This window comes from Limanda limanda, chromosome 14, assembly GCF_963576545.1.
Source record: "Limanda limanda chromosome 14, fLimLim1.1, whole genome shotgun sequence".
Taxonomy (NCBI): Eukaryota; Metazoa; Chordata; class Actinopteri; order Pleuronectiformes; family Pleuronectidae; genus Limanda; species Limanda limanda.
Window position 1 is genome coordinate 7286720 of NC_083649.1, and position 282455 is coordinate 7569174.

Here is a 282455-nt window from a genome sequence, read left to right on the forward strand (position 1 = left end):
AGTGAGTCTGGCCATGGAGACTCTATAAACATGTCAGTGATATTCAACAGCATTACACACTATTAGGAAGAATTTACAACATCAACAGGCCTATCAGTCAGACAAACACAAAGAGTAGGAGTGTGAGAGAGAGAGAGAGAGAGAGAGAGAGAGAGAGAGAGAGAGAGAGAGAGAGAGAGAGAGAGAGAGAGAGAGAGAGAGAGAGAGAGAGAGAGAGAGAGAGAGAGAGAGAGATGTTGGTATTTGGGATTGACCTCTGATCAGTGGACCATTGGTGGAAATGATTGTGGAACCTGTGATCTATAACGACACCAGGAAAAGCAGTTTGACGATCGTCAACTGATAAATAAGTGAGAATTGATCATCAACCCTCAGTAAAACTTCAATGGACATGATTTTAGTCTTGTTAATTAATAAACATAAGACCTACGGCTCTGGGAACACTTAAGAGACCACTGCTAAAATTATCACTTTCCCTGGTTTTTACTATTTATAGGTGAGTTTCTCCCAAATTCCAAATGCAAAAGACACTGGAATGAATTTGGTGGCGTACATACAGATGCAGATTTTGAGCTGTGTATGCATCACATTCTATACAATGACATGTATGATGGCTGCAGAGAATGAAGCCTGTTGTTTCGTAAGATTCTGAAATATAAAACCTTTTGAATATTTGAATAAGTGTTTTCCCTGGATGATTATCAAATAAAATCAAATTAAAATGCTTTTGCACAGATGTTTGCATGCAGAATTGTCTTCTGGGCTAAATGATTAGAATAAATGACGGAAGATATATGAAGAATTTTAGAATAACTCCATGAATTAGAAATTTGAAAAGGCTCAAGTCGTTTGTAATGCACTTAAAATGCTAAAAATACACCTTTTATTCGTGTATCTCTGCAGAGGAGTAAAACTGGATCACAACAGTGAAACGGTGTAAATAACGATAACAGTGAATCCAGACGGCTGTTCCCACTACCCCCTCCCCTTGTGCATCACCACGGTGTCCAATGCGTCTCCAAATGCGCACCAGCAGTCTGCAGCTCCGCAGACCTCCCGCTGCGCATCTGGCTGCTCTGCGTTCATCTCTCCCGCAGTCGCCCCCCCAACAACAACAGGTGGATAGGTCGAGCGGGCATCGATGGAGAATTCTCCCCGGGGGGGGGGGAAACTGGATGCGCTGCAGAACCAAGGTGCGAGATACGAGAGGAAACTTTGCTTGTGTTATCGTGTCCAGGATTTGTGGTGAGCTGCATGCGCTGTGGAACAGTCTGAGCTTTTTTTGATTATTCCCCAAATAAAACCGGATGGAAGTCGTGATCAGAACTGAGCGACTGTGGATCTACAGCAGGAGAAGTGTCCAGAAACGAGACTAGAGTAGAAGAAACCAGGAGGAAGATGGACTTGCATCAGGAGGCTCATTAAGCAGCAGTGTCCCTGCGCACATCCACACTGCGGTCACACATCTGGATGATGCTGACTTCCAGAAGTTTGGGTTCAGTGGTTGGATAAAAGCTTTACGCGTTGGTTCATTCGCACTCATGTGGTCTCTGGATATTTCCCAAAGCAACAACACGGATCTCCCCGAGCGAACTTCTAATGTCCATCAGCACAGAGGTTAGTTTCTGCTTCATTGCATTTGAAATGTTGTAATTTTGGGGCTTTTTCACAGTGGATCTGGGTGATTAATGTTGGATCTGTGCACCGTCAGCCTCTGACTGGCCAAGGGACCTCAGCTGGCACACACTCGAGTCCTAGTATCTCCACAACCATTTGTATTTTTATCCCTGCGCTTCCCTGGAACATTTCTCTCGCCCACAAACACAGAAATAAAAATGTCAGCATCTCACTTGTGAGTTCCCACAGGCGCCGTTCGCCCTGTGTGCATTTACACAGACCTGCTGTCTGTTATTCAAGAGTGATCACCGACGTTTTTATGACTGTTTGACCCTCAGTTTATAAATACGCACACATGAAATGCAGCATGGAGAGCTCATCTGTGCTTCAAACCATGTATTGATCCTCTGTGTGTGCGTGTGCGTGTGTGTGTGTGTTGTGTGTGTGTGTGTGTGTGTGTGTGTGTGTGTGTGTGTGTGTGTGTGTGTGTGTGTGTGTGTGTGTGTGTGTGTGTGTGCGTGTGTCATCTTATACTGATGTGTCTGCTTGTTGGTTTGCTGGCATCTGGCATTCTTTCCAATGTTTACCATCAACCATCAGCTGAGTTTGTATTTAAGAACATTATAAGGAAAAAATAAATCACAGGTCTGACCGAGGTGACATGATGCAGTAGTGATGTGACCTGATATATTAAAAGAGTCAAATTAGCGTTTCCATACTTCAGTCTCAACCTTTATGTCCCTCCCTCCCTCATGAGGAGTTCATGAATCACAACCGTGACACACATAAAAGTGAAATTGACCTTAAGAGAACGTGGAAAACAAACTTTAGAGAAGCTGTTTTTCCATTGTGGGTAATGAGCACCTTGGCAAGTAACTGTCAACACTTTCACTCCTGTTGAAAAAGATAAACACACAGCAACTTGGGTGGGTGCACGGGAAAGGATATTTAATTGCATTGCTTTAATACATGTTTAGTTAATTTTCTGTTTTTTGTTTTAGAAAACGTCAAACACTGTTTATTAAACACATGCTATCTTTGGTGTGAGTTTAAATTCAAATGTATTGACACCAAGATTCACTTCCACTGAGTGTTCCAATGCTCTCTCTCTGCACAGTGCATGATGTTCTCTCATGTCAGTCAGTGGTCCCTGTGTTAAACTGTTGCACAAAGGGAAATATCAGATTTATGTAGAGGATTTTAAAACCTACTCCTCAGAGCAAATCTTTCTCTTTGATCTGTGAAGCTGTATTTGTCGGTGGAGTGAAGATAAATGGCTCGTACAGAATCTCCACAGCAGCAAAGTGGCACTTTGACTACAAGAGGAGATGATGGGCGACATCCGGTAAACGTGAAGGAGCTTAGATCCTTAAATATCCTCCACTTTTGATGTCATTACCTGTGTGTCAGCCATTTTACATTCATGCTCCTCCTCATTCAAAACCTGGACAATCACATTAAAGCAGAAAGCAAGTGCTCACACATAACCCTTAAAAACTAAACTGCAAAAGTCATGTTCATGCAAACCGAGGATTAGTTTGTGATTTTGGGGAAATGTGTATATTTGCTCTCTGGCTGAGCTTTAGATGAAACGTTTGATACCACTCTCTCTTATCTGTGGAGCAAAAGCGAAGCTGCAGCTGTTTGGAGCTTAACGGATCCCAGAGAGCTCGGGGACACAGTTTGCTTGGTAACAAGCTGGTATCTGGTTTGCTGAATCAGTGCAAACAAAAGCAAAGCTTAAAAAAACCCTGTTGTGGTTTTACAGTCGGTCGTGCAATTCATTTTACCGGTGCAGTGCCTGTTCTAAACATGTCTCTCTGGAATGGGCTGTTCTCTTGACCTGTGGTTGCAGTTATGTTTCTCAAACTGTCCTGACCTGCAGTAACTGAACTGAAGACTCTGTCCACAGAAGGGTGAAGCTGCTCCACCGCTGTGGCACAAAGAGCAGCTCACCTCTTTATAGGAACTGGAGAAGCAGTTGTGTCTCGATTGACAATTCCACTTGTGTCGATGAGTCCCAGCCGCTGCTGCTTCGGAGCGCCGGACATCTGTTTATTGAAAGTTTATTCATATTGAATGTATTGCACGTCCTGCACTGCTCTTCATCGGAACCTTAACAACACACGTGCCAAGTAGGAAGCCGGAAGGCTTAACAGCTTTCGAGATGTGCGAGCCACAGACAAAGAATAAATTCAGTCTTGATAAGAGTTTGATTATCTCTTTCTGAAGTCTGCACTCATGAGGATAATGACGTCTGTTGCTGGCCAAGAAATAATCGAGCAGAAAACCACTTTAAAACCACAGCGTGTTGTTTTCACTCGTCCGCTTTTATGCAGATTAAACTAACAAGATAAAACATGTTAATCAGAGCACAATGTTAGGGCCTTTCAATCCAGCTTCTTTCTGTTTCTGCTCTTGCTGCCAAGCTGAGCAAACACATGCTGATTTATTTGTTATTCATTTTTCTCGACGCAAAGAAAGCAAATATTTAACTTTAAATACGTCTGTATTTATACAGAATTTTGCCCTCGGTGTTATGAACTAATCTGTCTGCCATGTGTTCGTTAATCCACTCGTTATTTCTGGGATACTGAGACGGAGCAGTAATGAGTTCTCCTGAGACGGTGCTAAGAGACGGGGGGGAGCACTAAACACTACAGCTACTTCAACTGCCTCGCTTTGTATAATTAGAAACATACAAACTTTTAAACTCTATCTCGTTGTGTGTATTTTCACACACCTCCTCTTATTCTTCAGCCTCAACGTCTCGTCCTCCCATCGTTTTCTTCTCCTCTCAAGTTTATAAGATACAATACGTAACAACTCTTCAGTAAAGTGTCAATGTTCAAACTCGGAGAAATCCCTAATTTAAGTCAAGGTAAAGGGGCGTTTCCTTTTCTTCGACTTTTAATTTTGTCATATCTACTTTACCAGTGTTTGTGTTGGTCACACGTAATGGATAGAGATTATTCTTTGCTGTAACGGAAATAAAGCTTTAATACATGATCTGATCCATTAACGTGATTTCATTTGCGATGGTGGTGAAGAGAACAACTCCCATGATGCCACGCTGCTTCAGGGACTTTGTCAAAACTTCACATATTGTAGAAGTTACATAAAAGTGACATACTCTACATATAAAGTAAATTAGAAAGGGCTCTAAAAGCAACACAGCCTTTGAGTTTATATTCACATGGTGATGGTTAACTTCCTATTAACACAGATTCTGTGAATAATAATAATAACAATTATGATCATATTATATTATATTATTATAAAATGTATTTGTACAGCACCTTTCATGTATGAAATGATGAGAGTAAAAACGGTTAACATAAAATTAATGGGAAATAAGATCCCATTAAGAACATTATGAGTTAGAACAAGAGTCTGATCAATAACAAATACAACACTCAGTTTATTAGGTACACTCAAAGAGAACGAATGCAGACTACTGCAACAGTCCAGCAACAAATCCTACCTGAGTGACATTTATGATGTTAATTCAGTGGTGGGATGTTGGAGTGTGTAGTGTGTGCTGTGACTGCTGTATCACACACTGCATTATTTTTAGCGAGCTCTACCTGATAAACGGCCAAATCCCGGCGCTGCCAGATTCCAGAGAACCTGGAGATCTTGGACATTACCTTGTTAGGAGCTGATGGCTGTGCAGTGTCACAGGTTTTATTTTGAGAAGTGACGTGTATACAAAAGTTCTGGAGGCGCCATGTTGCTGTCACCAGGCAACCGCAGAGTCAACCGCTCTCAATCAATTAGTAAAGCTTCACTAACGATATTTACTAAAGCGATTAGAAGCCGGTGAATTCAACGTCTAACCTTCCATTCCAGCTGCATGATGGACATGTTGCTCTCTGGTGTAAGAGGTCGAGCAGGAGCTGACGGGTTTGATATTTTCCTGCTTCAGTTTGGATTGAACAGAGTAAACAGAGAAGTGATGTGAGATGTTTCTGTGCCCGGAGGTTAACACTTCTTCTTTCTTCTTGATGTTTGTAACTTGATGGCAGATTCGAGAGAAGACTTGTGCAGATCAATAGCAGTGCACGAAAAGCTCCAAGGTCAATGTCAGTGTTTATCTCACTGTGCAAAAAGTCAGTATAAAGTGACTCGGCTGCAGCAAAAGTACATTTTAGACTTCCAGCTACAAATCCGATTTTACTCAGACTGCAGGTGGAGACATGATAACATAAAGTGCTTGGATAATTAAATCATGTTGGTCAGGGATCCTGTAGCTAAAGTGAGTCTGTGACAAGCAACTGAATGTATCTGCCCTCTGGCCAAATGTGGGAGCTCCAGCCTCCGTCCAGTCCCTTAAACCCTCAAAGCTTGGGTTGTTGATCATGGAAAAGTTAGCAAGAGCAAAACCACAAAATGAAACAATGCATCCGACACATGTCCCCCCCGGCCATCAGTCCTCAAAGCTCCGCCCCCAAAACACTGACTTCCGGCTCCTGTCTCTGTTTCAGAGGCGTTTGACTCTCCTGCTGAAGACTCTGGTCATTCCCAGGTTTAGTTACAATCCCCTCAGTGCCACAGACACCAGCTTTTCTTATTTGCAGGCGACTTTTCATATCGACGGCTATAACTACCTGGTGAGGATTTCAGCAAATAAGATAAAAAGTGTTTCAGAAACAGCTCGGCAAGCAACCTTCAAAGGATTAGCAGTATAATAATATTACTAGGGCTGGGCAACGATAAAAAGTTTTAATCGCGATTAATCGCATGATTTCCCTGATTAATCACGATTAATCGCATTTGTACACGCAAAATCCAATAATGAATTAAAAAGTAGTGTATAGCGCAATTTTATTTTCAATGTTCTGCCATATGAACGAAAGTGCCATAACATTTGTTGTGCAAACACTTTTAACATCAGCATTTAATACAGTAGCAGTTAAATAAAATATTCAGTGTAAATCTCAACTTAACAATGTTATCAAAGCAAATACAAAGTTAAAGCTCAATGCCACTGCCAGGGCATTAATGTTATCCTCTTCGTTATGAAAAACTATACTCCTCCCTGCGTCTAACGTAGTCTGCCGAAGCAGACTACGTTCCCACTCGCTGTTTCGTTGAGTGATTTGCTGATATCAACTGTGTGTTTTGCATTCAGGTGATATTTTAGACTGGGAGTACTCCGGTGATAAGAAAATTCACCTTGGCAGTGGCTACAAATTACTTTGGTTCTGTCGACTCCGCCGTCTGGAAGAACTTTAAAATGAAAATGGCCATGTAAAAGCTCCGTACCCTTATCCATGGTTGTTTATCCGCCAATTATTTTATTTTTTCCGGTTCCGCAGCAGTCAGCAACAGACTTTCACAAAATAAAAGCCTGACTTTCACAATAAAACAATAAATAATCAAATCTGAGTTAATGCGAGATAAAATAATTGTCTGAGTTAAATAAGTGATGAGTTAACTCGATTAAAACGAGTTAACTTGCCCAGCCCTAAATATTACACTTTGTTTGTATGGCTACTTTCTGACAAGAAAGGATGGTTGAATGGATGGAATGTCATCTCTATCTGTTTAACCCTTTCACCTCCTTTATATCTTGTAAAAATCCTCACCAACAACAGCAGGTGCCTTCTCCCTGTAACATCTTTGCCCCTGTCCCCTCTAGTGTGAACCCCCCCCCCGCCTGGCCGCAGCTGTAGCCGTGTCAGCACCGAGCTGGTGAGCTGAAGCCCAGGGAGATGTCACAGCTCTACTACCGGCGGACTGACAGCTCCTCGTACCGGGACCGCATCCCACTGAGGATCGTGCGGGCCGAGTCGGAGCTGTCGCCCCTGGAGAAGACCTACCTCGGAGCTGTGGAGAAAGGCGACTACGCCAGTGTCAAACACGCTCTGGAGGTGTGTGAGAGAGAGAGAGAGAGCATAAATACATGGTAGCATGGATGATTTGATTGGTGAATAAATGAGTGATTGCGGCCGGTGAACCACTAAATTATGGATGGACAAATGGATTGATATAAAATCCTTACTGTAATTGGATTGATTTAAAAAAAAAAGATTTACTGGGAACATCTGCAGCTGCCAATAGAATCTTCCGATAACATCTGAGGCCTTTAATTTACCTTGAGTTAACAGAAAATACTAAGTAACTGAGCTGCCCAAAATTTAACCGTGTATAAAATGATATTAACATCACAATGCGGTAAAACCAAACTTTACAAAAATAACAAAAATAGAAAAGAAACAGCTGAGAAATTACTTTGTGATTGAATTTAAATTTAGACGCTCATCTTTGGTCATAGAGATGAAAGATCACCACCTGCTGGTCGGCTGCAGTATAGGTCACAAATACTGCCTCCTCCATGTTAGTGGATGGGACATGGACCAAACTGAGAATTCAAAGATTTCCCCAAATATGGTTTCTGTCATTCTGGGTAGCTCAAATCAGTATTCTTTTGTCTGATACGTTTTGCTCTAAATAGTTTTGGCTAGAACTTGTGTTAGTACAGTGCAAGATGGAACACCTGTATCCAGAATATTCTAGTTTATTTTTAAAATTAAGATCTATACTCAGCTGTAGAAAACACCACGACCGTCAAAGCTACACTCCAGTAATCAGACATTTCATTCCTCGACTCATGATGGACAGTTTTATAATCGGGACTGAATTCGATGCAGCAGAACCGGAGATATGTTCTTACTGATTGAAAAAAAAAATTCTCCCTCGTCCATATCTGACAGCCACATTACCCAACATGCAACTGCAGACAGATCTGTTGAAGATTGAGCTGTGGTGTATTAGAGGTGGACAAAATAACCTTGAACTGTTTGCCTCGAGCAGAGATAAGGAGTGGGCTCCACCTCCCTTTAGTATGACTCATAAAGCTGTTTTCACTTTAGTAATTCTCCCGTAGACCTATAAACACAGTAAATTGGGTAAAATTGGTCGTATTCTCCTACAATTACTATTGATCAGAAGGTTGTGTGGTCATCACTCTTTCAAACAAAGCAAGAAAGCAGACATCACTATACTTTGAGCTGCTGAGTCAGATTTTAGTGTTTCCTTTCAGAAATCAATGTGTTATCTATGCGAGTGAGCAATTTCCCTTCTAATCACTGAACAAACCCCGAGTGGCTTTTAAAACAAACCCTGACTTCCAATCACATCCTTTTTGTCAGGAGGCAGAGATCTACTTTAAGATCAACATCAACTGCATCGACCCTCTCGGCCGCACGGCTCTGCTGATCGCCATCGAGAACGAGAACCTGGAGATCATCGAGCTCGTGCTCAGCTTCAGCGTCTACGTCGGCGATGCCCTGCTGCACGCCATCCGCAAGGAAGTGGTGGGCGCTGTGGAGCTGCTGCTGAATCACAAGAAGCCCAGTGGCGGCATGCAGGTGAGGGGGGGGGGGGTTGTAGCTGCTGCTGACGGGTCTGAGAGAAACCACGATAGAGATATGATTCCTTACACTTGCCACCATGTTGTATTGTCATTTTTTAATGCACCTGCCAAGGAGGTTATGTTTTCACCCCGTGGTTCTGATTTGCATTTAAAATTTTGGTGCATCCAAAAATGTCTCTTTATGGCCCCCAATTTCTGAATTGGCAGCCATAAAGGGGCCACAACTTACACACACACAATTCCTGATTCAGTAAAGTGAACATTTGATTAATTCCTAGTTAAATTGTAGCTCTATAGCTTTGAACAAAGCCACAGATTATTGAATATATTTTGAAAATATAAATTAAAAAACCTTCAAGCACATTTTGTTCTTCAAAAAAGTTCAGAAAATACAAAATTCTTCAGAAAATTTCATATTTATTGAAGTGTGTCCACCAAGAGAAATTATTTTCCATATATTTATATTTCAGTCTTGAAAGGATCCAGATTAGTTTCAGGAATTACAACAGTGCTGTAAACAAACTTCATTTTCTAGTTGATGAGAAGGGCCTGTTCTACTGCTTTAATTACTGTAATCTAAACTAAATAGTCTAGTTTATTTCAGATCGCTGCTCCTTTGCACTGATTGCTCTCTACTCAAGGAGAGTTTTCTTTTCATTCACCCACCACACGTGTACACACACACACACACACACACAGACACACACACATGTTTCTCTGTCCCCCCCGCCCTATCAGCAGCAATGCACCATAAAGCACAAATGTTTTTGGCTTCATTGATCAACTGTGGCGGAGATATCATTGCTCCTTCTGTCGCGTCCTGTGAGCGAAATGAGGGGGAATGATCGGAAAAGCGAAAAACACATTAGGGCACAAAATGGAGCACGAGCACAGTGGATCGCTCCGGCTTGTTGGTGAAATGGATGTGGAGCGGATTGTGAATGTGTGGTGGTCCGAGCCCCTTAGTGGTGACATCTATCAGCCGCTGCATTGCCTCTTTACCTTAATGTCTTGGTAAGATAGTGTCTGTTCCTCTCACATGAGTAGATTGTGAAAATAGATCACTGCGGAGCTTTCAAATCTCCCTGAGAGAAGCTCATTGATTATGTTAAAAAGCCGTCTGGGTGAAGTGCATCGTATCCATTACCGGTGTCATCCATGAAGTTTTTTCATTCATTTCAAGCTTTGCCGGAGCTGCGTGCGTTCGTCTTTCTCTTTCTCAGGCAGCTTGAATGATGTGTTTGTAAGAATCTAGCGAGTCGAGGATTGTTTGTTTTCCAGCGTGAAGTGCCTTGACATTTTCTAAATAGCTTCATGCATTATCCTCTGAGCGTAGATATGCATCTGTCGGTGGCACAAACACTGCAGCTCACACTTTTTCTCAATTAAAAGAGCCCCTGGGTGCTTTTGGGTTTCGTTTCTTTTTTTTAATCCCTTCCAGTCTTTTTATATAGAGCACATTTTGCTCAGTGGTTATTTTCGGTGACTGTGCAGCCCACATACCATATGCACATGGAGGCCGTTATGTAAGGGAATCCCTCGTCTTCCCACATCTACACCACAGAGCCCGGTGGGAAGGAAGCATTATCACGTCTGCAGTGAATCCCGCCAAAGACCTGAGCTTGTTTTTCGCACTGTCATTCAAAAACACGAAACCGCACAGTGTCCCATTTTACTGCAGCTTCATCTGAAGGTTTGTGATGTCGCGCGCTGACAGGTGAAAACCAACAGGGGGCAGAGCACAGTGAAAACAAAGGCACACTGTGAAGTCCTGACACCCTGCAGATGCTATAGTGTTGCATTTTTAATCGATAAGCCGACGGTGGATGCGTTGTTCTAATCTGAGTTACAGACAAGTGGGCTACGATGTGGTTTCTCTTCTCAGCTACTCTCAGCTTCACATCTCGCAGCCTGCTCCGGCTCCGGCTCCGAGCTCGGTCACAGGCCACGGCTGTTTGATGTCGATTATTTGATGTCCCCTTCTCCTCCCACACAGAGAACAGAGTATAGAGCTTATTAGATCGCCCTCCTCTGCAAAACATGACGACTCTCCGACATCGCTCTCCGACCACTTCTTGTTGATGTTGTTCCGTGATGCACCGAGTGAACGACACGAGGAACTAATGTCTGCGTGATGAAACGACTTTGGGCGCCAATAAATAAAGCTGACATTTTGAGAAAATGAACCAGGGCCCTTTTAGATGACAACTCTTCATTGTTCCTTTGAGAGTGAGGTGGTGCCAGAGCTTCACTGATACTATTTCTGTTTGTGCTTTTAATAGACAAATGTAAAGAGAAGCTTTTTTAGAACAGGACAGTGGATCGCACATCTCGTCTGGAATGTGCTTTCATAGCTGAGGTTTTGATTAGTTATTTGATAGATGATAAGTGAATATCTTGTACTCTTAGCCACATATAAGTTTTTATATTTAGAATTTCCTAATGCCCTTTTCCCTGTTATACCTTACCTGACTGCTAGTTTTCTAAATCATTAGCCTCTGTAGCTTCTTTATAGACAAGACATGAATTCTCATATTAGCCACCGTGTGTCCGTTGCCTAGCAGCTGCGTTGTCTCGACCTCAATGCTTGAACGCCAAACATAGACGTGTACACGACTTCCTACATCGTAACCATGAGCTCACTAAGTTCTGTTTGAAGGTTGCAGGAAACATCTCAACAGTGATTAAAAATCCTAAAGATAACAATGAAGTTTTGTGCAGATGTTCTTGGTCTCCAGAGGATGAACCCCCATGACTTTATTGATCCCTTGGCTGTTTTTTTATTTTATGCTATTCAAAGAGTTTTGATCAGAACGATCACTGAGAAGGTATTGATTAGGAAGTAATGACACTTTCACAGTAAACATGTACATATCTGTGTATCTGCCTTACAAAGCCAAGACTACTGGTGTTGTAAATGAACATTTTTGTATTTACACGTCTACTAAATAGCCTATTTTTTTTACTTCCCTGGATGTGCAGTTACAGAGAGTTCCTTCTCTTCCACATGTCGTCCACCCACACTGCGGTTTTCTTATTAGACCTCAGGACTACGTGGGTGTGGACCAATGCGGTTTGGCTGACATCTCACTGTCCTTATTCCCATTGATGTTAAATTGTAAAGTCTCATCGTAGTTCCACCTGTTTTCAGCCTGTGTGGCTCTAATCAGCCAGAGTGGGCGGCAAAGGCTTTAGCGTCTCTTTGCTAAATCGACCCTTACCTTCTGCTTTCTTATCCTCGACCCTTCTCTGACTGTCCCTCCCCTGCTTCCCTCGCCACAGTATCAGATAATAGGTGTTCAATTAAAAGAAGTGAAGAGGTCCGGCTCATTCCTCCGCCCGCGGCCTTGTACCGCCGCTGAGCAACAGGGAACAGTACAAGGGGGCCGAGCTGGAGGAGGCGATAAGAGCGCTGGGTGGAATGAGTTTCTCTCTGAGCATAATGATTCCCTCGGAAACGTGTGAAATATGGATGCACCCTTAACCGCAAGCCTTCGCGTGGGTGACATTTTTGCCGCCACTTTGATAATTTCTCTTTCTCTGCTCCGACCCCTAATGACTGCTCTCTTGATCGTGCTCCTTCAGTTTACCATCAGTGTGAAGCCCCTCCGGACTGCACTGAGGTGAACAGGAGGTCTGCCAGCCGCCGGTGTTTAGCCAAACCCATTACTTACCTACTGTGCTCTGAGCAAGTCATTTCAACTTGACTGAAGGGGGGGGGGGACTGAGGTCTGTAAACTGGCAATACAATGCTTGAATCCAAAAGGCTGAATGTGGGGCATAGAGAGAACTTTGATTAACATACACAGTATATATGATTAGGGTTGCAAAATTCCGGGAATATTCAAAGTTGGAAACTTTCCATTGGAATTAACGGGAATATACGGGAATAAACGGGAATATACGGGAATTAACAGGAATTAACGGGAATAAGATGGAAATGTTGTGGGTAATTTATACTAACTGTATTTACCTTGTCATATACAGACATAAATATAAACATTTTGCTTTGTCATAGGCTGATTTGAGCCCTGAGGAAACTTTGGGCACTTGACTATATGCTTCTGCATCGTTGTGTCATTCTTAACATAGGTCTTTGCACAGTATTTGCAAATGTACACAGCCTTTCCTTCTACTTTGAAATAGGCTAGATGAACAGATGAACAATCCTCAATCAGCATGCTAATATATTTTCCCCAGTAATATCATGGAAACTTACCTGACTAGTCCTGCACTCTACAGCAGGCCTCAATAGCCCTGCTGTATAGTGAAGGATGCTGGGAGTTATCTGTGCATGTGATGGAAGAATGCACAGTGGAGGGTTGAAATTCAACGTGCAGCGTGTGCTACATTCAATCCATCGTTAAAATAGAGTTTTGAATGATGTTTTTATTGCTCAGTGTTTAATTTGCGTATTTTTTTTTTTTTTTTCAAAATTCCCGAGCTAAACTTCCCATGGAAAGTTTGCGGAAAGTTTCCGGAAATTTACCGGAAACTTTCCACCCCTTTGCAACCCTATATATGATTAAAGTTGATTTTGTCCCCTGACAGGTTCCTCCCATCTTATTGGACAAGCAGTTCTCCGACTTCACCCCCGACATCACTCCCATCATACTTGCGGCGCACACCAACAACTATGAAATCATCAAGCTCCTGGTGCAGAAAGGCGTTTCAATCCCGCAGCCGCATGAGGTCGGTGAACCACACGTCTCCTCGTGGTTCTCTGTTTGTATTGTGATGTTATCAACAGGTTCAAAAACCACATGTATCCAAAATGTCCACAACTGCTGAGGGAAGAGACAAAGTTTTGTGTGCAGCTTTGTTAAAGAGCAGCTTTGCAGGATCCTCAGGGTTGTTTCAGTAAGTTTCAGTCAGGGATTTCCAAACAGGTAAATAGCTTTGTTAATATGTTTCCCATGTTTGTCGTTGCAGGTGCGCTGTAACTGCGTGGAGTGCGTGTCCAGCTCGGACGTGGACAGCTTGCGTCACTCGCGCTCGCGCCTCAACATCTACAGGGCGCTGTCCAGCCCCTCCCTGATCGCCCTCTCCAGCGAGGACCCCTTCCTCACGGCGTTCAGGCTCAGCTGGGAGCTGCAGGAGCTCAGCAAGGTGAGGACCAGGCAGCCGGGCAGCTACTGGTGGAGCCACAGCACCGGGATATTAATGCACTTGTGTTAAGGTTAAAAAAATGTCCAGCTGCTATATTACAAAATCCAATGTTCATTATTTAATTTGTAGTAAAGCTGAGTTGCCATTAGAGATCAGAATCAAAACAGAAATAATTAAAAACAAATGCTCCTTCTTTAACTCTGCAGGTCTCCTTATCTGACACTAATTACTGTAAATGCCTTTTAGTTATATTCAATACATATTTCATATATAAGAGGAAAAAGCCTTGAAAACTGGGTTTGCTAAGGTGGTGGATTCAAAAAGTGAACAAGTTTAAAACAGCTTCTTGACAGAAAACAGCCAGAGGCGAGGATTCATCTAGAAACTCCACTTCCCAGACAAACCTGCACTCTGAGATTTACCTTGATGTATTGATTTCAGCTGCCAGGTTCCTTCAGGACGCCCTGATGTTTAGAGGACCCTGTGCTCTGCATTCCGTGTCTTTCAGGTGGAGAACGAGTTCAAATCCGAGTACGAGGAGCTTTCTCAGCAGTGCAAACAGTTTGCCAAGGACCTGCTGGACCAGACCAGGAGCTCCAGGGAGCTGGAGATGATCCTCAACTACAGAGACGACATGAACCTGTTGGAGGAGGAGAACAACAACGACCTGGCCAGACTCAAACTGGCTATCAAGTATTACCAAAAAGAGGTACAAGCATATTATAGAGCCTCAACACTGGTGATTTATCAGACCTGCTTTCTAGAGCCCATATGGATTATTTGAAGCTGATATATCCGATATCCCATTGGCTGTATTTTCTTTTTATTTAAACTTATTTGTAATAAAGTTAACCATGACTTCATCATAACCACTTGGACCATTAGTGTTTGATGAACATCTGTAGATAAAAAGAAAACACAACCAAACATTACATTTTCTGCACTGTATTGTTTGTAAATTAAATGCTTTCATACCTACACATATTGATTCTGATATGTGGAAAAGACTAATATTGGCAAATTTTTGCTTATCGGGCTCCATGACTTCCTCTCTTTCTACCGTATTGTTCAAACTCTGGGGTATATACGTTCATCTTGTCATTATATCGCACATTGAAACAGGTGCACGCTGTCGTGTATGAAGGACAAAAGAAGAAAGATACAGAAACGCTTGCTTCTTCATTTTAGAGGCTGCAGTAATGGGAAAGGTGCCTGGGTGTCATCCCAGAATGCAATATCCCAGATTTATCTATTTAAATGTGTAACATAAAAGAAACCATATTTGTTTCTTTCAATTTGTTTCCTTGATTTCTCTAGTCTCTCCTTTTCCTTGTTGTTGTTAGATTTCCTGGCCACATGCCGCAGGTCCCGTTCACTGCGTGTGGCCCGGGGGGGGGGCGACTGCCAGCAACACACACAGGTGTCACTGCCAGAACAACACAAGTCAGTGTGATGATGTTAGATTAGCATCAGCGTCTTTTCTCGTGTTGCCAGAGGCGGTTTCTCGTTGTATTTGATCTGGTTTCACTTTGGCAGCTCACGCAGATGACAGATAGACAGGCAGGGGGGGGCGGGGAGCTGCAAGGTAATAATTGGTTTCATATAAACATTTGTAGCTGTACATTGGGATGGGATGTCTACTGTAATCTACACCCACACACAGGTATGGAAGAAGGTTTGCAGATCTTTTAAACTCCCAAAAAACCTCCATAGCACACGATGGGAAAGTAAAAAGTAAAAAATGTCTCCTGTAAACATTTATGCTCTGTAATCCTCTCGAATGTGGAACATGTGCAGCGCATCTATTTTTACAGCTCGTGGAAAAAACATTTAGTGATCAGGCACAGATAACTTCCACAGTCCAGTTTTATTTTCCGACAGCGAGCAAATTGTTTTATTCAACAGCTTTGCGGGACCTGGAATGCATTCGAAGCATATTTGAATAATAATGCTGGTAATGGTACAAACCTGATAACTCAAGACAAATATTCAGCTCTGCAGTCCAGTAATTTAATGCTTTTGTTTCTGCTGCTGATAAATGCTTTGCCAGTGAGGGGAGCCACGGACAATTAATATGCAAATGAGCTGGTTTAAAGGTGCATTATAATTCCTATGAAGTGTGGAATCAAATGTGTGCGTCTGCGATATAAACCCTCAGTGCCTCACGTGATCAATAGAGATGTGACTGAATTATGTAACATTCTCCCTTTAAGTTCTACCATAATTGCAGCTGAAGAGTAAAGGAAAATGTTTTTTCAGGTATTTGCATTTAGTTAACACCTGTGTCTGTTTGTTGGTTTATTTGTTTATTTGTTTCGAAGGATTACATAAAAATTACTAAACTGTTTTCCACCAAACGTCAAGCATGAGGCCTTAGACCTGGCAGGAACATTTTTGGTTGTGGATGCAAATTGAGAGGCCAATTGAGGATTTATTTTTCTTTTATATTTCTATATACTAAACAGCGGTAGGAGTCACGTAAGCAAAGGAGGTTTCGAAGGTTCGAATCCCAGTTGGGTCGAGGTCTTTCTGTGTGGAGTTTGTATGTTCTTCACATGTATGGTGATTTCTCTCTGAACACTCAGGATTCCTCCCTCAGTCCAAACACATGCAAACTGGGGGTTGATTGGAGACTGAACCGTCCCTCTGTGGTAATGACCTCTCCCAGGTGCACACTTCACTCTGGCTCCAGCTCCCCCTGCGACCCTCAAAAGGATGAGTGGTAGTTGATGGAATGATGGATTTCTTCTATAAGAACTAAACAATCATGTGCTGGATTGTTTGGCCTTGGCAGAGAAATGCGCTCCTTTGAGTTATGGCTGCAATCACTTCACATTTGTTACCATATATTATTTTGCCCGGATAAGTGCTGTCGGAGAATAGAAAAAGGCCAGATGCATGGATCCTGGTTTAATGCAGAATGTGGAAAGCCTGGTTTGAGTTGATTTACTAAGTTGGGGCAGAGTTTTAAGGCTCCTCGGGGAAGCAGAAAGGCATTAAAGTGATATTCCACCACACAACTGTGCCTCTGAATACCAAGGTGAAGCAGACACATTACTCCATCCTGTCGTCTGATGCAGGCAGCTCTGTCTGGTTGGACTCTTTTGTGGAAGTCTTGGTTTGTTATGCAGAAGTTTCCTCCTTCATTAGCTCGGCTGTTGGAAACAGGTCAGTGGATGACACGTTGAGTTACATGAAAACAGTCGAGTGCAGGGGGTGACAGCAGCGCCATCATCTTCAGTCGCTTTGTTGTTAGAAAGAAAGTAAATCATTCATGGTGCACAGACATCAGACGTCCTCCTCTCCCAGGGAGTGTTTAAATGATCCAGCTGATGTCCCAGCATGCCCTTCTCCTGAATCCTATCTATCACACCCATTGATCGCCCCGGCTTTTTGATGGAGGACAGTGTCTCATGATGTGGGTTCCAATCCACCCAGCTGCCCTTTCCACATGATTAATGTCCCAGTTACTTGGACTGGTTAGCAGTCGTTTAAAGGTAAAGTTATTCCGCTGGAAATCATCATTCTGTCAGTGTGTGTGCGGCTGTGTGTGTGTAATTAATTAGCAGTGTTGTAGTGTGATTGATGTAAAATCTCTCTCTAATGAAATCTGTTGCTCCGAAGCAAATCCACCACAGAAGAAATTAATCAAATTTGTCTCAAAAAGGTTCTAAAATCAAATTACATTTATTAAAGTTCTAATGAAGCAATTGTTTCACAATCCTCATCTGTAGGAAATCCATGAAAGAAGTTTATTTTGATAAAAAAAATAGCTAAATATTCTTACTGTATTAGAAGATGGCTTTTTCATACAAAGAAGAATACATTTAAAGTTGTTGTGTGGATTTCTTAATAATGCAGTCTTATCTGTTGTTTTTAGCATGTGCATTAGATATGATAAAACTTTATTGATCCACACACCAGGATACGCTCAAACCATAGACTGTGTATAAAGCTGGAGGACGCATCTCCACTCCCACTCCCACTCATCCCCCTAACCCATTTTTATAGCATCAACTAAGTCATTAAAAATCGAACTGACCAGGTAAATTAACACCCGATCATACATCAGTGTGATAAGATACCTAAAAAGAAAGAATTTGGCGTGTCCCATCCACTAACATGGAGTTGGTAAGGTTTATGGCCATTACTCCAGCCAGCCACCAGGGGGCAGTTGAGACACTTTGGCTTCACTTCACGAGAGCCATCATGTCGTCCCTTTGTTATTGCAAGTTTCTACCAGTGACTTGTGAAGCTTAAAACATGTTCACCTGCTTTGCATTTGATTCAGAATTTGCGGTGGAAATGTTTTGATCTGCGTGAAGCAGCGGTGATATGACAGATTGTTTCCCGCTGCCTCCTGACGGTGGTGAAGGTGTAAACACACCGAGGCAGTTGCAGCGATGGCTTTGTTCAGATGTGACCGATGATCTTTCCAGCCAGACGTGGGTCGTGGCCCCTGCGGCGCTCCGAGGGTCAAGTGGACACTTAGGGGGTCTGGATAGGCTCGGCTGTTCCTGGGAGCCGCCATTACCCCCGGCACATTTAGTCTGTGGTTCGATCACCCCTCATCTCTTTCACCGATTCAGCAGACAAACACTTGGGCTCTTATAATTGGTGTGAACCACAATCCTGAATGTGTTTTTTTGATGATGAGTGTTCCAGTGAGTCATTGGGAGCCTGTCATTGACCCCCACTGGAACAAAACGCTGGTCCCTTCTCCTCTTCATCATGTGTGTGGGTGTATGTGTGCGCTCATTTGTGTTTTTTTTGCATTCATCCCTACGTGTGTGTGTGTGTGTGTGTTTTCTTGCTGCACTCCCAGGGTTTTGAAAGGCAATTTAAAATGGTCTGAAGAGAAATCTCCACAGGCCTCCTTTCTAAAGAGCTTAGCTAACGGAGCAGCCGGCGCTTTGATGCAGTGGGAGGTCAAATCAGATAAATATGATCAGCAGCACAGAACACATTCAAGTAGCCGTTTATCCCCAGTTACATCCCGAGGCTTCAGACACTGGATTACCCCTCGGTAATGCCCCCGGCAGGTGAGCACACTGGAGAGACGCGCCGAGAGCTGGAGCAGACTGTCTCTGTAATATTTGAAATTTTTTAAAGGCGCCAACGGGGAAAAAAAGCTATTAATTTGACACGCTGTAGTTTGACGTTGCCCCCTTGTGATACCTCATAAAAACTGCAATTCAGTATTTCAGATGTGTTTAGTGTCTCCATTAAACGCAGATAAAATCACACTATGAGGTAATAAGTGCCATCAGCACTCAGTCGATTCGGCAATAACCTGCAGCAAATATCTGGCCTGTAATCACGAGAGCTTCTCCAATGTTCAGCAATGTTTGGTTTCAAATATTCAAAGGAGGCCTGGTTATTTATATTTAGAGCAGATAAAATAATCTCATACTGTCTTCAATGTGTGGCTTGCAAAAAATGTGTTATATTATATTTAAGGTCCTGTCCATTGATTTGTTGGTTTGTCAGCACATTTATGCGATAATGGATTTCCATTAAACTTCCTCAAAAATCCAGGAATTCTTAGTTTGACTAATTCCTTTAACATTATTGACATTTTCACCAGTTCTTTGGGAATAATTCATAAATCTTAATTGCACCGTAGTTTAATTTAACTAATTAAAGGCGACTGCTCGGCCGTGGCGTGTGAGCTCTACTGAGAGATTCCACTGATTGAAATGCACATCATGATTTAACGCATCAAAAAATTCAAAGTGTGAAATATTTGGAGAGAGTTTATTGTCTTATTATTAAAGCTCAAACATCCTGCAAAATAAACAGCTGCAGGTTGTGTCCTTGTCCGTGTGTTTTTGTCAGTGTGTGTGTGTGTGTGTCTCAGACTCTTCATGTCGGTGAAGCTGCGGGGGGGTGGGTGGAGGGGGCAACATCTTCTCAGAGCTACAGAGTGGACCAACTTGTCCACTCACACAGTGTCAAACACTTTCCTGCTGTGGAGACAGGCAGCAGAGATGGAGAGACACTTTCTCTCCTAACAGAACCCACAGGGATTCAGTTTGAATTGTGTGAGGCAGCCACACATACACACACACACACACACACACACTCTACCACTGAGTATAAGTTAGTGTAACATAGGGAAGGTGAAGGTGAAGGACTGTAAGAAAGGTTTTAGGATAAGAGAAGGTTTTTTTTGTTTTATAATGAATTGAAGTTCAGATGATGAAATAAAATATAGAATAGAAGATGTGATGCAGTTATGCAGTTATGTAATTATCCCATCTCACTTTCATCTACCATTAATGCCAGTGTTTGTAAAGAAATTCTTGAAAATTGCCTTGAAAATGTTTATAGACTGAAGCTGCTCTGGTTGACTGAGGCCTTCAGGCGCAGGCTGGTGATTCTCACTCATTACAACCTATACTCCACAGTTTCTATAAGAAGACCCAGCCTGTCACTAGTATTTAATTTGGTTTCACTTTCTTACCAAAATGATTCAAATATTTTGTCTGTAAAATAAAATAAACTAAAAGCCCATATTCCCCCTTTACATGAGTTAATCCGATCAGATTTTGGCCAATGATAAGACTGCATCTCCTAATTATAACTCTGTCAGGTTTACTGCGTGGGGTTGATTAACGTAAGTGATTAGGCGGCTCAAGTACAGTTTACTCTCATTAATTACACCTAATGTTCAGACTGGCGAGATGAAAGCTGGTGTATGAACGGGCCTCTCACTCCCACACCCTCCGCTGTACAGAAGAGTTGTGATGAAAATATCAAAGCTCTCATTGAATGGACAGAATAAATCTCTGTAGCTGCTGCAGCATTTAAATATGTGTTTTTTTTATGTGTTTTTTTTTATTTCATTATTATCTGGGCGGAAGTACTTCATTGTAAGACTGATCCTGCACCCGGGGTTTTGCCTCAGACTTTGGGTGCAGCTTAATGAGCTCGGCCATTTTTTGCAATAAATACGGTTCGTGTTCAAAGGAGTCGTATGAAAAGAGGAAAATCAGCAGAAGCTTTTTTCAACCTGTTCACTTTTCCCCTTTATTCTTCCCTCGTCAGCGAGAGAGGAGATCTGAGGAGTCATCATTGATCCTCCTCGTTATCTTAATGCTCTCTCTGTCCCACTCCTCCTCTCATTTGGAGAAAGAATAGGTTTTGTCTTCCTCACCGCTCATCCGTATGGAGATATGAGCAACTCTGCTCCAGACCCCCGACGCACATAGGGAGAGCTGCGGTTCCCATAGTAACAAGCTGCAGAGTTTTTGAATTGGCTGCCGCTGGAGCCAGTCAACGCATTGGGTTTGATAATTTTCATTATAGCAGTTATCTTCTGTTGTTCTTCTTCAGCTTCTTGGATTTTCACAAACTTTTATTTTAAACTCTATTTCTATGTATTGTTAATATCTTGATCTCTATATATTTATTTTGTTGGCTGGAGTGACTAAAAAACCACATTTCTCCCCCGGGGATCAATCAAGCATTTCCGATTCTGATTCTTCCTGCAAATATTTTTGCATGTGCAAACTGTTATATTGTTTTATACAATTTACAAAATACAATCAGATACTTCTAGATGATCACCAGGGGCTGTTGACGTAGCTCTGGTCCATTTCGCAGAGACACAGCTGCAGCTCTGTTGATATTTTGGCTTTGCTGGTCTTTTTTAAACCTGCACTTAATTACCAAACAAACACGGCATTAACTTGGACAGGATTTCCTATCATGTTCTAATTTCATTTTTGCAGTCACATAAGGTATCAATCCCTCATCATCGCCAGACGTCAGACAAGCCAATCAACAGAGAGGAAGACTAAACACTTCCCATGTGTTGGTTTACGTCTGAAACATTTTAATTCCTTCCTGTCGTGTCTGATTTGGATCACGTTCCAATCCCAATCAGATGTCTGAGGCCGGAGAACTGTGTTATTATCTCGTGGAAAAATCAACAGGAAATTCAGTGCACTCGTCTGAAGACATGATCTTCTCCTTTCTCGAGCAAATCTGGATTCTTTTGCACTTCCCTTCGTTACCTGATTTCCTTCTGATACATCATGTGAGTCGACGATCAACACACAGTTTGTTCCCGCACTCTCACCTGGAACTTGCTGCAGGTGCTGAAGTCTTGCATGTGGTCACCAGAGCGTTCTGTTCTGTGTAGAACTGTCAAATAGCCTCGGGCTGAAGAGGCTGACTCCCAGCAGGCTCACGTGCTGCAATCACAGCTCACATTAGTGTATAAAGAATCCCTGCGGTCGCTCTAAATTCTGTGGATCAAACATGAAAAGTCTAATTCTTTCCTCCCTTGTGTTGTGTTCTCAGTTTGTAGCTCAGCCGAACTGCCAGCAGCTGTTGGCGTCCCGCTGGTACGACGAGTTCCCCGGCTGGAGGCGGCGACAGTGGGCCGGGAAGTTCTTCACCTGCGTCTTCATCGGCCTCCTCTACCCCGGGTTCGCTCTCTGCTACCTCATCGCTCCGAAGAGTCGCTACGGCCTCTTCATCCGCAAGCCCTTCATCAAGTTCATCTGCCACACGGCGTCCTACCTGACCTTCCTCTTCCTGCTGCTGCTCGCCTCCCAGCACATCGTCACCACGGAGCAGGACCGGCAGGACAGGCAGGGCCCGGCGCCCACCACCGTGGAGTGGATGATCCTGCCCTGGGTGCTGGGTGAGTCATGTGGCTGAGGACAGGGGAAGTGGGTGAGGAAATGACACCATGGTCCACTGGTCACCACCTTTTTTTAAAGTTAAATTCAAATTTTAAATTGTTGCAGTTTGACCAAGCTTCACTTCTCAGCGATGATATTCAGAGCTGTGGCAAATCCAGAACATTTCTCTGGGTTCAAATTAGGATAAGAGGGTGGTACAAATTTAGATTTTGACATTACATATGAATCAGATTTCACAATGACTGGAAAATTTGAGTCCAATGGTTCTGTTGGAGTCTGTTGAGAATCCGCACGGTCATAAAAAAGTCACCAAAGATTACACCATTTTTAACCATGACCTTATTCGCGGGTGACCGTGTCCGCGCCGTCCTCCATCTTGAAAATCTACAACACCTTTTGGTACCTGCAGCGACACATGTCCACATTTTATACATTAAATTTAGTGTTGATATCTTAAACTAAGATGATAACTATTACAAACATACCTGTTGAACTTCAGCACGTTTGCTGAATCATTTGGACCGTATGTTAGCACGCTGATGTTAGCATGCAACTTCAGTCACCACTGTGTCTCAGTTCAGGGCCTGTAATCTTCAGAGGATGTGGTCTACCCAGGCTTCTTACCGCCGGCAATCCAGACACAGCTTGTATCTAAGTTCAGCCTCACAGATCTGCTGACTGTTAATCCTGATCTTAGAATAATCAGACATGTTCAAATTCATATTCTGATCTTTTGTGGTGGTGATTCAGTCGGGGAGCGTTTCACTGCCAATCCGAGCTTCAACGCCCACCGACCTAAAGTTGTCTGAAAAAGAGCAGATTTGCACATTTTCACACGGCAGCCGCCAGAAACAAGTACTGATCTGACGGATGATGGGAACATCTCTATTTCTAGGCTTCATCTGGGCCGAGATCAAGCAAATGTGGGACGGTGGTTTCCAAGACTATGTCCACGACTGGTGGAACCTGATGGACTTTGTGATGAACTCTCTATACCTGGCCACCATCTCCCTCAAGATTGTAGCCTACACTAAGGTAATGACCGATCCCTGAACAGCAGCAGAACTCTCAGGTGTGATGTGTCCTCACTGTATCTCACTGTGTTCCCGGTACAGTACAGCGGCAGTAAACCCAGGAACCAGTGGGAGATGTGGCACCCGACGCTCGTAGCTGAGGCGGTGTTCGCCATCGCTAACATCTTCAGCTCCCTGCGCCTGATCTCGCTGTTCACAGCCAACTCTCATCTGGGGCCGCTGCAGATCTCCCTGGGGAGAATGCTGCTGGACATCCTGAAGTTCCTCTTCATCTACTGTCTAGTAAACACATAAATACTCTCACATCAACAAGAAGCAACATCAACACATTAAACGTGACTGAGAGGCGTTGATTGGCTCATGCAAACCCCGCCTCTCTGCAGGTCCTGCTGGCCTTCGCTAACGGGCTGAACCAGCTCTACTTTTACTACGAGACCAAGGCCTCGGACGAGAAGGGGAAGTGTAAGGGCATCCGCTGTGTGGAGCAGAACAACGCTTTCTCCACGTGAGTTCACATGAGTCTCATCTGTGCCTGCGTGTTCAGCGTAGATGTGTGATGTTGTGAAACCGAGTGGCAAAGAAACAGAGAGGTGTGCACCCTGTGAACAGCGCATTTTGTAAATGTGTGAAAGGTTTCCGGTTGCCAAGAGAAACTGATGTTTCAGCGGAATTTCACAAACACGAGGGTGAAGGGATTTTTTTCTCCGGGTTTATGAAAACTCTTTCAGTTGATAAAAGATTTCCTCAACATGAAATTTGAGTAACGGGTGTGTTTTCCCTGCAGGTTGTTCGAGACCCTGCAGTCTCTCTTCTGGTCGATCTTCGGCCTGATCAGCCTCTACGTCACCAACGTGGACGCCGACCACCAGTTCACTGAGTTTGTCGGCGCCACCATGTTTGGAACCTACAACATCATTTCACTGGTGGTGCTGCTCAACATGCTCATCGCCATGATGAACAACTCCTATCAGCACATCGCTGTGAGCACACACACAAACCACAACTGAAAGCACTATGTGATACAAATAGGGTTGCAAAATTCCGGGAATATCCAAAGTTGGAAACTTTCCATGGGAATTAATAGGAATTAACGAGAATATACGGGAATTAACAGGAATACACAGGAATACACGGGAATAAACCTGAAATGTTGTGGGTAAATTATACTAACTCTATTTACCTTGTCATATACAGACATAAATATAAACATTTTGTTTTGTCATAGGCTGATTTGAGTCCTGAGGAAACTTTGGGCACTTGACTATATGCTTCTGCATTGTTATGTCAGTCTTAACATAGGTCTTTGCACAGTATTTGCAAATGTACACAGCCTTTCCTTCTACGTTGGATGGGGTGAAATGTCTCCACACATGAGATAGTGCACATGGCATTGTTCTGTAGAATAAGATGAGAAAATGTTTGTAAAAAAAAACGCTAATGCAATGACAGAGATATAAATAGTTAGCCAAACAATGGAATCGTCTGTAAACATATTATGCAATTGATGGATAAATGAATGGAAATAGACTAGATGAACAGATGAACAATCCTCAATCAGCATGCTAATATATTTCCCCAGTAATATCATGGAAAATTACCTGACTAGTCCTGCACACTACAGCAGGCCTCAACAGCCCTGCTGTAGTGTGAAGGATGCTGGGAATTATCTGTGCATGTGATGGAAGAATGCACAGTGGAGGGTTGAAACTCAACCTGTAGCGTGTGCTGCATTCCATACATCTTTAAAATAGAGTTTTGAATGATGTTTTTATTGCTTAGCGTTTAATTTGCGTTATTTATTTTTATTCAAAATTACCAAAATTCCCGAGCTAAACTTCCCATGGAAAGTTTCCGGAAAGTTTGCGGAAATTTACCGGAAACTTTCCGCCCCTTTGCAACCCTAGATACAAACCTGCTTTCTGTTCTGAATATGCTCTGAACTGGATTTCAGGACCACGCAGACATCGAGTGGAAGTTCGCCCGGACGAAGCTGTGGATGAGTTACTTTGAGGAAGGGGCCACGCTGCCGGCCCCCTTCAACATCATCCCCAGCCCCAAGTCCTTCCTCTACCTCATGTGTTGGATTAAGAGGCAAGTGTGCAAGAGGACCAACTCCAAGCGGCCCGACACCTTTGGATCTCTCGGAGTAAGTTGGCCGTCAAATAATTAAAACAACATTTTACTGTACCGGACTCTGTTGGAGGGAAAAATAATTTTAACTAAAGAATTCCGCGGTTGTTTAAATCCAAGATTAAAGCATTGCTTGTGTTCAACCAGACAGAAATGGCTTATGTTTCTTAATCCTGTACCATTCTATTTTTTTTTTATAGTTTTGTTATATTTCCTTTACTTATCAAATTTGCTATTTATATTCATTTTATATAATAATAAGCAACATGTCTTTGGTTTTGGACTGATGATGAGATAAAATACGTCATTTCAAGATGCCACATTTGGAATTCTTTGCAATTTTTACTCTGCATTTTGTAGACAAATCAATTAATCAATTAACAGAGAATAAAGAAGAATAAAGAATATAAAACTTTATTGCCCCTAAAGAGTCGAAGTGATTCTAACTCTTGTTTTTGCATGTGATGTCCCTGCAGAGGCGAGCAGCAGAGAATCTGAGGATAAACCATCAATATCAGGTTAGTGTGTGTGTGTGTGTGTGTGTGTGTGTGTGTGTGTCTGTGTGTCTGTGTGTGTCTGTGTGTCTGCATGTGTGTGACAGACTGTGACAGATCACACATTCTGCTCTTCAGCTTTTCTCCGCTTCCATTCTGTCTCTGTCAATAGAAAATTCATGCAACAATAAGCCAAACAATTACACTCAGTGGGACGGGGAATTCTCATTTGTCCACATCTGCAGGGGGTTGTTCTTCTGCTTCTTATGAGAGTTGTAGCTTAGAATACTTTATTGTAATCTTATTTATGACTCTGAAGTTTTCTAACAGCACTTTTATTCAATATAATAAATGGCGGTTTGTCTCCACTGTTTCAGGAGGTGCTGAGGAATTTGGTGAAACGTTACGTGGCCGCCATGATCAGAGACGCTAAGACAGAGGAAGGTCTGACTGAAGAGAACTTCAAGGTTGGTTCAGGAAAAGCTTAACAACCAGCTGGTGAATATAGTGGAGCAGTTCATATATTAAAGACAAATATTTCCCTGTTTCCTGAGCTGGATGTGTAAATAAGTAACTGAGAACCAACAGGTTTTCAACTTTACACTTAAAAGACGTTGCTGTTGTGTGTAAAGCCTGTTTCCATTCTATTGTGCTTAGGTAACTAAACAAATCAATTACTGATGATTGACTTGTGATATTTAGGCCGTCTCTTCACTCATGCAGATATATATTCCCCTCTGTTTTAAAAAGAAAATCTCAGCCCACACGACATTACATATTTATTGGCTTTGATTTAGATCTTTGAAGAAATGTAATTGCTTCAGAAACGTTAAACTGTTCTTTTAAGCTTTGTAAGAAAAGGAATGCTATCATTGTATAATATTTCACCGATTACACCTTGTCCACTTAGTACTGACTGAGGTCAAATGAATCAATACCCTCTGCAGCGCTCTGCAGATTCCCAGTACAGAGATTGATTGGGACTAATGGTTAAATGAAAAGCATTAGTTAATTTACCAGGGGGAGCTCACGCTTTGCTTTGCTCCCTCAGGAGCTGAAACAAGATATCTCCAGCTTCCGCTACGAGGTGATGGGCATGATGAAGACGGGGAAGCCCGCCCTGCAGGGGGCGAAGGCCAGCGGCAGCTCGGTGGAATCCAGCCTGGCTTACCCTAACTCCTCGCTCAAGCTTTCCCCCGGTCCTCAGAGCAGCCAGGGCAAAAGCAAAAGCAACAGATTCAAGATCACCGCCTCCATCCTCAAGATGGGCAGCTCCACAGCGTCACCCAGGCCGCCGGAGGCCTTCAACGGCCTGCCCAACGGACTCCTGGCCCTGGAGCCTGATGAGAGCCCCGGGGACAAGACAGGCCAGAGGAGGAACTTCCCCAAAGATATCACCGACTTCGGCTTGTTCCAGAAACGCCACCGCAACGAGGCCACATCGGGCGAAGAAGAGATTTCCAGGAAGATGTACTCTTTATCAGAGGAAGCAGGGGACTCTGGGGGCTCGGACGCAGAGGAGCGGGACAAAGAGGAGGAGACAAAGCTCTTAGGGGGAGAAATGGCGGAGGAGGCTGCGGGGACGGCGGCAGACATCGAGGATGGCGAGGTCTCAAATACCAAGTACGGCTCGGAGCTAGACGAGGACAAATGAAGTGAGACAAAGACGGTTGATCCTTCATTGACCCGGTAGCTGAGGGATGTTTGACAGGAACATTATAACAGGCCACGTGACGATGGACTGGAGTGAGACTGACAATCAATGTGAGCTTTAAGTGAGGAAGGGTCAGAAACGTGCGTGACACTCGCTAAGAGTATAACTTTCCCAGTAATCACCACATTAGGGATCAGCTTTGATCTATGGAGACTCAGGGAGGCGTTTGGCTTCAGAGTTTTAAAACGTCGTTATATCGGCAGCGAAGGTAAATGAAGCGTCGCAAGGATTTAGATTTCAGGATAAAGTCATTTCGTCTTATCTCTTCCCTACGGACGACTAGAAAGTAATTATTTCCTGAAACTGAAGATGTCCTGTTTTCTTTAACCTCCTCTCTCTCTCCCTTACACTTCCCCGACGTTTTTTCCGTCATTCCATCATTCACTGTACGAGCCCTCTCTCCTTCATCTCTCTCTCTCTCTACCTCTTTTCCTCTCCTGTTTATCTCTACGCCCGCTGCATCTCTTCCCCTCCTTTATCTCACCGGAGCAATAGATATGTTCACTTCTTCACCCGACTCTCTGCCTTATTCTGTCTTGTTTCTGCACTTTACACACTTTACTCTGGCGAACCGTGTGTCGAGCTCTGACCATGCAACAACTCTGTCGATGTTTTTCTATGCAAAGAATCCCAGGGGGGGGGTGAGGAGGACGAGGGTTTGACAGGGGTCGAGTGGGGTCGGCTGCTGGTGGAAGGGTAATGGGAGATAATAACAATATGAACACAGGCTATCAACCATTAAAAGCAACATATTATTCATGTTTGATCACTCCTACAGAAAATCTACTGGTTCTTTTGAAACGTTTAGCTGTTTTTAAAAAAGGTTCCTTTTAGATGTAATGTTAGTTCGTACGACGGATGTATTAGAGACTGAAACAGAACCGAATTAAACCGAAAAAGTTCAGTATTTTTTCTGGTTTTTTTTGTTGCTTCAAACACAACATGAGGTTTTCCTGTCGGGACCGAGACAGACGGCATCTCCAAGGCTTCTTTTGTTGTCTTTTAATCACTCATTCTATAAAGTACGGTGGCCCTGAAGTGCAAATCATAAAACACAACTACAAACAGGCCTAAGCAAACACAAAACACATCCTGTTTGTGTTTTCTTCCCGTTATAATGACTGACTACCAAACCCCATCATTAATAACTATACACACTGGACTTCTTTTGTTTTTTCTTGACTCTGACTCTTTTACGTTACATTCCATCACTTTCCTGCTTGTCGTTCTCGGTGGTTTATCATTTCCTTTCAGCCGTCAAGTGGCCATGCAAGTGAAAAAGAGATGAAATATTAAGCGGATGATGAAACTGCTCAGCTTGTGATCAAAAGGCTGAAATGCTCCTGAGGTTCCAACAGGACTGAACTGCCACTGATGCAGGGACACATGAATACAAAGAGCTCAAATCTACGTGTTTAAGCTCATATTTACAATATTAAAATGGTGTTTTATTCAGTAATAGTAGCATTATGTAATGCTAAGTACTGTAAGTACACCGTGTGGCTTTAAATGATGACTAAATTGATTATTTCTGACACCACATTTAAATACAACACCTAAACATACATGAATCATTTAAATTCACTCATGGTGCATAATATCTATCAAAAATGACGTATTTAATTAAAGGAGGAGCTTGAACTTCATGATCAAGTGGCGCAGAGATGAACTTTTACATTTTCTTTAAGAGTTCTTGCCCCTAATGCTCAGGAAACAAAAAAACGAATGCTGCACACTTAAAAGAGTTATTTTTTCTTGCATCAAAGGGCGCAGAAATTAAGAACTTGTGCCGAAGACTCCAGCAGCAACTGTAACAAGCTGCAGCAAACACAATAACAACACAAACAGACCCACACACGCACAGTTTGATGCAGTCGCACACTGGTGTTCCACACATGACTCTGTACACGATTAGAGACAAAGACTCGCTGCACGAACACACGCAGACGGAAACACACACACCCACACACACACAAATGAAATGAATGCAGACCTGTTATACAGATGTTGACCGGTAAATAATCTATAATTCGTGCCAGATGTGATGACATGAAACATCCAAGGTCCACATCCAGGACGAGCTGATTCTCATGGTCAAAGGTCAAAGGTCAATATGATCTCACTCGAGGATGTGTGTTGGCCTCATTTAGGGTTCAAGTGCAAATTATGACCAGATATGACAAACGCGTAAAATGATAGAGTGATGTCACATTGTATTGGAAAGGTCAAAGGTCAACTTCACTGTAGTAACGTCATGTTCGTAGACCTGGACCCAATTCAACGAAATGAGAGGAAAGTGTGACCAGATTCCAGATGTGGTCGCAAACCTTCACACTGTTGTAACTGAACCGAGGTCTCAGAATCATCAATATTGAAAAAGCATGTGAACATACTCAAGGAATTTGATTCTGGTCAAAAATATCTACAAATTCTTTATCATATATACTATATGAGAATGGACAGACATGGATATAAAGAGCAACTCGACTGGTCAGTGGATGTACTCAAGCACAAGGTGGTTTTCCTTATTGTCCGAAGCAAATAGGCAGAAACACATGACTGTACTGACACGTCTTTCCCACCTGGGGGCGCTGGCACTACAGGATGAAGTTCCTCAGTTCCTCTTCCTCTCTTCCCATCTCTACATGATCTTTAGATGTAAGACAGTCACCTGCAGGCAGCAGAGGGAGGTGGTGACACCAGGTTCAGCTTCCAGCATGAAAATCTGTCAGAAGAGGAAAATAAAAGAAGGGCATTGTATTTAGAGTTAGTAGTAATTAAAGTTATTACACAGGAACTAAAAAAGGAAAATCAAGTTTTAAATTGCAGACTCGGTTTGAATTTGTGTGTTTAAGAGTGAATGTGTGATCTCAGCGTTTAAACTTTATATTTTCTTTCCTCACACTGAGATAACGTCATGGACAGGAAGCTGTTTCCAAAGGGAGGGGCCCCGGTCGGCTTCCTGCGAGCTGCTGCTCACCCTGGGATCACAGAGGTCATTCAAGTTCATAAAGAGCGAGTTAATCTGTGGTGCGCTGCCGGGGCATTTAATGTGATGTGATTTAATGAATTATTACAAGAATAGTAAGAGTATATTCTGCTGGGCACGAATGATCAAGCCAAGGAGGTCAGGATTCCAGACCAGTGTGTCTGTGAACACGATTATTCCAAAACTAAAATTTTATGGAAGGATGCAGCGTGGGTTAGGAAAGAAGCCATTCAACTTTCATAAACCTTGCATGATGTTAGCAGATTCCCCAGGGAATAATTCATGGACGAAAAAGATCAGGCATATTTAGGGGAAAATATAAAATATTTAAAAGGGAAAATCTGAAGGGAATCTCCCTGATCTCTCTTTGTGGAGAAAATCAAAAGCTTGTTTTCTTAATTCAAGGACCTGATAAGAGATTCCAGAGCTGCTCGTCTCCGGTTTACCTTTCCAAGACACGACTGTACATGACCACGTCCGGGTTGGAACCTGTTTGATGCTTTTCTTTCACGATGAATTCTTCCTTTGAAGCCGAATCAGATATGACTTCAACCTGCCAGAGACGGAGGCGACTGTGGAGAGAAGTTAGGCCCCGGAGAAGAGGAAGAGTTGAGCTGATGAACGATGGAGCATGACAGCATGGAGGAAAGAGAGAGAGAAGAGAGAGCTGCTGCAGCACAGAAGGGAGCTCAGGGGAGGAAAGGATAAATCCACATCTCAAAATCGATGGGGAGGAGAGTGGTGTCCCTGGGGACGGATGATAAGAAAACACAGTCAGGCTTCTGTCAAGAGAAAGTGTAAAATGTCATCGACTACATAGATTCATCAGCACAGGGCTGTTGGATTTACTGCTTCTCCTTCCCAGCGCATTACAAACAGCTAAATCAAGGTTATTTACATGGGACAGATATTAGAGTTGTGTCCACAGCTCCCATCTTAAACTGCCTCATCAATCTTTAAGGCGCGGGTGTAAAAAACCTCTGAGTTACACAGTAGTTTCATATCATTTTACAGGATAATCCGCAAGCTGTCGCACCCCCGTGCACACAGCCGAGGCAGAGTTTGAGTTCCAGGGCGTCCTCGGTGCTCTGGGATGTGATGGAGGTGGAGAGAGTCGGGTGAAACAACGTGAGTGGAGGGGGGGGGGGGGGGCAATAGGCTCCAGAGCTCCAGGGAGGATCCTGACTCAGTGTGTGTGTGTGGGGGTGAGAGCAGGATCTAATGGTATGGAAAGGGAGGACAGTCAGGGAGGGTTGTTTTTTTTTCAGGAGTGGGTGGGTATGGGTGTGTGCTAGAGAGAGAAAGAGAGAGAGAGAGACCTGTTGGTATAAAAGCTCTCTCTCTCTCGCTCACTCTCCTGTATTTCCAGCAGTGTATTTGTTGTTTTGGGGGGGACCCCAGTTGTGTGTGTGTGTGTGAGTGTGTGTGTGTGTGATTTTTTTTAAGGCCATTTGCAAGTACACAGAGGACTGATAACATCCCAGGATGCATCAGCTGCTCGCCGTGACCTCAGCGCTGGTGGCGCTCTGCTGTCTGGGGAGCGTGGATTCTTCAGCCTACGACAAGATCGTCACCCACAGTCGCATTCGGGCCCGGACTGAAGGGTAAGGAGACGTGACAGGGGGGCGGGTGTAGGGAGAGAAACTTTCATTATAAAAGTTCTGCAGATTTTATTTTTTAAATCAGCAGATTTGAGCTGATATTAAGAACCCTGATCCATTTTTGATTCCATTTATCTGCAGGTAAATGAACATAAATTGTGTGATTACTTCAGAAGCAGGTCGGCCACAGTGAAGCGAATATCGATTCAAGCCATAATGGAAAATTCAATATAGTCTCTCACATTCATTTTCTACTCTCCTATAAATATAAGTCCCAGATTTAGCGTTTGAAAACGATTCTGCAGTGAACTTTTTACATTTAGGTTTGAGAAAGTTTTTTAATGAGTTTATTGAAAGAAAAAGGTGTGGTTGCCCATTCTCACCACATTTGATTTGATTTGACTTTGATTTGAAAAAGGATAAAATCAGGATTAAAAACTACATTAAAGTTTGCATTGTTAAAAAAAGCACTGCACTTAAGCACTTGCATTTTCTCGACGTGTCTGCACCCCTCCCTGTTTCATACCCTCACTCAACAACCCTCACCTCCTCCTCTCATCTCATCCTCCTTTCTTCTTACCCGTCTCTCTCCCCTTCCCATGCTTCCACATCCCGTCTCACCTTCCTTCTCCCCCCCCATCCTCCCTTATCGTCTTCCTCCCCCCCATCCAGGCCCAACGTGTGTGCTCTGCAGCAGGTCCTGGGCACCCAGAAGAAATACTTCAGCACGTGCAGGAACTGGTACAAACGCTCCATCTGCGGCAAGAAGGCGTAAGTCTTTACAGAGCGACTCAGGGGATGAAGTTAAAATGTGTTTGCACGGAGCTCAGCTGGTCTCACCTCAAAGTGCAAACCACATATCCTGCACATTATAGTAACAAACTCTTTAAATGATACCTCTAGTAGGGGTGTGGTTGATATTGATAGATTTCACAGATTGCTTTCACCTTTTACCTGCTCACCTGTTTTTTCTTTACTGCGGTTCAAAGGGCCGAGGTCATATCTATATAAGTCCAGCTGTGTGGACGCTCAGTCCGACTCCTGTAGCCTGAGCGTGTAGCTGCATGTCTCATGTTCCTCTCTGAACCTTGACACACGTACATTTCAATCTTCAACGTTTTATACACGTCTTATTGGCAAATTTTAGAGATTTTTTAAACGTGGGACAAGAGGACCTTTAGTTTTTCATGATGCTTTAACTCAACATATATATAACTCATGATCCTCACCCCCACAGCCCTCACACTCAACCCCCTCCTTGTGTACGGGCCTGTTTTGAAGCCTGCGGGCGAGTTCACTCTGTTGTCGACCTGCTGATGTTGTAAACTCTGCTCAGCAGTGATTGATGCTCCACCTCCCCTCACATACATCAGGAAGAATTCTGTCTATATAATCTTTGTGTGTGTGTGTGTGTGTGTGTGTGTGTGTGTGTGTGTGTGTGTGTGTGTGTGTGTGTGTGTGTGTGTGTGTGTGTATGTGCAGGACACAATACCCTTTTCCTTAATTTTAACTCTGCACATTCGTTTTCTGTTAAAATGGTGTAATTCTACCTGGCATGTATCCATTTTTATGCGCATTATTTTGTACATATTTCTATTCACTAGTATTTATTGTGAGAATTACGCATATTTGATAGTAGTTTAAACATTTTTACTAATTTACTTGCTTTCTCTGAACTGAGGAAACACAGCAATGCGTAGTTTCCCTGCGTGGATCATGTTTTTCTGATTGTGAAACTACTTTAGTGACGTTTTGACTGCATTGAGTTTTGTGTCCCTCGGTGGGAGTGACACGCGTTTTAGAGATAAAAATATGAAACATATAATTTATATTTGTTTCGTCTCAAAAGGCTTAAATAGAGGAAACTACAACAATTTGACACACCCAGAAAAAAGATTGATGCACTGCATAGAGGCACGTAGCTGATGGATTTAAATCAGAGTAGTATTTCCTTGTGATGTGAGATGAGAAGACGTCAGGGTGAAATGTGTGGAAAACCGCTGCTGATGTGTTGATGGAGTGTAAGGCTCGGCTGGAGCTGCTCTCTCCCTCACTTACTCTCATCTATCACAGACACGCACATACAAGAACACACACACACACACACACACACACACACATGCACACACACACACACACACCTTCTCTTAGTCATACAATCATCTGTAATGGAACTAGGATTAGCATGAAAGTGAGGTGATGAGAGGGAGAGTGCGGAGAAGAGTGATTCAGATTCTAAAGAGAAAATAGGAAACTACACGCAGCCACAGGGCACAGAAGGAAAGTGATGAGGATTTTATACAAAACATGTTCGGAACTAAAGATTTAATAACTAGAATTAAAATCAAAATTTTAAAGAAAGAAAAAACAGAATGTGAATGAATAGTGGATGCACAAATACGAATTAATCAAGTATGAATTTTCACTCTGTAAATCTCATTAACTGAGGTTTATAATCAGGTGCAATAAGATTTCCATTACCCAAAAGTTTCAATAGAAAGAAATAAAAAAATAACTTTTATTTAAAACACTGAAATGAAATGATACAGGATTGTATCTCCCTGGTCTGCACTTTATCGTGCATGCATCAAAACAAATCCGTCATTTGCATTAAATTAATTTTATCATTGTATGTATTAAAGAAAGGGACAAAACCACATTTAAACGGCCGAACTAGCAGGGAAAAAAAAGAAAATGAGACCGAACTGAGCCACACTTGTCCAGAGCCAGAGGAGTTGCCTCCCTCTGTGGTCGCAGTGAGGTCATCGTCTGGCAGCGGTGCAGGAAGTCCACCCAGCTGTGGTTGTGTCTGAGCTGGATCTGGTGTCGATGAGTGATGAGCAGAGGGCGTCAAGGGCCTGAATGCAGCATCTGAACCAACAGACCTGGACCTGAGAAACTGTTTTCAAAGAAGAAATGAAATTGATGTGAATTCAACCTTTAATTCTTCCAATTATCCACCCTGGAGTTAAGTGATACCCGGGGGTTGAGCTGCTGAGGAGGAGATTCAGGTGGAAGTAATTATCTGGGTGTGCTGATGTGATGCTGGTGATGGACACGAGGCGCCGAGGCAGCGGAAGACAAGCGCTTCGAATCAGGTTGATTTGTGGTTACAGTAATAACGTCACTGATGGATGAGGCGTGTAAAAGTCACAGTGTGGTGTCTTCTTTACAGTGAGTGGTTGTCATGTGTAGAGTAGAGTCATGTTGGCAAAGTCTGCAGGACGCAAGAAAACCAGATTACTCCTGACTGCATAATGGGAAAAAGCAGTAATGTTTTAAGCTGATGCCAGAACTGTCTTCGTCTTGTGTGTGTGAGGGTACAGTATGTGTGTGTGTGTGTTTGTGTTGCCCCATGTTTGCACATCTGCTCATCTGGAAGCCCCCTAGAGCTGCTTCGTGCAGCGAGACTGCCAGGGGCCTGGTTCCAGTGCGTTGGCCAGTTCTGTTACTGGTCTATTCTGCCTCCATTATCCTGTCAGTGTGCAGCTGGGGAGCGATGACTTCATACCTTCCTTTGTGTGTGTGTGCGTGTGTGTGTGTGTGTGTGTGTGTGTGTGTGTGTGTGTGTGTGTGTGTGTGAGTGTGTGTGTGTGTGTGTGCATGTTTTGCATGATATCAATCAGTGTCAGAGCACACAGGGATTTCTCTGTAGAGCAACAGTAGCAGATTCACAGATTCTGTGTCACTGCAGACATTTACACACACACACACACACACACACAGACACACACACACAGACACACACACACACACACACACACACACACACACACGGGTTGAAGTGGATTAGAGGAGGTTCACTTTAAACTTGTGAATCATTTCAGGAGGGAGTTAACTGGAGAAAGTGAGTTGTGTGTTTTTTTATTATTCGTACACTGCATGTTTACAGTGGTTACGAAGGGAGGGTCTTGCTCTTGCTCAACCAAACAGTTCTTTGTTTTGTATATGAATCCTGCAGAGGAAGCACAGGGTTCATATAGGAACACAGTATTTCCATGTGGGGGGGAACATAATGCAACAAACTCTCCCAGTGTCCCCGTCTCTTGAGCAAACCCACTGGAAGCTGGAACCTTTGAGCTGCTTCCAGTTAAACCCCAATTAAATTGAATCCGGCGTTCGGGGACTCCGTGACTCGTTCTCTTGGCGAATCCTCGATGATGACTCACTGCTCGTTCCGTTTGAACCTCTGAACGATGTGCGTTAACTTGGGATGAGTCCCAAACAAACGTCTGCTCTGTGTTATTCCTCAATGTGAATCCGCTCGGAAAAACACAATTTACTCCTCAATTTAACCTGAATTTGATGGAATATTGACTTATGGCTCAGAGTGTCAGGTCTTCTCACAGTCGGGACCGTTGGGCTGAGGGAGGAGGACGTGCAGCTCGTGTCAGGTCCTCTCAGCTTCCTGCCAGGATGTTTCTACTACTTTCACATATTATCCTAAGCTTTCCTTCCGCCCCCTAAATCCTTCAACTTGACACAAGAAGACGATTGTGGATCAAGGAATTAGATTAAATCAGACGGATACGACTGTCTGTTTTTTCCCCCTGATGATTATAAAGTTCCTGGTGGAGTCTAGTGTTGTCTGTGGTGTGATTTAAAGGATGGAAAGGAGGTGATATCCCTTTATTCTGACAAAATGAGGCAAACACAAAAATCCTGTCCAGTCAATTTTGTACATAAGTGACAGCATATTACACTAAACTATTAACATTACATTATTAAATCTTACGGACGTGAAAAGCTAACGTACAAAAACTTGAAATGTGTCGTACCTCTGCCACAGAGAATGACAAGGTTTTCTATCTTCACTGTACACTCACTAATGACAAATAATAATTACGCTATTAACAGAATTGATAACGTTGCTCTGGAGCATTAACATAAAGAGAAAATGAGATTGATGTGATTATACATACAGTTCAATGTTAAGCTCTGATTCCCTTAGAGCTCATGCTGTGGAGTTGTTTTAATGTGACGGACCACAGACGTTCTTCTCTACATATTTTATCCAATTATCAATTTGAAGTCAGGGAAAAGCAGAGGTTTGATCCCTCATCTCTCTGCTCTTTGATATTGGTGATGCACAGCTTGTCAGTTTTATTAATATTCTTCTTCTCTTGTTTTTGATCCCGTTGCTCTCACATGACTCTGCTCCTTCAGCTCTCCTCGTAGATTCTTGTATTTTCTACGTTGGGCGGGTTTGTTGTTGTTGCACGAGATATTAGAAAACGTGGTCGACTCGCTCACTCGCTCTTTCTTTCTTCGTTCTTTCTCTTTGATTGGTCTGTGGAGACTTGTCGGCCCTCTGCCAGTCGCCCTGTGAACCTCTTTCATGTTAGTGGTGTTTTTCTTACGTCTTTTTATTCTCCTCGACAAGCTCCACTTCTCTTCTAACTTTCAAATGTACTTTGCCCAATTATGGGTTTATAGTTTGGTGAGTGAAATCCCTCCTCTCTCTGCAGCCTTGCTCTCAGTCAGTCTCACATGTCTTCACATCTCCGAGTCCAAGTTCTCGTCTCTCAGTTCTGCTTAATAATGCCTGAGGAATTCCTTTAATGTATTGCATTACATATATTATATTGCATTTTGCACAGTTTTGTTTTTCATTTCGCTGTTGTGTATAGAGCTCTCTGGACATTTTTGCATTTTACACATGGATAAGGTTAATTTATGTATTTTCTAATCACTTACAAGTCTTATATGTTTGTGTTTCTTTGTGCAGGACAGCCCTATATGAGTGCTGTCCTGGGTACATGAAGCTGGAGGGTATGAAAGGATGTCCTGCAGGTAGGTGGCGCCAACCACAGACGTCCAGCACATAGGTCCTGTTGAGTCGCCTGTTTCTGTGCATGAACAATCCCTCTGCTTCCTCCCAGTGGCTCCCATCGACCACGTGTATGGTACGCTGGGGCTCGTAGGGGCTACAACCACACAGCAGTACGCCGACATTTCCGAGCTGAGAGCGGAAATTGAAGGCCAAGGCTCCTTCACCCTGTTTGCACCGAGCAATGAAGCCTGGGACCAGCTCGACCCTGTGAGTGGAACTGAGGTTCAAAGAGAAAACAAATCAATTCAATAAGAAGTGAAGAATAGAAAGTTAGAGACGTTTGACCGATGGTGTGATTTCCCCAGTCTGTGCGGTCTGCACTGGTGAGCAACGTGAACATCGAGCTGTACAACGCTCTTCACTTCCACATGGTGAACCGACGTCTTCTGACAAAAGGGATGAAGGACGGCATGACTGTAAATTCCATGTACAACGACCTGGGGCTCCACATCAACCACTATTCAAATGGGGTCAGTTTATCCACAGTGTAAAACACAATTCATGACTTCTAACCCCATTTACTGACTTGCCTTAACTAACATAAGACTCCCCCCTTGTTAAGGTTGTGACAGTGAACTGTGCCAGAATCATCCACGGTAACCAGGTGGCCACAAACGGCGTGGTGCATGTGATCGATAGGGTCATCAGCGCCGTGGGCAGAACCATCAAGGATGTCCTGGACGTCGACGATGACCTCTCCTCCTTCAACGTATGTAAAACGCACAGCACGCTAAACAGAATGGGTTTCAAAGTCAACATTTTACTCGTGGAAGTGAAGATTAAAGAGTCAGGAAAAGAACCAATGACAAAAAGGTTTCCTTCGGTTTTGAGACCCTTTGACGCGTCTCGTTTCCCAGGCTGCAGCGTTGGCTTCTGGTATGATGGACAAGCTGGACCAGCCGGGACAGTTCACCCTGTTCGCACCCACCAACGCAGCCTTTGACAAACTGAACGCAGGCTACCTGGAGCGTATCATGGACAACAAGGATGTTATTGCAGGTGATATACATATAATGACATTTCCTGATAGCATATCACCCTTTGGTTGACTTGCATGTGCAGAGCCTCAAGGCATGTGAATGTTTTTAGCCATGTTGGCTATTTAAGGGTCTGTTGGTTAGAAGGGATCTAGCAGCAGTCCAGACTGAAATGTGAATTGTTGTTAAGACATTCATGGTCCCAAGAGCACGAACCCTTCTAGCTCTGGTGTCTCTTCTTTCCCCACTTGCTGATGTGAGTTATTTTTAAATGCCATTGAAATAGCTCAGCATTGATTTGATTTGTGCAGACACTCATTTTATTTAGAGTTTTCTATATTTTTACACATTTATATAAATTCCTGGGAGAGAGAAGCCTGTTTCGATTTCATTTCCTTTCTGAGTGTGATAAAGAGTTAACTCTAAATAAAAGAGTTAACTGAATAGATTAACACAAAATCTGCTTCAGAAATACATATCTCCTTGATTCTTTATCTACAGTAGCGTAGCATCATTAAAAGCTCATTCTATATAAACTAACACACCTGTCACATTCCCAGGGAAACAGAAGTAGACGCCCACTCACACACAAGTTCACCCACACACTGTGCAATGAAATCAGGAAACTCGTGTCTCCACGGTGGCAGCTTATCTGCTTATTTGTTGAATCACCGGTCGGGAATGTCTATAAACATGAAGCCGGTTAGTGGCTTCCTCTGGGAGCACGATATAACCTCAGATTCATTCTCAGACACTTGGCAAACAGTTTACTGACCGACCATTTTAGATCGTCCACCGAAGTAAAGACAACATGGATCCTTGTGCCTTGTTTCTACCGTTCGTTTGAATTTCTGTGGGTCTGGAACAGATTCCCATGTTGAAATTGCCGTGCGTTTTGCAGGCCAGTTTCCTCTTGCTCAGTTTGACAGTTGGACTCAGTCGAGGCGTACCTCCATATCTGGATGTTGATAGAATTACCCAAGTATTTCCAAAAAAGCTGAAGAAATATGTGAGTGTAGCCAGATTACAAGAATAACCACAGACAACCCACAGAGGCTATAAAAGTGCAAAATCTGATCAGGTACATGTTGGAAATTCTCGACCTCTCTTTCTCACAAACTTTCCTCTCAACTCTTCCGTCTTCTCCCCATCAGCCCTGGTGAACTACCACCTGCTGAAGACTGTCCAGTGCTCCGAGGCGATCACGGCCGGATCGGTGTATGAGACGGAAGAAGGCAGCAACATAGAGATCGGCTGCGACGGTGACAGTCTGACGGTGAACGGCATCAAGATGGTGCTGAAGAAGGACATCGTCACCACCAACGGCGTCATCCACCTCATCGACCAGGTGCTCATCCCAGACTCAGGTAAAATATAAACGTCCACTCTAACAAATGTTCAAATAATCGTTCTGTGATCAGCAACATGTCATGTTCCTGTGATTCACACCAGCCAAGGAAGTGATGGAGCTGATGGGAGAGACACAGAGTGTGTTCACCGACATGGTGTCCGAGCTGGGATTAGCCGCCGCCATGCGTCCGGAGACAGAATACACGCTGCTTGCTCCAGTCAACGGAGCCTTCACCAGTGAGTTGATCCAGTCTTGTTATCACAGTGGTTTTGAGCAACCTCAACATTAAAAATTTTCGCAAAATATGATGGAAAACTAACATTTTGTCCTTGAAAGACATCTCACACTTTTTTTTAAATGAAAAATTAGGGAGCACATTGGAGGCACTAGAATTGCATTCAATGGCATTAATACCTCTCCTTAAAATAAATCATATCTCAGCTACACATTGGTCTTAGTTACATGTTTCTAACCCCGAATGTTAACATTCAGCAGCTGTAAAACAAAAGCCTACAGTCCAATGAAACAACATGTAAACCCACTAGCTCAAGCTTTTTATGTGGACACGCGCAGAGTTGCACACACTCATCAATACCAACCCCTGAAATCTGACAGAAAAATGAAAAGAGAAAGTGACAAATCCTGCACCCCCCTAATCCTCATCAACTTTTTATTGGTTCTTCCCTAACCCACACTGCATTCCTTCACTAGTGTTAAAGGCCAGGCTTGGACAGAGAGGCAGAGGCTGAGACGGGAGTAAAGTTAACTGAGGTTTATTGGAAATGTCCAACAACATAAGCAGGCAGGCAGGTAAGCAGGCAGGTAGGCAGGCAGGTAGGCAGAACTCTGGAGCTGGAGTCGGGGCAATAATCCAGCTGCTGGTCCTGAGCAGGAAGACAGGCAATGTTAGGACACGGAACTAACAGGACGTTTCAGAATCTTAATAGTACGATAGCGGAAGCTGGAACTGACATAAACTGAATCTTTAGTCCGGCCTAGACTGAGAGCAGTAGTGGAGCTTATAAAGGCAGCTGGTCAAGCAAGGCCCCAACTCCAGCACACCAGGTTCACATCTGTAATCAGCCACGCCACCTACACACCAACAGAAAGATAGAGAGAGGGAAAAAGAGAGAGCCTAGTAGGCAGGTGAGGAGGAGGGCATGACAACTAGGTTCCGTACTAATTTGTAGTTCCTGTTTAATCCTGCTAAAAACAAACACCAGTACAAACATAACCTCGAAGGGAATAATGCATAATGTATCACATAACCTGTGTGGTTTTAAAACTGCAACTTGTCTGTGTTTGTCAGATGAGGTGATGTCAACAGATCAGAATCTGCTGAGGTACATCTTGGAAAACCACATCCTGAAGCTGAAAGTCTCACTGAGCGAGCTCTACAACGGACAGCTGCTGGAAACACTGGCTGGCCATTTCCTCCGGGTCTTCATCTACCGCACTGTGAGTCCAACACAGGCGATTAAAGAACAGGAAGAACAAAAATAAGATAAAAAGAGATGATGGGAAGATAGCAGAGAGAGTTGGCTTCCATTCCCTGGAACCTTATCAAGTGCTAACATGATTTTTTTTTGTCTTTGAGATATAAACAAACACAGTAAAGCAGCGGGTTTGTCCAGCGCTCTCGGCAAATGAAATGCCTTTCTGCTCTGGTGGCTCAGATATTAGAATCAGATGGTGAATTGTCCTGTTTGCAAACACGATAATGTGGCAGCCGGCTTCCCTTAAATCCAGATGCTTAACAGATTTGCACAAAGGCTTTTCATGGATAACTGAAGCTCAGCTCTCTGGATAACTCTGCTCCCTTGTCAGGCTGTGTGCATAGAAAATGCCTGCATGGTGCGCGGCAGTAAGGAGGGAAGCAACGGGGCCGTCCATCTTATGAACTCTCTCATCCAACCGGCCAAGAAGACCATGTACGAGCTCCTGATTGCTGACGGACGCTTCGAGTAAGAACTACTTCTCATTTTTTGCTCAGTTTACTGGTCATCAGCTTGTCTGACCAGATGTTGACTGCAGGTATAAGCAGGGAGGAGCTGGTGTCTCACACCAAACAGCAACAACCTCCCAACCATAGCTACCTTGTACCTTCATACTGAAAATAGCAAATATCGAGACTATTTGAATTGTTCAACCACTGTCAGGATCCATCTTTTAATGAAGCGATGCCTGCAAGCTACTTGTGTCAACCTGGAGGCTCTGGCGTGGGGGTTGAAGATATTTGCGTGCGGTCGAAGCCAAGACATCAAACTCATAAACATTAGTTATTTTCACAAACCGTTTTTTAGTCTCCATGGGGGAAATTAGACTTTTTAATGAAGGTGATCTCCTCCAATCATGCACATTTTCATCCTAACCAATCGCCCTGACACTATTATGCGAGGACATATTCGCTGTATCGTGGATTTAGTGTTGACCATGATGACTGTAATTACTTTAAAGTTGCTATGTTGTTATTTTAATTATTTCTTATTTGATTATTTTCCTGGAATGTGTTGTTTATTTTTCGGTTCTCGGCTAAATTGTAAATGAGGTCTAAACCCCAAAGTATTACATTTTGAATTAATGAAATAATAATGAATCAACTAGATTACACTCTAGGTATTGCCGCCATAGTCCACTCTGTCTTGGTCACTATAATGTTGCTGTAGTTTCTAGCTCTGGAAAACGAATCATTGCTGGTTGATGTAAAACCCTTCGCTGCCACTGGGCCACAGTACGTCACCACAGAAACATTTCAAACTACAACATACAGAGAGATTTACTTTGGCACTAATACGATTAATCTACATTTCATTAACGCGTTTGGCAAAGGACTGAATCTAAAGGGCGTTGATGTAAGAATCCCACACTCCAGCTTTGTGTGATTAGGATGATGAATACTTTGTTTGTACATTCAAACTTAACGGAGCGAGCCTATTAAGTGGTTTTCCATGCTGTGGGCTTCTCCACACATTTGACAGAACACAATAATCTACCAAACATTAGTGCTTTCCCACACATTTCACATTTCCTGGCTCGGTGACAAACACTCGGGCCCGCTGATGAATAACTGAGGAGGCAGATGTGTGAACGAGCGGCGCCCACAGAAGCTCATGTGTCTCACACATATCCCAACCTCAACGACCACAATCCCCCCCCCCCCCCCCCCCCCCTCATGAAATGAGCAACTCATTTGAACAGTTTTCAATCCAATTATGAGATGTAGTTCAGCCTCGTCGCAGACCATTAGAGCTGGAGCTGCCGTTACTGGTGGAAGACGTCAGTGACCATGAAAATAAAAAGCAGGACTTTCATTTCGGGCCTTTGTTTATTATAAAACATCATCAGAATTATTGATTTACAGGCAAACATTTCAACTTGCACTTTCCTACATTCAACCCATGGATGACTTTCTGCTTTCCTTATGTCTTACTTTATTCGAATGAATGTAGGATTTTCCTGTCACTGATGGAAACTGCGGATCTGACTGATCTGCTGAAGCAGGAAGGCTCCTCCACCATCTTTGCACCAACTGATGAAGCGTTCGCCGGCCTGAGTAGAGAAGACTTCGCTCTGCTCAGAAGTGAGTGAAATAAACACACGTTCACCGAAAAGGAGGAATAATGTCGAGCTATTGTTCGACAGTTCGGTTTAGAAATCTACAATGCAGGAATGAGGGGATACAAATATGCTAATAAAACGTGGATCATGTTTAACTTGTGTGCTCGTTGACAGGTGATCTGAATGTCCTGAGAACCATCCTGCTCTACCACTTCAGTAATGGCATCTTCATTAATGGAGGACTGGAGGGAGGAGTTACCAATCTGCTCAAAACGCTGCAGGGCAACAACCTGCAAGTTAAGTCTGTACGTACAACCGGTCTGTGATCATGTGTGGAGTCGTGTCTTTACACGGCTCAAATATTAGGCTTATGGTCTAACTTCTAAAATGCTTCTAAATTTTCCATAATGTCACCTGAGGCTGACCGAACCCACTGAGCACACATAGGAAAGCTTGTTTGGGATAATGTGCTGTTAAGAGAGCTGCTTATTCAGGCCTCAATCTGTTCAAATGGAGGTAAAGTGAGTTGATCGTTTTTTAAAATGTGGACTTATTCAGAAAGTAATGTGGCTCAATGGTCTATGTGGGTGAGAGGAAGCCTATCCCTTACTTCCATGTCCACCTCCACTCACAACTGTGGAGTCAATCAACTTGCAGGGAATCAGAAATTGAAGCCCCGACACCTGGAAAACCTCTCAAGTGAAACCTTTTTGAAAAAAGTGTACATTTAAAAAAAATACAGGTAATGCCTCAGTGAAGTGTTTTTAAAGCAGAAGCTGATGGAACTCATCCATTTATTCTACGACTTATTAGTGATATTTAAAAAAATGTACATTCATTGTTTCTCTGGTTTTCTCAGGTTAACAACTCTATTCATGTCAACTCTGTGGAAGTTCCGTCCAGCGACCTCATGGCCACAAATGGTGTCGTCCATATCGTGAAGAACGTTCTCTATCCCGGAGGTGGGAACAACGTGCATTAGCAGAAAGTCATGAAATATTCCCGGTGTGTGTAGCTGCATGATGTTTACTGATGATGCTTGTGACTTGCAGATCTTCCTGTGGGCCGTCAGGACCTCATGGTCATCCTGCAGAAACTGATTCGATACATCACGATAAAGGTAATGAAAGAGAAAACTCACACATGTGGATATGTTCAGCTCACGTCTCTGTAGGTTGTGTTTTAAAACCTCCTATTCTGCTTTTCTCTTCAGTATGTCTCTGGATTTTCTTACACTGAGATCCCACTCACTTCCTACAGTAAGTGTCTCTGTCGCTGAATGAATTTACAGCATGTCTGCCTTATTGTGTCTGCAGCAACTTATAACCTATTGTGTTACTTCACAGAGAGGACCATCACCACCACTCATTATATTAAAACAGGTGAGACCACTGCTATTAACCACATGACTGAAAGTTAGGAATTAGTTTTCATCAGAGATTTGATTTGTTCTCAGTGTGTTTATAGGAAAAACATGAGTGACTTTGAAACGAACAGATGTTCTTTGTTTAAAAAAGGAGCAAATGAAATCCAATCTGCAGCTACCTGCGTGTTCCATCACTGTCTTTGTTCCGCTCTGGCCTCTTCCCTGGACCCTCTTCTTTGTTCCTCTCACTGTTACTTAAATCCACTGGGGCCTCTTGGATATTTAATCAACTCCTTCAGAGATGAGGTAATTAAGCTGTCAAAGCAGAGCATGGTCAGAGACCGTAGCGGACTCTTGGTTCTTCCAGTTACTCAGGTCCACATGGACGGAAGCAGGCTTTGATTTATTATAACAGAGAAGAGATGCGACCTGATTCCTCAAAGGTCCTTAATCACATGAAGTGGATCAGAGAGCTGAAGGTTCTGCTCGCTGAGCGGTTTCATTTTTAGAGGCTACACATGTTTGCTTTATAAAATTTATGGAAAGAATTAAGTTACTGTGAATTATGTTTTTCTACTAGTGCTACTTTTTTGGCTTTATTCAGAAACAGTGTTGTGAAACCATGTGATGAAGAGTCACAGTACGGCTCATAGGATGGGAGTGACGGGTGAAAAGAAGTAGTGGTTCATCTTGGCAGAGCAAACAATATATTTTACATAAACTAAAAATGGAACTGGCTCTAATTTAAAGGTGTAGTTCTGATCTACAGCTCTTTAAACTGAATTTAATTTGTGTATGAATGATTAAATACATGTGCTGTGCTTTAAAGATGACTTCCCTGTATTATCATGATTATGGGATGGTCACGTCTCCCTCTTCTTCCTCCGTCTCAACAGTCCCTGATGTGACAAAGGTGATCAGAGTGATGGAAGCAGAACCAAAAGTCACCAAGGTGACCAGGGTCATCGAGGGGGAACCGGTGTTCACCACGCTAACGAGAGTCATCGAAAAGGAACCCACTGTCACCGAGGTGGTTGACAGGGGGGAGCCGGTGGTCACCAAGGTAACCAGTGTCATCGAAACCGAACCGAAAACCACCAAGGTGGTTGTTGAGGGGGACCAATCCATCACCAAACTAACCAGGGTCATCGAAATCGGCGATCCAAGAGTCACCAAGGTTACAAGAGTTATCGAGGGTGAGGTCAACGTTAATATTGTTGTTAGATGATGAGATTTCACAAAGGTTTCAACACCGATTTGAATGACACACCGTATATTTTATCTTTTTCATCGCAGGTGGAGAGTTTGATGCTGAAGGGAAAATAATTCAAGGTCAGTTTCTCTTGCAACTTTTTCTGCCATGAGCTGGTCGGGCTGCATCTCAGAGGTTTCATGTCTCTAACGGGTCTTTTAACAAATGCATCAATCTTAAGTGAGCATCATGTACTCGGTGATCATCATCATCATCTAAAACCTCAAACACGTCGTTGTTTCCAAGCCTTGGAGGAACATGTGTGTACGTGTTTATTCTTAGATTTTTACTCAATATTTATTTATATAACTATCCGCACTAAAAAGGACAACGTTTTTTCATTATATCAAATAAAGCTTCTTATATAACCCACAAACTAATTGCTGCTGATTATGAAAATAAGCCAGATTAACTCAAACAGGTTAAGGGTAAGAAAGGGAATTGTAAAATTGTCCATAAGGAAAAGGTTCACTTTGAACTGTGTTAATTTACTGCTGCTTTTTTTTAATAGTCATTATTTTATGTGGCCTACATTTTCATCACAGACAGACTCAGGGAAGTATAGAAACCAGGTCTAGAAAACAATAATGTTAAATAGCTGGAGCAGTTATGTTGTTTCCTGTTGTGACCGATAATAACTTGCTGTGCTAATGGACAGTTGTATATGTTTCACACAGGGGACATTGTTAAATACGCTGTTCACTAGAATTGTAAAGTTTATTATGGGAGGCTTTTGGCCAATCAACATTTAAAACTCCACTACAGCACATTCAGGTGTATGATGTTTACACAGGTTCAGTGATGATGCCACAGAGGTTGAATTCTACCGTGTCTGTAAATGTCTGTCTACTGACGGAGGTCTGTCCATCTCGTCTCTCATCGATCTGTATTAATCTCTGTCAGTGCTGCTGTCCCTCAGGAGACGCAGCATTACTCTGCCTATCATCACTCTCCTGTGTGTACATGAGCAGCAGTTGTAACGTGACATTTTGAGTTTGCCGATCTCCAAAATGCCACTGGCTTGCAGTGTGGTTGCAGGGGCGGTGAGCTTCAAGATACAACTGCATCTCTGGTGTCTTGCAGCTTTGTGAGAGGGCTTTAGAGGAATTCTCTCTCTCTCTGTGTGAGCTGAACGCCCCGTGCACACCTGAGTGTTTGTGTGTAAGTGTGTGTGTTTTATAGGACACCTTTGGGGACGTATGTCAGATTAAAGACCACTAATGTAGGAACAGCTTGTCCAGTTGGGGTCCTCAACTGGGAAAAGTCTGATTTTAGGGTTATGCTGCGTTCACACCTAACGTGAAGCCATTTTTGTGTCGGATGAGATTACAAACAAAGTCAATGCAAAGAGTAAAGTTACTTCCAATTCCATTGAACTGTCATTCGCTTCGGCATTCGATTCGGCAGTGAGATTGAAATTCACCAAAGACAGTTCCTGGCACGTCAGCAAACTGGCAACTGGTCAGCCTCAGGTAACGCTGTCGTCCAGACGCACTTCCCCTCACATGTGGTGCATATGCAGCATTAGGGTTTGTGTAGTCTCCAGGAAATGAATAGAAGATATGTACTGTCCCTGAAAGTGACCTGTGACAACATCTGTGTGCGTGTCCGTGAATCCTGCACGTCTGTGCTTGACTTCCTGTGCGGTAGCGGAGGAGGTGTTTTACCGGGTGTATGTGCCTGTCAGTCTGTCCGTCTGTCAGTCAGTCAGTACAGTTGCTAAGTCGTTAAATGACTTTCATCACCCTTCTCCGCTGCCGGTCTGAAGGTGGAGCCAGGCACACCACGGTGATCGAGCCTCATGTCATTGAGGGTAGGGTCTCAAAAAAGCTTTTTCTAAACTGCAAACCCATTCATGATTTTGCTTGTGACGGTAAAACTGCAGCGCATTTTGGATCTGACGGTTTTGTTTTGAAACGTTCAGGTCCAGACTTCTCAAAAATCACCACCATCCATGGCGACCCGGGTATGATCCTTGAGGAATCAGAGAGGATTACCAAACTCATTAGAGGTAAACACTCACAACGGCAGAAAGAGTTTGGGTAGTACATGTGTGCACGTGTGCGCAGGCTGACTGTGTTCTCCTTGTTTCCCAGAGGGAGGTAGAGGAGCGCCCAGCAGAAGACCACCAGGTGAGAGCTCAGTTATTTGATGAAACACTCAACACCAAGGTTTTGGCCAAAAACTACACAATTACTCCTCTGTATTTTCCATTATCGATTTGAATAACACACCGTACCTTTTATTTCATCGACGCAGGTGGAGAGTTTGATGCTGATGGGAAAAGAATTCAAGGTCAGTTTCTCTTGACACATTTTCTGCCATGAGCTGGTCGGGCTGCATCTAATAGGCTTCATGTCTCTAACGGCTCTTTTAACAAATGCATCAATCTTAAGTGAGCATCATGTCCTCGGTGATCATCATCTAAACGCTCAAACACATCGTTGTCATGGTGTACACCATCTTAGCCTTAAAGGAACATGTGTGTACGTGTTTAATAGTAGATTTTTACTCAATATTTATTTATATAACTATCCGCACTAAAAAGGACAATGTTTTTTCAATCACCTCTTCGGAGGCATTATATCATCATTTAAAACTCCACTACAGCACATTCAGATGAATGATGTTTACACAGGTTCAGTGATGATGCCACAGAGGTTGAATTCTACCGTGTCTGTAAATGTCTCTCTACTGACAAAGGTGCACCGTGATTTGGATGTCTGTCCATCTCGTCTCTCATCCATCTGTATTAATCTCTGTCAGTGCTGCTGTCCCTCAGGAGACGCAGCATTACTCTGCCTATCATCACTCTCCTGTGTGTACATGAGCAGCAGTTGTAACGTGACATTTTGAGGTTGCCGATCTCCAAAATGCCACTGGCTTGCAGTGTGGTTGTAGGGGCGGTGAGCTTCAAGCTACAACTGCATCTCTGGTGTCTTGCAGCTTTGTGAGAGGGCTTTAGAGGAATTCTCTCTCTCTCTCTCTGTGTGAGCTGAACGCCCCCGTGCACACCTGAGTGTTTGTGTGTATGTGTGTGTGTGTTTTAGGACACTTTTGGGGATGTATGTCCGATTAAAGACCACTAATGTGGGAACAGCTTGTCCAGTTGGGGTCCTCAACTGGGAAAAGTCTGCTTTAACGGTTATGCTGCGTTCACACCTAACGTGAAGCCATTTTTGTGTGGGATGAGATTACAAACAAAGTCAATGCAAAGAAGTGAATTTACTTCCAATTCCATTGAACTGTCATTTGCTTCACCGACTCGAAATATTTAAACTCAACGTTACGATTCAGCAGTAAGATTGAAATTCACCAAAGACAGTTCCTGGCACTGACCCCGAGATAGCACGTCAGCAAACTGGCAACTGGTCAGCCTCAGGTAACTCTGTCGTCCAGACACACTTCCAATCACATGTGGTGCAAATGCAGCATTAGGGTTTGTGTAGTCTCCAGGAAATGAATAGAAGATATGTACTGTCCCTGAAAGTGACCTGTGACAACATCTGTGTGCGTGTCCGTGAATCCTGCACGTCTGTGCTTGACTTCCTGTGCGGTAGCGGAGGAGGTGTTTTACCGGGTGTATGTGCCTGTCAGTCTGTCCGTCTGTCAGTCAGTCAGTACAGTTGCTAAGTCGTTAAATGACTTTCATCACCCTTCTCCGCTGCCGGTCTGAAGGTGGAGCCAGGCACACCACGGTGATCGAGCCTCATGTCATTGAGGGTAGGGTCTCAAAAAAGCTTTTTCTAAACTGCAAACCCATTCATGATTTTGCTTGTGACGGTAAAACTGCAGCGCATTTTGGATCTGACGGTTTTCTTTTGAAACGTTCAGGTCCAGACTTCTCAAAAATCACCACCATCCATGGCGACCCGGGTATGATCCGTGAGGAATCAGAGAGGATTACCAAACTCATTAAAGGTAAACACTCATAACGGCAGAAAGAGTTTGTGTAGTACATGTGTGCACGTGTGCGCAGGCTGACTGTGTTCTCCTCGTTTCCCAGAGGGAGGTAGAGGAGCGCCCAGCAGAAGACCACCAGGTGAGAGCTCAGTTATTTGATGACACATTCAACACCAAGGTTTTTCCCAAAAACTATACAATTACTCCTCGGATTTTCCATCATCTACCGTTTCAAGTTCCAACTGTTCTTCACGTGTCTCATGAGTTTCCTCCTTCACATGTTCTAACTCCCTGTGTCCCTGTTCACAGCTGGAATGAGGAGGGCAAGGAAGGTCCGGCGTCACCACAAGCCGAGGCAGTGAATCCCTGACCAGCGCCAGGCTCACCGCAGGGACTGAATGCACCTCGAGCGCTCCTGGTCGAGTGCTGGAGGGTTAAACTATGGACCAACAGGGAGACATCGAATCATTCTAGCTTTGTGATTGTTCACCGTTCCACCTGGACCATACTGTATGTGATAGGCATGATGTGTAATAGCATTGCAGTGACATTAGAAATACCCGTCATGTAAGTGTGCATGGGAAATATGAATTTGTGCCGTTGGGTGGATGGTGTGTAAGGTGAGATATATTCTACCGTAGAGAGGTTTTGCTTTTTTTAATTAAAGTCATGTCACTTTGTAAACTTGGCTTGGGAAGATTTGTCTATGCTTTTTTATATGGTGCTTGTTTTCTGTACAATAGATGCATTTTAAAGAAACCGTGTTTTGCTACCATTGATGCTGTACCGTACCTTTGTAAATTATCACATGGTGATTAAAAAACACAATTAATTTTTATCCAGGTTTCAATCATTCTTTGCAGCCTCTTAATTCACGATGTTTCCTGGGTTTTAAATTTGAGCTTGACTTTGTTTTAATCTACACACGACTCTGGTAAAGTTCCCATGATTCTCCCATGATTCCCCTCAGGACGATCTTTTTTCATCAATATCCTTTAAGTATTCTCAAGGAAATCAAGTAAAAAGTTGAAAACGCTCCATCTCATCGTGTTTAAATTCAGATTCCCTCAGTTTTTGCGTTATGCTAAAACACAAACAAATGCTGAGGTTGTAGCTGCAGTTGACAATCAACACTAAAATGGACAAATTAAAAAGAAGAAGAAGAACTGCATGAGAAGTGATCTTCATCCTCCTCTACCAACACAGAGTATATGAGCAGGATCTTTCTATTCCCTTAAATATGACTCTTTGCTTAATCTGGAAAGAGATTCGTTTTTCTTGCATATTGATACTGAATGATTATGAGTGTCTCTGTGAGATGAATCCATCGCAAATCTACATCATATAATTAACCAAGACAAAAGCAGCCTCATGTTTCTTTAACTTTTGGTTTTATTTCAATCCTAAATCAATAGAACTGAGAGAAAAAAAACTCTAGGATGTATGAGTCAGCAACTGTGAAGTGTATAGTTTCCTTTTTCTCTGGTTTCACAAGTATGTTGAATAGATGATTCCCTGTTTAACAACTTTTCCATAAATAATGTTCACGTATATATCCAGTTTAAAACGACCTGTTCTAAAGTACTAAAAAATAATTTTCTCATTTGTATTGTAAAAGATATGGAGGGTTAAGCCAATTTCTACAGACACTCCTACATATATCACATTCTTTAGAATTGACATTAGGTCATTTTCAAGATATTAGCTTACTCTAAAATATACAAACCACCATTCATGGTCGTTACAGGTTTTTCTGACCACATATGAATGTGCACAATGACAACGGATCTGAGGAATTACGTAACAGTTACATAAATGCATTTTTTTTTTTACTGTATCACATGCAACAGTAATACTACACACATGTGCATCCATTGGACTCGTGTTTTCCTGCAGCTTTATTACATGTTCCCCCTGAGAAGCAGACGGAGATGGGACGGAGAGTGAGAATTTATTAAATACTTCACGTGTAGCGTCGCTCTTGGGCAGCATCGTTAAAAACGGATCCAGGGGCGGCAGCAGCAGAGGGGAGTTCAGGTTGGACGTCACAGAGGACAGATAGCAAGCTGATGAAAAGAGAACAGGATAGTAAACTAGCTCGGCACTAGTTGTGTTCATGCAGGAGTCCAAGCAGTTTAACAATAAATTGCACCGCACTCCTGGAGCTTCAAATAATAAGTCTTGAAAGTGCCGCTGCCACATTTCTTTCACCAAACTCTTGACTTGTTTGGTTGATTCCACCCGAACAGGACCAGTGACTGGTCCCAAACCCGGCTGGAGGAGATTCACAGCTGAAATCATTCCCTGGCACAACAGCCCTGTTCTCTCTCTGCCAACTGCATAAATAAAACCGGTGGATGAATCTCACAAAGACCCATTTGATCCAGGATCATGGATATGATTTAGATCATTTGCATCTCGTTCCAGATGTTACACTTGGCCAAGTATGAACTCACAGTCCTCCACAGGATTAGTGAATAACAATAAATAAACACAAGCTAATAGAAATCAGCTCTGTTAGATGGCTTGTGAATGTCCATTGGTTGCAATAAATAATCCTATATACCTGTCAGCCTGTAGTTACACATGTTTCTCTGCTTAATTTTTTCCTTGTTTGTCATAAAACCCGACAGATATTAACCGTCCCGTGTGACAGAGATCGCTTTCCTGAGTTATGTGTTTTGTCGTTTAGCGTCACTTTAACGATTCTCCATCTAATAAGATCACATTCGTTTATTTTTCATTAACTTAGAACAAGTTTAAGATTCAGAGACAAGGATTTCAGTTCTTACTCTGTAAGCACGACCCCTTAGAGATGTTAAGTTAGAGTATAGATTAAAAAATATATCTCCCGTCGTTTATCACAGACATTATATGTATGATATGATATATGTATACATGTTTTATAGTATTCTTTGTGACCTAATGTGACCTTGTGACACATTGAGAGCCTAGTAAGGCCTGTAACCACTTCCCCCAATTAAAAATACGCAGGACAATACAAACTCTGCTGTAACTTTGTACATTCTCGTTCTCTGACAGCTCTGTTGTCCGTCCTCCAGCTGTAAATCAAACCATATGGAGCAAAGTGTCTTCTAGGATTTGTCTTGTGATCGATCGTCGGAGAAACATTATCACACCACTCTCACTGTGTCGCTTTGACTGATCCAAGACAATGTGTCTAGCTTTCGTTATAATTGATTCAGTGAGAAGATACTGTTCTAGAAATCAAAATAGAAAACAACTAAAGGGGACAGAGGAGTTAACTAACTCTAAATGAAGACAAAAATGTCCTTAAAACAGATTTATGTAAAGAGATGAAGGTGAAAGAGTAATGAAATCGCAGAAAGACATTGAAGAAGTTTATTTTGGGGGTTTCAGCCCAAGGACACAGTTACAAAAATAAAAAAAATATCAGTACACATGGTGAGTTTATACAAAACATGATAATCTCTCATTTTAGAAAATAATCTCAGTAAGTAAGTTTATATTACAACATCAATATTACGTTTTTAAATGAATATCTCACTGTCACAAACACTGCGGCTGCTTCCCGGTTTCCAGCCACACAATCCCACACATTTCGGATGATATGGTTCGTCTGGGAGAATTTACATGAAGAGGATTTCTGAGACTCGACCGGCCAAACGGCCAGGACTTCCTGTGACTTGCCATGGAAGCAGTTGTGCTCCTCGTCGGTAGAGAAAGTAACTCATGTGATGTGTGAGACTGTGGAGAGAATGATGTCATGGCTTACAGATGCCTCATGGGAGCACAGGCCGCAGAGCATGAATGTGTGTGTGAGTGAGTGTATATAGTTGAGTTGAGTTACCTCGAACATGCAAGTGCTTGCTTGTTGCTTTAAGAGTCGAGGTATGCAGTGAATAACTCTGTACAAATAATGCACACACTCACATTTGTCATATATTTAGCAGTAGTCAAGTATTTTCTCCGTATCAGCAGTAACACAAACTCAAATACTGAGGTCTCTTAACATCCTGGTCGGTGAGATCAATATATTATAATATTAGCTTTGTCTAGGACATGTTATTTTCCACCCTAAAATATCGCAGACTTGATGCAAACAATATTTAATCCAGATGTATGACGGAGGTCTGGTTGTAATTTTCTATTTCAAGCTTCTCCGCAATGTGTGAGCGAGCCAAAATAAATTTCAAAACAAAAAATATTGTACAACGTTAGCTCATAGAAATACCCCCCCACCCTCATGTGATTATTGTTGATTATTGTTAAGTTGCACCTGCGTCACTTCTTCACATGTTCTGGTCGTGTCCATTTAAGTTCCGTCTTTCAGAAAACAACCCTCCCCACCAAATTAAGCCAAATCCTTTGACTGAAATTTTTTGGAATTGCTCCAATAGCAACACTTAACGTATCAGCTGTTAAATCTCTGCAGGCCCGTCAAGCTGTTTTACTTAAATGGAAGAATTCAGGGCTCCGTCCTTCATCGTGTCCTGTATAAAATCTGTTTTACTACCCAGAGATCAGAGAGTAACATTAACAAGGTGCTGACATTTTCTGAGAAACACTTTACAATCATTTCTGAGTATCCTTTATCTTCTTCTGCCCTTTTTTTTATCTCTTCTTTCCCAGTCTTATTCTATTAATTTTTATTTCTATTCTCATTATTTCCTGACCAAACCTCTTATGTGACCATAAAAGTATAAATTATAGATCTTTTTTCAGTTTTCTTGTCTCATAACTATAACCTTGTTTATCCTTAGTTTATATCCTGTAGTCAGCTGTGGTTGTTGTGTGTTTGTTCATGTTTGAGTTTGTGTGTGCATGTATGTGCATCATTTAAACCAATAAAAAGCTTCCCTGCAAAATTGTACTTTAATATATTGTTAACAATCATTACAAAAGACACTTGAAAGAAAAGAAAACCAAGATAATTCAGTAAAATAAAAACAAATGATATGCCTTTAGGCAGATAGGGTTATTACTCATTCCTGAATTATTTGGCAGTTGTCAAGTTTTTCATTTTGCCGTCGTTTTGTAGAATCTACACCCACTCTCAAAATGCAGTACTTAATCTTATGAAGGCTTCTCCTCTCCCCGCAGTCACAGCGCAGCCTTGACAGGGTCTCTAACACAAAACATGCACAGTGACATCATCCAACAGCAGCCGTGATCACAGGAAGGATTTTCCAAGAAAGAAAGGAGGTGCAAAGTCTGAGCGGGAGGCAGAGGAGGAGAAGGACAAAGAGAAAACAGATTGAGGGAAGAGGACACAGGGAGGGAGGGAGGGAGGAAGGGAGGCTGCAGCGAGGAGACAGGAACATGCGCTGCACCTGTTTTAAGTCTTTAAGTGAGCTGCTCCTGCTGCAGATGTGAGGGCGTCTGACCTTGTGTCTGGACGAGTCGATGCGTCCCTCAGGGCTAAAGCAATCAGGAGAACTACACGTGACTTAGAAGTAGATGGATTATCACACGAGGAAAGGGTTTTAGTGAATGTTGACTTTAAGCTTTATCCTCCTTGAGGTTACAATTATTCTTAGAGGACATATTATGATACATGGGATGGAAGTTTATAGTCAATAGGGCGGCTGTGGCTGAGGGGTAGAGTGGTCGTCCTCCAACCTGAAGGTCGGCAGTTCGATCCCCAGTCTGACCCATCTGCATGCCGAAGTGTCCTTGGGCAAGATGCTGAACCCCAAATGGCCCCCCATAGAATAACAAAGTGCTGCGAATAGATGCACTGTATGAATGTGTGTGTGAATGGGTGAATGTTAAACTGTACTGTAAAGCGCTTTGAGTGGTCATAAAAGACTAGAAAAGCGCTATATAAATACAAAACTATTTACCATTTAGTCTCTTGAGGTAAAAAAATATCAGCCTCTTCAATGAATATGGACCAAATTAAGACGAATCCATATTTTTCTAACTTGCCTACAATTTTGAATTGACCTTAAGATCATAATGAACTCCTGAATGTCTAATTTGTTTGATATAATCGGTGCAGCTTGGCAGGTTTACGTTTGGATCTGTTAAAACCTTCACATTCCCAGATAATCAGTTGAAAATCAGGAAAGTCCCGGAGCAAATTTTCCCTGTGATTGTCTGGAGGTGTGAATCGATTTACAGACATAACTCGTCCCGCTTTTATTCTGATGCAATCTGACTATGATTTGTCCCTTTTGCGTTTCATTTCATCCATGTGGTTGTTTGGTCATTTCGTCCAGGAGTCTAGTTGTGTTTTAACTAGATTTAACGTAAAATCGTATTATCTAAAGAAAAGAGACATTTTTTTGTGTTGGGCCTAACAGGGACAAAGGCCACAGACCTGAGGCCTTGTGTGTTGCATCCATGTTACAGTATTCTGGAGGGAAAAGTTTGAGCTCCCCAAAACTACAGTGACCCCTGCTGTGTCTCTAGCCGCGCCTCAGATTTGATCTCTGACCCCCCTATTGGCCTGAGACCTTTAGCCCCGCCGGAGGGGGGGAGCCAGTTCACAGATACTATTTAACTTCAGACTCATCTCAAATCTTCCTTTCCAGTTCCAGATACAGTAGAGCTAGCATCTCAGTTTAGTTCTTAGTGTAGAGGACACAAAGGAAACACATCTTGCAGCTGTTTGACCTTTCTTAAGTTTTACTTCTAAAACTTTATCTTTTTGTAGTTCACTTTTAGTCTAAAGCTACCTTTTTCTAATCCAGTTTAAGCTTAACTTATTCTTTTTTTAGTACATCGTAAGCTTATTTTTCCTTATTTTTCCTTAAAGCTTTTAATTTGAATAAGCTTCTTTTTAAGTTGCTTTTATTTTGAAGAGAGCGCGGCAGAGAATCCCCTCACTCGCTGGCCGAGCTCAGAGACATTTCCCCCGCCATCTACGGACAATCCGGACACGGGTGTCCCTTCCTGCAGACGGGCACAGACTTTGCCAAGGAGAACGAAAAGCATCCTCTCCGTTTCGGCCCAGCGTCATCCCGCCGCCGCCGCCGCGGCTCCGTGATCATCTTCCTGAGGCCAGGAAATCATCCACTTCCTCCTTCCGGGATTCGCGCTACCACGGTCGTGCACGAAACCCCGCGAAGCAACACGAAGTAAGAGACATATGTCTGGGCATAGTTTAGTTTTATACTTAGTGTGTCTTATTTGAGTGTAAATTGATAGAAAGACCGCCGTGTCGATCTTATTGTGAAAAGCACGCGGTGACGACCCGGCGCTTCCGGTTTGACTCGGCTCCCTTCAGGTCGGCCTCACTGAGTCGTGAATCTGTTAAAAGGACACCTCTCATGTAACTGGTTTGCCGGTTTCACTGTGAGATCGCCTCTGACGGCGTTTTTAAGATCATCTCCAATCTGTGTTACTACTTGCTCTCTCTCTCTCTCTCTCTGTTGTTCGCTCACATCCGCCGACACACACATCCTCACACACACACACACACACAGTCACCTTATACATAGTCATTCTGATATCCAGGGCCACTGAACGCACCTCGACGCCGTTCGGCTCTAGGGCTAAACAAAGACAAAGAACCCCATTTTTCCTCTCTCAGCCTTGTCTCACGAGTGTTTAAGTCAGCCATCTTTGACCATCTTGGCTCTAAGCCCTCGACGCCATTCGGCTTAAGCTAAGCTAAGATAAAGAATCCCTTTGTTCTCACTCGGCCTTTGTCTCCCGTGGGTTCAAGTCGGCCATCTTTGATCAGTCTGATTCTAAGCCACATGGTCCGGCGGCCATCGACTGTAATACACATCGAGGCCTGCCTCCATTCAGGACTCTAAACTTTCTTAGGCGACTCCGCCATCTTGAGTTGTAGTTCTGACGTATTACATCACCAATTTTGTAGTCAACCACCAGGGTTAAGTCGGCCCTCTTAAGACTCGTGAGTCATCGACCCCCCCTCCTTCCTCTCTCTCTCCCACACACAGACACACACACACACACACACACTCACACACACACACTCACACACACACATACACATACACATACAAACACAGCTTTATCAGAAGTATTGCAGTGTGATATATTGTGATGAATGTGATGTGGCTGTATTGTGTATAGCGGATTGTGTTAAGTGAAGAATCATTTTGAACAACATTGACTTTTATAGCTTCTTTATAATAAATCCTCTTTTATACTTAAAGTATTTGGATCTTGTGATTATTTGTGCATGACATTGTGAACACAGTTGGATAACTATAGCCAGTGCTCGAACTCAAGCCTTCACTGTTAATTATATAATCCTTAATATCAAATATTGAGATTATCAATTTAACTTTATCAGATGAGACTGATATTTATAGACTAAGTTGTTGGTCCCTGTTTACCAGGGTGGTGCCCTCTTTGAGTATTAATATAGACAGTATTATTCTTAAATTGATAATTTTATTGTTTTGACTAATTATTTCATTATTCTTGGTTGATAACCTTAACATTGTTAATTGATAGCTTGTACTTTCTAATTGATAATTACTTGTTTTTCATTAATAGTTTGTTATTCATTGATTGATTATTCTTAAGTTTTTCATTGAGTATTTAATTATTCTTAATTGATAAACTTTATTATTCTCAAATTAGTGATTTAATAATTCTTAATTGTTAAACTTCCTTATTTACTCATTAATAGTTTTATTGTTATTTGATTACTGATCATCTTCAATTAATAATCTAATTATTTTTAGATAAATAATCTTTATTGTTTCAATAATCATATTCCATGATTATTGATAATTAGCCAACAACGAGTCACCCTTCTATTGCACAACATTTGTCTTGTACTTAAAACTAAACTAGAATGGAACAGGCTGTTAAATTCGATCATGTTGGAGGACAAACTCAAACAGGATTGTTATTTGTTCAAATGAAACACCGCAATTACACTTATCGGTTTGGACTGTTCCTCCGTGTCATTAAAATGCGTTTTACACTCAAGAAACAATCGCATCAATTCTTCCACTTTATTTATCCACTGGGTTTTGATTGCAAATCATTCACCCGTTTTGCCAAAGCACTGTTTTATGTCTGTGCCCACCAGATTCCTAAAGTCACACGTAGCCAGAAATCCTGTGAGCGTCAACACACATCCCTCTTTAGCTTTAAGAAAAATGTCTGTGAGGAGATTGTGCTTTCCTCACTGGCAGAGAACAGCTGCTGTGGAAAACTTGAACTCGTGTTATTCATGGATTCAGAGAAGCTCTTAAAACCAGTTTTGTAGCTTCATCATTCAGCAGCAGCGAGCTGTGGACACAATGAAGATGCAACAAACTCTATCTGAAAATGTTATTTCTGTCTAATCATTATTTCTGTTTTTTCGAACTACTGCAGATCATGGCGAGGTTGTTGTTTCTACTGATCCAAATACATATTAAATTTTGATTCATCTGGACAACAAGATGATTGCAGGTGATTACACTGTGTGTGTGTGTGTGTGTGTGTGTGTGTGTGTGTGTGTGTGTGTGCGCACCCTGGAATAATCTTCAAATCTTTGTTTTCCTCATCAGCCCAGGAGTCTGAGGTTGAGTATCGCTGAATAATAAGTAAAAACGTAATTTAACTTGCAACCTCACTCATCTCATAAATGGAAACCATGTGCTTTATCAAAGAGAAATTTCCCCTCCAGGCTCTGATTGTTTCAAGGCATCTGTTTTTTGGACTAGTCCAGAGAGATGGGGAACGGTGGTAACGGTCTATTTTCTGAAATTAAAGGATTTTCCAGAGCAGTTTTTGGAGATTCCTCTTTTCTGTGGCTCTGACTTTACTTTAGTGGCTGATGTAATTTATATGGATCGATATAAATATAAAGACTAACAATCGAGACCAAATTGATCCAAGTTTTCCACAGAGTACTGGTTGCCGGCGGCGTCCTGGAAATGGTACATGTGGTTCTGATATTGTGATTAACTTCACTGCAGCTCACACAATCCTGTACCAGCACATGCATCACAGATAAAATATTGCATTGTCTATTGTTTAAGAGAAATTAATGTATCCAAACCTCGTCTGCATAAGCATAGACCCTGTGGCTAGAGAAATAAACTGACAATAATGGTTTTATTCTATTCTATCGAACCTTTAGCATTTTTTGGGATGTGCACAGTGGTAACATGAACAGTATACTTTGTAGCAATAATGACAGAGAGACTTTGATCTGCTTTGATCTTATTCACATTTTAATTGGTTTTAGCCCCAAAATCCAACAATTTGGGGGTTTGGCATATTGGAAATTAATGAAGTTGAAACAGCGATTGGTGTTTCAGTTCCTTTTTTAAAGTGGATATAAAATTAAAGACTAGTCTAGATAAGACAGGAATTATACATTTTTAAACCAAATTATGAATCTATGAAGAAACAGTTGATGGCTAATATTGAAACAGGAAAGAGGCTCTACTATTTTGACTAGGCAATATTTATATTTAAATGTATATATATATATATATATACTAAATAAGTTAACTTGTTGTCATTTTACTTCCTATATAACAAAGACGCACAAATGAGATACCTTAGGATGCACAGTACGTTTATGTCTACAGAGCTTTAGAGAACCCATTCTATTAGATTTCTAAACATTTTGAAACTCATTCAGCTTTAGCTTTTGTCTTCCTTCTACTTCTGCAGCACAGGAACCAGAAAACAGCCACAGTAATGAACAGCAGTGCAGTTGCAGCAGCCAGCAACACCAACAGAACATCTAAACTATAGTACGAGTACCAGGGCATCTTATAAGCCTCCGTACGCAGGTGTGCTGCCCCTTTGTGACGGATCACGTATTCCACCCAGAAGATAGCGTGATCCATGGGTGCTATTGCCTGATCTCTGTGCAAGCTAGACAGTCGTTGCATGTTCTGTCTGTAGCTGTCCTGCAGGAGCACTTCCTGAAGACCTTGCTCGAAACTCTGTCCATTAAGTTCACCCAGCTGTATGATCTTGGCAGCTCCTCTCTCCTTCAAACGTACAAGGTTGTCAAACTCGTCTAAGACCAGGGGTATGCCGACCACAGGCACACCGTGGTAAATGGCCTCCTGGACTCCGTGGAGTCCTCCATGAGCTACGAAGACTTTGGTCTGAGGGTGGCCCAGGAGGTCCCTCTGCGGCATCCAGTCCACGATGAGCGTGTTGTTTCCCAAAGTGGAGGGACGCTCCCCTTTGTGTCGCCATATCACCTGATCAGTAAACAAAAAGAATCAACATGGATTTGCTGCACCTCTGTTCATGAGCAGACAGACAATACGGCAACAATAATCTGGAAGCCCATCGGCCATCATAAGAACCTTCTTATTTAACTAGTAGGGTCATTAGAAGTGTGTTAGGTCTAGATGACATATTGGTTAATCTCTAATAACAGCTATCTGCATGTGAATGTAGATAGATTTAAAAAGTCAGACGATGCATTTCAGTGTTTATTTTTTACTTCATCTGCTATCGATTCATTGCTCTGTGGCACATTTCTAGCTTTTAACATTTAGTAACGGGTACGTTACCTTCTGAGGCATCTTGGCAAAGACGCTGGCGATCTCATCTTCAGCCTCTTTGGGTAAAGCGTTCACCATGGTTCCCAGACTCATGATGATCACACCATGCTCGCCTGCGCTCTGAACGAACTGCTCCAGGTCCGCTGGCAGAGGCTGGGCCGGTTTGCACTGGAACCCTCCGATGTAGATGACGTTCGGCATTGTGGGCCGAGGGAATTCGAACACAAAGTCTGAGCTGAACAGCCAAATGTCTGCATCCTGAAGCATCGACATGATGTCACATTCACCCTCGATATATTTACTGCAGGCATCATTGTAGATTGGCCCGATAAAGAATTTGTGCTGGAACAATATGATGCCGTAGAATAACAAGTTCTTGATCCTCTGCATGAAATTCATTTTGTCGGTTAAACCCGATCCGAGCACTGGAATATAAGAGAGTGGGGAGGGGGCTATCGCAAAATGTCCGTCTCCGCTGGTGATCGTGCGAACACTTAGCACCAGGGGCAGTTTGAGATACTTTGCTAACAGAACTCCTGGTGCTATGCCCGGGTCAGTGAGAACAAGATCATATTGGGCGTCCCTTAATCTTTTGACCATATTTTTATCATCTAATAATTGACTGATGGCACCATACCAATTAGAATGAACCTGAGTCATCATGGAGAGGAAATCCTTTGTGATTTTGATGGAAGTTAGAATTGACGCCCCTTCTCTCAGCACCTGAAAAAAATGATAAGAAAATAAGTATTAAAATATCCAATAAATATGAATCGTAATATTTAAATTACTAGATGACCCAGTGGGGCCCAGTAATTCAACCATGATGGCATACCTTCATTTGTTCCTGCAGGTACTCATAAAAGACGTTCGACATACTCTCATCCGTTTGAAATGTAATGGATGTGTAAAGAGGAGACTCCTCGGGGATGCACCAGCTGTTGCTGCCTCGGATCACAGTGAGGCTGTGTCCTCTGGCATGAAGCTCCTCCAGCAGGAGCTTCATGTTGATCCAGTGGCTGCCGTGAAGGGGGAACACCAGAATGTTCCCTCCGTGGGAAGGAGGGGGGAAGGAAATCAGACCAACACTGAGGAGAACCAATATTCCAAAAACACGAGACAGGGGCATGGTTCCTAAAATACAGGAGTAAGAAACAATTGCATTTTAATATGTGAGTTAACACAAGTTTATAAAGTGAAAATTATAATACTATCAACAGCATGAACATGACCCTGAAAGTCATTCACCCATGCTTGAGAGGGGCAGCCGTAGTTCTGCCTGCCTGCACAGAGAAATTCACTCAACACTTAACATCATCAACATGCCTCCTCACTCACTGCTCTGATCACATATTAGTTCAGTCCCTTTTGCACGAGTGAGATAACAGCGTTGCAAGATTACAGATCATGTGTGAAAGCAATTTGATAACAGATGTCTTCATGTGTAAGAAGCATTTTATTGTTGTACTAGTTGGAGGTGGAGCAAATTTACAATATTTTATTAGCCTGCAACTAATGATTATTCTCGCTTAACCTGTTAATCATTCAGCCAATTGTTTAGTTTGTTAGTTTGGTCTCCTGCTGTCTCCTCCATGCTCTTGAGACTGTGCTGAGAGACACTGAAAACCTTCTTGCAACTGCACGTATGGATGTGTCATCCTGGAGGAGCTGGACTACCTGTGCAACCTGATCGGGCTGCAGCTACCGCCTCCTGCTACCAGTAGTGACAAGGACACAAGCAGAAGAAGGAGCTAGAGAAGAATCAGTCAGGAAGGATGAAGAGAGAGCAACTGTCTGTGGTCACCACATGTAGAACCACTCCCTTGTCAAGGGTTGTCTTTCTTTTGCCTCCCTTGCATATGTTGTCACTTGCATTTACAACAAAGCAGGTGAAATTGATTCACTATCAATTCTTCCTAAATGAACAAATAAATGTTCCGGAAGGTTAACTGACTTGTAGTTAAACTGACACGATTAGTTGTTCACTTAATCTTTTTGCTAGCGTATTTTAAGATGAACTGCATATTGTGTGAGTGATATTTCACGTTACCTTTCTCTCCGTTCCCGTAGTCTTCTCTGGCTTCTTTACATTTCCTGCAGATTTTGCCAGGATATATACAAGGGAGGGGCACATTTCTTACCTTCAAAGTAACATTGATATCTTCCTGCTGGGTCCTAATGTCTGCCCATTTACAGCCTCTGGTAATTGGAAACTACATATAGAGATAGGGGAGAAATAACCTCTGGCTCAAAGTGAGCCAGACGCTGGCAATGGGCCGGTTTGCACTGGAACCCTCCGATGTAGATGACGTTCGGCATTGTGGGCCGAGGGAATTCGAACACAAAGTCTGAGCTGAACAGCCAAATGTCTGCATCCTGAAGCATCGACATGATGTCACATTCACCCTCGATATATTTACTGCAGGCAACATTATAGACTGGCCCGATCAAGAATTTGTTCTGGAACAACATGATGCCGTAGAAAAACAGGTTCTTGATCCTCTGCATGAAATTAATTTTGTCGGTCAAACCCAATCCGAGCACTGGAATATAAGAGAGTGGGGAGGGGGCTATCGCAAAATGTCCGTCTCTGCTGGTGATCGAGCGAACATTTAGCACCAGGGACAGTTTGAGATACTTTGCGAACAGAACCCCTGGTACTGCGGCCGGGTCAGTGAGAACAAGATCATAATGGGCATCCCTTAATCTTTTGACCATATTTTCATCATCTAATAATTGACTGATGGCACCACACCAGATAGAATGAACCTGAGTCATCTTGGGGAGGAAATCCTTTGCGATTTTGATGGAAGTTAGAATTGACGCCCCTTCTCTCAGCACCTGAAAAAAATGATAAGAAAATAAGTATTAAAATATCCAATAAATATGAATCGTAATATTTAAATTACTAGATGACCCAGTGGGGCCCAGTATTTCAACCATGATGGCATACCTTCATTTGTTCCTGCAGGTACTCATAAAAGAAGTTCGACATACTCTCATCCGTTTGAAATGTAATGGATGTGTAAAGAGGAGACTCCTCGGGGATGCACCAGCTGTTGCTGCCTCGGATCACAGTGAGGCTGTGTCCTCTGGCATGAAGCCCCTCCAGCAGGAGCTTCATGTTGATCCAGTGGCTGCCGTCAATGGGGAACACCAGAATGTTCCCTCCGTGGGAAGGAGGGGGGAAGGAAATCAGACCAACGCTGAGAAGAACCAATATTCCAAAAACACGAGACAGGGGCATGGTTCCTAAAATACAGGAGTAAGAAACAATTGCATTTTAATATGTGAGTTAACACAAGTTTATAAAGTGAAAATTATAATACTTTCAACAGCATGAACATGCTCCTGAAAGTCATTCACCCATGCTTGAGAGGGGCAGCCGTAGTTCTGCCTGCCTGCACAGAGAAATTCACTCAACACTTAACATCATCAACATGCCTCCTCACTCACTGCTCTGATCACATATTAGTTCAGTCCCTTTTGCACGAGTGAGATAACAGCGTTGCAAGATCACAGATCGTGTGTGAAAGCAATTTGATAACAGATGTCTTCATGTGTAAGAAGCATTTTATTGTTGTACTAGTTGGAGGTGGAGCAAATTTACAATATTTTATTAGCCTGCAACTAATGATTATTCTCGCTTAACCTGTTAATCATTCAGCCAATTGTTTAGTTTGTTAGTTTGGTCTCCTGCTGTCTCCTCCATGCTCTTGAGACTGTGCTGAGAGACACTGAAAACCTTCTTGCAACTGCACGTATGGATGTGTCATCCTGGAGGAGCTGGACTACCTGTGCAACCTGATCGGGCTGCAGCTACCGCCTCCTGCTACCAGTAGTGACAAGGACACAAGCAGAAGAAGGAGCTAGAGAAGAATCAGTCAGGAAGGATGAAGAGAGAGCAACTGTCTGTGGTCACCACATGTAGAACCACTCCCTTGTCAAGGGTTGTCTTTCTTTTGCCTCCCTTGCATCTGTTGTCACTTGCATTTGCAACAAAGCAGGTGAAATTGATTCACTATCAATTCTTCCTTAATGAACAAATAAATGTTCCTGAAGTTTAACTGACTTGTTGTTAAACTGACACGATTAGTTGTTCCCTTAACCTTTTTGAGTAGCGTATTTTATGATGAACTGCATATTGTGTGAGTGATATTTCACGTTACCTTTCTCTCCGTTCCCGTAGTCTTCTCTGGCTTCTTTGCATTTCCTGTAGATTTTGCCAGGATATATATGGGAGGGGCACATTTCTTACCTTCAAATATACATTGAAATCAATCTACTGGGTCCTAATGTCTGCCCATTTACAGCTTCTGGTAATTAAAAACTACATATAGAGATAGAGGAGAAATAACCTCTGGCCCAAAGTGACCCCAACATGTGATAGGAAGGTTGTTTCAAATGTTGAATATTAGCATCACAGTAAAAGGTTGAAAAGGCTTTTCCAAGAAACAGAGGAGAAATCTGGTGGGTCAACGTGTTAATACCAAAGTGTATGAGATGATCTGGCGGAGGAGCAGTGGTCGAGACAGTTTCTGTATGTTGTTGTCTCTGTTTTACTTTGTATTTGGTCTCATAGTCTGACCAGAAAACATCAGATGTGATAATCTCGCTTTTCAGCACATCAGGCATATTAAGTATTTCCTGTTTTGTTCTTTTTATTGTATGAATGTGTGTTGTTTTTCCGAAATATCACCTCTCATTTCACTGTACTGCTTTCTCTTATAAACTGACAACAATGGTTTTCTATTATTTTCAATTCTATTCTATTGTATTCTATTCCATATTCAGCATTTGTTTGGGATTTGCACTGGGGAACATGAACAGGATATTTGATTCTGTAGCAATAATGACACGGACACTTTCCTTTGAAATAATTCAAATATATTGATCTTTGCCTTCATCAAAATATAATGTTAGACAATTCATATAACAAGTGAGGTTTGTCACATCTGAATTGGTTTCAGCCAAAAAATCCCCAAAACACAACAATCAGCAATGATTTTATTTTTTAACCGAATATAAATCCATGAAGAAACATTTGATAGCTAATGGTGCTACTGGTTGTCATTTTACTTCCTATATAACAAAGACGCACAAATGAGATACCTTAGGATGCACAGTACGTTTGTGTCTACAGAGCTTTAAAGAACCCATTCTATAAGATTTCTAAACATTTTTGAAACTCATTCAGCTTTAGCCTTCCTTCTATTTCTGCAGCATAGTAACCAGAAAACAGCCACAGTAAAGAGCAGCAGTGCAGCCGCAGCAGTCAGCAACACCAACAGAACATCTAAACTGTAGTACGAGTACCAGGGCATCTTATAAGCCTCTGTACGCAGGTGTGCTGCCCCTTTGTGACGGATCACGTACTCCACCCAGAAGATAGCCTGATCCATGGGTGCTATTGCCTGATCTCTGTGCAAGCTAGACAGTCTCTGCATGTTCTGTCTGTAGCTGTCCTGCAGGAGCACTTCCTGAAGAACCTGTTCGAAACTCTGTCCATTAAGTTCACCCAGCTCAATGATTTTGGCAGCTCCTCTCTCCTTCAAACGTACAAGGTTGTCAAACTGGTCAAAGAACAGGGGTATGCCGACCACAGGCACACCGTGGTAAATGGCCTCCTGGACTCCGTTGGTTCCTCCATGAGCTACAAAGACTTTGGTCTGAGGGTGACCCAGGAGGTCCCTCTGCGGCATCCAGTCCACGATGAGCGTGTTGTTTCCCAAAGTGGAGGGACGCTCCCCTTTGTGTCGCCATATCACCTGATCAGTAAACGAAAAGATTCATTATCTATTTGCTGCACCTCTGTTCATGAGCAGACAGACAATACGGTAACAATAATCTGGAAGCCCATCGGCCATCAGCTGATGAAGAATTTGCCTCTGGGACCAAAGGCCAATCTATTTAGGCTTCCTGTGTAGTGAAGGGATATCAATCCCTCCATCCTCCTCAATCGACTCCATCTTCCATTATCTGTACACTGTTTAAAGGTATATCCTGGTGTGCTAAAAACTTTTAATTTAACTAATAGGGTCATTAGGAATCATTGAGGTGACCTGAAGGACTAAACAACTCCTAACAACTTCGAGAAGTCACTAATACCTGGGAGTCCCAGCAGTCAGTTAGAACTGAAGAAGCCTGAAAGAAGGTGAAACTCAACCAAGTCCAGTTGACCTGTTCTTTAGCACTTGTATATTCCAAATATTTTCTTTCATACATCAGACTAGTCAAAACTTTTTTCCAAGCAAATCACAAACAGTGAATCTTATTGTAGCAATGTTAGGTATAGATGACATGTTGGTTTATCTCTAATAACAGCTATCTGCATGTGAATGTAGAAGATTTTTAAAAAACAGTGAGCCGATGCATTTCAGTGTTTTTTTACTTAATCTGCTGTTGATTCATTGCTTTGTGGCACATTTCTAGCTTTTAACAATTAGATACGGGTAAGTTACCTTCTGAGGCATCTTGGCAAAGACGCTGGCAATCTCATCTGCAGCCTCTTTGGGTAAAGCGTTCACCAAGGTTCCCAGTGTCATGATGATCACACCATGCTCGCCGGCACTCTGAACAAACTGCTCCAGGTCCGCTGGGAGAGGCTGGGCCGGTTTGCACTGGAACCCTCCGATGTAGATGACATTCAGCATCGTGGGCCGGGGGAAGTCAAACACAAAGTCTGACCTGAACAGCCATATGTCTGCATCCTGAAGCATCGACATGATGTCACATTCACCCTCAATATATTTACTGCAGGCAACATCGAAGATTGGCCCGATCAAGAATTTGTTCTGGAACAATATGATGCCGTAGAAAAACAGGTTCTTGATTCTCTGCATGAAATTCATTTTGTAGGTTAAACCCGATCCTGGCACTGGAATATAAGAGAGTGGGGAGGGGGCTATGGCAAATTGTCCGTCTCCGCCGGGGATCCACCGAACATTTAGCACCAGGGGCAGTTTGAGATACTTTGCTAACAGAACTCCTGGTGCTATGCCCGGGTCAGTGAGAACAAGATCATATTGGGCATCCCTTAATCTTTTGACCATATTTTTATCATCTAATAATTGACTGATGGCACCATACCAATTAGAATGAACCTGAGTCATCATGGAGAGGAAATCCTTTGTGATTTTGATGGAAGTTAGAATTGACGCCCCTTCTCTCAGCACCTGAAAAAAATGATAAGAAAATAAGTATTAAAATATCCAATAAATATGAATCGTAATATTTAAATTACTAGATGATCCAGTGGGGCCCAGTAATTCAACCATGATGGCATGCCTTCATTTGTTCCTGCAGGTACTCATAAAAGACGTTCGACATACTCTCATCCGTTTGAAATGTAATGGATGTGTAAAGAGGAGACTCCTCGGGGATGCACCAGCTGTTGCTGCCTCGGATCACAGTGAGGCTGTGTCCTCTGGCATGAAGCTCCTCCAGCAGGAGCTTCATGTTGATCCAGTGGCTGCCGTCAATGGGGAACACCAGAATGTTCCCTCCGTGGCAAGGAGGGGGGAAGGAAATCAGACCAACACTGAGGAGAACCATGATTCCAAAAACACGAGACAGGGGCATGGTTCCTAAAATACAGGAGTAAGAAACAATTGCATTTTAATATGTGAGTTAACACAAGTTTATAAAGTGAAAATTATAATACTATCAACAGCATGAACATGACCCTGAAAGTCATTCACCCATGCTTGAGAGGGGCAGCCGTAGTTCTGCCTGCCTGCACAGAGAAATTCACTCAACACTTAACATCATCAACATGCCTCCTCACTCACTGCTCTGATCACATATTAGTTCAGTCCCTTTGCACTACTGAGATAAGAGCGTTGCAAGATTACAGATCGTGTGTGAAAGCAATTTGATAACAGATGTCTTCATGTGTAAGAAGCATTTTATTGTTGTACTAGTTGGAGGTGGAGCAAATTTACAATATTTTATTAGCCTGCAACTAATGATTATTCTCGCTTAACCTATTAATCATTCAGCCAATTGTTTAGTTTGTTAGTTTGGTCTCCTGCTGTCTCCTCCATGCTCTTGAGACTGTGCTGAGAGACACTGAAAACCTTCTTGCAACTGCACGTATGGATGTGTCATCCTGGAGGAGCTGGACTACCTGTGCAACCTGATCGGGCTGCAGCTACCGCCTCCTGCTACCAGTAGTGACAAGGACACAAGCAGAAGAAGGAGCTAGAGAAGAATCAGTCAGGAAGGATAAGGAGAGAGCAACTGTCTGTGGTCACCACATGTAGAACCACTCCCTTGTCAAGGGTTGTCTTTCTTTTGCCTCCCTTGCATATGTTGTCACTTGCATTTGCAACAAAGCAGGTGAAATTGATTCACTATCAATTCTTCCTAAATGAATAAATAAATGTTCCTGAAGGTTAACTGACTTGTAGTTAAACTGACATGATTAGTTGTTCACTTAATCTTTTTGAATAGCGTATTTTAAGATGAACTGCATATTGTGTGAGTGATATTTCACGTTACCTTTCTCTCCGTTCCCGTAGTCTTCTCTGGCTTCTTTCCATTTCGTGCAGATTTTGCCAGGATATATACAAGGGAGGGGCACATTTCTTACCTTCAAAGTAACATTGATATCTTCCTGCTGGGTCCTAATGTCTGCCCATTTACAGCCTCTGGTAATTGGAAACTACATATAGAGATAGAGGAGAAATAACCTCTGGCTCAAAGTGAGCCAGACGCTGGCAATGGGCCGGTTTGCACTGGAACCCTCCGATGTAGATGACGTTCGGCATTGTGGGCCGAGGGAATTCGAACACAAAGTCTGAGCTGAACAGCCAAATGTCTGCATCCTGAAGCATCGACATGATGTCACATTCACCCTCGATATATTTACTGCAGGCAACATTATAGACTGGCCCGATCAAGAATTTGTTCTGGAACAACATGATGCCGTAGAAAAACAGGTTCTTGATCCTCTGCATGAAATTCATTTTGTCGGTCAAACCCAATCCGAGCACTGGAATATAAGAGAGTGGGGAGGGGGCTATCGCAAAATGTCCGTCTCTGCTGGTGATCGAGCGAACATTTAGCACCAGGGGCAGTTTGAGATACTTTGCTTACAGAACCCCTGGTACTGCAGCCGGGTCAGTGAGAACAAGATCATAATGGGCATCCCTTAATCTTTTGACCATATTTTCATCATCTAATAATTGACTGATGGCACCACACCAGATAGAATGAACCTGAGTCATCATGGGGAGGAAATCCTTTGCGATTTTGATGGAAGTTAGAATTGACGCCCCTTCTCTCAGCACCTGAAAAAAATGATAAGAAAAAAAGTATTAAAATATCCAATAAATATGAATCGTAATATTATAATTACTAGATGATCCAGTGGGGCCCAGTATTTCAACCATGATGGCATACCTTCATTTGTTCCTGCAGGTACTCATAAAAGAAGTTCGACATACTCTCATCCGTTTGAAATGTAATGGTGTGTAAAGAGGAGACTCCTCGGGGATGCACCAGCTGTTGCTGCCTCGGATCACAGTGAGGCTGTGTCCTCTGGCATGAAGCTCCTCCAGCAGGAGCTTCATGTTGATCCAGTGGCTGCCGTGAAGGGGGAACACCAGAATGTTCCCTCCGTGGGAAGGAGGGGGGAAGGAAATCAGACCAACGCTGAGGAGAACCAATATTCCAAAAACACGAGACAGGGGCATGGTTCCTAAAATACAGGAGTAAGAAACAATTGCATTTTAATATGTGAGTTAACACAAGTTTATAAAGTGAAAATTATAATACTATCAACAGCATGAACATGACCCTGAAAGTCATTCACCCATGCTTGAGAGGGGCAGCCGTAGTTCTGCCTGCCTGCACAGAGAAATTCACTCAACACTAAACATCATCAACATGCCTCCTCACTCACTGCTCTGATCACATATTAGTTCAGTCCCTTTTGCACGAGTGAGATAACAGCGTTGCAAGATCACAGATCATGTGTGAAAGCAATTTGATAACAGATGTCTTCATGTGTAAGAAGCATTTTATTGTTGTACTAGTTTGACGTGGAGCAAATTTACAATATTTTATTAGCCTGCAACTAATGATTATTCTCGCTTAATCTGTTACTCATTCAGCCAATTGTTTAGTTTGTTAGTTTGGTCTCCTGCTGTCTCCTCCATGCTCTTGAGACTGTGCTGAGAGACACTGAAAACCTTCTTGCAACTGCACGTATGGATGTGTCATCCTGGAGGAGCTGGACTACCTGTGCAACCTGATCGGGCTGCAGCTACCGCCTCCTGCTACCAGTAGTGACAAGGACACAAGCAGAAGAAGGAGCTAGAGAAGAATCAGTCAGGAAGGATAAGGAGAGAGCAACTGTCTGTGGTCACCACATGTAGAACCACTCCCTTGTCAAGGGTTGTCTTTCTTTTGCCTCCCTTGCATCTGTTGTCACTTGCATTTGCAACAAAGCAGGTGAAATTGATTCACTATCAATTCTTCCTAAATGAACAAATAAATGTTCCTGAAGTTTAACTGACTTGTTGTTAAACTGACACGATTAGTTGTTCCCTTAACCTTTTTGAGTAGCGTATTTTATGATGAACTGCATATTGTGTGAGTGATATTTCACGTTACCTTTCTCTCCGTTCCCGTAGTCTTCTCTGGCTTCTTTGCATTTCCTGTAGATTTTGCCAGGATATATATGGGAGGGGCACATTTCTTAACTTCAAATATACATTGAAATCAATCTACTGGGTCCTAATGTCTGCCCATTTACAGCTTCTGGTAATTAAAAACTACATATAGAGATAGAGGAGAAATAACCTCTGGCCCAAAGTGACCCCAACATGTGATAGGAAGGTTGTTTCAAATGTTGAATATTAGCATCACAGTAAAAGGTTGAAAAGGCTTTTCCAAGAAACAGGTGTAACCAGGGGCGTCGTTAGGCCTGTTTTAGGGGGGCATCATTGCACGGAGTGCATCATTGCACTCCGTGCAATGATGCACGGAGTGAAATTGTAAGTACAGGTAGTTACAGAATGTGGCTATCTGTAGTTGTTAACGATTGTTACCTGCTTAAATTTAGGTTTACTTGAGGCAAATGAAAGGGAATATTGTAATGAGCTATGTTAACACTAAGCTAGCTAGCTAGCTATTTTGTTAGAAAATGTCTCCAGTGAGCAAGAGTGTGAACGAGCAAATTTGAAATGTAAGAAATAACTATCGACAGCTCTCTATTCTTTGCATTAATATCTATCTCTAGTATTTTAAAACAATAATATCAGTGCCTATAGAATGTTGATGTTTATAATCAGTTAATGCTATTTAAAACTTAATGTCATAGTGTCCCTCATAACGCTATTGTACCGGTATATCATCCAATTCATTGACCAGATGGATATAAGAAGATTCTTTAGCAGAGGTGACAGCTCCGCCCTAGTCAAAACTAGTATCCGTCTTTCCTTAACAAGCAGGAAAATTATTACTCTCTATTTGAGAAAAGTTCATATTTGTGTTGTCAAATTTCACAATGACCCTGAAATTCTGTCTCTTCTGTTATCTTATACTGAATGAATGCAAGCAAAGATACAGAGAAAAATCACAGTGATTCACTCACTGTGATTTTTCTCTGTCTGAAACAATGGATATCCGCAGCCCCAAATAAGCCCAAAAAAAATTGGCGCGCGCTGTGCGCGCAACCATTCCACATCCTTAGGGGCTAAGCCCCCCCTTTCTTTCAACCCTAGAAACGCCCCTGGGTGTAACCCACATGGATACCAGACACTACAGACACTCTCAGTGGAAGACTATGCCACTGATGATGACGTAGCAACAGCTGCCCCCTTTGATCCGCAAAAACTTGAAAAACAAATGGCGAAGCTACAAGCCCAAATAGCTTCTTTGAAAGCATCTTTAAGCTCAAGCCAAGCGTCTGCTAGGCCAGGTCAGAAACAGAAGGCTAAGCCCAAAGCCCCTGTTGAAGAACATCCTTCGTTTTCTCCAGAACCAAAACTTATCAACAGGAGGCCCCGCCCATGGTACTGTTTCAGGTGCGGCGAGGATGGCCATATCGCGCCTTCCTGTGACAATGAGGCAAATCCTGAGTTGGTTGAAAAGAAGCGTAGAGAGCTAAAGCAAAAACAAGAAGTCTGGGAACAGAATTTAAACTGAATGCAGTTCCTGTTGGGGGACTACCACGAACTGCAGCTGGAAATCACAGTCCCAGTCTAAAATCTACAACAAAAGCATCCATTCGATCCCACAAAGCAGAGCCCCAAGTTAAACTTCCTCGAGGGCTCGTAGGACACAAATGTATAGCAGATGTTACTGTATCAGGGGTTGATACTAGGTGTCTCCTTGATTCAGGGTCCCAGGTGACCACAGTAACTGCTTCTTTTGCCAAAACTCACCTGTCAGAGCACCCCATCCAGCCCTTTCAAGCCCTGAATGTTGAAGGTGCAAACGGTCAAAATGTTCCCTATTTAGGCTATGTACCCATCACTATCAAGTTCCCAAAAGAGTTTGTTGATGCTGAGCCTGAAGTTTCGACCTTAGCCCTAGTGGTACCAGACCGCCATAGTAATTGTGACTTACCTGTACTCATTGGCACGAATGCACTCGACATTTTATATGCAGAACATTGTATTGATAAAAACCCAAATGATTTGTCCTCTGTGTATGGGTATAGACAGATCATTCGTGTACTCAGGCTTAGAAACAAGGTTAACTCTACAGGGGAAATAGGGTTAGCAACTTTAAAGGGCAAGGTGCAGCAGGTCATACCTGCTCAAACGAGAGTCTGTCTAGAAGGGTATGTGAAGGTTGACACCCCCAGTGACTGTGCTATAGTCGAGCAGCCTAAATTCTCTGCCTTACCTGGTGGGCTGTTCGTGGAGTGCTGCCTTGTCACTCTGCCAAGACACCATCCTCACAAATTACCAGTGTGGGTGAGAAATGAGAATGAGCATGATGTCACACTTCCTACAAACTGTGTCATTGCTGAGCTTCATACTCCCAAAGAGATCTATGACAACTTACCTGATTCAGACAAATCCGATAACACTGTAACATGTTGTGCTGGCATTCCCAAACCAGCCAAAGTACCAGACCAGTCAGGCTTCACCATTGACTTTGGTGACTCGCCTCTTTCAAAAGAGTGGAAAGACAGAGTAACAAGTAGATTGCATGAGTATCATGATGTTTTTGCCTGCAATGAGACTGATTTTGGGCATGCGACCAGAATGAAACACCATATAAATCTGAAAGACGACGCACCATTTAAACAAAGGCCCCGACCAATCCACCCAAACGACTACAAAGCTGTGCGGGAGCATTTGCAAACACTGCTAGACGCAGGGGTGATTCGCGAGTCAGAGTCCCCTTACGCTTCCCCAATTGTAGTAGTTCGTAAAAAAAATGGAGAGGTCCGTCTTTGCATTGATTATCGCAAATTGAATTCGCTGACAATCAGAGACGCGTACGCACTGCCCAATCTTGAGGAAGCCTTTTCAGTTCTTGCCGGATCCAGATGGTTTTCGGTAATGGATCTAAAATCCGGATATTATCAAATAGAGATGGAGGAATGTGATAAGCCCAAAACCGCTTTCGTGTGCCCATTGGGGTTTTATGAATTCAATCGCATGCCCCAAGGCATTACAAATGCCCCCAGTACTTTCCAACGACTAATGGAGAGGGTCATGGGTAGCATCAATTTGAAGGAAGTATTGGTGTTTATAGATGACATCATTGTGTTTTCCAGCACGTTAGAGGAGCACGAAATCCGGCTTATGTCCTCCAGCAGCTGAGAGAGAATGGCTTGAAACTCTCACCCAAAAAATGCCATTTCTTCCAGAGCTTTGTGCGATATCTAGGCCACATCGTTTCAAGCAGAGGAGTAGAGACCGACCCAGACAAGGTCAGTGCTCTCCACACCTGGCCTAGACCCCAAACTCTTGGTGAGCTCAAGTCCTTCTTGGGTTTTGCGGGGTATAACCGCCGTTTTGTCCGAGACTATTCAAAAATAGTCAAACCCTTGAATAATCTTACCGGCGGCTATCCACCTTATCGGAAGGGTCAAAAAACATCTAGCCCTGAAGGGTACTTCAACCCCAAAGAGCCCTTTAATGAGCGGTGGACGCCGGAATGCCAAAAGGCATTTGATATGATCATTGAAAAACTCACCTCCGCACCTGTCCTTGGTTATGCTGACCCAAAACTACCATACGTGCTCCACACAGATGCCAGCACTTCAGGTCTAGGAGCTGCCCTGTACCAAGAACAGGATGGGGAGATGCGAGTTGTCGCTTATGCGAGCAGAGGTCTTTCATCCAGTGAAAAGCGATACCCCGCCCATAAGCTTGAATTCCTAGCTCTTAAGTGGTCGATCATGGAGAAGTTCCATGACTATCTCTACGGAAACGCATTCACTGTCATAACGGACAACAATCCCTTGACATATGTTCTGACGTCAGCCAAACTAGATGCTGCCAGTTATCGCTGGCTAGCTGCCCTTTCGACTTTCGACTTCAACATTAAGTACCGTGCTGGGAAGAGCAACCAGGACGCTGACGGCCTTTCTAGACGGCCACATGACAGTATGGCTGATGACCATGCATCTCTTGAAGAGAAGGAGCGAATCAAAAGGTTCACTTCACACCATCTTTCTTCGCCTCCAGACCAACAAGATTTACCTGTGGAAGCAGTCGCAGTCTTGTGTCAACACCGTCTTCTTACCGAGGCAGACCATGACCTATCTTCCATCACCTTGGTCGAATCCCTCGCTATCCATCCTGATGCGGTTCCTGACAGCTATGGGACTGATGATGTGTTAGGTTGTTCTACCATACCTACCTATAGTCCGGAAGAACTCAGAGAACATCAAAGATCTGACCCTATCATTGCACAGGTTGTACAAGTCTTGGAGGGCGGAGATGAGGCCAACCTCGTTCCTGACTCCCTAGAGCTCAAGCTGATGCTCAAGGAAGGGAAAAGGTTGGAGATGAGAAATGGTCTTTTGTACAGAACACGTAAATCAGGAGATGATGTGAATTACCAGTTTGTTGCCCCCAAGTCTCTTTGTGCTTCCATTCTCAAGTCCTTACATGAGGATATGGGACACATGGGTTTGGAAAGGACCCTGGACTTGGTTAGAACAAGGTTCTATTGGCCGAAAATGGCTGCAGATGTGGAGAAAAAGATAAAGTCATGCGGGCGTTGTGTCAGAAGGAAAACGCAACCAGAAAGATCAGCACCTCTTGTGAACATCCATACAACTCGCCCCATGGAATTGGTATGTATTGACTACTTGTCCCTAGAGCCGGACAGTCACAATACTAAAGACATCTTGGTCATTACAGACCATTTCACCAAGTACGCCATAGCCATACCCACAAAAGATCAGAAAGCTACGACAGTCGCAAAAGCCCTGTGGGAGCAGTACTTAGTTCATTACGGCTTTCCAGAGCGCCTACTAAGTGACCAAGGTAGGGATTTTGAGTCTCAGCTCATTAAAGAACTCTGTACCCTAGTCGGCATCACCAAAGTTCGCACCAGTCCCTATCACCCCAGGTGATAGGGACTGGCAAGAAGAAAAGCCACTGGCGTGACTATGTGAAACCCCTAACACATGCCTATAACTGCACTAAAAATGATGTCACAGGGTTTAGCCCGTATGAACTCATGTTTGGGCGCCAGCCTCGGCTCCCCGTCGACCTTGCGTTCGGTTTGCCCATAGGGAGTCACACTCCTAAGACTCACTCCCAGTACGTGAGAAACCTGAAAGCACGCCTTGAAGAAAGCTACCAGATAGCCAAAAGGAACTCACAAAAGGTTGCTGACCGAAACAAACGCCGCTTCGACAAGGCAGTGTGAGAGTCGACACTAGAGGAAGGAGATCAAGTGTTGGTGAAAAATCTGAGGTTCCGGGGTAAACACAAGCTTGCTGACAAGTGGGAGTCCACTGTGTACAAGGTTCTGGGAAAAGTGGGAGACATACCTGTGTACAAAGTACAGTCCGTAAATGGTGATGGTCCCATCCGAACTCTACATAGGGACCTGCTGCTTTCTTGTGGAGACCTATCTGAAGCGGAGGAAACCGAACCAGTCAAACCTAAGGTCCGCAGGCCAAGAACTAGGCAGAGTCACCCTCAACTCTTAGAGAAACTCTCAGAATCTGAGGACGACTTGTTCATCTACCCTGCCCAGTCCTATTTTGCCCCTGAAGAAGGGTTCAAGCATGTGTGTGAAATTCCGAGGAATCAGCAACCCAATGCAAATCCAGAAGATGGAGGCTTGCTGGCCATGCCATCGGGTTCCTTGACCTCCCAGCCTCGGGATGGTCTTGATGACAGCGATCCCCCGGCTGAACCTGTCGAAACACCTCCTGAGTTGGTAGAAGGAGAGGTGCTTGAGGTCATAGTTGAATGGCCCTCTGCTGGAGAGGATTGTACACAACCGGACATGACCCAAGAAAATAAACTGGATATGACAAACGAAACGGATGTGACCAACCAACTGGATATGACAAACGAAACGGATGTGACCAACAAACCGGATATGACGAATGACACGGATATGGCAAAAGGAAAGGAACCGAACATGACAAATGAAACTGATGAGGAGGAGAACCCTGCACGTGGAGGAACTATGAAGGTTCTAAACGATGCTGAGCCAAACCGCACCCAGGCATCTGAAACGTCTGACAAACAAACTGAAAGTGAAACTGTGACAGACGGAAACACAAATGACTCCACAAGGAGGTCAGAAAGGTCACGACAACCCCCTGACCGTTTTCACTACATTAAGTTGGGGAAACCCTTGATGTCTTTAGCACAGAATGTTTTCAGAGCTTTTACCAAGCACTAGACACCATTAGTAACTATGATATCCCCAATATGAACCAGAGATCAGCTCATGAAGGGACTCATGCAGATTCAAGAGGGGAGGGTGTAACCCACATGGATACCAGACCCATATATATCATTTAGAGAGAGTTTACCGTGCCCCACCACAAGGTGGCGCGTTAGCCCTGCATCCATGGTCACGACCACACAGCGTGTCCTCTACCTGAGACTCACTCGAGACATTGACCGAGAGAGCTGCCCGTGCAGTGAGCTGACCAACCTGGGTATGAAAGTGACGTAAATCTCATAAATTGATGAATAATCCCCACATAGTATACTGATAAATCTCTTGTTTATTAGGAGAGAGCTTTGTGCGTTTGTACGAGAGAGAGAGAGAGAGCGGAGCTGCTTCAGCCGTGTAGGCCTAAGCCTCTGTTGGACTCCGGTAAGCTACATGCTAACGCTAGCTCGTTATTAGCTTGTTGATGTTAGCTCAGATGAACATGCTGCTTACTGAGATACTTTCATAAAACCAATCGGAGTTAAAGGAATGTTCCTAATGTTTAAACCCACCGTGGTACTATCTGTATCATTGTGATATGTGGGAAAATAGCTTCTAAAAGATCGCTAGCTACCGCGCTAACGCTAGTCGCGAGTAGCATTGCTAAAGCTAGCTCAGATATACTATGGTGTTCAACATAGCTAATGGGTAGCTGGCTAAACTACCAGGCCACCACAATATTTAATGATAGAAACAGAGATGGACTATGATGTCAGGGTGTAATAATATCGATCTAATATAATTTACTGTGTACATAATGTGATTAATCCATGGAGGTCAGTGAATTGATACAGTTCATTTACAGTTAAAAAGATAAATATTGCTTAAGACTATAAATACTGCTTAAAGAGATAAATAAGTGTATTTATGTTAAATATAAGTACATGATGAATGATTGTGTTAAAATATTTGTACTGTAAATGTGTACATCACCATTTAAAATGATTGGAACAATGTACTGCATTTGGATATGTATATGCAGAGAATCAGAGTTAGAGTCATGTGATGAATATGAATAACTTAAATCTATTGTCTGCACCATGCGTGTAGATTGTTTTTTTTTATAGATTGATAAGAATTCTGAACCCTTGGTGGTTCAGTGGCGAGCCAGGCGATTGACAGCGGACGGAGATCGGGATCCACTCCAGACATCTCACTTTCCTTTGATACAGAATCAGATAAGAACGTTCACCATAAAACCTACCCGGTTAGTAGAACAAACACAGGGTTGAAACCCCATCTTCTGTTATAGAAGAAAGGACACTTTTCTTTGAACTTTGTTTTATTATTTTATTTTATTATTTTATTGAAAGAGCTCTATTGTTGTTTTTGTTCCCAATGCTATGCACTGTTAAATAATAATTGTTTGTAAGGCAATAAATGATCACTGTTCAATTTCCAGTCAGAGTCCGACTTCCTGAACCTAGAGGAATGGGAGTTGCCTTCTTCCATTAGGGTTAAAGGTGCTACACAGAGGAGAAATCTGGTGGGTCAACGTGTTAATACCAAAGTGTATGAGATGATCTGGCGGAGGAGCAGTGGTCGATACAGTTTCTGTATGTTGTTGTCTCTGTTTTACTTTGTATTTGGTCTCATAGTCTGACCAGAAAACATCAGATGTGATAATCTCGCTTTTCAGCACATCAGGCATATTAAGTATTTCTTGTTTTGTTCTTTCTATTGTATGAATGTGTGTTGTTTTTCCGAAATATCACCTCTTATTTCACTGTACTGCTTTCTCTTATAAACTTACAACAATGGTTTTCTATTATTTTCAATTCTATTCTATTGTATTCTATTCCACCTTCAGCATTTGTTTGGGATTTGCACTGGGGAACATGAACAGGATATTTGATTCTGTAGCAATAATGACACGGACACTTTCCTTTGAAATAATAAAAATATATTGATCTTTGCCCTCATCAAAATATAATGTTAGACAATTCATATAACAACTGAGGTTTGTCACATCTGAATTGGTTTCAGCCAAAAAATCCCCAAAACACAACAATCAGCAATGATGTATTTTTTAACCGAATATAAATCCATGAAGAAACATTTGATAGCTAATGGTGCTACTGGTTGTCATTTTACTTCCTATATAACAAAGACGCACAAATGAGATACCTTAGGATGCACAGTACGTTTGTGTCTACAGAGCTTTAAAGAACCCATTCTATAAGATTTCTAAACATTTTTGAAACTCATTCAGCTTTAGCTTTTGTCTTCCTTCTATTTCTGCAGCATAGTAACCAGAAAACAGCCACAGTAAAGAGCAGCAGTGCAGCCGCAGCAGTCAGCAACACCAACAGAACATCTAAACTGTAGTACGAGTACCAGGGCATCTTATAAGCCTCTGTACGCAGGTGTGCTGCCCCTTTGTGACGGATCACGTACTCCACCCAGAAGATAGCCTGATCCATGGGTGCTATTGCCTGATCTCTGTGCAAGCTAGACAGCCTCTGCATGTTCTGTCTGTAGCTGTCCTGCAGGAGCACTTCCTGAAGAACCTGTTCGAAACTCTGTCCATTAAGTTCACCCAGCTCAATGATTTTGGAAGCTCCTCTCTCCTTCAAACGTACAAGGTTGTCAAACTGGTCAAAGAACAGGGGTATGCCGACCACAGGCACACCGTTGTAAATGGCCTCCTGGACTCCGTTGGTTCCTCCATGAGCTACAAAGACTTTGGTCTGAGGGTGACCCAGGAGGTCCCTCTGCGGCATCCAGTCCACGATGAGCGTGTTGTTTCCCAAAGTGGAGGGACGCTCCCCTTTGTGTCGCCATATCACCTGATCAGTAAACAAAAAGAATCAACATGAATTTACTGCACCTCTGTTCATGAGCAGGCAGACAACACGCAACAACAATCTTGGAGCCCATCGGCCATCATCTGATGATGAATTAGCCTCTGAAACCAAAGGCCAATCTATTAAGGCTTCCTGTGTAGTGAAGGGATATCCGGGTCAATCGACTCCATCTTCCATTATCTGTACACTGTTTAAAGGTGTACAGATCCTGGTGTGCTAAAAACTTTTAATTTAACTAGTAGGGTCATTAGGAGTCATTGAGGTGACCTGAAGGAATAAACGTCTCCTAACAACTCACAGCAGTCACTAATACCGGGGAGTCCCAGCAGCCACTTAGAATTGAAGAAGTCTGAGAGAAGGTGAAACTCAACCAAGTCCAGTTGACCTGTTCTTTAGCACTTGGATATTCCAAATAGTTTCTTTCACACATCACACTAGTCAAACTTTTTTCCAAACAAATCACAAACAGTGATAATTATTGTAGGTGTGTTAGGTCTAGATGACATATTGGTTAATCTCTAATAACAGCTATCTGCATGTGAATGTAGATAGATTTAAAATGTCAGACGATGCATTTCAGTGTTGTTATTTTACTTCATCTGCTGTTGATTAATCAATCTGTGGCACATTTCTAGCTTTTAACATTTAGTAACGGGTACGTTACCTTCTGAGGCATCTTGGCAAAGACGCTGGCAATCTCATCTGCAGCCTCTTTGGGTAAAGTGTTCACCAAGGTTCCCAGTGTCATGATGATCACACCATGCTCGCCAGCGCTCTGAACAAACTGCTCCAGGTCCGCTGGCAGAGGCTGGGCCGGTTTGCACTGGAACCCTCCGATGTAGATGACGTTCGGCATCGTGGGCCGAGGGAAATCAAACACAAAGTCTGACCTGAACAGCCAAATGTCTGCATCCTGAAGCATCGACATGATGTCACATTCACCCTCAATATATTTACTGCAGGCAACATCATAGATTGGCCCGATCAAGAATTTGTTCTGGAACAATATGATGCCGTAGAAAAACAGGTTCTTGATCCTCTGCATGAAATTCATTTTGTCGGTTAAACCCGATCCTGGCACTGGAATATAAGAGAGTGGGGAGGGGGCTATGGCAAATTGTCCGTCTCCGCTGGGGATCCACCGAACATTTAGCACCAGGGGCAGTTGGAGATACTTTGCTAACAGAACCCCTGCTGCTGCGGCCGGGTCAGTGAGAACAAGATCATATTGGGCATCCCTTAATCTTTTGACCATATTTTCATCATCTAATAATTGAGTGAGGGCACCATACCAGATAGAATGAACCTGAGTTATTATGGAGAGGAAATCCTTTGTGATTTTGATCGAAGCTAGAATTGACGCCCCGTCTCTCAGCGCCTGAAAAAAATCGTAAGAAAGTAAGTATTAAGAAAATCCAATATATATGAATTGTAATATATAATTGACTATATGACCCAGTGGGGCCCAGTACATCAACCATGATGGCATACCTTCATGTGTTCCTGCAGGTTATCATCAAAGAAGTTCTCCAGACTCTCATCCATTTGAGTTGTAATGGATGTGTAAAGAGGAGATTCCTCTGGGATGTACCAGCTGTTGCTGCCTCGGATCACAGTGAGGCTGTGTCCTCTGGCATGAAGCTCCTCCAGCAGGAGCTTCATGTTGATCCAGTGGCTGCCGTCAATGGGGAACACCAGAATGTTCCCTCCGTGGGAAGGAGGGGGGAAGGAAATCAGACCAACGCTGAGGAGAACCAATATTCCACAGACACGAGACAGGGGCATGGTTCCTAAAATACAGGAGTGAGAAACAATTTCATTTTAATATGTGAGTCAACACAAGTTTATAAAGTGAAAATAATAATACTATCAACAACAGGAACATGTTCCTGAGATTCACTCACCCATGCTTGAGAGTGGCAGCTGTAGTTCTGCCTGCCTGCACCCTGACATTCACTCTAAAGGATTCCTTACTTATTTGAGTTCAAACTCCACACCTGTTTGGTCCATAACCGTAAATGAGTTACAATGCATGAGTCATACAAAGCTATGATGCTGCAGACAATGTTCTGCAGTTAACAACCAAAGTATTAACTTCTTATTTAATATGACTTCGTAGATTTATCACTGACAACCTTATCATGTTGTCTGACTAGTGTGTGAAGTTGTGTGAAGTTTCATGAGTGTTTTTTCTCTGTCACTAGTAAACACATGTGACCTCTTTCATAAGGTTGTTGGTCCAGGTTGGGCAACTTGAGCCTTCTCGAATTTCACACATAACAGGGCAAAGGTAGCCTGACGTTGTCATACTCAAAATTCTAGTCAGAATATGAGTCTGAGACCGCTCCATTAGGCTGTTATTATGGGGCGTGTTTCAACCCAACCAGGAAAAGAAATGCCTCTTCCCTAAATTGGATAGACCTACAACCAATCAGAGCAATGTATGTGACGTATGTCAAGCGACATTGTGAGTTATTTACTAAGTCAGACAGTCAAGACTTTCTCTTACCATTTGTAAGTAGGGGTGTCACGATACCAAAAATTCAGTAGTCTGTGCCAATACCAGTAAAATAACACGATTCTCGATGCCAATTTAGTCCAGGCAAAGTAGCCCATTTTGGAGCCAAAAATAGAAGTAATTGTAAAAGAATTTTTTTCAGCATAGATTATTTCTATAAAGTGTACAGAACAACATACTAAAAGTCCTAAGAAATCCAAGTTGAGGAAATATGTTTAATTCTCATCAATGTGTGCCAATAAGGCCCGGCAACAATACACCCCAAAAGGGCTATTTTTTTCGTTTACTCCTATCAAAATGAAACTTTACACAATGAAAGTTACCATGAAACGTAACATTTTTTGTATTACAAGTTTCTTTGAAAATTAATTTTAATATGCAAGTGTGCTATACACTCATCGAATATGCCCAAAATACACCCAGCTCATGTGCTTGTCAAATTAATTTCAAAAAAAACTTGTAATACAAAAAAAGTTACTTTTCATAAATACTTTTACTATGTAAAGTTTTATTGTGGTAGGAGTAAAGGAAAAAATTAAGCCTATTTGGGTGTATTTGGGGCATAGTCAATTAGTGTATAGCTCATTTGCATATTCAAATTCATTTTCAAAGAAACTTGTAATACAAAAAATTTTACGTTTCATGGTTACTTTCATTGTGTAAAGTTTTATTTTGATAGGAGTAAAAAAAAAAAAATAGCCCTTTTGGGGTGTATTGTTGCCGGGCCTTACTGGCACACATTGATGAGAATTAAACATATTTCCTCAACTAGGATTTCTTAGGACTTTTAGTATGTTGTTCTGGACACCTCATAGAAATGATCTATGCTGAAAAAAAATCTTTTACAATTAGTCGGTTGGAAAACGCTACTTTGCCTGGACTAATTTGGATACCACGGTAAAAAGAAAAAACAACACAGCGTGTTTCCTCATTGAGATCTTTATTACAAGATGAACAACTCTTGTGGCAGTTAAACGGAGTCCGTTCAATGGTTACACTTGAAAATATGCGCTGCTGTACTCCTAAGCCCCGCTGAGAGAGCAGCTAGCCGCTCCGGGTTCGGGTTCCCTTCCCCGTGGACTGATGGTCCGTGTGCGGACATAAAGCAGAGCTGCGGAGGCTAGCTCCGGGCTGCTTCCTCCAGCTGCTAACAGCCTCGCTGTGCTGCGTTCAGGGCACCTCGGATATAACGACCTCCTGCCACATAGCGAATAGCAATAGTTTTATCGATGAAAGACTAATTCTTAATGATCAATTAATCGATCGTCGATTAATTATGCCCATCCCTACTTGCAAGATACATGCTCTCTTTCTCTCTCTCTCTCCTTCTAACCAAGTATACTGCCTGGTCAGTTCCTGAAGAGGCGAAGCACTGATGCTAACAGCTGGTATCGGCGCTCACGGTGCTAACCCAAGCGCTCTTTGGTGACGTGGTTGATTACGTTACTTTTGATCATCTGTCCATCATCGTATAAAGCCCGCCCTGACAATTTGATTGGTCCGATAAGTTTCTGTTCGGCCATAGTTTTTCCACAACGGAACAATGCCAGACCGAACTTCCCGACCTCAAATGTTGTGGGCGGGGCTAAGTTCGTCTGGCACCCAGGCTAGGGCAAAGGGATAGTTCACCCAAAATTGAAAATCCACTCATTCTCTACCCACCACTATGCAGTGGTGGGAAGTAACGAAGTAGAAATACTTTTTTACTGTACTTAAGTAGATTTTTCACATATCTGTACTTTACTTGAGTATTTATTTTCCTGACGACTTTTAACTCGCTACATTTGAGCACAAATATCTGTACTTTCTACTTCTTACATTCTCAAAACTGCCTCGTCACTTAAGCAGCGGAGGTTGGCGGAACGTGCACCTTTACGCACGGCGCACCTCTCTCTCTCTCTCTCTCGCTCCTGCAGTCTTTATTATTAGGGCCCGAGCACTGACAGGCACTAACAGACGTGAGGCCCTATTGAAATTGTAAGGATTATGATTCAGGCAAATTAATTGGCGTTTTGAGGGCTTTTATTAGGTGATTTTACATGATTTTTTGAAGGTGTTCCTATTTCGATTCACATTTGTTTTCCCTTTCCTGCTTCACGTCAACATCTGCACATAAATACATAACCTGAAGCAGCAAGTGGTTAACTTGTCTCAAAGAAAATATTGGAAGTAGTTGGTTTAAACAAAAACTGTTGGCAAATAGACTATCATTGGTTGGCCGTGTCTACTTAGTCTTAAACGTCCACGTAAACAAAACAAACAGATTTAAAACAAGTTAAGATGGAAAAACAAACACAACCAATTATATAAACAAACGCAAAAACAACTTTCAGCCAACACAACCAAAAACAAACACTACTGCATATTCAAGCACACAATTCAGGTTTTTTAATGGACCTCGCCAAATGGAACCCTGGGTAATCAGGCCCAGTTTTCCACTCACTATAATGCCAATATAATTTTTGCAAAGATATTATATATCTATATATTGCCAATTCCAATCCTTAGTCTCCCTTTGTGCTGACTCAACACAACTTAGAAGCTGTTGAGTCTTTATATATGTACTGTAAAAACTGGCTAATGTGTACAACTTCAAGCAGGGTTGGGTCTTCACTTTGCCGTCCCTACAGGCAAGAGACCGTACAGGTGTATTGTCACCCTGCTGGAAACAAATGCAAACACAAACGAAGGCCCATTCAGTGAAGATAGTCTAATGACAAATAAACAGGCTTACATGTAGATGCGTGGACAAGCTGGCGGGCAGATATACAGGCAGTTACAAATACAGCTAATAGACACAAAAGGTTAGTGTTGAAGTGCCGTCAAGCAAGACACTGATAATTTATAAAAAAGTGTAACCAAATTATAACTGTAACCAAATTTGCACCTTAAGATACCCAATTGGATGTATTTTGGAGATGTAATTTAGCATTCAAAAAAACATTGGTCTTAAATTATTTATTTCCTTGTTCAGTCTGAAATTTGGCAGCAAAACCAGACTGTGTCCAGTGTTTTTTCTTCTCTGTACTAGCACTGTCCAGGCTGTTAACAAAAGAGAAAATATCTTATTTTGTGTGCCTAGTTTCCCTTTGCTGAGTTATCATAAGGGGCATTGTGTATCAGTCCTGCTACTGATGAAAGGTCCATGTTTAGTTATATTTACAGACTTTTTTAGTGGTTATACTTTGGTCTATTAGTGTTCTTAGGTAGACTCAAGAGGCACTTGTTTATTCTGTTGTATTGATTCTTTGTTGTCTCTAGAAGTTCAGATGCAGTTGTCCAATACTATTTTAACCTCAGCATCTTGGGTTCAAAATTTGTAAAATTATACATTATATATATAGTGTTGTTATAATTTTTCAGTCAGTTGAAATAAATCCTGAAGAGAACAATTTTGGGTTGCTTTGTGTCTGTATAGGCCTACTACAAAAAGCACTTAGCACTTTTAATTTTGGTACTTGTACTTTTGATACTTAAGTACATTTCAATACCAGATACTTTTGATACTTAAGTACATTTAATATGAGCGACTCTAAGACTTTTATTCAATTCATTTTCTGACGGGTGACTTTTACTTTTACCGGAGTCACTTTCAAGTAAGATATCTGTACTTTTACTCAAGTATGGCTTTCAAGTAATTTATACACCACTGCCACTATGAGGTGGTCGGTGAAGTGTTTGAGTCCACAAAACACTTTTGGAGTTTCAGGGGTGAACAGTTTTGCAGCCAGATCAAATACAATTGAAGGCAATGGGACCCCTTCTTCAGACGTAATAAAAGAAACTGCCTCCATACTGCTCCTGTGGTGTCATCCAAGTGTTCATAAGCCCAGACATTCAAGTTTCGCCTCTAAACGGTGTCATTTGCACCATGTTTTTAGTCTTAATTTCCTCTGATGTCCTCCTCTTCGAGCACATGCACTACACAAAAGCTCTCGCCCTAGATGTGCACGAGACGAGATCAGCGAAAACTCACGATAAGTACCTGTTGCATCAAAAGTTCAGGTAGCAACACTAGTTCCAGTAGCATCTCTAGTTCAGGTAGAATCCCTGGTTCTTGTAGCATCGCTAGTTCCAGTAGCATAAGCATAGCTGAAGTTACGGCGGCAAGTTGTCACTGATTTCGTCGCTGGGCCTTGTTGGTGAGAGCATGAAGGCTCGAGCTTGCGCGGTGTGTGTGCGCTCGAACGTGGCTGGAGGCAGGAGGATAGCAGAAGACATTCAGGCTACAACATGGAGTAAACAATGTCTTTTTGAATTGAATTTGAACACCACAGGAGCAGTTTGGAGTCAGTCAATGTTTTTTTCTGTTGTTTTTTAATGGAGACCTATTATGCCCATTTTACCACAAGTTGATATGGTTCCTTGGGGTCTTAATGAAATGTCTGTAACATTTTTTGGTCAAAATACCACAAGGATCATTTAAAACAGCAGCCTTCTTACCCTGTCTAAAACAGCCCTCTTCAGATTGACCTGTTTTGAGTCCCCCCCGCCCCCCCCCTCCTCGCCCCGCCCCCCTCTAACCACCCCGCCCCCCCCCCCTGTCAATCACACACACACACATCCACTTTCACGTCTTAAATCTCTCCTTAGCATATTTAAGGTTGTTAAAATAATTTTAAGTCACTGTCCTACACATATATTTCTGTATTTGTTTGTTGTGTTTCTTCATTGAAGCTACAATTTTAAAACTACAACACCTTCTGATAAGGATGTACATTTATTTAAATACATGCATTAGATATGTGTGTATACAGTATTTAATTGTATGTGTATATTTATTCATACAGGGCATATATACACACACACACGCACACACACAGACACACACAGACACACACACAGACACACACACACACACACACAGACACACACACACAGGCAAAGGGATGTGGGGGCTAGCTTTGGAAGCTAACACTGCTGCAACTTTTGCGGCGAAATGCACTTAAAACCCCGGGTATGAGTATTTTAAAGCGAGCGACGGAGGCGGCAACGAGCTGCTGGTGACCGGCACCGGGTCGTGCAGCTCGGGGTGCGTGGAGCAAATCTGTAAGAGCCACAAAAGTTATAATGCACAGCTCTCTCCCCCCCCCTCCTCCTCCTCCTCTTCGCCACCCGGGCGCTGAGCGAGCCCCCGGCACCGGTACAATGCAACCGGAGACTGGGGGGGGTCCTTGAACACGTTCCGATGCTAGTTTCTAACAAAGACAGACACACACAGAAGCTACGAGTCGGGTTAGCCTCCGAGTGCATTGTTTTCTATGTAAACGTGCGGCATGCCCGGGACGCCACACACACACACACACAAGCTAGACTCCGAGAGCATCGTCCTCCACTCAGGACCCCAAATGGGATCTCTCCCCTGCTTCCCGGGTGGGGGGCCACATGCAATACTGCTGTAAATACGTTCACAAGCAACCATTCCAGAAAGTGCTGGAGCTCTAAACACAAACTAGCAGCTAGTTACCGTTAGCTCCCTGCTGATACACGTAAAGCATCTAAGTGGCCACAGCGGCAGAGACACGGTCCCCAACACCGGGACGTCTCCGGAGGTGCACGGAGGTGCCGGGGCTAACGCTAGCAGCAAGCTAACGCTCCCGACAAAAAGCTGTTTCTATTTATTCATGCTGCTTCTACCGGGGCAAAACACACACACAGAAGCCAGCGTTAGCTGCTGCTGCTACCCGTAAACACACACTGACACCAACAAGTCACAGCCAGCTGAGGTAGCAGAGGCACATAGTCCACAGCATCAACACAGCTCCGAAGCTCCGCAGCTCCTACCTGGAAAAAACACCAACAGCTCGCGTTGTCTCCCGGCTCCGGGTTCACGCTGCCGGCTTGCGGCTCCCGGGCTCCGGTGGTGCGAGGCAGCTAGTGGAGGCAGCTAGTGCGAGCCGGAGCGCGGAGCGGAGGTCCGGTCGGAGCTCCGGCCGGCGGAGCTCCCCTGCGTAAACAAACACATCCACCAGAAGCGAGCAGCTGACATGGAGCCAGCAGCCCCCGTGCGAGCCCTGGCTGAGGATGGAGCTGTGGCAGGTAAATCACCCCGACCGCAGGCTCTGTTTCCTCCGCCTCTCACCCAGCTGATCGTGAGATCGCGGCTTCTGCCCCGGCAGCCTCCTCCGTGATCACGGAGCAGGAGCCGCAGAGCAGGAGCCCCGGCTCCGCGTTCACGGAGCCGGGGCTGAGGAGGGAGCTGTGGCAGGTAACTCACCCCAACCGCAGGCTCTGTTTCCTCTGCCTCTCACCCAGCTCCCTGGCTGGTTAGCTCTGTCTTCTGAAGCTGGAGTCACATGAAGACATTTGTGCTGATTTGTGCAGCCCAGCACTGAGCATCTTGGGTGTGGAAGTCGACTCATGCTGCTAGTTAGCTTATCCGATTGTTTCCAAGGCTTGCAAGACTTTAATGGCGGCCGGCCGGACTCCGATGAACTGAAAAAGTGGGTGGGTCGAGGGGTGGTTCGAGTGGTGGGGGGGGGGGGCGTACTACATGGGCATTTTTAACTATTACGTATTAGTTTGGTGTATTCCCATTCGAGGCCATCTAGAGTATAGTTTCTGACATAGAGGAACCACAACAAATCGCGGGAGTTGTTTTTTTCCAGAGTTTCTGGGACGGTAGACATGCCAGATACCCAAATTAACATGTAGAAGCACTGCAAAAGTGGAATTTTCATAATATGTCCCCTTTAAGTGAGAAGAATTGATCCCCAGGTACTTCCGTTGGCAGCAACACTTTGAACCACCCTGAAAGTCCAAAAGTGTTTGCTTCTTGTTATTTGCTTTCTTCACCTGCTGATATCTCTAATGCATGTTCCTGTTGCCAGATCTGACAAATATAGCTGCCAGTCGAATGTAGAGCGCAGGTTTCAGATGAACTCTGTTGATCCTAGGAACGTCCTCTAATATCACTCTGAGGATTAGTGGTGGAGGGTAAAGTTTTCAAATCATTTACTTTCATACTTGAAGTACCAACATTTCACTATAAATTACTCCATCACCAGTTAAATTCCTGCACTAAAAATGTAGGGCACAAGTGTTTGAGTATTACAGGAATATGTACTTAAGGGATCAAATGTAAAAGTTTTTAATTCAAGAAAAAGAGCCATTTGGACTATGTTTGTAGGTTCAGGTCCAGGATGGAGGTCTAGAGTTGCTCGTTTACATGCATCAAACACCAGGAGAAGTCATACATGTTCTCACCTACTGGTAATACTCAGTTTGCAGTAGTATCTGGCAGAGGAGCAGTGGTCGAGACAGTTCCTTCGTGTTGTTGTCTCTGTTTTACTTTGTATTTGGTCTCATAGTCTGACCAGAAAACATCAGCTGTGATAGTCTCACTTTAAGCACATCAGGCATTTTAAGTATTTCTTGTTTTGTTCTATTTATATGAATGTGCGTTGTTTTTCCGAAATATCACCTCTTATTTCCCTGTAGTGCATTTTCTTGTACACTGACAATAATGGTTTTCTATTATTTTCAATTCTATTCTGTTGTATTCAATTCCACCTTCAGCATTTCTTTGGGATTTGCACAGGGGAACATGAACAGGATATTTTATTCTGTAGCATTAATGACACAGAGACTTCCCTTTGAAATAATACAAATATATTCATTTTTGCCCTAATCAAAATATAATGTTAGACAATTCATATAACAAGTTAGGTTTGTCACATCTGAATTGGTTTCAGCCAAAAAATCCCCAAAACACAACAATCAGCAATGATGTATTTTTTAACCGAATAAATCCATGAAGAAACAGTTGATAGCTAATGGTGCTACTGGTTGTCATTTTACTTCCTATATAACAAAGACGCACAAATGAGATACCGTAGGATGCACAGTACGTTTGTGTCGACAGAGCTTTAGAGAACCCATTCTATAAGATTTCTAAACCTTTTTGAAACTCATTCAGCTTTAGCTTTTGTCTTCCTTCTATTTCTGCAGCATAGTAACCAGAAAACAGCCACAGTAAAGAGCAGCAGTGCAGCCGCAGCAGTCAGCAACACCAACAGAACATCTAAACTATAGTACGAGTACCAGGGCATCTTATAAGCCTCCGTACGCAGGTGTGCTGCCCCTTTGTGACGGATCACATACTCCACCCAGAAGATAGCGTGATCCATGGGTGCTATTGCCTGATCTCTGTGCAAGCTAGACAGTCGTTGCATGTTCTGTCTGTAGCTGTCCTGCAGGAGCACTTCCTGAAGACCTTGTTCGAAACTCTGTCCATTAAGCTCACCCAGCTCAATGATCTTGGCAGCTCCTCTCTCCTTCAAACGTACAAGGTTGTCAAACTGGTCAAAGAACAGGGGTATGCCGACCACGGGCACACCGTGGTAAATGGCCTCCTGGACTCCGTTGGTTCCTCCATGAGCTACAAAGACTTTGGTCTGAGGGTGACCCAGGAGGTCTCTCTGCGGCATCCAGTCCACGATGAGCGTGTTGTTGCCCAAAGTGGAGGGACGCTCCCCTTTGTGTCGCCATATCACCTGATCAGTAAACGAAAAGAATCAACATTAATTTGCTGCACCTCTGTTCATGAGCAGACAGACAATACGGCAACAATAATCTGGAAGCCCATCGGCCATCATCTGATGATGAATTAGCCTCTGGGACCAAAGACCAATCTATTAAGTTTCTATTAAGGTGCTTCCTGTGTAGTGAAGGGATATCAATCCCTCCATCCTCCTAAATCGACTCCATCTTCCATTATCTGTACACTGTTTAAAGGTATATCCAGGTGTGCTAAAAACTTTTAATTTAACTAGTTGGGTCATAAGGAGTCATTGAGGTGACCTGAAGGACTAAACAACTCCTAACAACTCCCAGAAGTCACTAATACCTGGGAGTCCCAGCAGTCAGTTAGAACTCAAGAAGCCTGAAAGAAGGTGAAACTCAACCAAGTCCAGTTGACCTGTTCTTTAGCACTTGGATATTCCAAATATTTCCTTTCACACAACAGACTAGTCAAAACTTTTTTCCAAGCAAATCACAAACAGTGAATCTTATTGTAGCAATGTTAGGTATAGATGACATGTTGGTTTATCTCTAATAACAGCTATCTGCATGTGAATGTAGAAAGATTTTTAAAAAACAGTGAGCCGATGCATTTCAGTGTTTTTTTACCTAATCTGCTGTTGATTCATTGCTTTGTGGCACATTTCCAGCTTTTAACATTTAGTAACGGGTACGTTACCTTCTGAGGCATCTTGGCAAAGGTGCTGGCGATCTCATCTGCAGCCTCTTTGGGTAAAGCGTTCACCAAGGTTCCCAGAGTCATGATGATCACACCATGCTCGCCGGCGCTCTGAACAAACTGCTCCAGGTCCGCTGGCAGAGGCTGGGCCGGTTTGCACTGGAACCCTCCGATGTAGATGACGTTCGGCATCGTGGGCCGAGGGAAGTCAAACACAAAGTCTGACCTGAACAGCCATATGTCTGCATCCTGAAGCATCGAGATGATGTCACATTCACCCTCAATATATTTACTGCAGGCAACTTCATAGATTGGCCCGATCAAGAATTTTTTCTGGAACAATATGATGCCGTAGAAAAACAGATTCTTGATCCTCTGCATGAAATCCATTTTGTCGGTTAAACCCGATCCTGGCACTGGAATATAAGAGAGTGGGGAGGGGGCTATGGCAAATTGTCCGTCTCCGCCGGGGATCCAACGAACATTTAGCACCAGGGGCAGTTTGAGATACTTTGCTAACAGAACCCCTGGTGCTACGGCCGGGTCAGTGAGAACAAGATCATATTGGGCGTCCCTTAATCTTTTGACCATATTTGCATCATCTAATAATTGAGTGAGTGCACCATACCAGATAGAATGAGCATGAGTTATCATGGAGAGGAAATCCTTTGTAATTTTGATGGAAGTTAGAATTGACGCCTCTTCTCTCTGTGCCTGAAAAAAATCGTAAGAAAATAAGTACTACAAAAATCCAATAAATATGAATTGTAATATTACGTACAGACTAGTTGACCCAGTGGGGCCCAGTACATCAACCATGATGGCATACCTTCATGTGTTCCTGCAGGAACTCATCAAAGAAGTTCTCCAGACTCTCATCCATTTGAATTGTAATTGAGGTGTAAAGAGGAGACTCCTCTGGGATGTACCAGCTTTTGCTGCTCCGGATCACAGTGAGGCTGTGTCCTCTGGCATGAAGCTCCTCCAGCAGGAGCTTCATGTTGATCCAGTGGCTGCCGTCAATGGGGAACACCAGAATGTTCCCTCCGTGGGAAGGAGGGGGGAAGGAAATCAGACCAACACTGAGAAGAACCAATATTCCACAGACACGAGACAGGGGCATGGTTCCTAAAATACAGGTGTGAGAAACAATTGCATTTTAATATGTGAGTTAACACAAGTTTATAAAGTGAAAATTATATTACTATCAACAGCATGAACAGGTTCCTGAGATTCACTCACCCATGCTTGAGAGTGGCAGCCGTAGTTCTGCCTGCCTGCACCCTGACATTCACTCGAAAGGATTCCTTACATATTTGAGTTCAAACTCCACATCTGATTGGTCCATAAGGGTAAATGAGTTACAATGCATGTGTCATACAAAGCTATGATGCTGCAGACAATGTTCTGCAGTTAACAACCAAAGTGTTAACTTCTTATTTAATATGCCTTCGTAGATTTATCACTGACAACCTGATCATGTTGTCTGACTAGTGTGTGAAGTTGTGTGAAGTTTCATGAGTGTTTTTTCTCTGTCACATGTAAACACATGTGACCTCTTTCATAAGGTTGTTGGTCCTGGTTGGGCAACTTGAGCCTTCTGGAATTTCACACATAACATGGCAAAGGAATAGTTCACCAAAAAAATGAAAATCCACTCATTCTCTACTCACCACTGTGCTGCTGGAGGTGGTGGATGAAGTGTTTGAGTCAACAAAACACTTTTGGAGTTTCAGGAGTCAACAGTGTTGCAGCCACAGCCAATACAATTGAAGGCTATGGACCCCTTCTTCATACTAATAAAACAACAGGAAAAAATACAGAAACTGCCTCCATACTGCTCCTGTGGTGTCATCCAAATGTCCATAAACCCAGACAGTCATGTTGGACTCGAAATGTTGTCATTTGCACCATGTTTTTAGTCTTAATGTCCTCTGATATCCTCCTCTGGAGGCACGTTCACGTTCGAGCCCAAGGTGTGAACGAGACTAGATCAGCAACAACTCATGATAAGTACCTGTAGCATCGCTAGTTCCAGTAGCATCACTAGTTCAGGTAGCATTGCTAGTTCTTGTAGCATCACTAGTTCCAGTAGCATAAGCATAGCTGAAGTTGCGGCAGCAAAGTTCTCACTGATGTCTTCACTTGGCCTTTTGGTGAGAGCATAAAGGCGCGAGCTTTTGCGGTGTGTGTGCGCTCAAACGCGGCTCAGGGCAGGAGGATAGCAGCGGACATTCAGGCTTAAACATGGAGTAAATTATGCCTTTTTGAGTTGAATTTGAACATCACAGGAGCAGTTTGTAGTCAGCCAATGTTTCTTTCTGTTGTTTTTTTAAGTGAGAAGAATTGATCCCCAGGTAGGCCTACTTCCGTTGGCAGTAACACTGTGAACCCCCTTGAAACTCCAAAAGTGTTTTGTGAACTCGAACACTTCACCCAGCCCTCCATCGGCATAGTGGTGAGTAGAGAATGAGGGAATTTTCATTTTTGGGTGAACTATCCTTTTAAACCTGGAGAAAGACAGGTTTCCTGGCTAAATCCTGCTTCTTGTTAGGTGCTTTCTTCACCTGCTGATTTATCTAATGCATGTTCCTGTTGCCAGATCTGACAAAAATAGCTGCCAGTTGAATGTAGAGCGCAGGTTTCAGATATGAACTCTTTTGATCCTAGGAACGTCCTATAATATCACTCTGAAGATTAGTGGTGGAGGGTAAATCTTTCAAATCCTTTTACTTTCATACTTGAAGTACCAACATATCACTATAAATTACTCCATCACCAGTTAAATTCCTGCACTAAAAATTTAGGGCACAAGTGTTTGAACATTACAGGAATATGTACTTAAGGGATCAAATGTACAAGTTTTTAATTCAAGAAAAAGACCCATTTGGACTATGTTTGTAGATTCAGGTTCAGGATGGAGGTCTAGAGTTGCTCGTTTACATGCATCACACACCAGGAGAAGTCATACATGTTCTCACCTACTGGTAATACTCAGTTTGCAGTAGGTGAGGGCTGGGGGGGGGGCTTAGTAGAGTGTGCAGGAGGCAGGAGAGTAACATCATCAACATGCCCCCTCACTCACTGCTCTGATTACATATCAGTTCAATCCCTTTGCACTACTGAGATAAGAGCGTTGCAAGTTCACAGATGTGTGGAAGCACTTTGATAACAGATTTCTTCGTGTGTAAGAAGCATTTTATTCTTGTACTAGTGGAGGTGGAGCAAATTTACAATATTGTATTAGCCTACAACTAATGATTATTGTCGCTTAATCTGTTACTCATTCAGCCAATTGTTTAGTTTGTTAGTTTGGTCTCCTGCTGTCTCCTCCATGCTCTTGAGACTGTGCTGAGAGACACTGACAACCTTCTTGCGACTGCACGTGTGGATGTGTCATCCTGGAGGAGCTGGACTACCTGTGCAACCTGATCGGGCTGCAGCTACCGCCTCCTGCTACCAGTATTGACAAGGACACAAGCAGAAGAAGGAGCTAGTGTGATGAAGAGAGAGCAACTGTCTGTGGTCACCACATGTAGAACCTGTCCCTTTTGGAGGGTTGTCTTGCTTTTGCCTCCATTGCATCTGTTGTCACTTGCATTTGCACCAAAGCAGGTGAAATCAATTCACTATCACTTCTTCCTAAATAGAAAAATAAATATTCCTGAAGTTTAACTGACTTGTTGTTAAACTGACACGATTAGTTGTTCCCTTAATCTTTTTGAAAAGCATATTTAAGGATGACCTGCATATTGTGTGAGTCACTTTTCACTATACCATTTTTCTCCTTTCCCGTAGTCTTCTCTGGCTTCTTTGCATTTCCTGGTTACCTCAGATTTTCCCAGGACATATACAAGGGAGGGACACATTCCTTTATCTTCAAAGTAACAATGAGAACTCTCTGCTGGGTCCTAATGTCTGCCCATTGACAGCCTCTGGTGATTGGAAACTTCACACAGAGATAGAGGTGAAATAACCTTTGGCTCACAGTGACCCCAACATGTGATAGGAATTTTGTTTCAATTGTTGAATATTAGCATCAAAGTAACAGGTTGAAAAGGCTTTTCCAAGAAACAGAAGAGAAATCTGGCAAAGTGGGTCAACGTGTTAATACCACAGTTTATAAGATGGTCTGGCGGAGGAGCAGTGGTCGAGACAGTTCCTCTGTGTTTTTTGTCTCTGTTTTACTTTCTATTTGGTCTCATAGTCTAACCAGGAAACATCAGCTGTGATAATCTTGCTTTCAGCACATCAGGCATATTAAGTTTTTCTTGTTTTGTTCTATTTATATGAATGTGTGTGGTTTTGCAGAAATAGCACCTCTCATTTCGCTGTACTGCTTTCTCTAATACACTGACAATAATGTTTTTTTATTACTTTCAATTCTATTCTATTGTATTCTATTCCACCTTCAGCATTTGTTTGGGATTTGGACAGGGGAACATGAACAGGATATTTGATTCTGTAGCAATAATGACACAGAGACTTCCCTTTGAAATAATACAAATATATTAATTTTTGCCCTAATCAAAATATAATGTTAGAAAATTCATATAACAAGTGAGGTTTGTCACATCTGATTGGTTTCAGCCAAAAAATCCCCAAAACACAACAATCAGCAATGATGTATTTTTTAACCGAATATAAATCCAGGAAGAAACAGTTGATAGCTAATAGTGCTACTGGTTGTCATTTTACTTCCTATATAACAAAGACGCACAAATGAGATACCTTAGGATGCACAGTACGTTTATGTCTACAGAGATTTAGACAACCAATTCTAAAGATTTCTAAACCTTTTTGAAACTCATTCAGCTTTAGCTTTTGTCTTCCTTCTATTTCTGCAGCATAGTAACCAGAAAACAGCCACAGTAAAGAGCAGCAGTGCAGCCGCAGCAGTCAGCAACACCAACAGAACATCTAAACTGTAGTACGAGTACCAGGGCATCTTATAAGCCTCCGTACGCAGGTGTGCTGCCCCTTTGTGACGGATCACGTACTCCACCCAAAAGACAGCGTGATCCATGGGTGCTATTGCCTGATCTCTGTGCAAGCTAGACAGTCTCTGCATGTTCTGTCTGTAGCTGTCCTGCAGGAGCACTTCCTGAAGACCTTGTTCGAAACTCTGTCCATTAAGCTCGCCCAGCTCAATGATCTTGGCAGCTCCTCTCTCCTTCAAACGTAAAAGGTTGTCAAACTGGTCAAAGAACAGGGGTATGCCGACCACGGGCACCCCGTGGTAAATGGCCTCCTGGACTCCGTTGGTTCCTCCATGAGCTACAAAGACTTTGGTCTGAGGGTGACCCAGGAGGTCCCTCTGCGGCATCCAATCCATGATGAGCGTGTTGTTTCCCAAAGTGGAGGGACGCTCCCCTTTGTGTCGCCATATCACCTGATCAGTAAACGAAAAGATTCATTATCTATTTGCTGCACCTCTGTTCATGAGCAGACAGACAATACGGTAACAATAATCTGGAAGCCCATCGGCCATCAGCTGATGAAGAATTTGCCTCTGGGACCAAAGGCCAATCTATTTAGGCTTCCTGTGTAGTGAAGGGATATCAATCCCTCCATCCTCCTCAATCGACTCCATCTTCCATTATCTGTACACTGTTTAAAGGTATATCCTGGTGTGCTAAAAACTTTTAATTTAACTAATAGGGTCATTAGGAGTCATTGAGGTGACCTGAAGGACTAAACAACTCCTAACAACTTCGAGAAGTCACTAATACCTGGGAGTCCCAGCAGTCAGTTAGAACTGAAGAAGCCTGAAAGAAGGTGAAACTCAACCAAGTCCAGTTGACCTGTTCTTTAGCACTTGTATATTCCAAATATTTTCTTTCATACATCAGACTAGTCAAAACTTTTTTCCAAGCAAATCACAAACAGTGAATCTTATTGTAGCAATGTTAGGTATAGATGACATGTTGGTTTATCTCTAATAACAGCTATCTGCATGTGAATGTAGAAAGATTTTTAAAAAACAGTGAGCCGATGCATTTCAGTGTTTTTTTACTTAATCTGCTGTTGATTCATTGCTTTGTGGCACATTTCTAGCTTTTAACAATTAGATACAGGTAAGTTACCTTCTGAGGCATCTTGGCAAAGACGCTGGCGATCTCATCTGCAGCCTCTTTGGGTAAAGCGTTCACCAAGGTTCCCAGAGTCATGATGATCACACCATGCTCGCCGGCGCTCTGAACAAACTGCTCCAGGTCTGCTGGCAGAGGCTGGGCCGGTTTGCACTGGAACCCTCCGATGTAGATGACGTTCGGCATCGTGGGCCGAGGGAAGTCAAACACAAAGTCTGACCTGAACAGCCATATGTCTGCATCCTGAAGCATCGACATAATGTCACATTCACCCTCGATATATTTACTGCAGGCATCATCGTAGATTGGCCACAACAAGAATTTGTTCTGGAACAATATGATGCTGTAGAAAAACAGGTTCTTGATCCTCTGCATGAAATTCATTTTGTCGGTTAAACCCGATCCTGGCACTGGAATATAAGAGAGTGGGGAGGGGGCTATGGCAAATTGTCCGTCTCCGCCGGGGATCCAACGAACATTTAACACCAGGGGCAGTTTGAGATACTTTGCTAACAGAACCCCTGGTGCTATGGCCGGGTCAGTGAGAACAAGATCATATTGGGTGTCCCTTAATCTTTTGACCATATTTTCATCATCTACTAATTGACTAATGGCACCACACCAGATAGAATGAGCCTGAGTTATCATGGAGATGAAATCCTTTGTGATTTTGATGGAAGTTAGAATTGACGCCCCTTCTCTCAGCGCCTGAAAAAAATCGTGAGAAAATAAGTATTAATAATATAACATTAATTGTAATATGTAATTGACTAGATGACCCAGTGGGGCCCAGTACATCAACCATGATGGCATACCTTCATTTGTCCCTGCAGGTACTCATCAAAGAAGTTCTTCATACTCACATCCATTTGAATTGTAATGGATGTGTAAAGAGGAGACTCCTCTGGGATGTACCAGCTGTTGCTGCCTCGGATCACAGTGAGGCTGTGTCCTCTGGCATGAAGCTCCTCCAGCAGGAGCTTCATGTTGATCCAGTGGCTGCCGTCAATGGGGAACACCAGAATGTTCCCTCCGTGGGAAGGAGGGGGGAAGGAAATCAGACCAACGCTGAGGAGAACCAATATTCCACAGACACGAGACAGGGGCATGGTTCCTAAAATACAGGAGTGAGAAACAATTGCATTTTAATATGTGAGTTAACACAAGTTTATAAAATTAAAATTATATTACTATCAACAGCATGAACAGGTTCCTGAGATTCACTCACCCATGCTTGAGAGTGGCAGCCGTAGTTCTGCCTGCCTGCACCCTGATATTCACTCTGAAGGATTCCTTACATATTTGAGTTCAAACTCCACACCTGATTGGTCCATAACGGTAAATGAGTTACAATGCATGTGTCATACAAAGCTATGATGCTGCAGACAATGTTCTGCAGTTAACAACCAAAGTGTTAACTTCTTATTTAATAAGCCATCGTAGATTTTTCACTGACAACCTGATCATGTTGTCTGACTAGTGTGTGAAGTTGTGTGAAGTTTCATGAGTGGTTTTTCTCTGTCACATGTAAACACATGTGACCTCTTTCATAAGGTTATTGGTCCAGGTTGGGTAACTTGAGCCTTCTGGAATTTCACACATAAAATGGCAAAGGAATAGTTCACCCAAAAATGAAAATCCACTCATTCTCTACTCACCACTGTGCCGCTGGAGGTGGTGGGTGAAGTGTTTGAGTCCATAAAACACTTTTGGAGTGTCAGGAGTCAACAGTGTTGCAGCCTCATCCAATACAATTGAAGGCATTGGACCCCTTCTTCATACGTAATAAAACAACAGGAAAAAAAATAGAAACTGCCTCCATACTGCTCCTGTGGTGTCATCCAAATGTCCATAAACCAAGACATTCAAGTTTTGCCTCGAAACGTTGTCATTTGCACCATGTTTTTAGTCTTAATGTCCTCTGATGTCCTCCTCTGGAGGCATGTTCACGTTCAAATCCAAAGTGTGAACGAGACTAGATGAGAACTCAAGATAAGTACCTGTAGCATCGCTAGTTCCAATAGCATCACTAGTTCAGGTAGCATCGCTATTTCCAGTAGCATAAGCATAGCTGAAGTTGCGGCAGCAAAGTTGTCACTGATTTCGTTGCGTGGCCTTGTTGGTGAGAGCATGAAGGTGTGAGCTTGCGTGATGTGTGTGTGTTCGAACAAGGCTCAGGGCAGGAGGATAGCAGCGGACATTCAGGCTAAAACATGGAGTAAATTATGCCTTTTTGAGTTGAATTTGAACACCACAGGAGCATTTTGGAGTCAGTCAATGTTTTTTTCTGTTGTTTTTTAAGTCAGAAGAATTGATCCCCAGGTACTTCTGTTGGCAGCAACACTTTGAACCCCCCTGAAACTCCAAAAGTGTTATGTGGAGTCTAACACTTCACCCAGCCCACCATCGGCATAGTGGTGAGTAGAGAATGAGGGAATTTTCATTTTTGGGTGAACTATCCTTTTAACCCTGGAGAAAGACAGGTTTCCTGGATAAATCCTGCTTCTTGTTTTGTGCTTTCTTCACCTGCTGATTTATCTAATGCATTTTCCTGTTGCCAGATCTGACAAATATAGCTGCCAGTTGAATGTAGAGCGCAGGTTTCAGATATGAACTCTTTTGATCCTAGGAACGTCCTATAATATCACTCTGAGGATTAGTGGTGGAGGGTAAATCTTTCAAATACTTTTACTTTCATACTTGAAGTACCAACATATCACTATAAATTACTCCATCACCAGTTAAATTCCTGCACTAAAAATTTAGGGCACAAGTGTTTGAACATTACAGGAATATGTACTTAAGGGATCAAATGTACAAGTTTTTAATTCAAGAAAAAGACCCATTTGGACTATGTTTGTAGATTCAGGTTCAGGATGGAGGTCTAGAGTTGCTCGTTTACATGCATCACACACCAGGAGAAGTCATACATGTTCTCACCTATTGGTAATACTCAGTTTGCAGTAGGTGAGGGCTGGGGGGGGGCTTAGTAGAGCGTGCAGGAGGCAGGAGAGTAACATCATCAACATGCCCCCTCACTCACTGCTCTGATTACATATCAGTTCAATCCCTTTGCACTACTGAGATAAGAGCGTTGCAAGTTCACAGATCGTGTGTGGAAGCACTTTGATAACAGATTTCTTCATGTGTAAGAAGCATTTTATTCTTGTACTAGTGGAGGTGGAGCAAATTTACAATATTGTATTAGCCTGCAACTAATGATTATTGTCGCTTAATCTGTTACTCATTCAGCCAATTGTTTAGTTTGTTAGTTTGGTCTCCTGCTGTCTCCTCCATGCTCTTGAGACTGTGCTGAGAGACACTGAAAACCTTCTTGCGACTGCCCGTGTGGATGTGTCATCCTGGAGGAGCTGGACTACCTGTGCAACCTGAGCGGGCTGCAGCTACCGCCTCCTGCTACCAGTAGTGACAAGGACACAAGCAGAAGAAGGAGCTAGAGAAGAATCAGTCAGGAAGGATAAGGAGAGAGCAACTGTCTGTGGTCACCACATGTAGAACCTGTCCCTTTTCGAGAGTTGTCTTGCTTTTGCCTCCATTGCATCTGTTGTCACTTGCATTTGCACTAAAGCAGGTGAAATCAATTCACTATCACTTCTTCCTAAATAGACAAATAAATATTCCTGAAGTTTAACTGACTTGTTGTTAAACTGACACGATTAGTTGTTCCCTTAATCTTTTTGAAAAGCGAATTTAAGGATGATCTGCATATTGTGTGTCACTTTTCACTATACCTTTTTTCTCCTTTCCCGTAGTCTTCTCTGGCTTCTTTGCATTTCCTGGTTACCTCAGATTTTCCCAGGACATATACAAGGGAGGGACACATTCCTTTATCTTCAAAGTAACAATGAGAACTCTCTGCTGGGTCCTAATGTCTGCCCATTGACAGCCTCTGGTGATTGGAAACTTCACATAGAGATAGAGGTGTAATAACCTTTGGCCCACAGTGACCCCAACATGTGATAGGAATTTTGTTTCAATTGTTGAATATTAGCATCAAAGTAACAGGTTGAAAAGGCTTTTCCAAGAAACAGAAGAGAAATCTGGCAAAGTGGGTCAACGTGTTAATACCACAGTTTATAAGATGATCTGGCGGAGGAGCAGTGGTCGAGACAGTTTCTGTGTGTTGTTGTCTCTGTTTTACTTTCTATTTGGTCTCATAGTCTATTCAGGAAACATCAGCTGTGATAATCTTGCTTTCAGCACATCAGGCATATTAAGTATTTCTTGTTTTGTTCTATTTATATGAATGTGTGTGGTTTTGCAGAAATAGCACCTCTCATTTCGCTGTACTGCTTTCTCTAATACACTGACAATAATGTTTTTTTATTACTTTCAATTCTATTCTATTGTATTCTATTCCACCTTCAGCATTTGTTTGGGATTTGCACAGGGGAACATGAACAGGATATTTGATTCTGTAGCAATAATGACACAGAGACTTTCCTTTGAAATAATACAAATGTATTGATCTTTGCCCTGATCAAAATATAATGTTAGAAAATTCATATAACAAGTGAGGTTTGTCACATCTGGTTGGTTTCAGCCAAAAAATCCCCAAAACACAACAATCAGCAATGATGTATTTTTTAACCGAATATAAATCCAGGAAGAAACAGTTGATAGCTAATGGTGCTACTGGTTGTCATTTTACATCCTATATAACAAAGACGCACAAATGAGATACCTTAGGATGCACAGTACGTTTATGTCTACAGAGATTTAGTGAACCCATTCTATAAGATTTCTAAACCTTTTTGAAACTCATTCAGCTTTAGCTTTTGTCTTCCTTCTATTTCTGCAGCATAGTAACCAGAAAACAGCCACAGTAATGAACAGCAATGCAGTTGCAGCAGTCAGCAACACCAACAGAACATCTAAACTGTAGTACGAGTACCAGGGCATCTTATAAGCCTCCGTACGCAGGTGTGCTGCCCCTTTGTGACGGATCACATACTCCACCCAAAAGACAGCGTGATCCATGGGTGCTATTGCCTGATCTCTGTGCAAGCTAGACAGCCTCTGCATGTTCTGTCTGTAGCTGTCCTGCAGGAGCACTTCCTGAAGACCTTGTTCGAAACTCTGTCCATTAAGCTCGCCCAGCTCAATGATCTTGGCAGCTCCTCTCTCCTTCAAACGTAAAAGGTTGTCAAACTGGTCAAAGAACAGGGGTATGCCGACCACGGGCACACCGTGGTAAATGGCCTCCTGGACTCCGTTGGTTCCTCCATGAGCTACAAAGACTTTGGTCTGAGGGTGACCCAGGAGGTCCCTCTGCGGCATCCAGTCCACGATGAGCGTGTTGTTGCCCAAAGTGGAGGGACGCTCCCCTTTGTGTCGCCATATCACCTGATCAGTAAACAAAAAGAATCAACATTAATTTGCTGCACCTCTGTTCATGAGCAGACAGACAATACGGCAACAATAATCTGGAAGCCCATCGGCCATCATCTGATGATGAATTAGCCTCTGGGACCAAAGGCCAATCTATTAAGGCTTCCTGTGTAGTGAAGGGATATCAATCCCTCCATCCTCCTAAATTGACTCCATCTTCCATGATCTGTACACTGTTTAAAGGTATATCCAGGTGTGCTAAAAACTTTTAATTTAACTAGTTGGGTCATAAGGAGTCATTGAGGTGACCTGAAGGACTAAACAACTCCTAACAACTCCCAGAAGTCACTAATACCGGGGAGTCCCAGCAGTCAGTTAGAACTCAAGAAGCCTGAAAGAAGGTGAAACTCAACCAAGTCCAGTTGACCTGTTCTTTAGCACTTGGATATTCCAAATATTTTCTTTCACACATCAGACTAGTCAAAACTTTTTTACAAGCAAATCACAAACAGTGAATCTTATTGTAGCAATGTTAGGTATAGATGACATGTTGGTTTATCTCTAATAACAGCTATCTGCATGTGAATGTAGAAAGATTTTTAAAAAACAGTGAGCCGATGCATTTCAGTGTTTTTTTTTACTTAATCTGCTGTTGATTCATTGCTTTATGGCACATTTCCAGCTTTTAACATTTAGTAACCGGTACGTTACCTTCTGAGGCATCTTGGCAAAGGTGCTGGCGATCTCATCTGCAGCCTCTTTGGGTAAAGCGTTCACCAAGGTTCCCAGAGTCATGATGATCACACCATGCTCGCCAGCGCTCTGAACAAACTGCTCCAGGTCCGCTGGCAGAGGCTGGGCCGGTTTGCACTGGAACCCTCCGATGTAGATGACGTTCGGCATCGTGGGCCGAGGGAAGTCGAACACAAAGTCTGACCTGAACAGCCAAATGTCTGCATCCTGAAGCATCGACATAATGTCACATTCACCCTCGATATATTTACTGCAGGCATCATCGTAGATTGGCCCCAACAAGAATTTGTTCTGGAACAATATGATGCCGTAGAAAAACAGGTTCTTGATCCTCTGCATGAAATTCATTTTGTCGGTTAAACCCGATCCTGGCACTGGAATATAAGAGAGTGGGGAGGGGGCTATGGCAAACTGTCCGTCTCCGCCAGGGATCCAACGAACATTTAACACCAGGGGCAGTTTGAGATACTTTGCTAACAGAACTCCTGGTGCTATGGCCGGGTCAGTGAGAACAAGATCATATTGGGTATTCCTCAATCTTTTGACCATATTTTCATCATCTAATAATTGACTGATGGCACCATACCAGATAGAATGAGCCTGAGTTATCATGGAGATGAAATCCTTTGTGATTTTGATGGAAGTTAGAATTGACGCCCCATTTCTCAGCGCCTGAAAAAAATCGTGAGAAAATAAGTATTAATAATATAACTAATATAATTAATTGTAATATGTAATTGACTAGATGACCCAGTGGGGCCCAGTACATCAACCATGATGGCATACCTTCATTTGTCCCTGCAGGTACTCATCAAAGAAGTTCTCCATACTCACATCCATTTGAATTGTAATGGATGTGTAAAGAGGAGACTCCTCTGGGATGTACCAGCTGTTGCTGCCTCGGATCACAGTGAGGCTGTGTCCTCTGGCATGAAGCTCCTCCAGCAGCAGCTTCATGTTGATCCAGTGGCTGCCGTCAATGGGGAACACCAGAATGTTCCCTCCGTGGGAAGGAGGGGGGAAGGAAATCAGACCAACGCTGAGGAGAACCAATATTCCACAGACACGAGACAGGGGCATGGTTCCTAAAATACAGGTGTGAGAAACAATTGCATTTTAATATGTGAGTTAACACAAGTTTATAAAGTTAAAATTATATTACTATCAACAGCATGAACAGGTTCCTGAGATTCACTCACCCATGCTTGAGAGTGGCAGCCGTAGTTCTGCCTGCCTGCACCATGACATTCACTCTAAAGGATTCCTTACATATTTGAGTTCAAACTCCACACCTGATTGGTGCATAACGGTAAATGAGTTACAATGCATGTGTCATACAAAGCTATGATGCTGCAGACAATGTTCTGCAGTTAACAACCAAAGTATTAACTTCTTATTTAATATGCCATTGTAGATTTTTCACTGACAACCTGATCATGTTGTCTGACTAGTGTGTTAAGCTGTGTAAAGTTTCACAAGTGGTTTTCTCTGTCACATGTAAACACATGTGACCTCTTTCATAAGGTTGTTGGTCCAGGTTGGGTAACTTGAACCTTCTGGAATTTCACACATAACATGGCAAAGGGATAGTTCACCCAAAAATGAAAATCCACTCATTCTCTACTCACTACTGTGCTGCTGGAGCTGGTGGATGAAGTGTTTGAGTCCATAAAACACTTTTGGAGTTTCAGGAGTCAACAGTGTTGCAGCCACAGCCAATACAATTGAAGGCATTGGACCCCTTCTTCATACTAATAAAACAACGTGAAAAAAAATAGAAACTGCCTCCATACTGCTCCTGTGGTGTCATCCAAATGTCCATAAACCAAGACATTCAAGTTTCGCCTCGAAACCATGTTTTTAGTCTTAATGTCCTCTGATATCCTCCTCTGGAGGCACGTTCACGTTCAAGTCCAAAGTGTGAACGAGACTAGATGAGCGAGAACTCAAGATAAGTACCTGTAGCATCGCTAGTTCCAATAGCATCACTAGTTCAGGTAGCATCCCTAGTTCCAGTAGCATAAGGATAGCTGAAGTGACGGCGACAAGTTGTCACTGATTTAGTCGCATGGCCTTGTTGGTGAGAGCATGAAGGTGTGAGCTTGCGCGATGTGTGTGCTCTTGAACGTGGCTCAGGGCAGGAGGATAGCAGAAGACATTCAGGCTAAAACATGGAGTAAATGATGCCTTTTTGAGTTGAATTTGAACACCACAGGAGCAGTTTGGAGTCAGTCAATGTTTTTTTCTGTTGTTTTTTAAGTCAGAAGAATTGATCCCCAGGTACTTCCGTTGGCAGCAACACTTTGAACCCCCCTGAAACTCCAAAAGTGTTATGTGGAGTCTAACATTTCACCCAGCCCTCCATCGGCATTGGTGGTGGGCAGATAATGAGGGAATTTTCATTTTTGGGTGAACTATCTTTTTAACCCTGGAGAAAGACAGGTTTCCTGGATAAATCCTGCTTCTTGTTTTGTGCTTTCTTCACCTGCTGATATCTCTCATGCATGGTCCTGTTGCCAGATCTGACAAATATAGCTGCCAGTTGAATGTAGAGCGCAGGTTTCAGATGAACTCTGTTGAACCTGGGAACGTCCTCTAATATCACTCTGAGGATTAGTGGTGGATGGTAAAGTTTTCAAATCCTTTACTTTAATACTTGAAGTACCAACATTTCACTATAAGTTACTCCATCACCAGTTAAATTCCTGCACTAAAAATTAAGAGCACAAGTGTTTGAGTATTACAGGAAGATGTACTTAATGGATGAAATGTAAAAGTTTTTAATTCAAGAATCTGCTGTGATAATCTCACTTTCAGCACATCAGGCATATTAAGTATTTCTTGTTTTGTTCTTTTTTGTATGAATGTGCGTTGTTTTTCCTGAATACCACCTCTCATTTCGTTGTACTGCTTTCTCTTCTTCACTGATAAAAATAGTTTTCTATTCTTTTTTAATTATATTGTATTCAATTCCACCTTCAGCATTTGTTTGGGATTTGCACTGGGGAACATGAACAGGATATTTGATTCTGTAGCAATAATGACACGGACACTTTCCTTTGGAAGAATACAAATATATTGATCTTTGCCCTGATCAAAATATAATGTTAGACAATTCATATAACAAGTTAGGTTTGTCACATCTGAATTGGTTTTAGCCCAAAAATCCCAAATACACAACAATTAGCAATGATGTATTTTTTAACCAAGTATAAATCCATGAAGAAACAGTTGATAGCTAATGGTGCTACTGGTTGTCATTTTGCTTCCTATATTACAAAGACACACAAATGAGATACCTTAGGATGCACAGTATGTTTATGTCTACAGAGCTTTAGAGAACCCAGTCTATTAGATTTATAAACCTTTTTGAAACTCATTCAGCTTTAGCTTTTGTCTTCCTTCTACTTCTGCAGCATAGGAACCGGAAAACAGCCACAGTAATGAACAGCAGTGCAGTTGCAGCAGTCAGCAACACCAACAGAACATCTAAACTATAGTACGAGTACCAGGGCATCTTATAAGCCTCTGTACGCAGGTGTGCTGCCCCTTTGTGACGGATCACATACTCCACCCAGAAGATAGCGTGATCCATGGGTGCTATTGCCTGATCTCTGTGCAAGCTAGACAGTCGTTGCATGTTCTGTCTGTAGCTGTCCTGCAGGAGCACTTCCTGAAGACCTTGTTCAAAACTCTGTCCATTAAGTTCACCCAGCTGAATGATCTTGGCAGCTCCTCTCTCCTGCAAACGTACAAGGTTGTCAAACTGGTCAAGGAACAGGGGTATGCCGACCACAGGCACACCGTGGTAAATGGCCTCCTGGAGTCCGTTTGTTCCTCCATGAGCTACAAAGACTTTGGTCTGAGGGTGGCCCAGGAGGTCCCTCTGCGGCATCCAGTCCACGATGAGCGTGTTGTTTCCCAAAGTGGAGGGACGCTCCCCTTTGTGTCGCCATATCACCTGATCAGTAAACGAAAAGATTCAATATCAATTTGCTGGATTGTTTACCTGCAGGCAGCCTAAGCCTGCTCAAACATGATCGGTCAAAAAAGAAACGGAAGCCGGAAGTCCCTCGTCTACAGATTCCACATATTCACAAGCAGCATCTGTTTTCAGTGATTACAGCAACACTATGGTGTTTCCACAGCTGCAGCCTGAGGTACACAAGATACTCAAATATGGCAAATATAATAGAAGAACCAGTTATCTGCTAACATCAATAAATGTTATCATAAATCAATAGATCACTCCCTCTGTTTTCCATACCCTTTATTATGATTCATTAGAGGCCCAACAGCCTACTAAGGCAATATATTAGTTTTTCTTTTTTACCTAATCTCTGTTGATTAATTGCTGCAATTAAATATCTCAAGGTCTCTCTGGCTTTTAACAATGAGTAATGAGTATGTTACCTTCTGAGGCATCTTGGCAAAGGCGCTGGCGATCTCATCTGCAGCCTCTTTGGGCAAAGCCTCAATCATAGTTCCCAGACTCATGATGATCACACCATGCTCCCCAGCGCTCTGAACGAACTGCTCCAGGTCCGCTGGCAGAGGCTGGGCCGGTTTGCACTGGAACCCTCCGATGTAGATGACGTTCGGCATCGTGGGCCGAGGGAAGTCGAACACAAAGTCTGACCTGAACAGCCATATGTCTGCATCCTGAAGCATCGAGATGAAGTCACATTCCCCCTCAATATATTTACTGCAGGCATCATCGTAGATTGGCCAGACCATGAATTTGTGCTGGAACAATATGATGCCGTAGAATAACAGGTTCTTGATCCTCTGCATGAAATTCATTTTGTCGGTTAAACCCGATCCTGGCACTGGAATATAAGAGAGTGGGGAGGGGGCTATGGCAAATTGTCCGTCTCCGCTGGGGATCCAACGAACATGTAGCACCAGTGGAAGTTTGAGATACTTTGCTAACATAACCCCTGGTGGTACGGCCGGGTCAGTGAGAACAAGATCAAATTGGGTGTCCCTTAATCTTTTGACCATGTTTTCATCATCTAACATTTGAATGAGGGCATCAGAGCACATAGAATGAGCTTTGAATATCATGGAGAGGAAATCCTTTGTGATTTTGAAAGAAGTTAGGAATGACGCCCCTTCTCTCAGCGCCTAAAAAAAAGGATAAGAAAATCCAATTAATATGAATTCTAATCATTTATTGACTAGATGACCCAGTGGGGCCCAGTACATCAACCATGATGGCATACCTTCATTTGTTCCTGCAGGTACACTTCAAAGAAGTTCTCCATACCCTCATCCAATTTAACTGTAATGGAGGTGTAAAGAGGAGACTCCTCTTGGATGTGCCAGCTGGTGCTGCCCCGGATCACAGTGAGGCTGTGTCCTCTGGCATGAAGCTCCTCCAGCAGCAGCTTCATGTTGAGCCAGGAGCTGCCGTCAATGGGGAACACCAGAATGTTCCCTCCGTGGCAAGGAGGGGGGAAGGAAATCAGACCAACGCTGAGGAGAACCAATATTCCACAGACACGAGACAGGGGCATGGTTCCTAAAATACAGGAGTGAGAAAAAATTGCATTTTAACTTGAGTTTTCAAAGAAAATTCTCACATTATAATACGACCTGCAGCATGAACATATTCCTGAAGTTCACACCAAATGCTTTAAAAGTGGCAGCTGTAGTTCAGCCTGCCTGCAGACTGACATTCTCTCTTGTGGATTCCTTACGTATTTGAGTTCAAACTCTTTTGACCTCTTTTACGAGGTTATTAGTCATTTTTGGGTAACCTCAAGCAGCCAGAATTTCACACATACCACAATAAACCTGGAAAAAGATAAATCCTGCTTTTCGTTTTGTGCTGCTGTGAGTTTCTCCACATTTTATAACATGCTGATTTCCTCTACTCCAGGTTCCTGTTGCCAGATCTTCCAAATATAGCTGCCGTTTGAAGGTAGGAAGTTAAATCTTCACTCTGAGGATTAGTGGTAGAGGGTAAAGCTTTCAAGTCCTTTACTTTCATACTTGAAGTACCAACATTTCACTATCAATTCCACCATCCCCAGTTAAAATAAAGTTAAGTACATTGTTTGAACATTACAGGAAGATGTCATTAAAGTTTTTAATTCAAGAAAAAGACCCATTTGAACAATGTTTGTAGATTCAGGTGCAGCTTGGAGGTCTAGAGTTGCTCTTTCTCATGAATCACACACCAGGAGAAGTCAGACATCTTCTCACCTACTGAGAGTCACCTCATCAACGTGCCCCCTTGCTCTCTCTCTGAACTCTCCTGACTGCTCTGACCACATATCAGCTCAACCCCTTTGCACTAGTGAGATAACAGCGTTGCAAGATCACACACGACCACGCCCACTCCACAAACACACACACTTTCTCTCTCTCTCTCTCTCTCTCTCTCTCTCTCTCTCTTAGAGCAATGTTACCTCAGAGTTTACTGAGCTCATCGCAGCTCTTCATCAGCTCACTAAAAAAAAAGGATGTGTCAGAAACTTTGAATACTTTAATTCTATCGGAATAAAACACGTTTCAATCAATCAATCAATCAAATTTTATTTGTATAGCCCATATTCATAAATCACAATTTGTCTCTTAGGGCTTTAACATGGTGAGACATCCTCTGTCCTTAACCCTCAACAAGAGTAAGGAAAAACTACTAAAACCCTTTTAACAGGTAAAATTACTTAGAAACCTCAGAGAGACACATGTGAGGATCCCTCTCCCAGGACAGACAGAAGTGCAATAGATGTCAAGTGTAGGAAAACATCATCAGGATTAAAGTTTTTAGCAGCATCGATGAGGGTTTACATTTTTGAAGGATAACTTCAATACAGTATGTCAAGCCGTCCTGCTGCAATCATAGTCTCTGGTCAGTAGCCAGCAAGATCACGATCCATTTATGAGTCTGCATAAATACAATCTGCCTTTACAATATCAAATGGGTTATTTCTGTGGCAGTCTGTCACAAGCCATTTTCATTTGTCAGCAGGGGTCTGGTTTACATTTAACCAGACTTCATATTGTTTGTTTCACCTCTGGTGCAGCTGCGTCTTCTGAAGCTCATGTGAAGCAGGAGGTCTCTGCACAATTTAAATGTTCTTAACTGTGTGAATTCTCCACTGATTTTCAAGCCGTTCGCTTTGTTACAAACGTCAGTTGTGTGTTTATGTCACAGAATGCTTGGTAACATTAAAAATGAAGGATTTCATACATACAATACGTGATCTGTTGTCAATGGTAATGTAGTAATATTTCTATAATATTTAAGATTCAGTTACCCAAAACCATAAAGTTCTAAGTGCATTATATTTTCTTACTGCATGTAAAAAGGCTGCCACAGTGCATTTGGGAATTACATAGTCTTAATTCATTGAAAAACTAAATCTAAATCTAATCGGCATATTATTTGCTTTAGATCGGTAATGGGTGCTGCTTCCGTACTGCTGCCTATATATATATACACAGTACAATCGGCCTCCAGGAATTGCTCTTGAGAAATGTCTCTGTCTCTGTCTCTTTGACATGTTTGGTGTAATCCTGGGTGAACTAACTCACCCAGGACTCACTGTTTACTTAGGATAAAAAGTTCTCCACCTCATATTATCGTGTCTGCTCTGGGCCTCAGGCTGTAAAACTGGGCTGTGCTTGTTATTCAACTGCTTCTGCTCATGTAAACAACAAAGTCTGTAAAACATTATAACTCTGATGAAAGTGAATGAATGTTAATAGAATAAATTCATTATGATTATTCACTGGTTGATGGAATGGAATGTAAATCATGGCGTGAAATTACATTACAAAGTGTTTGTCACTTACCAGTAGCTCCTTACTGGCCTCCACCTGGGAAATCTGTTGGAAGTGTTTATGTATATATCTTATAAGGGTAATGCCACTAAGCCAGTAAATCAGCTGCAGGTCCTGAGAAGCAGAAACTCTTTTATACCAGTGTTACAACTAGCAGCACAGATTTAGTTTAGCGAACAATGAGGGTATCTACACTGTCTCTGATATTTAAAATGACCTGAATAACGTGTGTGTCAGTTTTCATAATACCCTTTCTTCCTTTCCCGGAGTCCTCCCTGGCTTCTTTGCATTTCCTGGTTTCCTCAGATTCTCTCCGGGTAAAAACAATGCATGGCCTCATTCCTTCACTTACAAAAGAACACTAAGCACATTCTGCTGGGTCCTAATGCCTGCTCATTTACAGCCTCTGGTGATTAGAAACTTAATTTAGAGATAGAGGGGTAATAACCTCTGGCCCGCAGTGACCTCCAACATGTGATAGGAAGGTTGTACCGAGGAGGGATTGTTGAGTATTAGCATCACAGAAACAGGTTGAAATGATTATTCCAAGAAAAAGATGAGAAATCAGGCAAAGTGGGTCAACGTGTTAATACCGTAGAGTATGAGAGGATCTGGCAGAGGAGCAGTGTTCAAGAACAGTTCTTGTGAATTGTTGATAGACACTAGAAACACACAGACAGAGAATGTAGAAAGTCAAAAAACTGTATAAACAGTAGACGTCCATATGCCAGGTGAGTCTACATACCCCTTAAAACACTCCTCCACCAGCCTTGTCACACCCAGTTTGAATTACTCTTCCCCACCTCTTCCATGCTAATTACATTAGGTTTTTCCAAGACTCCGTGGAAAATCTATTTCACCACAGCGTACTAAAAATAAAGGATTTCCCCTTGTATCATATAAAAACGTGCAGGAGGATGGAGGAGGAAACCGTGTCTCAGGCAAAGGTCAAATATCTTCCTCAGCAGGAGCTCAAGAAAAAATCTTATGACTCAGACACCAAGAAGAAATAGCTGTAATTTATTTCCACACCCATGATAAGAATTATCACTTTACTGGAGCTGATTGAGGGAAAGCTCTGCACAGGATGTTTGGGTGATATGAGGTAACTTGACGGATGCCAATTACACTTTAAAAGTATAAATGAATAGCTCAGAACCGCTTTGTGTGCACTGGTGTTTAACTTGCCCCCCCACGGCGTTTAGCGGACATCACAGGAAACTGCTCCCCATCAGGTGATTCCTGCTTCACTGGAGTCGATTCCCTTTCCAGCGACACGTCGGAAGGCAACACACCTTGTGCACCAGATTATAATCGATGACACAGTATGTTTGACAGACTCTCATCAGCATCTGTTGAATAATTCGCGTGGAATTACGACTTAATTAACGGTGAAAGGTAAACAATCAAAAAAGCATTAACACAGAAAACCTGCACAGCCAGTCTGCAGGAGTCACATGTCTTATGCAACAGCCTGAGTCTGCATAAATACAATCTGCCTTTACAATATCAAATGGGTTATTTCTGGGGCAGTCTGCACAAGCCATTTTCATTTGTCAGCAGGGGTCTGGACAGGATCATGGCCGTGTGGAAACTCTGTCTGACTCATGCACCAAGGGTCCCTGCAGCCGTGCACACGATGAATGGGAAGGTTCAAAACCAAACAGTGCTCGGATTATAAGAGCAGATGGACAAATAAATGAGGAGAAAGAAATCCGTCACCGGGAGTTTGTTTATTCAGTGACTTGCCGTTTAGCGTTAAAGTTTTCTTTTCCATCTTTTGACAGCATTACTAAACAAATTGAAGTTGTGTTGTGTCGAATGATATTTTTTGAATCAACGATTACGTTCGCGTGTCACATCGATTTGTCCAGGAACTGTAGAGAGAAATTTACCCCTTTGGGCTGGATCACCTTCACATCAGGAGGAGATTCAGCCTAAATGATCCAACTTCCAAAGATGGTAAAGAAGGGAGAGCCAATTCCGCAGAAATCTGATAGTCTGAGAGAAGCAAAGGTTCACGGAAGTTTCACAGAGGGTGAGGGAAACTCTTTGGCAACAGCAGGTGGAAAAATGTGCAGCTTAAACTTTATGAAACAATTAACACTGTCTGAGCTCCTGGTTGAGTTTAAAGGGAAGATTTGGATTGTGGTTAGGTGAAGGACAAGGTGTGTGTGTGTATGTGTGTGTGTGTGTGTGTGTGTGTGTGTGTGTGTGTGTGTGTGTGTGTGTGTGTGTGGTGTGTCTTCTCTGTTCCCGGGGGTGGAGATGCTGATGACTATGATCTCAGTGTGTTGTATCCGGATCAGGCAGCTGACAGATAAAGACGATAAAAAACCAAAAGATATTAAAGAAACACCCTGATGAAGTTTCCATCTCTCGTGTGCCAACCTGCTCCAGGAAGAAACCTCCTGCACATTCACCCTCAATGTTTCAGAGACGGACGGCTTTAAAATCAGAAGTACAGAGTGACTTTGGTTTTGTTACCGATACAAGGAGGGCCTATAGTTTGTTATTCACGTGTACCCATGAAAGTAAAGACAAGCAAACTGACCTCTAATTTCGCTCCAGTCTGAATTACAGGACAGATGAGTTCTGTGAGATGATGAACAGCCGATTACAGACTCCATCCAAGCTTTTGATTCGTCCTCTCTTTGTTTTAGTTGCGGTTTTAATTACACCTCACAGGAGAAGTTACTGAAGAACCTGTTTTATGATGGAAACACTTTGGATCATCCCACATTAGCACAAAGATACGATGACATCATGCAGGTCATACACAAACAGACCGTTTATAAACCGTCATGAATTTGTTGTATGACACAAACCCTGATGACAAGAAATATAAATGTAATCAGAGCCATACCTGCATTGTAGGTTATATAAAATAATCACCCCTCAAATAGACACAATTATTTTGTAAATGCCAACATTTTTTAGAACTATTATTTATGCCTTTTTCCAGTTTGCCTGAATTATTGGAAAATAAAGCCGTCAAGGGATGAATGGATAAATGTCATTGTTGGATTTTCATAGTTGCGTAGATTTGGTTTAAAATGACTCGTTCAGTATTCTGCCTGTCTGGAGCGGCCTGTCTTCCTGTGGTGATGCTGGTTGCAGCTTTCTTTCTGAAAGTGAGCTGCAGTAATTGAGGCTTGACGAGTTGAGACCTGCTGCTGAACCCTGACGCTGCTCCACAGAGAAGCTCCAGCCACGAACTACAGAATCAATTGCTGTTGCTGTAGTTTAGAAGGCGCCTGTGATCGACAACTATACCAAAAAAGGTCCGTCATTCAAATTCGCATCTGTATTATCACAGAATTCTAAAGTAGCTCCAATCAAAACATAATAAATGCAACAAAATGCATGTTCACAAATTACTCCTGAGCGATTTTCACGTCTCTGCAAAGCACTGAAAGGAAAAGAAATCTAAAAAAAACCTGCATGACACTTTGGAAAATTAAATTGATTCCATGCAAACACATGCAGAAAACATTAGTGTGGCTCTTTAACCTGCTCTGATGTCAGGCAGCTTTTTAATGATGACATGAACTTTCTAAAACCTAAATAACCATCTTCCTTTCTCATATTTCCAACACGACTTGCCAGAGAATCCTCACACGATTCCCAACTTTCAGTCATTATTTATTATCTCAGGCAGATAAACTTGATTAGAGAATTTGAAACCATTACAGAGAAGACCTCATATTGCAGAAGGTGTTCTGAGTATTACTGTAATAAACAGATGTTTATTAAAACCGAAAACCTCAAAATTTCCCAACACAAATTCTTACCAGGAGCTCAGATTTCTTCTCGTCGGCTGACCAGTAACTGAAGACCAGTAAAAACAAACCTGCCTCTCCCAGTCAACAAGCTATGGTGCAATCCATCATAGAGTCCTGACACACACATCCACAACCAACCAACACAACCATGACAAATATAAACAAGTGTGAACAGTGTGGCCTTTCGGACTGTTTCCACGGGGACCCCACGCAGTAATGGAGCGTGTTGCATCATTTACAGTATTGTGTAAAGTGTGGAGGTTACAGAGCAGGAGCCGCGTCACTTTCACTTTCACGATTAATGAGTCTGAAATATGTTTCACCTGAAGACGAGCCACAGAAAGGCCACAAAACCAAAACACCTCGAGGAATATTATCAACACTAAACATCCTCTGCGTTCACAGGATGAATCTGAAGCTCAGCAGTTTGTAACCTCGGCTTTGCTTTCTGCTCCGTCGAGTCCAGTCAATCATCTGGGAGAGATCAAATCTCCTCAAGGTTTATGATTTCATCGCATTTCGCCATCTTCATCACCGGCTCACCGGCCTTCGCACGTGTGCACACGAATGCTAAGGGTCGTCACACGTGTGTAAGCAGTCGGTATTTTTCCACGCATAACCTCCAATTTGTCTTCCACTCTGGACATGGAGAACGTCAGTGTAGCTCTGACAGCTCCCTGGAGAGGCCATGCAAACGCACGCCTGTATGGTGCACACACACACGCACACACATACATACACACCAGTCGGTTTGAAGATCAGGCCGATTGATCGATATCTGATGCATCGCCAGGACTGATTGGATTATTTGCTTTTGTTAAAACGCAGGTTGGACAGTGGCTCTGGTCGTAGGTTCAGGTCACGGGCACGGGAGAAGGTCGGACCCTCTGAGAGAGTTGTGTTATGTTGTTTGTATGACGTTGCCTATGAAAACACATGATATAAGAGAGTAATTAAAGTTAAAACTCTTTGTTGTTACTGGCCAACGTCTGTCGAACAACATCCGCAGTGCAGACACAGGACACAGATCACACCAGAGGGATTTCATCTGGGACAGAAGTGGAAGAACTGTCCGAGGAGAGGGAAGAACCAGTGAAGTGGCCCAGCTGGCTGCCAGTGGGACCCCTGATACCGGACCAACCAATTAGGATCCAAGGGCTGAGGTAAATGTGATCGAATTATTACACAGGTACATTCAACGGATTATAACAGCTCTAATGATGCAGGTATAAAGATTTAAATATAAAATATGCAGTAAACACCATGTTTTGGGGTAAGAGTCAACTCAACCTCTGAATCAGAGCAAACAGAAACAAGTTGCAGATTAAAATAGGTGAAATGCTCAAAGTATGACATTGTTTGACAGTGATTTCGACCCTGATTCATGAGAAAAGTCCTGTTTTCTAATGTGTTAAAGAAATACATAGAAAATGATCAGAATTAATGTTATTTAGTAATTAGGAAAAAAGACAGCATTAGAAAATACAAGGATCTGAGTGAATATTTACACAAAACCTGTACTACAAGATGTAGAGTTAAAGAACAGCAGGTAAATGGTCTGTAATCTTCTTTTGTGAGATCAGATCTGAAAAATTGAAGTCCGGTGACAAATCTAAGAGGAAGAAGATCTAAAAACTGACAAACTAAATAAGGGTGGACCAGTGAATTTGCTTTGAAGTCTTGAGGAGTCAAAAGTTCACAAAACAGCCAAATAAACTAGAGTGGACTGGACAACCAGCTCCCACTTAGCCCATTCAGAAGAAAGCGCTCCAAGCAGGTCTCGTTGCTGGCGTACAAAGAGCCCGGGCGGGAAGAGGAAAGTGCAAGTCTGCCGTGCGTCATCCCACACGGGAATAACTTTCACTCTCTAAAACTCCACTTTTGTTTAAACCACTTTAATCACTTTACAAAAAATGTCGGAGTCCAAAATTTGAAACTCTGCAGCGCTCCAGCTGTCAAAGCTCATCAGAGCCTAAACTTTACATTATGCAACGTACTCATCAGTGAGCTGTGTTGCTTTGTTGTACTCTATTGACAACAGTGTGTGCAGTGTTTTCTCTCAACTGTTTTGGATGTTGAGGATCGTTGTCCTCGAATAACACTCTTTTTAAATGTATTGCATAAGCTGTGTGTGTGTGTGTGTGTGTGTGTGTGTGTGTGTGTGTGTGTGTGTGTGTGTGTGTGTGTGTGTGTGTGTGTGTGTGTGTGTGTGTGTGTGTGTGTGTGTGTGTGTGTGTGTGAGTGTGTATGTCAGTGGGTTTTTATGACCTAACAGATCAGTCTGTACAGAGTGCGACCTGGAGTATGTGGGGGGGGAAACGATAACAGATATCCACTTCCTCTGCCTACAGCCTGAAGAAAGACTTTGTATTTTATTTATTGTAAAAGAACCATAATATACTTTCACTAAATACAAACACGATGAGATTTTAAAAAACTTTAAACAGCTGTTAAGGACACAGACTAAACAAGGCAAGCGATGACCCGTGTGAATGGGAATTTGTGGAAGAATTTGGCTAAAGATTTGTATGAATGTGTTTACGAGTGTTTGGTGTGAACCAAGCCTGTGTTCTGCATGAGGTCATGTTAAACATGACGGTGAATTCCGGAGGACGTAGCTGGAAAAACAAGCACACACACACACACACACACACTCACACACACACACACACTCACACACACACACACACACACACACACACACACACACACACACACACAACCACCTATAGTCAAGGCAAAGTAGCCCATTTTGGAGCCAAAAATAGAAGTAATTGTAAAATAAGCATAGATTATTTCTATGAGGTGTCCAGAACAACATACTAAAATTCCTAAGAAATCCTAGTTGAGGAAATATGTTTAATTCTCATCAATGTGTGCCAATAAGGCCCGGCAACAATACACCCCAAAAAGACTATTTTTTTCCTTTACTCCTATCAAAATGAAACTTTACACAATGAAAGTAGCCATGAAACGTAACATTTTTTGTATTACTAGTTTCGTAGAAAATGAATTTATGTATGTATTTGTAATACATATGAATGGTGTTTGCTTATGCAAATTAGGACATATTCAATAAGTGTTGAGCTCATGTGCTTGTCAAATTAATTTCAAAAGAAACTTGTTATACAAAAAATTGTACGTTTCATGGCTACATTCATTGTGTAAAGTTTTATTTTGATTGGAGTAAAGGAAAAAAAATAGTCTTTTTGGGGTGTATTGTTGCCGGGCCTTATTGGCACACTTTGATGAGAATTTAACATATTTCCTCAACTAGGATTTCTTAGGACTTTTAGTATGTTGTTCTGGACACCTCATAGAAATGATCTATGCTGAAAAAAATTCTTTTACAATTACTCGGTCGTAAAACGCTACTTTGCCTGGACTACTATGTGACATTGTGGTATTATGAATAAAAAACAATCATTTATTGGTTGTTTGTGTGACTACAAAGTAAAATTAAACAGTTGGAGAGTGAAGGTGGCAAAACATACATTTAGTTTAAACTGCACTCAATGATGTTTTAAATATTTGCTCCAGATGTAAATGGTCTTATCTCTATTATCTTTGTTTAGAGTTTAGGCTTCCGGAAGCTAAATATATATATAAAATGATAATAACTCAAGATGTATGATTCATTGTCCTACACAATGTGTTCATTTAACAGAAAGGTGCCATTGCATAACAGCTGCTGTTTAATCATTTGGAGGAACTGAATCTTATTACAAGCAGTGAACCACATGTTGTATCGGTTCCAGACATTCATATCCTGTGTTGATGAGGTAGAAGTATATAATATAACGTTTTTCAGGCACGCCCAATGTCATTTGAATTTGTACATGTGTGCATCCTCACGCTGATTGTATGTGAAGTACCCGGGCACTTTGTGATTGTCAAATAATCACTGTGATTTGATTTAATTTGAGAGAACTGTTGAGCACCGTTTAAATCCCTGAGTAGTTTAACACAAAGCCAGTCTGAGAAATATAAACTCCACTATCTGTCCTCTGCACTCGCCCACTGTCAAATCCCACCCAGGATCAGTTTAAGCTGAAATCACATCCCCCAGACTCAGGGCCCCCCCCCATCCCCACCAGTGTCAGAGTTCTGTTAAGTCGAACGCCTTTTTAACTTTCCAGCTCAGAGCTAAATGTGAGCTTCCCCTCATGCAAAGGAGTCTGAACTCCTTCCTCAGAACAGACCCCACATTTCAAATGAAACGAGGAGGGAACAGAGATATCAGCCTGTGTGTTGTCAAATGGTTTCCCAGAAACTTCGCTGCCCTACGACACACACATAATATTCACACACTTACAAAGCAGACATAAAACAAAGAGGTTAAGTCTTCACTCCTGTTTGTGTGTTTGGTTGAATGCTTGTTTGTGTTTAAGCAAGATTACACAAAAACATCGAAATGGATTTGAATGAATTTTACTTAATTTTGTGAGGTTTTTGTGAGTTTTTCAACATTTTCTTTATTTCCCAAAGTAATAATTCATGTACCTTGATGAAATCAGGCTAATTGAGACGACTAATGTCTCTGAGTGTGTGAAATTTGGTGCAGCTCGATTGAAGGACTGTTGGGACTTGTGCGGAGGAATGAGCTGTGATATCAAACCTGGATTTGAACACAAGTGGTGTAAATATAGCAAAACAAGTCAGGGTAGCTCACCTTGAATGAAAATGTGGTGTGAAGTATGTCCTATACATATTTCTGTCTATCATCCTTGCGCACACATTTTGTAATGCCGCAAATATGACAGAGTACAGACAGACAGTGTGTTGACTCAGTGTTTCCAGGGGGATGTGCTTTCCTACAGACAGTGATTGACACTGTGGACTTCTAACTTAACACACACCAGAGTGAGGAAGCGCCACCTTATCTTATCCACAGCCACTCGGGTTCAACTTGAAACAACTTGCAGCAACATCACCCAAGAAGGGAGCAGAAATGTTTTCCTTTCCCTGGCAAGCGCTACTTCAGTTGTCAATGAACGTCCTTTTATGTAAAACAAAGTCGCTAAGTGGAAAGTTTCTCATCCTAAACACACAACGTCAAAGCCCTGACAGCAGCTGTGTTAACCTCTGGGCATTTCATTTCAGCAAGTTCTCACTATTTATCGTTTGTCTGTAAAAACACTGGTCCATTCTTTCATTCCGAATGCGAGCCAGACAGTAGACAGGCCCAGTGTTCTGTTGCTCTGGCCTCCATCTGTGCATCGACTTCCTGAGGTTTACGGTCATCGATCAAATTACTGAGTGCAGGTCATGTGGTTAGTCCATCTGAGTTTGCAGCCAAAAACTGAGAAAAAAAACAATGCATGAAATTCTGCTTTTACTGGAATATTAGTCTATCAGCGGATGGGGTGATGTTAAAGCACACACACACACACACACACACACACGCGCCTTGTTCTGTCATTTGTGATGTATCCTCTCTCTCAGTTTTTCCAGCGTCCAATGACAGTTTTGCTGAGAGGTTTAAAGGTAAGGAATTCTCTATTAATCCCCCTCATCAGAGCCGGGCTGCACGATGCAGGTGACGGGCTGACAGCTCCTCAGGGTTCTACCAGAGGTCTGGTTTGAAGTGCATGACACACGCTGAACATCCAAACCTGGCACCGACCTGCAGAAGTTGGAATCGTCCAAGAGCAACAGGGCCATGTCTCCCACTGCGATTTCCCCCTTTCTTTATCTCGCTCTTTGTAATTTACAGGAAATCTGGTTGAAACCTTTCATTTTCAGTAATCGTCTATCGAGGGAAACTGCTGATTGCACATAAGTGGATGTTACAGGGTGAGGTTTTGCAAGATATACACAATGAAACGTGTCTTAAATAATATGACCTTTAAACACAACACAGTTTTATTTACTCTTACACCAACATCAGAGCTGATCAGCTATCGACTGATGATGAATTAACCTTGGGGGGCAACAGCCAGTATTTGGGGTGTAGGCCAAGAACTGATTTGTTTCTTTGATCACACGATGATTAGTCTTATACCAGAAATAGAGGTTGCATTTGTGCTCGCCAAACCTGTGCAGCGATGACAGACGTATTCTTATATCCATGACTCGTGTGTTTGTTGAAGCAGTGAGAGAATGTACCAGCTTGTTTTTCCTGCAGAGGTTCGATGTTCGGTAAGACGGCTGCAGACACGAACGCCAAACACATGACCTGGCCTGTGCTTTTATTATTTCTTTGGTAAAACCTTCATATTTTCCTACTTTTCAGGACATTCTGCTGAACCGAGAGTGTGAACTTAACTGTGTGGTTGTTTGAATCCAGTGCATGTATTTGCTCAACACTCACCCCCCCGACACAGCACACAAGCTCCAACTCCTGTAATAATATAACTCATGAAAGAGCTCATAGCTTGTTTCTCATGAGTCAGTCGACTGAAAAATCCAGCAGCAATATGGATATGATTACAAAAGAAACATGATTAATGTGATGTATTCGATCATTTATACATTTTAATGAAGTGCATTTGTTGGCCAACATTTTTTTATTTTGTTGTATGTGTTTGCTTTTTTTTTCTTCTTTTCATAAGCATCAAGTGAAAATATAATTTAGATTTTCTTTTCTAATAAAATGAAGGATTAAATGTTTCTTTATGGAATTCAGCCATTTTCTTTACTTTTTTTCAAAAGCTACTTGGTAAACTAGAAAAGTGAATATTCGCGTTACATTACTTGTGCGAGTTTGGCCAAAGAGCCGTTTATGTTAACTGGCGGTAAAGCAACGTGTGTAAACAGCGCCCGCTGATAGTCACCTTCATAACGGAGGAGAGGAGGGCTCCGGGCTGAAAGGACTACAATCGCTGCCAGCACTGTCACGTGTGGGACCACAAGGCCAACTGGAGCTGCCAGTTTCCAGCGCTACTCTAGGCCATTTTGATGAACTGCTAGCTTGGATATTTGCGAGGATCTGTCTCAACCCTGATCGGCTCTGAAAATGGTTCCATTTCCTCTATACTCTAAGTTCAGTTACATTAAACTAGTGTTGAAGCTGCTATTCTGAGGTAAAAATAATTGCTGCTGCTTTAGCTCAAAACACATTTGATCAAAACATGTGGTTTCCTTTTTTTGGGCATGTTGTGACCCCCTGCTGACATCCCGGAATAGACCGTGTGGGCTTCCTGGATTTTGTTCACTTTCTTGAGCAACGGCGTCCTGAGGCCCACGTGTGTGTCAGCTGTCAGCTGTTCGCTGGAAGACCTCGAAGGAATACGGTTGTGGATGCGTTACTACGTAAGGGAAGGGGGTCGCACGAGGCCGGAGGAGACAGGCCGAGGACGGACGTCGCCCGCTGGGCCCCCTTAATCGCTGTGCATGATGGAGCCGAACAGGGAACCATTAGTCTACATGTGGAGAACAACCAGGGCGTGTGGCCAGCGCTGGTGTTGAATTCTCGGTTTTTACATTACTGGCCTAGCTATTCAGTTTAAAAGCTCAGTGTTTTTACAAAGATGGTCAGAATTTCCACATAAAAAGTGTGTGGAAAAGGACAAACAAGTTTTAAACGTATCACAAACTGTGTAAAGCTCTTCATGGGTTTAACGCAGCCTGAGCAATTTATTGAAAGGTTACGTTTCTTTGTGTAAATACTAATCTCGGCAAAGAAATAATGTGGCTCAGATTTAGCTGCCCTGATAAATTGCTTTTAAATGAGTCATTAACTCCAGAGACTCTAAATACATAAAGTTAATCCAAAATTAAACTTCTAAATGTTGATTTAAGAGTAATTTCACTGGAATCATAAATAAATCTCGTCACATACAGACGCTTGGTCGGGGGGGGCTCCATCCCTTTTCCATGCGCTGGGTTCCCCTCAAAGATGATTTTCACTTTTCCATTTACAAGGTTGACTTCTAATATTCTCTACTCCACTGACAATTGCAATGAGCACTGCACACTGCGGCGCTGTCTGCAACAAGTTAGCATAAACTAGCATAGAGACAAAAAAGAAATGGAGGAAACTGTTAGTCTGCCTCCCTCCAAAGGTAAAAGCGTTTCACCAAGCAACCTCACAAAAACTCAAAACACACAATTTATAGCCTGTTTATTCAATCTGGACAAAAACCTACATGTAAAAGCAACAATTTGCCTTTTACAGGGTTGGTAGGCTACAGGGTTATAGACAGGTTTCCCTTTTTTACAGGATACATGCTCTGCAGGGGGTAGAACACCCACTGCCACAATAGCTTACATGTGGACTTTGGGTTTTCTTGGAAAAACTACAGACACAAAGTTATTTAAGTGACGTCTCTGAATAGTAGATGATGTGGTGGTTTAAGTAAAGTTTCAAGTTTATATATACATATATATATACAAATGTCATGATGTACAGACGTCCCAAATTGTTGACTCTACGTAAGCTTAAGATGAAACCCATAAATGCACATATTTTTACTAACGTGGTGACAAATGCGATATTAAAAGAAAAGAAAAGTTATAATATGTTTCATTAAACAACAGTTATATAATCCAGTTTAAAAATCACGTTTAAGTTTCCAGTCTCTCTTTAAAGGTGAGTTTGTGCACAACACTTTTACGAAGTGTTTGCTTTAACATCTCGTAACTTGAAACCAGCACAGAAGAATGACAGAGACATTTATGATCCTTAATGCAAACATGCCAGAAATGCCACACTCCATCCATGTCACTGGAGGTTTTGTTGCGGGGGGTGTCCTGACATTTTTGCCCGGTGAGGTCATGTGACGGCAGAGGTAACGTGAATATGAGGGGTTCAAGGTTTATTTACTGTGCAAACAGAGCTGTCTCATTACTACAGCATGTTCTCACTGTTTGATGTAGTGAGCGCAGCGCTACACACAAAGTAAACAGATGTGGCACAAACACACACACACATAACATGGACCCACAACAGCAGTTTACTGTGTTTGCTGCCTCCTTTACTGCTTTCTTTTGTTTTGACAATTTTCTATCCTCCTTCTGTGCCCATGAGTGTTTTCTTCATCAAAATGAGATTTCTGTCATCAAATCAGGTGGTGAGAAACTAACGTGTAATGGTTCCAGGAGCTTTGCCCACACCGGCCAAACCAAAGCTTTCCAAGTGTGACTTTTAATTTGTCATGGGTCGGAAACACACACGCAGACACCCCCAGGTTAAATTTCATGTCTGAGCCGGTCCGCTGCTCAAACTCCGACCTGGGAGGAGGATTTATGTTTGGCAACGAGAGAATGAGAGAGTCGAGCTGACGGAGAGTCACAGAGTTCAGATGAGTGCGAGAAGGAACCCGAGGATTTCTGTTGGTGTGCGAGTGCATGCGCGCGTGTGGTAACACGTGTTTCTCAAATTAAAGCTGTGTTTTATTATTTGCGAGTGAATCAAGTGCATCTTTGAATAGCACAGGGTGTTTCTGCTAAACTTTAGTGTTTTCTTCAATTTTTTTCTTACAAACTGTTGGCCAAAAACCAGATGAGAAACAATTGCGTGTGAAACTATGAAGATTCAGGGTGAGGCGGCGAGTAAGGACCTCAAAAAGCCCTGACTTGAACTCATTGAACTGGCATGAAGCTTGAAATGCAGTTCGAGCACCAGGAGAAAGCTCTGGAGACAATTAAAGACGATTTATCTGTACAGTCTGTGTTGGATAATGACGCCTCTCTTGCCAAATTATCTTTACTTTTTAGCGGCTCCCACAAGGAAAACTTGTATCGTAACTGTTGAATATTGAAATTCACAGCTTTGGCTCGATTAGAAGTAGCTGCTCCACACTTTACAACCACTTGTGTCCAGGCCAACAGTGGTTTTTGTGAAGCCTGCAGTCGTTATGACAGAGATCATCCGGGCTGCCAAGCTGTCCGTAAACGAGATAGTGACTCTCGCCAGCATTGTTCTGTATCTGGCCTCGACCAAAACATACAACTTTCTCCTGAAGGGGGGGATTAGTGGAGCGCCACAAAAATCTAAAGTAATGCAACAGACAGTGCCAACCACCCCTAATTTTCCAATTCAATTACTAAAAGCTTGTTTATCTGTATTTGTCTTGCTGCTCCGCGGTGCACTGAGCATCCCAGCTGCCTCTTCATGGCACCTCTCCCACTGGATCCCACTGTACATTGTTATGCAAGACATGGGAGCAACATGATGTCATAACACCAGAGAAACTCAACTGAGCTTCACCGGGTCCTCACTGGCAGGGCCGTGCACAGACATTTTTGGGGGGTAGGGGGCTCGAGGGAAAAAAGGGCACCGCTCTGATCTTCTAACGACTTTTAATCAAAGCACCTGAACATGTGAGGATGTTCGACACTCCAAAATACCACAAAATTATTAAATTCACACAGAGACTATGATCTTGAATCCATTATTTCTACATTTGTATATTTGTATATGAGGTATGCATAGTAACCATAGTAACATAGTGTCTACAGCATTTCTGAAGAGCTGTAGCCAGAACACTTGTAATCTATAAGATCTCAGTTTAAGATCTTTCCATTCTCTTCTTTCTGTGTTTCTTTCACACAAGTGATAAAAGATAATTGACTGTTTACTCCAGTAAACTTGCTCACTTTCCAAATAACAGAGAATTATTTCCATATATGGAATCGGACAATCAATAACTCACTGTGTGTTTACGAGGGCGGCTTAAATTGCCTGTGTGGACAGGCCACGAGGAGGCTTTCTTGCATGTGTAAGTGGCCTCCTGTCATTTCAACACTTTTCTCTGAGGGAGTATTCATTGATCTGATGAACAGGGTTGAAAATGTTACTTTACCCTAATGCCAAACACATTTAAAGTCCTCTCCAATCTGGCTTCCACCTCAGTCACCCAGGGAGGAGCACCCAGCACAGTCAAGGCCATCGGAGAAATGTTGGTATCAAGAAAATGGGACATTAAAACTGAAATAGATATAATATCGTTGATTTGTGTTCAAGGTTTAGACTTGGCTTAGTGATTAAAAAGAAGATATTGTCTCAAATAAAGACCAGGACAACTTTGAACCTGCTTCTGATCGTTTAAAGCTTTTTTCTCTCGAAAGAAACTTGTAATACTTCATGGTCACCAGATACAACAACAACAGTAATTAAGTATAAAGCTTTCCAGACCTCCTCCACATCCTACACCTAATCACAGGGCAGTAATTCAGCGGGCTGGCAGTATTGTTGGACAAATATGAAAGTCTTATGATGAGCTTGGTAGGGTGGGGTGGGGGGGGGGGGGATCACAGAACAGAGAGTTATGAGGTTTGGGTGGGAGGAAGGGCCGAGTTCCCAACAGCCATAGATCAGTCTCACAACAAGGTCTGACCTACTGTACATGTCTGAGGCCGACAGACAGGAAACCATAAAACCTCCGGCTGCCTGGATGTTGGACAGGCACCGACACTTCCTTCCAACATCCTCATATCATGGTGCCTCGATGGCATGTCAAATAATGTAAAGGTTTATGCAAAGTAAATCAAAGTAAATGTTTGGACCAAAACCTTGGTGCTACAATTACGTGCTAAATTAAAGATGACAGAAGAATGAGGTTGTTTCGGGCTCAGGGGTTTTGGTTTGTGGTTTTAGTCTCGTGGTCACATCAGTTATAGTCGGCATCTTAAGATATAAATCATAATAATAATTTATTTTCCCGCAACAATCAAAAGTTGAAACAAGAAAGCCTTTAAAAGTAAGCAGCAAGAATTAGAATGACACTTAAACCTCAGCCAATGAAATTCCCCATAGATCTGGATAGTAGATCATTTGAACAGACAAACAAACATAACTAAAATGAAATAATTCTGTAAGAGAGTTGAGTTAAGACCAGGGAAAACAACATTAACATCCCACAGGAGGGTTCAGAATAATAAGATAATGTAATTCTAGCTCACTGACTTCAGGGGATTGTTTTTACTGTTTGATCAAACTTTTCCAACACAATTAAAGGAAGAGGACAGGATAATAAGAAGTTGACATTTCAACGAGTCGCCCACTGTAAGACTGAGTCAGCTTTATTTCACACAAACATAGAGAGCTGGCAGATTCAGGATGTGGTATGAAGGGGGCAGGTCAGGATGGAATACAATTGAGTTCATACAAATATGGGAGATCTGAAGTCTTACTGGGCATAACAGTAATTTGTCGTTTTAAAAACGAATGCTAAGACATTTAGTCGGGCCCACACTCGGGGAATCACTTGTTTGACCATTAAGGAAAGATCATTGCTTGGAGTTATTTCAGCTTTTTAGATATTTTTCAATAACATAAATCCTCCTCTCAGTAATAATAATTATTACTTATTTTAAGCAACTTCATCTGCTGTGAATTCATGCAACTCAATCCATGGAATCTAAATATTTCTACACAACATACTGTTTAAATTAAAAGTGAAAAACGTCTCTCACACAGGCCTGAAGTCAGGGACCAAACCCGTGTCAGTTGACTTTATGGAGCCAGTTAGTCTAACAGCACTTTGGCCAAGATCACATCATTTCTGCCAGTCGCTTGGATCATGTAACACATCAGCCAAACACAACTCAACAATCTGTGCCATGATACGGTTCAGCAGGAATGTAAATGTTCCGCATGGAGAAACGTAATGTCTCTCAGGCTTCAGGATACATGGTCATTGTGCCAAACATGTTAGTATAAACACACAAACCCTTAAAGGAGACATACAATTCGTTTTCAAATGTTCTTTCCTCTGGTGTGTTTTATTGTTTTTTTTTGTGTATGTAAAAGTTCCGCAAAGTTAAAAAGCCCAAAGTCACGTAAAGGGAGCTCCTGGGCCAGCTGACCAATCAGAGCAGACTGGACTTCATCAGGAGGCGGGACCTCAAAGACACAGGAGCTAAAACGAAGTGTTTCAGACAGAGGCTGAAAAGAGGAGCTGCAGCAGAAAGTTATGTGTTTTCTGAACTTTAATGCATGTAAACATTTTCAGTTAATAACACACATTAAAATTATGAATATGAGCACAATATCCATCCATCCTCTGATTGATCTATGATCTATCCTGCGTGTCCTGTAAGGGTCATAGGGGGCGCTATGGCAACTCTGGACAGGTCACCAGCGTATAATTCACCCATAATGATCTTGACACACGTCATTACTATTTTAAGACTCTCTATAACAGTCCTGTAGTCTCCATTTCATTTACATGACAGCAGTTTCCATTGTGCTGGATCGGAGGCGGTTGTGGAACACGCATGTGCCTCGTATGTCCAGCTAATGCTCTCAGACAATTGCACTGGGAAAGTGGGCAGAGTGGTAATGGAGTAAACTTGTCACTGCATTGGAAAACAGAGCACATGCGATCACTCGTTGGCTCGCTGCGTGTTTCCATTGGCCAGGACCTCATGCTGTGTTGTCCCATCAGGCCGTTCCTGTCTGAAATGATTCCTGGCTCTCTCTCCATCTCTCTGTTGCACACACACACACATACACACACACACACACACACACACACACACACACACACACACATTATCTTCACATCTTGGTCCTGTTTCCAGCTCAATGTGAAATGCTACGATGTGTTTTGAACGAAAGTCAAAGGTTTTCCCACAAAGAGCTGCAATCACTTTTGGATTCCCAAATTAAAAGCTTTTACAATAATAGATAAAAAAGTAGAAAAATATGTGTCATGTAAAAACAGCTCATGTGTCAGGGAGAGTCAGGGGACGTGCTCTGACAAACAGAGACCGGAGAGAACAAACCAGGACAGCCGTCTCTCTCTCTCTCTCTTCAGTGTGACTCACAGATAAGTTGCTGAGTGCGGCGTTCCCCTCATGTTCCCAGAGAGTGTGCACGGCTGCTCAGCTGCAATCTATCACAATCCATGTTATCAGTGCCTGAGACATTTGAAAGCCACTCCAGACACTTTCCTCGGTAATAGGATTTGAAAGGTCAGTCTTCCATGGATGAAAGTTCAGCAGAGCCTGGTCTGAATACTCGATTAAATCTACTCCCTCTAAGGTGAATATATAACATTTGCCTGGACTTGTAACTCTAGATTTTATCGCCTATATCTCCGCCAATTACTAGGCTGTAAAATTCCTTTCATAAATCACTCCAGGACACCTTTATTAAAGGTGGATGTTATCGCAGCTCACTTTGTTTCCATGGGTTATATTTGAATTTGTCACAATGAAACTATTTATCACGTGTGAGCGCAATAACCAAAACCGCAATTTTAGTTCTTGGCACCAGATTAAATGAAAGGTTTCAGAAACTGTTTACGTAGCGATTCAAGCATAACCCCAGAGAAACTTCCCTCTTCTCGCCTCGTCTCCTCTCGGCCATTACACAAAACCACTCGTCAACTGGTGCTGGGAGGAAATCACTTTATAATTAAAGTGAAATACAAGATGAGATTATGGAAATCAAAAATATGGACGCCTTCAGTTAGGTGATTTTGTTCTGGCAGCATCATAATGTTTAGATTTTCTCATCAGCCCAATAATGAAACTTTAAAGTCACAGATGTCACAGCCTGATTAGATGGTTTACTTCATAAAATTATCCTTTAATGTCTATTGATTCTTCTTTTCTGTTCGGCTTTTTAAAATTAAATAACCATGTCAGCATACGTAACTCTCTCTCAGTAACTTATGACCTGTATAATAATGATTGACTTCATCATATACTATAATACTGTTTCATACGATATGACAATGCTTATTGTGAACAAGCAACAGTCACTGATGCGAAGAGAGCGAGAATAAGAAATAAATGTGAATGATGTAGCATCCAGAAAGTCTTAATAGTAACAATAATAAAAATGCAATAAAATTTACAACAAGGAAAATAAGTGAATAAAATACAGTTTTGTCTATAAACCACACTTAGTTGAAAGCAAAGCTAACATTAATAATCTGCTGTTATCACCAGCTTTACCTCTGTCAGACTCTTTCCTCAGTCGGGAGCTTTACGGGACATTTTTCATCTCGTCAGCAGCCAAACTGATGTGTCAGTAACACGAGAGTCATGTTGTGACATCCATCAATGTTTTATTGTTATCAGCTTCTATTATGGCTTCCTCTGCTTTCATGTTTGTCTGTGTGTGGATCCGCATGTGCTTCCCACAATGTATGGATGTTTAATTTGTGTATGTGAACCTTGGTCCAGCGACGGGTTTCCCAGTAGACTGCTGGTCTGAGGCCAATGGACGGATGAGGCCCATGCAGCTGTTTCTCAGGGAGAGAAAACATATGGTCTCTCTCTCTCTCTCTCTCTCTCTCTCTCTCTCTCTCTCTCTCTCTCTCTCTCACTCTCTCTCTCTCTCTCACTCTCTCTCTCTCTCTCTCTCTCTCTCTCTCTCTCTCTCTCTCTCTGTCTCTCTCTCAGTTTGTTTTCATATACAGCAACAGAGATGAGAGAAAGATTGAGTCATGCAGTTGCAGAGAACGATAGCGACCGGTAGCTCCTGCCTGTGCATGCACTCACGCATCCATCTGTCTGAACACAACGTGTCTTCGGTTTCAACTGGAGACATGTTGGTGGAAAAAATGAGCGAGCAGAGGCAAAATTTAGAAAACTCACGGATGCCCACTACTGAAAAAGATTATAAACAGCTCTGGGGGGTTTTCTTGGTAGCAGCAATGAGAGAAGAGGAAAAATGTGAATCTGGTCGTCTACAGGTTTAACTTCCAGAGAATTTTAATTTTGTTGACTTGGTAAGTGGCACAAGAAGATAATTTGTTTTGTCTTGATCACAGAGTGCTTTACAATACAGTTTTTCCATTCACACACATTCATACACTGCGTATCTGTCCATCACACATGAATCACACACTCGAACCACAGAACCTCTGGTTGATGGACAACCCGCTCTACCCCTGGGCCACTGCCACCCCAGCTGCCTCAATGGTTTTCCTTTTTTGTTTTGTTGGTTAATTAGCAGGATTAAAAAGAAAAGACATTTCCATGAAACTTGGTGGAAGTATGTGATACGGGTTCTGGAAAGAAACATAATTTTGGTGCGGATCAGATTCAAGGGACGGATCCAGGATTTTTTCTTTCCTCAACATGGTGAGATCAGGTGTTTTATTTCATCTTCACGGTTTCCCAGGGATCAACACACAGTTCTTGATGGAAAAATATCAGGCATGTTTAATGGTCTGATATTTATGAGTGTGTGTAATTTGGTGCAGGTATAAATAAAAACCCAGATCTTGTGAATTTAACTGTGGTTTTATGAGGACTCTGCTGGGCCTTGGAGGGGGAATACACTCATACTTCATTATGAGATCTGCCGTTCTTATCTCCCTAAAGTTTCCACAAACTCTGTAAGGAATTAAAACCAGCACAATGCTAAGTGGCAGAGTATTTCTTTTGACTGCAACAACAAATACAGAGAAAATGAAACAAACATGGGGAAACCACATGCCTGCAGTGAAGACCTCATAACTAACTTGACTAAATCAATCACGGCTGTTGTTTGTCATGGCTCCAAGGAGGACGTCTAACACCATCCTTACCCACCAAAACCAAGCCCTGTCTGTTGGTTTGGACCTTTCAGCGCTCACACTCCTCTCCTATCAATCACTCACACTCACCTCCTCGTGCATTTATTCCCAGGATTGTTCCTGCTGTTTCGAAACGATGTCCAACTCCGCCATTTGGTCTGAGTCATCCTGCCGCTCTAAAGCCACTTCTCTGGAAGTGAGTTATGTTTACTTGCACTGGAAAACTGTGTGGACCTGGAAGTACAAGGTATATTCACACTGCCCATGTTTTAGTGAAGTGAGATCTCAGCAATTAATAGGAACATTAAACAATATGCTACAAAGTTCATGACAGTGTCTTCTGTAGAAAAACCAGGGTCTTAGCCATATCAAAAAATTATTTCCAAAATTGTAATTGTGTATGTTCAAGTGACAAGGTCCTCTAGTATCAAAAGGCTTTATGAATTCTGTCCGTTTGAAGTAAAGAAGGGAGAAGTGTGTTTGGATTCACTGGACACAGACACTGGTGACATCTGCTAACAGCTCTTCATTGTCCCAATTATCGTAAAAAAAACGTTCACATATTACGAGACAGATTCAGCTGTGATCTGGTGGCTATAAAACCTGACAAAGACACGCTTCCCTTCACAAATATACATGTTTTTTATCTAGAAGAACTGTGGAATCCCTCTGAGTCTTAGGGGGAGGTGTGAGAATGAACCTGAGCAAATTACCAGATTGCTCCTCTCAGCTCAGACCTCACTGGGAGAAAACACTGCGTCTGCCAACAGGAGAATTCATTTCTGCATGTGGTTACACCGTCACGAGGACAGAGGCCTTTTTGTCCAAGATCAAGATTATAATTAAAGACGGCCTTTAGAAAAACTTTCTCCTGCCGGTGCATATTTTAACAGTAACGTACAAGCACTGTATCTTCTATGAGTTCTCAAACAACTGGATGCTTATTCCCGTGTCTGCCTTACTTGGTGAATATTGAATGTAACCTAAGTGATAGAAGAGTGCAGCTGTTCTGTTTTTCAAACCGCAAATATAATGTTTTCCAACTAGACACATAAACACTGCCGCCCGTGTGAAATCATGGGATGTTTCTGCATTGGTCTAATCCTGTGTGACAGAGCAGCTCATTGTTTACTACCATAGCTGAATCCCAAGCTCAGAGTCCAGATATGCAACAATTCCCCCAAGACCACAACTGGACCCTACGTGATGTCGTTAAGTTCTTACTTCCCACATTTGTAGACTTATAATTGACTGCACATCTCTTTTTTTTCTTTTTCCACACTTTTGATCAGTTCATTTTTCTGTGTGAGGTCTTCATTAGGAAGTGAGATTACGATATCAGATAATTGGTCATTACCTCAGCCAAGGAGGTTCTGTTTCCCCCCTTTTCTATATATTTCCTTGTTCATATGTTGGTTTGATTGTAAGCTAGATTAAACAAACACAACTATATTGGATTTCCATGGGACTTGGAGGATGGAAGCCGTAAAGGTCAATGGGAATAATTCATGTATCTTGATGAAATTAATCAAGCACATTTAGAGGACTGATGTCTATGAGAGTGTGACATTTTCTGCAGCTTGAATGAATTTAAGGGGCCTGTTGGTTTCGTTTATATATATAATGTCTTTTTAATTTAATTATGATGTGCTTTTCCTTGATATGGTTTTATATTGCTTCGTTAATCATTTGGACTTGTGCCATCCATGTGCTATCTGCCTTTGTCTAGGTTTTCATATGTCATAAAATAGATTTATTAATTCATTTTATAGTTTTAAAGTTTTTAAATTTGTATTTCTGCTTCTGTCTACTCAAGAGTCAATGAAGAAAACAGTCAGTAAATACCAAAGTGCAGCACATCGCCAATTTCTCACTACTATAATTGTGCACCACTTTGAAACGTGACATCCTCTGGAGAATTAGTTCATCTGCTTTTAAACGTTTTTTGGACAACAATACTTTCAGCCGGGCCCGGGGCAGATGTGGTTCTCTCCCACACAGCTGCAGGCCCTGTCTCTCTGTTAAAAGAGAATAAACAGGCCGAGATGGAAAAGTCTTCTTCTTCTCACAGTTTCCAGCTCCCTCGTCCCTCAAGGTGAGAGCAGCATGAAGAAGAGACGGGCCGTGGAGCAGAGGGAAGGAGATGGAAAGAGCAAGTAGGTGCAGTGTATCAAAGATCATGCCGGCTGCTTGTCGACACCGTGTGAAGAATTCACTTCTCCCATTTCCATTGGACACACATGTTTATCGGTCTCACAAATATACACATGCTTTATATCGCTGACACATCCCAGTGTCTCATTTATGTCACCTCCCATATAACTCTCTCCCTCCACACTGTGTGCTTGCTTGTTTCACTCAGTGCTCGTGGACTGGAAAAAACCCAATCAGAGCTCATGGCCCAGCAGCATCTGGGAGTCCCTCTGTGCACTCTCAACAAAACAACAAGGTTCTTATTGTAAAAGGCTTCTTTTTATTTTTTATAATGGTGAGGGATCCATCATAACCAGAGCTAAAAAGATGTTTCACATGTCAGGAAGTTTGTTTTTTCACTTTATGTTTGTTTCTTATTACCTAACTATGATTTTTTTTTTTTTTTTTTCATATTCATTTTTAATTTTTAAGGTCAGTGGTTGTGAGTCACCAGAAGCAGATGTTGGCAGGAAGAGAAATATAAAGAACCTTTTGTTAAGTTCTCTACTCATACAGTAAATAAAGACAATCAAAACACTGTTTGCATGGAGGTGTCCCAGACAGCGAGTCATCAAGCACTGGCCACCTACCAGTGCTGCTTCTAAACTATCTAATTGATTACAGGTCTGAATTTGGTGCAGAGGATTACTCAAATCCTCAAATCCTGCACCGTTTTGCATTTGGCTGCAATGCATGGATTCAGTCAGGGATTTGTAACTGTTTAAAAGTCATTTTTAATCCATCAAGAGACGAGAATCTGTACCAAAAAGATGTTCGAACACACGGCTTTGACCTGGGACATCGCTATGAGATTACACACAGTATTTACAGTAGTGCCAGGCAGGGTTGTGCTCAGCATGAATGTGCAGGAGCTTTATAAATTAAGGTTAAAACATAGATATGACTGTCTACCAAAAAATGTGCACGCTGCATGCACTAACAGGTATTTCAGTGTTTGGGGAAACACAAGCATCACTGTGCCCCTGGAAACAGAATTGTTCTGCTGCATGATGCTCTATTCATGTTGGATGAGGTAAGCTAATATTTATGGCTCTGGGTTTTTCTGTCGTTAGAAGAAGGTTTCCTGCTGAAGTGTAATTTATGAGAGGAGTTGCTGTTATTGGCATTATTGAAGCGTGTCTCAGCTCCAACTGCTGCTTTGAGCAAAACTGCAGCAGCAACTAGAACTGCCCTCAGTAGAAGGCAAACCTCCGCCAAGGCCGAACCGTACAGATGATTGTCAAGTCAGAGAAGAATTAACAAAAATGTGTAAAAAATAACCCATTGTGAAAGAAAAGGGGGAAAAATTCCTGAATCTGCCATTTAATCTAAATCTGCAGCAAAATCTAGGTACCAACCCCCCCATAAACTTCGGTGGAACTCAGTTCGGTAGTTTTTGCACAATCCTGCTGATAAATACCCAACAAACGATGAAGAGTGAAAACATAACCTCCTTGGCAGATGTAATGATGAAATCAAACACAACCATCTGAGATACCAGGACAAATTTCACCGCATCAAGAGGCAGTTAAATCATTCGTAATGTTTTTACTGGCCCCCCGACCTGATGTGATGTCACTGGACCTTAGTGTTGCTCCACCTGCTAAATCCCACTTAAACCTCTGACCACGCGAAATCACCTCCTTTGTGTCGAGAAGAAAGACGTTAAAACTACTTTTTGTTTGAAATGTAACTGACCCCAAGCAAGCCCTATCATGTGGCCCTGAAAGAAAGGATATGTGTGTGTGTTTGTGTGTGTGTGTGTGTGTGTGTGTGTCCACGCGCAGCAGGTGAGGGCCAATCCTAACCGAGCCCCACCCAGAACCTTTCCGTCCTCATAAAGGAACCACTCATTCTGCTGAGACGTTGATGTTGAAAGACGACTTTTCAAGCCCGACTGCCAGAAGAATAAACCCAACTGCTCACTCACTCTTAAACCAATAACGGCTACAATAGATTTATATAACCTCTCAGTGACATCCAATTGCTGACATAGCATCATGCAGGTTTTCACTGACAACTTACTGATTGCCAACATTTTCTTATTTGTTGCCCTGAAATCAGGCAGTGACAGTTTTCTGAGTAACAAGTAGGAAGCAAAGGGCTGTTAAACGTGCATTATTACTTTAATACGTCTGTTATGTTTATATGTCTGCTCCCCAGACATTTACTACTCACATTTATTGAAACATGTGGAGATAATTTCCTGTAAAACAGCTGTAAACGTCTGTTCTATACACACAGACACAAGCTGGTCTCACCTCTAGTGGAAATAAGAATATATATTAATACATGTATACTGTATGGTTTTATGTAGCTGTTGGTGGACTACTCACCTGTGGCAGTCACCCTAATGAATCTGCTATCCTGCTCCTCCCCCTACTGTACATTTATGGGATTTCAGCCTACTGATATATACACGTTATACGGCCTCTGATATGGGCTGACGTTCAAAATTGTAACCAGTTGTTTTCATCTTCTTTTAAAATGTATCTTCAAAGTTTAATAATAATTCCCTTTTTACCTTGAGCAATAAACACAAATGGACACTTAAGTATCAACAACAACCATCAGTCACGACAGGCTCCTTCTCTGTTGTTTTACTACCTATTGCCTTGTTTATTTTGTTTATGCATCATTTATTTCATTCATTACTCTCCTTTAGATCAACTATGAAGTATTACTGTAACATTGTGTTTCATAGGATCCTGTTAAACCTGACAGCCTGTCTATGTACAGTATTGATCAATACAACTTGCAGAGGTTACTGTTTTTAATTTTTCTGATCCAGAGCCCATTACTACAACTGATTCTCAAGTGTTAAATGCTTTTATATTGTTACTTAATTGTTTGTTTGAACACAAATAACAGCTGCAACATTTTAAACTTGAACTTGTGAGATTCAAGTTGTAAAATGATTGTTGTACAGTGTTTTCTCCGGTCAAATTATAAGTCATCCACAATAGAGATGCATAATGTGAAATATTTTGACTACATTTTTTACTCTATTTTTGTTGTCCTTTAAAGTTGCAGTGTGTAGAATTTAGTGACATAGTTGTATGTTGCAGCTGAATATCCCTCACCTCATCCTCCCCTTCCAAACATGAAAGAGATAGTTTGTCCAGTTTGGGCTACTATAAGAAACATGGCGGCCTCTCTAAAGAGGACCCCCCCTGATGTAAATATAAAGTATTTCAATACAAAGGGCCCATTCTTAGGTAAATAAACCAACAATTAATAAATCATTTAGATGAAACACAATCGTGAAAACATCACAAGGATTATTTTATATAAGATTTCTGTCAATAGACCCCATTACCTAAATCTTACACACTGAACCTTTAAGACTCTAATCGTCTTTAGGATTTAAATGTACTTACTCTTTTCAATCAATATTTTTCCAACAGCTACATTTTTAAATACTGTTTACCATACATTGATAAGTACCTTACATATCAATTCAACTCATTCAAATCTGAGGATATCAAAAAACATGTTGTAGATGATGATGTAGATAGTTTGAATGTCTTGGGGGACACAACAGGAGCAGTAACAAGGCATTAAAAACAATTACGGTTATTTTTATATGTTTGAAGTATTGGTCACCATTTGCTTCAATATAATTGGATTTGGCTGAAACTCCCAAAGTGTTCTGTGGACTCAAACACTTCACCCACAACCTCCTGAGATGATGATGAATAAAGTTTCATTTTTTCGTGAAATATCACTTTAATATAATTCATATATATACTTTTATTAAAATGTCTATAGTGGATTTGCTCGTTCTTCAACTTTAAACTTCTGTCTCATGAGGAAACTCTTGTAGGAAACTTGTCTCCATCGACCCCCCTCGTTGTGAGGTGGCCCCGCCCACCGCCGCTCAAACCGGAAGTTTAGCTGTTGTTGTCACACTGGAAAGAAAATGGCTGCCGCTCCGACTTTTTCCCAATGAAGACGCCGATATTTCAATTTCATTTGGATTCCTCGCCCCGGAGCTGCTGTCCGCCGCTATGCGACCTCGAAGGCAAGTGCCCCCCGATCAGCGAGCCCCCCGTCGGCCCGCACCCCCCACGGCCGGGAACACCGTTAGCTTAGCGGGGAACTCGCAGCTCACCCACCGGGAACGGGGCTAGCATGTTAGCATTAGCCTCGCTAGCCTCCACGGCCACAGGCAGCACCGGGCTCGTCGCTGCTCAGCCTCGGTCCCCGCACCGAAGCACCGCCGCCCGGGTTCATCCGCCCTCGTCCCGGTGGTCGTTTCCCCCCAAAGTCTCCTCAGAGGAGGAAGTAGATCCACTCACCAGTGTTTAGCTGTGGCTGCTCGCATCTTTCAATGGAGTGGCAGTGGAGCCTCAATCTGAGTGACCAACCTGCCAGTCCACCGAGGGATCTGTGTCTGTACTGATCAGTCTTCTGTCTGTCTCTGTGTGTGTCTGTCTGTGTGCAGGGTGTGAATGGTCACTATAGGAAGGTGACAGCGTGGGACAGACAGGACAGCATCGTCTACCGTCCCTCGCCTTGCAGCTGGCGGTGGACCACAATGGTGAGCTCCATCTCCCCCTGGTCCTCCACACAGCCATCCTCAGGGATGGCTGTGCAGCGAATGAAATATTCCACCGCTGGTAAAGTTTGTGTCTGCCTTGTTTGAGAGTTCACATTGTTTCTTTCTCCCCTTCCTTAGCAACAAGTTTTGGAATATGCATTGGATCGAGCCGAGGTAAAAAGCCATTATTTCATGTTCTTCTCTGCAGGAAGAGGAAACCACTTGTTCTCTGGTATTAACTTCCTTTCTGAGTGATCTGATCACAAGGGGTCGGTACTTAGTGCAGGTCTGAATGTGTCTTGAGATCCGATCACTCGAATCACAGTGTGTGGCCGGGAGGTCGGTGGTAAGATCCCAGTCTCTGCCATTCCATGTGTGAACGTGTCCATCGGCCAAGACACTGAATCCCAAACTGCCCCTGATGGCTGTGCAGGCAGTGTGTCGGTGATGTGTGGTCGAGAAAGTGCTGCACATAGATGCACTTTGTAAATGTGTGTGTGCGAATGGTAAAACTGTTCTGTAAAGCCCTTTTTAAATGAGCATCAAGACTAGAAGAGCACTTTTTAAATACAGATTGAGTGAAAACAAGTAGTCAGGGTCGGAGCACACGTACTTAGCGCGCTCCAGTTGTGATCAAATCTCTCAGGACGGCAGTGAATACCAGGTCTGAACCATGTGAACGCTCTGACGATGTTACTCACACTCTCTCTGTCCCATCATCCATTAACGCAGTGTGTTGTCCATTATTTAGTACATTGTTGAAAGTGCTCGACAGCGGCCAGCCAAAAGAAGACTTTCATCCGGCGGGAGGAAGAGTTTGTATCAGAAGCTCTATGAGCTGTACATAGAGGAATGTGAGAAAGAGCCAGAGTTAAAGGTTGGTATTACTTCACACTCAGTTATTACCAGATCGTTATGGGCCGTGCATTTAAACCTTGTTTATTTCAATCTGCAGGGATTGAGCATTATTACTTTTAGAGACATTAAGCTGTGCATGAATTACTACTAATGCAAGAGAAGTAATGAGTTTCATATTGGAGATTTAATGATTTGTGAAACTGCATTTTCTACAGTAGGTCCTTTCTCAATTCATAGTGAAGTTTCAAGTCCATCCCTTGTTTTGTTTAGTTTTAATGAATCATAATATGCAACTAAAATGACCTTTGTCGTCAGATTGATTGATACTTTGTGGATTTAATCAACTAAGATTTTTTCCAAATAATAATTTGTTGATTCTTTACATCAGCAGCAAGTATATATGTATGTTTATTTATATATATATGTGTGTAAAGTAACAAATACCTGTCATATCTTTAACTTTAAAGAAAGTGACAGTGCTTCACTGTTATGTTTTCTTTTAGAAAAGAATAGTAAATCAGTATTTAAGAGAATGAACTGAGATTTTGTCCCTTATGTGCATTTTGTTTATTTGTTGTCTTTCTGAAGAATTTGAGGAGAAATGTCAATCTACTGGAGAAGCTGGTGTCCCAGGAGTCTGTATCATGTCTGGTCGTCAACCTGTACCCTGGGAATGACGGCTATTCTTTAATGCTCAGGGGCAAAAATGGATCTGGTAAGAGAAACCGCTTCAGCAGTTACCCAAGTCCATCCAGTTGTTTTTTGAATGTTTATGAAAATGGCATCATCTGCATTTGTTCACTTCTGTCTTCTTTTATAGATTCTGAAACAATCCGTCTGCCATATGAAGAGGGAGAACTGCTGGAGTACTTAGATGCTGAGGAGTTGCCTCCTATTCTGGTGGACCTATTGGAGAAATCCCAGGTTTGTATGCATGTGTGTATATGCATCCATCAGGTTGTAGATCAACTATTTTAATTTAAATATAAGAAAGTACTCTAAAGTATATATTACTAAGTGGAGAGCAAGGCTTGTCAAGGTTTAAGCTTTTGATTTGTGGGATAGCTTTTTATCTGTTGGTTGACCTCCATCATTTGTTTTGTATTACAGGTCAACTTCTTCCACTGTGGCTGTGTAATAGTAGAGGTGAGAGACTACAGGCAGTCTGGAAATACCAAAATGCCGACTTACCAGAGCAGACACATCCTTCTGCGGCCAACCATGCAGGTAATCTATCAGAAAGAACTCTCAAACTGTAAAACAAATAAACTAAGACACTCCTTGAGCAAATATTTGTTCATATCTGTGTTTTTGCCCTACAGACTCTGACCTGTGATGTCCATGCCATGACTAGTGACCATCACAAGTGGTCACAGGTAAATAAATCATCATGGTTTCTATCTCAGAGACACTTCATTGTCTTGATTCGCCTCCTCTCCTTCTTTACTTGATCATAATCGTAGGCAGTTCTTTCTTGAGTGTCTTTAGTCCAGCACATTGCACACGGGTTTTCTGTAGCGTCTGTTTTTCTTCGTTGCAGGACGACAAATTGCAGCTGGAGAGTCAGTTGATTTTGGCCACAGCTGAGCCTTTGTGTCTGGACCCTTCCATCTCTGTCACCTGCACAGCCAACCGCCTGCTATACAACAAACAGAAAATGAACACTCGCTCCATGAAACGGTACAAAAGACACTCACCGGGGTTGGAGTCAGTTCTCTTAGAACGGCATGGGGGAAAAAAATATACATTAACCGATATTTTTCTTGTGGAAATGAAAAAGTATTAGAAGATACATACTTCTTGTGTTTGTCTGCATTATAGGTGTTTCAAGAGACACTCTCGAGCTGCTCTGAACAGGCAGCAGGAGCTGTCCCACCTGCCCATACCACCACAGCTACGACTCTACGACTACCTACAGAGGAGGAAGGAGAGGAAACCTGCTCCAGTCATAGACCTGAAGATCTCAAAGATCGGAAATGTAGGAAGTCAAAATACATCCAATAGGAAAATCATAGTTACACTGTGTACATACTCGGATATGATGATGTTCACAGAGGCATTTAACTTCTTAATAGACCTTCTCTCACATCATAAACATTGTATCCACCTGTGTCTGTCTCAACACTAACAGATATAAATGAAACTTGAGCTTCAGTCATAAATTACTTCTAAGTTCCCACTTTACCATTGATGAGGAAAATCTCCTCACCTGCTATTGGCCTGTTTTCATTCTGCTCTCTGCCTTGTTTTTGCTCATTCTGTTTTCCCTTCTACTCTTCTACCATCTTTACTGTCATCCCTTGCAGTGTGTTGACATGTGGAAGCAGAGCAAATGCCAACTAACTGTACCGAAGGAAATTGATGTGAGTAGCTCAGTGTTCCTCTGTAACATGCGTAAACATTTGAGCACACAGCACTTAAAACCCACAGATCTCACTTTCCTGACCGTAATGCAGCCTGTACCAAACCAGATGGATTTGTTTGTGTGTTGCTTTAGGTGGAAAAGTACGCTGTGGTGGAGAAATCCCTGCAACTGGAGGATTCTCAGCCCACTACTGTGATCTGGCCTGCTGAGGTAAGTGTGGTGGCAGCAGCATTAACAGGCTCTGAGGGTATAGATCAATGTTGGTTGCTGTCAGAAATAATCGGTGGGTGGTGTGTAAAGTGAAATGCTCCATAGGAAACTAGAATGGCACTTAGTAGAACACAAACCTCTGCCAAGGCAGTCCCCTTAAATTCTTTCAGGCCGAACCAAACTGCACATACTCGTAGATATTAGTCCCATAAACATGCCTGACGCTCTTTTCCGCAACGTTAAAGAAGTAAACTTTAACTGTCGACTCCCTCTTCTGGACCATACAATTTAATGTGTACTTTCTTGGCCCATGTCCCATCCTTCTAACAAGTTTTCTGTAAATCAGTTCTCACCTCCTTTTAAAACCATTTTTCTTCACATTTGTCTTTGACTTTCTTTGTGCTCTTGTGTTTACACAGGAGGTTATCGATGACTACACTTTCGAGTGTGAGGTGGGGGGCCAAGCACAGAGGACCAAGGTGTCAATCTTCCAGGCGATGGGAGATCCACTAGTTTACGGGAAAATCTACTGTGCTAAAGAACCAAAAGCAGAGGAGGACAGCACAGACCTGAAGCTCATACATCCCCCGTAAGCACAGTCTCTGAGACTAATTCCGTGTAAGTGACTGACTTTGAAATGCCACTCTGATTCTTCATCTCTTTTGTCTCCTTCACAGATTCCTCATAGGCTCGAAGATCGATGCAGACCGGTGAGTCGCCGTGTTTTCTTTGGTTGAGAAGCTAATCCTGTCAAATACATAATTTTCACGGATATGCTATTTGAGAGCTTGGTATAAATTCTGTGTTATATCTGCTTGAAAGGTTTCTTACTCAGTACAAAGGAGTGTATGAGAAAGATGTGAAGTGTCAGGTCAAGATGTCCCATAACTCAGGCAGCGTGGGACCAGCGCCTCCCTCCCCCAGCAAAGATGAGGTAAGGGCATCTTTGCTTGGATGTAGGAAAAGTTTGAGGTGCCTCCAAGTTTATGAAACTAACTCAGAGTATTTTGTAAATGTTGAAAACAACCGACTTCTCAGCTGTGTTGCAAGATTAACCATGCTGTTCTCACATACCTCAGGATAATTTATCTGGAGGAGTTCAGTGCATCACTGCGGTAAAGAAACGTTATGTTTGAATGTCATCTGCAGGGTGATGGTATTTCTCCACAAGTCCAGATGTCTTTTTTGGGAAAAGGGGTAAAGCACAGACCCCCTCCCATCAAACTGCCTTCAGGATCAGGCAGCAGCTCCTCAGGTACATCTCAAGGAAACTCAAATATGTTATGATCCTACATTATTCCTATGGTAGAAAACAGATACAGACTAAACGGCACGGGGATCTTTTTACGAATATTCTGAGATTGAAAGATAAAAATGTGCATCCTTTGTCATGGCGTTGAAAGGTGATCCGGAAATTGTAGAACACGAGAAAGCAAAGTAGACAAGATCTGTTCATATACTTTCTGTTTATGAGAATGGTGTATTTATGTCAGCTCTTCTTTTCCTCTCAGGTAATCCATATAGTTCACAAATCACCAGTGGTCTGCTCAAGTGTCCTACTCCCCCTCCAGCCAAAAGCCAGTCTCTGAACAGGAAGCACTCTATGGAGCTGAGCCTGCTGTCGCCAGCTTCCCTCTCGCCCATGGGCTCCACACAGAGTGAGTAAAGCCGAGTCTAACAAGCTGTTTGGCTGCTTTCTGTCAACGGCCACAGCTACAGTTCTGAAAATGAGTTGTGTTGCAATATCTCACATAAGCTCCAAAGTTTTCCTGGAAATATGTGTTTTAGGAAATTATAAAAGTGTTCTTGGTAAAGATCCTGGTCTTAATAAATGTAGAAGCATAAAACTACTGGGACGTAACTGGAACTTTACAAATACAGAAAAAATTGCATCACCACGATCACTTTTCTCTGTATTTTATAACATGTATTGTGACTAAAGCCAGCTGGCATCAGATCGTCAGAAACTGAACTTTTCAGCGGTTGTTCAGGAAGTTTCTCCAAGTTTCTGTAAAGGAATCAAGTACTGAACTGACAGACTATGTGTTTTGAACCGTAGCTTTCACCCACTAACGTCCCCCTCTGTGTCTTCTTGATTCTTGTATATTTTGATGCACTTTCTCCTACGTAAGGATCGGGAACCCCAAAGCCATCCACGCCCACGCCCACCAACACGCCGTGCTCCACCCCGCATCCCACCGACCTTCTCACTGCTCCTCTCTCGGTGACCCCCACCCCCACAGACCCTCCCCTGGTTCAGAGCCAGCAGCCGGCCCTGCTCACCCCTTTCACGCAGCAGCAGCTGGCTCTAAGCCAGCCGCTGCCCCTCATGACCATTCCCCTGCCCACCATGGGTACGTCCATCACCACAGGAACCTCCTCGTCGCAGGTCATGGCCAACCCCACAGGGCTGAACTTCATCAACGTGGTCGGCTCTGTCTGGTAAGAGAATCAAAATCTCTGATGCCATATTGTCACTTGTTAGTCACTTTTCATGACCTTCCACTATCTCTGTAGCAGTCCTCAGAACCTGATGAGCGGGTCCAACCCCATGCTGGGTCCAGGCCTTAACCTGAGTGGAATCCTGCCACCTGGAGGCCTGATGCCCACCATGCAGTCCGCAGCACAGAGTGGTAAGAGATTTCAATGTCAGGTTCCACAATGTGTACTAAAATGTGAGGAATCTGTGTCCTTGTGACCTGCAGAGAGTAATAACGAGATTAAGAGTTTGTTTGTGATCTGTTTTGCAGGAAGTCACTTTGGCCTGAACAGCAGCACCGGACTGAGACCACTGAACCTCCTGCAGGTATGACTCTGTACCAGTTGTTCTGTGACACTCTGCTGCCTGAGCATATATTTGACACCTGGAATAGTGTCGAGCTGCGTGTGAATCAGCTGCAAAGCTTAATTTCCTCACATGTTCTTTTCCCTGCAACTCACAGTGTAGTGAAACCTGTTTTAATGTAGTGATTCCAAAGCCACAAGGGTGTGTATCTGTTAGTGTATGGTGCCTTAAATGAAATAGAACCACTCACCCTGACAGCATTAAGGCGACGGGTTGATTGCACACGCCAACGGTGACGTCAACATAAGACCTTTCCCTTTCTTACTCAAGCTTGAGGCGCGGTGACTCTTTGCAGTCTTCTTCTAAAAGATGGTTGTCGCCGCTTACGAATATAAAACCACACCACTACACAGCAGTTTCGTCTGTCGTGGAGAATTCTCCAAATTTGTCTCCTCCAGAATCCCTTGTTTTTACTCTTAAATCTCCCTTTAGGGGACATTTGTTAATATTTGTGGACCCTCACTAAGGAGGGGTGACAGAGATGTCTGTAGAGATGCCAAGTTGGAGTTGGACGGTGCAGGAACAGCCAGCCGCAGCTATGTCATTTCTGGTGCTTTCCACCATACGCCAGGACGACGCTGGGGAACATGTACAAAGATTTAGAGTTACCCTCCACTTCCTGAGATGCAGAGTCTCTTGGCCCATTGCAGAGGAACTAAGCAGAAGAAGAATAGAAATAATCTGAAGACACAATTTACTTCAGGAGCTTTGTCTTGAAATATCCCCTTTTATATCTTTTATAGCTTTGATATTGTGGTAGCACTGATTGTGTGGTTACCCTGTGTTGTTTGATTGGTTTTCTAACTCTCCCATCACCCCCCCCCCCCCCCCTTTGTAACGTTCCCAGATCCCCACTGGTCCTCTCATCTTCAACTCTCTGCAGCAGCAGCAGCTCTCTCAGTTCTCCCCACAGCAGAGTCAGTCGGCGACCTCCAGTCCTCAGCAGCAGGGCGAGACGGTAAGATGCACAGCCAAGTTTGCTTAGAAGAATATACAGTTAACAGGGAATTGATGAGTGAGCCAGTAACCTCTCTGGGCTGGGCTGGATGCCATACTGAAGCCAGAGCTCTAAAGGAAAAGTCCTCCCAAGAGAAGGTGGGGCAGCGATAGTTGGTCCAACAGGATAACGACCGAAGCTTATTAACAAATATGGCTTTAGAAAAGGAGTTTGAAATTTCCTGGGCGACCCAGCGTTGAGTCACAGTGGAAAAATCTACGGACTGACTGACTTCATGACACATGTGAGGGGAGAAGCTCATTGAAGAGCAGGTTTGAACACATCTGCCTCAAAGAATAAAGGGAGAAAAGCCCAGAATCTCAACAGTGCCAAGCTAATACGGACAAATTCCATCAGGCACTGTGGGAGAAGCTGTAACCACATGATGACTGAATCCTCACTGTTCTGGACTCACGGATGAGAACTAGTAAAATAAATATCATCTTTTGCTTTTTAAAACTTATATAAACAATACATATACTAATAATAAGTACATGTTCATGGCGTCATAATATATTTGTTATTATTTTGATTGAGAGTTTGTAACTTTGGAGAAATGTTATAAAAAACAGTTTGATCAAGTGTTCGTATCCTTGTGGTCAAAGCGTGGACGCCGATGGTTTTGAAGAAGTGAAGGTGGATCGTGTTTGTGTGCGATGACCTCACTGAGTTGTGTTGCCATGGTTTCTCTCCGCAGGGCGACCTGGGGTCAGATCAAAGTTTAGGAAACCAGCAAACGGCCGTCATCAACCTGGGAGTCGGAGGCTTTATGTCTCCACAGGCAGCAGGTATGAACCACCACCCCCCCAGTCCACACACACACACACACACACACACCATTGTCTCTTTGTTCAGTCCTCTAATCAAAACCAGTTGACATCATGCCACTAACTGGTACTAATAAGATCAGATGAACGAATGTATTCATTATTGTGATCCCTGTACATGACGAGTCAACATGATGAATTGTTCCTCTCTGCGGAGCATGTAACAACTGACAGGAGAGACTCAACTTCCCCTTCTCCTCTGCTACATTTCCTCTTTTGTTTCTCTGTTGTTGCTTTTTTTTGCCCCCCCACCCCCCACCCTTATGCCTTTCCCTTTTTGCACTGTTCCTATTCTCCTTCTCCACCTTCCTTGCTCACTCTCACCTTTCCGGGCTCAACCAATTCACGCTATTTAAAAACCTCCATGGTCATTGACCTGTGCTTTTGGCCTCCCTCCCTCCCTCCCTCTTTTTGCCTCTATGTGCATTTTCTCTCTTCATACTTGGTTCCATTCCTTTTGCATCTGTCTCGTCCTTCCCTCTGGGGCTCCCTCCCCCTCTCCCTCCTCCTCCTCCTCCCCCCTTAGTGCTGTCCCAGTTGGGCTGTGGGCTGGACGGGTCTGGGCGCCCGCTGCCTTCTCCAAGGCTTCAGCAGCAGCACCAGCCACAGATCCAAGTAATACAGCAACTTTAACATCTGTATACACATATATATACACTTTTCTGAAGGAGACGAACACTGAGACTAGATAATCGGCCAACTGTCCCGGTCCTTGTGTAGCCGGCTGAACTAGCTCACTGATGGTTAATCAGTTTATTAAAGTCTGAATTAAGAATTACTTATCAGGAGCTTCATAATTTCCTTAAACCTTTGGTAATATCTAAATATGTTTTTAAAAACCCGTTGCAAACCATGCAGTTCTGTGTTTTACAGAATAAAAATACATTTAAGGCTGAAGAGGCTGAATCTTCAGAACATTTACCATTGTAAAAAAACGATTGATCATATATTTGATAATCAATTATCCATCTAAACAGATGAAAACCCTTAGAAATTTATAACAATAAAGGCCTTTGCACAATAGATGTTTTATTTTTTATTTGCACTTTCTTAATATTTTTTGAACCCAAGCTTTATTACAATTATTTCTGACCCAGGTCGATTTTTCCAAGGATTTGCTTCAGTTTATTTGTCAATTTATTGAATTTATTTGTCTGCAGCTATTCATCGGCTATTTTGTCTTAAACATATGATGTGATGCAGCCAAAGTGAAGCTAGGATCAAACAGGCCACTCATCAAATTGCCTAAAGGCCTTAACTCAGAATATATCCCTCAATCATTTAAGTTTACTTCTAATTGGACTTGAAACTATTTCACCCCGGGTCTGATATTCATCCAAATCCTCCGTCACCACTTTCTTCGTTGAAATATTGTTTTTTATTTCTTTGTTGTAGATCCACAACATTCACTCCATCTTGTGTTGTATGTTTGTTTGATATGTTGTTTGACAAAGATCACAGCCGTCCCAGTTCTCCCAATAGCCAACTCACACACACACACACACACACACACACACAACACACACACAAACACACACACACCAGAGCTTGTGGCACTTCCCGGTGGCAGCGACTAACAGCGTGTGGAAGTGGGAGGCATGTTCTTACAAAGCACTTAGCAACATGTGAACTAGGGTTATCGGGTTTGTACTGTTGAGATGTTGCTGACTGCATTAAGACACATTACAGATGTTCGACTGTTTCACTGAAAGCATGAAGCATAAAGTGTTGAAAGATTTTTATTTTTGCCCAGTTGAAGTTGCTGACTTACTCTGAGCAGGGAGCACAGTTGCTGAGCTGCATGTGTGTTGTTGCGAGGATCCCGGCCAATAACCGCGGTCTCCAGAAGAGAACGCCACTGGTGCTGCTTGACTGTATCCTGCCTCTCCCCCCAATACCCCCCCACCCCACCCCCCCACCTGTATCTCTTCCCTCTCCTCACCTCCATCCGCAACCCAATAACCACCTCTTCTGTGTTTCTCTACTCCTGTCTGTCGTACCAGGCTTCAGTTCAGCTTCACTAACCCATGCCACTCATTAAATATATATATATATACACATATGTCTCTGACACTGAGCATGGTGCTGGTAATCTGTTCCCGTTTCAGGCTACATCCACATTACTACGTTTGAGTTTGAAGAGAAAGAAGCAGAGCAGAAACTGAGATGTTTGTTGACGTAGACGCTCGGCCACAGCGTAGCCTTCGCTGATTCGTCAGGCTCCTGTCACATGACCCTCTTCCGGAAGAAAACAACCGGCGTTAGCCTCGGCTTCCAGTTTAGAACGCAATGTGGATTAATCAATTACAGGCTTTGCTGACTCCTGTTGTCTAAACTAACTAAATTCCGAGTTTTACAACCGTTTACATGCCGAGGAGACAAGCTCTTAATCAAGCAGTCTCTCTGAGTGTTATCATCATGTTATGTGTTTTTAGTTGTTAGTATGAACAGATATTAAATGTGTGTGGGCACAGACTGATTTAGTGTGAAACGTTTTTTCATATGACAACGTAGTGATATGGATGTGCCTCATGCAGGAGTCTGCTCAACACTGGTGCCGGTGTTTCTGTAACGATGCTGCAGAGGTTCACACGTACCTCAGACCCACACGTGCACTATGTTGTCTGTAGTAACGCAAATTAAACTGCCACTGACATCTTTTGTTTTTCCATCTTTCTCTCTGCATGGGACAGTTGCAATTCTTGCATCACCAAATGCAGCAGCAGCAAATGGCTATGGGAGCAGCGGCTCCTCAGGGGGGGGCGCCACGGCCACATACCGCCAGCCAGCCAAGAAGTAAGAGGAAGAGGAGCACGCCACAGCCCCTCACGAAATCATGACAGACTCAAAATCACACTAACACAACACAAGATCATGAATGATCCATACTGTGCTCGTTGTCTGTCTCACTGTGGAGGCTGCAGACAGAAAAAAACAAGACTTTTTTTTGCCATTTGTTTGTCTTTTTCTAGCTGACAAATTCCTATGTAATGATCGTCAGAGGTTTTTGGAAAAACCCTAAACTGTGTCCACCATGAATTATGAGCTTTTTAGAACAGGGAGCCTTACGCTTAAAGAACCGTAGTGATATTTTTTGAAAAGAAGAAAAATGGTTCTGGTAGGAATTGGGCTTCCGCAGTGAAACATCGTCCCTTCAGGAAGACCAATTTGTTTTGAGGCCTGAGAGGATCATGAACGCACCGAGGATTCCTCGGAGCTTTCCTGGTCCTCCCGCCTCTGATTGGTGATCCCCCCCCCCAACCCCACCCCCTGGTAGAAACTGCCCTGTAAGCAAGGATCCCAACTGAGCTCATCAACACCAAATCCTCCACACAGCCATTACATGTGAAAATGCAAATCTGATCCTGGAGCAGTGCCTGGGGGCAGCTCTCTACCTCTCAGCCTGTTGGAAGTCCTTCTTCTGTAGGCGACCCCGACACAGGGCTCAACCAAGGTCTCAAGATCAACATGCAAGATGAGGAACCTGCTTTGGAACAGCACATTTTGAAAAGGCTTTTCTTTTTAAAAATTTGATCAGGAGCAATGAGCGTATTCTTACAAGACATCAATTGAGTGTGTGTGTATGTGTGCGTGTGAGGTGTTTCCGGACACTATGAAATAATTTTTTAAGCAGTCTTTGTCAGCAGTTTTATTGTTATTAAACAGAATATATATTGACAGTGGAAAATACAGCTTTTAGATAAAACAAAGCATGGTCTGAGGCTCTTTATTGATCTGTCTTCACACTGTGTTGAACTTTGTTGATGAGTTTCTGGATCTCTCTCTGTCGTACTGTTGCTCGGCTGATGCACTCCTGCAGCTTCTCTCCTGACAGGGACGTCCCACCTGGGCCAGAGGGAAAGATGTTTCACAGGGAGTTTATTTCCTCATTCAACTTCATACAGGGTTTCTGCACATACAACATTTAACTCCACATACAATTCACAAAACTGGGTTTATGCTGATATTTATGAAACCGGCACAAACAACAAAAAACTACCCCTGGCAAACAAATCATTACAAACAAGCTTTACTGATTTTACTGAAAAACTAAAAGATTAGAAATTACAAGATCATGTGGTTGCTTTCAAAACTCAGTGGGAATTTAAACTGCATTTTACTTCATATACTTTCTATAGAATCCAGCAACAGAGGGAGAAGTCGGATATAATTCAGATGCTTTCATTTATTTTGATTATTCATAGCAACGTTTTACTTTTATAATAGCTTCATTAAAATGAGTGACTTCGGAATAGAGAGAATCTTTCCCCCTTCATTCCCTCTCCTCCCTGTTCCTGCTATATGTAAATCAGGTGCAGCGAGTAGAAGAGTAAAGCTGACTGCAGATCAGTTACAAAGACTTAAGTTATTAAAAACCAGAGTTTATCTTTAATATTCAGCAGGAAACTTTTAAAATATGAAGAATTATAAACAATTTGGTGGAGAGCTGCAGAACTTCTGGTTCAGGAAGCTAAGGATCATGGGTAATATACACCTCAAATCAAAAGTCACTTGGACATGGAGCCGAACAGAATGAGTCCCCACATATGGGTTCAGGGGGCGCTGTTGATCAATAAAAGTTGCAAAGCTTTGACTGAAGCAAAGAATCATTTCCACTTGAGCCTCTAATCCTGCATCATCTGCAACATGACCTCTGATTTACTCTTGTTTTCATATTGGTTGATTGATTTATCCAGGGATGAACTACTTTCAATGCATGATTCGTGCTCTTAAAACAAACTGGCTGGTTGAACATCCTTCACAGCTCTGAGAGTTCCTCATGAGGAGAGAAGCCAGTCACTTCCCTCTGTGCATTCTGACCTGGTTTGTGTAAAGAGCAGAGTCGACCTTCTTCATCCGTCACCACAGCGAGCTGAGCGGTGGCCAGACTCTCCTCCTCGGCCGTGGGGTCTACGATCAGTATGGAGCTGCACACAGATCGGACCAGAGTCAGACTCACTAACACAGAATGACCTTTTCACCTCGTCCTGAAAAATCTGTCACTTACTCATCAAAGATACAGAAAGAGGTGGCGACTGGATGTTTCTGGATGTGAAGCCCACGTCTCTTCTCTAAATTGACCTCCGGTGCACTGGTCTCTGTGCTGATAGTCACCTCTGGGAGTTGCGCTGTGGGCGAACAGGAAGAAGTGAAGTAAACTTACGGATGAAAAGCAGCTCATTAAAAAGAGAGGTCACTTTTAATAGCACGTACTGTTCTTCAGAGCAGCCAGCAGGGCAACGATACAAGCATCCAACAAGTTCCCATCGTAATCGAGACACATCAGGTCACAGTAGAGCACCCAGCAGAGCTGCAACCACAACCAGCACAGTCACAACCAACCGTCCCAATCTTTACAGTTGTAGCAGTGTACGTGCACTACTCACCTTTCCTCTTTCAATGCACAAGTCCTCTGTTTGGATCACCTCAGAGCTGCCAGACCCAGAGGAAAACATGGAGGTTAGTAAAAGCATCGACAGGCATGAGGAGGGTTAACACCAGCTGCTTTCAGACATGAACTCCTGAGAACGTCCTGAGTTTGCCTTTTCGCATATGAGCAACGCTGCAAGAGATTCTCCGCTCTGACGCATCACACCACAGAAGTATCTGGAGCGGTCAGGTGAGGGTGGAGCAACGCAGAGGCAGGATGTACAGATAAATTCAACTGTGGAGATCATGTGTTTTTGATGAAAGCACGTGGACCAGATGATACCGCTTTAGAGAGATATTTCTATTCTTTTGCAGGTGCTTTTTCTGCTTTTGAATCAGGTGTGTGTTAGAAACCTCATCAACACACCCATTCCCTCGCGGAGAAGGATCTCCTGCTGTGCTCTCACACGGGCTCACTGACATTATCTGGAGATTTTACTCGCAGGTTTTGCAGGAGAAACTCTGGATGTCTGGAGATTACCCAGAGGTCAGTTCACGTCTGAAAGCAGCGACTCACTGATGAAAGCTGAGACTTGTCTGTTAAAATCTACGGCACCTTTCGATGACATCTGCGATGAACTGGCTGGCGGCCTGGGCCTGTTCTCCTGGCGGACCCGGTCGGAAGCGGGACGAGCACAGAGGCGGCAGGTCCACGTTGGGCACTAAGGAGGATGGACAGACAGCTGCAGTCAGTGATGGGTTGTTTATTAGGATCAAAATGGTCAATACATGAGACACATTCACAGTCCCATTAGACACAGTTCAGCTCTGAAAAATAAATACAACTACAACACATTTTCAGTCATTTTTTTATGACTTGTTGGTTTGTAAGATTAATCAAAAGCAAAAACTTCAGGACAGATTTCCATGAATCTTAGTGTAAGGATGTGATGGGGCTGTATCTGCATCAGGGGCAGATCCAAGATTCTTTTCCCCACTTTCATAAACATTGCGAAATGTGCAAGATGTTTTTCAACATTTAAAATAATTAATGGATCCTCATGAAAGAGAATAGGAATGTTAAGGGGAGTTATATTTACGAGTGTGTGTAATTAGTATTTTAGGTGAGTTTTGGGTCGGGTCTATATTCACACAGAGCACTTTGCCTGACTCCTGCTCCTGACACCTTCATGCTGTACTTACCGATGTAGCCTTTACCAGGCGCCTCCACTGGAGGATTCGTCAACTCCTGCACAGGAAGAAAACACAGAGAGTAAACATCGGTTTATCGGATCCAGAATCAGTGAAACGAGCTTCGTGATCATTTACCGCTTTGATCCCACAGATCACTGTCGTGTTTCCCAACTTCACCAGAGCTGAGCCGTCGGCTGTGGATATGGACCCTGAGCAGAGAGGAAATATAACACACACACACACACACACACACACACACACACACACACACACACACACACACACACACACACACACACACACACACACACACACACACACACACACACACACACACACACACACACACACACACACACACACGTTTGTGTCACAGATCAATCACAGGAATTCATCAACAACCCTGAAGGAGCAGAAATGAACACTCAGTGACCTGAGAGCCATAAACAAAGTAGTGCAATAGTATTTTGCATGTGTGTAAACGTGCATTGATCACTAATGGCTGATCATCATTGTTAAGATTTCAGACAAATAATAAAATAAATAATCTATACAATCGTTCAAAAACCAAAGACCAATCTTTGTTCTTGTCTTGACGACATTAACTAATTTTGGTGAAAATTTGAACTATTTAAATGGACAGTTTGTCTTTAACTTTAACTCTTATAACCACTCAGAATATGGTTATGTTTTATAAAAAGTACAACAAGCTGTTTATATAAATATGAAGCTTAATTCCATCGGCTCTGAGTCTCACCTATGTTCAGTGTCGTGGTTCTGAATTCTGACAACTCTCGTCCATCAGGTCTGCAGTTTTCTTTCTGAAGGGGAAACGTTTGGATGTTATATTGTTGTATTAAAGATAAATACTAATGTGTAACCTTCAAGTCAGAATGTGTGTGTTTTCAGTCACTGACCAGGAAGCTCCTGTGGTACTCCAGAGGCTCAGCAGTCCTGTGGGAACAAAGGAGGAAACCAAGCTTAATGGCTGCCACCGTTATCGTTTTAAAAATTATTATCAAATTGTATTGCAAATAAAAGCAGGACTCATTTCTGCTTTTGTTATACAACAATTCAGTCTCAGTTTGAGTGGAAACAAAGAGGAAACACAAAGTACAGATATCATGAAAACACAAAAAGGAAAACAAAACAACAAATACAAACAGAATTGGGGAATCGATCAGAATATCTTATCTAGTATGAAAGCAGTTTACAAGCTTTTTAGTTTAAGAGTCTTAACTCATTCTTACCATGACCTAAAATGGGTTTTGAAATACTTACATTTATTTTTACAAAACTTCCCTAATAACAGCAAAGTAAATAAATTTAAACAGCTGTACAGAAGGTCGTCATCGAACCGACAGATTCACAAAGTTTCTCCCCCATTCAAACTCTAAACCAACACACAAAACAAACACTACAACTCTTATGATTTTACTCAGATTTTGCACTGCAACTTTTTAGTGATCATGTGCAATATGTACGTATGAATATGAATTCCTTTACATGTGTGTGTGTTGTGTTTGTGCACTGGATCGAGTGCATTGTCTTTTATTCTGTTGCTGATCACAATAAAGGCTTTTTAATTTCTAACTTTATTAATCCCACAAAGAGGAAACTCACAGAGCAGCAGACAGTCAGAATGAGGAATTTAAAAAAGCCAATAGAATTTAAATAAATAAATAAAAACACAGAGTATGTACATAATGTACGATTGCACGAGGTGTAAACTGTATTTGTGCATTATGTCTAAGGAGAGGTTGAAATGGACAAATCCATACATGAGCATATACATATAGAGAGACTGTCTAAGTATAAAATGCTAGTACAAAAATAAAAAGATGTATATTAATATACAGGTATAATAGTGTACATTACGATATGAATAGAAAAACGTATGTCGGTGTATATATTTGGGGGAGATTCACAAAAAGAGGTTTGCATGTGGAATAAAAGGATAAAATAATATATAATAGATTGTCTGACAGTCAGATTTTAAATATGGACTGAAGTCAACACAGAAAGAGACTCGAACCATCATGAATCAATCAGATCCGCGTCACCAGCACCAGGTTCGAACAGCGCCACCTAGTTCCTGTTTCTATAACCTAGCAACGACCTGCTCTTCCGTCCTGTGTGTGTTTATCACGACGTGAGAGTAAAACTTGTCTTTAAAAGAGACATAAAAGTGGAGAAAGAGTCGAAGGTCCGAGGAAACTCACTTGAAACCGGCCGCCATGATGTTTTGATAAACCACGTGGGTCTGGTTTCCGTATTACGGTGGCCGGGAAGGAGGGAGGCTCATATGCGATTGTCCCACTTTCTCCTCTGATGGAAAGATGAGTCACTCGTAGTGGAAAACTGATTTCAAATAAATCTGAGATGCTGAAGGAATCGAACAGTTGCTTTTTTTGTTCTGTTATTTATCTTTGACAAGTGGTTTTATTTGTTGATGTCAGGAGTCTTTATTTCCACTGGACTGTTATTCAGATTGACAGATTTTGACTTTTGTTGAAATAGGTCGACTTATTTTGCTATTTCTTGCTTTTTTCTTGAAGAAATGTCTTCAAAACTTTGTTAAAATATCCGGCATCTCAACAAAGGTCCTTTGATCACTGGCTGTCATCAAAACACTGGGAGTCACTTTATTAGGAACATCATACTCATACCTGACATGTTGTTAGCGTAGAACGGGTCTTTAAGAAATGTTGCCAGGAAGTTGATTCTGTTTCCAGTTTGTTTCTTTTAATTTCTATTTAAAATAAAGGTCACTTACTTGTAATCGAGAACTTTGTTTTATCTGTAATTTCAAGTAAAATAACTGATTTCGTCATTCAAATACACAGACTGTACCTTTGATTTTGCAAAGGTGTCCCACTAGGTTGTGTCGGAGCTTTCAGCTTCATCACATGGTTTTCGTCGTGATTAACTTTATTCCAACACAGATGAGGAGTCCTAAAAATGTGCTGAGCTAGAAATCATGTAAACAGATCAGATCCATCATCATGACAACAGAGCAAAGTCCATGAAGAAGAAGACTGTGAAAAAAACGTTTCCATAATGTTCATTGTGTTTATTTGCCTTTCTTCTTACATCCAATCTAGTGGATACCATTTCTACATTTGCACAGTAAAGCCTTGAAGCGTCAGCTGTGCAAAACAAAAGAATAAAAAGCTTTTATTTACATTTCTACGAGTTTTCTTATCACAATCACACCCATCAACCGAAGCCCTTTTTAATGTGAACAGTCCAGTAATCCACTTCAGTCAAAATCCACAGTAAATCCACACATTCATAAAAGAAGGCATTTCTCTAACAGTTGGTGGTTTCTTATGATAACACCAAATCCTTTTCAACACCATACATTGCTGGAAGTCGTATATCTAATTCTATCTTCATGCGTTTGTCCAACCTTATTAAATATAAGCAAGATGTCCACCCAGGGGCGGCACGGTGGTTATTAGCAAAGTGGCCTAACAGCAAGAACGCTCCCAGTTGGAATGCTGCTTGGGCCGGGGTCTTTCTGTTTGTGTGGGATAATCTGGAATCTTCTCCAAGTCCCAAAACATGCAGAATTAGGTTTATTGGTGCGAAATTACCCGTAGTTGTGAATGTGAATTATTGTGTGTCTTGATATGTGGTCCCTCCAGGGTGTGCCCTGCCTCTTGCCTAATGTCTAATGGGATTGGCTCCAGTTCCCTGTGTCCCTCAAAGGAAAAGCAGTATAGATAAAGGATGAAGGATGGATGGCTCTCCACCAGGCTTTAGGGCTTGAGACAAAAGGCTGAGAGTGTCATGATGACCACCAGCAGCGAGCTTGATGGCTCCAATCCCCCCCCGAAGAAAGACATGTTTTTTCCAGAGGATTGTGCCACTAAATCAGGCGGAGAGGGGAGATGATTAAATAGTCAAACAGAGCAGAGCACCAGTGGCCACTACCGTGAGTCATAATAAATAACTACTTTTATTAATTTACAAAAATGACGGTGTTGCTGCCGTTGTGTCTGATGAGACGTCAGAGCTTGTTTATTTGCCTCAAGCTAAATCACTAGCTGCTGCAGCAAAGACAAAAAGCAGCAGTTCAAGCGTCTTGCGCATCTTTTGAGTCTTCAGCCCACGAGTGTCAAAAGGTCTTGACGTGCAAACAGGATTATTAAATTACACAAAGCACCAGCAACTCTTAAAGAAAACAATCTCCCTCCAGTGCATTCACTTTCTACTGAGATAAATATCAGCTTGTGGTTTCCACTGATCCTAATTCCTGGAGAAAAGCTGCCTGCAGCGACAATTCAACCACGAGTATCACCAGCCGATCACTTCTCAATACGCCAACATGCCTCATATATTTGATGTGTCCCAGGCACAGACAAAGATGCAATTAGCAAAATCAAATCGGCTTTTACGGAGTTGTTTTTCTGTTTGTATCAACAACGTATATGTTACTGGTTTGGTATAAAGCTGACACCCCCACATGCCCTGGTCCATTCAAATCCACTCTGGCACAGGCTCCTGGGTTGGATCTCAGCTCTTCGGAGCCGCAATTACCCAGAAACCATCTCTCCCCCTTTCTTCCACACGCACTGAAGCGTGTCATGACATTCAGGTCATAACTCCGTCTTGATTCTGTGCATCAGATCTCTCTGGTCCACCATGTCCACCTGTCGGTTCCAGCGGTGGTATGCCAGCAGGGCGATGTTCTTGGCGGCCACTGAGCTCATCTCCATGGCGCTGCCGGCCCACTCGATGCCGTTGAGGTAGTAGAGGTTGGGGTGGAGCTCCACAGGCGGGAGACCCTGGCTGCTGCTGTAGTGAGAGAAGGGCTGCCACTCTGTCTCCTGCACCGAGTAGTACGACCTAAACATGAGAAGAACAACATAAAAGCAGATGTTATATGAGAGACACTGAATATCTGTTGGGTTTGGACAGGCGCTCAGACAATATCAGCTTATACATTCAAATATAGTTAAAAATATGATGTTCCTTTTCCTTACTTTCTGAACCAAATGGAAAACAATATGCATTTGAAACCATGAAGACCTATAGAGAAAGGAAGCGGCTGACCTGAAGAGGGTTTTGAGCTGAGACTTCTCCAGATGCTGTGGCGAGAACACTTTATAGACGCCAGCCTCTTGCGGCTGCTTACGCCGGAACCCTGAGGAGATGTTGACGGGGCAAACGCTCGACACGCTGTTGAAGAACACATCGGGGGTCTCAGATGTCAAGATGCTGGCGAAGGGGAACAGGCGCGGGTCGGGGAAGCCGAAGAAAGAGGTGTTGAGGTAACCGTGGACGATGGTGGCTACAGTGCTGTGGTAGTTGCCGGGGAGCTGGTCAAAGGGAGGCGTGAAACCCTGGAACTGGAATCCAGACTCGACACTGGCAGGGAGCGGCGTCGCCAACACGACAATGTCATACAGGTCCGATCCTGTTCCTGCTGCCGTGGTAAAGCTCAGCTGGTACTGGAGAGACTCCCCTACAGGAAAAACACATAAAGTCAGTGTCAACACTATATTACAAACTAGAATTAGCCCTGTGGTTGTACATCTCCGCCATCCGCTGCACTTTCACTAATTTCAGTGTAAATGAGGTACAAGTAAACATTTATACCCAAGATATTCCCTCTTGAGATTTCATGCTCACAAGGATGGGACAGCAAACCCCAAAAAATAATGCCTCTGGCCACTGGGTGTCAGTGTTGCGGGGCAGAATCTGCATCGGTCCAGTTTGTTGAAATATGTTCCTGCCTTGTACAAGGGTTATTAAATATGCTGCGTTAGGACAAACCTCTGGACTGTTTGATTGCTGCCTATACATAAACTGAAAATCCATTTATATCTGTATAAAAAAAAGTAGGTTGCTCAGTGTGGTCACATTCAGACAATATCAGGGTGAAGTACCTGTCTGGATGGGGGAGATGGTGTTGACCTCTGCCTGCAGCAGGTTAGCGTTAGCTATCTTCAGCAGGCCAGAACACACCAGCTTGTTTCCTCCTTCCACGGCCCACTGGTTGTTCTGGGCACCAGCTAAAGACACAGCACCTGAAACACACACACATACTGTTGAGATATCTATGTTTTGTTCTCTATCTTATGAATATATTTTACTATATTTTACCTACATTATATCCTGTGAATCAAAATTAGCTGTGTAGTCTATAGAATTAACAATACTACAACTGTTTCTTTTATCCTGGAGTGATATATAATTTCTGGACTCAAATACAGGGTCAAACACAGAGCGCAACCATTTGAGTGTTAATCTGATTGCAAAGTGCAACTTGGGGATGCGTGATAATGGAAATTCATCTTGAGATTTGAGATAATGAAAGCACGGATTCTCAGGAACGAGAGAGGATGCGCCAGGACTATCACAAAGAACCATTTTCCAAACTATTATGAGAAAAACATATGAAATCCTCCTCTAAAGTCTAATCTGCTGGGTCTCTCCACTGTAAAAAACTCCCTTCTTGATAAGGGCACAATGGTCGGAGACACCTGGTGGAGTGGACCTTCTCTCACAATGATGTGCTTGCAAAAACTGCACTTTGAGAGACAGTACACATCTGGCCAATTGCTGAGTGCCCTCAAGAAAAGAACCGCCTCTGTGTTGCACGCTGTGTTTTTTACAAATACTGTGGACTTGGGAAAAGTGGGGGCTTTTGCTTCTCGACATGATCCAGTGACCTGGTGACGTGTCCAGCAGAACTCCAGAGACTCTCTGTAAGTATTGTTCTTATACAATAAACGTATTACTGTGAAACTTTTGAACTTGTCTAAATTATTAACCTTTCCCACTTGAACCTCGAATCAACGAACACGCTGTCTGGTCCGGAAGGGACTGGGCACAACAACACACACACACACACAGTCACTCACAACAGACAGTGTCAAGTTCTATAAGATAATTATAAGCTGCCCGCAGGTTTTCCTGTCCCCTCCCTCTCTTCACTCTCCTCCTGTAGCCAGACATTGACTCCAGCACTCATTTCATCTGACCTATGAATGCTGGGATGCTGACGTTCTGCCCGTAGTTGACCCTCATGACGGGTGCGATCACGTCGTCGATGAAGCGCTGTGACACGCCCAGCTCCAGCAGCGAATCGGAGAGCGGCCTACGTGTCATGTTGATGAAACCACTTCCTCCCAGAGAGTCCAGCAGCTCCTCCACCGAGCTGAAGGCGTAGCCATGGGCCTGGTACTTGTAAATCCTTCAATAAGCATGTGAATACAGATGGAAATACTACATGAGTCAAAGGAAAAGTCTGTGCATCACCGATAAACAAAGAGAGAGATATAGGCTCAGGTTCACTGCAGCTGATTACACAGACGACAGTGATAAAGAGATAAACTAGAATGGTGATTACCTCCGCTGAGGACACGCTCCTACAGAGACAACGGTGTGTGCATGTTCATGAGACTAAACCACAAGTCATATTTCTGGCTTACCTCATAAATTTCTCCATTATTTCCTCCACCCACATCTGCAGGCGTATGAAGCTGATGCCATAGCGCCACCACAGTCGGAACAGGTCCAGCAGGTACCAGTCTGTCTCCTCCAGAATCATCTCCTTGCCGTTAAACACCGCCGTCTTTCCCGCCACGCTGCGGCGGTACTTCATACCTTCAGGGGCCAACACAAAACAACACAATAGGAAAAACACACACAGAATAGGGGGGGATTTATTTACTATTGAGTTTCTTTCTTTTCACTTTTACTATGGAGATGAAACTTTACAGTGGGAAAGAGAAAGGACAGATAACTTCAAATAAAAAATATCTATATTTCTCATTATATTACACAAACCATGAAGTGTGTGTGTGTGTGTGCATGCGTGTGTGTGTGTGTGTATGTATGTGTGTGTGCGTGCACCCACCAAGCTGTTTGACAAAGTCCTGCATGTGGAGGTTCAGGGAGTGAATGATGGAACCTCCAGACTCGTAGTCATTGTGATTCACGGTCACGGTGGCGAGACGACCTCCGACCTCTCCCTTTTCAAACACGTCCACCTGCACCTCGGGACCAAAGTGCTGCCGCAGGAAGTGGGCCGTGGCGCTGCCTCCTATCCCCGCCCCGATCACCGCTGGAGCACAGAGGATCACAGAAGAAGAGTGAAATCAGAATGAGAGAGTGTGATCATCACAAGGATTTATCTATCTCTCTATAAGTGTATAGAGGATATAGATGTATAGATAGATAGATAGTTAGATGGATAGATGGATATATGGATAGATGGATAGATGGATAGGTAGATAGTTAGATGGATAGGTAGATAGATAGATGGATAGATGGATAGGTAGATAGTTAGATGGATAGATGGATAGATGGATAGATGGATAGGTAGATAGGTAGATAGATAGATAATAAGATAGATAGATAGATGGACAGATAGACAGAAAGACAGAAAGATGTATACATAGATGTATAGATCTATAGATTGATAGAATGTATGTGTTACAGCAGCTATGTTTCAGGAACATAACACTATATAAGGAGTACTTTTATAAGATATATATAGTGCAATGTGGTGTCAGGTGCAGAATACATGTTATCATAAATACAACATATTTATGTTGCGTCATTTTTTAGAAGAGGATCTGTCTGACATTGTTATTTCGAGAATTGTTTCCATTTTGTTATAATCAGTAGAAACCTCTTTGGACAATTAACGATTTGGATGATCTCTAATTACTTGGATATCATATTGGATCCTCAGCAAAATCTAATTAAAACAACATTAACTTAAACATACATTCAAAATTTGCTTACAACCCAATAGCTAGATATCAATGAAGCTGCAGTAGCACACAGAGATAAATATAACGTTTAAAATGAGTTTGCTTCCAGGTAAATGTCTGTTTATTAGCCTGTAGCTGGATGCTAGCGCTAGCTACATCCAGCGGGCGGCTGTGGTGCTTTGACCCCGGGCTTCCTTGCCTATTTTCGAAGGCGGAGCTGCGTCGACGGGAGCGAGTCCCTCCGGATCTCCGACCACCGAGCAGGCGGCGAGCAGGGCGGCGAGCAGCGGCAGCAGAGAGCCGTCCATAGCGGGAGGAGAGCCGGGAGGAGCCGGGGAGGAACCGGGAGGAGAGCCGGGGAGGAACCGTGGAGGAGAGCAGCCGCGGCGGTGTCAGCTCCAGTCCCTGATGGACCGTTTACTTCCGGCAACATGACGTCACCAGAACCGCAGCCTCGTCTCAGCCAATCACAGCCGTCTAAACTGCTCTGCGTCATACAAGCGTGGACGCGCTTTGTGCACGTTCCCGCGATACGAAATATAATCTGAATACAATGTTGATTGTATATAAACTATATAAACTCATGACTATGTCAAATAAAATAGAAATACCTGGAAGTATAGTAACCTATATTATTTACTGTATTATTATATATACGGTTGCTGCCATTATTACTATATACTGCTATTATATTGGTATAATTACTATCATATATAAATATATATTATGTTATATATACTGTACTATTTTTATATACTGTGTAACAATAACATTACCATCATATCATCAGTACTATTACCATCATCTTGCCACTGCACCTTATCTACCTATTTATCTTGTGTTTCTGTTTTTATTCTTTCTACCTCAATATTTTTTTTATTTTATTCTATTCTATTGTATTTTATTGTATTCAAATATACCGGCTGCTATGACGACTTAATTTCCCTTCGGGGATGAATAAAGTAATCTATCTATCTATCCTATATATACACTGGTTTATTTCTATCATTTAAATATCAGGTGGAGCGGCTAATAAAATATGATATACGTATATATATACGTTCACAGATCAATACTTTTCCATAATTTAAGAAGTGATCGATTATCAACAAGTTACTATGAACCAAACGTGTGGTGTTTGTGACGGGTGTTTTCTTTAATAATTGATTTTTACAAGTGTCTGTCAAAATTAGTAAAATTTTTACAAATTCAGATAACTCATAACAGTTTTTTGTCTAATCAGCAGTCAAACTTTTATTTACCATCATAGAAAACTAACAAATATTAACACTTGAGACGAGGCAGTGATTCATCAGTAAACAAAACCTTGAACAATAATTTTGTACCAACTTCAAATCGACCTATAAACTTACTTATTTCATCTCTAAATGATGGGTGGGTCTAATAGTCAGGTGAAATAATTGAATTGCTGTGACAACAGGTATCTGGAGGTTAATCTGCTCCTTCATGAAAAGAGGTTTAGTTTCTGACTAATTTCTCCAGATGAGTTCCAGACTTACACAGAATCATGAAATCCACAGGACGACAAATTGAAAAACAGTGGAAGTTGCCTTTATTTCATCAATATAGGAGTAAACCACTGAGCAGAAACTAACATTCACGCTGAGCCGCTAAACTGATAAGTGGCACAGTGGAGAAGTAAGGCTTAAGAACGCCTCAGACACATGCATACACACACACACTCACAGACACACTCCCACGCACGCTCATCTTCATTTACATCTGTTATCTTACACCTCTTTGTCTGCCTGGGCAGCAGCCACGTCACTATCTCTCTCCCTCAAATGTGGTCAGTCAGAGGTGAGGGGTCAAGGGTCACCTTGAGATCAGGTAACCTCTGCTCCCTGCTGTTGCTTCGAATGAAGGGCTAATTCACGGCTAAGAGGCGACATAACACAGAGACCTCTACAATTCATCTCTCTGGTACATCTCTAAGCAACATAACCCCCAGCAATAACACTTCAAGGCCAGCCATGGGCCAGGAGGGCGGGGATGAGGGGGATGTTGGGGCGAGGTCATGCTCTGGCCGAGTGGAGGGCAAGGACGAGAAGGACACTGGCCGAGAAGGTGGCGCTACTCTTCACTTGGTAGAGCGTCTGGTGGGCTCGGAGGCCGTGGGGGGAGGTGGTGGACCGCGGCGGTCTAGGTCTTCAATGTAGAACATGATGAGCTTCCTGCGCTCCTCGGGGACACAGTCCAGAACAAGGTAACGCTTGTCGTTCTGAAGGACCTTCTCCGTGTCCTTCAGATGCTGCTCTGACTCCTGGATTAGTTTCCTTGACCTGGAGGGAGGGAGACGGTAAGAAAGCAGCATGGTCAAACTATGAATAATATCGTCTCAGTGCAGGATTCAGAGAAGATTAAAAAAAAAAGCGTACAGACCTGTACGTGATGAACTTTGTCTCCTTTAGCAGCGTCCTGAAATCAGCTTTGGCCGTGATGTACTTGTCCTTGATGTAGTCTTCAAACTCACGTTGTCTCTTCTACACAAACAGACGAACAATTCACATCACACATCAAAACTCAGATACAGTCTAAAGTAAGTAAAGTAACTAAACCCACACCACTTCACCTTTTTTATAAAACAGTAATTCCCTAAGCTTTTCCTATAAGTGACACTTGGTCAAACTTCTAATTTACTGTAACTCTGTAATGTGAAATGAATTCAATGATTTAAGATTTACAGAACACCAGTCTATATTATTACGCACAAATGAAATAACAGTGAGGTTACTCATTAAAAGACTTACCCTGTCACTGGAGGAGAACTTAATACAGCGAGGATCCTCTTTGATGACCTTCTTCACCTCCTTCCAACTTGTTGTCAAGGTGATCTACAACACGAAGACCGGTCAATAAACTCAGATAAACCAGACATCAACTTGACCCAGATTGTTAGAAAGAATGGATAAAGCATTTAAATAGACACTTTAGATTAACATTAATCACCCAATATAAAAGTGCGCTCTGGTTATAACTGAATTAGCATTTATTTTTTAAAGCAAACAGATTATATAAAAAAAAAAATCTTATTTCAGATTATTGGTCATTTTTCTGTGTGTTGACTGTTTTTGGCACCTTTCCCACTTCATGTTTTTACTCCTCACCGTGTTGGTCTCATCCAGAAGCTGCCTGAAATGTTCCTTCTTCTTCTTGGCCAGAGCTTCTACGTGTTCATTAAACAGCTTCTCCTTCTCCTCTCTCTCCAGCAGCGAAGCCGACTCCCAGCGATGGTCCTTCCTCAGGTTACGACGCGTGTCCGACCACGTTGCATCCGAAGAACGAACCTGGGAATGAATTACCAAATTATAATGGTTCGAGTTGAAAGGCACGAGTTAAAATTGTGCTCCTGCTAATTTACTAAGTTTAGAATAAGCTGTTTATTCACCATATTTCTCATCATATCTTGTGATTAATGACAAACTGGTGACATATCAAGACTTCATGAAATATTAAATACAGCACATTTCATTCCAAAGTAAAAATCTGCAGAGGATCTCACCATATCGGACATGAGAGCTTTGAAATGCTGGATGGCCTCCTCCCTCTTGTGCTGCTCCCTTTCCCGGTCGATCTCTTTGGTCTGTTCTGATCGGGCCTTTTGAACTTCACGCTCCCTCTCTCTGAGACTGACCTCGATACGAGCCTGCCGCTCCAGCTCTCGCTCCTTGTCGACGTCAACGTTCTGTGGGATGTGACACACATGGGCTGTGAGGGGATGTCGACAATAGCTAGGATTCTATCCACCTCATGCAAATTCTCGAAAAGCGTCCAAGAAACGCGGTAAACAAATGAGAATGAAGTAAAATAGAAAATGCAGTTTTACATCCTGACTCCATTTCACTGTCCCTCAAACCTAATTCATGTTTCAAACACACCTTGGCTTGTTTATCCATGTACTGTTTGAAAAGTTCTTCTCTGAGTGCAGAGCTGTCCACAGACTTGTATCGCGGGTCCGTCTCCAGCCTCTCTTTAATTTTGCTCCATCGCTGGCTTCCCTCTATGTGCTGCTCATTCAGAAGATCGAAGAAGTCTAACTTCACCTGAAACCAGACATACAAATATGTAAACGAATCAGAAATCTGCCCAAAAGTAGATTTTACCTTCAACTTGAGATATTAAAGTGCCCGTGAGTTATACCTTCTCTCCTCTGGACTTGGAGTCCTCTTTCTCCCTCTTCCTCATAGCGGTCATAAATTCCACAAAGATGGTCTCCCTGTCCTTCATCTTCTCTATGGTCTTAAATCGCGGGTCTCGGCCATTCTTCATGGCAAATTCACTAAATGTTGTTCTGCAAATAAAAAAACAACTTTTTACAACGAACAGAAGATAAAAACATCTCAGGAATATAATCTCTTAAGCCCTTTTAAGTTTCTGTCAGAAAACAGCTATTTAAATATTATTTACCTCTGATTAAATATCAGCAGGCGAGATTGACTATCAGAGGATTTATACCAAATATGTAAATATCTTAAAGCTCTGGCCTGGCTGTTTACCTGGGTGTGAACTTGGCCTCCTCCATCATCCTCCTGAACTCGTCTTTTGCCTGCATCAGCTTGTTTTTCTTCTCCTTCCTCTCCTCCTCCGCTCGCGTCTTCACATACTGGTCAAACACCTAAAATGGACATGAACCACAAACCTATAAATGAAGGATTTTTAAGCAGGGCCCGTATGGTAATGACAATTCTCCAAGAAAATTAGAATGAGTGATAACGAGGGAAGAGAGAGAAACACAAGACGGGAAAAGAGATTGGACCTGTTTTCTTTCTTTTGGGTTGAGCAGAAGGTAACGTGGGTCAAACACAATCTTATGAAGCTCTTTGTCCCAAGTTGAGAATGCAGACACCTGCAAGTGAAGAAGAACAGAGGAGTTTTAGACATTGAGCTGTGACCATTTACAACTACCGTCTGATACGAACTGTCTACGACCACACACAAAACCAGGAACATTATTATGAAAGATTTATCCTTGACATTAAAAAACTAGAACCATTCAAGAAATAACAAGGTAATCATAACAAGCCCAGTCTTGTGATGGTGTGTCTCCAGACAAAGACCGATAAACTTTACCTTAAAATATCAATCAGCATAAGTGTTGTGTTACCCCTCTTTCCAGCAGCATTTCTTTGAACTGGGTCATCCTGGCCTCCAGGGGCACTACGGCTCTTTCTCTGGCAGCTCTGAGTTCTGCCTCCATTGCTGCTTCCTTCTCTGAGTCCGCCTCCTTCGCGTCCTCCTTCCTGTGAAGACAAATACACGAGGACTTTAGAGAATAGTACGTGGTATGGTAGAGGAGTGTGAGTATTTTACAAGTTGTACTGTACCCCAAGTACTGGGAAACTTACTTCCTCTTTTTGGCTTTGGTTGGCTCCTCATCCAGATTTTCTTCAGTAGCCATCGCTAACTCTGGCTCTTCCTTATTGATTCCTGTGTACGAACACACAGACATAAAATAGTAAGAACAGTACAGTGTTTAGAATGTTTTCAAGAACAGAAACTATAAAAATCAAGTTCTTTATAAAATGTCATAATCCCTGACTGCATGCGAGTGTGTCTTTGTGCACACCTGTCTTCTTGCTGTCCTCCAGGCCTCTCTTGTGTGGCGGCTCCTGGATGTGCTTGTCGACGTCAGCTCGACCCACCAGCTCCTCGGGCCGGTCCCACATGGACAGCCGTGTTGTGGGGTTGTAGAAAAACACGCGTTCGTCACCCGTCCATACCACACACCTGAGAGGAAGGAGCCAGGGAGATTAGAAGAGAAAATAAGAATGCGGTAGTAACTAGAGATAACAATGTTCTGTGTTTACGCCGTGCATACCATGGTGTGCCAGGGATAGGGTTGGTGGCTACAGGCCTGGCTTTCTGGGCGGCTTTTTCCTCTTCAGTCATCTCTTCTTCTTTGGGCTCCTTGGTTGAAACAGAGACATTTAGTCCAACTATAGAGCATAACAGTGCCGGCATCATACAAATTTACCTTAACTCCTTTACACTGAAAACATGATAACCTGATAATTCTCCAGTGATTTCTAAGTCGATTTATTTAAATTCAAGATATCTGACGATGTCCCTGGAAAGTATAAAACGCTGAATGTAAAAATATGTGGTGCTATTAAAAAAGGTAATCACGTGTTATAAAGGAAATAAATAATGATGATTTAATTATGCTCATCGCATCAAAGCGAGGTTGTTTTTCTACTCTTCACATACCTCCTTCTCATTGTTAGTGTTTTCATTTTTGTTCTCTTCGTCCTCCATCTCCATTGCCTCGGCTTCCTCCTGGGCCAAACGCTGCTTGAGCTTTTCTGCTTCTCTTTCTGAAAACAGTACAGAGAAAGGGTTAAAAGTGAACCCCACTGCCCTTGTCTTGATACACAAAACAGACACACAAACAAACAAAGGGTTCTAATAATGTAGCTCAACAAATAAAGCTGGTCATCTGTAGGTGTTTGTGTGCACTAGTCAGCAATGCCCACCTTTCTCCAGCAGGGACTGTGGTTTCTCCCAGGTTGACTCCAGTGTTCTGTTGTTGTAGTAGTACGTTTTCCCATCAGCTGTTTTGTACTCTGACCACTCGGGGAGGTGCATGGAAGCAGGGGCAGCCGAGAGAGCCAGCCCGGGGTGCATCATGGAAACTAAAGGCGGACCCATACCAGGAAGCATGCCTGTATTCAGGAAGAGAGGAGAGAGACAGACCATGATTAACTAACTGTCATCTTTTCGGTCCGACCGACAATAGTAGTTGTTATGGACTAAACTCTAGTTTGTCCATAACAACATAACATAACATTTGTTTATATGTAATTGTGTGACATGTCATATTGCTGGTTGGCCATTTGTTATCAACATGAACTAGGACAAACAAGAGGTAAGGGAGTGAGCTCCACAGGCAACATGATACTGATTAACTGCCACTTTAAAAGTATCTGCCTCATTGTGTGGAGAAGTGGGTTATTAGATGAGCGAGTGAAAGATGAAACTACTGAAGTCTAAATGTAACTCACTGACAGCAAACACACAACCATGACACAAAAGAGGACAACAACATGACCCCGACTTGTCGTCCTAACTGGTTCACTTCTGGACGACAACAGCTCGCATTAATGGGACTGTTCTATTCTGACATGGCCCAACCTAACCATTTAGCTGCTGATTTTCAAGTGAACATCTTTTACCAGTCAGAGTAAACAAAGCAAAACAGCCGACCAGTTCCCGAGGACAACGTGCATTTCCAGTTTATCCCATTAAGACCAAAGGCACCATTTATAAAAACAGACTAAAAGCAGGTCAAATCTGAGGGTTCTGTGGAGAGCTGACAGAATTGCAAATGTTTAAAGAAAACTTTATTTTCTCATTCACTGATGTAGTTAGGAGACATGAAATAATAATATTGATAGCTTGAATATTTATCTTTCATTGTAAATCACTGCTAAAAAATAACGCAAACAAGCAGAGATCACTGTGTTCTTCCTCGTCAAACGTGTCTCTTACCAGCAGAGCGTTTATCAGCTAAACAAAACTCTTCTATAATCTGCTTCAACATCGCTCCTGTTGCTAAGAACATCAAAGTCATTGTCTGAAACACTACTTAAAACCGTTTGTCAGGCTAGGAAACAGATAAACTAACTTTCCCATAATACTTTGCAATAAGTATTCCAGCTAATCCTGAGGTTTCATCAGTGATGTCTTGACAACAACGACCATGAATGTGATGTGTGCATCTAAAAAAGTAGAAGCACGCAAAAGACACACCTGGTCTCAAAAAAACAAACATTAAAATGTTCGTGATGGGTTAATCTAAACAAAGAAACGCCGGAAACAAGACTTGAGCCCATTGTCCAGTTCTACACCCTACAATATGCTGATGATGAAATGGGTTGCATGACACATTTAATCCAGAGATATGAAATCTGTGAGTACATTCAGTATCAAGCTAATAAATGAGAGGTTTCACCACTGTACACTGAATGGATCATGTTCACAGCATTCACCACAGTCCAAAATATAGCATACGACTCATGTAGACATCATTCACTACCATGCTATCTACTGTGGGTCTGAGAGCAGAGCGGGGGGGTGTTTACCGTTGGCGCCGGGGCCTGCCTTTATACAGGGTCCACCTACTATCTGCATCATTGCTACACCTGAAAGAACAAGCAAGGATCTGGTTGAACACAGCAGGACACTGGACATCAGCTACTACATGTGTTTAAGTTTTGGTCCCTACGCAGACAAACACACCCAGATATTATATAGACTCTGGACGTTTTTTTTACAATAGAGGAGTAATGTCTATTATGAGACCGTTTATAAAAAAGCATATTTAAAAGAGTGAATAATTTGGTTGGTACAAAAAAAATCTCAAAGTCAATCAAGAAGCTCTCAATCTGATATTTATAAAATGAAATAAAAAAATCCCTAATTTAGACCATCCCTTGTCTAACTGTAATTATGCCACCTCACACACACACTAAATCCACAATAAGCTGATAAAAAATTATCTCCCCAAATGAGCTTTTCCCTTAAAATGAAGGACAGATAGAAAAAAGTAATAAGACATTTTACGGAGAAGAGGACAACACGTAGGACCAACACGAGCATTTACATGAACTTACATCTGTATGTAACCTACTGATCTCACAACCTGTCTGTGTCTAGTATGAATTACTTTGAGAGACAGTCATGTTATTTACAAGTATAAGCGAGTTCCTGTTGCCCCCAAAACAATCCTGTGGCGTTCCAATAACAGTGAGAACTGACATCCACTAGCTATCCTCATTTATTGTTGTCATCATAAATATGCCTGTAATGCTGAATCAGGATTTCCACAGGGTTTGAAAACTAAATGCCAGTTGTCTCAAAATATTTGTACAGCTAAGTGGCCGACAAACATCAGAGTAATCGAAGGAATAATAAATCGAGGAATGAAATCTTAACTGGTTAACTTATCACCAACACTATATAACTAACATTTGTAATTGGAGGAAGTGACAGTGATGTTACCTGAATGGTTTGTATACTGTGTGAGTTTCTTTCTCTTTATCCGAGTCAGCAGTTATTACCTGGTAGAGGAATGTGCATGCCCGGCAAAGGCACCCTGAAAGGTGGCACCATGACAGGGGGGAAGGCAGACATGGCAGCGTTGGACTGGAGCACACTGTGAGACACGCCCCCACCGTGAGACAGGCCCGCACCGTGAGACAGGCCTGCACTGTGAGACAGGCCCGCAGGCAGAAGTGACACAGTCTGCACCGCGGTAACAGGCGACGGCACCGTGGAAACAGTCACCACAGTGACTGGAGACACACCAACGGTTGAGGTCACCGTGGCAACAGGGGTAAGGTCTGCTACACATGTTGCTTATGGAAACAAAAAGAAAAAAGCAAGAGGATTACAATTTTTGCTTTGGTGTACGAGTGGATGCGAGTATGATAATATCCCGAGCAATTACCTGCAATTGTCACGGAGGGGGAGGGGGAGTCTGGACTGGAGGCGAGTGTGCGGGAGGAGGTTGTGGACAGGGCCTGAGTCGAGGATGCGGCCGTGCTGGCTGTAGTGTTGACGGTGCTTGAGCTGCCAGCTGCAGTCACCCCCCCACTTGCTCCTGTCCCCACAAGAAGAGGGTTGAGTTCAGACTGCTGGATGATTTTCACACCATCAGGTTTACTCCACGATGACTCTCTGGTCCTGGCATTATAGTAATACGCCTGTGCAAAGGACAACACACAGAAAGTTTAACTGGGTGACAAACTGCATTGTGTATGTCAACATGTGTATTACAACATTGGACTAAAGATTCTGCATCATCAGAAAACCTCGTCAAACTAATCCTCTCTACAACAGGACTCCAAGGCTTTTTTATTTTAACATACTGTTGGGAGACCATTAATTATTTATCTTTTTCCAGAATGCATTAACCAGCATAGCAACCCTGCTGTGTGTTTACATGCGACTCCCGACTTACCTTCCCCTCTGACGTCTTGTTCTCTACCCAGATCTCCTCTGTAGGATTGAGTGCAGGGGTTGGAGATGAAGGAACGGGAGGCATCCCAGGAGGGAACAGCATCCCAGGAGGAGGCGGGAGGTTACCAATGGGAGGTGGAAGGAATGGAGGTCTCTGCAAAAAAAAAAGATAGACTCAGCATTTAGTTTTCAATCCATATAATCATGAGAATCCTCCCTTCACCAACAAAATGTGATGATACTGAGTAAGAGAAAAGGGGCCAGTAAGATGAGTCATTGCTAATTTACCCAGCAGCCTGTGTTTATGCAACTCTATGAATTTAAATCTGCTCTATCGCTAGAATATCATTCAAGAAGGAAACACACTGCAACTAAAATCCATTAGGAAGATGTTAGAGGTTAAGGAGATTATAAAAACAGTGTTAGACACGGCCCTTCTCGATTCTGTGTGTACTGCTCCGAGATCAAACACTGCTGATATTCATACAAGAATTATGAGCTTGCTTTGTGGTCTACAGACTCTGCCCAGCAAAAGACTGCACCACTGAAAGTTCACAAACAACTCAGAACCCAACAATCAACTGACCAAAACTCAAAACTGAATAATGATAGACATAATATAATTTGAACTGACTTGTCTTATATGCCACAGAGGGATGTGTCACAGATCATACATTTTGTCATTTTGAACTATGGATGAACAGATGATTAGTACTTCAACAGGCCACTTTTAGTCTCTTTCCATCTCTTTGTAAATGCTGTGTAGAAACATAAAAACGTTCAGCTCCTCACTATCTTGAAAAAAAAAAACATGCATGTTTGTATAAGAATGGGAAACAGTCACCTGTAAGTGAGGAGGTCCGATAGGTGGCGGCATGCTTCCTGGTGGTGGGATGGGTGGCATGTTGGGGTCAAAGGGTGGACGTGCATACGGGGGTCGTGGCGGCGGTCCCCTCATCATGCCAAAAGGAGGAGGTGGTGGCCTGAGGAGTGGTGGTGGGCCACGTAACACTGGGGTCTGGACGGGCGCAGGTGCTGGGGCAGGGCCGCGGAACCGCACTGCCTGCTGCGCCATTCTATCACAACAAGGCCACAATGAGTTTAATGAGTAGAACTAACAAAAACGCAACCTTGGTAAATCCTAACTAGCTAACATGCTGTTGAAACATTCCACCGGACTATACGTGATTCTAATGTTTACTACAGGTAAGCAAGGGCAACAGGGAAATACAAGCATCGTGTAAACAACATGATTGTTTCCTGGATATCACTTTGTTTATGGTTAATTCAAATTGTCAATTTGTTGGTCCTAACATCAGAGTGCACAACAATTAATTCACACAGGAGGCTTCACTGCCAGCTGCCATTCCCAAGAACTTGAAAGGTATGCCTGGAGGATATCCATCTTGGGAATTCCGTGATCACAAGCAAAACAAACCTCCTCCTTCACGTCTAGTACAAAAAAACATGTTTCTTTCTGCAGGGCTAATTTAATTTAAATCAATTAAGGACAGTTCAATCACCCTTATCTGTGCAAAACCAATTAGTGTTTTGCGATGAGATTTAATAGCAGTACTGTGTGCACTATTAGAAGAGAATTATTACAATGTGCAGCCATTTGAAAACAAACTTGAAAATGGCTCAGAGCTCAGTTTTGAATGTAATCTGCAGGCGTCTTGGAGAACTTGATAGTGTATCTTGTTTTCTCTAGCTTGATGTTGTTGTTGGATGCTGAGGCCACAACACCTGCGTCAACACTCCTTGTTTCCCTTGTGAATCAACACAGGTCTTTGTGAGTCTGGGGTCGTTGACTGCACATGCTGCAGACTGAATTTGGGGGGATTTGAACGAACCCTCACATCTGAGCTCATGTGCCTGAAACTTGAGTCCAGTGGCTGGATGCGAGCTGCAGGAATACGTGCTGGAGGATGAACCAGCCGGGCCGGACGTCACTTAGCGTCGTGATGGGCATTAGTCGGCTCGTTTAGATGCTCAATCCTCCAGGGTGGATCCCTGTTGTTCATGCGTGGCACATGTACTATGATCCAAAAGCTTAAAAAATCAAACACTCAGTGGATGAATGTGTCACTAACGAGGCTAACACACAAGCGGTCCATTCAAAACACAGTTGTGCGCCTCTGCCTACTAATGACTGTAGCATAGCTTAGCTAGCATGCTACTGTGCACTAGCGAATAAGCCCAGAATGCACACCCAGGGAGGGGGGTCGGGTTGGAGAAGCACCGGGGCCATGTGAGGGAAGCATCCCGGTGCAGGAAGGACACGTGGGTCGGTGTTGGACCGAGGTGTCGGTATTTACCGCGGGCCACGAGTGTGCAGCAGCGGCGAGCCGACTGGAAACACAGGCTAGTTAGCCGCATGCTAGTTAGCTAGCGTGGCTCCATTCACTAGTGGAAACACCGGTTAGCACAAGCTATCAAGCTAACAAACAACTTTGTGTTGAAACTCGGTTTGTGTGTTGTTTCCCACGGAGTCTCCACTGGTTTAAACCCTTCGAGTGGTTTTAACTGACCTGTTGTCGCTGAATCCGATGGTCTCGCTCTCTGCCTGGTCCGCCATTACAGGAAAATGTTACCACTCACTTCCTGGAAACGCCCCTTAGTGACGTCTCCTCCTCCGATTGGCTCAACGCCGCTGTCGATCGTGTCGCAGTCCGAGCTGTGCGTGATCTGATTGGACGTTGGTTGTCCGCTTGTTTCCGGTTTGTCACGATGCCTTTGTTCAGGTGTGTGTACGTGTGTGTGTGCGTGTACGTGTGTCGTTGTGCGTGCGTGCGTGCGTAAAAATATAATCATTTTCTAAATTGTTGTTATATCTACCTATTTTATTTTATTTTATCTTGTGCTTCTGTTTTTTATTCTTTTTACCTCAATATTTTTTTATTTTATTCTATTGTATTGTATTCAAATATACCGGCTGCTATGACAACTTAATTTCCCTTCAGGGATGAATAAAGTACTCTATCTATCTATCTATCTATCTAATTTGTATGAAGTCTCCATGATTAAATAATGTGGTTTATCAGCAAATGTCGAATACTGATTTCATATGATTATTAATAATAAGTATAAATATAGTATCGGTAGTGATGAAATAAAAGTTAATTTGATTCAAATGAAACAAAAACATTTATATAAACTCTGCTGAGGTTGTTTATCCCAGAAGTAATACAGATGTGATCTCCCTGCACCAGCAGCATAACAAGCATATTTGAATATTTGCACTACTGCACAAATTGAACATTCATCTGTAAAGATATATATTTAGATGTATATATTTTATTTTCCATTTTAAATTTTTGATATTTTATTTCATTGTTATTCTATTTTATTCTTTTTTATTCTATTTTATACTATTTCTATTTTTATTTTATTTTTTGGGGTTGAAATTACTGAGCATTGCTTAAAGAGAGTGTGTGACCCAAGCATTTCATTGACAGTGACTACTTGATGTTATCTCTGTTCATTTGACAATAAAATCTTGAATCTTGAATCTTGAATCCTGTTTTCAATGACAGCTTCTACAACCCTGTTAAGGACCCAACGTAAAAATCTGTACGACCATGAAGACAAACAACCAAAAAACTTAAGAAAGGATGAAACTGAACCTTCATTTTTTATAATTTAATTTAATGTTGAATGATGTACAGAAAATATAGCGTACAATCAAATGAAATGAGCTGTACCAAAAAAAGAAGAAAAAAAAACATGTCTAAATAATATTATTATTAGTTCTCCAATATGAACATAACCTTACAAGTCAACTAATAAAATATTAAACTAACAGCTATGCAATTATTCCTTCTGAGAGTAACAAAATAAAGATTTGGTCATTTCGGAGTGCAGTGCCTAAGAAAATGACAAGAGGCTCCGCTTAGTCGTGTTTGCACATCAAACAGAGAAAACTAAATCCATACACAAAGTCACACCGACACACACACAGACACTCATTTCTCACACATTTGCTTCACCTAGGATCCCAAAACCCCCTTCGATCGATCTCAGCTATATCTGTAGGAACCATTTATTAAAAACGAATGAGTTTAGTACATCGCTTGTGAGGACTAGATATGCAAGAGACCAAATAAATGAGCTGCAAGATGAAAAATCTTTAGTGGTAAAAAATACTAAGTAATGGTGCATTGCTGAGGTGTCCCAAAAACTGCTGTGTCCCACTGCCTTCAACATGAAAGACGTTTAAATAATTACACGATGATGTTCACTCTAGCAGATGATGGCCCTCCTTTCCCACAGCAGGCCAGAAAATACTCATTATTTAAGACGTTTTTCTGCGCCTCGGTCCATAAACGGTGTCTGTATGCAAAAGTGTTGAGTGGAAGTATTAGTTAATTGTACTTAAAATACTGACTGATGCTTTCATTGGACATTAATACGGCCGAGGCATCCAAAATGGAAAGTAAAGGACAAGCATTACTTTTAACAGTAACCCTGTTGTATCTCTGAGCAATTCAAGGCTTCACTCAAGGTGTCATTTACACATCAACCAATCTCCTCCTACTGTATATCCATCCACTGTGAACTGCTACAAGCCTGATGAAACGATGGGAGGGGAGACAGACAGACAGACGGAGAGAAAAGGGATGTAATTCATTATCTCACTGCATACACCCATCCCGCGTTTTGCTGCAGCACCAGAGTATGGATTCTGGGAACTCCAGACACTGTAACTGTTAAGCTGTTTACACAATGAGTGAGAGGAAGTAGAATATGTGATTAAATCAGGTTGAAATCATGTTGAAAGTGATGTCTTGGGCTACAGTGCAGAATTAAGGCAGCGATGCCATTTTAACCGGAGTCGATCCTACTGATTGAATTCTCAGTGCAGTTACAGAGACAAACGTTCTGTTGTGATGTTTTGTAATGACAGTGCTGCTCATATTACAAAACAAGTGAGGATTGTGGGGTCCACAACTTCCCTGCTCGAGAAGAAAAATACCAGAGGGCGAGTGTCACCAGGGGGCGCTCTCCCCTGCTTCAAAGATTGCGTCTTCATATTGGGATAGCGAACGATCACTGGTTTCACCTCGCCGAAAAGAGCAGAAGCAGAGAGAGAAACATGCAAGGTTGTCTTCAAGTACAGCGGCCTGTCCGTGGTTCACGCTCTCTCACACTGTCAGACATGCACATTCACACTCACACACATTCGCACTCCTTCATTTGCCAAAATTGCCAAAGTTAGCGAAGGCATCTTGTTTGGGTGGGACCACGGCTGGGCTGATGGAGTGTGAGAGGCCCATAGCGACTCCTGGCACTCCCACGCCACCCATCATCACCGGAGTGGTCATGCCCATATTCATGCTCATGTTCATTCCCATCATGCCTTGGTTTGCAGGAATTCCGCCCATCCCCATGGTACCCGTGGTCATTGAAGGTGGCATGCCAGTTGCCATCGATGCAGGCATGCCCATCGTCATGGCACCACCTGCCATCATGGGATTGGCCGGTGGTCTGATGGGTGTCACGTGGGGCGGGGAGCTCAGGTTCAGTCCTCCAAAGCTCTGGGTCAGCAGGTTGACGGGGGGCACACCTGCAGACATGAACAGGGACGAGGTGGACACTTGGGTTATGAAGCCGTGGAACAGTTTGGTCATTGCTGTCATGACCCACTTAATGCCTCGGACTTTATTAATTCAAATCCCTGAATTAAAATGTTGTAATAATATCTAATATCACAAATTAATCATTAAATATGACCTGGACCTGGGTGAGCTGCAATATTAGTTTCACATGAGACTTGAAGACCTGCAGCTACGTTGTGGAATGAGTTTGTTTTCTTTTGTATTTCTGCACACAGTAATTGAATTCCAGTGAAACGTGATACCTTGTTGCTGGATGATGTTGTTGAGTGTGGGCGGTGTCTTAGTGGGGTTGAGGCCTGCTGATAGGAAGTCCAGGCTGATATTGACGGAGGGGTCAGACCATGTCGACCCTAATGATCCCTGACCTCCGACGCCAACCTTCTGCTGTTGTCCTATGAGCTGCTGAGATGTGAGGCCTCCCAAGCTCTGAAAAGAAATGACAAACATTTTACCCTTTGATAAATACATAGAGTTAAATAACGGTAATAATGTGCTGTGTACCACACTAACCTGTTGAGAGCGAGAAAGGGGCACGGTGGCCATAGCAACAGATGCTCCTGGTGTCGCTCCTCCCAGAGAGAAAGTCAAACTCTGAGACGCGCTCAGTGTTGTGTGTGGATTGTTCAGTTGATGGTTAACTCCGCCCATCAGGTCAAACAGCTCAGCAGAAGGTGGGCCGTGGGCGGGATTAGTGGCTGGGGCAGTGGGCGAATGGACACTGCCAAACAGGTCAGTGACAGGCTGGGAGGAAGCAGAGCTCGCTGGTGGTTTGGCTGAGAAGGCGCTCCAGTCGCCAAATTCTCCGTTTCCATTGGATGATACAGCAGCTGGCCACAAGAGAGTTGTGACATGTTAAATTGGATTTGGACTATAACTATAATGCACTCTAAAGAACTATACAAATCTAACCCTGTTCTTAGAGAGTACATTTCAGGATTTAAGACAGTACACAATTTAACTGTTTGGTATGAGGGCATAGGGTTTTCCTTACTTGTATGGATCCTACTCCTACACTTGTATGGATGACAATCAGCAAAACTGGCCCATTCATTCGTTACTCGTTTGTCCAACTAACTTCACAATTACTCCTTTCTTTTCCCTGAAACATTATTGTTAAAGCAGACAAAGATCACAGAGGAAAGAAGGAGTTTACCTGAGGCGGTTGGAAGACTGGCAGAGGCTGCTGGAGAGGAGAAGTCAGCAAAACCAGCGATGAGGTCTGAGCTACCACCTGGATGGAGGAACACAATTGGATTCATGCAAAAAGCTAAAGTCTAAGAACCATTTTGTCCAACTCACAGAACACACAGTAAGTTTTTAAAATCATCTTCATGGACTTTGTTTCTTCCTCGTCTTTGTGACAGTTGGTTCCTACCTGTTGTATTGCTCTGATTGGATGAAGGGTCGATCACTAACAGGTCAGCGAGGCCGCTACTGGATGACTGCCTGACTGATGACTAACAAGAGAAGTACAGAGAATTGCCAGTTATTCATGTGCGATTGAAAATGTGTCTCACTTTTGGGGAAGTATGATAGCGTTTATATGTGAGCACCTTTTCCTCTGGGCTCTTGTCCCCAGTGTAGTGAGCTGCGGCACCGAGATCCAGAATCTTGCTGCCCGACGCTCCGCTGCGTTTCCGTGTGGTGGTGGTTGTGGTTTCTGTAGCTTGTGTGATCTGGATACTCTTCGTTGTGACGGTTTCCTCCTCATCTTTGAACTCTAGGGTTTCCTGCCTGCCGTTTCTAGCTGCTCGGTCCTCCTCGTTGTCACTATGGCAACCAGAATATTGGGTTATTGTGTGTTTGTGATCGCTGTGACAATCCAAGACAGAGGTCTTACCACACATGACTGCCATACTGTATGTTTACCTGATTCTGTCGGGCGAGTCGTCTCGTTCCTTCTTCCTGAACTTGTTGATTGTGTCATCGATGGTGCTGCCTATCTTGTCACTGATCTCTCCGAGCTTCTCGCTGAAGGGGAAAGCTCCTCTGCTCTTGTCCCAGTCCTCATCCCACTTACTCCGATCCAACTCATTAGCTGGATAGAGGGAGACAGGAAAGTGCAGTGAGAGGCATCCAACCAAAGGTCATGAGCAGTCCATCACATTACTGGTAAAAACCTCCTGAATCTGTGTAACCATTGACTATCTCTAAATATTCTGCTGCAAATAATAATTGTAATATTAGCTTGATTCATTGTTTGGTCAATAAAATAAAATATCTTGATATCCAATTGACAGTGATATAAAAGACAGCAAATCCTGATATTGTAGAAGTTGGAGCAAGATTCATTGATTTCGATAAATTACTTTATCAATTCATTTTCTGTTTATTGATGAATCCGTGAATGTTTTCATCATTTCATAATATCTTCTTAACTATATATATATAAAGCAAATGTGAAGATTTCAGTATCCAGAAACTTCAATGTTACTAAGGGTTGGCATTAAACAATTTGTTATCATTTTGATCAATTACTGTTTTGATGATTAAACAAATACTGGACAATTTCAACCTTTCATTTTAAACCAGAGCAGACAGACACTTGATTGATTTCCACAGTTTCCTTCCTCCAATGAACTGTAATTTACATTGTTTTCCATAAGGGAAGTATTATTATCACATCAATCCACACTTGACTGAAACTGTCATAGAAGATAAGTCGGTAAGTTACGTACAATTCTTTAGGCTTCCTCCACCTCCTCCTCCTCCTCCTCCGCCCCCTCCGCCTCCTCCGCCTCCTCCTCCTCCGCCTCCTACTCCTCCACCTCCTCCACCTCCTCCATTACTGTCAGAAGAGACTCCAATGTATTTATCTTTATTCTTCTTGGCTTTCTTCCTCTCCTCTCTCAATTTGTCATCGTCCTGGATGAAATCCACCATCTCCTTCACCTTCTGACGCACATTGATGCCCTGATCTTTACCATTCTCATCTGCAAACAGACACAAGCACAAATTAAGTTGTTTTTTTTTGGGGGGGGGGGGGGTTGTCCTGACCTTTCCTGTCAGACAACTATCAGGTTTTTACTTCAAATTACAATTAACCATTTCTATTTTTGACACGCCCCTCCAGATATACAAATCTCTGTGTTGGTCCCGGCACTTACAGATAAAAGCATATCTCAAATTTATTCAAAATAAAGGAAAGAAAGAGGAAAAAGTCACCAATCAAGTTGTAGTTTTCTAGAGATCGCAGGTCGTAAATGTGTTCTCTGGCACTGGTGACGACTCTTTCAGACCCGTTCCTGATCAGATAGGCCAGCAGCAGTAAGGCCTGGGAGAGAGACACAGAGAGACGGCAAGAGATGGAGTGAGGAAATAATGAGAGAGGTACAGAAATGTCGAGGGATGAACTAAGCATTGCTCATCGAGAAGAAATGTTCGCCAACAATATACTTAAAGTCATTTCTACTTTACTCAACTGTTTAAGTGAATTTATTTCTTCTCCCAGCAGTTTCCCTCCCTCAAGTCACGTCTCCTCTCCTAAACTCGGCCTAATTGCTTCTTTAATATCCAAACTCACTCTTCCTCAGCTTTTGTATCATCCATAATTCTATAATTCATAAGTCATTATGCAGGTTGGAAACGAGAAGTAGTTGAGAAGCACTGCTCTCATATTTGCACTACACAGAATTCACGGATCGTATCTTGGTATATAAGTGGAAGAAACAATAAAACTGCAAACCAGAATATAGCCACACCTTGTACACTCGTCTCCAGTTCTTCTTGTTGTCCTTCAGCATCCTGGTCCACAGCATGTTCATCACCTCTGGGAATTGCTCATACATGAAGGTTGACCTACACACACACACACACAACCACACAAATATATATGTTATGCATGTAAAACCTACGCAGGTAAACCAAAGCAGAATGTGGCCGAGAGAAACAGCTTGTTGAGTTACCACCTTTAGTGTAACATGTGTCTACCGGCTGCCCTAGAGATAACATGGATACATTTACGTGCACATGCAGTGACTGTAATGTGTGTGTTGCACATACTTGGCTATTTCTCCCATCAGTTGTCCAGAGGGTCCCCAGGGGTCGTCATTGGTGGCCTCTCTGACCTTGGACTCGATCTCTGAGTAGTTCATCACCACATTGGTGCTGTTGACACAAACATATGTTTTCTTCATTAATTAGAAAGTAACATCAATATTTCATAGCTTATACAAAACACACCATGCTGTACAAACACAGGCTAATCAGAACAAATGGCTATAATCATGGGTTGAGTAATCGAGATAGAGAAAATAAATGCTGCACTGATGAAAAAGAGAATCTCAGCTCACTGAATAATGAATGAGAGTTTACTCAAAGGCTGTGTACTGACCAGTGAACTTGAGAGCACAGACACACAAGTACACAGTGTGTGTAATATGTTCAGCTGGCTAGGGAACAACAGAGGATGAGACAGTTTATTGCCTCATGAGCTGAATGTGTGCAGAGGAGCCATATGCTGTGTCTGCTTCCTGTTCTTGTTGCTTTTGTGGCCTCACCTGCTCCTGTGTTTGGTTTTCCGGTGTGTGTGTGTGTGTGTGTGTGTGTGTGTGTGTGTGTGTGTGTGTGTGTGTGTGTGTGTGTGTGTGTGTGTGTGTGTGTTGCATCTCTATATGGGCATGGCTTGTTCTACAGACTGCCAGCAAAAAGTACAGCCAAAGCACTGCAACTTTAAACAAACCTATCTTGTGAATACTACAGACGTCATCTTCCTGCTTTAATTATCCTTTTTAAATTTCCTTCTCCAATCTTCGGCTCCTCTCTTTTTATTGTTTCGTCTTAACACCCAAGTAGCTGCCTTCTTTTCCTACCTCTATCTCTTTCTCTGAGCTCAACCCCCCTCCTAGGTAAAAGTAATTAATTGATGCCTTAGACTCAGTTATTGTCAGTACATAAGACAGGCAGACAGTGAGGGCTCTATAATAGTGTAGCTCATAATCTGCATGAAAAGCAAAGCTGCCAACTCTGAGACGGCAGATCAATAATACAGTATTTTCATCATTGCCGACCAGGCACAACAAACAGCGGATGGGAGCTGGCCTCTAACAATCCCTCAACTACTAATTATAATATTACTACTTCATATTTTCAGGTGCCAGTTAATTAACTACATGTTCAAATACTCTATTTTGCTTAGATAGAATCCTAAATGAGTGATGCAAAGTATTTCAGCGATTGTCATAATAACAGCTGTTTGCATTTTCAAATCGATAAAGAAAGGCGCTTCAATGCTTTCTATCTTATCTCTTAAATACAAATCGGCTGTTTGGTCTATTGACACAATCCAGAAATGATGTAAATCCTCACATGATCGCCTGAGCTAGAGGGGGGGGGGGGGCTCTAGTTATTGACGTAACAATATATCGTCGACCTGACGTGTCAAACTCTGTCCTGCACTCTATCTCTATCTCTATAGGGGCATTTTTTAATCCTATTCCGTTGGATGAATATTGACGGATCGTTATATGATTGTCTTGCAATATATCGATAAACAGAGAATCCCTGTATCGTGATTATTATCGTTATTGTGGGACATGTATCGTGAGTTAGCCTGTGATTCCCTCCCCTGGTCTGAGCTGAGGAGTCACGCTGAACAACTACATATATCATCATCAGAACTAGACACAAGTATAAATCCTCCAAATGTGGAATCCACAGATAAAAACCACCAGGAAACTCCATATTCTTCTGTCAGACTAAAATTCACTCTGGTCATACTCATAATTTCAGTCCTGTTTGCTGTGTTTTCATGTTGTTGTCAGTGAATGATGGTAAAATGGACACAATAATAGGATTTAGGTGTTTTGTATTAGATTGTAAACTACCTGCAGCAATGGTTATCACACAGATCTACATCTCTCTAGCATCTCTGCAGAGACAAACCACTGAGGTGGGATCAGACACTACACAACCATGTGTTTGGTCCCACACCAGCTTTGTTGTGTGTCTGGGACCATGGGGGGTGGGGGGGCATGGGCCTCGTCCTCAGACTGGTGTAGCTCCAGCTGGGAGACGTGCAATTATCAAGCCACTTGTAAAATGTTGCAACCCAGTCTAGTTCCGCCTGCTGGTCTGGGTGTGCACCTGGTGGAGGCTCGGTGCAGACACCGGGGCATCCCACCGGGGCGGGACCGGGCGTGATCCGGCCCCAGCATCCGTGCTAACGGGACCAGTTCCCTGATGACACAGCCGAGCTGGGCTTAGCTAGTTTAGCGGAATTAGCCAGCTGGGTCGCACACATATTATTAATTCCCCTGGTTATCGTATCGCAGTATTATTCCGCCGAGTGAACCAGGGGTGAAGGAGGGACCCGAGAGAAGATGCAATAATAAAAATTAAAAAATTAAAAACAAATGTAATATTTATGCTGCAGGGTTGAAGGTTGGCAGCTAGCCGGCTAGTCAGAGAGCTAACAGCTGAGGGCTAGGTGCGTGACGTCACGGCCCCGCATCCCTCTCCGTTAGACCGGGGGAAGCTGCTGCTGCTGCCCGGGCTCCGGTCGCCTCACCCCGGGTAGCTCACCCCGGGTAGCTCGCCCCCGGGTTAGCTTAGCATCCTCCGGGCGAGCAGCTGCACCTGCTCCGGGTACTCACGCTTTGTCCACCAGCTCCCGGACCTTCCACATGTTCAGCATCTCCTAACGGGACCGCGGACTCGCCCCCCCCCGGTGGTATCCGGTCACCGACGACAGTCCCCCAGCTGGCCGATGCTCCTCGCCCCGGTGAGCTCCGGTGGTTGAACGGCCGCTGCGGGGATCGAACCGGGGCCGCAGTTGCTACGGAAACGAAGGGTCTCCTCCGTTCTACGTCACGGACGCGTCCTCTGCGCATGCCCTTGCGAGGCTGTCGAGCACTCCAAGCAAATTGGAATTAAAAAAAATAAATAAACACGAACATGTGAGATTGAAATTGAAACAAAAAAGAAAAATAATAATTCAGATGAAATCATGTAAATCAGAATCAGAATCAGAAGTATTTTATTGCCAAGTACGTTCACACATACAAGGAATTTGCTCTGGTTATTGGTGCAAACAATGAACATAGAAACATAAAAACGCAATAAATACGACATGCATAGGAGAGCAATAAAAAATGGGAAACCAGTATATATTTACTCACTGTTTACTTCTTATTTACTCACTTTTTACCAATAATTATACAAAGCAACATTTATTTTGAGATAAACATTTCTGAATAAAAATATATTAAAGATAAAAGTAAAAAAGTGAAGTAAAAAAGTGAAATGCTAAATGCAAAACAGTTAACAAATACACCTGTCACACCAGGAAGCGAAATCTGCTTTTAATTAAAGAAAAATCTGTTTCTCTGAATTAAAGAGATTGTTTTGTGTTTTCATGAGAAACACGTTTCCACACAATAAGTTTCCGCAGCTTTAAGGTTTTATTTATTTATTTATCCCATTAAACTGAAGCAGGTGCAGGTTTCACTGCAGCTGACAACACATCAGAGAACTAGCTCTAAATATTCTGCTGCAAATAATAATTGTAATATTTGCTTGATTCATTGTTTGGTCATTAAAATAAAATATCTTGATATCCAATTGACAGTGATATAAAAGACAGCAAATCCTGATATTGTAGAAGTTGGAGCAAGATTCATTGATTTCGAGGAATTACTTCGAAATCAATTCATTTTCTGTTTATTGATGAATCTATGAATGTTTTCTACATTTCATAATATCTTCTTATCTATATATAAAGCAAATGTGAAGATTTCAGAACAGATCCAGAAACGTCACTGTTACTCAGGGTTGGCATTAAACAATTTGTCATCATTTTGATCAATTACTGTTTTGATAATTGTGATGAAATCATTTAAATGCACCTGTCACACCAGGAAGCGAAATCTGCTTTTACCTAAAGAAAAGTCTGTTTCTCTGAATTAAAGTGATCGTTTTGTGTTTTCATGAGAAACACGTTTCCACACAATAAGTTTCCGCAGCTTTAAGGTTTTATTTATTTATGTATCCCATTAAACTGAAGCAGGTGCAGGTTTCACTGCAGCTGATACACATCAGAGAACTAGCTCTCTCCAGTGGTACGAGTTCAGCATTACATCCACGTGTGTCACTGGAGTGGTTGGACTTCATGTGCTTGAGGAAATATGGATGTTTAGAGTTTCTACTTTTATTCCAGAGTCAAGATCTCAAATCTATGTATACAAATCTACTTGTATTTGTCTGAATAAAACTCCAACACTAAAAAAACACAGCTTTATCCCCTCATTGGATCCTTTTAACGTATGAAAGATTGAAACCATGTTGTTTTGTCCTGCTGCATGTGGATGTGTGTAAATGTTGTGTGTTTTCTCCCACAGTCCAAACACACGCAGATTAGATGGTTGACTATGATTGCATCTGGATTGCTAAAATATATGCCTACTGTTCTTTTGTAGCTCAGTTAAATGCAACATCTTACTTGCCTGTAGGTAATATTAGAGTGTTTGTTTCAGGGACTTTTCTACACCTTCAGATATTTACAACTTTGGGATTTCTCTACTCAAGAAATTAAAGGTTAAGGTGTAGGAACAAACACAGTGTAATAATCACCAGTCTCATTTGCCCTCAGCATCCCCTGAATCCTCTTGTATTATTGATAAGCTGGCTCAGTTATGTAGGACTCCAATCTGGTCTATAGAATAACAGATCAGAAGAAAGAAGAGTGTGTGATAATGGCCATCTGAATTAAAAAATCACTGACTGCATCTGTGTTTTATTGCTTCTTTCTTTTTTGGGGGGGGGGAGTTCTTCATTTTCACTCAAGTAAGAATATTTCCGTTGATTTTAATTGTTTTGAATCTGATGTGATTTTCACAAATGTTGGCTGTTGGATTTGAGTTGCATCATAAAGTGATGCAGACAGACTTCCTGCACAGTTGGGTGGAACTAACCCACTTCCCTTCACAGCTAGGGGCTACTTCAACATCTTGTGGTTATGCCATATTTCTATATGCTCAGTGTGTGTCTGAGGAAACTCCCCAACCTCTTTGCTCCTTCTTCTTTCTTGGTTTCTTAAGGGACACCTCATCCTGTCTCAGATTTGTCTCTGATAACCAGGTTGCCATGGTGACCCCTTCGCAGCATAGCAACAGCATCAGCACCGGGCAGAGCTCCGGGTCGGACCCCGGGCTGAACCTGGCCGGTCACACCATGGTGGCCGTGTTCCTCGGGGTCATCCTGGTGCTGGGCTTCCTCTGCAACTTCCTGGCGCTGCTGGTGTTCTCCCGCTTCCACTGGCTGCGGACTCCGGTCAACCTGCTGCTCATCAACATCAGCGCCAGCGACATGCTCGTCTGCATCTTCGGGACGCCGCTCAGCTTTGCAGCCAGTGTGCGTGGCAGGTGGCTGACCGGCTCCTACGGCTGCCGGTGGTACGGTTTCTCCAATGCACTTTTCGGTGAGTGGTCATGTGGCTCCACAGCTTATTATTAATCTGTGTTTATCAGTGGTGGAGACCAGAGCATGTTGTCACACTTTATAATCTTTTTTTTTTTTTTAATGCATCTCAAACGAAAGAACAAAAGTGCTTAAACTTAAACTCATTTCAGTTCAGAGTCATAGTCTATTATCTTGTATTCATGCCAACCGTTGTTTTTTATCGCTTTAAATCATGTAACTCAGACATTTAATTGAACCTTGTGCACACTGTTTGTTTTACAGATATGGCTGGAATGACTTGAAACTAGCGAGTGTGCACATGTGTACACATTGCCCCAACTAGTCACACTTTGTGATGTTAGCAGCAAAAATTAAATGAGAACCAGGGCATCTCTGGGTCACTTTTTAAAGTTCAAATATAAATACGAATATAGACCAAAAAAAAGTGATTCAAAAATGATTGTCATCTCTATATCTGAGCGTTTCCTGCAACAAGGAGTATTGTAATCTCCCCACAGTGGCCACGTGCCATTCGTCTTCATGTGGAGCTTTTGGACAAATATATCTAAACAATGGCATCACATCACATCATTGTTCTATCGTCTCTATCTGTCTCCAAGAAAATCAGAGCTTTGTGGCAGATATGTTATGTTCCTTCTTCCAGTTATAGAAAGGCTTCCTGACTCAATCTTGGGTCAATATCCCACATAAGAAAATAGTTTTGGCCCAAATTCGGCCCACATACTGCGTAGAATGTTGGCACTTGGGTGGTTTGCTCCTGTTTGGCAGATCTCATAGTAATAGCAATACCATATTTCAACCAAAGGTGTCAAAGGTAACCCAAATTAGTTTTGTGATATTTATAAGCCACAGTCACCATTTACCACATGGGCCACTTTAGGTTCACATCCCTTTTGTTCCGGCCACAAGGTGTCTGAAGTGGTCCACATCTATCTGGGATGAAAACTGCTATAGAGAAAAGGGGGAATCAGTGTCACAACACAAATATGTGGTGACTTTCTTGTATTGTCATCCTTGATTAGAGCGGCCCCCAAAAATAACACCACACTCACTCAGTGAAATGAATACAACAAAATAGACAAAACTCTCTCTCTCTCTCTTTCTCTCTCTCTCTCCCTCTCTCTCTGTGTCAGGTATCGTATCCCTGGTGTCTCTCTCTCTGCTGTCCTTTGAGCGATACTCAGCGTTGCTCCACAGCGCCCAGTCAGACTCCTCTCAGCAGCGCAGGGCCAGGGTTGCCGTGGCAGCCTCCTGGTTCTACTCGTTGGTGTGGACCCTGCCGCCGCTGCTGGGCTGGAGCAGGTCTGTACTCTCTCAATGTCAACGCCACAGTTCACTCTATAGATCATTCATTTGCAGTGGTGTATAAAGTACTTGACAGCCATACTTGAGTAAAAGTACAGATATCTTACTTGAAAGTGAGTCCGGTTAAAGTAAAAGTCACTCTTCAGAAAATGACTTGAGTAAAAGTCTTAGAGTTGCTCATATTAAATGTACTTAAGTATCAAAAGTATCTGGTGTTGAAATGTACTTAAGTATCAAAAGTAAAAGTACAAGTACCAAAATTAAAAATGCTAAGGGCTTTTTATAGTAGGCCTATGCAGACACAAAACAATCCAAAATTGTTCAGTTCAGGATTTATTTCAACTGACTGAAAAATTATAACAACACTATATATAATGTATAATTTTACAAATTTTGAACCCGAGATGCTAAGGTAAAAATAGTATTGGACAAATGCATCTGAACTTCTAGAGACAACAAAGAATCAGAATAAACAAGTGCCTCTTGATTCTACCTAAGAAAACTAATAGACCAAATGAACCTTTTGTGTCTATTAGCTTTATTTTGTAACTGCCTGGGTGTTTCCCCTAAAAAAATTATGTAAAGTCACCTTATAAAAGCCCTCAAAAAGCAAATTCATTTGCCTGAATAATAATCCTTACAATTTCAATAGGGCCTCACGTCTGGCAGTGCCTGTCAGTGCTCGGGCCCTAATAATAAAGACTGAACCGAGCTTCTGCAGGAGCGAGAGAGAGAGACAGAGAGAGAGAGAGAGAGAGAGAGAGAGAGAGAGAGAGAGAGAGAGAGAGAGAGAGAGAGAGAGAGAGAGAGGTGCGCAGTGCGTAAAGCTGCACGTTGCACCAACCTCCGCTGCTCAAGTAACAAGCCAGTTTTGAGAATGTATAAGAAGTAGAAAGTACAGATATTTGTGCTCAGCTGTAGCAAGTAAAAGTTAAAAGTCGTCAGGAAAATAAATACTCAAGTAAAGTACAGATATGTGAAAAATCTACTTAAATACAGTAAAGAAGTATTTCTACTTTGTTACTTCCCACCACTGTTCATTTGTTTTATCTGATGAGGATAAACCACGGTAGGTGAGTATGAAGTGTATACAAGAAGAACCTAAAAGAAGTTGGTAAAATGTTGGATATTTATCTATTTATTTCATGATTTGTTTAAGTGTGTCATATAACTCTCTAGTCAATAAATCAATTACTAAGTGGAGGGGTTTTCTTAAAAGGGGCCACAATTAACACAGACAGGCCAATTACATGTCCAGCATCCTACACAATGTTTGATTCAATGCCAGGAATGAAACACACACACACACACACACACACACACACACAATAATTAAACATGTTATTACTTTAAACTGGATTTCATATTTTCCTCTTGAAGATAAAATCCCAAATTGGAAATACCTGGCCCCCCTTCAACTAGACTCTTTCATTACATATAAAAGTACAACTCAGTTTTGATAAATCGGATTTCGACTTAAGTGATCATAATGACTCCAGGGAGAGAAAAAAAGAGAAATATTAAACATATAACAACACAGGACAGGAACATACTAATGTTAAACAATGTGACATCAGCTACGGGCCCGAGGGTCACGGCACCACCTGCTCGGTCCAGTGGCATCAGCGCTCGGCCACATCCCGCTCCTACGTCAGCTGCCTGTTCGTCTTCTGCCTGCTCCTGCCTCTGATGCTCATGTTGTTCTGCTACGGGAGAATCTTACTGGCCGTACGAGAGCTGGCGAGGCAGGTGAGCTCGACCTTTGACCCCAGTGTGACGTCCAGCTCCTACTTCTCCATGCTCACTTTGTCGTGTGTGTGTGTGTGTGCGTGTTGCTGGCTCCAGGTCACCGACATTAACCGGTCGTCAGCTGAGCAGAGGGAGGGCCGTATCCTTCTGATGGTGGTCTCCATGGTGACGGGCTACCTCTTGTGCTGGATGCCATATGGTGTTGTGGCGATGCTCTCCTCCTTTGGACGGCCGGGCATGTTGCCGCCCACTGCCAGTTTAATCCCCGCCCTCCTTGCAAAGGCCAGCACCGTCCTCAACCCTTTTATTTACGTGCTGCTCAACAAGCAGGTAACAGCAGCTCAGTGTCAATACTCCATGCGTCCTTCCAGGAAACCTTAGAGGCCCCACCAGTTAATAGTTGTTAAATACGTAATATGACTCATATTACTTGATTTCCAGCCGGCTTCATCTCAATTACACATTACACACAAGCTGCTGAACACGAGAGGCCACAGCAAATAAATGGAGCAGAAAAACAAACGTCAAACATTGACTTTCAAACATCCACTTAAAAGTGAGGAGAGAGCGGTTGTCTTATCATCCACTTGTGTTTTCAAGGATGTTTTATACAATTTTTATGTCACCAAATCAAGTGTTTTATTTTCTTTCATCTCTGTTTCCTCTCCCACTAAAAACAAACATCTGCTTAAAACTGTATATGACTCACTACAGATGCAGTCGCGGTTCAGAAGTCTAAAACCAGACTGTTGCCACAGACAAAGAGCTAGGATGTAATCCAGCACTGGTTTATAAAGTCTAACCCTTCACATTTATCTTTGCTTTAGACGACACAATTCACATTTAACATCTGCTGTGATCAAAGAGATTTCTTTCCTGAAAGTGGAAATGTTCTTGTGTAGAGTTAAAGCAACACCCTGCAACAGTTTTACATGAAATAAGCAGCTTCAAAACTTTGCTGAGTGGTTATTAAAAGCCAGAGTTTATCTTTAATATTCAGCAGGAAACTTTCAAAATATGAAGAATTCCGAACAGAGTTTGGTGGATTTGTTAGAGCAGCAGCTCTTCTGGTTCAGGAAGCCGGGGATCATGGGTAATATCCACCGCTCAGCTGTGTCTCAGCTCAGTGAGTGGGACGACACAGCCAGATCTCGGGTCAACAGATTGATGGAATTAGTTTTTTTATCTACATGAAAAGCTTGTCATCCTGGGACACAGAGCCTAACAGGATTAATAACCCTGTGTGGCTGCAGGGGGCGCTGCTGCTCAGTAAAAAGTTACATACTGTTGCTTTAACATGCCAGTGCTGCTCTGAAAGTGCTCGTCTCTTCATCACGTGTTTCACTGCTCTTCACTTCCTGTGTTTGTGTCGCTCAGTTCTCCAGATGTTTCCTGAACATGATCAGGTGCAGCTCAGAAGCCCCGCCCACCCCGGGCCACCTCACTCTGCCCAGCAGCGAGGCGGCGTGGCCTCAACCTCGCAACCTGTCAACAGAGGAGCTACATTCACCAAAACACATACCTGCAGCATCCACGTCACCCAGTGTCCTGCCATAGCCACACCCTCCATATGGAAGGTTATTAATAGTTAGACATGTTGACCTCATTGTCTGAGTAGAAATGCACTGTGTTACTTCAGTCCAGTGTTAATGCATGAGATGTAGCTCATTTTGTTGCCAATATAATCTCACGGGTTTGATTACACTTTAAACTGTAATTCAATTTAACATCATTCCCATTTCAAGCACTCCACTTACACTTAGGGTAATGTTCAGTAAATTAAAGTCAAGAAAAAACAAGTTTGACTACATGGAAGAATGTTTTTTTCTGTCCGGTTGTTTTGTGTTGTCATCAGTGGAGGACACTGTGTTTCAGCTGTGAGCCGCACACATTGGACCGATTACAAAATACGTGAACTACATTATAAGGTGACATTTATGCATGACTTTATTTTGTGTTGAGCGATACACAACAATTACAAATTCTCAGTTTGGAATAAACAACTTTCAATTTCCTGAATGATTGGTCGACGGCAAAATAATTTATTAAGAAAATAAACATACATCTTGAAAAATATACAGTCATTATGCTTCATGGACACTGACTGAAATCTCAGTGAGAAGGAGATTTGTGTAGAGACACATTCACATTAGTGGTGAAGCCATAACGACCGACAGACACGTTGAAATACTTTCAGGTACGAGGTGTGATTAGCGTGATGATGTCTGAACTGCCGTGAGTCTCAGGTTAACCACATACAGCACATGAGATATAAAACTCCGAACCACCCCGTGAATCTGTATTTTAAAACAGACAGAGCCGCTGGATTCAAGTCTTACGAACAATTCAAAAATACATATGAGACACTATAGAAATGTTCATGAGGTGTAATTGCTGCTTAGCTGGTCTGTGTTTAAGGTGCATCCATGTCGTGGAACAGCGAAGCCAAGCCAACAGCTTTCTCCCCTGTTGTTTAACTGGGGTGTGGAGATTCTGCTGTTTTAAAACTCTGAGGAAGGATAAGAAACAACGTTCACTGATGAGTGGAAACATAAAATCTAGACCATCGTACATCACGCTGCTACGACTGTCATGTTTTGTTTCAACTGGACAATTGTAAAAATACAGACACACAGTCCACACAGACACACAGTTCACACAGATACTATATTAAAGTGTCATGTCTCCATTTTACTTTGATTAGGCTTGGGTCAATAAAGGAGGAACCGCTCTTACGCAAGGTGCCTTAATTTTAGGTGTTTTCTCGGTAGTTTCTTGATAGTTCATCAAGAAATACTAAAACCACTTTTTCCAGCTTCTCAAATGCAAGAATTTGCTGTTTTCCAGTGACTGGAGTTTGAACTGGTAGACGAAACAAGCCTCTTTAACAAAGCTTAACAACACAACAAATTACAGGATATAAAACATATCTATAATTGTCCAGTCCTAAAAACTATTTTAAAATATTCGTTCCCCTTCAAAAAATTGTTTTAATTGGATTTAAAAAATGAATAGGCTAAACATTTGTAAAGGAGATAAATGATGCGTAATAACACAAATTAAAATGATCACCCTGAGTATGAGCACAATATGTGTCCTTTACGCTCACCTGTGAGTAGTTTATTGGAGAGGCCATGGGCTCTGATCGTGTGTAGTTGGGGGGGTTGGCGTGAGGGTCGTAGCCGAGGCGAGCCAGCATGGGGGCGATTTCTGCCATGTCAATCAACACGTCAGAAGGAATGTGTCCCACCCACTTGGAGAGCGCGTCCGTGTTCACGGGCTTCATCACCTGGTCCGTCGAACGCTCAACCCTGCACCAGGAAAACATGAGCTCAGTTCAAGTGTGTTGGGCTGTGATGCTACAAGGAAAAGCTCAGATACAGATAATTATTATCAGCCAATCTAGAAGAGATAGACTCATGGATCTATTGTCTTAAGTCTGGACTTCACTCCATGAAACATTTTCACGCTGATCTGCATTTCTCTGTGTCCTTGTGAAATGTCATTGATAGAAAACATAGCTCAATAAGAAGTAGACTAGAAACTGCTGCCCTGGTTTCCTGTGGCTGAGGTTTGACTCCCCTCACCCTGACCTGCTGCTGCGGATCAATCAATCAATAGAGTTTTAAATTACCTCTGTCGCCTTCCTGTCACTCCCACAGAGCCCTGTCATAAAGAAAATGCTTTTTTCCCATGTGACGCATTACTTGACCACAGTAAGTTAAGCTTCTCGTTTCATTGTCAACATCTAGTGCCGCCCACGTCCATTGTGGTTGTTTTGTGTTTCCATTGTCTGGCTTTCCGATTCGTGTCTTACCCAAGTGCATATAGTTAAATGCACTTGTGTAAAACGTCTTGTTCACCTTCATCTAGGCATGCAGGGAGCCTCAGTTTATTATGCTGAGGTTTTGATATATCTGAAAGTAGGAGCGGCCTGGGAAGTGAACTTTGACTTCAGCACGAATTTGGAAAGATAAGAAGCACCTTACTTTTCCGGGAGATCATATTCAGAGGTAGATATCTGCAAACCTCAGCATGTGAAACTGAAACCATCTGCAGGGTCAGAATCAAGCTTGGTGTCTGCTCACATGCCAAATACTCACTTGGACAGAGACACACCACCGGCCTTGCCAATCAGCTCTTCGTGGTGCAGCACTGATGGGTCCCATTGCAGGTCTAGGAAGTGAAGCAACTTCCTCATTTCCTCCTGTGGTTGGAGGACCAGCTGCTCGTAGCTAACAGGGAGACATCTGCCCTTCCCGGCTGCCTGGCACTGGTTGAACATTGTTTCCACTGCACTGCTCCACTTGGTCAAACAGTCCCTGTAGCTCGTCAGATCAAAGCCAGAGATGGTCACCTGTGAAAGGAGCGATGATAAAAACACAACAGACCTGATCATGACAGGCTCTAAATGCAGAAATGCTCAAATAATTTGGTGGTGTGACTGATGGAAAGAGGAAGCCTGTGATGAAATGTTACTGCCTGCAGCCACGATGATGAAGGGAACCAGCGTACCTTGCGTGAGATCATGGAGTGGACGGTGGCGCGTCCGTCTCGTAGCATCAGCACAAACTTTGCTTTAGGGAAGATGCGTGCCAGGTATGAGAGACTCTTCAGGGCGAACGGGTCCTTGTTACAGAGGCGAGGTGCAGGCTCTCCATGGCCGACTATCACCTGAAACACATGTAAAAAATAAAAACAAGAAACGGCAGAGTTGTTGCCTTCAATCCATTAATTTTAATACATGCATTTTTATTGTTTATATTGAGACATCAAGTATAAATATTTCGTCTTATTTGTAAGATAGATGGACATTTATTCTATTAAATAGAAATAGAAATATTTTAGCCAAGACACAAATTATAACCCAGGATTTTTCTTTTACTCCTTCCTTACCTCATTTGAATTTGTTGTTTGTAATCAATTATTGATAATCAATCATTCAAATTGTGTAACATGGTAAGGATATCTGTGGGATAGGATTTTCTCAAACTATATTGTAACTGTTTTCACATTTTACACATCTTAATAACCTGAAAACCACCGGAGATGCTTTGATCCCAAAATTGTGTGAAAATGATAAACTGCCGCACGTGCTCGATAAAACCACAACTGGTCATTTCAATCAGGGTTTTGTACAAATCAAACAAGATTTGACATGTTAAAAATAAACTTTATATGTGCTCCGGGGCAGATTTCATTTCCTTTGGGCAGATCCAGGTTGGCTTCTGCAATCTGGTCTCTGTCATAATGCGAAGCAAAGCCAAGTACCTGCCAGGAGTAGCTGCATATTCAACTGGCATTATTACATGGGTGGCATCTTCTCATCTTAGTCCCAATAAGAAAGCAAATACATGTATTCCCTCGAAAAAATTTCCTTTAATAATCCCCTCTATAGTTTATGTGTCATATACATTTTTTGTACTCTTGTATTTAACAACCCTTTACATGTTTCTAGATGCTTAGAGACTTCACTCCCAAAAAATAAGACTAACTGTGCTGTAAAAGTCAATATAACCCAATAGACCCTTATATGTTCTGACAATTATCAGATGAATCAATAATGACACTAAAGTGATTATGTTTAAAACTTTATTTGTATATTAACAATTGCCTTTAGTAACATAGCAAACATCCCTTCTGCATCTGTTCATCTGAAAACTTGGTTGTGTAAAGTGTGTTTCGGGCTCAGCTCACCTCTAACAGGAACGCTCGCACAGCTGAATCCAACACCTGGTCGGTGACACCCGCCTCGTCCAATCGGATCTTCTCCTTGACCGAGCGGCTCCAGGTGGCCCGCATGGCCAGGAGGCGAGGGATCACTCGGGTCTCTTCCCCGCACCGCACGGCGTGGTGGGCGTCCAGCATGACACGCATCAGTGTGGTGCCGCTCCTGGGAAAACCTCCGATGAAGATCAGGGGCGTGTCCTCAGGGAATTGCTCGGTGAGGGTTTGACTCTGATTGGCTGAGGCCAGGTTGAGCTCCATCCATCGGTAGCGGTGGCTTTTTGGAGGGCACTCGATCCCGCTCATGCCCAGGTAGAGCAGCGAGGCGGAGCAGAGGAGCACGAAGCCCAGCAGCAGGTTTGACCTGGTGTTCCTCATGGTATCCGGTTGTGTGTTTGGGAGTCAGGAAGACATAAAATAATATTCAAGGGCACGTGCTTACGTCTTCAATTGCAGTAAAGGTCAGTTGGACGTGGCTTGACGGAGGCCGGGCCCCCTCACTCCCCTGTCGGTCTGCAGTCTTGGTGTTGGAGAGTGGGATCCGGGCCTGCTGCACTCCACAGCCAAGCATGTCTCTTATCCATCACTCCTACAGCACCAAACACATGAGAAGAACATGTTAGAGCTGCACCGGAATCCGTTTTTTGCCTTAAAACCAGTCGATGCCTCGGTTTCTCTGAGATTGTGAATCCTACTGCAGAATAATTTCACAACTTGTTGACTAACAAAAGACACAAATCATCTTATTCTAAATGTCCAGTAAATGAGTAACTGCCCTGCGTGAGTGAGCCATTACAGCATCAGCAAGCTGAGTGTGATGGTGGCTGCTGTGGTATTGTGCCAACAACACTTGCACACACTTTAATGGGATCTGAAATGAGTCCAGTTTCTGTCCTCAGAGAAGCTGCTCTGCATCTTTCCTCTGGGGAGGAGCAGACTCTTCAGCCATATCAAACTTCACTGCGGCATGAAATGCAGACACTCTCCGAGGCCGTGTATGTGAGGCCACTAATTACGACTTCCTCCTGTTTTCATTGTCACTGACAGTTTCTGCCACACCGCAAGGCAGAGCGATTTGTTTACGATCAGGTTGCTACTGACGCAGCCCTCCTGCAACTTCCCCATTTCTCTTGTGCACGTGAACAGTTTTGACTACGATTCCTCTCATTAGCACAAAAAATGAACAAGCTTGCCAAAAGAACTGAATCAGCACAACTTATTAATGGTGAATGTTTCTTTACTAAAAATACATTACAGCTCTAAAATCATACAAACCATGACTCTATCAACTACCAGCAGCTTTACATTTTGAACAAGCCTCCCTTTCTCAGAGGTTTGTTTCTTTCTTTCTCAGACTGGATGTTTAGTGAGCCTCACATCTGGATGCCACGTGGGAAACCCTGTGCTTACTGTGCTGGAGAAGCCTGGGCATGAGATTCAGCCTGACCATCAAAGCGTAAGAGGAAAGTCAGCTGGAAATGAGGACATCCCGACCTGGCAGGGAAACTAAGATGCTGTTTTAATCCATGCTAAGTCCAGCGGTATCCACTGGCTTTGCATGTAAATCTAATGCATTTCCATGCAAAGATTAAGCCACTTGGAGAATTAGGCCAATGGTTTTAGTTGAGCTTTGCTGCTTTTTTCCCTCAACATAGTTAAAGGATTTACCCAGATCACAAAAAATGTTTCTCACTTTAGGAACGCCTCTAAAACTTATTTTCAATTTCATTCATTTGATAAATTTGTTTGCTTTCGTTCTCAATTACACATTCGGTCGATAATGAAAAGCGGAAAATTTGTCATGGACACAGAGCTGCATGGATTAGTCAGTTCAAAGAAAATAGGAAAAGTAATAATATGCAACTACTTTGATAATCAATTAATGATCATTATGCCATTTCCAAGCGATAAAAATCAATTTCTTTGTCCCAGCTTCTCAAATGTGAGAATTTGATCTTTAGTTCATCACATATGGTAAAATACTGAATGTCTTCAGATAAAATTAACAAACACAACACAAATATCAATGTTGTGCAACCATGCAGATGGTTTTTGAGACAGGTTTTTGAGATATACATCTACAGAGTGGCTCCAACACAATACAATCAATGAACTGTTTATTTGTGTTGCTCGAAACACTGAAATTAGCTAGAAACATTTACCCTAACCCTCCAAATAAAATGTAAGCCCCCTCTCTATAGGATGGAGGAAAACATCTCAGTGTTATCGGGAAAAACTGAAAAAGTCAAACAAAACTTGGCAAGAAACCAAACCAAACAAGTATTATCAGACTGACAACTCAAAAAATGAACTGACCTAGAAAGGGCCACTGTATTCTCTGATCAGGAACAAACACGTCTAGGACTCCAATCAAACAGCGACGAGCAATAACAGTCTGTCACCGGACTACAGCCGAGGCCGAAAGCAGCAAACTGACACCTCTGAACAGCAGGTCGTCAGGAAACTCAAAGCCCGGGTCCCATTCATCCCCTCACAGGGGAGGAAACCCTGACCCCGTTCAGACCTGAGATTAACATCCGTCCAGAGTGATGCCATCATGACTTCCTGCCCAAGGGCAATTCTAACGAGGATAAACCCGTCTGCAGTTTCCCCAAAACCAAGGTTTATATGTTAATATACAGTAATACAGTCCTCCACCCTCCCAGCCATTCCCTTAAAAGCTTCCCAGGATTTCTTTTGTGTATTTCTAATGAGCTGGTTTGTTTTCTTTTGTGCTGCAGAACTAGTTTCCCCTCAGTGGCAAAAATAAAAATGGGAAATTTGATTGCATATGAAGTTCAACTGCCTCTGAGCTCTGCCTTGCACCGGTGACCCTGGTGCACAGTGGTGACACCTGTAAGAGAGGCGGTGGACTAGTGGCAGAAACTTGGACTATGGGCAGAAAAGGTTTGACTTTTCCAGTTTTTCCAGATAACACTGAGATTTTTGCCTTCATCCTATAGAGTTGGGACTTGGGAATTTTCTTTGGGTTTTTAAAAAAGAACTGAAGGGTTAGGCTAAATTTTACAACCTAATTTCAGTGTTTCGAGCAACACAAATAAAGAGTTCATTGATTGTATTGTGTTGGAGCCACTCTGTAGATGTATATCTCAAAAACCTCTCTCAAAAACCATCTGCATGGTTGCACAACATTGATATTAGTGTTGTGTTTGTTCATTTTATCTGAAGACATTCAGTATTTTACCATATGTGATGAACTAAAGATCAAATTCTCACATTTGAGAAGCTGGGACAAGGAAATAGATTTTTTCGCTTGGAAATTACTTAATGATCATTAATTGATTATCAAAGAAGTTGCATATTATTACTTTTCATATTTTCTTTGAACTGACTAATCCATGCAGCTCTGTGTCCATGACACATTTTCCGCTTTTTAATACAGTCCTCCAGAACTAGTTTCCCCTCAGTGGCAAAAATAAAAATGGGAAATTTGATTGCATATGAAGTTCAACTGCCTCTGAGCTCTGCCTTGAACCGGTGACCCTGGTGCACAGCGGTGACACCTTTAACCAGAAGGTTGAAAAGAAAGCCTCCTTGTTCCTCCCAGGAGAGAGCATCGACTTCCTGTTGAAGGAGTGATACTGAGAGGGACTGTGCAGCTCCAACATCATGACTGCAAGAGCTTATTGTTTCCGTTAATGCTCAACAATGGATGTGTATCTGTGTGTGAGCAATTCTTGCACGAAAAACATTGTCTTATATGTGATCCACACACAAAATCCGGCACAAAGGGAGGATAACAGAGGTGATTTTAACTAAAAACATGGTGTAAATGACTCTGTTACGAGTAGAATTTAAAAGTCTGGGCTTAAAGACGCTTGGATGACACCACAGCTGCAGTATGGAGACATTGTATGTTATTCTTTCTGTTGTTTTCTTTACGTTTGAAGAATTGATCTCCGGTTACTTCCATTGTAATGGATTTGGCTGAGACGCTGTTTGCCCCTGAGTGTTTCTTTCGTACTCAAACACTTCACTTCCCCTTCATCAGCAAAGTGGTGGAGTAGAACAGAGTGAATTTTCTGTTTTTTAAGTCTATTGTTAAATAACAGTCCCCATTAGGGCTGGGCAGAAAAGACAATATCAATGAAAATTTCTCCAGAATACGTAAATTTTCACCACTTTCTAACTTTCTGCAAATTTTGGTAAGAAGTTGAGCATGTTAAAGCCCTCAAAAAGCCAATTCATTTGCCTGAATAATAATAATAATAATAATAATAATCCTTACAATTTCAATAGGGTCTCACCTGACCTTTGAAGTCAGTGCTCGGGCCCTAATAATGACCAAGGTATAGCTTTCATCAATGGCAATAAAGCAAACATCTATCTGTAATTACTAATGTGTTGTGTACAGGGAGGAACACTTCATTTTATCTGAAGACATTCAGTATTTTACCATATGTGATGAACTAAAGATCAAATGCTCACATTTGAGAAGCTGGGACGAGGAAATTGATATTTTCGCTTGGAAAAGACTTAATGATCATTAATTGATTATCAAAGTAGTTGCATATTATTACTTTTTTACATTTTCTTTGAACTGACTAATCCATGCAGCCCTGTGTACATGACAAATTTCTGCTTTTCATTATCGACCAAATGTGTAATTGAGAACGAAAGCAAACAAATTTATCAAATGAATGAAATTGAAAATAAGTTTTAGTTGTGTTCCTAAAGTGAGAAACATTTTTTGTGATCTGGGTAAATCCTTTAACTATGTTGAGGGAAAAAGCAGCAAAGCTCAACTAAAACCATTGGCCTAATTCTCCAAGTGGCTTAATCTTTGCATGGAAATGCATTAGATTTATATTATATTATTACTTTTCACATTTTCTTTGAACTGACTAATCCATGCAGCTCTGTGTCCATGACAAATGTTCTGCTTTTCATTATCGACCAAATGTGTAATTGAGAACGAAAGCAAACAAATTTATCAAATGATCGACTTCAGAATTGTCAGATGTTGGTCGTTCTTCTGCATTAAGGCAGGAAAGAGTATAATAAATCCTTAAGTGTCCTAAAGGTGAATGTCCAGCTGCAGGACAAACTGTGTGGTGAAGCAGATGTTCAGGTCACTGCTGTGTGTGTGTGTGTCTGTGTGTGTGTGTGTGTGTAAACAGGATTATTGTACAGCTGCGAGGCGGAGGCCCAGCCAGCCTCGCACATCTGGCCGGGCTCCATGATGCTCCTCGCCGGGCAGCCTCCAGGTGAGTGACCCGCTGTCAGAGCGACTCCACCCGGCCACAGACCAGCCTCGTCCCCGGTCGCAGGTACCACACACTCCGGGTAAATAACAAATAGAATTCACTCACCGAAACGTGACGAGGAGAGAAAAACACACACAAGTGAAGATCGATCCCAGGAAAGATTCACCAAAAAAAGGGGGGGGAGGGTGCTGGAGGGAGGGAAGAGCCACTCCGCCGCCCTCACACCACACACAACCGGGAGGTGGTGAGGGGGGGTCACCGAGGGAACCTCTCCGCCATTTCTCCGGTTCCTCGATCGCACAGGAAACACACAACGCAGCAACACGACGCAGCAGCAGCAACACAACTTGTGAAGAAGCGGAGGCGTCAACAGTACCGAGGCTGAGCACCAGCGGAGGATCCCCGGGCGCTGATTGGTCCGCGTCAGCGCTCCAGGGCTTCCCATTGGCGGAGGCGTGGAAAAGGGGGCAGGGCCTGCCGCTGTGGTAAAGCGTGTGTTCCTCCTTTTGCCTCATCGATTCGTTTACTCGCAGTTGAAAGGCCACAGGGGAAATGCAACCTCAGTGTGGGGATTAAAGGGAGAGTCCACCCCCCCACCCCCTAAAAAGAGAGAGAGAATCCACCCAGTCTCTACTCACCACTGGAGTGGGGTGGAGGGGAAGCAGTGGTGGGAAGTAACAAAGTAGCAGTGGTGTATAAAGTACTTGAAAGCCATACTTGAGTAAAAGTACAGATATCTTACCTGAAAGTGACTTCGGTAAAAGTACCAAGAAGTAGAAAGTACACATATTTTTGTTCAAATGTAACGAGTAAAAGTAAAAAGCCGTAAAAAAGGAAAAGAAATACTCAAGTAAAGTACAGATATGTGAAAAATCTACTTAAGTACAGAAACAAAGTATTTCTACCTCGTTACTTCCCACCACTGCAAAGTAGAAATACTTTTTTCACATATCTGTACTTTACTTGAGTACTTATTTTCCTGACAACTTTTTACTTTTACACGTTACATTTGAACAAAAATATCTGTACTTTCTACTTCTTACATTCTCAAACTGGCTTGTTACTTGAGCAGCGGAGGTTGGCGCAGCTCTCTCTCTCTCTCTCTCTCTCTCTCTCTCTCATCTAGGGTTCAAAATTTGTAAAATTATACATTATATTCATATTGTTGTTTTAATTTTTCAGTCAGTTGAGATAAATCTTGAGGAACATTTTGGGTTGTTTTGTGTCTGTATAGTCCTACTATAAAAAGCACTTTGCATTTTTAATTTTGGTACTTTTGCTACATTTCAACACCAGATACTTTTGATACTTAAGTACTTTTAATATGAGCTACTCTAAGACTTTTACTCAAGTCATTTTCTGAGGGGTGACTTCTACTTTTACCGAAGTCACTTTCAGGTAAGATATCTGTACTTTTACTCAAGTATGGCTTTAAAGTACTTTATACACCACTGAGGGGAAGTGAAGGGTTCGAGTCCACACAACACTATATGGAAGTTTCAGGGTTGAACAGTGTTGCAGCTAAATCCAATACAATCAAAGTAAATGGTGACCCACATTCTTCAAATGTGTCAAAACAACAAAAAAAGCTCAACACAACATGTGTCCATACTTGCTGCTGTGGTGTCATCCAAGTGTTCGCAGGCCAGAGGATTCAAATTCAAAAAGTTTGTTTCAATGCAGGAAATAAAACCTACAAATAATCAGTGACAATCGCTCCACTAAGTTTATACTAGAATATAAAGCAATTCTTCTGAAATGTGCCGTTCTGCACAAAGTACTTTTGGTAGTTTGGGTACTTTAAGAATATTTTGTCAGTGATGCTTCTATATAACCTTGAATACAGGTCTGCTATGATTGTACTGATTATATTCTGGATGCTAATAGGCCTATACTTGTGCTACTGTATTTCTTGTTTATACACATTTATAATTTCTCTCTGTCATATTGCTAGAAACATTTCAGATCATTTCACATTCAGTCCTATGGGGCTTAAACCTGGGCTTTGCCTGAACCACTCCAGGACCGGCAGGGACTTGTCTCTAACCAGCGTTGCCTTCAGGGTCATTGTAGGTGAACAGACATGATCCCAGTCCGCGGTCACGTGCATGTCTGGAGCAGACTTTCTTCAAAGACCTCTCTGAATTATGGCTGTGCTCCTCCTTCCCTCCATTCTGACCAGTCTCACCTTTAAATACCATTTGAGAGACTCCAAGCAGGCAGGCATGTGTCTTTTACTCAAAATGGCTCCTGTCCAGCGTAGCTCTCAAGGACTGCTGGGATGGTCACCCTCCTATCTCTGAAGTCCTCAAGTTAGATTGAGGACTGTATCAGGAAGCTAATTGTGTCATCTTTAATATTTATGTACAATTTATGCATGAATACTTGGTTTTGTTTATGCATGTAAGTTTAACTGATGGCTGGGGAGGGTCCCTATGGGGTATTAGATATGATGGTGCAAAATTACTGTCCACATCTTTCACTTTACCTCATCTATCTTCCCCCTACAAGGTGTTAGGCAAGAAAAGGAAATGAATGTAACACGTTAACAGGAAACACAAGTCAGGTAAACAAGTCTAACCAACACATCCTTCTTCTGCTACTTCACACCATCCCAGCAGAGAAAACACAAGCTGATTGTGGGTTTGTGTATCAGCCTGTATTATATACTGCGTAATCTCTGAGTGGCTACAGTAATAATGCGTATGAAGTAAATTACTACAATAGTGTGACTACCACTCATAAACAGCAAATAGAATGACCAACATGTTTTTTATATTGTATCCCACTGGTGCTTTCTACCTTCACTGACTTACTGTATCGCAGAGAGAAGATACACTGCAAAGTTTGGTTAGGGTCAGCTGCACTACATGACAACCTGAAACTTTTCATTTGGTCTTTAGCACATCAACATTCACAAAACTCATCTGAAATTGGTGTGAATGCGCTTTCTTTCATTTACACCTGTTAGGTTTCATTATGTTACAGAGGGAAAAGGTCAGCTTTTTAAAGTTTAAAAAGAAGAGGACAACGTTTCAACCCATCACCTCTCGGTCCCAGGTGTTTACTTGTTATTACATAGCCACTGTAATAAGACATATGCAGGTTTAATTTCATGACTGACATATTGTGATAGATTACAGATTTTGAAATCATAAAGCAACAAAGAATAAAAAACACTTAAAGGGCCCATATTTTGCACCTTTCAGGGATTTAAAGCGTAACCGCTGGTCTCAAACAGTAACGCTCTGAGGAGGAACGTGCACGGACACATTCTCTTCCTTGTATCCCTCCACGCTGCAGTGTTTCTTCAGTTTCTACTGCTTGGTGTGGCTTTCTGTGTGGAGGGGTGGTGGTGCTGACTGGGATCAGGTTTGGTGGGTTCCGAGGCTGGACTGGTACTGGCTGGGTCGGGCTGAGAGACGAGTGCGACCCCGAATGACATCATACGGGGGAGGAAGTACGAAATGAGATGTTTCGATAACCTATTTCTTCACCTGGACTGAGTGAAAAAGTTCCTGTTTTCATACTGTGACGCCACCTACTGTCCCCTTCAAGTCATTACGGATAGTAAAAGCCCAGAAAATGTATTTGACACAATATGGGCCCTTTAATAGCAGACTGTCTCTGCCAAAATATTATCTGCTGTGAAATAAAAATCAGACGAGTCAGGAGCAAAAAAAGTCACTGTTCAAAAACCTGTACCCATGAAAGTGTGCACACGTGGGTTCAGAGTCCAGCTGTATGTACACAACACTGAGTAAATGACGACAATGTGCGTATTTTCACCTTCATTTGAATCATTCAATGAGGCATTTTAGTGATAACCATGTACTGTGAGCCACGGCCAGGCAGCCACTCTGCATCCACTCTGTCAGGACGTTCTTCAGTTCAAGCAGTGATGCAAAAATAAAGCAACCAGTCCCATTCTTCACCTGTGGGTCAATCCTGGCCTTTCACAGCGTCATGACTGTTCATCCATCGCTGCTTCTGCTGGTGCAGCATTCAGCTGTTCAGGGTCACCAGGTAGAATGTCTGCGACCGTCTGGATGAGCTCCTCGATCTGCTCCTCTGACAAACGCTCTTCACTCTCCTCTACCATCTGCACAGAAACAGAAAATTAAAGGTTGGATCATTACATTGTTTCTGAAATGTTTATTGTCTTATTTGTTCTAAATGCTATTCACGTCCCCATAGCCATCAATGATTAAAGACGTCTGATAGGAAACAAAGGAAAAGAGCTAGTGTCTGTGGGATCATATGATTTGCTGTGTGCACCTTGCCTGTGCGCTCACCATGCATGACCGGACTCTTCACAAGCAGGAGAGACACTCACCGTTGATGCAGAGACTGAAGTTAGTGAGTGAGTCACGGACAAGTCGGCTTCAAGCAGTTGTAAAGTGATGTGCGTCAATGTGTTTTGCAGGCGTATGTAACAGTGACGTACTTTCAAAGTGTATCCTGCTCTCGCTAGTTTTTCCATATTTATCAGAGTCTGCTATTGCAAATTGTGCATCGCTAAAGAATCATTCAAATGGATAATTTATATTTTTACAATAATTCTCTTGCAAATGATTTTTGAAAGTGGACACTTGAAGTGATAAACATGTCGAGAATTACCACTAGTAATTGATGACAGCAAAGAAAAACACTCACCAGCTGAATTTCCACTGCTGTCTGCGGCCGGTGGTTCAGCAGCTGCAGTTTCTCAGCCCTGAAGACAAAGAGGGAAACAATATCATCAGAGTGTATGTGGTATACAGACACACATATCAAATTGCTGTATATCTAACGTATGTTATGTATCTTAAAAGGTTCTGTGTGTAAGATTTATATGAAAGGGATCTATTGGCAGAAATTGAATATAAAATAATCCTAGTGATGTTTTCCAGGTGTGTTTCATCTAAAATGTAAGAATTGTTGTTTTCTTTACCCTAGATTTATATTTAAATACTTTATATTTACATCAGGAGAGGGTCCTCTCTACAGAGGCCACAATGTGTTTTACAGTAGCCCAGACTGGACAAACTAAACACCTTTTGAGTTTTTATGACAACTGAAGCTACCACAAGTTCTCTCATGCTTGGGAGGGTGAGGTGAGGGGTGTTCAGCTGCAATATGTGGCTTAACCACTAGATGTCACTTAATTCTAGACACTGAACCTTTAGGTATCAGAGAGATCTTACTGACTTGGTGAGTTTATGAGGCATCATGGTGGTGAGGAACTCTTGCACCACCTCTGGGCTCTGTCTGCTGCAAGGCGTATTCGACAGGTGCTTGAGCGTCTGTGTGGAAAAAGCAAAGGAAACTTTTTAAAGTGTAAATGTGACACGACAGGGACACCGAGCGGGATGAGGTCAGGGAAGCAAAGGAGAGGACGTTAGCCGACCTCATACATGATGGTGTTCAAGTTCTGCTGCCCAGAGCTGTTCTTGCTCTTCCCACTCTCCTTCCTTTGTTCCTTCAGGTCTGTCAGGAGTTTGAACACCTGAGAAACACACATACAGACCAAAAGCTGAAGTGACACACAAGTATTTTCATCTTGTGACTGGACAGTGCAAAACGACACAACGAGACAGAACACAACACATGAACTCACCTCGTAGTTACTGAGCATGGCAGCGTTGGCGTTTTTCCTGAAAAGAAGACAAATGTATGAGCAGAAAAGTTAATGGGTGACCTTAAAATAACAACAAATTACGTAATCTCAGATATCAACATCCTGGACTTTGGAGCTTTTAACCACATCACTCAGTCCTCGTTCAGTGAGCAGCATTAGCTCAGTTGTTACTTTGGTCCCATGTGGACACCTGAGCAGCCTGTGGCTGCTGAAACAAAACCATGAGATGTGGCTGAACGCTCTCAAAGATAAATGGTGGACCCCGAGTCTGGATTATATAGACTGCATAAGACGTAATAAAAAAAGAAAAGTCTTGATAGGAGGTAGACTAATAGAAAGTGATGTGGACACAGGTTAGTGTCATGGTCACTTTTCATGAATATTATTTTAATAATAATAATAATTTCTTCAGTAATATGATCTCTTTGGCCCTTTAGCTGTTAGGTCCATGTTGGTCAGACAGGTTGATCAACAGAATGGTAAAACGCTTTTAACATTTCCCCCGAAAGCACAAACACTCATTAGAATCTAGACACACAATATTTACCAGAACACTGACACAGAAAACACTGTTTTAATAATAAATTAATTTTCTGTCGATGACAAATGGATTCCTACCGATTTTAAAAAGCCATTAATTGAAGATGCCAGCCAGCATTGTTAAATAATAGCTTCCATTGGGGCCGGGTAACAAAACAATATAATTTACATCAAAAGCAATATAATAAAAGTCCAATACATATATATCCATGTAGTGATTAAGTATTATGCACAGGGAGGAGGTATAACACATCAGATGTATCTCAGATTTGTAAAATATTTTAAATATTCTTAACAGAAGAGTTCAAAAGCCCAACCATCAACCAGGAGCCACACTTCAGTCTTTCAACTTAAATAAAATAATAATAATTTGACCTTATGACAATTATTGACTGATGAATGAAAATATGTATCTGGATATAATTCTTGACCTTATCCTCCAGCCCTGGTGCAAATTGTGTATCTAAAGAAGAGTTCGTTGTTTATTCATAATTTGTCTGAGCACAAATACACAAACAGGAAACAACAGAATTATTCCAATAGTTTTCTTATTCTTCTTCTTCTTATCTTGTATTTACTTCTAAGGAAATAAACCTGAACATGACTCTAACAGCGGATGTGACATTAAACTCTCGTTTCCCCACAAACTGAAGCTGTGTTCCCTTCAACCTGCACCGTTTGAGTAAAGCTTGAGTAATAAACAAACACACAGCCGAACATACATGCAGTCATCGTGCATGTCGAGTACAAATCAATAGATACAAATCTTACACTTCCATTTTGCCAGCGCCGTGGTTTCTGGTTCCTTGTACAATAGCGTCCGTGTAGAAAATGTCGACAGCGTCAAACGTTCCGCCGGCACCATCTGTCTTCTTCCTCTTCTTCTTTCTCTTCCTCTTCTTCTTCTTCCGCTTCCTCTTCTTCGTGTACCACAGTATTTTCTGCTCCTTTAAAACGTTTTCAAGACATTAATCCCTTCGAGAGGAATTTTAAGACCTTTATCTCTCTGCTGGAAAAAACACGATGTAATTTAAATTTGTTTGCTTTTGAGAACATTTATGTAATTAATATCTTTGCAGATGGATTTTTAGAAAAAATGCAGATTACTTAAAACTCAGTTGAACTTCTGTTTAATTCATAAAGTGTGTGTAAATATTCTCTTCTATACATTATGATCCTCAATGTGTTCACTGTTAAATGCCATATTTGGTGTGTTAAGTATCTTTGTACACTTCAATACTTAAGTATTTTCTTTAATACTACTTTCTTCTCCTTCTTTATTCTAAGATGTGGACATGTGAGAAAACCTCGTTGTGGATTCAGATCACAACAACTAAAGAACAAAGCTTAAAATTGTTGAATCTTTAACTTTATTACACACAACAGGAACTGAAGAAACAATTCACCGAGATATTTTATGTTTTATTCAGCAAAGATTCAAAGAATACTTAGAAAAATCTAAACAAATACTACACAGTGCAGGAGAGGCAGAACCCCCAATGGGCAGGTTTAAAAGCCTCAACCGAAATTTTGTGAGAATATCAAAAAATGTGAAAATACAAAAAAACATGTAGAAAATAATAACTCTGTTAGTCAGCAAAGAAAAATTACATTTATATCCCAGTTAAAAACACGAAACACATTAATATCTATACAAAAGATGTGTGCAGTGATGTGGACAAGTGATGTTTAAATAACAGACATCAGTTGAGACAGAAAAGGTCAGATTATGTTGTTTAACTCAGATTTTGATCTTTGACCTTTCATTCATACATTTATAAAGCTAATTAAAGAAAATACCTTAATTTTAAATGATGACTAAAATTCATACAAGAAAGAAAATAATTGAAGCCCCACCCGTCCATCATTGTCATTTTCTTACAGAGTAGATAAGTAAAAGAATCCCCCAGTTTGCACCAGGTACCATCCTTCCAATTATCCGGTCAATGGACATTTCCAAAACAGAAACTAACGCATTTGATATAGGACAACAAAATACAGCAAACGCACACAAAATGCTTTACATTTAAAAACAAATGGTTAAATCTAAAATCTGAAAGACACAGGGTTAAAAAACATGACGATGGATATAAGTAGCTCATACTATGATAGTTGAGTTTAAAAAAAAACATGTTTGTTTTTCACATGAACAAAATGCAACCTCAAGTATTTGCAATCAGGTTAAAAATCACAGCTCCCTTTATCCAAAAAGTGATTATTGTTACTTTATTATAAAGCAGCATCAGTGGATCACTCTACAACTCCCTGCCTTTCCTTACGAGAGTCCTGATCTATGAAAACAGATTCGCTCTCTGTTCACTGACTGTCTTTTGTCAGCAGTTCGCTCTGTACTTGTCTGTGAACATTTAACAAATGTCCATTGGGACAGGTTCCTCTTTTTCACAGAATTCAAAGAACTCCTTGAAAGTCTCGTCAGCCACTTTTCTTTCCACCAACTGGATTTTTATGCGTTTAATGATGTCAGACAAAGGATAGCCAAACTCGATCACACTCTTTATTTGATCTGTTTTTATGTCTATGTACTTATACCCTCCTGAATGCATTGCCAAAACATTGCAGTCCTTATCAAAGACAGGAGAGCCAGACGAGCCTTCATAAAAAGAAGTTTGGTAAGTTAGAACATTGTTTTGATTCATAACAGAATCTGCCGCATCTTCAAAGAAACGTCCAGTAATCAATTTAGTGTTGCCTTGATTTTTGATCCAGCTCTTCTCCACAACCTGTTTTCGGTTTTCAAGTGCAATACACAAGCATGGATCTATTTTTTTCACTCCACCACCAGGGTGCCCGATGATGCAAACACCATCGCTTTGGTTAACGTCTCCACATTTATTTAACAGAGCAGTAGGCAACTTCACACTAGCCCTGAGCTTTAACAAAGCCCAGTCATACACGTCCTTAGTGTATTCAAAGCCAGCGACCTCCTCTACTTCTACTTCTGCAACCGCATCCTGTTCTCTCTCCGTCGGATTTAGACTCTCATAAGAGAAATGAACAATGACCTTTTTATTAAGCTTTTTTAAACTCTCGTTATAGGCCTCTTTGACCACATGAGCATTTGTGAGGACAAACCTGTCAAATAGGAGAAAGCCACTCCCCTTTGACCCATCGTTTATTCTAACTTGACAAACCGAATCACTGAAACCCATCAGTTCCTTCATCGTTTTCACGTCTGTGCACGTCTGAGCATTTTTTCCATACTCGACACGCAAGATTTCAGTCATAGGACGGATCTTTTTCCGACCCTGAAAGGGAACCATTTTCTTCCCATTCATGAATTTCTCAAACTGTGAAGAGAGGTGAATCCTCTTTTCTTCTGAGGAAGGCAGTGGGGTTTGTTCTGCTGCCATGTAACCACTTGTGTCGGTATTATTATTCACTGACTGCTCTGAAGGATCCTGGTTTTCTTCAGCTTCAGTTCTCTGAGACTCAGCTGACTGTAAAAAGTCCTCTTCAAGACTGCTAGGCAGACTCTCTGGTAGATTTCTGACCTGTTTGATTGTGTAAGTTTTGCCACCTACGTCATCCACCAGATTGGACATGTTCACGATGAAGTCATCAGTAGAGAGCACGCACTTCTTTTTGAAAACAATATCATGAAATCGATCATCTCTTCCCAGAGCTTGCTTTACCTTTTCCCCTTTGTACGCGAAAATGGTCATTTCGTCAACACCGATGTCGTTTTTTAGGTCTGGGTTCTTCAAGATGCGTTTTACACCCTCCCCCCCCATTACCCGTACATGAAACAACACAACCTCATCATTTCTTCTGTCATGAGCAGAGCCACTAGCTTTTCTCCCTGGTGTGTTTACAGCTTTGATAAACTTGACAGTTAAACACTCATCTTTAATTAAGCTGCATGGAAAGTTGGAACAAATAGCTTTCCCATTCCTGAGAAGAACAAGCTCTCTGCCTTTGTTCTTTTTTGCTATTCCCCTAAAATGTGGGTTCCTTTTCAGTGAGTCCTCCACAGTTCCGGCTCTGTTGCAGGAAACTAATATGGTGGTCAGGCCCACTGATTTCCAATTGAAAGAATGGGTTGGATGTGGCTTCTCTTCCTATAGGAATGAAAAATAATCCATATTTAAGGAAAAACCCTGGAGAATATTTTCATCAGATTTAAGCAAGACCACTGTGTCTAAATTCAGGAGCTGCATCCTTCAGAGGCTGCATTTGAGGACCAGTTTCATCTTCATTTTCAAGGTCTCCTTCAAATGCAGCCGACAGATGTTTCCTTCCATCCCTTAAGAATGAAGGCTCCACTGGGTGGATCCTTCCTATCCCAGGACTCATTGTGTGTCAGTGAGGATACTGTTTTTTCAAAGAGGTAATGGATAAACCCCCCTGACTTGAGACACAGCTATTGACTGATCACCTCAAAACATGGCCGAAGTGAGATGGAAGTGAGCACCAACACAGACTGAACAAACGTTAAATGTTTCAGGAGAAGAAAACATTTGTGTATTTTACAAGACAAACCTTTTTAACAAGAGTTGGTTGACCAGATGGACTCTTTTCCTCTTTCAGGTCTTCTGATTTATTCTTGAGATAAGAGAGATAATTATTATTCATGATATTATATGATGAAACCCCCATTAAGACTTTTGACTATGTAAATCAGTTATCAAAATATTCTCAGGATATATACTTTTGAAACAACTTGAATTTGTTGTACTTTTCATTACACAGACACAATCAATACCTCAAAACTTTTGTCCAGTGGTTCCGACTTAGCTTCCATTTTCATGACGTGGTTTCCAGCTGAATTAGGAGGATAACTGTAGGATATTTGAAGGATAACTGAAGGTCAATGAATTGATGGATTATTGTTAGTAATGGTCAAGTATCAGAGGAAAAATATTATATATCAAGCAGTCCTGCTGCAATCATAGTCTATGGTCAGCCGCCAGCAAGATCATGATCCACCATCAAGATCGGAGGCCACCATAATCCACAGTCATTGTCCACTGTCGCCAATAAGGATCCATCATCTGCTACCCCCTCGGTCGTGGTCCACCACCATTAACAGATGCCAGCACGATACAGAATCCGCAATACTGGATCCATCATTACAATCTCTGATACACGATCCACAGATCGTAATCCATCATGTAGATAGTAATGAAGTAAATAACTGTGATTCACATCTTGTTGGCCAAACTCATGTTCAAAATTAGTTTTACAGTAGGGCCACCAAACACCAAACAGCCACACATGCAGGCGATGAGTTCCAGTAAAGAACCAGTGAACGGACGACGCTGCAATTAAACACAACACTTAAGATTATTTTTAATGATGCAGGAGTCATTCATTTAAAACATGTTAAAAAATAAGTTAAACAGCCTGGTTTGCTTTAGTAGATGAACAAAATGTTGTTGGGAGTGGCCAATCACCATTTTGGAAGCACGCTGACATGCACAGACACAAAAACGCATACTCAGATACACATCTTTATATATTAAGTACACCGTTAGTAATTTGTGTTTTATACTTTATTATCTTCATAATAAATGTTTTTCTTTCACAAATGTTTTTTCATTAATGTTGCATAAGTGAATTTTGCAAACCTCTACACTTACAAGAACTCTATATCCTTCAACTTAGCTAACTATCTATAAGGTAATTTTCTTTATAGTTTTTAATTTTATTTTTCATCAGAGTTCCAAATTTACTTTAGTTAGTACTTTTGTGAGACTTAATCAATAAATTAGCTTTATCCATAACCAGTAACCGATAACCAAATTTATTGAATGCCGAAAGGCACACCATATATGGGATCACGTTTAATCCACTATTGCACAACACTGTGAACTCCCAGAAACTTTGGCTTGTCCTCTGAAGTCAGCACAAAAACGAAACTTATTTTTACACCCGGGGATTGGTTGTAATCGCTCTGTTCTTGTTATCAATTCATTAGAATAAAGATCAATTTTAATCAGAGAATAGTTTTTTTCAAACACAGCCCTCTGTCCAGCAACCAATTCAGAAATCAGGCAATACTGTTGAGGAGAATTAAATAAACGTGATTTGCAGATTCAAATGGGACAGAATAAAGATGACCAGTTGGCTGGACATTGCCCACCCTGGCCCACTTCTAGATCCGGGTCAGATTGTTATGATTATTCTTATTATACCAAGACCTCCTTGAATTTCCTATTGTGACGTATTCTGGAAAAACTCTCAACCCTAAATCAACTGTGTAAAAATGTTCCCACTCCAAATGTATTAATCCCCCCCCCCCCCCCCCCAATCTAAGCAGGCTGAACTGTACTTTGACTGTATTTTTAAATCTGTATAATTCATTGAAAACAGCTACTTACAGTCTCTCCTGGTTCTTTGTGCTGAATCACCGAGGTGTGTACGTGTCAAACGATTTCCGCGAATGAGACCTTCAACAGATCCGCCTCTCATTATTTGCCTTGTTACCAGATCATAATAACTAAAGAACAAAGCTCTCAAAATATCTCCACCTGCTGTTCAATCTCTGTCACTGCAGAAAAGCACAAACTAGGAACAGGCTCGTGGTGGATGAGACAGTGTTGGATACAGATTTTTAATTGTTGAATTTATTCCTATTACACAAAACAGGAAATGAAGAAACAATACACTTCGAAGTTTTATTCAGCAAGGACTAAACAAAATACACAGAAAAATTACAAATAATAACACATAGTGCAGGAAAGGCAGAAAACTCTAAGTAAAGTTAACTATTGGAACGCAGTCCGGGTCATTTCACTCAACTTTTTGAGTTTTAAAAGCCTCAAACAAAATATTGTTAAAATATCACAAAATTAGAAACTACAGAAATAACCATGCAGAAAAATAATAACTATGATAGTCAACAAAGAAATAATTACATTTATATCCCAGTTAAAAACACGAAACACATTAATATCTATACAAACGATGTGTGCAGTGATGTGGACGAGTGTAGTTTCAACAACAGACATCACTTGAGACAGAAAAGGTCAGATTATGTTGTTTAACTCAGATTTTGATCTTTGACCTTTCATTCATACATTTATATAGCTGATTAAAGAAAATACCTTCATATTAAATGACGACTAAAACTCATACAAGAAAGAAAATAATTGAAGCCCCACCTGTCCATCATTGTCATTGTCTTACAGACTAATTAAGTAAAAGAATCCCCCAGTTTGGACCAGGTACGATCCTTCCAATTATCCGGTCAATGGACATTTCCAAAACAGAAACCAACGCATTTGATATAGAACGACAAAATACAGCAAACGCACTGAAAATGCTTTACATTTAAAAACAAATAGTTAAATCGAAAATCTGAAACACAAAAGGTTAAAAAACATGACGATGGATATTTGCAACTCATAGTATGATCGTTGATTTGTAAAAAAAAAACATGTTTGTTTCACATAAACAAAAACAAGTATTTGCAATCAGGTTAAAAATCACAGCTCCCTTTATCCAAAAAGGGATTATTGTTACTTTATAATCATAAATCAGCATCAGTTGGATCCCTCTACAACTCCCTGCCTTTCCTTACGAGAGTCCTGATCTATGAAAACAGATTCGCTCTCTGTTCACTGACTGTCTTTTGTCAGCAGTTCGCTCTGTACTTGTCTGTGTACATTTAACAAGTGTCCATTCGGAGAGGTTCCTCTTCTTGACAGAAGAATTCAAACAACCCCTTTAAATTCTCGTCAGCCACTGGTCTGCGTACAACAGCTTTGAATGCTTTGAGGTTTCTGCTCTCAACCAGTTTCTTCACATTGCTCATCGTCTTTCTGATGTTTGTTCGATCAGAAGCGAGGAATGCCTTCAACACGTCCAACCTTTCTCTTTCCACCAACTGGATAATGATGCGTTCAATGATGTCAGACAAAGAATAGCCAAACTCGATCACGCTCTTTATTGTATCTGTTTTTACGTCTCTGTACGGATACCCTCCTGAATGCATTGCCAAAACGTTGCAGTCCTGATCAAAGACAGGAGAGCCAGACGACCCTTCATAAAAACAAGTTTTGTAAGTTCGAAAATGTTTGCAACGCATAACAGATAATGCCACACCTTCAAAGTAACGTCCAGTAATCAATTTAGTGTTTTCTTGATATATGATGCAGCTCTTCTCCACATCCTGGATCAATTCAGTGTTGCCTTGATTTTTGATGCGGCTCTTCTCCACAACCTGTTTTCGGTTTTCAGGTGCAATACTCAAGCATGGATCTATTCTTTTCACTCCACCACCAGGGTGCCCGATGATGCAAACACCATGGCTTTGGTTAACGTATCCACATTTATTTAACAGAGCAGTGGGCAAGCTCACACCAGCCTTGAGCTTTAACAAAGCCCAGTCATACATCTCCTTGATGTATTCAAAGCCAGCGACCTCCTCTACTTCTACTTCTGCAACCGAATCCTGTTCTCTCTCCATCTGCTTTAGACTCTCATAAGAGAAATGGACAGTGACCTCGGCATTAAGCTCCTTTTCACTCTCATTATAAACCACTTCGACCACATGGGCATTTGTGTTGGCAAACCTGTCAAATAGGAGAAAGCCACTTCCTACTGCCCTATCGTTTATTCTAACCTGACAAATCGAATCACTGAAACCCATCAGTTCCTTCATCGTTTTCACTTCTGTGCACGTCTGAGCATTTTTTCCATACTCTGCACTCATGATTGTCGTAATAGGAATGGTCTTATCCCCATCCAGAAAGGGAACGGTTTTCTTCCTATTCATGAAATTCTCAAACTGTGAAGAGAGGTGACTCCTCATTTCTTCTGAGGAAGGCAATGAGGTTTGTTTTGCTGCCGTGTGACCACTTGTGTTGGTATTATCTTTCACTGACTTCTTTAAAGGATCCTGGTTTTCTTTAGTGTCAGTTCTCTGAGACTTAGCTGACTGTGAATCATCTTCATAACTGCTAGGCTGACTTTTTGGTCGCTTTCCGACCTGTTTGATTGTGTACGTTTTGCCACCTAGGTCATCCACCACATTGGACATGTCCACAACGAAGTTAGGACTAGAGAGCACGCATGTCTTTGTGAAGACAATATCCTGAAATCGAGCATCTCTTCTCAGAGCTTGCTCTATCTTTTCTTCTTTGTACGCGAAAATGGTCATTTCGTCAACATCGTTTTTTAGGTCTGGGTTCTTCAAGATGCGTTTTACACCCACCCCCCCCCGTCATCCGTACATGAAACAACACAACTTCTTCAGATGAGCCCTTTCTTCTGTCATGAGCAGAGCCACCAGCTGTTTCCTCTGTTGTGTTTACAGCTTTGATAAACTTGACAGTTAAACACTCATCTTTAATTAAGCTGCATGGAAAGTGTGAACAAATAGCTTTCCCATCCCTGAGAAGAACAAGCTCTTTGCCTTTGTTCTTTTTTGCTATTCCTTCAAACTGTGGGTTCCTTTTCAGTGAGTCCTCAACAGTTCCGGCTCTGGTGCAGGAAACTAATGTGGTGGTCAGGCCCATTGATTTCCAATTGAAAGAATGGGTTGGATGTGGCTTCTCTTCCTATAGGAATGAAAAATAATCCATATTTAAGGAAAAACCCTGGAGAATATTTTCATCAGATTTAAGCAAGACCACTGTGTCTCAATTCAGGAGCTGCATCCTTCAGAGGCTGCATTTGAGGACCAGTTTCATCTTCATTTTCAAGGTCTCCTTCAAATGCAGCCGACAGATGTTTCCTTCCATCCCTGAGGAATGATGGCTCCACCGGTGGATCCTTCCTTCCCAGGACTCATTGTGCATCAGTGACGATACAGTTTTTTCAAATAGGTAGTGGATACACCCCCCTGACTTGAGACACAGCTATTGACTGATCATCTCAAAACATGGCTGAAGTGAGATGGAAGTGAGCACCAACACAGACTAAATCAAACTTTAAATGTTACAGAAGAAGAAAACATTTGTTTATTTTACAAGACAAACCTTTTTAAGAGGGGGTTTACCAGATGGACTCTTTTCCTCTTTCAGGTCTTCTGATTTATTCTTGAAATAAGAGAGAGAATTATTATTAATGATATTTAATTATATATATTAAGACTTTTGACTATGTAAATAAGTAATCAAAATATTCTTGAACAGGATATATATACTTTTGAAACAACTTGAATTTGTTCATTACACAGGAAACAATCCGTACCTCAAAACTTTTGTCCATTGGTTCAGACTCAGGTTCCATTTTTAGCACGTGGTTTCCAGCTGAATTCAGATCTTATCTACAGGAAGTGAAAACAAGAATAATTTATTTCAAATAACTTAGAATATTTCAAATCATCTTCTCACTCTGCCACAAAGCAAAACTGGAATCAAATCTAAATAAATACTTACCATCGTAAATTAGTAAAAGGAAATTATAAAAAATGATTAAATAAAAATTAACACAGATCTACACGGGAGTTGTAGATAGTAATGAATAGATAACTGGGATTCACATTTTGTTTGCAAAACTCATGTTAAATTAGTTTACGCTTGCGCCACCAAACACCAAACAGCCACACATGCAGGCGATGACTTCCAGTAAGGAAGCAGTGAACGGACGACACTTTTTCCACCTGTTGATCGCTCTGTTCTTGTTATCAATCGATATTAGATAATTTGAATAAAGATCAATTTTAATCAGAGAATAGTTTTTTCAAACAGAGCAACCAATTCAGAAATCAGGAAATGATGTTGAGGAGAATTAAATAAACGTGATTTGCAGATTCAAATGGGACAGAATAAAGATGACCAGTTGGCTGGACATTGCCCACCCTGGCCCACTTCTAGATCCGGGTCAGATTGTTATGATTATTCTCATTATACCAAGACTTGGTTGAATTTCCTATTGTGACGTATTCTGGAAAAAGTCTCAACTCTAAGTCCACTGTGTGGAAATGTACCCACTCCAAATGTATTAATCCACCTCCCCCCCCCCCCCCCCCCGATCTAAGCAGGCTGAACTGTACTTTAACTGTATTTTTAAATCTGAATAATTCATCAAAAAACCGCTACTTACAGTCTCTCCTGGTTCTTTGTGCTGAATCACCGAGGTGTGTCCGTGTCAAACGACTTCCGCGAATGAGACTTTCAATAGATCCCTCCTCTTATCATAAACCTTGTCATCAGATCATAGTAACTACAGAACAGAGTTATCAAAATATCTCCACCTGCTGTTCAATCTGTGTCACTGCAGAAAAGTACAAACTAGGAACAGGCTCGTGGTGGATGAGACAGTGTTAGATACCGATTTTAAATTGTTGAATCTTTTCCTATTACACAAAACAGGAAATGAAGAAACAGTCAACTTAGAAGTTTTATTCAGCAAGGACTAAACAAAATACACAGAAAAATGACAAATAATAACACATAGTGCAGGAAAGGCAGAAAACTTTAAGTAAAGTTAACTATTGGAACGCAGCCCGGGTCATTTCACTCAACTTTTTGAGTTTTTAAAGCCTCAAACGAAATGTTGTTCAAAATATCACAAAATTAGAAAATACAGAAATAACTATGCAGAAAATTAACAACTATGATAGTAAGCAGAGAAATAATTACATTTATATCCCAGTTAAAAACACAAAGCACACTAATATCTATACAAAAGATGTGTGCAGTGATGTGGACGAGTGTAGTTTCAACAACAGACATCAGTTGAGACAGAAAAGGTCAGATTATGTTGTTTAACTCAGATTTTGATCTTTGACCTTTCATTCATACATTTATAAAGCTATTTAAAGAAAATACCTTAATTTTAAATGATGACTAAAATTCATACAAGAAAGAAAATAATTGAAGCCCCACCCGTCCATCATTGTCATTTTCTTACAGAGTAAATAAGTAAAAGAATCCCCCATTTGGACCAGGTAGGATCCTTCCAATTATCCAGTCAATGGACATTTCCAAAACAGAAACCGACACATTTGATATAGAACGACAAAATTCAGCAAACGCACAAAAGGTTAAAAAACATGACGATGGATATGATAGTTGAGTTAAAAAAAACATGTTTGTTTCACATGAACAAAAACAAGTATTTGCAATCAGGCTAAAAATCACCGCTCCCTTTATCCAAAAAGTGATTATTGTTACTTTATAATTATAAACCAGCATCAGTTTGATCCCTCTACAACTCCCTGCCTTTCCTTACGAGAGTCCTGATCTATGAAAACAGATTCGCTCTCTGTTCACTGACTGTCTTTTGTCAGCAGTTCGCTCTGTACTTGTCTGTGTACATTTATTAAGTTTCCATTGGGACAGGTTCCTCTTTTTTACAGAATTCAAAGAACTCCTTAAAAGTCTCGTCAGCCACTTTTCTTTCCACCAACTGGATATTGATGCGTTCAATGATGTCAGACAAAGAATAGCCGAACTCGATTGCACTCTTTATTGTATCTGTTTTTGTGTCTCTGAACTTATACCCTCCTGAATGCATTGCCAAAACGTTGCAGTCCTTATCAAAGACAGGAGAACCAGACGCCCCTTCATAAAAACAAGTTTTGTAAGTTACAACATTTTTGCGACGCTGAACTTGTTTTGCCACATTTTTAAAGTAACGGTCAGTAATCAATATACTAGTGTTGTCTTTATTTTTTACGCTATTCTTCGCCTCATCCTGGATCAATTCAGTGTTTCCTTTATGTTTGATGCGGCTCTTCTCCACAACCTTTTTTCGTCTTTCAGGTGCAATACTCAAGCATGTTTCTATTTTTTTTACTCCACCATCAGGGTGCCCGATGATGCGAACACCATGGCTTTGGTTAAGGTCTCCACATTTATTTAACAGACCATTAGGCAACTTCACACCAGCCTTGAGCTTCAACAGAGCCCAGTCATACATGTCCTCAGTGTATTCAAAGCCAGCGACCTCCTCTACTTCTACTTCTGCAACCGAATCCTGTTCTCTCTCCGTCTGATATTGACTCTCATAAGAGAAATGGACAATGACCTTTTTATTAAGCTTTTTGTCACTCTCATTATAAACGGCGTTGACCACATGGGCATTTGTGAGGACAAACCTGTCAAATAGGAGAAAGCCACTCCCCGTTGACCCATCGTGTAATCTAACCTGACAAACCGAATTACTGAAACCCATCAGCTCCTTCATCGTTTTCACGTCTGTGCACGTCTGAGCATTTTTTCCATACTCGACACGCAAGACTTCCGTCATAGGAAGGGTATTTTTCCCAACCCGAAAGGGATCAGTTATCTCCCCATTCAAAAGATTTTCAAACTGTGAACAGAGGTAACTCATCATTGTTTCTGAGGGAGGCACTGAGGTTTGTTCTGCTGCCGTGTGACCACTTGTGTCGGTATTATCTTTCACTGACTGCTCTGAAGGATCCTGGTTTTCTTCAGCTTCAGGTCTCTGAGACTCAGCTGACTGTACGAAGTCCTCTTCAAGACTGCTAGGCTGACTGTCTGGCAGATTTTTGACCTCAGTGATTGTGTACGTTTCGCCACCTAGGTCATCCACCAGATTGGACATGTTCACGACGAGGTCATCAGTAGAGCGCAAGCACTTCTTTTTGAAAACAATATTCAGAAATCGAGCATCTCTTCTCAGAGCTTGCTTTACTGTTTCCCCTTTGTATGCGAAAATGGTCATTTCATCAACACGGATGTTGTTTTTTAGGTTTGGGTTCTTCAAGATGCGTTTTCCACCCTTCCCCCCCGTCATCCGTACATGAAACAACACAACTTCATCAGATGAGCCCTTTCTTCTGACATGAGCAGAGCCACCAGCTGTTTCCTCTGTTGTGTCTTCAACTTTGATAAACTTGACAGTTAAACACTCATCTTTCATTATTAAGCTGCATGGAAAGTGTGAACAAATAGCTTTCCCATCCCTGAGAAGAACAAGCTCTCTGCCTTTGTTCGTTTTTGCTATTCCCCTAAAATGTGAGTTCCTTTTCAGTGAGTCCTCCACAGTTCCGGCTCTGTTGCAGGAAACTACTATGGTGGTTGGGCCCACTGATTTCCACTTGAAAGAATGGGTTGGATGTGGCTCCGCTTCCTAAAGGAATGAAAAATTATCAATATTTAATTGAATCGCAGGAGAATATTTTCATCTGATTTAAGCAAGACCACTGTGTCTCAATTCAGGGGCTGCCTCCTTCAGAGGCTGCATTTGAGGACCAGTTTCATCACATCTCATTTCAAAGTCTCCTTCAAATGCAGCCGACAGATGTTTCCTTCCATCAATGAGGAATGAAGGCTCCACCGGTGGATCCTTCCTATCCCAGGACTCATTGTGCGTCAGTGACGATACAGTTTTTTCAAAGAGGTAATGGATACACCCCCCTGACTTGAGACACAGCTATTGACTGATCATCTCAAACATGGCTGAAGTGAGATGGAAGTGAGCACCAACACAGACTGAAACAAACGTTAAATGTTACAGAAGAAGAAATCATTTGTGTATTGTACAAGACAAACCTTTTTAACAAGAGGTGGTTTACCAGATGGACTCTTTTCCTCTTTCAGGTCTTCTGATTTATTCTTGAGATAAGAGAGAGAATTATTATTAAGGATATTATATGATAAAACGCACGCTTAAGAGTATGTAAATCAGTAATCAAAATATTCTTGTACATGATATTTATTTTTAAAACAACTTGAATTTGATGTACTCTTCATTACACAGGAAACAATCAGTACCTCAATAATTCTGTCAATTGGTTCTGACTTGGGTTCCATTTTTATCACGTGGTTTCCAGCTGGATTAGGATCTTATCTACAGGACGGGAAAACAAGAATGATTGATTTCAAATAACTTAGAATATTTCAAATCCTCTTCTCACTCTGCCACAAAGCAAATCTGGAATGAAATCTAAATAAATACTTACCATCGTAAATGAATAAAAGGAAATTTTGAAATATGATTAGAAAAAAGTTAACACGTATCTACACAGGAATTGTAGATAGTCAATCAATTAAATCAATCAAATTGTATTTGTATAGCCCATATTCACAAATCACAATTTGTCTAATAGGGCTTTAACATGGTGTGACATCCTCTGTCCTTAACCCTCAACAAGAGTAAGGAAAAGCTACTAAAAACCCTTTAACAGGGTAAAAAGAATGTAGAAACCTCAGAGAGCCACATGTGAGGATCCCTCTCACAGGACGGACGGAAGTGCAATAGATGTCAAGTGTAGAGGAGAACATCATCAGGATAAAGGTTTTAGCAGCATTGATAAGGGTAAACATTTTTGAAGGATAACTGAAGGTCAATGAATTGATGGATTATTGTTAGTAATGGTCAAGTATCAGAGGAAAAATATTATATATCAAGCAGTCCTGCTGCAATCATAGTCTATGGTCAGCAGCCAGCAAGATCATGATCCACCATCAAGATCGGAGGCCACCATAATCCACATTCATTGTCCACTGCCGCCAATAAGGATCCATCATCAGCTTCCACCTCGGTCGTGGTCCACCACCATTAACAGATGCCAGCACGATACAGAATCCGCCATACTGGATCCACCATTACGATCTCTGATACACGATCCACAGATCATAATCCATGATGTAGATAGTAATGAAGTAAATAACTGCGATTCACATCTTGTTGGCAAAACTCATGTTCAAAATTAGTTTTACAGTAGCGATGAGTTCCAGTTAGGAACCAGGGAACGGACGACGCTGCAATTAAACACAACACTTAAGATTATTTTTAATGACGCAGGAGTCATTCATTTAAAACATGTTAAAAAATATTTTCAACAGCCTGGTTTGCTTTAGTAGATAAACAAACTGTTGTTGGGACCTGTTATTTGTGAACCGCAGTTCAGCCCCATTTTGGAAGCACGCTGGCACGCTGACACGCACAGACACACAAACGTATACTCAGATACACATCTTTATATATTAATTACACCGTTAGTAATTTGTGTTTTTATACTTTATTATCTTCATAATAAATGTTTTTCTTTCACAAATGTTTTTTCATTAATGTTGCATAAGTGAATTTTGCAAACCTCTACACTGTCAAGAACTCTATATCCTTCAACTCAGCTAACTATCTATTATGTAATTTTCTTTATAGTTTTTAATTTGATTGTTCGTCAGAGTTCCAAATTTACTTTAGTTAGTACTTTTGTGAGTCTTAATCAATAAATTAGCTTTATCCATAACCAATAACCGATAACCAAATTTATTGAATGCCGAAAGGCACACCATTTTATGGTATCACGTTTAATCCACTATTGCACAACACTGTGAACTCCCAGAAACTTTGGCTTGTCCTCTGAAGTCAGCACAAAAACGAAACTTATTTTTACACCCGGGGATTGGTTGTGATCGCTCTGTCCTTGTTATCAATCGATATTGGATAATTAGAATAAAGATCAATTTTAATCAGAGAATAGTTTTTTTTCAAACACAGCCGTGTGTCCAGCAACCAATTCAGAAATCAGGCAATTCTGTTGAGGCAAATTAAATAAAAGTGATTTGCAGATTCAAATGGGACAAAATAAAGGTGACCAGTTTGCTGGACATTGCCCACCTCGGCCCACTTCTAGATCCGGGTCCGATTGTTATGATTATTCTTATTATACCAAGACTTTGTTGAATTTCCTATCATGACGTATTCTGAAAAAACTCTCAACCCTAAATCCACTGTGTGAAAAGGTTCCCACTCCAAATATATTAACCCCCCCATCTAAGCAGGCTGAACTGTACTTTAACTGTATTTTTAAATCTGAATAATTCATCAAAAAACCGCTACTTACAGTCTCTCCTGGTTCTTTGTGCTGAATCACCGAGGTGTGTCCGTGTCAAACGACTTCCGCGAATGAGACTTTCAACAGATCCTCCTCTCATTATATACCTTGTCATTCAGATCATAATAACTAAAGCACAGAGCTATCAAAATATCTCCACCTGCTGTTCAATCTGTGTCACTGCAGAAAAGCACAAACTAGGAACAGGCTCGTGGTGGATGAGACAGTGTTAGATACTGATTTTAAATTGTTGAATCTTTTCCTATTACACAAAACAGGAAATGAAGAAACAATACACTTCGAAGTTTTATTCAGCCAGGACTAAACAAAATACACAGAAAAATGACAAATAATAACACATAGTGAAGGAAAGGCAGAACATTCAAAATAAAGTTACTATTGGAACGCAGCCCGGGTCATTTCACTCAACTTTTTGAGTTTTAAAAGCCTCAACCAAAATGTTGTTAAAATATCACAAAATTAGAAAATACAGAAATAACCATGCAAAAAAAAACTACTTTAGTCAGCAAAGAAATAATTACATTTATATCCCAGTAATAAACACAAAACACACACTAATATCTATACAAAAGATGTGTGCAGTGATGTGGACGAGTGTAGTTTCAACAACAGACATCAGTTGTGACAGAAAAGGTCAGATTATGTTGTTTAACTCAGATTTTGATCTTTGACCTTTCATTCATACATTTATATAGCTGGTTACAGAAAAAACTTTTATTTTAAATGACGACCAAAACTCATACAAGAAAGAAAATAATTGAAGCCCCACCCGTCCATCATTGTCATTGTCTTACAGACTAATTAAGTAAAAGGATCCCCCAGTTTGGACCAGGAACGATCCTTCCAATTGTCCGGTCAATGGACATTTCCAAAACAGAAACTAACGCATTTGATATAGAACGACAAAATACAGCAAACGCACACAAAATGCTTTACATTTAAAAATCAATGGAAAATCAAAAATGTGAAAGACACAAGGTTAAAAAACATGACGATGGATATTTGCAGCTCATACTATAATAGCTGAGTTTTAAAAAAACAAAATGTGTTTGTTTCACATGAACAAAATACAACCTCAACAAAAACAAGTATTTGCAATCAGGTTAAAAATCACCGCTCCCTTTATCCAAAAAGTGATTATTGTTACTGTATAATTATAAACCAGCATCAGTTTGATCCCTCTACAACTCCCTGCCTTTCCTTACGAGAGTCCTGACCTATGAAAACAGATTCGCTCTCTGTTCACTGACTGTCTTTTGTCAGCAGTTCGCTCTGTACTTGTCTGTGTACATTTAACAAGTTTCCATTGGAACAGGTTCCTCTTTTTGACAGAATTCAAAGAACTCCTTAAAAGTCTCGTCAGCCACTTTTCTTTCCACCAACTGGATATTGATGCGTTCAATGATGTCAGACAAAGAATAGCCGAACTCGATCGCGCTCCTTATTGTATCTGTTTTTGTGTCTCTGAACTTATACCCTCCTGAATGCATTGCCAAAACGTTGCAGTCCTGATCAAAGACAGGAGAACCAGACGCCCCTTCATAAAAACAAGTTTTGTAAGTTACAACATTTTTGCGACGCTGAACTTGTTTTGCCACATTTTTAAAGTAACGGTCAGTAATCAATATACTAGTGTTGTCTTTATTTTTGACGCTATTCTTCGCCTCATCCTGGATCAATTCAGTGTTTCCTTTATGTTTGATGCGGCTCTTCTCCACAACCTTTTTTCGTCTTTCAGGTGCAATACTCAAGCATGTTTCTATTTTTTTTACTCCACCATCAGGGTGCCCGATGATGCGAACACCATGGCTTTGGTTAAGGTCTCCACATTTATTTAACAGACCATTAGGCAACTTCACACCAGCCCTGAGCTTTAACAAAGCCCAGTCATACACGTCCTCAGTGAATTCAAAGCCAGCGACCTCCTCTACTTCTACATCTGCAACCGAATCCTGTTCTCTCTCCCTCTGATATTGACTCTCATAAGAGAAATGGACAATGACCTTTTTATTAAGCTTTTTGTCACTCTCATTATAAACGGCGTTGACCACATGGGCATTTGTGAGGACAAACCTGTCAAATAGGAGAAAGCCACTCCCCGTTGACCCATCGTGTAATCTAACCTGACAAACCGAATTACTGAAACCCATCAGCTCCTTCATCGTTTTCACGTCTGTGCACGTCTGAGCATTTTTTCCATACTCGACACGCAAGACTTCCGTCATAGGAAGGGTATTTTTCCCCACCCGAAAGGGATCAGTTATCTCCCCATTCAAAAGATTTTCAAACTGTGAACAGAGGTAACTCATCATTGTTTCTGAGGGAGGCACTGAGGTTTGTTCTGCTGCCGTGTGACCACTCGGTATTATCTTTCACTGACTGCTCTGAAGGATCCTGGTTTTCTTCAGCGTCAGGTCTCTGAGACTCAGCTGACTGTACGAAGTCCTCTTCAAGACTGCTAGGCTGACTGTCTGGCAGATTTCTGCCCCGTTTGATTGTGTAAGTTTTGCCACCTACGTCATCCACCAGATTGGACATGTTCACGACGAAGTCATCAGTAGAGAGCACGCACTTCTGTTTGAAAACAATATGCTGAAATCGAGCATCTCTTCTCAGAGCTTGCTTTACCGTTTCCCCTTTGTACGCAAAAATGGTCATTTCGTCAACACCAATGTCGTTTTTTAGGTCTGGGTTCTTCAAGATGCGTTTTACGCCCTTTCTTTTGAAATGAGCAGAGCCACTAGCTTTTCTCCCTGGCGTGTTAACAGCTTTGATAAACTTGACAGTTAAACACTCATCTTTAATTAAGCTGCATGGAAAGTGTGAACAAATAGCTTTCCCATTCCTGAGAAGAACAAGCTCTCTGCCTTTGTTCTTTTTAGCTATTCCCCTAAAATGTGGGTTCCTTTTCAGTGAGTCCTCCACAGTTCCGGCTCTGTTGCAGGAAACTAATATGGTGGTCAGGCCCACTGATTTCCAATTGAAAGAATGGGTTGGATGTGGCTTCTCTTCCTAAAGGAATGAAAAATTATCAATATTTAAGTGAATCGTAGGAGAATATTTTCATCTGATTTAAGCAAGACCACTGTTTCTCAATTCAGGGGCTGCCTCCTTCAGAGGCTGCATTTGAGGACCAGTGTCATCACATCTCATTTTAAAGTCTCCTTAAAAAATGCAGCCGACAAATGTTTCCATCCATCCCTGAGGAATGAAGGCTCCACTGGGTGGATCCTCCCTATCCCAGGACTTATTGTGCGTCAGTGACAATACTGTTTTTTCAAAGAGGTAATGGATACACCCCCCTGACTTGAGACACAGCTTTTGACTGATCATCTCAAACATGGCTGAAGTGAGATGGAAGTGAGCACCAACACAGACTGAAACAAACGTTAAATGTTACAGAAGAAGAAAACATTTGTGTATTTTACAAGATAAACCTTTTTAACAAGAGTTGTTTGACCAGATGTACTCCCTTCCTCTTTCAGGTCTTCTGATTTATTCTTGAGATAAGAGAGAGAATTATTATTAATGATATTATATGATGAAACGCACGCTTAAGAGTATGTAAATCAGTAATCAAAATATTCTTGTACATGATATATATATTTTTAAAACAACTTGAATTTGTTGTACTCTTCATTACACAGGACACAATCAGTACCTCAATACTTCTGTCCTTTGGTTCTGACTTGGGTTCCATTTTTATCACTTGGTTTCCAGCTGAATTAGGATCTTATCTACAGAAAGGAAAACAAGAATGATTGATTTCAAATAACTTAGAATATTTCAAATCCTCTTCTCACTGCCACAAAGCAAAACTGGAATAAAATCTAAATAAATACTTAGCATCGTAAATTAATAAAAGGAAATTACAAAATATGATTAAATAAAAGTTAACACATATCTACACAGGAATTGTAGATAGTCAATCAATTAAATCAATCAAATTATATTTGTATAGCCCATATTCACAAATCACAATTTGTCTATAGGGCTTTAACATAGTGTGACATCAGAAACCTCAGAGAGCCACATGTGAGGATCCCTCTCACAGGACGGACGGAAGTGCAATAGATGTCAAGTGTGAAGGAGAACATCATCAGGATATAGGTTTTAGCAGCATTGATAAGGGTAAACATTTTTGAAGGATAACTGAAGGTCAATTAATTGATGGATTATTGTAAGTAATGGTCAAGTATCAGAGAGAAAATACTACGTATCAAGCAGTCCTGCTGCAATTATAGTCTATGGTCAGCCGCCAGCAAGATCATGATCCACCATCAAGATCGGAGGCCACCATAATCCACAGTCATTGTCCACTGTCGCCAATAAGGATCCATCATCAACTTCCACCTCGGTCGTGGTCCACCACCATTAACAGATGCCAGCACGTTACAGAATCCGCCATACTGGATCCACCATTACGATCTCTGATACACGATCCACAGATCGTAATCCATGATGTAGATAGTAATGAAGTAAATAACTGTGATTCACATCTTGTTGGCAAAACTCATGTTCAAAATTTGTTTTACAGTAGCGCCACCAAACACCAAACAGCCACACATGCAGGCGATGAGTTCCAGTAAAGAACCAGTGAACGGACGACGCTGCAATTAAACACAACACTTAAGATTATTTTTAATGATGCAAGAGTCATTCATTTAAAACATGTTAAAAAATAAGTTCAACAGCCTCCTTTGCCTTAGTAGATGAACAAAATGTTGTCGGGACCTGGTATTTGTTTACTACAGTTCAGCCCCAAGGGGGGGTGCCGTTATCTCTGGTGTGGCCCATCGCCATTTTGGAAGCACGCTGACACGCACAGACACACAAACGCATACTCAGATACACATTTATAGATTACGTACACCTTTATATATTACGTACACCGTTAGTAATTTGTGTTTTTATACTTTATTATCTTCATAATATTGTTTTTCTTTAACAAATATATTTTTATTATGTCGCATAAGTGAAATTTGCAAACCTCTACACTGTCAAGAACTCTATATCCTTCAACTCAGCTAACTATTGTGGTGGAAATCTGGAGATACAAGAGTGAAGATGCAGGGCAGTCAAATACATGATCTTATATAGGAGGACTAAGGCCATCACTCTCAGCCAATCCAGACTGGTTCTGTAGGCGCAGGGAGAGAGCTATAAAGGGTCTAATAGTTTTCAGGTCATACACAGTTCAGAACATTAAAACAGGCCAGGTCATAAACTATTTGAACAGTTTGTATATGTATGTAGAAAGGTCATAACAGCTTTTAGACAGAGCTACAAAAACTTACTTTCCAACTACAACATAGGTTTCACAAATACTTAGTTAATTTTTCCATTACATTTCCCTTCTTTTTGTCATCTATTGACAACTTAAGAAAATGCACAACTACAGAAAAAAAATCAAGAACATCACGTCACAAGTATTCAAATGCATCAACATCAATATTGTAGTAGAAATCAAACTGCTGTCGTTGTGGACACAGGTATGTGTTGCAGAAGGGAGTAAGAATTAATAAGAGCTGACTAAACAGCCAGTATAACATCATCACATTCTTCATCGCAGAGAGTTATTGAGAGCAATTGCATTTTAACAGGTCCAATGCCTGTGTTTTTGGACGTCCGAACAGTATCTAAAATGGGTTAAATCCATATTTTGGTCTAATTTTCATTATCATGTGCATGAGAACAAGCGGGAACGTCTTATTCCATGACAAACCGGTTTCCTCATAAAATTTAGCCAAATTGTATAGTGTGCCATGTTCTCTTTTCACCGCTCCACCACTGTATGGGTGGTAGGCAAAATGTTGTCTCAAATCAATACCCAAATATTTAATATTTAATTGTTTTAACGTCGTACTAACAAATGGAATCCAAATCATAAATGTGTGACACAATTTCTGAGAGTAATTTGAAAACCTCTTTGTGAACCAGTGTTGTAAAATTGCAACCAACATCGCCTTTCTTAACATGCTCCATCCCATGCGTTCACTTGTATTATCAGAGCCCACCCACACCCCATCTGTGTACGTGCAGCCACAATTTCTCCAAAGTGCACGCTCATCTGCTGAGGCTCTAAGTTGGAGTTCCTACAGGTCAGCCATGGGGGTGGTGGGGTCAACCTGTCAGAGAATGTGTGAGACAGGTAGTGGCTGGCGAGACTGTTTTTGCTGCTGCATTCGCTCTGGGTCGTTATTAAAAGTGTGAGCATCACATTTACATACTGAATCCTGTTTGGGGATGAGGACAGCATCAAGCATCTGAGACACTACAGCATGATGTACAATTAATTTGCCTGATGATGTAAGGAATTCTCTGTGTTGCCAAATCGTGCCAAAATCATTTACTGCACCAAATGCATATCTACTGTCAGTGTAGATTTGTACCCTTTTCCCTTTAGCCAATTTGCATTCTTCAATGAGAGCCGTGAGCTCTGCTGCCTGTACAGACAGAGAAGCAGGGAGAGGTTGTGCAATCAATGTATAATTTGTTGTTGAGAAACCAACTTCATTTGCTCCTGTGTCTGAATTGCGAGAACCTTTTCCATCCACAAACAGTTTAAAGTCTTGATTCTGCAAAGGTGTTTCCTGTAAGTCTGGTCTGGAGGAATAAACTTAGGTTATTGTCACTACACATTTATGTTGTACGCAATCCCCTTCTGTTGGAAGAAGAGTAGCTGAGTTTCCAACATTACATCTTTTCACAGTGATGTTAAACATTTCCAACAGAATAGAATGTTAAATTCATAGACATAGCATTTGGGATCAGCAGGGTGATCCTACTAAATCCTTGGATGCCATGACAGTCTTATCTGAAGCTGCTCCAGCTCTAAGAGGCCTGTATCAACAAGATCAAGTTTTGCTGAGAAAATGCCACAGGTCTGTGTTTACCCCTATGGTCTGGGAGTAGCACTGATGTCATGTAGCCCCCCCTTCTTGTTTACTGCCTGTGTGAGAGGTCGGTCAGGGTTCGGTAGTCCTAAAGTAAGGGTCGAATATAAGGTCAGTTTCAAGTCAGTGAAAGCTTTCTCTGTGTAATCAGTCTATATGATTACACTATATGCTTGTAAGCCCGTCTGCGAATGCGCTGAAGGGCTCCTCGAGGACAGCATAGTGGGGAATAAATGATCTGTAATAAAAATACATTCACAGGAATAACATCACTTGTTTATTTGTAACAGTTTACGAATATTTTTAATTTCTCTTACTCTATAAGGGGAGAGGGATTTGCCCTCTGCTGTGATCACATGCCCTAAAAATTTAACTTGTACTTTTACAAACTGCAGTTTTTCAGGCTCGCCTTATGTCCTTCTGCAGCAAGATGTTTTAGGAGAGCTGCAGAATCCTTTTCACATTCTGAAGTTGGAACACAAATCATTAAATCATCAACATAAGTGCTCTTCCTGTTATCTCTAATGATCTTAAGCTTTCTTTTAGTGCCTGGTTGTAAATAGCACTGACATAGGTATGTGAAGGTATAACTTTCTCAAACGCAAACCAGTATTGGCTGTCTTTATCAATTTGAATGCTGAAAAATGCATTTGCCAGATCAACAACAAAGAATCATTTACTATCCTTCAGAACTTGCTAAAGAATTGTTTAAGGATTTGGAACAGACGAAGCACGTTGTTGTACTGCGGCGTTGACAACTTACAAATCTTAGATGATTCGCAAATCATCAGATTGTACTTTATCAAAAATATTCTTGACCGGAAAATATCGGAGTGCGCACTAGTGAATCCTTGCAAGCAGGGGTGTATGGGGTGCCGTTTGTCAATCAGCTCACGCTGAAAATAACAGCAACATTTTGTCACATTTAGCTTCAAGCCATGTTTAAAAAACTGGTGTGAATTTTTGAGAGTCACTTTTTTGCACATTTACAACAATATTTGTCAACTTGGAGATATTTTAAATATTTAAATCCAAATGTTAAATGTAACACTTAAATGTTAAATCTAAATGCTAAATCTAAATCTAAATGTTAAATTTAAATCTAAATGTTAAATTTAAATCTAAATGTTAAATCTAAATATAAATGTTAAATTTAAATTTAAATGTTAAATATAAATGTTAAATTTAAATCTAATTGTTAAATCTAAATATAAATGTTAAATCTGAATCTAAATATAAATGTTAAATCTAAATATAAATGTTAAATCTAAATTTAAATATAAATGTTTAATCTAAATATAAATGTTAAATCTAAATGTTTCGGGTGAAACTAAATATTTAGCTAATATGCAAATTCAAACGCCGGTTACAGGAAGTAGTAACAAAATAAAAGCTCGAGGAAGTCAGAGTGTGTTTATTACGGAGCCCCCCAGGGGACACGGGGGGAAATGAGGACAGCAAAATGACTTTTGCGAGATCCCGAGAAAGTTTAGGACAATGTACATCCGGGTATCTCATAATAATGACATATTAAGTCATTATTATGAGATACGGGTTGTGGGCAGGGCGCCACAGAGCAGGGAAGTCGAGGCTGAGCGGCTGCGGGGACAGCCATCCTGCTCGCGGAAGTGGGCGACTGTGCATCGATACAGAGACATAACAGGATCGATCCATGTTTTCTGCTCCGTTCATTGTCTTAGCGATGTGCTGCCGCTGAATAATTATAACCAGCGCTGCTCCAGCATCAGAACAGACGCTCTTTAAAAGTCCGGTCGCCCTGTGTGTGTCGGAGTCTGCTTCCGCCTCACTTCCCTCTGTCCCGCGCTCGCTTTACACTTTAACAATAAACACCAGCGCTGATCACAAGTTATTAGGACACGTACAGGACTGATGTTTACTTTGTGTTTGTTTGAGCTCATGAAACATATGTTTAAACACCGTGTGCACGTAGTCCCCGCTCCACACAACACGAGCAGAACGTGACGCGCAGTCAGGACTGACAGCGTTAAAGTGACGGAGCGATCCGAAGTCATGATGGGTCATCATCGGATAATAACTAAAAAATACATGTGATTATCAGTTTTAGTGAAGAGGAACAGAGACAAGCATACACCCCCCCAACACACACACACACACACACACGCACACAGCCCCCCCCCCCCCACACACACACACACACACACACAGTCTCCCATGACAGACCCTGCAGTCAGTATCTCATTATTATGAGATAGTATGAGATCATAACATCAGTCCTGCAGGTGTCCTAATAACTTGTGATCAGCGCTGGTGTTTATTGTTAAAGTGTAAAGTGAGCGGGGGACAGAGGGACGTGAGGCGGAAGCAGACACAGACACACACAGGACTTCGCTAAGACAATGAACGGAGCAGAAAACATGGATCGATCCTGTTATGTCTCTGTATCGATGCACAGTCGCCCACTTCCGCGAGTATGGCGACTGTCCCCGCAGCCGCTCAGCCTCCGCTTCCCTGCTCTGTGGCGCCCTGCCCACAACCCGTATCTCATAATAATGACTTAATATGTCATTATTATGAGATACCCGGATGTACATTGTCCTAAACTTTCTCGGGATCTCACAAAAGTCATTTTGCTGTCCTCATTCCCCCCCGTGTCCCCTGGGGGGCTCCGTAATAAACACACTCTGACTTCCTCGAGCTTTTATTTTGTTACTACTTCCTGTAACCGGCATTTGAATTTGCATATTAGCTAAATATTTAGTTTCACCTGAAACATTTAGATTTAACATTTATATTTATATTTAGATTTAACATTTAGATTTAAATATAACATTTAGATTTAAATTTAACATTTAGATTAAACATTTAGATTTAAATTTAGATTTAACATTTATATTTAGATTTAACATTTAGATTTAACATTTATATTTAGATTCAGATTTAACATTTAGATTTAAATTTAACAATTAGATTTAAATTTAACATTTAGATTTAAATTTAACATTTAGATTTAACATTTATATTTAAATTTAAATTTAAATTTAAATTTAACATTTAAATTTAGATTTAACATTTAGATTTAAATTTAACATTTAGATTTAGATTTAGCTATATTATATTAAACACTAGATATTTAACATTTAAGTGTAACATTTAACATATGGATTTAAATATTTAAAATATCTCTAAGTTGACAAATATTGTTGTAAATGTGCAAAAAAGTGACTCTCAAAAATTCACACCAGTTTTTTAAACATGGTTTGAAGCTAAATGTGACAAAATGTTGCTGTTATTTTCAGCGTGAGCTGCTTGACAAACGGCACCCCATAGGGGTGGACTGGCCATCTGGCATACCGGGCATCGTCCTGGTGTGCCGTTGACCCAATGTGGGCCGGTCTGGTCCGCTATGGTTTTTTTTTTTGGTTTTTTTTTTTTTTTCTCTAATTCCTCTCTAAATATCTGTACTTTCTACTTCTTACATTCTCAAAACTGGCTCGTTACTTGATCAGCGGAGGTTGGCGCCGCACGCCTCTACGCACGGCGCACCTCTCTCTCTCTCTCTCTCTCTCTCTCTCTCTCTCTCTCTCTCTCTCTCTCTCTCTCTCTCTATCTCTCTCTCTCTCTCTCTCTCTCTCTCACTCGCTGCCCCCTCCCTCGGGAGATGTGCAGGTCCGGGGGCGTGTTTGCCGGGGGGGGGGCAGCGCGTGAGGTTGGTCTATCCCTCAGCAGGTTCACCTTCAGAAATCTTGTTAACTTTTACTTCCTCTAGAATAATCCAGTTTGATCGTCTTCTCGGCTCCGCCAGGGCCGTGACCGACTCTGGTGGGGCCGGTTGGAGGACCTCACTAAACCATCCAATGGGGAGTAGCGATGTGTGTGGGCAGGGACTTAATCAACGCATGCACACTCCCCATCCATCTATTCCCTTTAGAATGATCCAGGTGCTCATGCAGGAGCTCGGTTCAGTTCAGTCTTTAGAATTCTGTCTGAAATTTGGCAGCAAAACGATATACACTATATGCTTGTAAGCCCGTCTGCGAATGCGCTGAAGGGCTCCTCGAGGACAGCATAGTTGGGAATAAATGATCTGTAATAAAAATACATTCACAGGAATAACATCACTTGTTTATTTGTAACAGTTTACGAATATTTTTAATTTCTCTTGCTCTATTAGGGGAGAGGGATTTGCCCTCTGCTGTGATCACATGCCCTAAAAATTAAACTTGTACTTTTACAAAGTGCAGTTTTTCAGGCTTGCCTTATGTCCTTCTGCAGCAAGATGTTTTAGGAGAGCTGCAGAATCCTTTTCACATTCTGAAGTTAGAAACAAATCATTAAATCATCAACATAAGTGCTCTTCCTGTTATCTCTAATGATCTTAAGCTTTCTTTTAGTGCCTGGTTGTAAATAGCACTGACATAGGTATGTGAAGGTGTAACTTTCTCTGTCAGACTCAAACGCAAACCAGTATTGGCTGTCTTTATCAATTTGAATGCTGAAAAATGCATTTGCCAGGTGAACAACAAAGAATCATTTACTATCCTTCAGAACTTGCAAAAGAATTGTTTAAGGATTTGGAACAGACGAAGCACATTGTTGTACTGCGGCGTTGACAACTTACAAATCTTAGATGATCCGCAAAACATCAGATTGTGCTTTATCAAAAATATTCTTGACCGGAAAATATCGGAGTGCGCACTAGTGAATCCTTGCAAGGAACAATTACACCTGCCCTCAATAGAGAGTTGAAAACTGGTCTAATACCATCGATGGCTTTCTGTTGCAGTAGATATTTTCAGATCATGGTGTGATAACCACAGGTTCCATGTTTTAATTAAACCCACATGATTACCTTGAGCCCTTACATTGTTGTTTGTATAATCTAAATATGCATGTGCATATTGGGCATCTGTATGTGTGTCTGATACTGTTAAGGCGTGTTTTTTTATCCTATATAATGAGAGAAGCCGATCCAAGATTTTGGTTCAATCAAATGTTTTATTTAAAGATACAATGAAAAGTTATTCATAGCTATGGACAATTATCACAGCCCATGCTAATTAAGTTAGCAGTAGGAAGATGAAAATGGCCCCGAACAGCAGGAGTCGTGTATAGTTATAACAGTAGAATTGATGTGATTGGTTATGAATATTTGGAGGGGAGTCACCGCAAATCACTTTGGATCTCCCTTATTGGTCCAGCCGCAGTCCCACGCCTCTTGTCACCGAATCCAGGAAGTGACAGGGAGCAGCTCTCCGTCATGCACCTACGCTACTCTACCGGTTGCTAGGGCAACTCTATCTACCCTGACAGTCTGATGTTGTCTCGTAATTAAGCCTTGAGTAGAAAGTGTCTTGGTCCAGCCATCTTGGCTGCACCAACTCAACCATAACAAAACTCTCTTCGACTCTCCTATCATGACAGCTGTTAGACTGGCCATCCTTGTGACGTACAAACATTATTAGCAAATTCCAAATATTAAATATGTTAAGCAAAAGGTTGAAAATAATGATTTGTATAAGGTAATGTTATTGACCCACTGCTCCTACCTCCCCTTCCGCCTTTATGAAAAGAGTCTGTGCCATTATGGTTTGAGAACCTATTATTGTGTGTGTCTGCTCCATCAAAACAATCTTGACTGTGAATGTGTAAACATTTGCATCCTCGAAACTAAACAATGTCATACTGACTTTGCCCCAGAAAGGACAGCTCCTTGAATTCTGTCTGATGTTGCATACAGCTAATGAAAATATGCTTTAATATCCAAGAAGTTAATTATGAGGACAATTAAAAGATACATTATTGGCACTAAACAGCAACGGTTATTAAATTAATTTGTATGTGCATTATATCTAGCTAAAACTACCTCTAGCTTTATTATTAAGAGTTCTTTCAGACACAACCTATAGTTAAAAGTTTGAAATTCCTAACAGACCCTCTTTTCACACCGTTCAAATCGGTGTGACCACCTACTGGGAATTTCATACACTCCGCAAACCCTTCATCCCATCCAGTGCAAACCCGTCCTCATCCTCATCAGATCAGCTGGGGGCATGAGGCATGTTTTCCTCCCTCCGAGCCTTGGTGATGATCTATTCAGTAATTTTCAGAGTCTACAGCCATGTCATGGTGCGTAGAGGTGGAGAGGGCACTGGTCACCCAGCCACCAGGGGCAGTCTGAAGCCTCTGGTTGTAATTACTTTTATCTAACCCCAGATGGTGTATTGAGTCAAATGGCAAACATAAATTCAAAAGATCTAAATTCTGTATCTTACTAATTCCAGGCAGCTCGTAAACAAGTTTAAAGCTTAGGTTGAAATTCTCATCCGTTCTTAGCAAGCAATTGGATGACTTCAGTTAGTAATAAAAATCAGCATTACAGCATTATTATCAAAAAAACACACTCAATATTCCCTCCTTTGACACAATTATCTTAATTTATTCAGTTGATATAATCGATAATTGTTTCAACATAAATTTTATGGAAAATATACTCTAAGAAGAAAAAAGTTGGACCATAGATTGATATTCTAAAGGGGACAGAAATATTTCACCTTTTACCCCTGTTCTGAGGAGAGCAAAAGTGACCTCCACTATTTAGTTTCACTGTGCCCACTTTATCAGAGCCTAGTTCTCCATAATACAAAACAAAGACACTGTGAACTTATTCATTATCAACAAAGCCAAGGTTGAGGATGAAGCTTTGTACGGGTCAAATGGCTTAGATATACTAAAAAATATTGACAGAAAATGCACTTAGTGTGAATAGTTTTAAAGAAAAAGAAATCAGGAAAAAAATAATACTGCCAATTACTATCTTTTTTTAATTTCTATATTTTAAAAGGCACTTTAATGTGATTTTGTGTTTTCGTTAATCACTTTTCCATGGAGTTGTATAACAAATCAAACTAATAAATTGTGTAGTATCATACTGGTGTCTACTGTAATCCCTGCTGTAGCAGGACTAACATAGTAATAAGATATTTAAATGATTGGATTTTATGTAGAACTTTAGAGGCCAAAACCTTTCTCCTTTCCTCTAAAAGATTAGATGTATTGGAAATATCTGAAACAACAAAATTGTGCCAAAAAGTGTAATTTTAACAATTCCTTCTGGAATTCTTTACTTCTGAATTTAGCAATAGTAAAAGACAAACAAACAAACAAACAAATAAACACAAACACCAAGCCTCCTTGTGATCTTAACGCCAGATGTACCTGAGCTGTAAAGCTCTTTGGCCTTTCTCAGATGGCTTTCTGACTCCCAAATACTCATATCTCCCTCTGTTGCACGTAAGAAATCTTTCTATTCCACATCTCTTCTCCTACTTTCTTGACCACTCAAGTTTAACATTCTATTATCCCTCTCAGAGCAAGATATCACTGGATTGAAACATCTCACTCCTACAGATCTTTCTTTCTCCTACACATAACTTTATCTTTCTCGTCTTTACTAACATCTCTCAAACCTTCAGTCAACATCCTTAATCTTTCTTTGGCAAGTCCTAAACACATTTACCCCTCCCGTTCCATACATACAACATACATCAGATGGCAAGCGTAAATACCACCTCTAGTTTAGGAAAAAGTAGATTTTCAGTCAGTTTGTCGCTCCGTCAGTTTTTTCTGTGTCTTCAGTCAGCCAGCTGACCTTGAGACATTTCTCTCGTTTCCCCACACACAAACACTCCTACTCCCACACACACTGGGAGTTATCTCCCTGCACACAAGCACACGAACATTCACAGCCAAGCGTGCTCTGCCACGTTTTTTTTTTTTTTTTTTTTTTTTTCAGGCAGAGACTGGACTCCCTCTTTTGAGATACGAAGGGCCGCGCCCCAACGTTTTCTACCAGTCACTCAGTCCAACAGCCACACACTTCCATTCATAATCAGTTACTTCACATCCTCTCTATTTTATATAATCAATAGTAGTATAATAATTTTTATTTAAGTAATTTCCTCTTTCAAATCCTTATTCGTAACATCCTTCCGTTATTTGTGTCCAATTGAAACGATGGTGTGTATTTTGGGGATTCCAGGCAGCACCGATTAATAACTGCCCTTCTACCTCTGAATCAGACAAACCCACATTTAATTAAACCTCTATGGTTTCTGGAAATCTTAAATAGTCTCTGATTTCTAAAAGTGAAATACACAACCCAATTGTTTTTACAAAACAAAGCCAGATTCAATCCTCTCAGGTCTTTGTGTCCTGAATGAGAAACAACCAGATAATCCAGCCAATTTTTTCTTAAATCTATATACAGCCTGGGCATAGAAACCCCGGAGAAAGAGGGGGGGGGAAGAGAGAGATAGCAGGAAAAAGGGAAACTCCCTTGTTTCAGCCTCAGTGCTGTGTCACATATAGCTTATTTACATAAAATACTTTATTAGGACAAAACACTCAATAATAATAATAATATTTTATGATCTAGGCGTCTTTAAATGTTTAGGCCTGACACATGGCAACGGCAGAGTCTGCGGCCCAGCTCCAGTCTCGTCAGTACTGATGCTGGGGCAGACTTCAGACTTCACTATCAGATGTAATTACCTGTGTCACACGGCGAATTTTAAGCTTGATCAAACGTTGCACTCTGGTTATTCAGACCCGGCCCCGTCGAATCCCACGTCTGTTACAGAATAACAAAATTATCACAGCCGTTTTACCATTTATAATTTAAGGGTCGATCCAAAAGCTGTGTCTGAATTCATTAAGCGTCTGGTCTCGTCATAACAGCGCTCATGCCTTCAGTTTGACATTATTTTCACGGATCCCTTGTTAAAATTTGCTTCAGGCTCGATTCGAAAGTGTATCTGGCCCGATAAGCACTTGTTCCCGTCAGAACCAGCACTCCGTCTCCAGATTCCACTGCAACCTTGCTACCTGAATGTCTATCTTTAGGTCCGATTAAACAACGATGTGTTTGTTAGGTCCCTCACTTTCCTAGTGTAGGCCGACCATTTCTCCAAACCCACACCCTAAAAAGTTTAGGTTGCAATATTTGCAAACTGTTGTTTAATTCGTCAATTTGCCCGGCCCTGCGCCAAGATCTGGGACTCCTATTCCAATCCTATTTCCTCAGTGGTCCCATCACTCTCATTGTCCCCCTATTTCACACTTATTTCCTATTTCCTCTAGTTCCTCCCAACACTTTTCATTGTATCTCAAAACACACAGAACTTTATTTATAAATTTTACCTCCTATCTCCTCTCCGCATTCTCATATCTATAATAGTGACTATCTAAGTAATACAGAATTTGTTTTAACTGGTTTCTGCGTACCTTTTTGTTTGGAGCTCCTATGAGAATGCGAAGAATCGATCGGAGCAGCCTAGACTTTGAGGCCTGCTGTCTGGTCCAGATCTTCCTTAGGAAAAAGTCGGTCAAAAACTCTCATAGGATCACGTCGGGGTCACCATCTGTTAAGGCGTGTTTTTTTATCCTATATAATGAGAGAAGCCGATCCAAGATTTTGGTTCAATCAAATGTTTTATTTAAAGATACAATGAAAAGTTATTCATAGCTATGGACAATTATCACAGCCCATGCTAATTAAGTTAGCAGTAGGAAGATGAAAATGGCCCCGAACAGCAGGAGTCGTGTATAGTTATAACAGTAGAATTGATGTGATTGGTTATGAATATTTGGAGGGGAGTCACCGCAAATCACTTTGGATCTCCCTTATTGGTCCAGCCGCAGTCCCACGCCTCTTGTCACCGAATCCAGGAAGTGACAGGGAGCAGCTCTCCGTCATGCACCTACGCTACTCTACCGGTTGCTAGGGCAACTCTATCTACCCTGACAGTCTGATGTTGTCTCGTAATTCAGCCTTGAGTAGAAAGTGTCTTGGTCCAGCCATCTTGGCTGCACCAACTTAACCATAACAAAACTCTCTTCGACTCTCCTATCATGACAGCTGTTAGACTGGCCATCCTTGTGACGTACAAACATTATTAGCAAATTCCAAATATTAAATATGGTAAGCGAAAGGTTGAAAATAATGATTTGTATAAGGTAATGTTATTGACCCACTGCTCCTACCTCCCCTTCCGCCTTTATGAAAAGAGTCTGTGCCATTATGGTTTGAGAACCTATTATTGTGTGTGTCTGCTCCATCAAAACAATCTTGACTGTGAATGTGTAAACATTCGCATCCTCGAAACTAAACAATGTCATACTGACTTTGCCCCAGAAAGGACAGCTCCTTGAATTCTGTCTGATGTTGCATACAACTAATGAAAATATGCTTTAATATCCAAGAAGTTAATTATGAGGACAATTAAAAGATACATTATTGGCACTAAACAGCAACGGTTATTAAATTAATTTGTATGTGCATTATATCTAGCTAAAACTACCTCTAGCTTTATTATTAAGAGTTCTTTCAGACACAACCTATAGTTAAAAGTTTGAAATTCCTAACAATACCAGTTAAATAACCTTGAAAGTGTGAAAAACAGATGTAAATCATTTTCTAAACACATTTAAAAAAATAGATTATACTGAACCACTGTATCTGATGTCATTTCCCAAATGTCAGCATTGACACATTTTTGTGTCCACGGTCCCAAGTCTTGCCATTCATCTTTTTTTTTTATTGACAGCAAGTCATGTGAATGTGAACCAGGAACGTCAAAAAAGGAAAGCATCCTCTGAACATTTGCAAAGGAACTGAGAGGTTGACTTATTTTCTGGTTTGAGTAAAATTACAGAAACAGCACATCTATGTTCATATATAACATGCAACTTGGTGTTAAATCCTCTTTCGCACAACTTTCTCTTAACCATCTGTTTTTAAAACCTGCTTCTCTCCCTTTGTGTTTGAGTGCAGTGAAGTTTAAATCTTTTGGATGCATACACGTGGTGTCTGTTCTTAGCCTGACTGAATTTGCCTTTTCCACTAGATCAGTGTTGATTGATGTGATAACAGATATACAGAGCTTCCATTCATAAGCATATAGCCGTGAACAGTGTTGGGGAGTAACGGAATACATGTAACGGCGTTACGTATTTAGAATACAAATTATGAGTAACTGTATTCCGTTACAGTTACAAATTAAATAGATGGTATTCAGAATACAGTTACATTGTTGAAATAAGTGGATTACATGACGGTACTTCTCTGTTTCACGAGTTTATTCACTCTCTCGTAAATCCACCGGAGGCAAAGCCCCCAGGAAGCAGCTGGAGACCAGGGCTGCCGTAAGAGCGCCCGGCCCCCGGCGGCGTGAAGAAGCCTCACCGCGACCGGCTCGGGACCGTTTCAGGCCCGGGACCGAGGCTCTGAGAGAGTTCCGTCGCTACCAGAAATCTACGGAGCTGCTGATCCGCAAGCTGCCCTTCCAGCGCCTGGTGAGAGAAGACCGACCTGCGCTCCCAGAGCTCCGCTGTCATGGCTCAGCAGGAGACCAGCGAGGCACGCCGGGTTCACACCGGACGCTGAAGCGCCGGGCAGCGCTTATAATATCACCCGTTGACCCAGTAGTATAAAAGCATATGTTCACTTGTTGCTCCAACATTAACTGCAACAGCGTCCCAATTTAATGTCATCCATCTTCAAGAACTTCTCCGCTGTTTGCTCCGTTCAATGTCGGGTGTCGAGGGTAAATTACGTATTCTCCACTCAAGCCAATGGGGAGGGCCCCCTCTCTTTTTATCTTTATGACTGCTTGTGTGTCTGTATGGAGGGGCAGAGGGGGGCATGTAATAATGTGATTGGTAATATTGGTAAAATTAAAACTCCAGGACAACAGAAGGGGAATTTAAACTATGGGATCCATACTTTATCATTTATATCATATAAAATATGTCATCAATATCGTTTAAAATCATTTTTCAGTGTGTTTCCTGGAGCGATACGGTCGCGTCAAGCGCAAACAAAAATAGACTCGACGCCGAAACGATCGCTGCACGACGCGAGGCAGCCTTGCTGTGGCGCTGCACTTCAGCCTCCGTTGGGACCGGCACAGAGGTGGGAGTGGATGGGAGCCGGACATCCAGCTGGCCCGCCGCATCGGCGGAGAGAGAGTTTAAACTGCTGCTGCTCCACTGACTATAACAACGCCGCAATCATACACTTAAAAAAATGCAATACAAACCGGAAGTATTCCAAGTATTCAGAATACGTTACTCAGATTAGTTAATGTAATGGAATACGTTACAGATTACATTTTTGGGCATGTATTCTGTATTCTGTAACGAAATACATTTTGAAAGTATCCTTCCCAACACTGGCCGTGAATCAGCATTATACTTAATGCACGTGTAAATCTGTGGTGGGTAAAGATCAGCCGTTCGGATCACTGACTCCTGATGGGGTGGAAACTATAAAAATATCCAAAAGACACATAACATCTCTTCCCATCATATTAATTGGACAACATGAGGATAGCAAAAAAGGAACACTTGAATTTTTCAGTGATGCCTCATATTATATTATATTATAATATCACCTCATATTAAGGGAGTCATGAATTTCAACCACGGCACTTCCTGAATCCAACACAGATCTAACAACTCATTTGCTCATTTTAGGATGTGTGTCAAACACATCATTCTTGATGACTGAATGTGTTGCTCCTAAAACTACAAGGAATTTAATCTCTTTCCCTAGCAATGTGAGTGTGTGTTGGCATATGAACGTATACATCTCATTGATATTTTAACATATGTCCCTATCAGTAGTTTGTCTTTCTTTTCTAAAAAAAAAAAAAATCTTTCACTTCTGTGCTAAGTGTTTGTGTTTGTGTAGTGCATTCACTCTCTCGATGTGTGATGTGTCCCTCACGGCCTCGTTCTCTGTTCAAAGATGCTGGTTCCACCCTCTCCTCCATCCCCGCCTCGGCTCCATCAGCCTTGTAAAGTTGCTGTTTCTTTGGATAATTTTTTGTTTTGCCCAATGTCCCTTCTCTCCTCAGAGAAAACAAATGTCCACGTGCCATCTCCCCTCCTTCCTTGAAATTTTCTTCTTTTGCGTCCGCGATTTACCTCTGAACATCTTCAGTGAGGCTTTATGCATATCAGTCTCTCTTTTCTTCTTCTTTTCTTCATGTTTAAATCAACTGCAAGTGCTGTTATTAAGCTCTTCCCGAGTCCCACTTGATGCCTGTACGTTTCAACAGGCTGGCAACATCAGGTCACTTTACGCGATTTGGGCTGGATCTTGTCCCATCCATATTGCCCACTGGTGCAAGGTGAAGAGAGGAGTTGCGTGTCTGGAACGTTATTAGGTGGAGGAGGTTGTTGTGGAGCCTGGGCTCCCGCCTCTGGAACATCCGCTTCTGGTGGAGCTTGGTGTTGTTGTGGTTGTCGTCTTCTCCGCGGGGAAGAGTCGAGGTCGGAAACCTGCATTTTGAAACACTGAGACATTTGTGAGGTGTTATCTGTCCCTGCCAGTGTGTGTTTTCTGTCACTCTGATTCAATTTTCTTCTAACCACATTCCTTATACTAAAATTCCCCCCAGTCTTTCATTCACACTTGTATCAGACTTAGTGCTGTGTCACCATAGTTCCTTCGCATGAAGTTCGTTTTAAGAATACTTAGATCAGTTCCATTATCCAAATCTTATATTTTTACCTATGTAAAGAATTTTTTAAATTTTATTATTAGTTACCTTAAGTCTTCAATCAATCTCCAAAACGCTATCTTAAGGAGCAGATAGGAAACCCAGCAATATAAACATCAAAATAATGCAATACCCCCCATACAATAATCAACAGTAATTTCCTCCTGTAATTACCTTGTTACTGTTAGTCTCCTAATTCATCTCTCTTTTTTTAATTTATTCATTTTTCCCTTTTTTGTTTTAATTTTTTCGTTTTTTAATACACTTAAATATCCTGCCTGACCATCACGAATCATAGTGCCTTAAAGAAGTTCTCTACCTGGCGCGCGTCTTGAGTCTTGTTTCACACAATGCAAATACACTCAGTATTATGTCCTCTCTGTGGATGTGTTATTTAACAAACTCCTTTTTAAAGGTGCCTCATCAGTCTACCTTCCAGGTTTCTTCTAAACCTTGGTTAAAAATTTACGGGGCCTTCACCCGTCTGGAGGATCCCGTTCCTCTTAGACCAACTTCTCCGTAACACTATGTCTGCTGGTATAAATTACACTTGAAATCTCAGATTCTCAGCAGATAGATTACAGCGCTGAGACGATCCGGCTCGGGTCTAGGTCCCTGCATCTCACCCGTGGGGTGGTTAAGGTTGGAAACTTTTTTCCAAGATGATCAGTCAACCAGACACCGAGTCCAGATGCGCCCAGATGTGCGATCCCACTTCTGACACCAAATTGTGGTGGAAATCTGGAGATACAAGAGATTAAGATTAAGATACATTTATTTGTCCCAAACACATGCACAGACATGCACAAGCACACTCATGCAAGGAGGGAAATTTAACCTCTGCTTTTAACCCATCTGGTGCAGGACACACAGAGCAGTGGGCAGCCATGTACGGAGGCTGGAAACACCAAAGTTATCTAAGTGTATTTAATAAGGGGCTTTCTGCAGAAAGGATCAACACAGGGAAACCGCAAGGGTCTCAGAGTGAAGATGCAGGACAGTCAAACACATGATCTTATATAGGAGGACTAAGGCTGTCTCTCTCAGCCAATCCAGACTGGTTCTGTAGGTGCAGGGAGAGAGCTATCTAAACACAGACAACTGATTTACATGTTTTTCCTTTGGAGATAAGCAGACATACGTTCAGTTCTTTGGGGAGTCTAAAGGGTCCAACAGTTTTCAGGTCATACACAGTTCAGGCCATTAAAACAGTCCAGGTCATAAATTATTTGAACAGTTTGTATATGTATGTAGAAAGGTCATAAAAGCCTTTAGACAGAGCTACAAAAACTTACTTTCTAAATACAACATAGGTTTCACACATACTTAGTTAATTTTGCCATTGCACTATCTATAGTTATTAATTTGATTGTTAATCAGAGTTCCAAATTTACTTTAGTTAGTACTTTTATGAGACTTAATCAATAAATTGGATATATTTTCCCTTCATTTGAAGGCAGGTGCCCCGAGGTAACTTAAATCAATTAAAGTTATATTTGATATTTATATTTTTAATACCAATATTCAATATTTTATTTTGATAAATGACACTTTTGGATGCCGAAAGGCACACCATTTTATGGTATCACGTTTAATCCACTACTGCACAACACTGTGAACACCCAGAAACGTTTGCTTGTCCTCTGAAGGCACCAAAAAAAAACTTGTTTTTCCACCTTACAGTCTCTCCTGGTTCTTGGTGCTGAATCACCGAGGTGTGTCCGTGTCAAACGACTTCCGCGAATGAGACTTTCAACAGATCCTCCTCAAATTATTTGACTTGTCATTCAGATCAAAGTAACTAAAGAACAAAGCTCTTAAAATATCTTCACCTGCTGTTCAGTCTGTGTCACTGCAGAAAAGCACAAACTAGGAACAAGCTCGTGGTGGATGAGACAGTGTTGAATACAAATGTTAAATTGTTGAAACTTTTCCTATTACACAAATCAGGAAATGAAGAAACAATACACTTAGAAGTTTTATTCAGTAAGGACTAAACAAAATACACAGAAAAATGACAAATAATAACACATAGGGCAGGAGCGGCAGAAAACTCTAAGTAAAGTTAACTATTGGAACGTAGCCCGGGTCATTTCACTCAACTTTTTGAGTTTTAAAAGCCTCAACTGAAATATTGTTAAAATATGCCAAAATTAGAAAATACAGAAATAACCACACAGAAAAATAGTAACTATGATAGTCAGCAAAGAAATAATTACATTTATATCCCAGTTAAAAACACAAAATACACTAATATCTATACAAAAGATGTGTGCAGTGATGTGGACAAGTGTAGTTTAAACAACAGACATCAGTTGAGACAGAAAAGGTCAGATTATGTTGTTTAACTCAGATTTTGATCTTTGACGTTTCATTCATACATTTATATAGCTGGTTAAAGTAAATACCTTCATATTAAATGACGACTAAAACTCATACAAGAAAGAAAATGATTGAAGCCCCACCCGTCCATCATTGTCATTTTCTTACAAACTATTTAAGTAAAAGAATCCCCCAGTTTGGACCAGGTACGATCCTTCCAATTATCCAGTCAATGGACCTTTACAAAACAGAAACCAACGCATTTGATATAGAACGACAAAACACAGCAAACGCACACAAAATGCTTTACTTTAAAAAACAAATGGTTAAATCGAAAAAACATGACGATGGATATTTGTAGCTCATACTATGATAGCTGAGTTTTAAAAAAAAAAACGTGTTTGTTTCACATGAACAAAAACAAGTATTTGCAATCAGGCTAGAAATCACCGCTCCCTTTATCTAAAAGTGGTTATTGTTACTTTATAATTATAAACCAGCATCAGTTTGATCTCTCTACAACTCCCTGCCTTTCCTTACGAGAGTCCTGATCTATGAAAACAGATTCGCTCTCTGTTCACTGACTGTCTTTTTTCAGCAGTTATCACTGTACTTGTGTGTGTACATTTATTAAGTGTCCTTTGGGACATGCTTCATTTGTTTCTGGTAGAATTCAGTAAAAGCCTGTGACTTCATATCCATGCGTTTAAAGATGTCAGACAAAGGATAGCAGAACTCGATCACATTCTCTTTTTCCTTTTTTCCTATCTTATACCGTCCTGAATGCATTGCCAAAACGTTGCAGTCCTTATCAAAGACAGGACAGCCAGACGACCCATGAACAGAAGTTTTTGTAACAGATTCTGCCCCACCGTCAATGTAATGCTTAGTAATCAATTTAGTGGTCTTGTATAAAACCGGTTCTGGGTTTTCAGGTGCAATACACAAGCATGCATCCATTCTTTTCACTCCACCACCACGGTGCCCGATGATGCAAACACCATCGCTTTGGTTAAGGTGTTCACATTTTTTAAACAGACCATTAGGCAAGCTCTTGACATCCATGAGCTCTAACAAAGCCCAGTCATAAATCTCCTCGGTGCACTCAAAGCTATCGACCTTCTTTACTTCTACAACCAAATCGGACAAATGGACAAAGACCTCTTTAGTAAGGTTCATTAATTTCTCATTATAAGCCTCTTTGACCACATGGGCATTTGTGAGGACAAAGCTGTCAAATAGGAGAAAGCCACTTCCTGCTGCCCTACCGTCTATTATAACCTGACAAACTGAATCACTGAGAACCATCAGTTCCTTCAACATTTTCACTTCTGTGCACGTCTGAGCATTTTTTCCATACTCGTCATGCAAGATTTTCTTCATGGAACGGATCCCATCATCACCGTAAAAGGTTTTTGATCGCATCCCTTTCATGTAGTTCTCCAAATATGAAGAGAGGTGAGTCCTTTGCAGTGCGGTGTTCCCTGCTTCCCTGTTGCCACTTGTGTCGGTATTATCATTCACTGACTTCTTTAAAGCTTCTGGTCTCTCAGACTTAGCTGGCTGTGAATCATCTTCAAGACTGCTAGGCAGACTTTCTGGTAGATTTTTGCCCACTGCCTCTGTGTAAAATGTGCAACCTTGGTCAAGCAACAGCTTGTTCAGTTCTGGGGTTATCTTCCTTGGAATCATAATAAATGAAGAATCGTTTGGATGTGGCTCCTCTTCCTATAGGAATGAAAAATTATCCATATTTAAATGAATCGCAGGAGAATATTTTCATCAGATTTAAGCAAGACCACTGTGTCTCAATTCAGGGCTGCCTCCTTCAGAGGCTGCATTTGAGGACCAGTTTCATCACATCTCATTTCAAAGTCTCCTTCAAATGCAGCCGACAAATGTTTCCTTCCATCCCTGAGGAATGAAGGCTCCACCGGTGGATCCTTCCTATCCCAGGACTCATTGTGCGTCAGTGACGATACTTTTTTTTTCAAAGAGGTAATGGATACACCCCCCTGACTTGAGACACAGCTATTGACTGATCATCTCAAACATGGCTGAAGTGAGATGGAAGTGAGCACCAACACAGACTGAACCAAACGTTAAATGTTGCAGAAGAAGAAAACATTTGTGTATTTTACAAGACAAACCTTTTTAACAAGAGGTGGTTTACCAGATGTACTCCCTTCCTCTTTCAGGTCTTCTGATTTATTCTTGAGATAAGAGAGAAATATTATTATTGATATTATATGATGAAACGCCCGTTAAGACTTTTGACTATGTAAATCAGTAATCAGAATATTCTCAGGATATATACTTTTGAAACAATTTGAGTTTGGTGTACTTTTCAATACACAGGAAACAATCAGTACCTCAGAACTTTTGTCCCTTGGTTCCGACTCAGGTTCCATCTTTATCAGGTGGTTTCCAGCTGAATTAGGATCCATCTACAGGAAGGGAAAACAAGAATGATTGATGTCAAATAACTTAGAATATTTCAAATCTTCTTCTCACTTTGCCACAAAGCAAAACTGGAATCAAATCTAAATAAATACTTACCATCGTAAATGAGTAAAAGGAAATTATAACACATATCTACACAGGAATTGTAGATAGTAATGAAATAGATAACTGCGATTCACATCTAGTTGGCAAAACTCATGTTAAAAAAAAATGTACGCTTGCGCCACCAAACATTCATGCATGCAGGCGATGAGTTCCAGTAAGGAAGCAGTGAACGGACGAAGCTGAAATTAAAAGGATTATTTTATATGACGCAGGAGTCATTCATTTAAAATATGTTAAAAAACAAGTTCAACAGCCTGGTTTGCTTTAGTAGATAAACAAACTGTGCACACCCAGAAACTTTTGCTTGTCCTCTGAAGACACCAAAGAAAGGCACCAAAAACAAAACTTGTTTTTCCACCTGTTGATCGCTCTGTCCTTCTTAGCAATCGATATTGGATAATTCGAATAAAAATCAATTTTAATCAGAGAATAGTATTTTCAAACACAGCCGTGTGTCTAGCAACCAATTCAGAAATCAGGAAATTCTGTTGAGGCGAATTGAATAAACGTGATTTGCAGATTCAAATGGGACAGAATAAAGATGACCAGTTGACATTGCCCACACCGGCCCACTTCTAGATCCGGGTCAGATTGTTATGATTATTCTTATTATACCAAGACTTCGTTGAATTTCCCTGAGGAATGATGGCTCCACCGGTGGATCCTTCCTATCCCAGGACTAATTGTGCGTCAGTGACGATACAGTTTTTTCAAAGAGGTAGTGGATACACCCCCCTGACTTGAGACACAGCTATTGACTGATCATCTCAAACATGGCTGAAGTGAGATGGAAGTGAGCACCAACACAGACTAAACCAAACGTTAAATGTTGCAGAAGAACAAAACATTTGTGTATTTTACAAGACAAACCTTTTCATCAAGAGGTGGTTTACCAGATGGACTCCCTTCCTCTTTCAGGTCTTCTGATTTATTCTTGAGATAAGAGAGAGAAATATTATTATTGATATTATATGATGAAACACACACTTAAGACTTTTGACTTTGTAAATCAGTAATCATCAAGTATTCTCAGGATATATACTTTTGAAACAACTTGAATTTGTTGTACTATTCATTACACAGAACACAATCAGTACCTCAGAACGTTTGTTCTTTGGTTCCGACTTAGGTCCCATTTTGATCACGTGGTTTCCAGCTGAATTAGGATCTTATCTACAGGAAGGGAAAACAAGAATAATTGATGTCAAATAACTTAGAATATTTCAAATCATCTTCTCACTTTGCCACAAAGCAAAACTGGAATCAAATCTAAATAAATACTTACCATCGTAAATGAGCAAAAGGAAATTATAACACAGATCTACACAGGAATTGTAGATAGGAATGAAATAGATAACTGCGATTCACATCTAGTTGGCAAAACTCATGCTAAAAAAAAATGTATGCTTGCGCCACCAAACAGCCACACATGCAGGCGTTGAGTTCCAGTAAGGAAGCAGTGAACGGGCGACGCTGAAATTAAAAGGATTATTTTAAATGACGCAGGAGTCATTCATTTAAAATATGTTAAAAAACAAGTTCAACAGCCTGGTTTGCTTTAGTAGATAAACAAACTGTGCACACCCAGAAACTTTGGCTTGTCCTCTGAAACACACAAGAAAGGCACCAAAAACTAAACTGGTTTTTCCACCTGTTGATCGCTTTGCCCTTCTGAGCATTCGATATTGGATAATTCGAATAAAGATCAATTTTAATCAGAGAATAGTATTTTCAAACACAGCCGTGTGTCTAGCAACCAATTCAGAAATCAGGAAATTCTGTTGAGGCGAATTAAATAAACGTGATTTCCAGCTTCAAATGGGACAGAATAAAGATGACCAGTTGACATTGCCCACCCTGGCCCACTTCTAGATTCGGGTCAGATTGTTATGATTTTTCTTATTATACCAAGACTTCGTTGAATTTCCTATCGTGATGTATTCTGGAAAAACTCTCAAGTCCACGGTGTGAAAATGTTCCCACTCCGAATTTCTTAATCTGAACTGAACTTTACTTTGACTGTATTTTTAAATCTGAATAATTCATCGAAAACAGCTACTTACAGTCTCTCCTGGTTCTTTGTGCTGAATCACCGAGCTGTGTACGTGTCAGACGACTTCCGCGAATGAGACTTTCAACAGATCCTCCTCTCCTTATATACCTTGTCATTCAGATCATAATAACTAAAGAACAAAGCTCTCAAAATATCTCCACCTGCTGTTCAATCTGTGTCACTGCAGAAAAGCACAAACTAGGAACAGGCTTGCGGTGGATGAGACAGTGTTAGATACTGATTTTAAATTGTTGAATCTTTTCATATTACACAAAACAGGAAATGAAGAAACAATACACTTAGAAGTTTTATTCAGCAAGGACTAAACAAATACACAGAAAAATTACATCTAATATATCAATAGTGCAGGGGAGGCAGAAAACTCTAAGCAAAGTTAACTATTGGGACGCAGCCCGGGTCATGTAACTCAGATGGGAAGGTTCCGAAGCCAAATGGAGTATTGGGATGCAGCCCGTGTCATGTCACCCAGATGGAGCAGTTCCTAAGACAAATGGAGTATTGGGACGCAGCCCGGGTCAAGAAACTCAGATGGGAAGGTTCCTAAGACACATGGAGTATTGGGACGCAGCCCGGGTCATTTCACAGAGAAGGAACAGTTCCTAAGACAAATGGAGTGTTGGGACGCAACCCGGGTCCTGAAACTCAGATGGGAAGGTTCCTAAGCCAAATGGAGTATTGGGACGCAGCCCGGGTCATGACACTCAGATGGGAAGGCTCCTAAGACAAATGGAGTATTGGGACGCAGCCCTGGTCATTTCACTCAGATGGGAAGGTTCCTAAGACAAATGGAGTATTGGGACGCAGCCCTGGTCATGTCACTCAGATGGGAAGGTTCCTAAGCCAAATTGAGTATTGGGATGCAGCCCGGGTCATGTCACCCAGATGGAGCGGTTCCTAAGCCAAATGGAGTATTGGGATGCAGCCCGGGTCGTTTCACTCAGCGGGGAAGGTTCCAAAGCCAAATGGAGTATTGGTACGCAGCCGGGTCATTTCACAGAGATGGAACAGTTCCTAGGCCAGATGGAGTATTGGGATGCAGCCCGGGTCATGTCACCCAGATGGAACGGTTCCTAAGTCAGATGGAGTATTGGGATGCAGCCCGGGTCATGTCACCGAGATGGAACGGTTCCTAAGCCAGATGTAGTATTGGGACGCAGCCCGGGTCATGTCACTCAATTGGGAAGGTTCCAAAGCCAGATGGAGTATTGGGACGCAGCCTGGGTCATGTCACTCAGTTGGGAAGGTTCCTAAACCAAATGGAGTATTGGAATGCAGCCCAGGTCATTTCACAGAGATGGAACAGTTCCTAAGCCAAATGGAGTATTGGGACGCAGCCCTGGTCATGACACTCAGATGAAAAGGTTCCTAAGCCAAATGGAGTATTGGGACGCAGCCTGGGTCATTTCACTCAGATGGGAAGGTTCCTAAGACAAATGGAGTATTGGGATGCAGCCCGGGTCGTTTCACTCTGATGGGAAGGTTCCTAAGAAGAATGGAGTATTGGAACGCAGCCCTGGTCATGTCACTCAGATGGGAAGGTTCCTAAGCCAGATGGAGTATTGGGATGCAGCCCAGGTCATGTCACTCAGATGGGAAGGTTCCAAAGCCAAATGGAGTATTGGGACGCAGCCCGGTTCGTTTCACTCAGATGGGAAGGTTCCTAAGACAAATGGAGTATTGGGATGCAGCCCGGGTCATGTCACTCAGATGGGAAGGTTCCTAAGACAAATGGAGTATTGGAATGCAGCCCGGGTCATTCCACAGAAATGGAACAGTTCCTAAATCAGATGGAGTATTGGGACGCAGCCTCCGCTTCAGCGCGTCAGGCGGTGACGTCACGTGTTTACATCGGGCTCATATTAAACAGCTCGACTCTCCACCGGCAGTGAACATGGCCGCCACTGAGGTAACGTCGCTCCGCCTCGAAGCTAACAGTCAGCTAACAGCAGGTACACGTAAAGTGCTCCGTGTTGACCGAGTCTCTGTGTCTCTGTGTCCGCAGGGAAGCAAGCTGTGGGGGGGTCGCTTCGTGGGAGACACCGACCCGGTCATGGAGAAGTTCAACGCGTCCATCGCCTACGACCAGCGGATGTGGGACGCTGATGTCCGGGGGAGCAAAGCGTACGCGAGGGCTCTGGAGAAGAGTGAGCTGCTGAGCACCGAAGAGCTGGAGCAGGTCCTGCCCGGGCTGCAGCAGGTAGAGTGCCCGGAGAACACACACACACCGGGCTGCAGCAGGTAGAGTCCCCGGAGAACACACACACACACCCGGCTGCAGCAGGTAGAGTCCCCGGAGAACGAACACACACACCGGGCTGCAGCAGGTAGAGTCCCCGGAGAACACACACCCGGCTGCAGGGCGGTGCCTCCCCGCTGGAGGGAGGGGAGGCTGTTCCTGGCTGTCCCTCCAGTGTGGACTCATGTAGAGGGATGGAAGCTGAATATGTGCCTCTGTGATGCTGCTGGACAATATCATCATGTGATGGTTGACAGCTGTTGAGGCTGGGCATGGACCATGGGACCCTGGGGCCTGGACCGTGGGACCATTAGGCCTGGATCATGGGGCCTGGACCATGGGAGCCTGGACCCTGGGACCCTGGGGCCTGGATCCTGGATCCTGGGGCCTGGACCGTGGGACTATGGGGCCTGGACCATGGGACCCTGGGGCCTGGACCATAGGACCATGGGGCCTGGACCGTGGGACTATGGGGTCTGGACCCTGGGGCCTGGACCTCGGGGCCTGGACCATAGGACCATGGGCCCTGGACCATTAGGCCTGGGCCCAGGTTCCATATTTCACTCCATCCCTGATGTTGTGAATAGAGTTTTGTCAATATCGTTCTCCATCCATCCATTAAATACAGTTTGTCCTCATGAGGGTCGACATTAAAACACAGAGGGACAAACGACCTGACGACAAACAGGCACAAAGGACATAACGACAGACAACATAACAACACAGGGACAAACAACACACAGGGACAAACAACATAACAACCTGCCAGGACAGAGGACACACAGGGACAAAGACTACTCACACTCGCTTTAGACATTTTCAGACAAGAACAATACAGCAGGAGATTTCCCACTCAGTCACAACAACACAGAAACCTCTGGCGTGTTCCGGTGGTCCGGCATGCAGAGGCAGGACCGACCCACCACAGCTTGTTCATCCTGACACATTTTGTTTGTTTGTTGTTGTTTCATTTGTGCGTCTGTCGCGTGGTATGATCGTCATCAACACACCCAGGATATCCTGCTGTTTTCTCACATAATCATAAAAGTAGTTGCGGGATGTGCGATTTCTTTTTTAGATATAAACGTAAAAGCAGTGTTTATTCTGTAAAATAAAAGGTTTCTTAATGAAAGTTTTAATACATAAACGCCAATACAGATATGTCTGTAGCGATAAAGTAAAAGGATTATTGTTGTAACAAGATGTTTTTTATTTTATAATCGAACAAATGTGGGTTATTTCTAATTCTTTCTAACTAATAAGCGTAAGAACATGTCCATATGATACAAATACTTTACACAAATTGATTTATATATAGAAGTAAGTAAACATTTTTTCTTCTTTTCAGATTTCTGAAGAGTGGTCCAAAGGTGTTTTTGTTATTAAACCTGGAGATGAAGATATTCATACTGCCAACGAGCGCAGACTCAAGGTGAGCGTCACTAACGCTGCACGAGGGATTTCTAATAACCAGGCCTCCTTTTTGTTATTGTAATATCAAAGTCAGACAATCAGGAACACATTCAATCATACTGGTGATGGACCAGACTAAGCAATAAGCTTTTAGAGTAAAACAGTTACAAGTAAGAAAGACAGCCACAACTTCAAAATAAATAAATAATAGAAGATTAGAAGAATATAATTGGATGCTGGCTGAGGAATTATATGTAAAAGTAAAATATCATAATCTTGGTTTTAGAACCTGCCAGAATAAATTAAATCTACTGACATGTATTGTCTGTATTGCACCAGTGCTGTATTTGATTTTGAGACAATAACATACATTAGACTACGGTGCATTTAGCCACTAGAGCACCCAATTGCTGCAAATTAAGTTTGTTCCTGTTAGAATCACATAAAAACTACAATGCTCCACTAACATACACAGTAAAAACTATATTTTCAAACAAGATAGTTTATTTCCCTCAACATAACTACAAGATTCACAAATTGAATGTTTTAAATATGTGTGGTGTTTGGTAGACACCAGTACCGGCCTTTATGAAAACCTCACCCGGATATAACAGGGGAAGGTGTAAACTTGAGACTAACACAGCCTCGCTTTAGCTCTTTTCATGGTAATTTACCTTGAAAGCTTGAAAAACCTGATGGTTGTGATAAGAGATGTCCTAGTTCTGTGATTGGCTGTTTTCTCAGGAGCTGATTGGTGCTCCGGCCGGGAAGCTGCACACTGGCAGGAGCAGAAATGACCAGGTTTGTCTTCACGGGGTTTAAAATTCAACTGACTGAAAGATCATCCGGGGTTTGTGAGTGGTTTCAAAGGAAGGAGTAGCCCGTGAGGCCGTGCTCTGTGTGTTTTGGTCGATCAGGTGGTGACTGACATGAGGCTGTGGCTGCGAGACGCCATCTCAACCCTCACGGAAAATGCCCTCCAGATGATCTCTACCATGGTGGAGCGGGCTGCAGCGTAAGCTTCACACACACAGTCACGTGCAGCCGCTCACTCCTGCTGGCGCCTGGGCGCTCTTGAAGTTTGTCACCTCTTTCTGCCCCTCAGAGAAATCGACGTCCTGTTTCCCGGTTACACCCACATGCAAAGAGCTCAGCCAATCAGGTGGAGCCACTGGATTCTAAGGTGACCTTTACACAGTGCACGTCTCCTGCTTTTATACCAAATATATCATATGTGTTGTTCAACGTCGGCCTCCTGTTTCTGTCTCCCCACATTTGAGCCGCTCCTCAGTCACGCTGTTGCTCTGAGCAGAGATGTCGACCGGCTTCAGGAGATCAGGAGGAGAGTTAATGTTTTACCTCTTGGAAGGTACACAGTGAGCACACACTCATCTGACACTGACTTCCACACGCACACATGATGGGTTAATAAGAATGCTTCTTTACTAGCGGTGCCATCGCTGGAACGCCGTTTGACATCGACAGGGAGCTACTGCGGAAAGGTTAGGCCACTTTGCCCAAAACAATAACCACAGAGTTTAAGGCTTAAAAATTCTATAAGTTATATTTTATACATCAAATGACAATGTGCAACTTCAAATAGCTTTATGGGAAGTATTGGATAATGGTCAAACAGAAAAGACATGGCTCTTTAAAAGGTGATAACTAGTTTGTTCTCTGTTGCCTCTTAAGTGGCCAAAAAACAAATCAATTGTTGCAGGTTAAAAAAAACAAAAAAAAAACACAATTTCTTCTTCTCTGAACCTGCAGAGTTGGAGTTTGAGGACATCAGTCTAAACAGTATGGACGCCACGGGCCAAAGAGACTTTGTTGGTACGTAAAACACAAGCCAGGCAGCCGTGTTTGACATGTTGAGATGGCGTTTCCTCTTCCTGAGTTGTCTAATGTTTGTGTGTCCTTGTGTGTGTTTCTTTAGTGGAGTTCTTGTTCTGGGCTTCGTTGTGTGTGACCCACCTCAGTAAGATGGCGGAGGACCTGCTGCTGTACAGCACAAAGGAGTTCTCCTTCATCAAACTGTCGGACGCCTACAGGTCAGTTGGCATTTTATAGCAGGATCCTTAAAGTACAGAAAAATATGACCTCCACCAACAGGGTTTATATTTTCATCGCTGTTTGTCTGTCTAGTAGAAGGATCACGCAAAAAACTACTAAACCGATTTTATTGAAACTTGGTCGGTGCATGCACTGTCCAAGTTACTCTGTGGTTTTGTTCAAAGCTCCTCATGTACTTTCAATTCACTGAATTATTATTATAGGCGTTTGTTTGTTCAAGGCCTTGACATCTGATGGACTCAAGAATATTAATCAAACACATGAAACTAGTCTGATCTTGACAAAAAAGTCCATTTATTGTAATATATTTTTTAATTGAAGTTTCTTCTATTGATTATTGCTGCTGTATGGACACTTTACTTGATGATAACATTGTACATATATTCTGCAACTACCCTGAGTCTTATGTTCTGTCCAAACCTCATGTTATGTAATTTAAGTGAAAGATTGACTGTGTTTTACCTCCCTGTGTACCACTTTTCCATGTTCCCTGTGTTTGTCCTCATCCTCACCTACGTTTGTGTGTGCGTTTGTGTATGTGTGTGTTTGTGTGTGTAGCACAGGCAGCAGTCTGATGCCCCAGAAGAAGAACGCCGACAGTCTGGAGCTGATCAGGAGCAAAGCAGGTCGTGTCTTTGGCCAAGTAAGACTAAAGATAGAAGTTTCTGAAGAGACCTTGTCAGGAGGTCACGTTTTCATTAGCGTTTGTTAGCTAGCACGATAACGCATAAACTCTTAACCAATTTCCATAATTACACACTTAACTGCTGTCTCGTTAAATTTGTTAAACGTTTTTGCATTTGTTGAACCAGGTTTTGTCTTTGTCTATGTTTCAGTGTGCAGGGTTCATGATGACGCTGAAGGGCCTGCCCAGCACCTACAACAAAGACCTGCAGGTGGGAAAGTGTGTTTCTGTGCGTCTTTCACTTCATGGGAAGAACTTTGTTTCTGGACATTGTCTTTGTGTTTGTTTTCCCTCTTCAGGAGGATAAGGAGGCCATGTTTGACTGCTATGATACAGTGCATGCTGTGCTGCAGGTGACGACTGGAGTCATGTCAACTCTCCAGGTCTGAGATTCACTGTTAATCATTTTAAAAACAACACTACACCAGGCATTATACTCTGGAGTCTGCGTATCCGTAGCAGGGTTCATGTTTAAATGTAAACGTAGAACAGTGGACTTGAATTAACACTCGGACTGTAACAGTGTTTTTTTTTTTTTTTTTGCCACGGGTTCAAACCCCACGTTTTCTACAAAAATAATGCCGAAGATTTCTGAGACAAACTGACGATGATTTATTTTCTACTGACGTTTTTCGTGTTTCAGATCAACCAGAGTGTGATGGAAGCGGCCCTCAGTCCTGACATGTTGGCTACAGATCTGGCCTACTACCTTGTGAGGAAGGGGGTGAGTACTTGAGAGATCTGTTGTGATGTTGTGTGATGACTTGTTGCTGTGTTACTCTGTGTTACTTTGTGTTTCTATGTGTTGCAGATGCCATTCAGAGAGGCCCATGGCGTCTCTGGTAAAGCTGTGTTTGTGGCTGAGTCCAAGAATATCGCACTGAACCATCTCACTGTGGAAGACCTGAGTGCTCTAAGGTGATTGTCTCTCTTTGTTACTCATACAAACGTGCAGCCTATAAGCATATTGAAAAATATATATACTCCCTTTCTCTCCTGTCTACCATGCAGCCATGATTTTTTTCCCAATGTTCTCCCTCCTCTTTTTCTTGACGTGTGTATCTGCTCTGTCCTGTAGCCCGCTGTTTGGAAGCGATGTCTCCTCCGTGTGGGACTACAGGAGCAGTGTGGAGCAGTACAGCGCCCCCGGTGGCACAGCCAAGAGTAGCGTCCTTGCACAGGTGGAACACCTGAGGAACTGGATCAAGAAACTGAAAACAGTGACCTCAGCCAAGTAAAAACTTGAATATTTGAATCGGGTTTACTGATAATACGATGGTGAAGTATTAGACTGAGGTCAGGAAGAATTAGAAACCACGTTGCCTTTCAAACACTCACCCTTCTTCTTTTCAAGCAACCATATTGACAGAGGATTCCGTTGATCAAGCACAGACAACAAATGTTACAAAAGATCTGACTTGTGTAAACGTATTCGACAAATAAGGAATAAATGTTACTTGTGTTTTACAGCTTGATCCATCATTGGGTATCCATCAGATACTTTCCTGTGTAGATCCACAGAGACACACACACACATATGCACATGACGGTGTCGTTTAATAGTTCAGAAAGGATCTGTGTTTTTTTTACAGCAGAGAAATGGATATAAAATTATTCATTAAAGTTTAATAGTTTAACATTATGGGTCTGAACAAGGTACAACTACAAGGAGTGATCACTTTGTGAGTCTGCTGACATGTAATCCGTTATCGGTTTTATCCCTGAAACGCCCAGTCACTGTGTTTTTAAATATATTCCCTAGGTTGTTCTGGCCATTTACAGTTTATATAGTAAATCCCTGGCCACATTTCTCTGCTGCACTCAAAGAAATTAAATCATACGCAGGAGCAGAGAATAAATTGTTTGTCTGGCAAAGCATCACAGATATTTATTCACATTTAGATCTTATTCAGTTTTCTAACAAATAAACGTAAAGCGATGTTCTCTGACTGGCTCGAGAGAAGATCAACATATCAAGTAGCTACAAGACCGTGTTCTGCAAAACGAGAAGATATGTTGTTATATAATCTAATTTAATTACTGACATTATTTTGCTCAAAATCACCGTGTGAACCTCGGGGTGTTGAGTGCCCGGAGGGAAAGTCGTGGAGTCCGGGCAGCAGGTTCATGGTCTTCATGGGATGCACGACAGACAAAATTAAAACTCTTTAAAAACATCCATAATGTAACTGCTTCTAAGTGTGAGTTAATTAACTGCTACTAAATCACACAAAATCTATTCTTACTAGAAAGTGAAAATCACGACCCCCCCCCCCCCCCCCCTTTCATACACAGTCAGCTAATCATTTCTGTCGCTGCCGCAAACATGGAATGTAAATAAAGATGGACGACATGACGGCGCCACAAAAGTGAGGCCGAAGCATCTTGATGGGGGGGCGCCTGGATGTTAGAAGATGGTAAATGGAACTTAGTAAGTTGAGGGTTAAAGATAAAGGTGGAGGGGGTCACACCTGGTACAGACAGTTTGGTTTAAATTAGTTATTTGATTCTGCAAAAACAGGGAGAAACATCATGATTGACAGCTGAGACTGACTCTTGATTGGTCGAGTGCAAGCATCCACTGGACCTTGGTACAATGGCTCCGCCCCCTGATTACTGAGCGATCTGGCTTCAACTGACAACACCAGTACAAGATGGTGGCGTTCGTAAAACATGGATATTTTGGCTTAATTTCTGGATTTGAGAAAGTGGGAAAATGTCGTCTATCTTTATTTACAATTTAGTAGCGTGTAGATATTTAGCAGCATTCCTTTAGTTTGATGAATAAACATGGACACTGACAGGTTGCTGTTACACTAACACACAGATAAAATGTTCCCTTTACACACACACTAACTTCTACCGCTTAGATCATCAGGTGTTAAATGTGCTGAGTCAGACTATCTGACCCGCTGTCATGAGCACAACAGAGAGGACACAGAACCAGGCGCTTGGCGGAGCGGCGGCGGCGGCCTTGGAGCGGTACACGACTCTGCCGTCCAGAGGCTGCGTGGGTCTGAAGATGTCCGTCATGGGCTGTCCGTTCCAGAACTGACACTGCTGAACTACTGCATCCAGCTGGAGAGGAGAATAGAAACAAGTTTACTTCACCACAAACTTCAGGCTTTTTAAACTTTGCAGAACGTCTGCATACAATCAGAACCTGTAAAACATAATCAATCTAATATCTAATTTAATATAATAAAACATTAGATCTAACAGGGCCAGATCCAACACTTACTTCTCCTGAGATAGAAAGATTTATCTTATTTAGTGCATGTTCCCTGGTTTGAATATCTATACTTCATTATGTCACTTTGAGTACACACTACACACACACACACACTCACAGAGTTAACACTAACTGTACTAAGTGACACTTGCTCACCTGACGGCTGCTGATGGACAGGGTCCTGTGAAACACCGACCAGGCAACTGCCTGCTCGCACCCTGGAGTCGTCATGGAGCCCACGTAGCGATAGTAACTGTGCAGGTCCTTCTCAGACGGGATAATGTCACTGAGGCGAAAGTTTGGAATCACTGTGCTGCTGCCTTAACACAGAGCAGACGTGTCAGATTAGGTCAAGTTAGGAATTTGGTCAAATTGTGCGATAGAGTGAAAAATGGATCAAGTTTCCCATGTTAAAGGAACTTTCCAGCTCCTACCGTTGTGTTGCACTCGGCCCAGAGCAGTTATCACCGTGTTCAAACTAGGATGGTCGTCTGCTGTTTCCTGTGAAGAGACCATCAGCACTGTGACACAACCCTGAACCGTGTGAAAGTTAAAACATGTAGAAAACAGAGCGTGACCTCATCCCAAGCCCATTACCTCAAACAGGAAGGCGAGCAGAGCGATACCCGCCATGTCGTGTTCTGCCTCGGCCAGAGAACCGTACGGCTCCTTGATGTGGACTATATGCAGCTGAACAGAGAGAGAGGACAAGCCTGTAGTGTGCTGGTCTGTAGTACAGCCTGTAGTACAGCCTGTAGTACAGCCTGTAGTAAAGCCTATAGTACAGTCTGTAGTTTCCATTTTGTGTCGGATTAATTAATAATGAGCAGTTGTAATATGAATACATTCAAAAGCTGTATTCCACCGTCCATCCAGACTAATATATCAATAGTGGTGAGAAGCTTCTACAGTAAAAAATATTGACATTTCACTTCAATTATTTATAGCAGATCGATTTCATACTTTATAAATGTGGAGTTCTATATAAATCTCATGTTACACTGCTGTGCTGTGAAGATATATGTGCTAATTGCCTCAGGCTGCACACGCTGAAAATGAATTTGAATATATTTATCAGATAAAGAAAAGAAAATAATCCACTTTACTTAAAGTAAGCTTCCCATTGAAACACAGCTTAACCACCAGTCTGAGAAATGTCCTAAAGATAAACATGTTTAATTTCAACTCAAACAATACTATATAATACTCCTGGTCCGTGTCACTGTCTGATGCTGTCTCGTGAGGGCTGTACCTCCATGGGGAATCTCTCTCCGTCGATGGTGTGCTCTGATCCAGGTCGGCCATTCCCCCCCCAGTGGAAGTGAAACTGGGCCGCTCGGTAGTGACCTGGGAGAGCGCCTCCTGTCAGCCGCACCGACTGTGGCAGGTGGAAGTGAGCTGCAGGGAGGAGACAGGTCTCTTCACGCAGAGGTCAAAGTTCAACAGGCACCTTTTCACAAACTCAGTTCCCCTCCCACTTGGCCAAATCCCACGGAATGGAATGATGGCACTTGGGTGATCCGCTCTTGTTCACCAGATCTGGGCCACAAACAAGCCATAGCGATATATGTGAATGCGTTTAGTGCTATTCGGGCCACTGTAGGCTCACATCCAGAGTACACCTTGTCTAGAGCACCATATGTTGGCCAAAAATGGACCTGCATTTGTTTTGGAATTTAGAATTTACTACTTTTATTTTATTTTTACGGTGGGCAACTTTAGGCTCCATCTTTTTGGGCCACAAGACCGGAGCGTGCCAGAAGTGCAAGAGCGTTGCCAGAAGTGTCCCACATCCGAATGCTGTCTGTTTAGTCTATTAAGGAGGATAAAGCAAACTTTTTGTTATTACCTGAGTGCCCTTTGTTTTCCACTGTGATGTTGATTACGTCGCTATGGCCAATGAAGTTGAAGGGTGGCAAGGCGCTGTTGACGTGCACCTTACTGGTCACGATGTTGATTGGTGACTGACGTAACCCCCCACAGCTGGGAAACTGAGCTGCCCAGTGGATGGGGTCTGAACAATACAAACAGAAGAGGCCACAAAATCAAATCTCGGACCGGACCACCTGAGTGTTACCTCGCGGACTGGCTCGCGTGTGGTTTTCCAGTGGAACCAGTCTGAGTTGAGTAGGAACGCACCCTCTCTACATTCAGGGTTAGACTTAAAACGTTGCTCTTTGAATGAAGCTCAGGTGAGCAGCACAGTATCCAGGTCTTACCTCCAGTGGTGTATAAAGTACTTGGAAGCCATACTTGAGTAAAAGTACAGATATCTTACCTGAAAGTGACTTCGGTAAAAGTTCGGTAAAAGACAGCAAAAGTAGAAGTCATCCGTCAGAAAATGACTTAAGTATCAAAGTTACTTAAAAAAGTATCAAAAGTAGTGTTTTTTTATAGTAGGCCTATACAGACACAAAACAACCCAAAATGTTGAATATGAATACAAAAATATGAATATAATGTTTATAATGTATAATTTTAAAAATTTTGAACCCTAGATGAGAGAGAGAGAGAGAGGTGCGCCGTGCGTAGAGGTGTGCTGCGCCAACCTCCGCTGCTCAAGTAACGAGCCAGTTTGAGAATGTAAGAAGTAGAAAGTACAGATATTTTTGTTCAAATGTAACGAGTAAAAGTAAAAAGTCGTCAGGAAAAGAAGTACTCAAGTAAAGTACAGATATGTGAAAAATCTACTTAAGTACAGTAACAAAGTATTTCTACTTCGTTACTTCCCACCACTGCTTACCTCTGCATGTGTCATCACAGGAGTACTGGCTCTGGTAGCACCACTGAGCTGCAGAGAAAACACAGACACAGACAGACAGTGGATTCTTGAGGAGACTCTCTGCACTTAATGAATGAGTATTAATCGTTTCTCACATTCACGCTCTATTGGCCACAATGGGTTTGTTTTTCCCAGTCAGCTGATCTGCTTATGTGTTTGTGCTGAGCAGTTGGACTTTGAGAAGGCCGAGCGGGCAAAGCACACACACACACACACACACACACACACACACACACACACACACACACACACACACACACACACACACACACACACACACGTAATCCAAGATAATGATCATTTCTCACATTACTAATCCTGCCCTTCAGTTGTCTTTTCATGCTCGATTATATAAAGATGATCTGAAAGCAGCTTTATGTACCTAAACCAGATGTTGTACAAATACTGAAATATATAATACCGGGACTAAGCATTTTCCACCATTGACTGTACTTAAAGATGATATAAGTGAAGCCAAATTATCCTGATCGCCCTCTGGTGGCTGGCTGCAGTTCAAGTCATTTTAGCAGATGGGACATGGACCTAACTAAAACAGTTTGTTAAATGAATTTGTCTCAAAGATGGGTTTTATTCAGTCCCCTCAACATGCTGGATTCTTTTCCTCCACATCCAGGAATTATTATCTGAGAAAACAGGGTTATTCCGGGATCCTCTACTTGGTCTGGATCTGATTCTGCACCAAAATCTGATTATTTGGGTAATTTCCGGCAATGACGCTGCTGTTCTGGCCTGAACGAAATGGATGTGAGCTCTAAGTGGCCCACTAGTAAAATAGCAAATGTCGCCCAAATATCCCAGAACAAATGTTGCCCTTTTGGGTAAACATGCGGTGCTCTCAGCAGGGTGTTATCTGGATGTGAACATAAAGTGACCCATGTTCCAACTGGTGAAAATGTCTCAAATAGCTCAAAACTAATGAATTAATGGAAATATTTCACTAAACGGACAGACTTGGATCAAGTTAAAGCCATTATCCTTTATTGGTTTGCATTAATTAGTCCACACCTGTCACTATAAACTGAAGAAACACACAACAAGTCTCTTTGTTGTGTTGTGATTACTCTGATTGTTTTCACTGGGAAGTGAACGTCTGGCTCAGAAATAAACAAAGAACCACTTCACTGGCTTCACACTACTGAACACGTCCATCCAACAGGTGCTGGGGAAGTCTCTTGTGAGTCTTGGGCTGTGGTTGTGTATTGTATTCACTGATGTGAATGGAGCTCCGGTGTGTGACTCCACTGTGGGAATGAGCAGTGCCACAGAGAACCATTTAGCTAATATAGGAACGCAGATTAACCCCACAATGCCGTGCTTTGAGAGGGGACATCAGTTCTCACCAGATGAGAACAATGCACATCAGGTGGAGGTTGGCTTTACTCCACCTGGCTCCCACACCTGTGCCAAACCCAGTTGTGCGGAAAAAGGCACGAACACACAAACTTTACTCTTTTATTTTAAATCATCCCCTCTTCTTTTCTTTAAAATTTCCTTGTTGATTTCCAATGAGCCAAATTCGGAAAGAATTTCACCCCTAGAATGATTCTGTCTATGTTTCTCCTCAGAAGCTGTAAAAGCTCTGTGGATGAATTTAAATCTGTTTTAGCAAACGTAAGACAGATATTGCTGCATTACTGCAATTAGTGAGTCAATGTGTTTCTATGTCCACTTGAAATTAGCAACGGCGATCAATAACTTTACAGATTTATCGATCAACAGAAAACCAGTTGATCTATTTTAATAAAAAATTTCAACCTCTCAATTGGGATAATTTGCTGCTTTTTGCTGTTTAACCATCACAGTAAAAATGTTATGTTTTGACACATTTTCAACAGTTACCACTTGATAGATTTACTGAGAAATTCACCAGCAGAAAAATAAATGTCAGATCAAAAAGGTTCTTGTTGACTAATCCCACAATTCTCCAGATGCAAACATGAGAAAAAGACTAAAGTCAGTGAAAATGTGCATACCTTTGTGCTGCAGATATATATTTCTCTTCTTTTCTACTCTGTTAATTATCTTGTTCAAGTCTCTTCTCTAGTTTCCACGGTATGTTCTCCAAATGAAAGGCTTTTCAAGCTTAACAAGTCACATTCACAAAGACCTAACTGAACGAAATGCTGCAACAATCTCTTCATTATTGATCATTTTAAATTTAAAACCTGACATAAGTAGCAGGGTGTGTGTGCATTGCAGAGGTATGTGTGTGTGTGTATATGTGTGTCCTACCTGTGGACTGACAGAGGAGAGAAAGCAGAGTCAGGAGGTAGAAAGTAAAACCCATGATCATGAGCAGCACAATGACCAGAGACTGAATTTCAAACTGCCTTCACATTCTGACTCTTCAGCATTTGAGGGTGGGAGGGAAACTTCTATGAAGAGTTGTGTGTGTGTGTGTGTACTTGTGACGTGTGTGTCTTTGTGAGACCAATTTGAGCAGATGCGGAGTGAGAACTTTTTGTTTGAGGGTAAAGACTCAGTTTTGTGGTGTGGGGTCAAATCCAGTTTATATTTTCTTGGTCAGGCAGGGTTAGAAGTACAAGCGTGTGTGTGTGGTCCAGGTATTATGTTGTGGGGACATAATACGCATTATACACGTGAATGCAATACGCTTCCGTAGTCACATTATGGGGACCTGTCTTCCTCATAGGGACTTAATTGTTGTCCTCATAAGGAAGACAAGTCCCCATAATGTGAACCAATACATTGTAAGGCAAAGATATACATTTTATGGTTAGGTAAAGGGTGAGGCTTCGGTTCCACATCGATTAAAGTTAATTCAAGTTTAGGTTAAGTTTAGGGTTAAACAAGTTGCTCAGCCTTGAAGAAACAAAGTGACCGAGTAAACATCCTCACCTGTCAGGCGACACCTGGTGGCAACACCAGGAACCGTGATCTGGATTAGGCTCAATCTACATAATTAATAATCTACATTTTATCGATTATTATGAAGATAACAACATTATGTTAAGGTTTAATATATATGTATTATCTTTTACTGCAGGTTAAATTAACTGGATTCTCTAAATGGTTTGTCTCTGTATGTGATGGACTACGACCAATGTCAGCAGGGATGTTCTCCTGCTGTCCAAACCCAAGCGTGACCCGCAGAGCCTGAGCAGGATAGATAAACAAATGGACCGATCATTTATTTGTGACATGTATGAACACAGCACCAGTCGTCACATGCAGCACCTCCACCACTGTGGTCTTGTTCCATGACACAATTGGTTCAGCCGTATTCTTTCCATGTAGATTAATGAGTGGAAGCCATGACACCTGAATAATCACTTAACAAGCTGATGCTATTAGAAATATATTTATTTCAATATTTATCCCATATAATTGTAAATTCATTTAACTGTTTATTAAAAGCCTATCACGATTAATGGTGTGATTAAACAAACATTTAGCAACTTATTGTTGTCAACCATTCAAACAAGTTGTTACAGGCATTTGGTGTTTTAAAAAAAAAACTGAAATTAAAAAGTCCTTCATAAGATTCAGTCTGGTTTAGACACGACTCAAAAGCCGGTGGTGAAACAGACGCACACAGAGACAACACAAACCAAACCTACACTCGGCAGAAAGGATCTAGTGCCTCAAGGCTCAATGTCAAGCTTACGGCTGAAATGAAACAGACTCAGAATGAACAACTACATGTAAAATCCTTCACTAGAATAAACATTCATTAACATAAAGATTTGAGAAACGATGAGCATTGATATTGTCGTTAGTAAAAGCTACAGCTGCTGTTCATAGCACAGGGATGTGGGAACAACACCCTGAAATCAGACTGTGAGATTTTCTTTAGCTTCAGGCTGTTTCGCTTGAGCATATCTCCGCATTAGGTATAATATCAATAAAGAATATTTACCTAACATAAGTATCCAAACCTGATCTGACAGGTTGAAATATAACACAGTGATTCTGAGCAGGGATTTAAGAGCCTAAGGTGGTTAAAAACAATCCCCTTCCTGAAAGTATTAGCTTCTCTCCACAGTGATTTACATGACACTTCTGGTCCTGAAATGTGAAATACATATTAGGGCAACACCCAAAATATTCTCAAATTTGTTACAGATCTGATTTGATTTATGCAGAAACTTCTCTCTGGTCCACGGGGGTCAACGGAAACAACTGATTTGTCATCAGGACACCGACAGGATGTCTTCAAAGAAGATAAATCTGGAAAAAAAAAACACATTCTCCAGTTAGAGTTTATGAAGTAACATTTTTTGCCCTCTGGTGGCGCCGTAGAGCAGCGTATTGTCTTGAGCTGCCCTGTGTCCTGAGTCAGGAGGTTGATGAATGTATCTGTGAGCGCTGCCGACGCCAAGTTTCAATGAAAGCACACAAATACCACATTAAAGGTAAATGTCTTGCATTCAAAGTTTTAATACGACGACGCATTGACAATATCAAAAGTAAAAGTATTAGTTATGCAAAATGGCGATGATGTTTGTTGGCTTTTAAAGATATATGAAAATCTGTAATATATCAAATCTGTTTCTTTACAATGACATTTAATTAGCACAAGCTGTTTATACCCAAATCAGGTCAAGCTAACATTTTTACATCATGACCTGAGTGATACCATGTGCCGACAGATGATTGGTTAAATGAAAAGCAGTAGGTTCGGTCTCTAGTGCTGCAAAAGGGAATGTTTTACTCCACTATATACATCTTTTTCAGACTTTATTGTGATGTCATGACGATGATGTCAATCCTACCATATGATCAAAATGTATTTTTCATTGTATAAAAGGTTTAGGACATGTCTAAAGACAAATAGGTAGCAGAGATAAATGGAAAAATGTGTTTTTTAACTACGGGCGATGACATTTTCAGACTTATTTGTGACTTCTTCATGAATTCTCTCTATTGTTTGTGGAAATATCTTGAAAAATGTGACCATATTTGGGTGAAATGATTAGCTCGAAGCATCTCTCTGGACCCTCGTAACCCACCTTGACCAAAACAGCAGCCATCACAACCAGAGCGGCCAAGAGCGCCATCTTCCCCATATGGCCCAGGTCTAGATTCTTCAGAAGGAAGAAGCGCACCCAGCCGAGCTTCTCCTGCGTGTGAGGTGGATAGCGCATGCTGTTCATCCCCTCCATCTTCAGCTGTTTGATGAGACAACCACGCAGGTGGCTCATCTGGTCGAAGCTGAACTTGCCGTGATAGCAGCCCATACCACTGTTCCCTGTACATGACACAAAGGAGAGTTTAACTGGTGTTAGTGTCCGGGGAGATGGCAGTAAATTGGTGCATTTGCCAAATCTTGATCATATTGTTGCATTGGAACACAAAGACAGACACGGAAAAATCTTTTGACATGGCGTGATGGTGAAGTGTAAGTGGCCAAAAAGTACAAGTCAGGCTGAAACGGCCGTCCAGACTGAAGCGTTACCGTGAGGTTTTCAAACTGAACCGGGTCCAGCAGTGTGTCCAGACGTCTCTGTTTCAGTGGCTTTAAAACTCTAGCGTGAGGATTTGTCCTTTTGTGAACTCACCCACTCCTCCAAAAGGCAGAGAGCTGACGGAAAAGTGAACGATGCAGTCGTTGGCCAGCAGTCCTCCACTGGACGTCTCATCCACCATTCGTTGTATCACCTTGTAGAGTAGAGCAAAAACAACATTACCTTCAATCATGAGTCTTAACGACTCAGGTCTCCATCCGTTAACTAGTTCGCTGTCAGAATACAACCTTTGTCTATCAGGTTAAATACCTTGTCATCGGCTGTGAAGACGTAGAGGGCCAGGGGTTTCTCTCCCTTATTGATAAACTTGATGGCTTCATCCAGGCCGCTGACGGGCAAGATGGGAAGCAGAGGTCCAAATATCTCCTCCTGCATCACCTTCGCCTCTGGCTTCACGTCACGCAAAACTGTGGGGGCTGAACACAACACAGAAACACTCTCCATTATTTATTTATCTACATTTTCTAGATGCTTATGAGTCACATGTGTCAGGCAGATGCGTCCAGATTGATTTTGTGTCTTTGTGTTTTACCGATGTAGCAGTCGGACTCGTCGTTGTCTCCTCCTTCAGCCACGGTGCTGTCGTCCACCATGGCCATTATCCTCTTGAAGTGGCGCTGGTTGATGATGCGTCCATAGTCGGGGCAGGTCTTTGGGTTTTCTGTGTAAAATTCCTACCAGAGAACACAATGTGAAATTAAAAAAATATTCTTGAAAAGAATACTGAATAAACTAAATGAACAACCCCCTAATTGTTTTGCTTCCCTTCCTACAGCCGTGCTAAATAATCTCTGTTCACACAAGCACTTTAACTCCCTATACAAACACACCTGAAAACGTGAATCACATGACCATTCACTACACTGTGCATGTGTAAACACAAAGGAAACAGATACTACAAAGGGAGGAACATCAGGGATGAGGGATGTCTCGGACCGACAACAAGGCGGAACTGTAACGTTTTCATGCTGGTAGTTGACTTGTGATAAGAATCAGTCAGGAAGCTAATAGGAGTGACTGTGTCGTCGTTTATAAACTTCTCTGTTTCTACTACAACGCAAACTAAGAGTGGACCAGCAGTGTTTGAGTCCCTTAAAAAACTCTGGAATAGTGTTGATGGCTGCGATAAACGTAGCAAAAGAATGTAGGAGACGTTGTGGCTCTAGGTTTTAAAACTCTATTGTTTCTTTACAGTAAAATGCTATTTTTGATTATTACAGATCATCATTACATTGTGGGCAGCATCGCCTGGTTTTTAAGTTTAGATGGAAATAAATAGAACATAACTTTCCCTCAGTGCTAAGAGTTGTGTTTTCAGCTTCAGTACCTTGATGCACTTCTTGACCTCTTCGATGACCCGGTCCTGGATGCTCGGCTCACAAAGGATGTAGTCCGGGGCGATGCAGGTCTGACCACAGTTCGTGTACTTTCCCCAGGTGACACGCCTGCAGTCAAAACACGCGTCAGGACCGACAGTTTACGAGAGACTGGATTCATTTAAATGTTATTCAAATATAAAAACTTGTTCTGACCGGCAGGCGATGCTGATGTCACAATCCTTGGCGATGTAGCAGGGGCTCTTTCCACCGAGCTCCAGGGTCACAGGGGTCAGGTGTTTGGCGGCGGCCTCCATGATCAGTTTGCCCACCATACAGTTTCCGGTGTAGAAAATGTGATCGAAGCGCTGGCGCAGCAGCTCCTGGGTTTCTGGCACTCCTCCCGATACGACCGGGTACAGCTCCTGACACACGGGCAGAAAGACACAGTCAGGTGTCACCAAGCTGCAAGTGCTAGAAGAAGCACCTTGAATGTCTTTGTGGCGGTTGGGCAGTTTTTACAAAGTCTCAAGTTGTGCATTTCATAGTAAACTAGTTTCATTAGGGCTCTCACCCCAGTGTGGTTACAGATTTACTCTTTTGCAACTGAGGAGCTGTCTTTTCTAATTCTGCTTTTTAGATTTGCAGATAATCAACGGGAATGGAGATGCTGTTTATTCGAACATTATAAAAGCTAAATAAATGTTTTCTTTGTACAGTATGCATCACTGCCAATATACCATGAAAATAATGAGTTAGCTACTAGATAAGTACTCCTGATTATCAGGATCATCAAACTTTTTACATGTTTGTACAACGTGATCTTCTTAAGAAACAACAACAGTGTCTTGCTTCACTAGGATGAATGTTGGTGCTTGTTACCCTGACGTTACAGAATCCATCCTTACTTTGTCGATGTAAAGTGGCAGCAGGTCCTCCATGAGCTTTGCGGTGTGAACACAGACCTCAGAGGGCTTAATGACGACTGCATTTCCTGCACAGGAAAATGACAAACACAACAGATAAGACAAGAAGCTCAAAGTTTGTCTTTACCTTGTGAGTCTGCACAAATTCAATATGAAATGTGTTTATGTCAGTAGATTGGCCTCATCAAACTTTCCAGGGTGGTGTCAAGGGCAAGCAAAAAAGACAAGAAAAACCACCTTGACCCAACTCTTGGGATGTTGCAAGGAAAAAATGCCTCAAATATCACGTCTGCATCCCACAGCCCTTTCCTGCTTCATCAACAGCATCCACCCAGGGTACTGTCAATTCACCGAAGTACACAACGTGCAGTGTTGGACCAGTATAATTGTAAAACTGGCGTGACGATTAACCACTTGATGCTTGAATAAACTTCTAGAGGGGTTTGCTTATGAGTGGGTTGATAAATCAAACATTAGATAAAGATTAACCACAGTGTTCACAAATGCTGGAGGAAACGATTGCCTGATATCATGTTGAGAGTTAAAGAGAGGTCTGACAAACACGGTCAAAGACTTGTGTTGCTTAAGTTCAGTTCTTCCTGTGTTTGCTGTTATTCGGGTAATTGAAAATAGAGCAGCGATTGTTCACATGTTTCCATATTGCTGCTGTATTCTGGTGGAACCCAATCAGTTAAATTCTGCTCATTGTGCAACTTGCAGAAACTCACCTTTAGTAAACCATTCTGGACCTGACGGTGTATTTGCATGTTTAAGAATATCTAATATCTAAACTTAAAAATGGGCTGAATCTAGCTTATAAGTCTGGTGATAGCGACATGATCTTTATCCTGCATTTGTCAACAAATCAAGGGAAATTACTTATCACCTACTGAGCTGTTATTATCCTTCATGTTAGATCTGATTCTGCAGCGGAGCTAAGAGCAAAGTCTGTGCTCTGCAAACACGCGCTGGATATGTTAGAGTTCATTCTCATTCTCTAAAAACAGGAACAAATGAACCATCTACCTGCAGCAGCTCTATTTATGACTATTATGTAGAACGATCACTACGGACAAGCATCACAAAAGACATAGGAGCCACTAAAGAATGAGACTAAAGACTGTTAGGATACTGCAGTGTCATGCTAAACTGTAGCAAGCAAACACTCAGCGCTGAGGTTTGCATCACAAAGTGCTCGGGGCTGAGCCAAGACACTGGATTCAGAGCAGAGGTCGGCCTCTGAGACAATCAGGAATTATTCACAGGTTCACTCATTATCTGGGAGCGGGGTGATTCACTCAGAGATAAACGTTGCCCTTTGAGATGTTCACATATGCAATCACACCGTAACCACTCATGAGGACACACACCCACAAAATACATAACTCACACCTCTATCATGCATAGAGTAGAGAAGAGTTCACAGAGTGACCTTTGACCCACTCTGATCAGAGGCAAAAGGGAAAAGAAAGACGGTTGCGTAACGTCAGGATAAAAAAAAGGAACTTGAGTGGTTGTGATCACAAGATGAGGAAAATGAACAGGACTGACAAATTAGTGTTATAACAAATAATTGAGGTTATGATTTCATCTCTGTCTGTTGGATTGTTTGAGTGTCAGCAGGATTATGAACAAAACTTGTTGGAAGGATTCAACAAAGAGAAGAACCAATTAAATCAGCTCTAGAGGGAATGATCTAGTAGTTTGACCCCTTGTGCTATTCGGGGTAATCAGGAAAATGTTGGTGTTTGCAAATCTTGCATCAGAGTTTCAAAATGAAACTGCGACATTGTGCATCATGGCTGCACAAACACGTCCCTTCACAAAGTCCATCACAGGGGGAAACGACGATATCAGACAGAAATGTGAACGCTGCCCTTGATACGTCACACAACCGCTTCCCTTTCACCCACTCCACAAACACACACACACACACACAGACACACACATGCAACAGTACCAGCAGCAATGGCTCCAATGAGTGGTTGGATGGTGACAGCCCACGGGTAGTTCCAGGCCCCGATGATCAGCACCACTCCCAGCGGCTCCGGCTTGATGTAGACGGTGTCGGAGATGATCAACAGGTTCTTCTCCACTTTGCGAGGGGCTGTCCACTCCTTCAGCTTCCTGATGGCCAGGTTGATCTCCCCTTCCAGACCCACGGTCTCAAACAGCTGCGTCCCCGCCTCACTCTGATGGGATGAAAGCAGCAACACGTCGTCTGTGGACTCGGAGAAAGTCTTCCCAAATGTCTGAGCTTACCTCTTACCTCATGATCAAAGTTTCTGTTAAATCCCTTGAGGATATTTTAACCTTTTACTGCACGTTTAGCTTGTTTTGCACTCTTCCTCTGATACCTTCTTTGTTCGCATTCATAGATTCTTCTTTTTTTAATAACTCTTAATTTAACATATCTTTAAGTCAAACATTGGATGACTCACGCCTTAATTTTGAGTTGGTGAACTGTGTAAACAACAGAAACACCAGTGTGGGACTACACTAGGGGGCTCAGCTATTTCCACATATAACTGTTTAACAGATACATTTGGTTCCTTCTCTTTTGGTTTCTCCTAAATCTAGAACGCCTGGAGGAGAAATGTTCACATGTCTCAGCCTGGTTTGCAATCTAAAGGAATTCTCCCGGCAGAGAGAGAGACCCTGTAACCCCCTTTTCAATGTGCACTAGCTACAGCATGCGTGAAACACGTAATAATGGTGAACTAAGCAGTAATCGTTATGTCTGGTCTTTACGTGCGGCTGCTGTGTCATTATAGCATCTTTCTGGTCACTTATGCCCCAAGGGCAAACTCCTCCCCACCCTCACTACAGCATGCGGCATCACGAAACATTATGACCTAACAGCCTAAAGCTATTTCAAACCAAAAACATCTAAAAGTCTAAAACAACAGACTCAAAACCCACTTCTTAGTTGTATTCCAAAGCTTTACCAGAGATTAAATAGTTGATTATGCTGTAATCCCAGCTCACCTTATTGAGATCTTTCTTGGAGGCATCTGCAATCTCCTGCTGTCTCTCTGTGAATAACCGCTGGAGGTTCTTCAGCTGGCGGATGCGGTGCTCTAGAGATTTGGACCTGCCTGTTTCGAAGGCCTTCCTGGCACAAGCCACCGCCTGCTGCTCCCTGGACATCCTGGCACCAAAGTAAAAAGGACAACATAGTTTTATTTCAGCAGTTTCTAAAAGGTGCTAAAAGGTGGGGGGTGGACCTCAGGATTAGATTCAGGGGGCTTTTATTTTCTAAACAAATATATATGATTATATATATGATACATTTCATCACTGTGTGACTACTAGACATGTGCATCTTGACTCACCTCATTAATAATACACATCGTTGACATAAGAGTCCATTAAACATCCATTAACTGCGTATGAGTGCTTTGAGTGTAGCACTATCAGACCAGGAACTTTATCCTTATTTATACTGATACACTGCAGGTAGCACGTGCTTGCTAGCTATTTATCTAATAGATTAAACCAGCGACCACACCTGTTTAACACGACTGTACAACAAACAATACAAGAATATACAGTCTTACATCAGAATTGAAATATTAACTGTATTATTATGTAAACAATGGGGTAAAGTACGTGAAAAGGTTTGTATTTGAAGGTCAAGTCGAATCAATCATTCAATTGAAGATGGATTTTAATCAGAGTTAATCAGAGTTTGTTTAAACCCAGCCCTATGTCCAGTCGGCTCTTAAGACATCAGGAAATTCTGACTCTGAATTAAATAAAAACAGATTCAAATATAAATCTGACACCAGTACGCACACTGAGATCGGTTCCAGAGGCTAAAACCTAAGGGAGCCTTTGCATTCCAGGCCCCAAGGCTCTGGACCAACCAGCCTGAAGAGATCAGGTCAGCTGACTCAGTGGAAGTCTTTTAAGTCCCTTCCTGAACCATTCTTTTATCACAGAGCCTTTCCTGAGTCTTAACTTTATTGTATAACTGTTTATTTAACCTGCTTTCTTCTAAACCTGATGTTTTACGACCTGTCTGCTTTTCACTTGCAGCCTTTGTAACACATATTTTGAAAAGTGCTCTATAAATAAAGACTGTTATTATTATTATTATTACCCCTGAACCTCCAGAAAGAGTTGAGTGGACTCGAACCCTTCCACCCACCACCTCCTGCGGCAGTAGTGAGGAGATAATGGGGGAATTCTCATTCTTGGGGTCCTCTCCCTTTAAATTGGAGCTTTTCTCTGCACAGTTGTAAGTGTTATATAACGTCCCGAGATATTCAGCACAAAAGTTCATGTAACACAAGTACATGAGAATAAAGAGAGTGAAGGACAGCAGGTCACCTGAAGCCTGTTTTCGTGGAGCTGCAGGGAATGAGCTGTAAAATGAAACCACCATTACAATCACTAGTTCCCAGTTCAATGTCCACACAGACAAACACAGGCTGCAGGATAATGGAAGTTGATCGCACTGTATTTGCAGCGTCACTGTTCTGCACTATTCATAAATATCGTCCTGGTCTCGTTTATAGTCTGATCTAAGTTGTTTGTCTCTTTCCACCTCGGAGAAGCTGTTTATCGCTTCTCTTCGGGACATTGGTCCGGATCCTTCTCGGCTTTCAGCCGATTGATCTGAAACAACAGATTCATCAGCTCCGGTGCTTTTATTGTTTTTATCCTACCTGAGTGGTTTGAGCTTCTGGAGATTCCTCTGGGTTCAGACGGGGAGATGGTCCGTAGGGCAGGAGCCGAGCTGTGACAGTTCCCCAGGAAAGGAGCTCCGCTTTCCCCGTTAGGTCACTCCCCCTCCGGGCAGGGGGCGGGACCCACCCGGATGCAGCTAGCCGCTAGCAGCGAGCCTTCTGGCATGACATAAAAGGAGGAGACTAAATAAACTTAAGTAGATGATAAATAACCATGTAAAACACCAAACATCCACATATAGATGATAAATAACGATATAAAACACTAAACAGCCAGAAATAGATGATAAATAACCATATAAAACTCCAAACATCCACATATAGATGATAAATAACCATAGAAATTCCAAACATCCACATATAGATGATAAATAACCATAGAAATTCCAAGCATCCACATATAGATGATAAATAACCATATAAAACACTAAACAGCCAGAAATAGATGATAAATAACCATATAAAACTCCAAACATCCACAAATAGATGATAAATAACGATATAAAACACTAAACAGCCAGAAATAGATGATAAATAACCATATAAAACTCCAAACATCCACATATAGATGATAAATAACCATAGAAATTCCAAACATCCACATATAGATGATAAATAACCATAGAAATTCCAAACATCCACATATAGATGATAAATAACCATATAAAACTCCAAACATCCACATATAGATGATAAATAACCATACAAATTCCAAATATCCACAAATAGATGATAAATAACTATACAAACACCAAACCTCCACAAATAGATGATAAATAATGATATAAAACCCCAAACATCTACATATAGATAATAAATAATGATATAAAACACCAAACATCCACAAATAGATGATACATAACCATATAAACTCCAAACATCCACATATAGATGCTAAATAACCATATAAAACTCCTAACATCCACCAATAGATGATAAATAACCATATACAACTCCAAACATCCACATATAGATGATAAATAACCATACAAATTCCAAATATCCACATATAGATGATAAATAACCATATATAACTCCAAACATCCACATATAGATGATAAATAACCATAGAAATTCCAAACATCCACATATAGATGATAAATAACCATATAAATTCCAAACATCCACATATAGATGATAAATAACCATATAAAACTCCAAACATCCACATATAGATGATAATTAACCATACAAATTCCAAATATCCACAAATAGATGATAAATAACTATACAAACACCAAACCTCCACAAATAGATGATAAATAATGATATAAAACCCCAAACATCTACATATAGATAATAAATAACGATATAAAACACCAAACATCCACAAATAGATGATACATAACCATATAAACTCCAAACATCCACATATAGATGCTAAATAACCATATAAAACTCCTAACATCCACAAATAGATGATAAATAACCATATACAACTCCAAACATCCACATATAGATGATAAATAACCATACAAATTCCAAACATCGACAAATAGATGATAAATAATGATATAAAACCCCAAACATCTAAATATAGATCATAAATAACGATATAAAACACTAAACATCCACAAATACATGATACATAACCATATAAACTCCAAACATCCACATATAGATGATACATAACCACATAAATTCCAAACATCCACATATAGATGATAAATAACCATATATAACTCCAGACATCCACATATAGATGATAAATAACCATATATAACTCCAGACATCCACATATAGATGATAAATAACCATATATAACACCAAACATCCACATATAGATGATAAATAACCATATATAACTCCAGACATCCACATATAGATGATAACCATATAAAACTCAAAACATCCACATATAGATGATAAATAACCATAAAAAACACTAAACATGTGATGATAAATAACCATATAAAACACTAAACAGCCAGAAATAGATGATAAATAACCATATAAAACTCCAAACATCCACATATAGATGATAAATAACCATATAGAACTCCAAACATCCACATATAGATGATAAATAAACCATATAAAACACTAAACATCCACAAATAGATGATAAATAACCATATAAAACTCCAAACATCCACATATAGATGATAAATAACCATATAAAACACTAAACATGTGATGATAAATAACCATATAAAACACTAAACAGCCAGAAATAGATGATAAATAACCATATAAAACTCCAAACATCCACATATAGATGATAAATAACCATATAAAACTCCAAATATCCACATAAAGATGATAAATAACCATATAAAACACTAAACATCCACAAATAGATGATAAATAACCATATAAACTCCCAACATCCACATATAGATAATAAATAACGATATAAAACACCAAACATCCACATATAGATGATAAATAACCATATAAAACTCCAAACATCCACATATAGATGATAAATAAACCATATAAAACACTAAACATCCACAAATAGATGATAAATAACCATATAAAACTCCAAATATCCACATAAAGATGATAAATAACCATATAAAACACTAAACATCCACAAATAGATGATAAATAACCATATAAACTCCCAACATCCACATATAGATAATAAATAACGATATAAAACACCAAACATCCACAAATAGATGATAAATAAACCATAGAAAACACTAAACATTCACAAAGAGATAGAAAACGACATTAACACAAACAAATCTACCTTGAATAGATGAAAAGGTACAAAGAGATAACAAACACACACTGCATGAAGAGACTCTGACTTGATTATTACAAAAAATTCAGTTTCTTCATGAGTTTTTTCGATTTGAACACAGAAAAGTCACATGCCTCATTGCAAAATGGAACACGAAAAATGTGCCAATAAACAAAAGCAACATCTTAATATCTTTGCACCAGTTTCATGAAAACAATGTTATAATGTGTAATAACTTCTCTGCTGTGGATGTGGAAGTCTTTTATGAAATGCCAGTAGTCACACTCAACCTTTAGATCTCAGCACCATGTGACCTAATGATCCAGTCTGACCTTCCTGGAAATCCTGGAATAATCCTCCTGATATCCCGTCACCCATCCGGCCGGATCCAAGTCCCAGAGAACCAGTAAAGTAAAATCCAGTTTACTTATCTATTAATACATATTATAGTAAGAAGCTGCAGTTTTTATCACTTACAATAGAAAATATACACATCTAATAATAGTAATAATTTAATAATAACAAACAAACATTATACACTATACTCATATTACACTATACTCATATCTCATTCTTCGGAACGAGATGTATTCATAATCCTGGGTGTTTTGCTCTAAGTGACTGCCTCCTGTCGACCACTGTTTCCCAAAGTCAAGTTCAAACTATCCATCTCATCCCAGTGCTGTGAACAGCGCTCAGAGAATTGATATTTAAATCAGAGCATTAATATCCAGGTGTTTCGTAACTTTGAAGCAGCAGCAACTCATCCTCTCCTGCAGGCCCTTCATTCCCAGCAGAGGTTGATGTACACTCATCCGCTGCCAAACTGGAATCACACTCAGCTTCTACTTTCCAGATCCAGAAAGGCTTTTCATTTAACGACACAGCACATAGGCCATGGAGTAAACCCGTCTGCTCAGCCCTGCAGCGCGTGGATCGGGCCCAAAAATCTCTCGGGTTGACAGGAAATGTGGATGGAGTCTCCACATCAAACAGTGGGTTGAGAAGCAGTGTTTGTGTATTGTGCAGGAGGGAGTGAGGATGTCGGTGAGGGAGAGGAGGCCAGAGCGTCATTCACACCTGAGTGTCGATCCTGATCTCTTAGAGCAGAGTGTGGACACAGGAGAGCAGCGTTCCTCTGTGTGCACACCTGGGATTGAGATGTATAAACCAAGCATTCAGGCACAGAGAGGACAGTTTGTGTATTGTGTGTGTGTGTGTGTGTGTGTGTGTGTGTGTGTGTGTGTGTGTGTGTGTGTGTGTGTGTGTGTGTGTGTGTGTGTGTGTGTGTGTGTGTGTGTGTGTGTGTGTGTGTGTGTGTGTGTGTGTGTGTGTGTGTGTGTGTGTGTGTTTTATGGAAAGGTCATGAATATTTGGGTTGAAGAGGAAGCCGGAC

At 41.9% G+C, this 282455-nt stretch overlaps 23 protein-coding genes and 1 pseudogene across 32 annotated transcripts; 5 read left to right on the forward strand and 19 right to left on the reverse strand.

Annotated features, from left to right (window-relative positions):
* Nucleotides 1-535: 535 nt before the first annotated feature.
* On the forward strand, nt 536-28076 carry LOC133019776 (short transient receptor potential channel 4-like). The gene is made up of 15 exons (XM_061086333.1): nt 536-544; nt 7335-7493; nt 8775-8993; nt 13550-13690; nt 13931-14107; nt 14616-14816; nt 22418-22763; nt 23660-23799; nt 23880-24080; nt 24182-24303; nt 24583-24778; nt 25750-25944; nt 26405-26446; nt 26800-26889; nt 27474-28076. The coding sequence occupies exons 1-15, from the start codon at nt 536-538 to the stop codon at nt 28074-28076; spliced, it is 2841 nt and encodes a 946-aa protein (XP_060942316.1).
* Nucleotides 28077-32610: 4534 nt separating this feature from the next.
* LOC133019845 (periostin-like) lies at nt 32611-51742 on the forward strand. Of its 2 annotated transcripts, XM_061086421.1 has the most exons (25): nt 32611-32729; nt 33399-33497; nt 38455-38519; nt 38609-38766; nt 38865-39029; nt 39122-39268; nt 39417-39558; nt 40691-40903; nt 40989-41123; nt 42197-42345; nt 42715-42851; nt 44337-44467; nt 44620-44750; nt 45305-45407; nt 45498-45565; nt 45659-45704; nt 45792-45827; nt 46708-47012; nt 48530-48543; nt 49055-49074; nt 49323-49358; nt 50742-50786; nt 50898-50984; nt 51070-51105; nt 51276-51742. In XM_061086421.1, exons 1-25 carry the CDS (start codon nt 32611-32613, stop codon nt 51326-51328), a joined length of 2640 nt encoding a protein of 879 aa, XP_060942404.1. In that variant the 3' UTR covers nt 51329-51742. The 2 variants fall into 2 exon arrangements, with proteins under 2 accessions (XP_060942404.1, XP_060942403.1); XM_061086420.1 differs by lacking the exons at nt 48530-48543; nt 49055-49074 and having other exon boundaries at nt 46708-47007.
* Nucleotides 51743-61400: 9658 nt separating this feature from the next.
* On the reverse strand, nt 61401-63786 carry LOC133019853 (UDP-glucuronosyltransferase 2C1-like). Its single transcript, XM_061086433.1, has 3 exons — nt 63246-63786; nt 62420-63133; nt 61401-62101 (listed from the first exon to the last, which is right to left on the reverse strand). The coding sequence occupies exons 1-3, from the start codon at nt 63537-63539 to the stop codon at nt 61517-61519; spliced, it is 1593 nt and encodes a 530-aa protein (XP_060942416.1). The 5' UTR covers nt 63540-63786; the 3' UTR covers nt 61401-61516.
* A 3518-nt stretch (nt 63787-67304) lies between these two features.
* On the reverse strand, nt 67305-70019 carry LOC133019858 (UDP-glucuronosyltransferase 2C1-like). Its single transcript, XM_061086439.1, has 3 exons — nt 69698-70019; nt 68872-69585; nt 67305-68178 (listed from the first exon to the last, which is right to left on the reverse strand). Exons 1-3 carry the CDS (start codon nt 69989-69991, stop codon nt 67600-67602), a joined length of 1587 nt encoding a protein of 528 aa, XP_060942422.1. The 5' UTR covers nt 69992-70019; the 3' UTR covers nt 67305-67599.
* Nucleotides 70020-81159: 11140 nt separating this feature from the next.
* Nucleotides 81160-84268, reverse strand: LOC133019847 (UDP-glucuronosyltransferase 2C1-like). Its single transcript, XM_061086423.1, has 4 exons — nt 84009-84268; nt 83596-83894; nt 82769-83482; nt 81160-82086 (listed from the first exon to the last, which is right to left on the reverse strand). Exons 1-4 carry the CDS (start codon nt 84055-84057, stop codon nt 81502-81504), a joined length of 1647 nt encoding a protein of 548 aa, XP_060942406.1. The 5' UTR covers nt 84058-84268; the 3' UTR covers nt 81160-81501.
* Nucleotides 84269-92216: 7948 nt separating this feature from the next.
* LOC133019849 (UDP-glucuronosyltransferase 2C1-like) lies at nt 92217-95313 on the reverse strand. The gene is made up of 4 exons (XM_061086425.1): nt 95067-95313; nt 94654-94952; nt 93825-94538; nt 92217-93117 (listed from the first exon to the last, which is right to left on the reverse strand). Exons 1-4 carry the CDS (start codon nt 95113-95115, stop codon nt 92533-92535), a joined length of 1647 nt encoding a protein of 548 aa, XP_060942408.1. The 5' UTR covers nt 95116-95313; the 3' UTR covers nt 92217-92532.
* A 3002-nt stretch (nt 95314-98315) lies between these two features.
* LOC133019851 (UDP-glucuronosyltransferase 2C1-like) lies at nt 98316-101404 on the reverse strand. Its single transcript, XM_061086426.1, has 4 exons — nt 101145-101404; nt 100732-101030; nt 99911-100624; nt 98316-99216 (listed from the first exon to the last, which is right to left on the reverse strand). Exons 1-4 carry the CDS (start codon nt 101146-101148, stop codon nt 98632-98634), a joined length of 1602 nt encoding a protein of 533 aa, XP_060942409.1. The 5' UTR covers nt 101149-101404; the 3' UTR covers nt 98316-98631.
* A 2978-nt stretch (nt 101405-104382) lies between these two features.
* LOC133019848 (UDP-glucuronosyltransferase 2C1-like) lies at nt 104383-107466 on the reverse strand. Its single transcript, XM_061086424.1, has 4 exons — nt 107221-107466; nt 106808-107106; nt 105980-106693; nt 104383-105283 (listed from the first exon to the last, which is right to left on the reverse strand). The coding sequence occupies exons 1-4, from the start codon at nt 107267-107269 to the stop codon at nt 104699-104701; spliced, it is 1647 nt and encodes a 548-aa protein (XP_060942407.1). The 5' UTR covers nt 107270-107466; the 3' UTR covers nt 104383-104698.
* Nucleotides 107467-109113: 1647 nt separating this feature from the next.
* Nucleotides 109114-117629, reverse strand: LOC133019852 (UDP-glucuronosyltransferase 1A5-like). Of its 5 annotated transcripts, none has more exons than XM_061086428.1 (5): nt 114065-114123; nt 113828-113929; nt 111247-111545; nt 110435-111148; nt 109114-109982 (listed from the first exon to the last, which is right to left on the reverse strand). In XM_061086428.1, the coding sequence occupies exons 3-5, from the start codon at nt 111538-111540 to the stop codon at nt 109398-109400; spliced, it is 1593 nt and encodes a 530-aa protein (XP_060942411.1). In that variant the 5' UTR covers nt 111541-111545; nt 113828-113929; nt 114065-114123; the 3' UTR covers nt 109114-109397. The 5 variants fall into 5 exon arrangements, with proteins under 5 accessions (XP_060942411.1, XP_060942412.1, XP_060942415.1 ...); XM_061086429.1 differs by having other exon boundaries at nt 113828-113860; nt 114065-114114; XM_061086432.1 differs by lacking the exons at nt 113828-113929; nt 114065-114123 and adding an exon at nt 117610-117629.
* Nucleotides 117630-140169: 22540 nt separating this feature from the next.
* On the forward strand, nt 140170-152572 carry supt20 (SPT20 homolog, SAGA complex component). 3 transcript variants are annotated; one of them, XM_061086419.1, is made up of 24 exons: nt 140170-140241; nt 140665-140760; nt 140899-140934; nt 141512-141637; nt 142207-142333; nt 142439-142542; nt 142729-142845; nt 142941-142994; nt 143159-143298; nt 143440-143596; nt 143925-143981; nt 144116-144193; nt 144613-144782; nt 144871-144903; nt 145016-145127; nt 145343-145448; nt 145705-145851; nt 146326-146635; nt 146711-146826; nt 146944-146999; nt 147886-147996; nt 148733-148823; nt 149389-149477; nt 151556-152572. In XM_061086419.1, exons 2-24 carry the CDS (start codon nt 140758-140760, stop codon nt 151700-151702), a joined length of 2487 nt encoding a protein of 828 aa, XP_060942402.1. In that variant the 5' UTR covers nt 140170-140241; nt 140665-140757; the 3' UTR covers nt 151703-152572. The 3 variants fall into 3 exon arrangements, with proteins under 3 accessions (XP_060942402.1, XP_060942399.1, XP_060942401.1); XM_061086416.1 differs by lacking the exon at nt 140170-140241 and having other exon boundaries at nt 140673-140760; nt 146714-146826; XM_061086418.1 differs by lacking the exons at nt 140170-140241; nt 149389-149477 and having other exon boundaries at nt 140673-140760.
* Nucleotides 152497-157683, reverse strand: exosc8 (exosome component 8). Its single transcript, XM_061086436.1, has 11 exons — nt 157649-157683; nt 156344-156380; nt 156184-156247; nt 155562-155635; nt 155436-155481; nt 154849-154954; nt 154250-154295; nt 154077-154173; nt 153871-153991; nt 153684-153790; nt 152497-152708 (listed from the first exon to the last, which is right to left on the reverse strand). The coding sequence occupies exons 1-11, from the start codon at nt 157663-157665 to the stop codon at nt 152590-152592; spliced, it is 834 nt and encodes a 277-aa protein (XP_060942419.1). The 5' UTR covers nt 157666-157683; the 3' UTR covers nt 152497-152589.
* Nucleotides 157684-160010: 2327 nt separating this feature from the next.
* Nucleotides 160011-164563, reverse strand: LOC133019854 (prenylcysteine oxidase-like). The gene is made up of 7 exons (XM_061086434.1): nt 164361-164563; nt 163300-163506; nt 162872-163046; nt 162422-162633; nt 161324-161464; nt 160488-160899; nt 160011-160280 (listed from the first exon to the last, which is right to left on the reverse strand). The coding sequence occupies exons 1-7, from the start codon at nt 164467-164469 to the stop codon at nt 160031-160033; spliced, it is 1506 nt and encodes a 501-aa protein (XP_060942417.1). The 5' UTR covers nt 164470-164563; the 3' UTR covers nt 160011-160030.
* Nucleotides 164564-165711: 1148 nt separating this feature from the next.
* tcerg1b (transcription elongation regulator 1b (CA150)) lies at nt 165712-176743 on the reverse strand. 3 transcript variants are annotated; one of them, XM_061086414.1, is made up of 21 exons: nt 176674-176743; nt 174987-175218; nt 174144-174296; nt 173631-173886; nt 173242-173523; nt 172264-172323; nt 170656-170844; nt 170390-170496; nt 170001-170089; nt 169749-169909; nt 169528-169609; nt 169287-169422; nt 168939-169028; nt 168679-168797; nt 168323-168473; nt 168061-168225; nt 167685-167867; nt 167290-167469; nt 166933-167016; nt 166565-166665; nt 165712-166464 (listed from the first exon to the last, which is right to left on the reverse strand). In XM_061086414.1, the coding sequence occupies exons 1-21, from the start codon at nt 176718-176720 to the stop codon at nt 166263-166265; spliced, it is 3069 nt and encodes a 1022-aa protein (XP_060942397.1). In that variant the 5' UTR covers nt 176721-176743; the 3' UTR covers nt 165712-166262. The 3 variants fall into 3 exon arrangements, with proteins under 3 accessions (XP_060942397.1, XP_060942396.1, XP_060942398.1); XM_061086413.1 differs by having other exon boundaries at nt 173242-173538; XM_061086415.1 differs by lacking the exon at nt 172264-172323 and having other exon boundaries at nt 173242-173538.
* Nucleotides 176744-177852: 1109 nt separating this feature from the next.
* On the reverse strand, nt 177853-186520 carry LOC133019857 (clathrin interactor 1-like). The gene is made up of 13 exons (XM_061086437.1): nt 186354-186520; nt 183763-183867; nt 183462-183558; nt 182926-183034; nt 182538-182693; nt 182439-182459; nt 181630-181798; nt 181314-181530; nt 181136-181217; nt 180914-180991; nt 180271-180587; nt 180003-180186; nt 177853-179708 (listed from the first exon to the last, which is right to left on the reverse strand). The coding sequence occupies exons 1-13, from the start codon at nt 186392-186394 to the stop codon at nt 179335-179337; spliced, it is 1950 nt and encodes a 649-aa protein (XP_060942420.1). The 5' UTR covers nt 186395-186520; the 3' UTR covers nt 177853-179334.
* A 2312-nt stretch (nt 186521-188832) lies between these two features.
* LOC133019855 (pinopsin-like) lies at nt 188833-193788 on the forward strand. Its single transcript, XM_061086435.1, has 5 exons — nt 188833-189175; nt 190311-190479; nt 192060-192231; nt 192328-192561; nt 193609-193788. The coding sequence occupies exons 1-5, from the start codon at nt 188842-188844 to the stop codon at nt 193786-193788; spliced, it is 1089 nt and encodes a 362-aa protein (XP_060942418.1). The 5' UTR covers nt 188833-188841.
* A 364-nt stretch (nt 193789-194152) lies between these two features.
* On the reverse strand, nt 194153-203533 carry LOC133019638 (protein-tyrosine sulfotransferase 1-like). The gene is made up of 6 exons (XM_061086188.1): nt 203292-203533; nt 197929-198547; nt 196747-196905; nt 196335-196588; nt 195341-195542; nt 194153-194740 (listed from the first exon to the last, which is right to left on the reverse strand). Exons 2-6 carry the CDS (start codon nt 198334-198336, stop codon nt 194705-194707), a joined length of 1059 nt encoding a protein of 352 aa, XP_060942171.1. The 5' UTR covers nt 198337-198547; nt 203292-203533; the 3' UTR covers nt 194153-194704.
* A 2686-nt stretch (nt 203534-206219) lies between these two features.
* Nucleotides 206220-210212, reverse strand: crcp (calcitonin gene-related peptide-receptor component protein). The gene is made up of 6 exons (XM_061086512.1): nt 210118-210212; nt 208786-208822; nt 208576-208674; nt 208377-208471; nt 207843-207900; nt 206220-207288 (listed from the first exon to the last, which is right to left on the reverse strand). The coding sequence occupies exons 1-6, from the start codon at nt 210123-210125 to the stop codon at nt 207151-207153; spliced, it is 435 nt and encodes a 144-aa protein (XP_060942495.1). The 5' UTR covers nt 210126-210212; the 3' UTR covers nt 206220-207150.
* Nucleotides 210213-210755: 543 nt separating this feature from the next.
* Nucleotides 210756-215746, reverse strand: LOC133019917 (serine protease FAM111A-like). The gene is made up of 4 exons (XM_061086510.1): nt 215688-215746; nt 214070-214145; nt 213847-213909; nt 210756-213425 (listed from the first exon to the last, which is right to left on the reverse strand). Exons 2-4 carry the CDS (start codon nt 214112-214114, stop codon nt 211713-211715), a joined length of 1821 nt encoding a protein of 606 aa, XP_060942493.1. The 5' UTR covers nt 214115-214145; nt 215688-215746; the 3' UTR covers nt 210756-211712.
* Nucleotides 215747-215973: 227 nt separating this feature from the next.
* LOC133019916 (serine protease FAM111A-like) lies at nt 215974-220418 on the reverse strand (annotated as a pseudogene).
* Nucleotides 220419-220646: 228 nt separating this feature from the next.
* Nucleotides 220647-226138, reverse strand: LOC133019919 (serine protease FAM111A-like). Its single transcript, XM_061086513.1, has 4 exons — nt 226079-226138; nt 224001-224076; nt 223779-223841; nt 220647-223356 (listed from the first exon to the last, which is right to left on the reverse strand). Exons 2-4 carry the CDS (start codon nt 224037-224039, stop codon nt 221581-221583), a joined length of 1878 nt encoding a protein of 625 aa, XP_060942496.1. The 5' UTR covers nt 224040-224076; nt 226079-226138; the 3' UTR covers nt 220647-221580.
* A 1038-nt stretch (nt 226139-227176) lies between these two features.
* LOC133019777 (serine protease FAM111A-like) lies at nt 227177-228799 on the reverse strand. Its single transcript, XM_061086334.1, has 2 exons — nt 228608-228799; nt 227177-228378 (listed from the first exon to the last, which is right to left on the reverse strand). Exons 1-2 carry the CDS (start codon nt 228746-228748, stop codon nt 227383-227385), a joined length of 1137 nt encoding a protein of 378 aa, XP_060942317.1. The 5' UTR covers nt 228749-228799; the 3' UTR covers nt 227177-227382.
* A 26527-nt stretch (nt 228800-255326) lies between these two features.
* asl (argininosuccinate lyase) lies at nt 255327-261371 on the forward strand. The gene is made up of 16 exons (XM_061086031.1): nt 255327-255403; nt 255500-255694; nt 257082-257165; nt 257891-257947; nt 258064-258161; nt 258252-258329; nt 258438-258515; nt 258596-258648; nt 258917-258979; nt 259083-259197; nt 259778-259862; nt 260056-260115; nt 260204-260287; nt 260548-260628; nt 260716-260822; nt 260983-261371. The coding sequence occupies exons 1-16, from the start codon at nt 255389-255391 to the stop codon at nt 261140-261142; spliced, it is 1413 nt and encodes a 470-aa protein (XP_060942014.1). The 5' UTR covers nt 255327-255388; the 3' UTR covers nt 261143-261371.
* Nucleotides 261372-262187: 816 nt separating this feature from the next.
* On the reverse strand, nt 262188-268235 carry ca4c (carbonic anhydrase IV c). The gene is made up of 8 exons (XM_061086032.1): nt 268172-268235; nt 265880-265927; nt 264986-265150; nt 264389-264534; nt 263734-263826; nt 263571-263637; nt 263293-263456; nt 262188-262982 (listed from the first exon to the last, which is right to left on the reverse strand). Exons 1-8 carry the CDS (start codon nt 268230-268232, stop codon nt 262800-262802), a joined length of 927 nt encoding a protein of 308 aa, XP_060942015.1. The 5' UTR covers nt 268233-268235; the 3' UTR covers nt 262188-262799.
* A 1010-nt stretch (nt 268236-269245) lies between these two features.
* aldh3a2b (aldehyde dehydrogenase 3 family, member A2b) lies at nt 269246-278441 on the reverse strand. Its single transcript, XM_061085395.1, has 11 exons — nt 278344-278441; nt 276659-276821; nt 275631-275862; nt 273653-273738; nt 272961-273169; nt 272756-272873; nt 271961-272102; nt 271678-271844; nt 271462-271561; nt 270913-271151; nt 269246-270130 (listed from the first exon to the last, which is right to left on the reverse strand). The coding sequence occupies exons 2-11, from the start codon at nt 276818-276820 to the stop codon at nt 270116-270118; spliced, it is 1470 nt and encodes a 489-aa protein (XP_060941378.1). The 5' UTR covers nt 276821; nt 278344-278441; the 3' UTR covers nt 269246-270115.
* Between the last annotated feature and the right edge of the window lie 4014 nt (nt 278442-282455).

Bases quoted from the DNA above. Each gene is read 5' to 3' on its own strand.
- LOC133019776 (XM_061086333.1), top strand. The intron at 7,494-8,774 runs GTGTGTGAGAGA...CCTTTTTGTCAG, and splicing joins GTGTCAAACACGCTCTGGAG to GAGGCAGAGATCTACTTTAA. The intron at 14,108-14,615 runs GTGAGGACCAGG...CGTGTCTTTCAG, and splicing joins AGCTGCAGGAGCTCAGCAAG to GTGGAGAACGAGTTCAAATC.
- LOC133019845 (XM_061086421.1), top strand. From the start codon at position 32,611: ATGCATCAGCTGCTCGCCGTGACCTCAGCGCTGGTGGCGCTCTGCTGT. The intron at 45,828-46,707 runs GTGAGACCACTG...CCGTCTCAACAG, and splicing joins CACTCATTATATTAAAACAG to TCCCTGATGTGACAAAGGTG. The intron at 50,787-50,897 runs GTAGGGTCTCAA...TGAAACGTTCAG, and splicing joins CGAGCCTCATGTCATTGAGG to GTCCAGACTTCTCAAAAATC.
- LOC133019853 (XM_061086433.1), bottom strand. From the start codon at position 63,539: ATGCCCCTGTCTCGTGTTTTTGGAATATTGGTTCTCCTCAGTGTTGGT. The intron at 63,134-63,245 runs GTATGCCATCAT...CATTTTTTTCAG, and splicing joins ACCTGCAGGAACAAATGAAG to GTGCTGAGAGAAGGGGCGTC. The intron at 62,102-62,419 runs GTAACGTACCCG...TTTACTGATCAG, and splicing joins TTGCCAAGATGCCTCAGAAG to GTGATATGGCGACACAAAGG.
- LOC133019858 (XM_061086439.1), bottom strand. From the start codon at position 69,991: ATGCCCCTGTCTCGTGTTTTTGGAATCATGGTTCTCCTCAGTGTTGGT. The intron at 69,586-69,697 runs GCATGCCATCAT...CATTTTTTTCAG, and splicing joins ACCTGCAGGAACAAATGAAG to GTGCTGAGAGAAGGGGCGTC. The intron at 68,179-68,871 runs GTAACTTACCCG...TTTACTGATCAG, and splicing joins TTGCCAAGATGCCTCAGAAG to GTGATATGGCGACACAAAGG.
- LOC133019847 (XM_061086423.1), bottom strand. From the start codon at position 84,057: ATGTCAGGGTGCAGGCAGGCAGAACTACAGCTGCCACTCTCAAGCATG. The intron at 83,895-84,008 runs GTGAGTGAATCT...CCTGTATTTTAG, and splicing joins GCTGCCACTCTCAAGCATGG to GAACCATGCCCCTGTCTCGT. The intron at 83,483-83,595 runs GTATGCCATCAT...GATTTTTTTCAG, and splicing joins ACCTGCAGGAACACATGAAG to GCGCTGAGAGACGGGGCGTC.
- LOC133019849 (XM_061086425.1), bottom strand. From the start codon at position 95,115: ATGTCAGGGTGCAGGCAGGCAGAACTACGGCTGCCACTCTCAAGCATG. The intron at 94,539-94,653 runs GTATGCCATCAT...GATTTTTTTCAG, and splicing joins TCCTGCAGGAACACATGAAG to GCACAGAGAGAAGAGGCGTC. The intron at 93,118-93,824 runs GTAACGTACCCG...TTTACTGATCAG, and splicing joins TTGCCAAGATGCCTCAGAAG to GTGATATGGCGACACAAAGG.
- LOC133019851 (XM_061086426.1), bottom strand. The intron at 100,625-100,731 runs GTATGCCATCAT...GATTTTTTTCAG, and splicing joins ACCTGCAGGGACAAATGAAG to GCGCTGAGAGAAGGGGCGTC. The intron at 99,217-99,910 runs GTAACTTACCTG...TTTACTGATCAG, and splicing joins TTGCCAAGATGCCTCAGAAG to GTGATATGGCGACACAAAGG.
- LOC133019848 (XM_061086424.1), bottom strand. From the start codon at position 107,269: ATGTCATGGTGCAGGCAGGCAGAACTACGGCTGCCACTCTCAAGCATG. The intron at 107,107-107,220 runs GTGAGTGAATCT...CCTGTATTTTAG, and splicing joins GCTGCCACTCTCAAGCATGG to GAACCATGCCCCTGTCTCGT. The intron at 106,694-106,807 runs GTATGCCATCAT...GATTTTTTTCAG, and splicing joins ACCTGCAGGGACAAATGAAG to GCGCTGAGAAATGGGGCGTC.
- LOC133019852 (XM_061086432.1), bottom strand. From the start codon at position 111,540: ATGCCCCTGTCTCGTGTCTGTGGAATATTGGTTCTCCTCAGCGTTGGT. The intron at 111,149-111,246 runs GTATGCCATCAT...CCTTTTTTTTAG, and splicing joins ACCTGCAGGAACAAATGAAG to GCGCTGAGAGAAGGGGCGTC. The intron at 109,983-110,434 runs GTAACATACTCA...TTTACTGATCAG, and splicing joins TTGCCAAGATGCCTCAGAAG to GTGATATGGCGACACAAAGG.
- supt20 (XM_061086419.1), top strand. The intron at 146,827-146,943 runs GTAAGAGATTTC...TCTGTTTTGCAG, and splicing joins GCAGTCCGCAGCACAGAGTG to GAAGTCACTTTGGCCTGAAC. The intron at 147,000-147,885 runs GTATGACTCTGT...TAACGTTCCCAG, and splicing joins GACCACTGAACCTCCTGCAG to ATCCCCACTGGTCCTCTCAT.
- exosc8 (XM_061086436.1), bottom strand. The intron at 154,296-154,848 runs GTGCCGTAGATT...TGGGTCTGGCAG, and splicing joins ATCGCAGATGTCATCGAAAG to CTCTGAGGTGATCCAAACAG. The intron at 154,174-154,249 runs GTGAGTAGTGCA...TTGTGGTTGCAG, and splicing joins TGTGCATTGAAAGAGGAAAG to CTCTGCTGGGTGCTCTACTG.
- LOC133019854 (XM_061086434.1), bottom strand. From the start codon at position 164,469: ATGGACGGCTCTCTGCTGCCGCTGCTCGCCGCCCTGCTCGCCGCCTGC. The intron at 163,047-163,299 runs GTGGGTGCACGC...TGGCCCCTGAAG, and splicing joins GGACTTTGTCAAACAGCTTG to GTATGAAGTACCGCCGCAGC. The intron at 160,900-161,323 runs GTACTTCACCCT...TTTTTCCTGTAG, and splicing joins CATCTCCCCCATCCAGACAG to GGGAGTCTCTCCAGTACCAG.
- tcerg1b (XM_061086413.1), bottom strand. From the start codon at position 176,720: ATGGCGGACCAGGCAGAGAGCGAGACCATCGGATTCAGCGACAACAG. The intron at 170,497-170,655 runs GTGGGCATTGCT...TACTGTTTTCAG, and splicing joins ACAGTCCCTGCTGGAGAAAG to AAAGAGAAGCAGAAAAGCTC. The intron at 166,666-166,932 runs GTAAGTCTTTTA...CTGTTTGTGTAG, and splicing joins AGTTCTCCTCCAGTGACAGG to AAGAGACAACGTGAGTTTGA.
- LOC133019857 (XM_061086437.1), bottom strand. From the start codon at position 186,394: ATGCTGAACATGTGGAAGGTCCGGGAGCTGGTGGACAAAGC. The intron at 183,559-183,762 runs GTATGTGCAACA...GTGTGTGTGTAG, and splicing joins CTGATGGGAGAAATAGCCAA to GTCAACCTTCATGTATGAGC. The intron at 183,035-183,461 runs GTGTGGCTATAT...TCTCTCTCCCAG, and splicing joins ACTGGAGACGAGTGTACAAG to GCCTTACTGCTGCTGGCCTA.
- LOC133019855 (XM_061086435.1), top strand. From the start codon at position 188,842: ATGGTGACCCCTTCGCAGCATAGCAACAGCATCAGCACCGGGCAGAGC. The intron at 189,176-190,310 runs GTGAGTGGTCAT...TCTCTGTGTCAG, and splicing joins TTTCTCCAATGCACTTTTCG to GTATCGTATCCCTGGTGTCT. The intron at 190,480-192,059 runs GTCTGTACTCTC...ATGTGACATCAG, and splicing joins CCGCTGCTGGGCTGGAGCAG to CTACGGGCCCGAGGGTCACG.
- LOC133019638 (XM_061086188.1), bottom strand. From the start codon at position 198,336: ATGAGGAACACCAGGTCAAACCTGCTGCTGGGCTTCGTGCTCCTCTGC. The intron at 196,906-197,928 runs GTGAGCTGAGCC...CATGTGTTTCAG, and splicing joins TGCGAGCGTTCCTGTTAGAG to GTGATAGTCGGCCATGGAGA. The intron at 195,543-196,334 runs GTGAGTATTTGG...TTCCTGGTGCAG, and splicing joins GGTGGTGTGTCTCTGTCCAA to GGTTGAGCGTTCGACGGACC.
- crcp (XM_061086512.1), bottom strand. The intron at 208,675-208,785 runs GTGAGTTCATGT...TGTGTTTCTCAG, and splicing joins CCATGCTCAGTAACTACGAG to GTGTTCAAACTCCTGACAGA. The intron at 207,901-208,376 runs GTCAGTAAGATC...CTTTGTCTTCAG, and splicing joins ATGCCTCATAAACTCACCAA to GGCTGAGAAACTGCAGCTGC.
- LOC133019917 (XM_061086510.1), bottom strand. From the start codon at position 214,114: ATGAAAATGGAAGCTAAGTCGGAACCACTGGACAAAAGTTTTGAG. The intron at 213,910-214,069 runs GTATTGATTGTG...TCTTATCTCAAG, and splicing joins CACTGGACAAAAGTTTTGAG to AATAAATCAGAAGACCTGAA. The intron at 213,426-213,846 runs GTTTGTCTTGTA...TCATTCCTATAG, and splicing joins AACCAACTCTTGTTAAAAAG to GAAGAGAAGCCACATCCAAC.
- LOC133019919 (XM_061086513.1), bottom strand. From the start codon at position 224,039: ATGGAACCCAAGTCAGAACCAATTGACAGAATTATTGAG. The intron at 223,842-224,000 runs GTACTGATTGTT...TCTTATCTCAAG, and splicing joins CAATTGACAGAATTATTGAG to AATAAATCAGAAGACCTGAA. The intron at 223,357-223,778 runs GTTTGTCTTGTA...TCATTCCTTTAG, and splicing joins AACCACCTCTTGTTAAAAAG to GAAGCGGAGCCACATCCAAC.
- LOC133019777 (XM_061086334.1), bottom strand. From the start codon at position 228,748: ATGACCATTTTTGCGTACAAAGGGGAAACGGTAAAGCAAGCTCTGAGA. The intron at 228,379-228,607 runs GTAGGTGGCAAA...CTCTGTTCACAG, and splicing joins TGTCCAATCTGGTGGATGAC to TTTGAAAATCTTTTGAATGG.
- asl (XM_061086031.1), top strand. The intron at 260,116-260,203 runs GTGGGAAAGTGT...TTCCCTCTTCAG, and splicing joins CCTACAACAAAGACCTGCAG to GAGGATAAGGAGGCCATGTT. The intron at 260,629-260,715 runs GTGAGTACTTGA...TATGTGTTGCAG, and splicing joins ACTACCTTGTGAGGAAGGGG to ATGCCATTCAGAGAGGCCCA.
- ca4c (XM_061086032.1), bottom strand. From the start codon at position 268,232: ATGATCATGGGTTTTACTTTCTACCTCCTGACTCTGCTTTCTCTCCTC. The intron at 263,457-263,570 runs GTAGGAGCTGGA...CTCTGTGTTAAG, and splicing joins GGGCCGAGTGCAACACAACG to GCAGCAGCACAGTGATTCCA. The intron at 262,983-263,292 runs GTGAGCAAGTGT...TCTCCTCTCCAG, and splicing joins TGTCCATCAGCAGCCGTCAG to CTGGATGCAGTAGTTCAGCA.
- aldh3a2b (XM_061085395.1), bottom strand. From the start codon at position 276,820: ATGTCCAGGGAGCAGCAGGCGGTGGCTTGTGCCAGGAAGGCCTTCGAA. The intron at 273,170-273,652 runs GTAAGGATGGAT...CCCGTGTGTCAG, and splicing joins TGCCACTTTACATCGACAAA to GAGCTGTACCCGGTCGTATC. The intron at 272,874-272,960 runs GTCAGAACAAGT...TTTTGACTGCAG, and splicing joins GACATCAGCATCGCCTGCCG to GCGTGTCACCTGGGGAAAGT.